General features: G+C 46.7%; 5 protein-coding genes across 17 annotated transcripts; 2 read left to right on the plus strand and 3 right to left on the minus strand.

The window, feature by feature from the left end:
- Window positions 1–16,993: 16,993 nt before the first annotated feature.
- ARHGEF26 (Rho guanine nucleotide exchange factor 26) lies at window positions 16,994–57,565 on the plus strand. The gene is made up of 14 exons (XM_065073375.1): window positions 16,994–21,172; window positions 22,609–22,648; window positions 24,639–24,784; window positions 30,059–30,115; window positions 33,639–33,799; window positions 40,562–40,714; window positions 41,133–41,262; window positions 41,820–41,894; window positions 43,197–43,286; window positions 45,043–45,197; window positions 51,118–51,384; window positions 54,564–54,649; window positions 54,994–55,098; window positions 55,975–57,565. Exons 1-14 carry the CDS (start codon window positions 20,096–20,098, stop codon window positions 56,115–56,117), a joined length of 2,685 nt encoding a protein of 894 aa, XP_064929447.1. The 5' UTR covers window positions 16,994–20,095; the 3' UTR covers window positions 56,118–57,565.
- Window positions 57,566–60,780: 3,215 nt separating this feature from the next.
- On the minus strand, window positions 60,781–80,882 carry DHX36 (DEAH-box helicase 36). Of its 2 annotated transcripts, none has more exons than XM_065073373.1 (25): window positions 80,863–80,882; window positions 79,566–79,687; window positions 78,562–78,763; window positions 77,799–77,837; window positions 76,514–76,684; window positions 75,482–75,561; window positions 74,452–74,526; window positions 74,161–74,327; window positions 73,526–73,607; window positions 72,917–73,057; window positions 71,780–71,882; window positions 70,133–70,220; window positions 69,265–69,320; window positions 69,087–69,151; window positions 68,480–68,623; window positions 67,762–67,879; window positions 67,031–67,129; window positions 65,865–66,038; window positions 65,483–65,569; window positions 64,756–64,839; window positions 64,561–64,660; window positions 64,384–64,474; window positions 63,404–63,524; window positions 62,698–62,850; window positions 60,781–61,698 (listed from the first exon to the last, which is right to left on the minus strand). In XM_065073373.1, exons 2-25 carry the CDS (start codon window positions 79,670–79,672, stop codon window positions 61,513–61,515), a joined length of 2,733 nt encoding a protein of 910 aa, XP_064929445.1. In that variant the 5' UTR covers window positions 79,673–79,687; window positions 80,863–80,882; the 3' UTR covers window positions 60,781–61,512. The 2 variants fall into 2 exon arrangements, with proteins under 2 accessions (XP_064929445.1, XP_021149830.2); XM_021294155.2 differs by lacking the exon at window positions 80,863–80,882 and adding an exon at window positions 80,454–80,701.
- GPR149 (G protein-coupled receptor 149) lies at window positions 80,863–166,202 on the minus strand. Of its 10 annotated transcripts, none has more exons than XR_010474563.1 (11): window positions 166,051–166,202; window positions 141,559–141,671; window positions 139,397–139,483; window positions 105,114–105,400; window positions 104,027–104,229; window positions 96,739–101,043; window positions 95,556–95,748; window positions 92,717–93,036; window positions 85,042–85,140; window positions 82,138–82,327; window positions 80,863–80,948 (listed from the first exon to the last, which is right to left on the minus strand). XR_010474563.1 is itself a non-coding variant. In XM_065073379.1 (10 exons), exons 6-10 carry the CDS (start codon window positions 97,705–97,707, stop codon window positions 82,313–82,315), a joined length of 1,596 nt encoding a protein of 531 aa, XP_064929451.1. In that variant the 5' UTR covers window positions 97,708–101,043; window positions 104,027–104,229; window positions 105,114–105,400; window positions 139,397–139,483; window positions 141,559–141,671; window positions 166,051–166,202; the 3' UTR covers window positions 81,030–82,312. The 10 variants fall into 10 exon arrangements, 2 of the variants coding, with proteins under 2 accessions (XP_064929451.1, XP_064929450.1); XR_010474562.1 differs by lacking the exon at window positions 80,863–80,948 and adding an exon at window positions 83,039–84,905 and having other exon boundaries at window positions 81,030–82,327; XR_010474559.1 differs by lacking the exon at window positions 80,863–80,948 and adding an exon at window positions 121,649–121,813 and having other exon boundaries at window positions 81,030–82,327; window positions 83,039–85,140.
- An 89-nt stretch (window positions 166,203–166,291) lies between these two features.
- On the plus strand, window positions 166,292–203,798 carry MME (membrane metalloendopeptidase). 3 transcript variants are annotated; one of them, XM_065073376.1, is made up of 23 exons: window positions 166,292–166,421; window positions 173,467–173,636; window positions 174,997–175,032; window positions 177,532–177,693; window positions 178,537–178,617; window positions 179,368–179,463; window positions 179,567–179,685; window positions 180,629–180,694; window positions 183,090–183,224; window positions 185,286–185,387; window positions 187,096–187,232; window positions 187,332–187,425; window positions 188,991–189,119; window positions 190,002–190,100; window positions 191,297–191,377; window positions 192,208–192,311; window positions 194,673–194,731; window positions 195,151–195,270; window positions 195,902–196,035; window positions 196,277–196,342; window positions 199,124–199,219; window positions 199,626–199,702; window positions 202,377–203,798. In XM_065073376.1, exons 1-23 carry the CDS (start codon window positions 166,405–166,407, stop codon window positions 202,474–202,476), a joined length of 2,280 nt encoding a protein of 759 aa, XP_064929448.1. In that variant the 5' UTR covers window positions 166,292–166,404; the 3' UTR covers window positions 202,477–203,798. The 3 variants fall into 3 exon arrangements, with proteins under 3 accessions (XP_064929448.1, XP_064929449.1, XP_005507229.1); XM_065073377.1 differs by lacking the exon at window positions 166,292–166,421 and adding an exon at window positions 169,886–170,649; XM_005507172.3 differs by lacking the exon at window positions 166,292–166,421 and adding an exon at window positions 173,134–173,281.
- Window positions 203,799–213,236: 9,438 nt separating this feature from the next.
- Window positions 213,237–217,635, minus strand: STRIT1 (small transmembrane regulator of ion transport 1). The gene is made up of 3 exons (XM_065073381.1): window positions 217,474–217,635; window positions 213,844–213,941; window positions 213,237–213,754 (listed from the first exon to the last, which is right to left on the minus strand). The coding sequence occupies exons 1-2, from the start codon at window positions 217,484–217,486 to the stop codon at window positions 213,847–213,849; spliced, it is 108 nt and encodes a 35-aa protein (XP_064929453.1). The 5' UTR covers window positions 217,487–217,635; the 3' UTR covers window positions 213,237–213,754; window positions 213,844–213,846.
- Between the last annotated feature and the right edge of the window lie 3,178 nt (window positions 217,636–220,813).

The raw sequence follows: 220,813 nt of genomic DNA on the forward strand, positions 1-220,813 counted from the left end.
CTTTTAATCACTATCGGTTGGTGGATGACTGGAGAATTTATGAGACACAGCTGCAGCCCTCGGCTCCAGCGACGAGATTATATATAGTGCGGTGCAAAACCGACAGCCCGGCTGCGAACGCCGTGCAGTTGTTGCAGACATGTGCGTTTTTCTGAGGAGCCTATAACACAAACCCCTCTTGGATTTCTGGCACATCACTGGGCCTGTAAGTATTTCTGAGGTTAAAAATAAGATGAACAGCTCTGTCTAGTGGCAATTTCAATAACTGCATCAGAAGGTCCTTATTTCTAACAGAATTCAGCCCATGTGTGTTGAATCAAGTGAGTTTAAAAATAGCCGCTTGGTTTGCTCTTCACCACGGCAAACGTGCCGGTGCTGCTGGCGAGGCCCTGGGGAGACGTGGGGCCACATTCTGCCACCGGCTTTCTGCTCCTTCTTTTAGATGTGCTGCCTTTGTTTCATTTTGACCAAAGCAGTGAGCCCTGAGCCACGTCCGTCTGTCCGTCCTGCCAGCTGGTTGTGAGGCCTGGGTGTTCAAACCCGTCTCACGCTCACACGCTCCCCGTGTGGCCCAGATGGCGGCTTGGTTTGGGTTTTGTGCAAGTCCCGTGATACCTCTGCGTATTTCTCAACAAAACCGCTCAGATGGGTGAGTTGTTGTGGACCCTGCCAGAAACCGGGGGCGGAGGATCCCCCGCCCCACCCGTTAAGCTTTGGAGGGTCCCGTTTCAGCCCAGTGCTGGAGCAAAATACCCAGTTCCAAACTGGACGTGAATATTACCCACTCTGCAGAGAGATATGAGCTGAGACATGTGCAGAGGTTGCAGCCAACAGGTACATTCTCTCTGTGCTGTTTGTTTTATACAGTGAGTAATGCCCATATCTAATGATACTGTGTGTTGTTCATGATAGCCCTTTGAATAGCTTGCTAGCTTTCATTTAACCGCATGATTTTGGTACCATAAAATGCATTAGATGAGATACAAAATGGGAACAAACCCAGACAAATGAGCTGGTGGCTCTTCAGGTGACAGTTTTGATTTCTTTGCCTCCAAGGATGTGTCTGTGAGTTCATCCCAGGCTAATGAGACGCATCCGTAGATGTGCTGCGTGCCGTCTGTGCTAACCCCCGTTCTGTGTAAGAACATGGGAGTGCGCGCTGCTCCAGCCCAACCTTTGCAGAGACGTTGAGCTGCCAGAGAACTGAGATGTTGCCTGTGGCAACTTCAGATGGCGAGAAGAGCAGCAGTTCTTTATTCTGCAGCGTGCTCACAGGGCGTTCTCAGGCTTTCTGTGGCGTGCAGACACCTTTCCTACAGCGCTGGCTGAGATTGTGCCTGTGAACCAATTTTCACGGATTTAGACTGTGTCTCATTTTCCACATTGGTGTGTTGTAATAAAAGACTTGGAGAGCCTGCAAGCTTTAGGTAAAGATATTTTCATTAATAGATTCTTACACACGAGTTAGGAAAACAGTGATCTTGTATAATAAGATGAGTCTTTGAACAAACTGTCTCTGTTCCAGCGTAACTAGTTCAGTGTGATAGGTGATATTTTTTTCCTCTGGTGATCCATTCCTCCACATGGATGATACTGTACTGGTATAAATGGCCATAGGCAAACAGAATTTACTCCTCAGTTGAAAGTGATTCTACTGATACAAGCACTTTCACACCGCTAGGTTGCAGAAATTTTCCCTGAGCTTTATAGTACATGAAATATTCCAACACAGTCGAAGCAGAGAAACCTTTGGTGTGCGCAGAGCCGAGAACTGCACCTGAGAGGCAGCTGTGTGCGGGCTTTGCGGAGGTGTTACGGTGTCTGGCGTTCTGCTGGTCACTGGACTAATTCCAGATAATTTAATCCGTGAGTGCCGGGGCCAGCCCGCTCCTTCATCAGCGTGCAGCTCGGGTTTGTGCGGGCTGGCACAAAGGCAGGTGGCTGCTGTTCCACCTGCTGGAAGATGAAAGGGGACAGTAGACACCTGGTTTGCTGATCACCTGGATAGCCCAAGTTGTTGGATGCAAACAGTGTTGGCTCCGTGCCCTGAGGTTCAGTTACGGGTGTGCGCTGGGCCCGGCCGTCAGTTCAACCCGTCTGTGCTGCAGCAGAGGTGACGGGGCTGCGGGTTCCGCGGTGCAGGAGCCACCTCTGAGCATTGCACAGATACTGTTTGTACTGGGATCGGGTTCTGTGGTGCAGGAGCCACCTCTGAGCATCGTGCAGATACTGTTTGTACTGGGATCGGGTTCTGTGGTGCAGGAGCCACCTCTGAGCATTGCACAGATACTGTTTGTGCTGGGATCGGGTTCTGTGGTGCAGGAACCACCTCTGAGCATCGTGCAGATACTGTTTGGACTGGGATCGGGTTCTACAGTGCAGGAGCCACCTCTGAGCATTGCACAGATACTGTTTGTACTGGGATTGGATTCTACAGTGCAGGAACCACCTCTGAGGATTGCACAGATACTGTTTGTACTGGGATCGGGTTCTGTGGTGCAGGAGCCACCTCTGAGCATTGTGCAGATGCTCTTTTCACGTGGGCCGTGGCACTTCCCAGGTGCTCAGGTGTTATCTCTGCTCTGTGAAGCTGGGGCAGCCTGACACCCAGCTCCTCCATCCTGCTTTTCCTGCTCCGTCCTATGGAGTTGTGTGCTCATCAAAGGAGAGCTTCTGAAAGCCAGAACCAGTCCCCCCGCCCTCCCCCACACCCACCCCTCCTGTCTGCTTTAATTGCTTCCTAGAGACCGATCCAAAGCAGACCTGTGTGAAGCTGCTGATGGTACAGAGGTACCTTCTTATCAAAGGGGAAAACGGGTGGGGAAGGGGCGGTTAGTGAAGCTGTTGGAATTATAATGGAGCTGTAGATTCCTGATACGTGCATATGTGCATATGCATCTGTGTGTAGTGCTGCCTACATCTGAGACTGCAGCTGCCTGTGCTAATTGTGGTGAATCAAAATAAGTAAGCACAAATAATAAAGCGATTTCATACAGCATCGCAGGGTGAAGGTTGAGCATGCTATTATATCCTTGTCTAATGACTTCAGTTTACAGGAGGACCAAAGGTCAGAGCCCAAAAGGTGGCGGATGAGCTCACAAGTTGCTCAGGGTTTGCGCTGAGCTCTGCCCGGGAGCGGCCAGACACGCTGTGCTGCAGGAGCCTGCACTAAAGACCAGAGGCGCTGCAGAGACTGCGAGACAAGTGCCACAATCCTTCTGTCTTTAAAACTCTCTTGAAACAAGGACTCTGCTTTCCCAGGCAGGCAAGGCTTTAGTTCTTAACCATGGGGAGCAGGTAAGACAGAAATAAAGCCCTGACTGGCTGAAAGAGTCATATGCAGCAGAACTTTAATGCGAAGTCTAAACTTGCATGTTTGTCTGAAACCTCCAGGAAAACGAACAGAATTGTATAAAAAGGAATGCATTCTTGTTAAGTGCGTCTGCTCCCTTGCAACGCCTCCACTCAGCCACACCGCCTGCCGCCCTGCCTGCCTCTCTGCACCAGCTGAGCCCAGAGATAAGGCGAGATCATAGAAACCTGCAGTTGCAAATTGCCCTGCCCAGAAGGAACCCGGACTTTGATTCAGTGGCGTTCTCTGGACCACGACTTGATCCCAGGTCTCTGCAAGTCCTGGGTCGTGTCTCCTTGTTCTCATTCTCCCCACGTGCCGGGTTTTCTTTCTCGTATCTCCTTTCCAAAGTCCCGACTCACTTCTCCGTGTGTGCTGGTCGGCAGCTCCGGCGCCGCCTGCCCGCCCGGGCGCTGCGCTCCCGCTCGGCTGCTGCTCGCGCTGCGTCTCTTGACCGCCTGCCAGCTCTCCGGCTCCCGGCGCCGGCATTTCCAGGATCTGCTCTCCTGAGGCTTCTTGCCTGTTCCATTTCTTCTCCTTTTTTAATATTTCTGAGCACTTCTCTTTGGTCCTGTGTTGAGCTCTCTCTAGGCACAAGGAAAATCAGAATTGTTTTTGCAGTCTGACTTGGAGCACATTGGGTTCAGAAGAGTAGCACAGAGGTTTGTTCAAATAGGCTCCTGGAGGCCTTATTCAAATTGCAAGGGTCTCTCAGCTGCCCCTTCAAAGAGCAAGGTCTGCAAATAACCCAAAATGCAAAGTTTCAGTATGCTCCAATGATATACACATGCTAAACACTTGTGTTTGTTGTTGAGTTTCAGGAAGGGAAGAGACGTTATTGTGGCATTTGCTCTTGCTGTTCGCTCTGCGGGCGCTCCCGGAGGCGCTGCTGTCCCGCCCGGAGCTCTCGCTTGCGGGGGAGGAGGTCTGGGAGCTTTTTCCATGCCAACACTTTGATAAGTGTTGCAAATTTGAAACAAGTATTTCAATTAAAATGTTCACTGCTAATGGCTCTTTTATTCTTTTTACAAAGACATTTCTAAGCCTTCCTTTAAGTTTACTGCTGTTCTGAAATTGTATTGCTGTTCTTGTGGTTCCAGTTTGTGTCAAATGGCTGTTTCACCTGCTTTTGTTATAGATAACAAAGAAATGATACGTCGATAACATAGAAAACAAACTTGCAGGTGTCCCAGCTCATGGAGGGGGTTGGACCAGGTGACCTTCAGACGTCCCTTCCAACCCAAATCGTTCTGTGATCTGTATTTTCACAGCAAATGGTCACAGTTGCTCTCTCGTGCTCTTCCTTTGTCGCTGTTTTCTCTGGGAAACGGGCACACAAAGCCATTAAGACTGGATCTAGAAACCCGTCTGTGCTCGCAGAAGAACTTGCAGGTCTGTCCGTGAACTGCTCCAGTCTGCATGAGGAGTCGGGATCAGGCTTAGGAGCCAGACTAACCTTTGTTGCAGGCTTGGGCTTTAACCTGTAAGATTAAGGCAGTAACTTCTCATGTCATATTTGCCAGTTATAACTTAATCACACACTGACATGTACAAATAGAGGGAAAGGCTCATCTCATTCTTAGGCTGGAATATTGTGTTATTCATTAATCTATTTATACATTTGTGTAAATAGGCCATATGGACATGCGTTAATGAATGTTCTTTGCCGATTTAACCCCTTGTTTCTCCATGTACTAAGTCAGTCTTGACTTCTGCAAAGTATTTGCACTATTAGAAGAAACTTATGTGCTGGACTAAAAAATTAAGCCAAGGAGAAGCCATTAGTCCTTCCACTGAGCGGAGCTGGGTTGTATTCATATACAGCATAGATATATTTATAATCAAGTCTTTCTGTCTGTGGACTTTCTGCATAATTTTTATCATATTGGTCACTAACGATAAATGACTGATCATGTAAGTTAGACATTTTTATTTTTTACTTGATTAGGTATTGATAACTCTTGTTATAGTAACGTTACCCTCATCAAACTGCCTGGGTAAGGATGTGTGTGTGTATATATATGTTTGTGTGTGTATAGTTTTGAAAACACAGATTCCATTCTACGTACGCAGTTTCTGTGTAGGCAGAAGAATACTGTTCACAGATCATTGATCTTTGGCTCAGCGCTCACATAAACTAGAAGTCCAGTGATGAACTGCACATTTCTGTGCTGCAGACTCTTGAGCACCCTCCCCGATTCAGTGTTTTTATAAATAACTGTTTTCTGTTACTTCCCCGAGTTCCAGCTGACAGCAGCGGGACTCGGTACAGCCTGTAATGTTTCTTATTAAAACCAGATGTTCATCACAGTGAAAACACTGCAGTGAATACCAAAGGAGTTCTGCCTTGAGTCTGACACGTGAATCTCAGCGCGCTCTTCTCCAGTGCTTCACGTAAACTGGCTCTCATTTGTTTGCTCCCTAAATTCTTGTATTAAAGACACCCCAGTCTGTGGGTAGAGGTGTTGCTGAGCAAGGCTGACATTGAGAGCGCTCTGTAAGGATCGCCGCTCGTTGCAGCCGTGGTGCCAAGCGCTGGGTTTTGCTGAAGGGGGAGTCCGAAGGCGCCGTAGATGTTGTCGGAGGGTTTGCAGGCAGAGGCAGTAGCGGCAGCAGAGCCGCAGCGAGCGGGTGCTCACCCTGCGCTGTGCACGGCGACGGGCGGAGGAGTCGCGGCTCCCCCGTGTCTGCAGCGCGGGTGGGCAGCGCCGGAGCGGCCCGGCTGGTACGGGCAGGGCGGGCTCAGGACTCCGAGGCAAGGAGAGGAAAACCAGCCTCTGGCGCGCAGGGTCAGCTGGTGTGTTTCAAATAATACGTGTCGCTTGTTGGATCTGTTTGAAGTGGTTTATCTCTTACAGGCCAGTTTTTTGCACGTGATTTAATTGCTGGTTGGATGAATGCTTGTAACGGCACATCAGTCACTGTTTAAAGAGTTGTTGGCATTTTGCTCCCTCATTAATTCTGGACCAGTATGATTGGCAAGCTCACATGTATATTATTCTGATCTGTAAATGAAAATAGCTATTCATTAATGTCCAATAGTGATTATCACAGCTCTGTTTTATGTGGGCAGAACTTAAATGGGATTGGATCAGCAGTGATTTAGTCTGATGAAGAACGTGGGGTCTGGACTGTTTGACGGAGCCTCGTTGCTGACCTGTGTGCAGATTTGAACAGGACGCAGGGACGCTGCCCCGGCCCGTCCTGCCCTGCAGAGCGTCCGGAGGGCACAGGAGCCCTGCAGACCCAAACAGAGGCCTCATTTATTGAAATGATTAAGTCATGTATTCATGTTCACTGACGGGGTCGCTGGCCTGTGAATACAGAATTTGGAACTGCCTGTTCTTCACTTATTTTTCCATGTCTCGGGCATTCTCACCCCGTCGTGTTTGTTCCATCTACGTCCTTTTCCCCATCAGAACAGTGTCTGTGAGCAGCGCCTTTAGGAGAGAAATGAACCTCTAAGGCGGGACACTTGTGCTTTCTGTCTTACCTTCAGTAGGTGTGGAAATGTACGAAAGAATTCCTAGTTTTTTAAGAATCATAGCATCTATCCCTACTTTCCATGTTATTACTTTTTAAAAGGACTCTTTTACTAATTTTACTCTTTATTAAGAGAACACTCTGTAATAGTCTTTATCACAAATGCACATTTAAATCTATTCCGTTCCATTCTGGGGCTTCAGAACAGTATTTTCATTTCTCCAAAGAAAACGAGAGTGGAGAAAACGTGAAGCATGTGTAAGTGCAATGATGGTGTATGGCCTGGGGAGAAAAAACCCCAAGTCTTGAACTCTGTCTCTTGATGGATTCTGAGCTGCCTGCTTCCTTGCTTGTTAATGCGGCTCTATTGTGGCTGCTGGCTCAGCCGCCTCTCCTCTCTTTAGCTCTGAGAAGAGCTTTTCATACTGTACTTTTTAAACACAGAGCTCAAGCCACGCTGAGCTTTTCTGCTGCCCCGACAAGAGCGTTTCTGTGCGCCCTGCCCGCCTTCCGCTCGCCGCCCTGTCCTTCAGCCCCGGGCAGAGCTCCGCGTGGGTCAGTCGCAGCGCGGCCGTGCCGCCAGCACCTCCTGCAGCACACAGTTTGGGGTCCCTACGGGCCTGGCCTACCTGCGCAGAAATAAGAGCAATAAGAGCGATAGCTGTTCCTTCGGGAGGGACCGGGACAGTGGAAGCTGGTCCCGTCTGAGGAGACCTCGGGGTCTGTGTCAGGGAGGAGTCAGCCGGGAATATTGGGAACTGCCCGTGGCGGCTGAGAAACAACCTGTGACAGGGGGGCTGCTAAGCCGACTGTTCTGCTGAGAAAAGAACACGTGAATATGGGAGTACATACAGGGGCAAGACTAAGGAAAGTGAACACGCTAAAGGAGGAAGAGAACTTGCCGTAACCTCTACTTGCTCAGCAGTGTGGTTGGCAGCGTTTTGTTATCACACGAGTGAGATTCCCAGAAAAAGATGGAGCCAAAGGCTCACAATTTACTAATAAAAACCATTTAAAAAAAAGAACTAAAATAACGAAACTCTGATTTAATGTTTTTAATGGATTAAGGCCACACTTTTATTGTGCTTTCTGCCAAGGGCAAACAGAGCTGGAATTGCTCTGTGTGAAGCTGAGTGAATGATGAGACTGGAGGCAGCTCGGGGTGCTGTTCCTAAGGGGCTGCGGTCCGGGGCGCCGCTCTTCTGAACACCGGGCTATTAACCGAAACATGGCGGGAAAACGTTCTTCGTATGGGCTTTGGAAAAGCACGGTCTCGAGACTCATGAAACCAGAAAGAGGCTTTTCCTCATCGCTACCTTCTCCCTTTCCATATCCATTCCCTAGTTGTGTAGAACTTCACATAAGCAATGCAGATTCTTGAACTGAAGGTTTGATTTCCCTGCTATGTTTGAACTGTGTGTATAGTGACATAAAATAGAAGAAAACTGAGAAACCTTGGGGTTTAATTGTTTGTTTTCCCCACAAACTGTTTGGTTCCAAACACAAATAGTGTATATAGTGCCAGATATGTGTATACTTAAAATGCCTCCAGGTGCAATAAAGTGAGGAATTAATTAAAACAGGTATGGACCGTAGTTAAAATACAGTTTTCTTTCTGAAATCCTAACCACGACTTAAATCAGTTGGGTAACGAAGGATCAGAATTTGACTGTGCAAAGGGCAAGGAAAGGTTTCCAGTTCTATTGTAATTTCAGTGCATCCTTCACTCGCAGCAGGACTCTGTGAGAAAGGCTATTTTTAGACGTCTTTTGTTGTAATATAACGCGCTACTAATAAAACTCCTGCGTTTCCCAGATGAGCTTTCAGAACCTTTACGTCGCAGCAACTTGCTCTGTATGTGTTTTCCCCTGTTGGAAGTGTCTCGTGTTGTAGCTTCAGCTGTGGCTGGCCGGTTACAGCGAGGTGCTTCAGTCCAAGAGTACCACTGTGGTTTCTGTCATTGTGACTGGGCTGTTCTGCTAATGGTTTGCTTAAAACAAAACACGTATTTGCCGTGCAGTTTGCTGGCCAGCCGTAACTATCTGGAGTATTTCAAATATTTCTAGGTTTCCCTGTCAGGGATAAGAGCATCTGCGGCTGGCGACCCCTCCTTGTGCCTCTTACTTCTGGCTTCAGTATTTCTCTTGCAGTTCCCGGGGGATTTGGGAATGGCTGTTTGAACTCGGCATCAGGGATTAGCTGTGGCTCGGCCCTCGCGGGCTGCTTGGCTCAGATCGTGCAGAACGACCGCGCCGCAAAGCCCGATAACGCGAGGGAAGAGGCTTGGGGCGCCTGCACCGAGCTCATGCACGCGGCCGCCAGCTCCCAGGTGGCAGAAAATCATTCATTTCCAGCTCCTCGCAGAAGGTTTTGCTGATCGTTACCAACGTGCCACGTTAGCAAGGGCCCTCTGGACTTTTTCCCCGTGCGTTGTCATGGATTACCGTGCAGGGATCGTGAACACAGCTGCCATTTGCAAAGGGCTCTTGGGAACGCAGCCGGATCCTGCCCTCGGGTTTATGATTTGGGGCATTTACAGTTTGGGGCATTTTCGATTTGGAGCATTTATAGTCTGGGGCATTTATGACTTGGGGCAGCGCTTGACAACCCACGGGGCAGGGAGCGGCGTGCTGTGTCTGGGTGTTTCCAGCCCCGGTGCCCTGGTGGTGCCGCAGACGGCTGTTCAGAATGCGGTTCCACGTGCTCTGCGGTACCACCGTGGACGTTATCATTGACAGAAACAGAGTTAAACATCGACAGCGAAGACAAGGGAGTCAGGGAGCAAGGGCAGGATCGTGTGTCTGGGTCGTTAAGGCACATGCGTGTCTTCGTGTTCTGTGGAAAACTTTCGTACATTTATGTAGCGGTTTAACTTTTCTTCAGATTGTTAGATCCTCTGGGAAGGTATTTATTATTATCCCACTGAAAGTGAAAGTTTTTTAAAAAGCTGTTCATGGTGGCTGATAGTTGATTTGCACTTTGCTGTTTCTCTCATGGGTTCAGTTCAGTGCTGACACTGCTGCAGGACTCCCCCCCACATCCCAGTTGTACATGGTGAACTGTAATTGTTATTGTATCCCCATTGGATGCACTTAAATCTCTATAAACCTGGCATGTATAAGTTGAGCTTAAAAATTAATTCTAAATCAGTAAACTCGTTTGGAGTGTTTACAGAGGAGTTTGGACAGCTCAGCTGGGCGCAGCGTAGCGAATTGTGGGTTACACATCCGCAGAGGTGCGGATCGTGCCGCGGCTCAGCCAGACGTCGGAGCCGGTTCTTTGCCAAGTCCCAGGGGTCCCTGAGGGCGCAGTCCCTGGCAGGCACTGCACCGAGAAACGTCTTGCGTGACAAAAACGGACATTTTGTGCCATTCAGCACGCGAGGGTTCACCACTTGCGAGCCTTTGTATCTGAGTGTAACATCCCTGAGCTGGGTCTTAAAAACAATTGCTCTTACCAAAGAGCCTGCATAACTCAAAGTGAGATGAATAAGACAGTGTATTTTGGTTATTTTACTACCTGAAGATTTGATTAATTATGATACAGAACAAGTAGGAATCAGGGCAGGTAAACGGGCTTGTAACATGTTCTTCTCTTTTCTCTTAGCGAGAAAAACATGTTCTCCATTTCCTTCTGGCTTCTGCCTTTTATCATGGAAAGAAGCCAGAACATCAAGTGCGTTGTAACCGTGCCTGGGAGCGTTCCCAGCGCTGCAGTGACCTCCCGCGAGGAGCAAACACGGATACTGGTGCAGACACTGACACACTGACATGGACACTGACACACGGACATGGACGCTGACACGGACACCGACACAGACGTGGACACTGACACTGACACATTGACATGGACATGGACACTGGCATGCACACACTGGCATGGACACGCGGACACAGACATGGACACGGACACTGACACACTGACACGGACACTGACACACTGATAAGGACACGGACACTGACATGGACATGGACACTGACACACTGACAGGGACACGGACACACTGACACGGACATGGACACTGACACACTGATAAGGACACGGACACTGACACACTGACATGGACATGGACACTGACACACTGATAAGGACACGGACACTGACACACTGACATGGACATGGACACTGACACACTGATAAGGACACGGACACTGACGCAACGGTGGGTTGGTCAGAATGTCGGCCTGAGCAGTGCCAGCTCAACCCAGCACTGTAGGACAGAGGACACCAGTACCTCTTGTCTTATTTGTTCAGTTTTTAAGGGAGAAAGGACATGCAGAAACAAGAACAGGAAGCACTTTACAGTATCACAGACAAACTGCTGCTTGCAGTTCTCCTTTTAGGTTTTCCAAGTAATGTCACAAAGGCTAAAATTCTTTTATCTTGCTTTCAGGCTGCTCTTTGAAATATTTTCAGCCACTTTATTTGTCTTTCACCTCCTTAGAAACTTTGAATAAACCTGTAAAGACTTTGGCATCACACATGGATCCAGACACGTGGATTTAACAGCACAAAGCTCGCCAGGCAAAACTTTGTGAGAGTTCTGCAGTGACACCCTTGCTCTGCTCGGGTACCTTAGGCCACTCTTACCTTTTTCTTCTGCTATACCCCAGAGGAGCGTAATTCAACATTAAAAAAACCCGTACAAAATACATAATATCAGCCTGTGAAACTAAAATCCCAAAGCACATTAGGCAAGACCATGCACAAATACCAGCAGCGTTGGAACAGGAACCACAACCCGCAGGGCTCCTTCAGTTCGCTCAGAAGCCCACAGAGCGTTGTCTCCTCTGCTGGAAAACCATCACTAAGTCTCAAATGACATTTTCCAGCTCCCTCCATCCGTTTGAAAACCGGCACTGCTAGAGCTGCCGCTCGGCTTAATGGTCACGAACACGTCCCAGTGCATTTGGGGCAGCTCGTGTTTTGTCTCCACAGCCAGCGAGTGCAACGTTCCTCTCCAGCTTCAGATGCTGTAAGGCCTTCACAAACTCCATAGAACTCAGCTGAGTAAGTCCTTGTCCTTTGAGAAGGGCTCTCACTTACTAAAGCTCTTCCCAACTAGGTAAAGTATGTGGACTTGGAGCTGCCTGGGCAGTCTGCTCTTTGTTAGGCCAGGCTTAAGCATGCTGGCCAGCTGACCTGCTGCAGTAAGTAAGTTTGTGTGACTTCAATGCTACATTTTTTCAGAGTAACTTGAAAAGTATTTAAACTCTTTATTAACGTTAGTACAACAGCTTATTCTCCAGGGCAGCTGTGCTGGGAAGGTTTCTGCTGACGTTGGGTGCAGCCCTGCCTGTCTGGAAGAATGCCTTTTTCAGGGTCTCCATCACCTTCAGCTTGATTTACGGGATAAAATTAGTCTGTGACTAATTTTGAAACCAGCTGAAAAGCAATAAAAATGTTTTGTCTGTGGGGGCTTGTGTCACAGATAAAATTACTAATCTCAGCCAGATTCCCGGTTGGGCAGAGCGCGCCGTTCCCCGGCAGAGCCCGGCCCTTGGCACGCGGCTCCGTGTCTGGCCGCTGCTTTTCGTCCTTCCCTTTGAATCCCGAGTTCTCTTTGGGATTCTGCTCTGTTCTTGGCTCGGTCAGTGAGCCAAAACCCCCATCTTCTCTCTCTCTGTAGTCTTGTTCAAGTGTTGTACAAGTTCTCAGACTTCTCACGCTGCTGCTGACTGGCTGTTGTTTCAGCTGATGGTCTGGCTTTTCTTTCCTGCAATACTGAGTGTCACATATCCCCTGTCCTTCTTGTCTTCCTCGTGACTGCACCTACCAGGTCTAGAATTTCAGTTGCCAGAACCACCATCTACAAAACGTGCAATAAATGTGCTTTGTAAATTATTCTTCTGTAGTTCTTCATGGTGCTGAGACCCGTGCAAGCACGTTACCGTCTGCGCTTTGCTGCTGCGGGACTGAGACTCGTGCAAGCACGTTACCGTCTGCGCTTTGCTGCTGCAGGACTGAGACCCGTGCAAGCACGTTACCGTCTGCGCTTTGCTGCTGCAGGACTGAGACCCGTGCAAGCACGTTACCGTCTGCGCTTTGCTGCTGCGGGACGTGCCCGTTACAGCGGGAGCCGCAGCGCTGGTGGGGTGGTGTTTGAAAACCACCCTGGATTCTCTGCTGTCGCGTTTGCTGATCACAGGCCATGGGCGGGCAGGTGTGCGGGGACCCGGAGGTGTGTGAACAGGAGACACCGAGCTCTGGGAAGCTCCGGTGTGGCCAGCGGTGTCTGTGAGCGCAGCGGGGACGTGGCTGAACCGGGGCTGACGTGCACGATCCTGAGCAGCCCCGCTCCACACCGGGACTGCTGGTGATCAGGGGAGCGTCGCTTCTGTGTCCTGAGCTGACGGGAACGCTCTGGTGACAGCCCCAAGCTGACCAGCCACTACCACAGGTAGTTTTAAGAGATACTCGAGTTGCTTAGTTGATGCTTGTGCTGTCAATGTAGAAATGCTGCCTCTGAGTGCTGAGATGTGCTTTAGGGTTTTGTGTACTTGTTCTGTGTACACACATGGACAGATATATATACACACATAAACCATGTAGAATTTAAGAAGAATTCTTTTGGTAGATCTATGCAGGTTCTTGTGCATCACCTATCTGTGTTCACTATTATTAGTCTACTATCTTAATTAACATAAAGTTGAGGGAAATGAATTATGCAAATTGTTTCAGAAGGGCTGAAGAAGAAAGATCATCAGCTCTGAAAGTGATGGTGTAGGGGACGAGCACATGGAAGGTTCGCTCTGGGATGTGCCTTTTCATTATGCTGAGAAGCAGGGATATAAATCAACTTTGAAGTTCTCTATGGTAGGTTAGGAAATGAGTCACGGTCGAGGTGAAGGGTGAAAAAAGGACCGAGATAATACAATAGGAGTGTTTCCAAATGAAAACACTTAAGTGACTGCTGGAAAATACAAGCATGAATCTGCCTGGAAAGGAGACAACTGCAGAAAACGCGAGCTTAGAGAAACCACATAGCTGAATTTCGGCACACACACCAGATTAAATCCCACTAATTAAAATGTATGTAATTAGTGGATTCAGCTTTGGATTAGGAACGCTCTAATAGCTTGAAAAGGAAAGATAATAAAAAAAGTGCCAATTTTTCAAAGTGTTTAGGAAAGGAGCAATCTTAGTATACTGCTGTTGACCAAAAAACCTTATTACAGAAGGACTCCTTGCACATCGTTGCACACTGTTGTGCACAGGACACATGGGACACCTAGAAGGGCTGGGGTAATGCGAGAGCGGCCTCTCACTAAGCAGATCGGGGGATTCTGTCAGACTCACGGGTGTTCAGATCCAATTAGTTCTACTGCAGCCAAAATCACGGTCTTGTTGAAGTCAGCAGTAGAACGGGCGCGGCGTTTGGCAGAGCCGCGGTCTCGCCCGTCCCGCGCGCCGAGGCAGAGTTTCCAGTGCAGGAACCGCAGCCAGGAGGCCGAGCGGAGCGAGGAATCCCAGCGTGGAGGGGACAGAGCTTGGCTTTAAGGAGGAACGGGGCACTGTGGAGCTTCCGCTGCTCAGACACAGACAGACGGACAGACACACCAGTGCCTGTGCCTCACGCTCCGGATTTCCTCATCTGCCAATGCTGTCGCTGTGGCATTTGTAAAACTCCAGCATTTTAATGCAGCAACAGAGAAATCTGGCACATAACTGTGGGTTAATCAGTTGCCAGGTTGTTTGAAACTAAACCAGGTTTCACAAAATGAGCCCAGCTTAGGTGAGCCATTAGGAACAGGTGACTGTCCTGCTCCGGCTGCCCCGCGTGACAGCCCTGAGCCGAAGCTGTCCGTTAGCTGCTGTCATTAAGGCAGCGGATCAAAACCAGAGCGGTTCTCCAGGTTTCTGTTCAATTTCTGCATGAGCAGAATGTTCATTCCTTAAAAAAAATCCCCAGACTTGCAGAATAAGCAGCAGCTCCTGGGAGACGTGCCCACAGAGTCACCTGTTGAGGCATTTTCTGTGCAGATGCAGACAAAGAATAAGGAGCGGGCGGACCTGGAGAACAGCATCCTTCAGCCGCCGAGACGCGCTGTGCAGGCGCCCGAGCTGCTTTGGTTTCCAGTAGCAACCACAAAGTGTCTTCAGCTATGGCAGGCAATGCTGCAGTCCTTTGTCAGGGAACGTTTGAAGTGCCCGATCTTCCTGCTAAACTGTTGAACAGCAGCATTTTATGAACTATAGTAATGAATTGAAAGAGTTCATACCTACATTTTTCAGAGACTTTTCCTTAACTGTTCTCCTACAGAAAGGATGTTCTCACAATTACCGAGATGGAATTCACTGTCAGAATTTTGAATGTGTAAGTGGAATCCTGAAACTGGACGAACAATGGACATAAATGAACTGGAGATGAATGGACTCCGGTTTCCGTTTCACAGGTCTCCTGTAAAATTCAGATGCATTACACATTTGCAGAACAAAAATTAGAAATAGGTGTTACTTTTGGAAAGTTTGATAAGCTTTTACAGAAATTGCCTTCTTTAACAATAGGCCTAATCCTACTGGGCCTAATTATCTACATTGAAGCCCATGGGAGTTTTATTAGTGAAAGTATTGCAGGTATAAACTTTTTTGTGAAATAAAAAGTAACAGCAAAGGAGGACATATGATTCAAGCAAGACAGGAAATGATTTTCACATCCAAATTTAAAATCCGCCACATGCCCACGGTTTGGTTGCTGCAGGTGATCTGGAGCCGCTCCTGATGCGGTTGGTGCGTGAGGAGCCGTTCCAGGAGAGGGTCCCGGGTGGGCAGGAACAGCGGCCGCGGTGCCAGTGAACCAGGGTTCCCGCTGTGGTCTGCAGACACCACACCCCCAGCTCCCCGCGCGGGTCGGGAGGCAGCACTGCCCGCGCCTGTTTCTCAGGCACGTACAGTCCATTTCTTTGCAGATTAAACAGCAGTGAGACACTTCCCTGAGAGCCTTCAGCCCTTCTCCGCTCATGGGGACCGATGGGGACAGATGTTACAGCCAGTTGCAGGGTTCCTGAACATCTCTAGGTGTTCAGCTGTAGCCCAGCACACAGCAGAGAGACAGCCCAGAGCTCCATGATCGATTCTAAACAGGTTTGACATTGAACGTACAGTGTCCAGGTACTTCTGTTCCTCTTGTGTTGTTGGTCGGAAAGCACAGCTTCAACTCGAGAGTTTTTAGACATCTCCCGTAAATTACTGCATGAATGTTTCCATTTGATTTTTACACTGAGATCTTACGAAAAGGTACCTGTTAAAACCTGTCACGTTTCTAAAGCCGTGTTTAGCCTCGCTGACTGATACTTGTTGGCTTGTTACCTTGAGACAATCTCTCATTTGTATCCAAGTGAGAAATGCAATTCTGCTGTACTGAGTTGGAGAGCAGAAAATGGTGTATTTAATATATCTAAAATACATAGAGTATGATAGTGATTAGACTGCCATGTATTCAGAATTCTCCTGCAGGACACATACAGTGAGCACGGCATTTGTGGGGCTGTGAAGAACAGACATTTAGTTCACAAATAAAGCCACAATCTCACTAATGCGTTTTCTCTTTGATTTCACAAAGAGGAAATGTATGCTTTAGGTTTGGATGTGTGGAAAAGGTGAATAATCCGCCATTTTCTCTGTTAGATTTTCAAGGAATAACCGGGTTGACCGCTGGAGATACCTGCGTGTCTCTTAGTCTTCGCCTGTCCCGTGCTGGCTGTGCTAAGCGTGGTGCGGATGCGAAGGAGGGTCGGGGCCGGCAGGGACAGAGATGCTTTCTGCTGGGGTGCAAATTCATAGCACTGGCTTTTCGATCTTCTGTACTAGGTAGGAAATGGTGGATCGACTTAAACCTTTCACTAGGAGATGCTCAAGGTCACTAACTGGATTGACCTGAGTGCAGCGGAGACCCGGCTGAGAGCTTTACACGTCTGGAAATACCTCGGGGACTTTATACCGAGACCGTGCTTTGTGTGAGGTGTTAGTAGCTGCATTTCATTTCTTCTCCTAAAGTATGTAGTTGATTTTGCTTCTCTTATGATGGCAGTTTTATTGTAGTTATTTTTTAGTGTATATGAAATCGAACCACCAAGGTGGCTGTTCAGAAACAAACATTGTTCTTGTAATTGCATCATGCTTAATAAGTATGTGGAAGGGAATAATCTTGTAAAAGCTGATTAGCTCAGTTATTAATAATTAGGATTTACGAGTTAAGTAATATGCTGCAACTATATCCAATTCCTTGGCAATTTCATGTGGAAAGCCGAGAGATTATTTGAGAAATAATGCTGTGTGTGACGTCTCTTTACGACGGACGCACAGGCTGTGGAACCTGCGTCCTGGGTGACGCCTGTGGCCTCTCCTCGTGTGCTCGGCCGCTCGGGGCTGCTGCGCCGATCTGGAGTGTCGTCTCACTTGTGAGACATACAGATTTGTCACTTTTAATTCCATTGTACTTTGCTTAATTTTATTCTTAGTAAGACCTGTTTTGCCTGCATTCTTCCGGCAGAAGAGTTAATGCACCTGAAGTTTATGTGTGCATACCTATGGTTGACTGCTCCTTACATTATTTTCTCTATTTTTTCTGAGTGCTTACTACCTACTAAACAGGCTTAGCAGAAATAATATTTTTAGTATCTTTAAAAAGATAATAGAGCACTTTTAACCTACTGTGTTTTCTCTGATTCAGTGATATATGAACTCTTGCAAGTCTGGAGGGAGCAGTTACAAATCTCACTGTTTTCTCTGCCCCTTGTCCCTTTGGGTTTAGCCAGGAGCTTGAGTGGGTGCCCAGCTCCAAATGAGCGGGTTACTGTGTTGAACGTGCATTGGACAGTTTACACTGTAGAAGTGGGCTTGTGTTGATGCAGCAGAGTGAATTCTTGCCTGTGAGGCTTCCCCTGGTCCTTCCTGCTCCCAGTCCGTGCTCACGTGTCAGTTGGGACATCGCTTGGACAGGCCTTGCCATAGTTGTCATCAGGTCTGATGACAGCCCTTTTTTTGGTTATAGTTCTCTCCTCTTTTCTGATTAAATTCCTTTCTTGCAACAAATGCAATCATCACCTCAGCTTTCAGACTTCCTAGTTATCGCTTCAGTATTTGGCATCTGCCAAGGAGAAACCCAGTGGGGATTTTGGTTGAACAATGAACTGTCCCCCTCGCTCCTGCCAGCCGTGGGGACTCGAGCAGCGTTACAGACCTCTGTGCTTTCCTGTCCAGAGGAACCGCCCGTGTCACAGCTGCTCGGTGCAGGGCTGCTCTGCACCCCGGAATCCCCCGCAGCCCCCCGGCCGGGCTCCAGCGCTGGGGAGAGGCCTGGGGGGCTGCCAGGGGGCACCTGCCTTGTGCTGTGCTGCTGGTGGCGTCCCAGGCCCATTCTGCACATCAAAGCTTTGTGTGTTCCTTTCTTCCAGTTAAAATCTGTGGCAAAATCAAGCTGGCATCTTGCAGGTAATGAAAGCAAAGTGCCCTCTCAGCCAGGGGGAGGAAGCAGTTCAGCCTAACAAAGCCGGCGCTGGCCCCAGCCGCTTCACGGCTTCCTGAAGCTCAGTTAGATGTAAATGAGCTCAGTGTTTCAGCACTGGTTTGGGCGGCACAAAACCGCAGAGCAAAGGCCAAGATTACCAGGAATAGGGATGTCCTTTGGTGCTTCGCTGTGCCGTCTCCAAGCCTCTGGATTGCAGAGCGGAGCATCCTCAAGTACTGGAGGTATTTCTGTTCTGCTGATCTGATCAGATGCATCACACAGGAACAGCAATCGCACCTAGAGTTGATCTTCTGTGCATTTGAGGGAAGCCTGACAAATAATTCAGTTTTGTGGTTCAATACTAGGAAAGCATTCTAAATGATTTTTGATGTATCCAATGTGACAGTTAATAGCAGAGCTAAATAATTACTCATGCTAAATTGTCCACATATTGCGACAAGTTGGCTTTGAAAATATAGGGATAATTATGTTTTTCCAACAGAAGGGGAGACAAATTTAACTGCAGAGAAGCAGATAGTGAAGTGAGCGCATGTTGTAATCATTACTAAATGTAACAGAACATGAAAAGCGTCTGTATGGCTGAGTTCAGGGACGCGGCGGGCGCAGGACGCGCGGCGCGGGCAGCGGTGGCCTTGGCAGAAACGCCAAGCACGGCTTCTGTTTTACTTTTTAGAACCTACTCCGTTCTCCTTTTATCTGTTTATGTAATGTACCCAAGTCACAGTTAAGTTTCAACGTTTTTACGGGCGCAGGTTTTTCAGGGTGATGTCATTTGTCAGAACTGACAGCAGATTCATGGTTTATGTCCTATTTTCTTACCAAAAAGCTGCTCCTTTTCCCAGCTGTGCTTCATTAGCCAACAATACACCAGCCCTAGCTGGCCAAGTCCAGCACCTCGTTAGACTAACAAGCAGGTGTGTGGGCACGGCTGAGGTGGCACATGGGATGGCATTTCCAGACACAACTCCTGTTGATGGGCACATGGCAAGTGTACAATCAAACATTGCCCTTGTGTGGAGGGTGCTGGTGCGTTCCTGCAGCAAAAAGCCTGGAGGGGTCATTATTCGGGACTGCAGGGGCTGGAAAAGGCCTGGAGGCCGCTCTGCTTCCCTGTGCACCACCACGGCTCCAGAGGTGGGGCCTGCCCACGGCAGCCCACGCTGCACACGAGCGGACGCTAACGCGGAGGTAAACGCTCCTCCTTTTGCCGCTTTGCCCGGGCTGCGTTTCGCTGCGGCCGCGCGGGCCCAGCGCCGCCCCTGCCCGCCGGCTGCGGCTCCGGCTCCGGCTCCTCCCGCCGCCCGCTACCTGCGCGCCCGGGCTGCCCGCGCTGTGCGGGCGGCGGGGGCGGAGGGCAGGGGAGGGGCCGGCGGCGGGGCCGGGCCGGGCCGGGGCAGCACGGCGGTGGCCGCGGCCGCAGGGGCCGGTGGGGGCTGCGAGCGGGCTCGGCGCCGCAGGGGACGCGGGGAGGCGGCCGTGCCCCCCTCCCCGGGGACGCTGCCATGAGGTGAGGCCCTGGGCGCTGCGGGTGGGACCGAGACCCGGAACGGGCCCTCCCCTCCCCGCCGCCGGGCGGCCCAGCGCGGGCTCCCGGCAGGTGGGAGCGGCGCCCGGCGGCAGCGGGAAGCGCGGGCCGGGCTGCTCTGCCTCTGCCCGGCCCGCCGCGGCCCTGCCGAGCGCTGCCGTTCGCTCCCCCCTCGCCGAACCGCAGGGAGCGGGCGGCGGAGAGCGGCGCCGGGCGGGAGGTGCTGCCGCCGCCCCGAGGTCGCGGCGGCCCCGAGCAGCGGGCGATGGATGGGGGCGGCGAGGCGGATCTCTCCCGGCACAGCGCGGCGCCGCGGTGGCAGCGGAGATCGACCCCCCGGCCGCAGCCCCGCGCCCGGAGCAAACCGCGGCCCCAGTCCTACCAGAGCCCCAGCGGACTGCTCGTCACCGACTTCCCCGTGGAGGACAGGTGCAGCTTCCCCGGGACTCAGCCCGCCGGCACCGCCAGCACCTGCCCGGGCAGCGGAGCGCTCCGGCGGCGCCCCGCGTTTTTTGGTTCCAGCATGGGATCGGTGTCCAACGGGAAGGTGCGACCACCAGCCTGCAAAGCCGTGACCCCCGAGCTGTCTCCCGAGCGGCCCTCCCAGGTGCTGGCTCTGGTTTCCAACAGTTCCGTCGGTTTTACTGCCAACGGCACCGTTCCTTCAGCGGGCGGCCAGCCGGGCCATCCCCTGCGGGTCTGCAGTCAGTCGGCGCTCGCGCCGCAGCGGGAGCGGGTTGTTTGTACGGCCGGCCCGCAGCCCTCGCCCGCTGCCAACGCGCCTTCCCCCAGGAACAGCACCGCACCAGCGCTGCCCTTGCAGTGCAGCCGGCTTTCTAAAATACCAGAAAAAGTGTCGCTGGGACCCTCCACGGTTTCCCCGGCGATGTCGCCAGAACAAGGGCTGGCTCCCCAGCGGCCGGTGTCCCCTCCGGAGCAGCCCGCCGAGCAGCCCGTGGTCCTGAGCACCCACAGCCCTGCCGCGCTCAAGGTGGGCACGCAGCAGATCATCCCCAAGAGTTTGGCTTCGGAAACAAAGGTGACGAGCAAAACCAACGGGCAGAGTGCGGCGACGAGCAAGAGGGTGCTGAAGGTCCGCAGCATGGTGGAGAGCCTGAGCCTGCCCTTGGTGGGCGACGGCGAGGACGAGGCCGAGGGCGACCTGGACAGCCCGGGGACCCTGCGGCGAGGCCTGCGGTCCACGTCCTACCGCAGGGCTGTGGTGAGCGGCGTGGACTTCGACAGCTCTTCGGATCTTAAGAAGAAAAACAGAATGTCCCAGCCCGTACTCAAAGCGGTTGTTGAAGATAAAGAGAAATTTTCGAGCCTGGGGAGGATAAAGGTAGGTTGTGCTGGTTGGTGATGTGCTGATTTGAATGGTGTAGGCTACACAGGAGCGGGATTTTTTTCATTTTTTTGTGATGTTTTCAGTTTGCTTTTTGCTGCCACTAAACTTTCTGTAGCTATTGATGGGTCTCGCAGGTCACGTACAAGTGTGGGTTGTGAAGTGAAGTGGCGGAGGCTTCAGGGGTGGGATTCTGTGGAAATCAAGGCTGTGTTGATGGCAGCCCCGCGTTTGCATTTCCTGCTGGATTTCCAGCACATCGAGGTTTTGCTTTCACAATCAAATTGACATTTTAAAACTTGCTTCCCAGAAAGTAGTAAACAGGAAAAAAAGAGGCGTTGGCCTGATGAAGTCTGCCTGGTAGAGTAAACAGACTGGCTGAACGATGAGCTGCCTCTATCTGGGCCTTGACTCTGAAAGCGTTTTTCAGAATCCGGGAGTGATTTTTAAACTTGTAGAGGCCACTGCAGGTATCTTTTTGTAGCTTCATTTTAATGCCTGCAAGTGGAGGCAGAACGCCTGTTGTTATTCTTGATTGCAGTCCCTTAGGACTAGGAGATTTATACTGAATGTTAAGTTATTAAAATTATATTATGAAGACTTACTGAAAATATTATTTTACCTGAAAATATTGTAATCTTGTATTTCCTTTTTTTTAAATATAATTTGTTACTTTTAAAAAAGTGTTTTAGTAGGTACTGCAGAGCGTTTGGAGTTGTGTGATGAAGTACTCCGGGCTGAGGGCTAATGCCAGAGCTGCTAAAATAATTATCAGCTTTGTGACAATTTTCTGCCGAGCTAGAAATGATGGTTATGGGAGCTTTTGTGGAAATGCTCCAAGTGGTGACGCAGCAGTAGCTCCGGCGGGGAGCTGGGTTGTGTGGGTTTGTGGAGGGCTTTAACAGTAAGTTATGTTTAAAACAGGAGGACGTGACATTGTCCTGCCTTTACACACACAGCTCTTTTTGCTACTAGCCTTTTTTTTAACAGACTTCTTAGCTACTTGTTACACCAAACCAGCTGGTCTGTTTCAGAGGTTTGGTTTGGCCTGGAAAGGCTGGTTTGCAGAGTCGAGGGGGCTGGTCGGGTGCAGGCGCGGCCGCTCGGTCCTGTGTGTCCCCGGAGAGCGGCCCAGCCAGCGGGTGACGCGTCCCCGGGCGCCCGGGAAGCTGTGCCGTGCTCTCGGGACACGGGAGCAGTGAAGCGCTCAGACAAATGCAGATAAACAGTGCACGAGAGAGGGAAACTAGAGGAACTTTTCACTGTCTGTGATGGAGCGGTTGCTTTCATGAATACTTGTCCAACATCAGAAGTTCATAGATTAGGGCCTGTTATTTGCTGCATAAATATCAAGTAAATAGAAGTTCTTGTTACTGTTGGTTATTTTGTGTTCTTCTAATGTGCATATGTCTCTTTTCTGTTAAAATTGTCAGAAGAAAGTGCTGAAAGGACAAGGGACATTTGATGGGGAAGGTAAGTCCTGTTCTGTGCAAACTTTTATGCTCAGTCACAAGAGAACTTAACTTGAGGATCATTTTACATACACCTTTCATATGTAGTCCAAGACTAAGTACCTTGATCTCAGCCAACTGACTGAAATAGGGAGCCATAACTTTGGCCCTAGACATACTTTAGGGAATGTTTTAAAGATTACAGAATGTCAGGCTAAAAATGGGGTTTTGCTTGAAGGGCTTCTTTTCAACTTAAACCCCCTGTCTCTCCTAAAAGATGAACTGGTGGATGTCTCCATGTCAGGTCTGTGCAGTGCCACAGCTGAGGCTGTTCCTGCCCAGTCCCTGCACTGTCCCCCTATACCTCCTAAAAGACGAACTGGTGGATGTCTCCGTGTCAGGTCCATGCAGTGCCACAGCTGAGGCTGTTCTGCCTTCTGCCCGTCCCCGCACTGTCCCCAGGTGCAGCTTGTGGCTTCTGTGGGCCGGCTTAGGGGTTTGGGCTCCTCACCTGCAGCAAACACCTGAATCGTTATTCTCCAAGTTCATGGTTCGTGCAGCTATTTTTTCATTGCACATAAGTCGAGGGTGCTGGGATGAATTCCATGGCTTTGTAATCCTTTTCTGGGCTTCAAGTTTAAGTGCCAGAAAAACATTGTCCATGTGTCTGCTTTTTTATGTTGCTCGTTAATTCGGGGCTTTGCCAACTTTGCTTCTTTTCCCACTATTTCAACAACAACAAAAAAATCTTTCCTGGCTACAAGTCCATGGAAGTTTTATTATAATAACTGCTACTCTCTTGGCTTTTTTCTGCTTAATGCCTCCTTAAGGTCATCTCAGCTGCTCTATTACCTTCCTTTTCCTCTTGTTTCCATTTTTGAAACTTTCCACTTTGTTCTGTTTGCATCACCCCATCTTACTCTTATTTTCATCTTTTCTCGCAGTCTCCTGATGACATTTTCTAGGTTCTCTTCCAATGGCTCCCCTTCGTCTGGGACTCTTCCCAACTAAAAACCTTGCGTAATGCCTCTCAGAACTGAGTTACTGTACACAATTTTCTGTCTTAAAAGTGTATAAAGACACGTTCCGGAGAACAAACACAGAAGGCCAGACCTTGTGTAATAGTCAGCCAGGGCTGTGGGTCCGAGCGGGTGGAACAGGCCCCCCAGCCCGGCCAGAGCTCCGGAGCCGCAGCCGGACCTCCGCTGCCTTCACCGTGCTTTGCCGGGAGAGCTGGGGGTTCCCGGAGCCTGGCCCGTCTGAAGTACCTTCTGAGCTTGCTTTTGTAGCAGCTCCATCCAGCTGTGGGTTATTCTGGCCTCGAGTTTCTCTGTCCTTTCCTGTCTGCTTTTGAGGAGGGTGTGTGGCTGGGGACGGTGGGAAATGGGAAGGCGTGCTCCACACCTGCCCTTCTTTGCCATTGGTATTGTTGAATTAATAGTGGCAGTACTGAAATATCTAATGAGTGTATTTTGGTTTAAGGTTCATAGGCCTCATGCTTATTCTATTTGGAATAGTTCCAACCTCAAATTTCCGAAATTTGGATCATTTCCTTGTTGAGTGAAGTGTGAAGACAGTATTTAGAGCTGGCAGAATAGAAGTTGGCATGGACAGTGGACTTAAAATGGTCTTGTAGATTGAAATAGCTAGACCTCCCGATTAGTGACTCTGCGCTGCTGACACGCGTGTTCCATTTCTAAATTGCTGGCTGATTATGAAACATTGCACAGCAAACCAAGGAAGAAAATTTGTTGTCTGTTTTTTCTTGACAAAGGACACATCTGTTCTTCAGTTCAGGCAGTGAGGATCGTTTTGGTAGCGGTACAGTGATCTATTGTTCTGCACCGCGCCATTGTCCGTCCTAAACACGATACTATCTTTGTCTCTTGGAGTTTGTGAACGGCACAGTGACATTTTCCTTTCGTTCATTGTTTAAATGTTGCTTATGATTTCTGTGAAAGCAGCTAAGCTAACTTCCTAGCAATTAACGACATACCATTGTTGTTTTATAGAGAACGCTGTATTATATCAGAACTATAAAGAGAAAGCTCTGGACATAGATTCTGATGAAGAGACTGAGCCCCGAGAGCAGAAGTCGGATGACAAGGTTGTTTTCCACTATAAGCCCCTGAGATCCACGTGGAGTCAACTGTCTGTTGTGAGTATTCGATAGCTCAGTAGCCACACAAAGAGTGTCTGTGAATGTACTGAGACAGGTCTCTTTACTGCTGCTGGAGCTGTTGGCTGCAGTTTGTCATCTTCTTTGCCCTTACAAACTGTGAGTTATCTCCAAATATTTTTTTTATTGACAAGTTTGCAACTATTCAGACATTACTGATCCAAACGCAGATGGCTCAATTTAGCTTTTTTTTTTAGGTTTTATGTGAAGTAACTTCAACAGCTTAAAGAAAGCGTAAATCATGGGATTTTGGTCAGTTTTAGTAGGTATGGGCTGGTGCTCCTGCCAGAATCAGTTCCCCTGCTTACCTGACACCCCCCTTTTTCTAACACAAGTGTTTGGGGGCTCCTGTGGCCCCATAACAGACTGGTGAGAGTAGCTGACTTGAAATCACCAAGAAAAAGAATTGGGTGTAGTTTAAGATGAAATGAAATACAACTTTGAAGTATGAAGGAATTACTGTTTCATAATTTTACACAGTAAGGTGCATTCCAGGCGCGGGTCCCTGGAGGAGCTGCGGTCTGTGCCTGCTGTACGTTACTGTGTCTGTCTGCTCGGAACGGGGCGCTATCAGAAAGCCCGAAAAGACAGATTTAATTCCCAGCACCTCTTAAACTCAAGAGTGAAATCTATACTTAAATAGGATTTAGTGCTGTTTGTTTTTTCGCGAAGCTTTGTTTTTCATTTGACAAGAGCAACATGGAAGTCCTGATCAGTTGCTGGACTTTGTTTTGCATAAATACAGTGCAGTTGTGAAAGTTCATTTTAGGGTCCTGCTTAATTATATGAAAGAAAAGCTTCAGTGAGTTACAAACAAATTTCTGCTGAATTGTTTTAAATCGCTGCGAGCCAACTCCAAGTCGATTTGACTGCATATATCTAATCAAACCATTTTAAAAGGTTTCAGACGGTGGTATTCTGTTACCCTGAGCACGGGCTGGGAAGCACCCGCAGGGGCTTTTTCTTAGTAGCTTTGTTAAAGAAAGTAGAACTGAGCCGTTGTAATCAGTACTGGCACCCTGCTGGCAGCCCTGCTAGTAAGCCGACAAATTGATGATAGCAGTTGGTGTTTCTGCAGGCTCGCCTGGTGCGTGTGCTTTTGGGACCAGAGGAGCTGTGAACGTTCTGTGTCTCTGGGGTGGGTTTTGTCCTTGGATGGTTTCTGTGGCCTCTGGAGGGATGTCCCTGCAATGAAAGGGTTGGGATGTTTTTGGTTTTTGCTAATGTGACTTGTACAGTGTTGTGGAACCTCATCTCTGTATGTGGTGTAGGAGAGCATTATTGTTACGTGACGTGATCACCTGGAGTATCTGGCTCTTGGCTGCGTGTCCCTGTCAGTCGTTCGGCCCCAGCAAGGTCTGGTGAGGCTGTTGGGGTTGTGGGGCTACGAGAGCTGTCTCACAGCTGTTCGTGACCTTTTGCGCCTCAAAGCGTTGAAATACGAATCCCTCTGATTCAATAAGTATAAAGAAGGTGAGACCACGTGGTTTTGAAAATATTTGCTTTAGATTTTCTTTCATCAAGTCAAATACTTTAAATGTAATTAATTTGCTTCATGTTGCAGGAGAGTTTGTTTCTAATGAAGTCAAATTGTTTTTTTTCTGCTTTCTAGGCAAACTAGCAGTTAAATGTTCAGCCGCTGAGGTATTTTGGAAGGAATGCTGTTCAGTAATAATAACAATAATTTCAATAACACTAATTTGTCAGGAGACTAAAACAGTATAAAGAACATCCCAGCAAGAGAACCATTCCTATGCCATACTTAGAGATACATAAACTAGCTCGGTTTTTATGATTTCTAGCACGGCAAACTTGTTCAGTGTCTTTACTTGATTTACAAGGTTGGAAGTGAGGAGTGTATGGGAAAAGGTAGTGAACTGTGGAAACAAAACATGAATCTCTTTGTGTCCGTGTTTGTAAGGCTGGAAAAGTTACGTGCTGTCAATGTGTATTACAAAGTGAGTATGGAATTGTAACAGGAGCTCAGCTGGAAAATGTCAAAACAGTGGGTGTCAACATAGGTTAGGAAAGGAGAATAATGTTAATGGCATTGATCAGCGGGGGCTGTGGTAGGAAGCGGGGGCAAGGCAGCAGACGAACCTGCTCTTTCTGCAGGACGGTCCTTGGGCCGTACGGGCCTGGCAGCTGCTGCAGGTCCCCTCGCCTTGCTGTGTGAGGGAGGCGGTGACACCTGCCTGTGGGGAACTGTCGGATCCTGCACAAGAAGGGTAATTTGAAAAGGGTGCTTCTGTCTTCTGCAGCGTCTGCATGCGTGAAATAAAGACTGAGCTCTTCAGGGAATGTTTAAAGACTCTGGAATAGGGTGCAGTTGAAATCCAGTTCCTTTCAATCTCCTCTGCTCCTCCTTAGATTGCTCTTGCAGGTGAGGCAGCAGTAGCTGAGCTGTGACCGGGTAAAGAGCGAGCTAAGCTACTGCCTCTGTTCCTCCCAGCCTTCAGCTGCTACGTTAAACATTTGATTTCGGGAGGATAACAGATTTTTCCAGGATCAGAGTCCAAAAACATCTTCCGGTATTTGGCAGAATTTCCAGCAGATCACAGGCAGTGATCCTAACTTGTACACTGTACTAAATGAATTTACTGTCCAACAAATGCAGGCTCCAGCAGCGGTTAGCTTGGAAGGGCCCTCTGAGATGGTGTTGGTCAGAGCAGGCCCTCCAGGGTGCTGTCCGTCAGGCCCTGCCGCATCTCCCACCTCCTGGCAATCCGTTGCTGCCTTTGACCACAGCGTCCGGCGGGTGGACTTTGAGTGGAAAGGTCTGTTTCTCCTTAGAGTTCAGCCTGGAGTATATGGAGCGTGTTCACTTTTCGTTAGGACTGTCAGTGCTTGAGATCTCGTACTGGAAGCAGATGTCCCATAACATAAGTAATGCTCACGGTTGTTGAAGTATTTAATATTAAATGGGTGTTTTAGCATTAGATTCTCCATTTCATGTCCTATGGGTTCAGTGTATTTATGTAGTGGTGCTTTGAGATTGTCCATGTTCTCCAAACTGCCGTCTAGCCTGGAGCTCTTGCAAGCTTTAGCCATCTCGTGTTTCATTTTTCGATCGTGTCTTTCCCTGGTTTGGGACAAGCGTGGCTGTGATTTTTCCTGTTCATTTAAAAGCTGCCACAGGTTGACGTCTGAGCCCCTCACGCTGTCACCTTTCCCTGGCCGCCTCTCGTCTGTGCTGTCAAACACCACCCACCTGGTGTTACCGTCGAGGATCTCTGGCGCTGATCTCGGCATTGCCCCTCATTTCTCTCACAGTATCAAAGGGTTTCTGTTGGTTTGGTTTATGGTGCAGCCACTTACTGTATTTCTCAAAGAAATCTTTGTGCTCGGTTCCCCCTGCAGCACGTCCGTACTTGGAGGAACTTGTTGTAGGTAACCACAGAGCCAGCCTGCCGCTCTGTCATTGTTTCCTCCTCATGTCCGCGGGTGAATGGGTCAGAACTGAGTGGCTGGAGCAAAGCCGTCTGGTGGCACCATCGGACGTTAGTAGCTTATATTAAGTTTTTGGTTGCATGGTATCACGTGTGGTTTTTAGGCTATTTCAGCTATAATGTTTTGGATGCCTCACAAATAGGATGTATGCCGAAAATAGTCTCAATTTTTGGGCCTCTTTGTAAATGTTGCCATTAAGAATATAAGGTTGACCCATTTTCATATGTGAGGATTTTCTATGTGTATTTTATATGTACACACCCATATATGACAAAATAATAATCACACAACACATCTACGGGTTTTTGACCGTGAATACGGCAGTTGCCACATGGACCTCATGGGGAATTTGCCGTCGCCGTATTAACGGGAAGCACAGAAGTCTCTGGGATGTGTTCAGAGGCATTTCCCGCGTCAGTGTATTCTTAGCAAAGTCCTCCAGTGCGTCCAGAAGAAAGTGACATGTGCTTCCTAGTGCGTGCTCTAAAGTGTTCAGGTCGTTGATTGAAAGGTACTTTGATAGTTTAATCGAGAGGCATCTAATTGGTTCGTGTGTGGTATTTTGAAGCGTGTGCTTGCGGTGATGTAGGAATCTGTTCAAAAGAAGAGCTGCTCGAACACTGGATTATTTCATTTTTATAAATACGTGTATATAGTTGGATGTGCATGCAAACCAAAGTGCAGCGCTCCTTGGTGTTCTGCCGTCTTTACTCTTGAGCCTGCTCTCCAGCTTTGTGGTGCCTGCTATGCAGGAATAATATATCCTCTAAAATTCCAGGGAGCAAGTGGAGTGAGAAGAGAAAGCTGCTGACGACGGCGCGGTAGGAGCTTTCGGAGGAGACGGGCGAGGGACGGGGCTGCAGCGCGTGTGCTGGGTGTCGTGTCCCGCGCTGCTGCTGCGGCAGAGCAGGGGCTGTGCCCGGGGAGCCTCCTGATCCAGGCCCCGCGTTCAGCGCTCCTCCGGGAAGTGCAGAAACCCCTCCTCGGTGCTTCGCTTTCTGCTTTTTAGTGGTATTCCGTTAAATTACGCAATGCACGTGGTCTGCACCAGGAAGGAAGCAGCTTCAGGGGGCTCTGGTGTGGAAGGTGGGGGCTGAGCGTGTGCCTTCGGGCTGCGGAGAACGCGGCGTGGCTGGGGTTTGTGACGGCTGCGTGTGGAGAGCTGGGCGAGCCGCGCTGGGCTGAGCCGCCCGGAGGGTGCGGAGTGGGAACAGACGTCGTCGTAGGGCTGGGGATTGAAATGTAGGGATATTGCTCAGGACTCTGCTGTGTCCGGTAAGCGTGAAGCTGGAGCGCCTCTGGAATATTTTCTTGGCCAACAAACTGCCTGTCGAGGTTGTTTGTCTGCACCTTTAGGTGTGTTTGACAAATGGGGATACTACGGTTCTTCATGCTGACTCAGCAAACAACCCTTGTGATGTAATCGTGTCCATCGAGAAATGGAACTCAAGCAGAGAAAGCAGCTTTCGTGCTGCTGTGTGTTCTGGCACCCAGGGAGGTTGTGCAGGGTGACCGTGGGTCAGGTGTGCGTGTGTTTGCTGCAGTAGTTCTGCGTTTGTGTCTTGGGATAGTTTTTAATGAAACTACTTAGTTCTTTTCAATAAGTCACTGGTTATTATTGACTTTTTTATTGCTGCTTGTGCATTACTGTCTTTCTGAGCTGGACAGATTCTTTAGCTAAATTCCTGCCTGGTGCAATGATGTGATAGTCCTGTGGTGGTATTTTTTTAATCACTTCTTTTTTTTTTTTTTTTTTTTTTTTTTTTTTAATACAAAAGATGCTAAAAATCCTTCTTTTTTCAGGTAAAGAAGAACGGATTATCAGAAGCGATCAGCCAGGAAGAAAGAAAAAGACAGGAGGTACTCTTTAAAGTAACACACGATTTTTCGCTGTTTGTTTAGGGATGCACCGCATGCCTGGTTTAATGTGTGTTTGTTGATAAGGAGATAAGTCATCACAGCGCAGTGTCCGGAGCGAGGTGTCTCCCCCCAGGGAGGATCACCACACCAAACCTCTCCGTTGCTGGTGCGTGCCGTGCGGGTCCGGCTGGTTCCTGGCTGTCCCCCCAGCAGCTGCAGGCGGTCCGGCTGTGTGCTCTGCGCGCAAGGTGTCCCATTCACCTGGCAGTTGGCACCTACATTTCTAAAGGCAGCGAGGAGCAAAGAGCCGCTTTGTACAATGCCACTTATTAGTTGTAATTAATCCTGGGAACAGTCCTGAAGGTGCAGGCGCTGTGGATCTGGTGTAACCTTTTTCCTTTCACACTGAAATGGAGCAGGGGCATCCATGCTGTCAGCAGGACACACAACCGCAGCAATTACTGATGTAGTTCTCTTATCTCTCTGTCCCTTTCCCCTTTGCTCCTTTTGTCATCTTATCCGCTTTCCTCTTTCCTCCTTTTGTCCGCTTGATCTGCTTTACCCTCCTTCTTACTTACAGGGCCTATATCAAAATGAATGAGAGGTGTTGAAAAGAATAGCCTGACCTAGCCAACTATATACCTGCAGTTCTTGAGGTATGTCCCTCAAAAGGAAAAAATAAACCACAACCAGGTCTTCTTTTGAATAGAGACACTGCCGTGGTGATTTGTTCGGTACCATTTCACTGCAGGACGTACCGCGGTGCGTGTGCCCCGGTGAGCCCTGGCGGGTGTTCTGTGAAGTCCACAGGTGTGTGTAGCAAACCTCAAATGTTCATTTGGCTGCACGACCTACAGCTGTTGTGTTCACACATGACATACAGAAATATCTTGTATTGCATACGTGAGATTTGGACAACGGTTTGTTGGGTGTTTTTATAATGCTGTTTGACGTTCTTTTGCGTTTTGGGGAAGAGGCCGTGCAGCAGCTCTGGCCACTGTTGTGCTTTTCTGCCTCCTCCTGCTGGGAAGCTTCTGAGGCACAAGGCATTTATTTCAGATGGATCCTTTAGGAGCCTTTAGTCATGTTTCCCAGAGTCACATTTACATCCCTTCAAAGAGAACGAGTTCTTTAGATGCCTCCTAAATGTAAAGGCTTTAGTATTACCCAAAACGTTTTCAAGCCTGCGGGGCTTTTCATTTGAATATTAGCTGGCCCGTTCTTTCAGAGGGAGCCCAGATAAATATTCTTAAGATGTAGTTGTACTACCGAGTCGTGCTTTTGCTGTTTTTCTTTTAAATTGCCATTTATCGATTATCTTTAATCTATTATTTAAATTGCTTTGTAGAGCACATGAGATTATTTTTGCCATCATAATATATTGTCACTGCAGAAAAATGGATTTGTTTGCTTCCTGCCTTGATGAAATGTTAATGCCATGCATGCATACACATCCCATCTTCCAGAGCACATTAGTGAGATGGATCTGTGTGCATCTTTTGCCTAAAGAACATTTGTCATATAGACAGACTGATTGGAACTAAAGTAATTTTCAATAGGTCTTTCGTTGCAAGCTGGAAACTCTCCCTGCCTGTGTGTACAAACCGCAGCGTGCACAAGGGCTCGCGCAGGCGTTCCTGCCCGTGGGGATGCGGAGCTGCCCAGCTCGGTTCCTGCCTGTGGGGATGCGGAGCCGCTCGGCTCGGTTCCTGCCCGTGGGGATGTGGAGCCGCTCGGCTCGGTTCCTGCCTGTGGGGATGCGGAGCCGCTCGGCTCGGTTCCTGCCCGTGGGGATGTGGAGCCGCTCGGCTCGGTTCCTGCCCGTGGGGATGTGGAGCTGCTCGGCTCGGTTCCTGCCCGTGGGGATGTGGAGCCGCTCGGCTCGGTTCCTGCCCGTGGGGATGCGGAGCCGCTCGGCTCGGTTCCTGCCCGTGGGGATGTGGAGCTGCTCGGCTCGGTTCCTGCAGGCGTTACTGCCCGTGGGGATGCAGAGCTGCTCAGCCCGGTTCCTGCCCGTGGGGATGCGGAGCTGCTCAGCCCGGTTCCTGCAGGCACAGCTCAGTCTCTGGGCTCAGCTGTCGCACAGAAACTGTCACAGGCACTGGGAAATGCCTCCCAGCCCCTGAATGGGGGCAGTTACTGTAGGTCAAAGTCAAGGTTGTTTCTTAGTCCTTTTTTATTCTCCAAAATGTGTTTGGGTCATGGTAAAAAGATATTCTCTCCCTTCCTTATGCTTTAGAAGCACAGTATCTGCCTTTGCCCCATTTATTTCTGACTGTGCTAATAACTTTGTTACCAAACTAGAAGAAGTCCATGAGGGTCCTCAGTAAAAGCATAACAGAACCCCTCCAGAACAATAATAATAGTAATGTCTGGGTAGAAACTAGTGAGCCGTGGAACTCTGGAGCAGTCCCTGGGTAAGTGCTCCCTTTGCGAGCGCAGCTGGGAGCAGCGCGCAGGGCGAGCTGCGCTTTGCGGGCACCGTTGGGTCGCAGGTTGCGCTGCCGCTGGGTTCCTGCCGTGTGTAAATGGTCTCTGGGTTGTCGCGGCTGGTGGAGTTGGCAGGCGGGCGGTTGAACATGGTTGTAAGCATGGAGAGGCTGCTCGTATGTAGATCAGACTTCCTTTCCTTCTAAGTATAATGGCCCTGTAGGTTTTCTGTGGAGTTGATAAGTCTTTGCATGGTATAAACCTTTGAGGCTTCAGCTAAGTAGATGTTTTGTTTTGTTCTAAGAAATCCAAAACTTGTTATTTTGTTGTGAAAATCTCAGTTCTTTGAGGAAGCCTTTTTAGATGGGCAAGAATAATTTTGGGAGCACAGTTTGGGAGCACTGAGATTCAGGGTGCCCAAGAGAGACTGTATTTGATCAAATGCTGATTACCTTAGTAGCACCGGCACTGGACTTGAACTCTGGACTTGAACGCTGTCACTGCTCAGAGATCACTAAACCCGGCTTTGCCTCTGGGCCTGCTCGCAGGGCTTTCCAGAGCAGCCGCTGTCGCTGCTCAGAGATCGCTAGGCCCGGCTTTGCCCGGGGTTCAGCTGCTCCGCAGGTGCCTGGGAAGCAGAGTTCTGGTGCCCAAGGAGTCTTTCAAGTAAATAACTCAGCAGCTGCTGTTGGGAAAGAGCAGAAGCAAATACTGGCTGGTCAACAGTATGAGACTGATACGGGGCTTCCAGTCAGAACATAGGAACAGATGTGGTTTGGTTTTTTAGATTTAAAAAACCCCAAACAAACCAAAAGCCGCTTCTCAGGACTATGAATGGGGAGTGATCACAGCTGGTGGTAAATGTTGGCTTCAAGCTGCTTGCAGTTGCATTGAAAAGGCATTTGAAAGTGTCTTTTTTTCTACTATTAAACCACTTATTTCGAAGTAAATAAAGCAACTAGCATGGAAAAGAATATTTATGTTATACTTACATTATGTTAGCTTACATTACATCCAATAACTTTTCTCTTTACCCCCCTCCACTTTTTTTAAAGCCCTGTCAGTAGTCTGTTCTTTCCCTTCCACTTCTCAGGCAATATTCGAGGTGATATCTTCCGAACATTCTTATTTGCTGAGCTTGGAGATTCTGATCCGGATGTTTAAAAACTCCAGGGAGCTGAGCCTCACAATGACCAAAACGGAGAGCCACCACCTCTTCTCCAACATCGCAGATGTTTATGAAGCAAGTAAGAAGTAAGTGTAACAATGCATTTCGCATTATTTTAATGTACGTTGTTTTGAGGTTACAATTTTTAAATTGAGTAATTATAGCTTTAAATTATTTACAATACTTTTTTGAAATGATAAGTGAGGGTTGATTGCTAGTCGTCAAAATGTCTTTCAAACAGGTAACGAAATGCAGTGTACAAAACAGTGTCTTTGGTGTTGCCGCGGAGTGAAGGAGCAGCTGCAAGGTGGCAAAAATGTAGGGCTGACAGTTGAAGAACGAGAAGTCGGCTGTTGCGTGTGGTAGTGTGGGGAGTCTTAGTTTTTTTGTAAGCTGTGCATAAATTAGCGTGGAATTTGATGCTCTGTTCTGTGAGAGCACCAAAACATGTGTGCCCTGCGGTGCTAAAGAATCGTTTAATGTAGTGTAAACAGCGGAGGTTTTATTTTGCTAATCGTAAGTTCTGGTTTTGTAAGCTGAGAAGCCCCTCAGTGTTTGTTTGGATTCTGTTTTCCTTACGTCCCTCGCAGCCCGTCCTGGACTGCTTAGTGCCTGTGCTTAGTGCTGTGCTGTGCTTAGTGCTGTGCTTAGTGCCTGTGCTTAGTGCCTGTGCTTAGTGCCTGTGCTTAGTGCCTGTGCTTAGTGCCTGTGCTGTGCTGGTGGCCGCGGGCCCTGCCTGGCCTGCCCACCTCGGCTCTCAGGCCTCGTGCTCTTGTTTGCCAGAACACTCCCTATTTCTGAAGTTGAGCAGTTGCTGACTTTTCTGGCTGTACTGATTTAGTACTGCTGCGGGTAGGCTGAACTGGACATGGCTGGTTACTCCTTTAATACCTGTTTGAACATAAAGCAGGTTCTTTATTGGAATCTGAAGGAACCACGTGAGAGTGGGAACCATCTCTTCCAGAACCGTCACACCAGTTTAAGGTGGAAAACTCAGAGCAGTGGACATGCACATGAGTTTGGCTGACTCATCTTTCTGTTACGTTTGAGCTCATATTTAAGGGGATAGGCATGGGGTTAGTTCTATCTAAATCGGTAGGGAAAGAACATAGTGTATTTTAGTGGAATTAAGCATCCTTCAAATCCAAACAGTTGGGAAGCTAAGTGTTGGTACATTAAACATTCCTACCTAATGTTGACAGTCTGTCAGTTGGGCTTAGTGTGCCCTTAGTAAATGTTAAAACCGGAGCAGGAGTTTGATCCGTGCCCTGAGGAGCTCTGGGCAGGTTTCCTCGCTGGCTGTCCCCGAGGGCTCGGTGCGCGGGGCCGGGTGACGGGCGTCGTTGTGTACGCAGCGCCGGCATTCGCTCTGCACGCCGGGGCTCCTCGTGCCGGAGAAGATCCGCTGTGATTTAGAGGTCGGGTTTGCTTTTAAGTTTTTAATAAGTTTCTTCCATACAGATTCAATAAGAAAAAAAGACACAGTACAAATAGTGCCTAATGAAAAGGAAATGTTGGCAGAGTTTACATGACACAAATGCTGAAGAGGCTGTTTTGTGATTGCTGGTAACTATTTAACGTGGTACCTGTGTGTGTCTGTGCGCTCCCGGTGTTCTTCAGGGTTATGAACGCTTCACACTCGATTTCAAAAAGTTGTGTAATGAGGCTTTGCTTTGTTACAGTTTGTTCGTTATCCTAGCCTGGTTAATAGCAAGGTCAGCAGGCGAATTACTGTGATCTGCATAACTCAAAAATAGCGTCTGTGCTTCTTAGACCTCATTTCTAGTTTGAGATGAAGCACAATGGCTGAGGGATGTGCATGGCCTAGTTAAGATGCCAGTTGATCTTAACTGTAGTGCTGTACAACTTCAAACAGGCCTGTGTTTCCCTGGGGAGCAGAATGTTGGCCTCATTTCAGAAATGGGGCTAACGGCTGGATGAGGGGTCTGTCAGGCCAGGACCATTTCTGAACCAGTCCTTCCCACCCTTACCGCTTTGGGTTTGTTCCCTTTCCTTTTGTCCTCTGTTTCCTTCTCGTAGAAACGGTGATGTTCTGAATTCTTGAGGATTAAACCTGCATTTACCTGTGTGGAACTCATCAAGTTTCACGTTCCCAGTCGTGGTCGTGTCATTTCTCGGCTTCTTTCTTTGAAGCCTCGTGAAGCCCGTGGAGTTTTACACCTGTTGTGCAGCAGGTTGACTTTGTCTCCTGAAGTTTATGAAGGAATAAGGTTTTGTTTCACAGACCGTGCGTGCGAGAGTCGTGGTGCATTGTTGATGTCACAGACCCGTCATGTATTGCAGGTGGATTGCCATCTTTCCTAGAGAGCTGAATGGAAATGCAGGGTTTCATAGCTGTTTGAGGGGTGTGGGCTTGACCTTTCCCTCTTGAATAAACCTGCCAGCTTGTTGAATCCGCTTCTACATTTCTCACTTAAAATGTTTAAAGCAGAGATGGGGCTGGGGAGAGCAATGTTTAGGGGAATTCTTACAATCCTTCTGATAACAGGCCTCAAGGGAAGTGGGGGGAGTAAGGAAGAATGGGAAAATACCGTGCCAACCTAAAATTATAATGTTGTTTTCTCTCTGGAGAGTCTGACGGTTTAAGAACTTGTTTTTTTGTAACTTGGAGTAAAAAACAAAATTTGAAACTTTTTTTTAAACTTAAATGAAAACATATTTTGTTTCCTGGGTTATGCAATGCTGTTAAACTATAACAAACTCGGGGCTGGCTTTCTACACCCTCAGTTGTGTAAATAACGATTCCAGAACAGAAACCTCTGCCTCGCTCTCTTCCCATTGTCAAGGTAGCAATCCCCATCCCTTTGTTATAAAATTGTAACTAAATACAGCATCTGCCCCATTGTACTATATTTTAAGCAGCCTTCCCTTAAAAATACACAATCTGAGTAGAACTGTAGGAGTGTGGTTATCAGTGGGTTTGGTTGCTCAGGGAAAAGTTTGAGTTAAAGAATAAGAGCTGATAGAAATACCGTCTGTAGTCAGAATAGCCCAGAGCTTGTATGGTTGAGTTGGACCCTGTTGAGTGCCGCTCTCCAGAGCCCCCGGCTGCTTGTGCTGCCCCCAGGGCCATTGCTGGGGAACAAAGGCGCCTTTGTTGGCAGCAGAACGCAGACAGCAAGGGCCGTCTCTGCTCTCGAGCTCAGCGCAATGTCTCTGGCGAAGAGCAGCAGATTGGAATAATTCGCGCAGCGTACAATGTGCTTGCTTACGAAAACATCTTGTAAGGTGCCTTCAGAAAGCTTCAGTCTTTTATTTTGCGTTTGCCTGTGTGTGACGTGGGAGCTGGTAACGGAGTGAGCACGGGATGACACCGGTTGCCGCCGAGTGGATGAGCTGTTCTGTGGCGGAGGCTGGCGGGGCCGCCCCGGGCCGGCTGGTCCAGGAAGCAAGGCCGTGCAGCCCGGCACGCCGCGCAGCCAGCGGGCGAGTCGCAGCAGCCTCCGCAGCCCCCGAGCGCCGGCGCGCCCAGCGCCCAGCGCTGCCCGGGGACGGACGCCTGGCGGAGATGGTGACACCTCCTCAGCAGCTGGGGACAGGTCCAGCCACCCCTTTTGGAGCAGAAGGGAAAGCTTGAGCGTTGTTTCTCTGCCAGTGGGGCAGCAAAAGGCAGAAGGCTTGTGGAATATCAGGAGATAAGCGTTAGCTGAAAAAGACACAACCAGAAACATTTTGATGGGTTCTTGCTGGTTTAAAACTGTGTCTTGATTTCAGTAGAGAAGCCTGTGTGGGTTTGGGAGGGAGGTTAATGCCTTATCTGAGTATCTTAATTTAATTTTGTGTGCGTGAGTATATATTGGGAACGGGCTAAACTTTCTCATAGCATTTCTTTGTAAATTAGATTAATGTTTCGCCTCTTTCCAACATACTTTAAATGATTCAGCTTGATCTTCATCTTTTTTCCATAGGAAAATAGTGTCTTAGTGCTTGGTAGAGAAGTGTGTGTACTGAATCGGTTAACCAGGCGTTAAAAACAGTACTTGTAGAGAATGCAGTTCTGTCCTTCAGTTTCTTTGAAGGATCGAACACGCCAGCCCCACACCCTGCATGTAATACAAATGTCAATACTGTGAGTAGACCCTGAGTGATTGAGGTGAACTATAATGAAAGAGAATTATGCGTAACTTATAGATCACTGATTTGATTTCCAGGTGAGACAGTGATATAAGTCATTAACATCCTTTTTCCCTCTTTGGTCTAGACTGATAATCTCTGTGTTTTATCCGTTCTTACTGTTAGCAGTTCCTGATGAAAGCTGAGCAATGTCCCGAGGGTGGGTACCCCGCTGGTGACACCGAGGTGCGAGCTGGGGAGAACTGGTGTGTTCAGAGAACACTGTTCATCCTGGCCATTTCGAAGCAGATAAGCGGCTTCCTTGTCAGCGAGGCCGAGGGGTTGTGTTGGAAATGGTGACAGAGAGATGGGAACGAGAGGGAGAAGAGCCTCACAGGTGCTCCGGAGCAGGACGTGAGGACCGGTGGCTCTGTGACCTGCAGCAGGTGCTGGGAGTGCTCAGACCGTGCTGGGGTTGGCTTTCCAGGTGTTGCAGAGCTGCTGAATCCACCCTTTGTGGGGTTTGTCCTTCTTGCAGCCTTGCTGCATAATCTGCTTTTCTGACCATCAGGCGTGTTCTGATAGTCAGGAGATCCCAGGGATTCTGGAGGACACAGAGCAGTGACTCCAAAATATGTTGGTAAGGGACGAAGAAGCAACTTGTCTTAGCTGAGACCAGGCGCAAGTCTTGCAGCGGTCAGTCTGGCTTCAGAGAACTGCCATTGCCCTTCTTGCATAGGAAGATGTGTAGCTTTGAAAAGGCACCAAGTCGTTAGTAAGCCTAGAAATATCTGTGTTTAGCAAGGCTGTCACAGCGGGAGGATATATGTGTGTTCCCTTGGCTGCTCTCGTGAATCGCTAGGTCAGTGTGCTTTGTTTCAGTGTGGTTTGAAGCTCGGGCTCCGGAGCGGGAGGCGCTCGGTGCAGACGCGCTGCAGGGCTCTGCTCTGGAGAGACCCAGCTTGGGCTGGGCAGGTCTGCGCCTGGCGTCGTTCTGCCCGGCTGTGTTTTGTGTCCTGTGCATCGTGCTGTGACTCCGGCCCCAGATGTGGCTGGATCAGTGTGAGAACCATGTATACCGATGGGGCTGTTGAGCCTGGAGAAGATGAAAGGGATCTGATCAGTGTTTATGACTATTTTCAGGGTGGGTGTCAGGATGGACCAGACTGTTCAGTGGTGCCCAACGCCAGGGTGGGGGCAATGGGCACAGACTGAAACGCAGGAGGCTCCATCTGAATACGAGGAGAAACTTCTTTCCTTTGAGGTGCCAGAGCCTGGCCCAGGCTGTCCAGGGCAGGTGTGCAGTCTCCTGCTCTGAGACATTCAGATCTGTGTGTTCATGCAGCAGATCCCATGTGGTCTGCTCTGTGACCCCGCGTGAGCAGGTGGGGCTGGGGATCTGCAGAGGCCCTGCAGCCAGCCAGGCTGGGGTGCTGGGATTTCATAGGAAAAGCAGGTCTGTGTGCAGCATATAAAAACCCAGAGCTTTCTCCCCGCCATTGAGCGGGCGTGACGGTTTGCTGCCCCGGGTAACGTCACCTCGGTGCGCGGGGAAGGCCGAGGTGCCCGTGCCGACGCGCCGGGCAGCGCGGGATCTGCGCCGTGCCGCCCTGGGCCTTCGCTCTGCTCCGCTCGCAGCCGCCCGCGCGGGGCTGCGGCACAGCCTGCCGTGCCGGCAACGCCTTGCACTTTGGACTTGTTTTCCGTCCCTTCTGACGTTAGGCGGTTGCCAACTTGGCACCGGTGCCCGTGTGACAAAGATTAACCTGGGAGTGCCCGTGTTCTCCCTCCAGTGGCTGTACCTGCTGGGCTCCGAGAGGGAGGGGATGGAGCCCTGGGGGGGATTTTGTCATTTGAAATGAAATGACAAACTGCAGACTGCCTGTGGAGAATTTCCTGGGCACTCTCTAAATCACTGTGATTTCCGGGCTGTGGGGGACAGTTGTCTGGCACCTCCCTCAGGACTAAGCAATGCTTCAGTTATGGTTTTCTGTGGTTCATATTTTTATATTAAAAAAAATTTCTCCTCAGATATCAAGACTAGTTTGTTCTCTTGCATATAGTAACAAGATCAGCACTAACGCGTGGTAATGGCGAAGCTGGGGCTGGCAGGTGACAGCCCAGCTTTGCAGAGTGTGACACGAGTTTTGTGTGGTCGTTGTGCCTTCTCCAGGGTCTTTGTGTGCTGGCTGTGTTAGTGTGGCTGTTCCAGCAATCCTGTAACATGGCAATAGCCTCATCCCCATTGCTGGAAATGTTCACAGGATGGTTTATAAATGCATTGATTGTGACATGCAAGAGTTGGTTCTGTGCTGTGACAAGCGAACGTGCAGGTGAGGTTGCAGGCCCAGGGAGCCAGACAGGAGCACCCGCTTGTCCTCGGGGCATCACACGCTTTCCTCTCTTCAGCATTTGCAAGGGTTGCAAACGACGACTCCTGTTGAGATGTCTTCATAACTTATCAAAAAGATTTATGCTTCCAGTGCCGCAGAATGTTCTTTGTAGGTTCATTTGTCAGTGGGTATTAATTGGTGGAATCAAGATGGGTTTTTTCTGGCCCACTGAGCTGGGTGCAGTGAGCACTGACCCGCTGTCTCCAGAGCCTCCCCATAGCAGAAGATACGCAGGGTGTCCTGGGGCGCTGCCGGAGCTCTGGAAATGCTTGGAAAGGCAGGTGGTGCCCGGTAGGGGCGGCTCAGGTGAAGTGTAAAATGTTGTGAGAGAAAGTCTGCTGGTTTTGTTGTAAAAACAAGTAATTTCATTTTTTTCTGCAGGTTCTTTAAGGAACTCGAAGCGAGACATCAGAACAACATCTTTATTGATGACATCAGTGATATAGTTGAGAAGCACGCTTCTTCAACGTTCGATCCCTATGTGAAATACTGCACCAACGAGGTCTATCAGCAGCGAACGCTGCAGAAATTGCTGTAAGGATGGATTTAAAGCAGGGTTTGTGGCGCCGGGGCGAGCCCTGCGCTCCCCGGGAGCCGTGGTCACCGCTGGCTCCACGCGTGCGGCTCCCGTGGCGCGATGGACAGCGCACGCGGCGTCCGGCTCCTCCCCGATTATCCCAGTTGAATTAATGGCTGTCACACCTACTTTCCCCGCGTGTTACATACGGGTCTGCTTGCACTCACCTTCGTGTATCTGGGACAGGACTCTGGGTTTCTAAATGTCAATACTGGTCTTGCACATCTAAATAAATAAAGCTGAAGGTTTAGTTGAGGTGACTTATTCAAGTCACACTTTGCTATTAATAAAATCAAGATTTATTTAAAATATAGCAACTTTCACAATTCTTTAGTAAAACATGCCGTTTAATTCTCTCCCCCTTTTTCCCCGCAGAGCCACAAATCCAGCGTTTAAAGAGGCGTTATCACGGATCGAGTCCCACGAAGAGTGCCGGAATTTGCCGATGATCTCCTTCCTCATCCTGCCCATGCAGAGGGTTACTCGGCTGCCCTTACTGATGGATGTGAGAACAGAGCTATTTCTCTCTTTGATGCATATTATTTTCATGTTAACATTCTTTGATAGTTGATTCCTAGTTCATTCCAGTTGCTTCATGTCTTCTTGTACCAGGTACCGGGCTGTAGGTCCTGGTCTGTTGATTACGAAGTACTGTACAATTTGATTGCTGTGATTGGTACCTCCCGATCCGCTATTCAGAAGTTAAATATTTAGACATTCTAATAGAAAAATTGGACAGTAGATGGTCAAAATGATTCTGAAACCAAGGAGGAACCTAGCACCGAAATTCTCTCTAGTGTTAGGATTAGAACTGAACCCGAGAGGCTCACGTAGCCGAGGTGATGAGGGTCCCGCTGCAGTCGGTGTTTCAGGCCCCCGGGTCTGCAGGTGCCGGTGTGACCCCCAGGGCCCGCTGTGCTGATACACTCGTGCTCCCACCGACGCGGGGTGCTCCGAGGCGTGACCTCACCCCTCTGATTTTGATGAACATGCCTGTAAAACTCGGTATTTGCTTTAATCTGTGCTGCTCAGTCCTCTGAAGTAACTGACCTTCTATTTCAGACTATTTGTCAGAAAACGCCGAAGGATTCATCCAAATATGAGAACTGTAAGCAAGCTCTGAAAGAAGTGAGCAAGGTATGTTCCTAAAAGCTTCATCTGGATACAGAGTTTTTTCTGCTTTGACCGATTTCCTTCCCAAGTCGCACCGCCTGCTTCCGTCGTTGCAGAAATCCATGGGGAGAAGTGGCTGCTCCTGGGCTTTGTTACTCATTGAGAATTAGTTTTCATGCTTATTGCTCATTTTGTTCACGTGTTTGATTGTGTAGTTGGGCAAACTTGCTGTTTGCTGCCAGTCATTCCAACAGAAAAGCCTACGGTGAACCACACGTACAAAAAAGCCAGGACACTGTCCTGACAGTACAAAGTCTGAGCATTCCAAGCAAACGTAAGCGTTGTTTCTGCGTTTGGTGTAAGTTAACCACATCACCTGCTGTCAGTTGTTTTCTGTTCCCATAGTCGTGCTTTTTTGCCAAAAATCAGTGGAGGAAGAAGAGCACAAATCCATTTCCATGCAGAGGTTATGAATTTGAACAGCACTTCCTTGGGTAGCAAATTTTGGTTCCTTCTATTTGAACCTGAGTTATCAGATCACCATTTTCTTTAATGGATAGGAAATTCCAATCTGTTTAATATTCTGGAAACAGAAAACTCTTTAAACAGAACATGGTGGTGTGAAAGGAAAACCTAAGGATCTAAGGGTGTATATGTTTTGCCTCCAAGATCTCAGGCTGTCAGGAACGCTGGTGCATCGCAGCCCCTTGGGCAGCGCGCAGCACTGGGCACGCTGTATGGAAACCAAAGGTTTCTCTGCGCGTTGGGACTGGGTGTCACCTTGGGCCTTGAACGTTCTTGTCAGCATTAAGGGAGAAATGGATGTTCTCCATGCGTAAATAATGCAAACGGGAAGAGCACTGAGGCATAAAAACTCTCAACTGTTTTATTTAGGAAAGGTCGCTAGGGATGGTTTTTGTGCCTAAATGACTGTTTATTCCTTGGGAAATCTCCAGCTGGCAGCGCGGCGGCTCTGGAGGGCCGGGGGTTGTGCGGTGTTTGGTTGTGGAAGGGGCCCGGGGGTGGTCGGTGATCGGGACACGGTGGCACCGGGTCAGGGCAAATGCATTTCAAGCCTTTCTGTCTGTGCCCCCGTTGTATCTGCACAGGTTCAGTAAAACGTAACGTGCTTGAAAATGGCATTTGAAAGGGGCGCTCGGGTCACGTTCAGTCCGGGCTTGAGAACATCGTGTGTGACCCAGCCTGAAAGCATCAGTTCCTTTCTAAGTGTTATGTTTCCCCAGAAGTGCCTTTTAGAAACAAACACAAGTTTGTATTCCAAGTCTCGAGTACATTAAATGTGTTAAATCAATGTTTGGTTTCCAGCTGGTGCGTTTGTGCAACGAAGGTGCTCGGAAGATGGAGAGGACAGAAATGATGTACACAATTAACTCCCAGCTGGAGTTTAAAATCAAGGTATGACGATGATATTTGACTGTGGATCATGTAGCGTTTCAGTGGCTTTGACTGCATGTGAAGTTTTGGTGGGTTTGTTGCCAGCACAAAGTAAATGATCATGGGCTGTAGGGCTGATGGGACTTTCCCGTCCGGGAGGACGAGTCGATGCTCTGGGGCAGCTGAGGCCCCGGGAACTCAGAGAGTAACCGAGGACCGGCACATCTCACCAACGGATCCAGTGTCAGCGTGAGGCCTTTTGGGGACAGAGACTGTTGGGATGGATACATTTTAAAGAGAATAAATCAATATTAATTACTGAAAAATGAGGTATGTCCAGACTCTGGGTTTGTCTTTGTGGAGTTGCCCCTGTCCCTCTTGGAGGGACAGCACCCAGGATGTCGCACACAACAGTTTTATGCTGTTTACGTAACTGACAATGATGCGCATGCTGGTGCTGTCACCACTCGCGCAGAATCGCACAGCGTGCGGGTGGTTAAATGGTTTGTAGGTGTTTCCTTCCCTGTGGCCCAGGATGGATGTGCTGCCCCCCGCCCCCCCCCGGCCCTGCCCCCCGGCGCTGCCCCCCCCGGCCCTGCCCCACGCTGCCCCCCCCCCCCCCGGCCCTGCCCCACGCTGCCCCCCCCCCCGGCGCTGCCCCACGCTGCCCCCCCCCCGGCGCTGCCCCACGCTGCCGCCCCCCCGGCCCTGCCCCACGCTGCCGCCCCCCCCCGGCCCTGCCCCACGCTGCCGCCCCCCCCCGGCCCTGCCCCACGCTGCCCCCCCCCCCCCCGGCCCTGCCCCACGCTGCCGCCCCCCCCCGGCCCTGCCCCACGCTGCCTTTGCTGTGTTTTTATGCGTTTTTTCCTTTGTGCATCTTGACAGAAACCACGTAGAGGTTTAAACCTTGTCTGTGGTGGGAGGGCTGGCCAGCTGGCGTGGAAAGGGCTGCTTTGGCCACGCTTCAATACATTTTTAAGTTCTGACAGCTTGTTTTCTATAGAAAGGAGATGGTATTACACACGATGTACTCTTGGCAATTAAGGACAAATTAATATTGAAATAAACCCAAGCTGCCTCTGGAGTACAGGCAATTAGGTAAATGTGGTGAACTCGCAGGACAGATTAGAGCAGTTTTAGTTCATAGTAGAATAGACGTTTTTAAAGTACTTTTAGTCTGTAAAACCATCACCATGGTGCTATAATTGTGTTTTCTATCCATTATAAATTAGGTAAACTATTTTTGTTCTTGCTCAACCTCACAGTGTTTTGGGGCTTTTGTTTTACTTTGTTCTTTTGTTCGATGTAACTGTGGAGTGTTTCCTGGGAATACAAGAGACGCTGCTCACATATCGTGTCACTTTTCTACATGGCCAATCTGTAGGATTTGATTTTTAATTAAGATTCGGAAGTTTTGGCACCAGGAAAGTTGTGGTGGTGTTTTGGGGGGTTAATGTCTGTCCGGGTATTTTGTTGGTTTGTTCTGGCTGTGTTGGTGAACGCAGCCGCTGTGTGGCTGGGGGGTTCAGGACCGTCCCGCCCGGTGTCCCCGGGCTGTGGAGCCACAGGCAGCCGGACGGTGTCACCGCGGGGGACTGGGAGTGACAAACACACCTCACCCCTCCCTGACCGCGGTCCTGTGCTTGTGCTCTTCATGGCTGAGCTTCCAGTGTCCAGTCAGCCATTCTTCCCCACATGTAGAGAACTCTCTTATCTGATTTTTTTAAAAAAAATTTCTACTTTTGAAGGATTAAAATGTTATTTTCTTGCTTTGCAGCCATTTCCCCTGGTTTCGTCTTCACGGTGGCTGGTGAAAAGAGGTGAATTAACAGCCTATGTAGAAGACACTGGACTTTTTTCTAAAAGGATGTCAAAGCAGCAGGTGTACTTCTTCCTCTTCAACGACGTCCTCATTATCACCAAGAAGAAGAGGTAAGAGCGTCCCTGATACCAGCGGCCGGCTCCCTGAGGCGCAGCGGGACCGTCGGAGGGTCCGTGTCGTGTCCGTTGTGTTCCTCACCCCGGGAAAGGAAACCCGACTTCTGGCTCTGGAGTGACGAAGTTGGTCACGTCCACAGCATTTTTATGTATTTTCTAGATATTTGTGTGTTTGAAAGATTGAAGGAGGTTCCGAGAGAAGTAAGTGGACCTGGTACCTTTGCAGCATAAACCAAGAGGAAACGTGGACTAAACGTGTTTTCAGTCCAGTAAACATTAGCGAAGCCATTTCTGTGTTGTAACGTGCTGTGTCTGAGAGAGAGCAGCTCAGTTCTGGAGTTATTCGAGTTTCTCCTGTTGCTCTATCAGACTGCATTTAGAAATGAGAAATGACTCCTTGTCAAACAGGTTTTATTTTTGGCAAATGCAATGGAAATTTAAAGTTCATCCTTAGTACCTTACAAAGGGAGAAGTTTTGGAAGGATCGAGGAGGAGCAGTTTTCCTTCTCCACGCTTTCCACAGGGGTTGGTGTTATAGTGAGGTAATGGACACAACTTCTAGCAGCGTCCATTTAGTTTTATCACTACATTGTAGGGTAAGTTTAGAATAATCAAATTCAATCGCATTTACATCCTCTGCTTTTAGATGATACTTGATAGATAAAACCTTATTCCTGTGGTTAAAAACTGTTTTGAAGAACAATTATTTTGCATGTGGGTTGGCCACTTTAAAAGATGCCCATCTGTGAAACTTCAAATCCATAGCTTAAATAAATTTGGAGGAACAAGGGAATCTGGGAAGAAAAGGCTGATGTATAAGCAAAGAGAAACCGAAATGAAAGTGGAGGGGGAAAATGCTGAAGTGAAAGGGTTTTTGTAACGAAGATGGGAAGAGAAGTGAACAGGTTTCTCCCCAGCACGTTCCTGCTGTGTTTCCGAGGTTCAGAGTTGGCGAAAGCTGGTGCTGAACCGGTGCTGTCCTGGTCCCAAGAAGTCACTGCAGGACGTCCCGGTGGCGTCGCCCTTTTTGAGTCAGTGTTTGAGTTGGGAAAACAGTGGGAAATCTGTTATCTGTGTTGTTACATTGTTTATTGGTTTCCTATGTGATGGCTTGTCCAGATCATAAAACAGATTTTTATAACAACGTATCTTATCCAAACTTCGGGGTTTGATGTATAACAGCTTCCAGCTGTTGGAAGCGAATGTGGTCAGGGGGTCCAGAAGCCCCTCGGTGACGGTCGCGCTGGGTGTCGCGCTCCCAGGACCCCAGACGAGCGGATGGGCGACTCCAGGAGCTCACAGAGAACACTGGAGCCTTTGGTATCTGTGCCCCCACCCGCCGTGTTCCCATGGACACCACAGCCCTGCACGGAAATATTTGTTGCTAGTTGAGTTTAAATGTTTGTATTTTTACTTGAGCAGTTGCGTTTCAGAAGATTCTTAACATTGCACAAAATAGCTCCTCGCTACTGTGCTAAAAATACTAATTACTTAGTGCTCCAGTCATGCTGTTTAATCTTCACCCGAAAGCGAATCTCCAGCTCTCCCGTCTGAGCAGTTTGCCATATATGCAGAACCTCAGGCACACAGCTGGGAGCGGCTCAGTCCTGACCTAGTAAAGCCAGGCTTGGTGCCCGCCAGAGGAGCCGCCGGTACCCGGTAACTCCCGCCAGCGCGGCCGGGCCCGGCGTGCGGTGCCGCCCGCGTCCCCGGCGCTGGGGCCTTTCCAACGCCACAGTCGTCACTGAACAACCGCCTTGTAAATACGGAGTGAGCGCGTGTTCCAGGAGCCTTTTCCTAATAAGAACTGATACGTTCTAGCTGTAAAGAGATAAAAGGAGCTCTTGTGTTGCTGTATACCCAGGCATGCTCTGCACTTCTTACGGTGTAATTGTAACGAGGCTGCTTTAATCCTCATAATCTTCTTCAGCTACAAGTTCACCTCCTGATAGGAAGTTGCAAGGTTTAACTGCTTTCTCTTGCTCATTAAGTAGGTTAAATGGAATTTAGATTTTTTCAATATGTCATTTAAAAACCAGACTCTTTTAATAGCTGTAAAATGTTAATGCGTTCCCTTGAAGAGAACAGCCGGTGCAGGTGTGTGTCAGGGTGTCGGACCCTGGTGGCAGGGCCGGTTTTGCAGCGCGGTGCCCAGCTGTCGGTTCTGCCCCACACGGGTGTCCGTGGGCGCCTGGAGCCAAGCGCCGGGTGACATCCGGGCTGCTCCACGACCCCCAGCGTCACCCGGGCCGGCCCGTGGGGCGCAGCGCCAGGGCCTCATCCAGCTCCACAAGAGCACCTGTGTGGTTGGTACGTGTGACTCGTCTGCAAAGAGCCAAGTGTGGCCTGACTCTAAGGAACCTGAACATCCCTGAAGTATTCTTTCAGCTCTGTGGTAGTGTTTTACCCTTCCGTTTCATTCTCTTTGCTCCTTTTCTGGCCTCTTCTCTTTTGTCACCATTCTGGCCGTGCCATCCAGCACAGGAGCCTGTGCTGCCGCTGCCATTTGAAGGCAGCATTCTCACATGAGGAGTAACACGCAATGTAAGTTCCACAAAGTATGATGAAATTAGTGCTTAATTAGAACACAGAATACTTAGTACGCATACTACTTGTATGTTCACGTGTGTGTCCTCCTGGTGAGTCTGCCGGTGTCTCTGTGGCAGCCGCGGCTCTGGCCGTGTCACCGCGGGGCCTGGGCGCAGCAGGACACGCTGCCCGGCCGCCCCAGGCCAGGGCCAGAGGAGCTGGTGCCTCTGGCGCACTGTGGCGGCGTTCTGCTAAAAACAGGGCACGGCTGGCTCTGGACGCTGCCAAAGGCAAACGCTTCCGTCTGTTCCACAGGCCCTCCTGGCACCACAGAGATCTGGTTACACGTTTCGGTTGTTAATGCTCGGAGCTGCTGTGGGCGAGCGCTGTGTTCTGCAGAGAGCTCCAGAGTTAATAAAGGTCTGTTATATACAGCTAAGAAGCTGCTTTATCCCGGTGTTCAGAAAATCCCCCAGGTTACATCCTGAGTGCTTTTAGAGGATCGCGGGTGAACTCCAGAGAGGCTTTTATTTTTGAATGGGTGTACATGTATGGAATATTCTGTTCTCCATAATCCCCTAAGGATACGGCTGGAACCCTGTCTCTTAGTGGCTCTGAGCCCCGTCAGACAGCGGAATGCAGCTGGAGTTCATACCACAAAGCGCCCCGAGGGTCAGTGCTGCCCGGAATGCTCCCTGTTCCCCCGGTGCTGGGGGCTGTAACTGAAGGCACCCACACGCACGGGAGCTGCTGTGCAGCACCCAGGATTTGGGAGCAGCGCAGCTGGGAGGAGGAAAGCAAACAGGGAGACCGACCGCGTGCTCTCTGTTCAAGTGCAGGTGGCCTGGAACAGCTGATTCGGCACCCATAGATACCTGGTCTTCATCAAAGTGTCTTTGAAATCTGCAGGCGTTCCCTGCAAAGTGTTCTAAAACAGTCCTGTTGTTTCATGTTCCAAACCTGAAATAAAACTTCAGCAAAGGAGATCAATTCTGAATTGAAAATGAAGTTGCCCTGCTGGATTAGCTGAGCACAGCAGTTTTAAAGAAGGTGTTAATTGTCCTTCCCGTTAGCCGCCGTACCCGTGCTCAGCGCCAGCGTGTCTGGGGAGGGCAGAGCCGTGGGCATCACCGCAGAGCGGGCGCCACACCAGAACTGTGCGGCAGCTTCACGCCACACTGTGCTGTTGAATGGAAGAAGAAACAGGAAGGATTCGTAGAGGTTTTTCTCCGTTGATTAGTGAGTAAGGGCTTTGTTATTAGTTATGCAAGTGTATGGACTGATTGCTTGGTAAGGAATGCAGCATGTATAGATGACTCCTCCTTTGCCCACAGAGCTCCAGCAGCCTCCCCCGCCGCTGGGCCAGCTCTGCCCGCGGCCAAGCGCAGGGACCGCTCACACTACACCGCCGAACTGACCGGAACCGAGCAACGACCCCCAGACCACAGCAGAGCAAAACCCACCACCTACCCCACACCCAACCAACCCTTTCTGTTCCATATTATGTATGTTAAGAGGGAGAGTCAGATAACTATTAGACACAAAAGTATTTTCTTCTCCTGCAGCTGGCACTCGAAACCGCTGTTCTCAATGACCAGTAGCACCTCTTTGTACAGAAGTGAATTCATTTGAATCTGGAGCTGGATTTAGGGGACTCTGCTCCCGCCCCTCTTCAGACACCTCCACTTTTCTTTGAGAATGTACAAACCTGTACTGCAAAACACCCCATTTCAGGTATTTAATTCACAGACCGAAGGTAAAATCATCCCCTGCTGTTGAAACGAGAACTTTGTTTTTACACTAGATGCACAGCCAGAAACTATTAATGCCCAAAAATCCACAACTAAATATGATCTGTAAACCTGTCGCCACTTGACTAGAGAAGTTCTTTCAGTGCTGTGTGAGTCACGGGAACCAGCAACAGCTCCTGGTTTCAGTCATAATGTCACTCAGTTGTGTTTCAGCAATTCTTTTCTGAAGGATTAAACCCAAGAATTAGAGAGACTGTTACCTGAGCTCCTGAGGTGTCTGCGGGCGTTTCGCTGACAGTTCCCGAAGCGGGTACCATGTATCCCAACAGAGCGGAGTCCTCAGCTCCATTTCTTACGCCATGCCTGACCCACGCTTGCAGCTGCCGGAAAGGGGAACGTCCCGTCGGGGCTTCGGGGGCTTCCGCTCCAGGTGGTTGGGATTTGGTTTCTCGGCTCAGTGCTCAGCTTTCTGTGCATCTCTGGCACCAAAATTAAGCTCCTCAAGTATTTTTTTCAATGTAAAGTATTTTCATGGACCGTAGCGATGTGAAGCTTTCGCATAGTTCTTCATTGCTTGAGACTGGGGTGTAAATAGATATTAGTTTCAGGTGGAGTATGTGTAGTTGGATGTATTTATGTACTGCAAAATGTGACAAATGAGCAGGATTTGGGCAGGGAGCGAGAACTGCCTTTGTGCCCACGTAAGCACGTTTCTTCTGTCTTCTTGTACCCGTGTAGGACACTAAACCTGAACAACTCTACAAGCGTGCATGAAATCACGGGGTGGTTAGTTTATCGGTGTTCTAGGCGGCTGCTGTAACCTGGTAAACTTGCAAGTGCATGTAAGACAATTGTGGGAAATACCCTCATGAGCTTCAGTGCACCCAAAAGGCCTTTCCAGCTGGCTGCTGGGTCCTTGTCATCAGCTCTTGATTGGCGTAAATGATGTTTCATGGCTTCAAGAGTTTGGAAATGCACGATCTTTATTAATATGACTCAGAGCGGTGTATTTATTTACAGAGCGCTGTCTGAAAGGTGAGGTGTGCGGTGCGTTCACCAGACCCGTCGCATGTGAGGCCTTCGCCCGCCTTTGAAATTCACAGTTAACTCGGGTTATGTTTCAGAATGTTGTAAAATAGTCGTTGGACTAGACCGTGTGCCCGCAGATGGACAATGATTGTCCTGCATTTAAAACAAGAATCAAGGAGGCAGTGTACATACCCATAGTTTACAGGCACGGGGAAAGCAAACTACTGCTTTTTCCCTATAAAATTCTAAAGTTAAGGTCAGTTGTTCATTTGAAGCTACAGAAGAAAAAAACCAGCACAATTCTATACAACCAGTGTGCCTGCTTTCAGATTTAATGGAGTTAAGTTGAACTGACACCCTGTCAGGGACACCAGAGTAATTTACCTGGGTCACTAAATGAAATTCTGCGGGCTTTAAAAACTGACGTCATTTATATTTTGGAAAATGGGTAGTTTTGAAAACAAATGGAAAAGATGAAGATCTGAGGTGTCAGAAGAGTTGTGCCATGCTGCATAGTAAAGTGGATTCTGTGACTCGAGTTTGCTTCCAGACGTACTTAGTGGAACATTAAACATTGACCTTTTTTCCTCCTGTCTTTGTTGCAGCGAGGAGAGTTACAACGTCACGGACTACGCTCTGCGGGAGCAGCTGGCGGTGCAGCCGTGCGCCGAGGACGCGGCGCTGGCTCCGGCGCGGAACGCCCCGGCGCTGTCTCCGGCGCGGAACGCCGCGGCGCTGGCCCCGGCGCTGGCCCCGGCGGCGCTGTCCTCGGCCACGCGGCAGGGCCAGAACACGGCCCAGCTCTTCCGGCTGCTGGTGCGCAGCAACCACGCCGGGGACAGCGTGGAGCTGCTCCTGGGCACCGACACGCAGTGAGTGCACCCGACTGCTTCTCTGGCCTCGAGCTCGTGGCGCGGGAATGATGGAAAATTGATCTTGTGTGCTGGAATTCTAGAAACTTGGGTATCTATTATGGTGTGCTACTATTTTGGCTATTGAGGCCAAGAATTGCAATGCCATAGAGATCGCCAGCGCCCCAGTCAGGGGTTGCTGGATCCTCTCTAGTCGTTACTGGTGAGGCAAACAAGGGCTTCAGGACAGGTACTCAAGCATTTGGATTTCTGGGGCTTGAGGGGTTCTGGAAGGAACTCCATAGCAGACCTGGGGCTGGACTGCAGTTCTCAGGTGTCTTAGACAGGTATTTAAAAGACATTGTATTCCTGCTACAACAAACCCCAGGGATGACTCAGATACTCAGGTCACTTTTGTAGTTCAAATTAACAGTGAGAACTGTCCATCTGGCAATACATCATCATTAGATTATGTTTATTTACCACTTGCATTATGTGGCACAACTTCCATTTCCTTTGTTTTTTTTAAACCATAATATCACTTAGGTTGTAAATGACTGAAATGCGATGGGGGTTCTGTGGTTCTGTGCTGGTTTGTTCCTTGTTGGTTTGAAATATCTTGTTCTAATGGTCATTTCTTTCAGCAGTTTGGGTTCACACCATGTTGTTGGTAGGGCACGGGCTCAGGAGGAAACAGGCAGAACGGTGGTAGCAAGCAAACGTTGTTGGGGTCTGAATGCAGAATGCTTTTGTCCCGGAGCAGCCATTAGTGAGTTATTAATTAGAACAGGACGGTTGGATGGTGCGGGGTGGGAGCAGCCCTGACGAGCTGGGAGGTGCCGCGCGGGACGGACGTGCCCCTGGTCCCGGGACGGACGTGCCCCTGGTCCCGGGACGGACGTGCCCCTGGTCCCAGCGCCGCTTGGAGCGTTCTGCGCTAGGAACAGCAACAACAGGCGTCCTGTTGTGGTGGTGCCCGTGCCTGAACTATAAGGTTCTGTCTGTTGGGGTGCAGGACGCGGAACAGAGTCCTCCAGACGGCCCAGCCTGGAAAAACTTAATGGTTTTAGGTTTGCTTTCAAAGTTTAGAATAACCCTGAAAGAAACTACAGATCATGAATGATTTCTATTAAAGATCTCGTTATAAAGCAAGATGATTCAGACTTGTTTGGAAATGCATTTTTATTGGGAAAAAATGCAGTGCATTTTTAGTTGTCTGGGCTTCTTATCAAAAGACAGTTTGTTCTGCAGATTTATTATTGATTTGCTCTATACTGTTTGTAATACAAATAGCAGTCTGGCAGATTGTCGCTCAGAGGAACAGAACCGGAAAATAATGACTTTATTTGAAACTTACCTATTTTTATAGAGTATTATTATTTATTATTATTTATAGAGTATTATTGTAGCACAGTTTGCTGGTGTTTGTCACTTCATGTGCTGTGTGGTTCCCAAGGACAGAAGTCTCTGTGTTAGGTCAGGAGCCTTGTATTGCCCTGTGAATAAGGCACAAAATGCATGGTATAAACAGATTATGGAGATGTGGAGATGGTCTGGCGTTAGCCCATTTTTCTTAGAGTTGTCTGAGAGAAATGTAGTTTTCCTGTTAAGAATGGTTGCAAGGAAAGGAAAAGAGGAGTCTAAATAACCCCAGTTTCTAACAAAAGGTCAGAAAGTTAAGCTCATGCAAAACTGTACATAGACTTTCTTGTTTTGGTTGAAGCACAAGTTTAGTACCACCCGCTTTTAATGACCGAAATGGCTGAAGTAGCTCGTGTTGTAGTTCTGGCCAGTGGTAGGAGACCAACAGGTATTGGATGTCAGGAGGATGGGCGGGTGTTTCATCTTTGAGAAAGAATATATGTTGGGGATTATTTTTCATCCCATTTTCTTATTAAATGCCAATAGACTGTACATGTGTTTCTACTCACAATAGTGAGCGGGACGTTTCCCGCCCGATGCCCAGCGCCCTGGTGCCGGGCGGGAGATGGCGCGTGGGAGCAGGACGAGCGGGACCCCGGGCTGGCCCTCCAGACACGGGCAACGTGCCTTTTCCGAGGCGGCTGCAGACGCCGCGGGCTGTTCCCAAACCGAAGCCGCTGCTGCTTTCAGATGCTTCTGATTTTTGACAAAATGGGGGCTCGGCACAATGCAGATGTTTCTCGTTATTTTAGCTAAAACCTGAAGTTATCCAAAGATAGCAACAAACCTTTATCTTAGGGGAAGGGGAATAAGAGAGTTCTACCCTGCAGCTCCCTCGGTGTGGTTCTAAGGGTTCTGATAGCAAAGCCCTTCAGCAAACGTGAGAAAATCTGTTTTTTTCTGAAATGTTTGGTTTGGGAATCAAGTTCAAATTTTATTTGCAGAAATTCAAAGTTTCAATCATTAACTTGTTACAGCTCAGCCATTCATAGGTGGTTGAGGATTAGTTTTCTTTTTCCTTTAGCTTGTTCCACTCCCTCCCAAAATCAGTTGTCAGTGATTTGCACTCTGTGATTTATCGTGTAGCACTCAGAACCTCAGTAATTCGTTGCTCAGCTCAGAAATACCGACACGTGTAATCTGAGGTCGGTTCAGTGTTTCCTGCTCTGTTCAAGGGGAGATGCAGTGACTCGGTGGGGCCTCCGTGGGGTCCCAGGGCGGCTGTGCTGCTCTCGGGCCTGGGAACACCGGTGTGTGACTGTGCGGTGGCCGGTGGTTTGGTTTGCCTGGTTCATTTTGGTCTGGTGGTTTTTTTCATGCTAAGTAAGTGCATGTTACAGGTAGTTCTTACAGGCAGCCAGTGGTACTGTATAGTACAATTGTATTACATTTATCAGATGCTTTGTACATTAGATGATAGGTTTTGGTTTTAATAAGGTTAGTAAGAAGTATGAGTTACAGACACTAGAAGTTTATCTGCGTTACTTAAACATAATTAAAATTAAAGGTATATGAGATGTGAAGCTGGTAGATCCAATGCATATAGGCTTTGTTTTTTCCTAATTGACCATGTTTAAAATAGTTTAATATGGTTGAATAATCTATTACTAGAAGTAGTATCAAACTTCAGGGCATATTTTGAGAGAGGAGAAAGGAAGTTTTGGGTTGTTGTCTGTATCCAAACCAGGAAAAACGTCAGTAATCTCAGAAGGGGGAGCAGCCTTGAGCACGGTCGAGAGCACGAGCTGGGACGCTGAGCTGTGCGTTTGGCTTTGCAGGAGCGACAGAGCGCGGTGGGTGACGGCGCTGGGGCAGGACCGGGCCGGGCCGGACGCGGACAGGGACAGGGACAGGGACCGCACCAGTAAGTGCCGGGGGGCTGAGCGGGGCGGGCAGCGCGCGGGGTCCTTTAACACCTTTAACAACTGTTGTCGGTTGTTTCAGTCTGTTAAGCAGAACTGCAAAGCCCCTTCCCGTGTATGTTTATCCCATGTATGTTTATCCCATGTATGTTTATCCCGTGTATGTTTATCCCATGTTTTCATGTGATTATTCAGGTATGGAGCCATTTGCATGATTTCCTGCTTCCTTTGGGTTTTTTTGAGGGGTGTATATTCTAGAATGGAACTTTTTAGAATAAATGACATATATATTTAAATAAAAGATAATATGAGTTGTTTAATTCAGCCCGGCTCGTTTCTCCCACAGCTTTGACTCAGGTGGAGATCATCAGAACTTACACAGCGAAGCAGTCCGATGAACTCTCTCTTCAAGTTGCAGACGTCGTTTTGGTTTATCAAAAAGTCAGTGACGGTGAGTGAAAATTTTGCTGTGAATAACCCTCTGTGAGCACTGCGGGTGAGTCCAGCTAGAAACACGCGCTTCCAAATGGCGCTGGCCATGCAATGAACAAAGGTTGAGCTGCCAAGAAAATCCCGAGCGTCGGTGTTGGGGTTTCTGAGGGGCGGCCTCTGCCCCGGCAGCACACGGGCGGTCTCTCGTCGCCTCTCAGATGATACAATCGATACAGGTAAAGAGCTGCAGCAGGTGTGTGCTGGCTGCTTTTGACACGTGCATGTCCACAAATATAAAACTGAATTCTGCCTAAAAAACGTAGAGCTCAGAGGTTTTACTAAGTTTGTCTGCGTAGGAGAAATGGACATAATTACCCACGTCCCGTACTGTGTCACTGCCTGCTGAGTCCGGGGCTGGCACGGGGTGTGCTCCAGTTTTCTACAGCAGCAGGTTCCCTCAGATTAAAATCATTTTCTGCCTGACACACACGTGATTTGACCAATATCTCCAGCCTCAGGGATGCCTGACGCACTAAGTCCTCTTTTACGATGTCAATTCTACATTGCAAATTGCAAATGAAATCAAAGATCCTGTCACCTGTGCTGCATGGCTTCCTTCAGATTGCAATTCCATTTTATTATTTCAAACAATATATTTGAATTACAATATAAAAATATATCACACTTGTTTCATAGAATATTTATTTTTTGCACACTGTTTTGTTCTGGCCATACGAAAAACCAATCTGCTGGACCTTTCTTAATCTGGTACTTTGTTCACTACACAGGTGAAAGTGGCATGTACGTGAGGACTAAGTGCGCCACACAGAGTTCTGACAAAGTACCTTTAACATGACTTGAAAAGGTTTGTTACTCCGGTCTGTTCCCTCCGCAGGCTGGTACGAAGGGGAACGGCTGCGGGATGGCGAAAGAGGCTGGTTTCCCATGGAGTGCGCTAAAGAAATCACGTGTCGTGCCACGCTCGACAAGAACATGGAACGGATGGGACGCTTACTGGGACTTGAAACCAACGTGTAGCCGCGTCTTGCTCCTCCATCCTGCACGCCAGGATTTGCACCGACGGCTGGCAGCGGGCATGGCCGCACACACACAGCGCTCGCAGGGAGATGTGGGGCACCAGCGCAAAGAACCCAGTGACAGAGCACTGATATTCACATACTCGTCCTATCATTTTGCATTTTGAGAGCTCTGAACTGAGACCTGGCTCAACCAGCAGCAGATTTTAACCAGTTTCTTAGGCACTGTGTCAAAACCTGTGTGTAACCTGAGTGAGAATAGCCAAGCCTGTAATTGAGAAAGGCCTGCTTGTCCAGCACAGACCCAGGGCCAGGCTTCGCAAGAAGTAATCGGCTCTCTGACCCGTGCCAGCCAAGCCGGCAGCAGCTGCAGAGCAGGACGCGGGGCGCGGAGCGGGGCCTCCCGTGGCGCTCCAGGACTGCGCCATTCTCATTCAGGCAGCTCCGACTTGTTCTCCTCCTCGTGCTGCAGTGTGAAAGGGTTTCTGAAAGCAAGAAAGAGGTACCCAACTCCGCAAAACAGGCAATGTTGATTAGCCCATTTTAAGATCCATTTCAGCAGAGGTATTTTAAAGTATAACTGCTGGAAATGGGTCTATTTTGTTCCTGTTTTCCTTGTGTTTAACTAGGTCTTCATGTTAAGTTATTGCTTCAGAGCAAGAGTTTTGATGGGACTGCAGCCTACATGAAATACATTGTTCTGGGTTTTGTTCTTAGTGTCTCTGCTCTCCTGTACTAGAGGAAATTGATCACGTCCTTCTGCGGAGCCAGAAAGTTCAACTGAACTGCAGTTTACAGGCTGTGACAGGCTCTAGTCTAAAAACCTTCACCTTGCTAAGGACCAGCCGACACCTCGGCGGGTAGAACACGTGTTCAGTAGAAGTGAGGGAAACACTTATACAAGACTCTGCTTTGTTCCATTCGCTGTCTTTTTTAAAGGGGCTGTATGTTTTATATACTGTAATATGTTGATTTGTGAATGAATTGGATGTTTATAAAGATATATCTCTGTAACAATTTAAAATATATTAGGATAGCAATAATTTTGTACAAAAGTACTTACCTTGGTGGTCTTGACAGTGGTTATACAGCCTTATAAATTAATTTATAAGTGGACTGATAAAATAGTAATGAGAGAAACTGTAAATTGAACAAAAAACTTATTTAACATAGTGAAAATACTGCTAATAAATTTTTAACAAATTTTATTGTACACAGGCAGATGTTTAACACATAACGGAATGTATAAATCCAGAGATTAATGTTATTCAGATTTTTTTAATGCATTGTATATATTTTTCATACCTAGTTTTTCCAAAAATGCTGTAATTTTTTTAAAGGCATTTTCCAGTTTTCCTGTTGTCAGACACGGTTCTTCAGGGATGAAAGACTTCTATGATTTTATAGGACAACAATCAATAAAATACTTTTAAATCTTTACTAAAAAAAGCTTCAGTTTTTCTTTAACAAATACTGTTAAACTGCAAGTAGTTTGGGTCATTCTTGTCAGAGGAATCACACCTGTTCTGTAAAGACAAACAGCCCCGTCCCGTGTCCACCTCGTCTGTCACAGACAGAGGTTACAGCGAAGCCCAGGAAGCTGGAGCAATGGCACTGAATCCAGGCCGAGGAGAGCAGCTCGTGTCTCACTCCCAACCAGCCAAGAACAAAAGGTTCTTCAAGGATCTGCGCTTTGGAGTGGAGCTGCATGAACAGCTTCCCAAACCCGAGGGGTTTGCACAGTGTGGTTCGGGTTTGGTTTGGTTTTGTAGCAACTCCACCATCTTTTCATTACCAAAAATGTTTCAACTGAGTTGCTCCAAGACAAACAATTCTGCAGCGGGAATCATCTGCAAAACCCCTTCCTTGCTTTCACGGACCAGCACACCCCCGCTGTCTCTGCCACCCGAGGACAACGAGGTGACACTAGTACCTCCTTTCCAATCAAACAGCCCAGCAGTGACAGAACAGAGCTGGGAGTTCGTCACTGGTAAATTAACTCTCATTTTTGCAGGGCTTGGAATGTGTACCCCTTCCTTACATAACTTCCCTCATCAGGTTTTGACAAGCTGACCAAAACTAAAAGGCCCTCAGTTCCCTGAACCAGAATTTCATTTTACATGCTGCAATTAAATATAGATTATTTAAGGTGTGCAGAAGCCGTGCAAAGTCCAACATGTATGTCTGGCAGCTAAACTGTGCAGATGAGAACCAGGAGCCCACCAAGAACCCTCCAGGAACCTGGTGCCCCCGGCCCGACCTGTCTCAGCATCGCCAAATGCTCACCCGACACCACTAAAGAACAGTTGTTAACACCGTACTTCTTTCTATCATCCCTGCAACATAACATACAGTACGTTTGTCTGCTGCACTCCTTTAAAAGTAATGCGCTAATGCAGTGTTGTTCTTGACTTTCACATCAAAGAATACATTTGTTCTCCATTATGCAAAGCTAATCGGCTGCAAACAAACTAGCAGAAGTAGGATCACTTTAAACAACCTACACGCCATGAGCCGCAGTCTTTGTGCAGCACCCTACTTACATGCACATACCTTAGCCGTATCTATAGAATATATTCACATGACCTTTCTCTTCTTGCGTATCCTGTTTCTACAGTAACACACTTAGTCAAAACAAGCAGAGGGAACACAAGTGCTAGAAACAAGCCCAGAGTGAACTCTGATGCCAAGATTGAGGAAGTCTTGTTTCCTCAAACGACAGAGACAGTTCTCAGTGGTGCTCTGAGCTCTGCAAAAGATCTTCAACAGCTCTATCATAACAACCACATCACTTGGGCAAACTGGAAATAACACGATGGTCAGGAAGAATTAATTACCACCAATGATTTCTGTTCTATTCCATAACCTGGAGCTCCAGAAGATGCTAGAAAATAACACATGGGCAGAAACAGCCTTTGTTAAGTGCACTATGAACTGTGGAGAGAAACATGCGTGATCTCTGGCCACCGCATCCAACGGGAAGTTTAAAGAGCTCACAGCAGCATTACCACATAGACTGTGTGATAACCCGCTGCTGTGGTTTAAGCTGCTCACGCCGCAGGAAGGGGAAGAGAATTGGAAGGGTAGAAGTGAGAAAACTTGGGGTTCAGATAAAGACAGTTTAACAGGTAAAGAAAAAGCCATGCGCACAAGCAAAGCAAAATGGGGGATTTACGTTGAGCCGTCTCCAGGAAAACGGGCTCCATCACACACATGGATGACCTGGGAAGACACCCGCAACTCCAAATGTCCCCCCTTGTCCTGCAGCTCTGGCTGCCGAGCAGCACGGCCCACAGCTGCTGGGGACAACCCCTTTGGGCAGCCGGGGTCACCCTCACAACGCCCCAAACGGCCCCGTTATCAACTCTTCACACCACAACGCGGCACAGGACTGCGCAGTAACTCCCCAGCCAAACCAGGACACCGAAAGTGGGAATCGGCTCATTTTCCAACTCAGGAACATGGAGGTTTTTGATACATTTATGCTTAAAAGGATTTGTTGAGCACAGCTGGGGAAAGTGTAACTAGTACCATTTTTTTTCACAACAGTCACATTATAATTAAGGCTGAGACCATACCAGCCCGTGACCTTTTGTTCTGGTGGAGGCCTCAATACCACAGCCCGATCCTCCACAATTTGGAGGGATGGCTATTTGAAAGAACTGCCATCCATATTTAATTTGTTCAACCTCTGCTGCTACTGTTACCATTTCTTTCCACCCTCAATGCTCTGAAGTAGAAATCTAGCCATAACTTAAGTACTGCAAGAAACCAAGAACAAAGACTACGACTAGTATCGCTTGCTAGTTTCTACGTTCTTCGTGACTTTAATCCAACCCTGTAGTCTCCCTGGCTTCTAATCCAACCATCCTGCCCCGAGAACCCGGGGTTTTGTGGCGCGGAGCAGCCGCCCCGCCATGTCCGCCCGTCCCCACAACCGCGGCTGCGGGCGCCATCTTGTGTCCTCCCGCCCCGCTGCACCTGCCCCAGCGCGCCGCCCTTTGTTCCCAACAGCGCCACAACAAGCGACATCATCGCCATTTCCTCGCAAACCGCCGCTAATTCAGTTTATTTCCCCCCGCGCTTTGATTCCGGGCTCACCTGCAGCTCCCGCCGGTCGCTCACCGCCGGTCGTGCGGCCCTGAGGTGGATGGAACGGCCGCCTCCGCGCGTACCCGATCCCGGGGGCCCGGGGGGACCGGCGGCCCCCGGGGGTCCCGCAGCCCCGGTGGGGTCTCACAGCCCCGGTGGGGTCTCACAGCCCCGCTCCTTCCCGCACAACCGGGCCGGGTCGGGGCGGGGGGGCCGGGCCGGGGCTCCGGCCGAGAGCGGTGGCGCCCAAGCCCGCTCCCGCGGCCGCGCACGAGGCTTCTGTTGCCTCCCCTCCTCAACGCAGCGCACCTGGGGCACAGCAGGTACTGACCCGAGGGGAGGCAGGCTGAGCTACATGAACCTTTCGCAGCTGTGCTGTGCAAATAATGAGCTTGGCGTCCTTGTTAACCCATGGAAAGCACAGAGTAGTCACTAACACTTATTTCTGCACAAAATAACTCCAACTGAGCAGTTCACAGTATTTCTCAAGCTAGTCACCTTACCTGAAATCCTAAACAATGTTCTCAGAGAGCTGGAAGCATTCAAAGCGTTAACAATTAGAACAGATGAAATAACACTGTAAATAAAAGACCTTTAATGTAATCCTATAACCCATACACGGACTGCTCTAAAAAGCCTCAGAAAGCAATGCAAGCTGGCAGTGCGCTCCACGACGACTGCTGACTGACCGCGGCTCCTGTAGCCTCAGATTTTTGTCAGTGGTGATGATGGATGGGCGCAGAAAATGAACAAAAACTAACTGAAGGGGATGAAAGGCAGAAGAGGAGGATATTTCTGAAGATTGTTTCCTCCCACAGTACAAATTGGAAAAGTGTTTTCAAGTTTAGTTTAATTAAGCTGTAATTGCTTTCTGTGGCACAGCTGGAATAACACACAGTATAACTATTCACCACCCCCTATTAAAAAAACTTCTTTTGAGATGTTTCTACCAATAGCAAGAGCAGTTCAGGTGTTATTAAGCAGTATTTTAGCAGGTTTCTTTGATATCTGTTACCTGGTGGGTAAAAAACCAAACAAACTACAGCAGACAAGAACCGTACATCAACTGACATTGCTAGCATTGCATCTTCCCTCGGAAAGCTACACTGAACACAGAATACCATGCATATACAGATATTACCGACTGTTTCAAAATAACTGGTCTTCAGTCTGAGGGCATTAGCAGCTTACCCTAGAAAAGTTTTTCCTTTAGCTAAATAAATGTTATAGAAAAAAAAAAACAAAACAAGAAACAAAACAAAAGAGGTGAAGGGGTTGGTTTTATGGATCCAGAAGGAACTGTGTCAACTATAGCGTTCGCTCTGGAACCGCGGAGCATAGTTCCTGGCACTTTCGTTCTCCTGTGTTGTGATTAAGTCTATAATAGCTGTCAGCACCGCCGTATCCCTGGATTTAACGTCATTCCAGTCCACGGGATGTGGGTTTTCTATTTTTTCCTGTAGAAGATCATCAAGCTCTTTTCTTAAATTCTGTAAAGAGTTTGTTGGAATGAAGAAAAAAGAAGATAAAAAAAAACAGAAAAGAGAAACGAGAAAAGAAAAAAGAGGCCATTAGAGCAACACACAGCATTACCACAGCACGTTCAAACCCCTTTACACCTGCTCTTCTGTCGACTCATTGCAGCGTTGCTGTCTTTGGGATCAAAAGCTGCTTCTCAAAAATGATCAGTTTTACCTGTTATGGCAGACGACAATCTCTTTAACAGGCTACGTGTCCCTTAGCTGGCTATTTCAGGATTAAGAATGTTTGACTTAAAGGAAGAAGCAGGTACGATTTCTAGGATGCAGTATCACACAAAGCTCCGGTCAGCTCCTCTCCCCTGGGACTCATCACCGCTGGCTGACAAGCCCCAGCCTCACGTTTCCACACCCCCGTGGACATCCCGTGGGCCGATCACAGAATCACAGATCAAGTAAACCTACAGCTTTTGCTATGGATGACTAGAGATTAAGCTCTTCAAATCTCTCACTGTAAAACACGTTTATAAATCCTTTAAATCCACCGTGCGACTCTTCCCTGAAGCTTCTAGAGTTTTTCAATATTCCCATGAATTTTTCAGCAGAGGCTGCGCCGACTGAAGAACATCACAGCCGCACTTCTGATGCCTCAACAGGGACACGCCCTCATTAAATCAATTACATCAGATAAATACATAAACCTGACTGCTCCTATGGGCAAACTATGGGAGTACACTGCTGTCTGCTCCTGCCCAGTTCACCACGGGATACAGACTGTTCAGAATGTTATTTTTACTACTGTGTGTTAACTTGTGTTCATCTCCACACCTTAAGCAGGTCTCTCGTTTACTTTGTGTACTTAAACTGCTTATTGGGAATACATTTAAAACATTATTATCTCCCTACAGTGAAAACTCTGTAGGTAGACAGTAATTTCAATATGCAGATACCTCTAAGAAGAATCAGTGTTACGCTAAGCCTTTCATACACTTGATTACCACACACAGTCACCTTAACTAAGTTGGCTATTCTTGCTGGAGACTGGAAAACAATCCACTCATCCACAGCGATGGTGTCCTGATCTTTGTCCTTCTGAATGGATATATCTCCTCCAAAGAACAAGAGACAGTATGGAGACACCTCCGTACAGTCATACAAGTAGATCTGCAAGACAACAAAATTGCCCAGTCACCCTTCAAAACATCTGAAATGGCTTCAGTAACCCTTAATGAAACTGCTAAGTTTCAGAATGTCATTATTCAGAGTCATTCACAAATTTGCAAGACATATCTGAAGCAACTCCTAAGTTACATGAAATCAGATTAAACAGGAGCAAAAACGGCTCCGGGTTCCATCACACAAGTGGTGAAATGAAACCAACTATTCTGTAACAGAGGGAAAAAAAGTTTCAGCATATTCAAAAGTACAACACTGGATTCAAAAACATAATAATAATGAAAAAATGACACCTGTCATTGCCAGAACCTTTCAAACAAACATAAAACCCCACCCAACCAAAAAACCCGTAAGTTAGTATAAATTATTTATGGAACAATACCACCAGTATGACAAAGAACAAAATCTGATGGCATGTAAAAGAAAGGACCCGAGACAGGAAGGCTGCAGACAAAGGCACTGCTCACGTCCCCTTCGAGCCCGGACCCAACCTGCTCCAAGAGCTACGGCAATGAATTACACAAACACAACGTCCACGTACGCTGCTGGTTCTCATCTTCAAGTGGTACACAAGCCAGTTATAATGGAACTCTGTTTCTTCCACATTAACGGATTTAGGATGAATATTAACTGTTCCATCTGTCTTGGTGCAAACTTTCACCCTTAAGAGAAAAAAAAGTTTTTATTTTAGGATTAAGATCTTGGAAGTTTAGCACAATCATGCTCCAAATTCAAAACCACTCCAATTACCCACTCGTGTTCTAAACTCTGAAGGCACACGGATATTCAAAGAGACTTTAACTCCTTTCCCAAAAGACTGAATCTACAGGATGAATTTTTAGACATCTCTCTCTGCATTGAAGAAGTTTGAATTCTTTGCCAAATTTCCCTCTTAATAAACCCTGTCGTTCTCTCAAGTAGAACAAATGAGTGGCGTTCTTCTTCCAAATGAGTGACTCTGAGTTAATGAATCTGGTGCCACACACCAAGTTTCAAGCAATTTCTTGCAAACACCACATAAGGAACCTGCACATCTGAATTCTTTGCTGAGCCTGGAGCAGTGTCAGTGTGGAACAAGGGAGCAGTTCCACCTGTCACCAGTCTGGGCGGGGGTCTCTCTGTTGTACCATGGGACAACAATCAACCGCTTTGGTTATATTAATACTTCCTACCCGAAATCACATTTCCCTTCTAACATTATAGTGTTGTCAGACAAGAAAAAGCAGAAACCACGTACAAATGCATGAAGCACAACTGTCCTCCTTCCCACATTTCAGAGACGCGACCCTTTGGGTGCAGATCACTGAGTCTCTGCTCCCTGTGCGCACAAGTGTTCTGCCAACGTGGAGTCCAGCGTTCTGAGAGACACAGGGTGGGGAGAGCCCCTCCACCAAAGTGCTCAGTGCAACAAACCTCTCGTGCAGTGGATCACAAAACGGAGCCTTCCCGGGCAGCTTCACCTCAAACTACCCAATGTGAAACACACCTCAAACACAAACCAACGTTATACCAAATCCTTACATTTTTCTCTTTTTGCTAAAGCTTGGACGGATCTTTGCAACTTTTGGATATAAACCAGCGCAGATGACCGCTTTGAGCAACTTCTCGTTATCTGTAGAAGACAGCGAAGTAAATAACACAGTTCTTTAAACTCAGATTTCAGCTATCAGAGATTTTCCATTTCCTCCCACCGCTTGCCTGAGTTGGTATTAGATTTGGGATCCTTGGGGTCTCTGCTGTTCACAAATCCAGCCGCAAGGAGATGCTCAGCAAACTGCCCTTTCATGTTATGCAGCATCTAGGAAACAACAGAAGTTGTCCCAGAATGATGCTGTGCCAAAAGCTTCCCCCTCCTCCCCACAGACACGATCCTCTTAACCTGTCAGATCTTACCTGGAGGGTATTTGAAGACAGGAAATACTCCCAGCAATAGTCTTTCTCAGTTCGGAAACCACGACGCCGAGTCTCTTCCCAGCCCTAAAAATAAAAACCGTAAAGACATTTTTAAATGAACACCTACTAAAAAATTAAGGACAACAAAAACTGGAGGCCAACAAACAATATAGTTCATTTTTTTTCTATAAGTGAGAAAGCAAATCCTTCGACCTCTTTGTATTATGCATACATAGTACAGAGCAGCAAAACGCAACTTTACATTTTGAATCAAAACCTTCTTTTTCTATGGTGAGGAATAAAATCCAGCTGAATTTTCCAGAACTCCATTTGTTGCTATTAACAGACCTGGGCAGAAACTGCATTCCAGGCCATTTATTTCCTCCTCTTCTCGCCCCACCACTATCCAGCATCTGCAGTACTTCTGAAGTCAGCTTCAGCCTCTTGGAGAGGCCAAGACAACAATTAATGGCTTCAGCAAAGGAACTATAACATTGTTTTCTTGGTCTGCTCTTACAGGCCTGTCCTCAAGAAATTAGGTTCATGAGCCTGAAGACAAGACACCTCAACACTAGTAGAGTGAAAATTAATTTCGTTTTATGTTTCTGTAGAAGCCAAGATAAAAATATTTCCGAACATAAACTCATCAGTTTTTCCTTAGAATAAACCGTATTACTCAAAATTCTAGAAGAAAAAAACCCAAAAACCCAACTTAAGCCATGCCTACCGTGAAAGCATTCACCACAGTCAGATGATCACTTTTAGTATTCTTCGACAGCTCCTTTCTTCTTGCATCTGCTACTTTCTCTTTGCCCTAAGAATAATTAGAACCTATAAAATAGTCACGACTGACACGTCAGTTCTCTTTCCCTAATTCAGGTACATATACAGAGCGATACTTTGTATGCCACATACATGGAAATTAAAGCTGCATGCACTATTCTGTAGGCAAAGACAATACCTTCATAGTATGCGAAGGCAATATTTTACTAATAAAAATGTAATTCACGTGAAAGTAAGACTAAATGCTTTTGAACATCTCAGTAAGTCCAACTATCCTTCTGGGATTCTTAAAATCTTATGTGCAATTCTCCTGTCAGGAGCTGTACCAGCGGAATGACGAAGGGGTCCTTGAAGCTGAGGCTGGCCGCAATGGTCAGCACGGGGTCCAAGCAGCAGAACAAGGCTCCAAAGAGGATCATTTTTCCAATGTGCGGTTCGACCGGTAATCGCGCTAAGTGGACACCCAGTGGAGTCAGCTCTTCTTGTCTGTCCAAAGCATTCTGTCAGGAGAGGAAAGTTAAAAAAGGAAACAAATAAAAGCAGTATTTGGAATTCCTGGAAACAGGCACTATGGCTGAGAGCAAGGGCAGCCCGGAGCGGAGAGCACAGCCAGCTGCAATGAGCTGCGGCAGGAAAACGACCAAGCAAGTTACGGAGAAAAAGAAGCATCTAATTAGAGCCAAGAAAATGGCAATAATCTTCAACTGTGGTTCAAGTGGTTTACTAGGGCTCAGTGTCTTTCTGGGCGACAGAAATACTTGAGTGTTTAACACTTAATTCTCCCGATCAAGACTATTTTTAGATTCACGTCTTACCCACAATGTCACTTCTGTTTTTATTTACTCTACCCTTTGCCACTATACAGCACTGTCACAGAACACCACGTGTATGGCTGAACTTTCCTTTTATCTAAACTTGTATAGAATCAGGCCAGTCTAAATACTACTCTTCACCTCAATCAGATGTTTCAATTTATTGCTACAATTGATTTGTACAAATAGTACCAGGGCAAGAAGTCAGCAGTACAAAGTGTCACCAGTGTCTTCCCCGGCATGCAAAGGGGCGATGACATCCAAGATCCTTCTCCTTTACACTGATCTTTCCACGGAAAATGCATCTCAACTCTCCACTGATCTGACTGTGATAAGAAGGCTCGGTGGATGCAGCTACGAGCAGCAGAGTACAGAAGCAGTGAGGTAAATATCTGTAGGGGGAACTTAAATGCAAGCTGCAGGAACTACTCTATGCAGCTCATAAACATCATCTGTTATGTGAAATTATTTTCTCTGGTCAGTGAAGATATGTATTTACATCTATATATAGATATCTATATTTATATCTATATATCTATATCTATATCTATACACACAAAGGGTCTGCCACAATAAGGGGTTGTCAGACCTGGACAGTCAGAACTGTCCGACACCAGAAAAGGGCAGTAACATGGTTCTAAACAGATTCTTCTTCTCATGTACATCAAGCAATACTTTACCAGCTCCATTAGATGATTGATGGCCAACATTACAGCATCACGAGATGGGGGATCCATTAGTTTGCTCAGAAAATAAGCAATTCCACCAAGCTTTAGAATCTGAAAGAAAGAACAAAATCCTAGAGCAAGTGGAGAAAGTGGCCAACTAAAATCCATGGGCAGTGACCACACTCATTTTAAAAAGTGTGAGTAATTCACAGCTTGAGTTAGATTTTCATTAATTAAGAACTAAGGGCAAAAATTTAAAAATGTATTAAAAATGAAATTTGAAACTAAGCACCTACTCTTCATTCAGCAGGCATACCCATGTATTCCCTATGCGTATGCAAGCAATTCAATACAAACTGCCAAAAAGGAAACTCACGTCAGTTCTAAACCTACTTTTTAGTGAAATCATTTTAAGACATCCTGTCCTGGCACTGGCATCACCCACGCTCCTCCGACTGAACGATATTTGGGGGCAGAGGGGAGGAAGCATGGTCTGAATTGTTGTTGATAGACTTGAACTTTTATTTCTACCAGACAATCTTATTTTTCCTGGGTTTGTTGCATCTAGATACAAGTATGCATCTTGCAAAAGCTGCTGCAATGAGCTAAATATATTGTACTTCTGGTGTAACAGTTTGGACTCAAGACAGCCCTGGGCTCACAGCTGTATTAACCTCATCTCTCAGTCTCTTATTGCAATGGAAAAGCAGATAACAGATCTGTTGGAAGCTTCCCATGTTTACCTTGATTTGTAAACAGAGCTCTTCCAGAGGCGTCCTCAGGATCTCCGGTAACTGATAATCGTCCAGAAGGCTTGCGCGCAGCCCATTGTAGAGATGGTAACAGTGGCCTGGTTGAACTCTGGAATTATTTAAAGAAACAATTGCATTCTTTTTTGCCCTGTGAATTTATGATTGTGTTTGTTTATGAAGAGCTTTCCAAAACACCTCAAGGAATCAGAAATGAAGTGTATTCAATTGTTAAAGCCGTTTCAGCTTTCTGAAACACAGGCCCGTCCACAGGAGCAAACGCATGCGGAGCAGACACCTCATCAACCGCTCAAATGAGTCACGAAGAGACCAGAGAAGAACTGAAAGTCTCAACAGGAGAAAACAATTCCACAAGGTATTTTGAGAAGAGGGAGAGAAATTGTTAAAAAAATTGGTATATAGCTTATGGATAATAACTTGCAGGCAGCTTTCACGGTCATGTACCATAGCCTCACAAATCAGGTGTGAAGGCAAGCACCACCAACAGAAATTTTTAAAAATATGGGACAACTTCTCCTATAAAAAAGCAGGAAACTCATGAGTTAAACCCTGTACAGGTTGGTTTCCTAGAAAGACAAAGTAACCATTCTTTCCCTAAGGCAAGAGGGGGCTGTGTCAGCATCTGCTTCTGGACATAAGAATAACAAAGCAGTATCTTTAGTATCTTTTCTAACTATGCCATTATTCTTACCTTCCTGCTCGGCCCTTCCTCTGCTTGGCATTAGCTTTACTAACCCACTCTGCTGCCATTGTGCTAATGTTGTTCTGGGTGTCAAAGTGAGTTTCCTTTATTTTGCCACCGTCTATAACGAACACGACATCATCTATTGTGATGCTGTTTAAAAAAAGAGAGAAGAAACATTGCAACTCTTCATCTTTGCAAGCTTGACCTAGGATTTCAAAGCCTCTCTCCACCCCCACCCAAATTGGAACCACAATTAAAAAAAAATTGTAATTTCATGAAGAATTACGTTACTATGCAGTTCAAAAAAGAGCCTGATTTATCCTGCTAGGCCTGGCAAAAGTCAGCCCATGGGGTCCAAAGCCTGCAGGAGACAGGCAGCTCGCATTCCGCATGGACAACAAAGGCCAGTCTTTGTAGCAACATCATCATGTTTTAATTGTTTAAAACAATGAAAGGAAAACTCCTGTTTAATCTACAAAGATTTCTAAAGATAAAGTGTTATAAACACATGGCACAAATAGAAAAGCAGATATTTTGGGTTTACAGTTTAGATGACCACTTCTGTTCACTTGGGTAACCACCCCTTTTCCAGTCCGCACAGCTAGCCATTTACCTCGTCTCTGCAATGTTGGTAGCAATCACGATTTTCCGTACTCCTGGCGGGGTCTTCTTAAACACCTGTAATTATCCACGGCCCGTTTATATGTTTGCCAAAACCAAACACATGCTTAATTCATTTTTTGTAGTTGCAAAATGTTACTTTATTGCGTAACAACAAAAGAGAAGCATACCTGAGTCTGGTTAACAGTTGGCATCAATGAGTGTAAAGGTATGATAATAAATCTATCTGAAAATTAAAAATCAGTAAAAGATATGGTGTAAGCACAGAAAATTTAATTTTACAGGAAAATCAAGTATGCAACTAAGTCTACTGTCTGACTCTGAATTCACATGTATATTTATTGTAATGGCAAATTCTAAAGTAATAAGCTATAAAGGGTTTTTTTTTAATTACACTATGATGACTTGACAAGAAGTTATGGATTTATGTACAATAATTTTTATTTCATTTTAAAACTCTCAAATTATTTAATTGCTGAGGTTCAACAAATAAACTGACACTCTCCATTTTTCAATAAATTGCAATTCTTTCTGGAATTTTCACATCAAGTACAAGATGACTGACTATTGAACAGCCAAGAGCACAGTCAGACACGTCAGACGAAACTATCAGTGATGCAACCAGGACAGAATAAAGCGTATTGTATAGGCATAGAGTGTTTAGTGTCCAATTCAAAAAGCTAGGAGAAATGAACAGGCTTTAAAAGCAGCAGACAGGGAAAGAGGAAATGAACACAGAATGAAGAAAGAGATTAATTTGGGGTGGAAGTCCCAGCTACGTGAAAGGACACAGGAAAAAGATGCAGGTCAGACTCTCAGTTGTTCACTCCTACACTGAGGAAAATGAGTGATTATCATTAGCAGATGAAATGCAGAAAATACAGAATACAGCAAGTGCTGAACACACAACAATCACCTCGAGAAACAAGAAAAACCCCACAGTGTAACACCAGCAGTCACATGCAAAAATTAAGAGTGTGCCACTAACGCCATTTCCATGAAAATTACATGAATTTCCATGTAAAATTCTGTTTTTACCTGACTTAAACATGACTTGCGACATCAAGAGATCATGCAGAGTGCTGATATTGTCCCAGCCTGGAAGAAACACCAGAATTGCTCCCTCCTGTACACAGAAGAGGCAGCGAAAGGAAAAAGGGTTAGAATAAGTTATACGCTATGAAAAGAACCAGCTACTTGCACACTAGTACAGGTGATATTTGAAACCACATTGACTCAAATTTGGAACAAAGTCTGTAAGATTGCTTTTTACAACAGTTAGCTACTTATATTTATCTGAACATAACAGATAAAAATTCGACTTATAACATTTTCCCCCTGCCGTGTTTTAAACGACGCAATGCCAACACTAGAGGAATTTGAGCTGCAAGTAAAACAAAGAGAAACTAATGTATAATTTTCAACACAGGAAGGACAAAATATGAAAACAGCAACTCATGCTTGTTATCCACAGCTTAAATGATCTATCAACTTAAATATTATTTAGTATTTTCAATAGTAAAAATTCTCTTTAAGGAATCAGCCAATGTGTCAGCTTTTCCACAGATGTTTTTGAGCTCAGAAACAAATATATAGCTTCAGGTTATGACAAGCTACGTATGTTATGCCCATGGTAACAGACTGTTCCTCCTTCATCTTTGTCACTGCTTCGGGCGCAGGACCCTTCTGATATTAGTAATAACTGACAAGGTAAGGCACATTTGGGGAGAACTGTTACTGCAGCTGTCATTAACTACTCATCTTGACAAGCTGAAAGCAGGAAGCGTCTCCAAGCTGCGTGCTTGGTAAATGGGGCCGGATTTTGCTGGGCTGGATACAAACCCAGGCCCCACAGCATCCCAGTCGTGTCTGGATCACCCAGGCACAAAACCCGTCAAAGCCAAGTGCACAGTGCAGGTATGAGGCAGTGAACATCAACTCCAACAACTGCTCTTCCCCTTCCCTCACCGCTGAGGAATGAAGAACAGACGCCCAGTTGTACACTGAAGAGCTTTTCAGACAGCTTCTGCTGCAGTTTCACAAAACGCTGACTTTCACTGCACGCTACAAAGAACATCACCTTTGACAAATGTGCCATCACAGAAAGAACTACGAGTTAAAATGTAATTTGTAATTATATTACTTTCCACCAAATAACTAAGGTGTATAATTAACTTGAAAGTTTCTTTAAAAGCTTATTCAAAAGAAAAAGAAAATAGAGCAATCTGAATCCGAACGGCAGCCAAACCTTCAGATATCTGTCCTGTTCTATTTAGAAGACAGTCCCTACTGCCAGTGAAAGAATTCAGGCTCTTTCTTCCCCTTGCTCAGAAGGAAGCACAAGTGAGCGTATGGATCACATTTGTAAGTCTTCCAGGTTTCTCCTGCACACAGCTCCCCGCAACGCCCACACCCCTCTTCCAGAAACGCTGAGATGCGTGCTCCCCTTTAAACGCGGATTCTATCCCACCACTTCAACAAACACAGTAGCTAACTGCATTCTAAATTCAGGGCTTAAAGAGTAATTAAATATTTAAAGCTGTTAATGACTTCTCAAAAGAGCAACAGAAAAAACTCTTCTTTGTATCATAAGCCGAAATAACTATCAGCTCCGATGTTCCCAACAGTCACAGACCACAATTCAGTCAAATCATTAGAATATGGTGATAGGAGAGAGAAACCCACCTCTTCTTCCAAAACAATGTGCCTGATAAGTGCTGCTATAAGATCAAGGTCAACCTTGTCATCATCCATCATTTCCAAGGCACCTATGGTACCTGCTGAATACCTACAGCATTGAAAGCAAACACGTCGGTAAGTATTAACACAAAGTCCTGCAGCCCTGTTTCTGTTACGAGGCTCTGCAATCATGCATCTACATAACCCACTGCTGTTCAACTTATTCTTTGTTCAGTTACACCTCCGATGTACTCCTGAGATTTAGTTTAGAATGATTATCCTCAGTTTAGAACACTAAGTTTAAGAAACGCCATGTTATGACTGAACTGCATTTGAAGCATTTACACCATCTCTCTCCCCGTCATGAGTTATCTGGGACCTGAGCAATCTCGGTTTACCCTTCAATTTATCCCTCACAGCAAGTACAGGAGGCACCTCATCTGTCCAGCCTTTTGCTTTCACAGAAGCCAACACTATGGAAAGAATTGCCAGTGGATTCAAAGGACGCGGTGGGAGAGGGCAGGAGTACAAAGCAGGGAGCAGAGCACAGGCCAGACAGACACGGCATCGAGGACTTCGCCCTTGGAAAAGGGAGATACAACCAAGCCACCTACGTTCACTATTGTTGCCATATTATAGACAGTCCCAAAATGCAGAGGACAAATAAGACAAGAGGAAGAACAGGAAAATGCTGTTCCTGAAATGAATCAGCCAGGCTATCTAATTAATCATCTTGTCCAGATTACCAAACTAGTCAAATGCTGGCAATCAAAAGAACGTTTCAAGTGGAAAATCTCTACTGCGTACTGAAGGGGCAAAATTATTTAGCTTGGTTTTATATCACCACAGAGGAATACGAAAGCATTCTGAGGAAAAGGTCGTGGTGGGGTTTTTTGTTTTGTTGTTTTTTGTTTGGTTTTGGTTTGGGTTTGTTGTTTTATTGGGGTTTTGTTTGTTCTTTTAAAAACCAGCACATTTAAAAACCAGCATATTTAAAAACCAGCAATTCCAGCACTATCGCCTTCCACAGCAGCAACTATCACATTGTTAATAAAAACACGGTAGTATAATACAGCATTAACTTATGTTTCTCAGCTAAGACGCGTCTAAAAACTTAACACAAAGGAGTAAGTGGAGAACAACCTGCCCCGCAGCTGCCGTAAGTACTCTGGCCACCGCTCCCGGTACAGTGCCTCTTTTTCTTCTTTTTCTGGCCTGCTTACGTGTCCTTGCATGAAGCCTTTCTTCCACCGCGGGCGCCGATCGCTGTTCTCCGGGGTATACCTTTACATTTAAACAACAAACATGACCACATTCGGAAACCCAAGTCATTTAAAGCCAGCTGCATGGCAGTTTTCAGAACTTGGGAAAATATGCAGCGCTTTAGCTATATGATGTAAGGTAGATACTTGAATTTCTTTTCTGTAAGAAATCCTACTTATAAAAATAGGTACCATTTCTAGCAAGCATGAGAATGCGTAGGAAGAAGTGACTAGCTTGATTTAGTAGCCTGAAAATTCACCACGCCAAAAGCAAAAAGAGACAAGTTTTCTTCCTCCTCAAGCCAACATTTCCAGTTCGCTATGTGCCATCTTTAATTACTGTTAAACCTACTAAACATCCCTTGAAGGTTTTCCCTTGACAATTTTCCCACAGGTTATTCATACCAAGATAATATTTGAGAAGGCATTCTGTGCAAAACAAACAAACAAAAACCAACCATCTCTAAGGGTGTTCAGAACATACACTTACCTCAACTTCTCAATGACATCTTCAAGAAGGTATTCTGCCACAGGGAACGTGAAGCCAGGTATGTGAATCATGGGACAGTTGTCTGTCAAGGAAGGCATAACTCACTTTTTAAATAGCAAATAAAATACTGAACTGAAATAACAGAGGCAATAAGCATTCTTCACTATTTTTGCAATATAGTTGCCAAGTCCATAGGGTTTTTCTGTTTATTTTGAAATTACCGAGGAAGACGCCAAATCCAATTCCAAATAAAGTTGCTGAATAAAAAAATACAAAGGTAGGAAGCAGCATATTGTTCTCCAGCACGTTCACCTTGTTTCAGCTACAGGATAAAGCTGGAAGACTGAACAACTAAAGGCTTCAATCTTGTGCACTCACACCAAGACTTCTAAACCAGGGTAAATACTAGTAAATATTTAATATGAAAATACTGTCTGAAAAGCAGATACAGAAGCAACGTATGCTCACGATCAGATAAAACTAAGAGAACAGGCATCTCAGGCAGCTGGCAACTATTTGTAAAATTGAAGTCATCGCCTCTTTTGATAAAAAACAATCCTAAAATTTGACTATGCATTATAGTGTAGAAGCCTAAATTACTGAAGAGGAATATTCATAGGAAGCTTTTCACCTACCAAAATACTCCGAAAACTTCTCTGCATTTAAAGTAGCACTCATTAGTATGACTTTCAGATCCAAACGAATATTCAAAAGATCTTTAATAATGCTCATTAAAACATCTGACTGAAGATTCCTCTCGTGGATTTCATCAAGGACTACGTGACTAATGCTGGACAAGTGCCTAAAATGGAAGAGCAGGAAGTTAAATATTGGGTATTAGCAAAATTAAAAAAACAGAGCCAAGACTGTTAGAAAGTAGTCATTTCATGATTGTATTCAGTCTCTTAGTAAATAGGAAAACTTACTTATCTGACTGGAGCCACTGCAGGACAATTCCTGTGGTACAGTATAAAATGGAACCTTGTTTCCTCGGTAACCGGCTGAAAGAGATGCATTAAGAATGCCTCAGTTGTCTCCTGCATTTTCCAAGTACTCTAAAAACCTGAAGTGCAGTCATTACAGACGCTGTGAAGTGCCCCGTGCTCCAGCCTGCCCGCCGCTCAACGGGAGAACAAGAGACCAGGCACAGCTGCAGATGGGGAACGAACCACTGGTACTGACAGGAGCCCTGACTTCCCAGACACCATTTGTACGTTGATCTGCTGACCCCAAATTCTCGCAGCTACCTAAGCTCAGCACCGATGACACCTAAATATACACCAGTATGACATTATTGATTAAATAGTACAGAAAAATAGAGCTGAGACTCTATAAACTCAAATTAAAATGCTGAAATTACTAAACTGTCATCTCTCACCAGCATTTTTACTTCAACGATAACTGAGATTCCATTATTTGCTGGTAACATCTCAGTTATTTTTTTTTAATTACAGATGACTCCAAACTTAACAGCTTTTGCTCTGCAGCACTAGGGCTACAGACTCTTGTCAGTGCCCCTAACTGTATTACCCGATCCCAGCAGGATTACTCAATACCTAAGTAGTAACAAATACATAGTGTTCCACAGAAACACAACTTACAGCATCCTCTCCTTTAACATTTCAACTTTTCCTTCAAATTCATCATCAGGGACACCAGCTTTATCTCTATCTATAGTAGAACCTTTTAGAAGAGCTGGAAAAAAGGACTTACTAGACAAAGGACATTTTGGTGCCAGCCACTGTCACACACTGCATAAAACACAATAATTGCACACAAACTTTTTGGTAAATTTCAAAATCCTTCTTCCCTACTCCAGTTACTCACAGGAATTCCTTCTGGAGAAATTATCAGAATGAAAGCAGTCTCCTATGTAAAGAAGTACTTTTTGAGTTTCCTTGCTTGAGCAGCAATAGATACCACTCTACGTGAACACACGACACCTGCCTCTCTTACCTCTGCAGCCGAATCTGGTATCCTGTGCTCTTGCCATTACCACAAGCTTCTGCCCTTTCTGCAGCAACTCTCTCAGCCACCTTAGAAAAATAATTAAAAATCAAACCAGTGCAATAAAGACATTTTTTTCAAAATCCCACAAGGCTGATCTATGATTTGGACATCAGCATGGAATACCTAGAGCCAGGATGTTATGTCAACAACAAGGAACACCCTGAAAGTCACTTTCTCCTCCACTAAGAACAGCGTTTCCTGTCAGCGACCCAAGCACAGGCTTGTGACCCAGGACATGTTTTAAAGGAACACAACCACCCAGGCATTAGCAACACGCTTCCCTTTGAGCAGGTGAGCTTTTCCTCATGGGAAGGAAGGCTCTATAATCATTTGATACGTAACTCGCAAGAAGAGTAATTACAGTGCACTTAAAAGCCAACTTCTTTCTTGCTCATTAATGTACCTCTAAAGGGCCTGACCCAACATTAATTCACATTTGCACTGCCCAAATCCATTAAAATCACAACATTAGCGTTTACCTTAATTCACATTTGCAGTGCTCAAACCCATTAAAGTCACAGATAAAAGCCATGATTAAATTGGGGGAAGAATAAGACTTGCAGTGCTGGTATTAACGACCAGAACTTACGAAATATCGCATTAGTGTATATTGACACTATTGTTACTTGCAATAGAATCCAAGGGGACTGAAAACAAACACACAAAAAACCATCTTCACTGTCCACCACAGGCTGAACACTCATCTTGATCTCCCCATTTTGTGTGGCTACACGTGAGGGCAGAGCAGTTGAGAGATGTACAGCACCCACCTGCTCATTTGGTGTTTTTCCAGATCTTAATTCCATATAATCTAGCAGACTGTCTACTCAGTTCATAAGCTCCCCTGTGGATCCTAGGCCCAGTAAATGTACATTTTCATTCCAGTATTTTAAGTAAGGCAGTAATTTTTCCTCAGGCTTACTGGGAATAAAGATAATCCCAAGAACTAAGTTACCGTGTTTGTCAAACGGCACTTACGGAGATAGCGCTGATCCTCCTGGGCTGCGTACACACGATCCTGCACGTCGAGCCCTTCCCTCGCTCGATGTAATCGTCCAAGATGAACTGTGTGACTTGGGTTGTCTTTCCACAACCCGTCTCACCACTTATCACAGTTACTCTGTTGTTGTTTATAAGGTTTACAAGTTCCTGTTTCCAAACAAAGAGAAAACATTTATGGTATTATTATTCAACACAGATTTTAGAAAGATTTTGACAATTCTCTGCTGCAAACTTAGAAGATAATGTCATAGCAACTAAAGAGACAGATACTTATCTGTTTCTCATAATACTAAAAGTTTAGCTTAAACCACACAGAAGTAATTTCTACACGTTTACATCTACAACCTGTAAGGTTTAAAGCACATAAAACCTGAATACTAGTTTTAATTATTTAAGATCCTATATGAAAACACAAAATAACTGAAACGAAAGCCTGAAATATGTTTTTTAACCTTCCTCCCTCTCACTTGCCTGCTGTGTATCTTTGGTGGCTGCAAGCAAGCATTTTCTGTTGGGCTGCAAGACTGTAATAACTGAAGATTTTCAGTGCAACACTGTTATGTTTCTTATACCAATAGTAACAATTTTTTTACACTTTAGAAAGGAAGCTCACTAATCATTCATTGGACCTACGAAAAACGCCGTAACAGAATACTCATATCATGTCTTTCATACTGGTGGCATCAAATGAAGAATTAACATCCATTTATAATAACCTACACTGTCACTGATTTGATATTTGACTGAGAAATTAATGGCAGTACCAGCCAGCAGTACAGCCATAAGGTCTGTGATTAAAGAGATTTAACCTGCGTTATATCCCATCCTAAATTGGGCAAACATTCAACAAACGGCCACCATTTTATATATATAAGAAAAAGAAAGCATGACAATTACTCTATATAAAGTCCAATAACTAGGAATATTCTGTAAGTTTAATGGACAGAGAAAGAAGAAAGGACCTACACTTAAAAAAAGAAGAAGAAAGTACTTAAGCACGCAGAGCATTCAGCACCACTTCCACCACTAACGCTGCCCCTACCGCCAGAGCCGCACGCAGCCCCGCAGGAACTCGGGCACAGCACGAAGCAGCGAACCTGAGCTACTTTGTGCAGAGAACTCAAAGCCAGTGTCAGAACCTGGGATGCTTCAGCACCTTCATAAAAGGCAACAAGGGTTTCCTGTCTGTCCCAGCTGTTTTATCCTGGTTTACAACAGGGCAACAGTAACATGTGTTCTTTCCAATTAAATACATATTTACCTGTCTCATCCCGTATGAAGGAAGCTTCTCTCGGAATCTCTGGGGGAAAAGAAAGTAACAGTACATAACTTTAAACACCTTTACAGCAATGAAGTAATATACCTGGTTTAATCTACGACCTAAACTAAACCAAGAAATAACATGACAAACTATTAGGTTAACACACAAACACGGGCCCACTAGAAATAAGTTCATGTTTTCAGTTTCATTTGATTTAGCAGAATTATTTCGAACCAACAGCTCCGTACGTGAAGAGGTACGTATGTGCAGCTGCAAGACCAGGGCCTGGGATCAACGGGAGAACAGTAAGACTGTTTTATGTGACAACTTTACATATAGCTATTAAACACCATATCTACATAACAACATAACTACACTAAACAACATAAACTACATTTTATAGAGGCAATTCCTTCAGAGCCCATTTTGGGGCTGTTTTAGACATAAATGCAGGCAGACAATATGTTTAAAACAAAAAAAACCACAAACAACCAAAAACCCCCACAGAAACTAAACAATGTGTAAGCTTAAAATGTTAGATTTTATGGAATCAGAAGCTGTCACCGAAAGCCTGTTTTCTAATCACTGCCCTACTGACAGATATGTATTTTATAAATTATGAACATAATTTTTAGCCAAAATAGCATCATGACAACTTCCCAATATAGACCTCAAGAAGTTATGTTTTCTGGTTAGCTTAATTAAAACAAACCTAAACAAAACTGACAATCAAAAGCTTTCTACATAGCACACGGAAAAGTACCTGCATTTCAATGTATCTTGGATCAGATTTCTTCTTTCTTAAGTCTTCTTTAAGTTGCTCATCTAAATCAGTATCTTGCTCATTTTTTTCGAAGAGATACTCCACATCCCGATCGAGGAATGTTTTCTCTAAGACGGGTCTCTGTCTCACAGGAGCTTTTTCAGCCTCTGGTTTCACTTTCGCAGGCTCTTCCGGAGCAGGTCTGGAATAAGCACAGAGAACAGAAACTTCAAAGCTTATCCAAGAAGGGCTTGGCCACGCTGACCCATTCACGGCAAACCTGAAATCTGGTTTTGAGACACGACACCCACAAGCTGCTTGGCCATCAGCCGATGGGAATACAGAGTATGTCACTAAAACAATTCAAGTCTGGAAACTACCAGCCACCGTAAGTTTTTCATCCGTATATAGAAATGTACCATGTTTTGTTAGCTTTGTGTAATACAAAAGGACATCTCAAGACAACGATCACTTACGCGCCGGCAGAACTGCTGCCCTGTAACGGGATCACTCAGCAGAACGGAGATCCAGACACCTCATTTTAGTGGCCTCTGAGTAACAACCTGACTGCCCATTTCACTGCTATTTAAAATCTGTTACGTGCTCAGAATGGACCATAATTCACAGAGGCCGAGAAAACATTCCAAGACTGCACAACACCTGAAAAATGGAGTCGAATGCCACCTCTGGAAGAGTAATTCCACTTGCCAGGGGAGCTTAAACATTCTGTATATCTACTTTAACAGGCCTGGAGATCACTTACAGGATTGTACGATTTTAAGTAAAAATGTAACAGCCCAAACTCAATGATAATCTGGAACGGGGTTTTACAGCAACAGTTATAACCATTTCAGTGTGACAATATATGGGGGGAAAACTGACTATATTTCTTAACTTAGATCACTTACTAAATGTAAATATTTCCTGATGTATCTTTCTGCCAGTTTGTGGGAAGTTTCTTCAACCCAAAGTAAATAAAAGCATTAGTAACTCTTTCTCCTTACCCCTCTTCATCCCCAGACCACCAGGACATGGCTTCTTGCTCTTTTTCATTTTTGGTTTGGACAGTATTCAACAGCTGCACAATCTGCTCTTCCCTGCGTTCATCCATACGCACAACAGCTCTCTAGTTAAAATAAAACACAGTTTGCATCAACACGTACTCAACATACCTACAGATATGTTATTAACACTTAAACATCAAACTAGTGAGACTCTTTGGTATGATGAGGAACTTTTAAAGTTTCGCCTTACAAGGAATTTCGACATTCAGAAACAAACATGCAAATTCTGCTGGGTCTCTTTAGCTTGGAAGAGACTGAGGGGGGACTCATTCCTGGGGATCAATATGGAAAGGGGGAGTGTCAGGAGGATGGAGCCAGGCTCTTCTGGTGACAACCAGGGACAGGACAAGGGGCAATGGGTTCAAACTGGAACACAGGAGGTTCCATTTAAATTTGAGAAGAAACTTGTTGGGGTGAGGGTGGCAGAGCCTGGCCCAGGCTGCCCAGGGGGTTGTGGAGTCTCCTTCTGTGCAGACATTCCAACCCGCCTGGACACCTTCCTGTGTAACCTCATCTGGGTGTTCCTGCTCCATGGGGGATTGCACGGGATGAGCTTTCCAGGGCCCTCCAACCCCTGACATTCTGGGATCCTGTGAAATTTTTCACCACGCTTAACAAAAGTGCCCGTTTCTCAGACCAAGGCAGTCCCGGGGAGCCCGCTAGAGGCGGCTCTGCCCCACAACCGCTGCCCAGTTAACGGGATCAATTAGGCCGCAGACGTTCCCCGCCGGCCCCGGGCATCTCCCGCTCCCCTCCCCGCTGTCCCGGACGGATCGTGCCCGTGGGGAGCGGCCCGGGGTGCGCTCAAAGGCCGGCCCGGCCCCTCACCTGCTGCCGGTCCGTCTCCTTGCTCTTCTGGCCCTGCTTCCGCGCGTACCACAGCCCGATCTCGCGGCCCTTGAGGTGGCTGGGGTGACGCCCCCGGCCGCCGCCGCGGCCCCCGTGTCCCCCCGCGGACGAGGAGGAGGCGGAGGAGCCGCCATCGCCGCCGCGGCCGCGGCCCCGGTCCCGGCGGTGCTCGTAGCTCATGGCCGCCCGGCAGCCGGCTCGCAGCGCCGCCGCCACCCGCCTCATCCGCCGCCTCACTTCCGCCCGCCGGCCCGCCCTCCCCTCTGCTCCGCGGGTTCGAGTCCCGCCCCGACCGGCCCGACACCGCCCAGCACGGGGACACCGGCACGATCGCGACACACACCCGCGAGTGCAGCGCAACAGACATTAAATAAGGAAATATATTCACCGCAATATGTCACTGAAGTTCATCCTGCTCGCATCCCTCTCCTTGTTTCAATGTACAGATCTAGGTTTTGACGTCCCTTCCTGAGGCTGTGGATAAGATTTTGAGAAAACATTAAAACCCGTCTCCAGCACTACGTACAGCGTTATTACCCATATTTCTGTGAACCAGATGGCTATTCCTATTGTTTCTTTTTAAAACAGAACATACATCTTCAAATACCTACCAGTCTGGGTCTGCTGGCTGCTGTATGTGGTGTTTACTTTGTCCAACTTGTCTTGATTGTTACATGAAACCTTTATAATTAGATAAAATTATTCACAGAATTCTTTTTCAACAGTTAATTAACGTTCTTTTTGTTTCTTTACCATTGTGCACCTAAAAATGCTTCTTCAATCTCATTTCTTTACATATTCTTTTGCCTCTTCTTATTCCCTGGTAAGATCTACACAAGTTTTGAAATTATTAGTGTTGAGATCTCTGAAATACGTTACACAGTGGTTTCCAAACTTCTCCCAGGCACAGGACTGCTTCTTTCAAAGGAAACCATCTTCTCTTTTCTCCTCTGCCGACAGTTTACCCACTTAGCCCAACGCCTCCCGGCGATGGGCTATGTAAAGAGATAAGAACTAGGTATTCGAGTCAAAGATCTGTGTATTTTCTTTCCTTTCCCCTCACAAAACACTTCATGCACCTGAGTAGCCGCTTGTTTTGCTGCCAGGCTTATCCTTTCCCAGGGTATCTCCAAGGAGCTCGGATTTTAATTTGCATAAAAACGAATAGAGAGCAAGATCTGAGACATCCACAGGGCGAGCTGACCGGAGAAAAGAGGGAAACGGGGGACCAAGAGCAGAGCGAGCAGGGACCGGAGGATACGGGGAATCACTGAAAGGCAGATGACGGGAAGGAGCATGGCAGAGAACTGAGAAATCCAGCAGGCAACGTCCTTCTGCCTTACGTGTCCACATCCTGCACCTGCAATTCGCGCAGCCTCGGGAAGGACGCTCCAGGGCTGCTGCGAGATACGTTCGCTAGCAAGATCAGTACAGAAAACTTACATTTCAGCATCTGGCCGTATGTTTTATTTCAAGAAGCACAATCCTTGAAGGCATTTGGGATTCCTGGGCCTGGCCCTGTGCATTACAGATTTATTTTCTTATAGCTCTGCTAATGTAATGTTATTCTGTAATGTAATGTAATGTTATTGTAGTGTACGCAAGTGCCGCTGGAAGGAAGCTCTGACCCGCTGGATATACCGCTTACCAAACGTGATCTCACCAATTATTTCCTAGCTCCTTGCTTTCTGTCCTCAGCTTTATCCAGCCCATGTCCCGAGAGCAGGGAAGCCCCAGCGCTGACTCACGTCACCTCTTCCAAGGGATTCTTCCAGCCAGCCGCTGTGGTGCCTGAGCACAGATGAGTCTCTTTCAAGTCGCCTCCAAACACGTTGCTCTCAAATGTCAAGCTGCTGCTGAAACACGTTAAAGGTCACACAGGAAAAAACAACAGAAGCGGAAGAATTTTTTTTTCCCTTAAAAACCGCTATAAAGGAATTGTTTCAAAAATCACGTCCAAATACATTTCATCAAATGACAAACGCAGACAGCTTAATGCATGAATAAACAAGCCAGGAGCAAATTTCCTCAAACAGCGAGTTTTCCTGTACTTTGTGCAAGGAGCTGAAATCTAGTCAGTAATTACAACCTGGGTTTTCAGACACTTGAAATTGTTTAATGATGTGAGTCATTTAGAGCAAAAAATAAAATCGTCAGACATTTGTACGTTATTGAATTTACAGATCCAATAAAGAAAACGTATGTTTTACTACAGCAGCAGGACAACGCTCTACAATCAGGCCAAGCTCTGGGTCACAGCTACGCAGAATTTTAATGCCTCCAAACGTTAACTCTTTGTAAATATATTCATCAGAGACTAAACACATCAGCACATAATCCTGTTAACACCGTCCAAATCATTTCCAGGAAAACAGAACAGTGACCACACTGCAGTTGTGACGGACAACATCCTCCACCACAGCCTTGCCACCCTGATCTGGACTGTGTCCCTTGCTATAAGGACACTTCCTGCGTTCCTTCTATACAACACGAAAAAAAGCAAGATATTCAGAGCAAAACGCCTCTCTGCTGTGTATGGTTATAGCTTTATTCCATCAACTTACCACTGACAGTTCCTTCCACTGTAGGTTCCTGTTAAATCCGAAATGTAACTAAGAAGTGGAACTAAGAGCCCTGAGGTGATCTGAGAGCCCGTTTCCACCTTGGCAAGGCAGCCCGCGACAGCACAGCTTGCAGAGCATCCGCTCCGCCTCAGCACCTCCAGCCTTCGGCGCGATGTCGCCAGCGCCACGCCGCTGTCCCGCGGCACGGCCGCGCCGCTCGCCGTGCCGGGCTCGTTTCCGCCGATCAAGTCGGCAGGCGGCGCGCCCGCTTGTTTTCGTGACTCCATCTCGAACGCTGCATTCAAATGGACACGAGATTTGGCCCTTTTGCACTGTCGGTTCATAACCCACAATGGAACCCTGAACATGGTTGTGCTTATTTTCCCCTGCACGTTCCCACCAAGGGGAAAACTGCGGACACCTAAATGATGATGTTGTCACGCACACCTCTGGAAAGTAAATCTATTCGGTAAAGCAGCAGAATCATTTTAATTCAACTGCTACAAGTCCTGGGAGTATATTTGCCTCTGTTTGACTGAATGACAAACCCTCAGAAAAAAAAAGCTCTCAGTCAAAATGCACAATCATTTCAAGCATATGCAGCATATTTAATGTAAGGCTTGAGGACTCCATTGCTTCCACCTTGGCTTGTGTGAATTTGTCACAAAATAAGAGTATTCACTGGTTTAAGGTTGGTTTTAGACTTAGTTCTCGGTTCCTTTAAGTCAGTAGGGAGCTTTATTCAAATCACTTTTGACATCCCACCTCTTCAAACGTTTCAAATGCTGCTTCACCTGGACCGGGTGCAGGTATTCTGTACGGCTGGGAAACCTCTTAACTTGGTGAGAGATTGTGGAGGCAACGAAGGGAACTCTCCCGAGTAACGGGCAGAAAATTCATCAACATCTGTCACATTCGATCAAAGAAATGTCAGACCACGAGCACATTTCAGTTTCACAATGTCACATGTACACAATGTGCACACTTGTATTTCAGCCACCCATGTTCCAATGTCTATACAATGGTATTACATATGAATCATGTACATAGGAGAAAATTAAACCATTTACATATCTTTTAACCCTCTAGTCAACTAAATGAGCTACTCTTGGGTTTGGCCACAGCGTTTCAGACGGATGTTCCAAGTGCGGCACGTCAGTAACAGCAGAACTCGTCAGCCCAAACCGCCCCGACCTCCCTCGTCATCCGCAGGTTCCCGTTCTCAGACCCCCCGGGGCCAACAACCGACCAAAGCTGCTTCTTAACACTCTGGTCCGGATTCCTTTTAGACACAAATGTTCCTCAAATAAATAGATCTATAAATAACTTGAAATAAACAACGGAAAGCTGTAAAGCGTTCAAGTATTTGTTATCCCATCCATATATCATTAAAAGTTTTGATCTTTTTAACAGCGTACCGAAATAAAATTAATTTATGTTAGCAAAAACAATTGGCATTGTATTTGCCAGAGTACCTTGAGTCAAGAGAAGCAACGGCTATCAGTTTAAATACCTAAATTAAACGCCGTTTAATTGCTGTTGCCATCTTCTTCCCGTTTTCTGTATGCTTTATTCAACATCTGAATTTCTTCCTGATACCCATCTCTTTCCTTCTGCTGTTTTTTACTGTTCTGTCGATGAGCTTCGACAGTGTCTGGGATGGAGATGTTGATATCGCTGCCGGGATTGTTTGACGGGATGAAGAGGGAGTAGGAGGCGGTTTCCCCTAAATCGCACGAGACAAACCTGTTTTCTTTCCGTGAGTAGCGCAGGGACGGGGACCTGACCTGCGCCGAGGACTGGCTGATGTTGCTGATGATCGACACAGTGTCCAGGGCCTCTTCGTTGTCACAAATCTCAAGAACCTCTAAATGAATTTTAACACTCGTGTCAGCGAATCTATTAGGAGACTCCTCTGGGTCTGGCTCATGACCAACACTTTTAGATCGATACACTTCGATTTTCTTTGCCGTGGGTGTTATTTTTTGCCCTTCCGTGCTTACCTCGTATGTCGACAAGGAGAGCGTTTTTCCCGTGGGTGCCTGAAGAGATACAGTTCCTTGGAATGCACACAGAGGGATGGCTAAGGCCCCGCCTGACCGCTGCAAAAAGAAAGAATGACCATTATTTAATGCTAATTTTTGAAGTTAGAATCATTTTAAAAAAGCCAATTATGCTTAGTTTATCAACTTATTTTACCCTTGTAGATTTTCCCTTGCACTATTTTAGAAACCTGGAATTCATGTCTTTAAAGAGTAAAAAGAAGTGGTTTTAATTCTACACTTCAGTATAAAAAGCGAAGTCCCGAGGACCGCGACTCAGCCACAGCTCATGGACAGACACGGTGCGTCAGAACAGTCTACGCGGGCCGTCCCGCTGCAGCTCAGGGGCGCCTCGGCAGTGCTCTCCCTCTGCCTACCCCAGACCAACACAACGATCCCCAAAGCTCCTCATCCAGTGACCAAGAGAAACGAGGACTGGACTGCTTTCTGCAGGTTTGCACCGCAGAAACAGCAAGTTGGTCATTTTCAAAGCACACATCCACGTTTCAGCAGCCGAGCCCGCTGCAGCACCACCGACGCTGCCACGTTTGCCCCAGTCCCTGCCCGCGGGCGCCGGCCCTTCCCTCGCCCTGTTTCACTGTCTGTGGCCGGTGTCGCTCCATCCGTCCCACCGAGGGCTGCCCGTGGCACAGCTGCTCCCGCGGTGCCGCGGGCTGCTCTGCCCGCTAGGATCTGGGACAGGCATTCCGCTGGAGAACGGCACGTACCGGCACAGGCGTTTTTAACAAGCACAGACAAATATCACAATGAAATACACCACAAATGTACTTGTTCCTTAAGGAGCGCTGATGCATTATGAACAGAGAAGTCTGTGCATAATTGATCAAGCAAATTCTTTCTTTATTGAACTAAATTATCCACCTTCCAGATTTCAGAGAAGAGAGAGAGCAGCTGTTGTTGCTGTGAGGCAAACCCTGCCCTGTCCCCTCCTCACTTCCAGTGTTCAAATGCTCCTACTAAGGCTGTTTATGGAACCCAGTAACCTCAGGGCCTTCCCTGAATAGGAAATCAGTCCGATCCCTACGGCTTTTCTGGGAGCGAAGGGGAACGTAACTTCACAGAATCTGTTATTGCAAACTGGCAGAAACCAAACCGAAACACCCTTTTTATCTGGTTTGCCATGAAATAGTTATACTTACGTGAAATATTAATAAATGCATACTAAGCTGCAAGTACACTTGGAGAAAAGAGCCCTGCAGTGCGGGCCGCAGGGCGCCGGGGCAGGCGCGTCCCTCTGCCGCCCTCACGTCCGCAGGAGCCGAGCAGCCGTCTGCCGAGCTGGGCGCTTGGAGGAAAGTCAGGAACCAGCTCTCAGTGCTGCTTCTCATGTATTTACACGTCAGGTTCAAAATAACTTCAAACTCTGGTTCACAAGCGATCAAGAATTTATTCTGCTAGAGGAAGCCTAGAAAATTCCGTAAGGCTAACGTATGAATAATTCAAGTACCGAACATTTCTACATACTTTTTGCATTTTATATTGAGCATAACTGGATTAATCCTGTTACAAGGATCTTTAAACTCAGTGGTCCCAGTTCTCCAGCGCTCAGAACCTGCAGAGACCACCGTCCAGCCCGGATAAGCCCAGCCTTCCCAGCACTGCCTGGCAATGTGTTGTTTTGGGGAGCAGATGACTGCACAGTGGGGCAAGGAAAGCAGGAGCAGCTCCGTTCGCCAAACGAGTGATCAATGAATACATCATCTCCCGAGAACAAAGCTGAGAGCCTTAGCTGGGTAACACTTGTTAGCAGTGGAAATCAAAGAGAAACTGTTCAGAGCCACAGGACCCGAATGGTGGCTCACGTAGCTCACGCCTCGCTTCAAGGACAATAAATCGCCGTTGCAATATGGTAAAGGCCAGTGGAGAAAAAAAAGGTTGAACAGAGGAAGAAAGGCAACACCTAAGAGCCTGGAATTCCCACATGATCAAGGGGAAGAAGGAAATTTATTTGGAGGATAGTCCAGAGCTGCCCTCCCTGAACTGTGCATGACGGCTGAGGACTCAGACGCCCCAAGTCTGACCCGCTGCCCAGACGCGGCTGCCGAGCGCCATCCGAGATGCCAGAGGATCCCAGAGAGCCTCAAAAACCCTTCAAATATAGCAGAGGACTACTGGGAGACCTCCAGAGGCGGCAGCTGGTGGCCAGGCGGGACAGACACCCTCTCTGCTGGTTCCGCGTGCCCGCGTCAGGGCAGACGGACTCCAGCGCAAGGCAGTTTGTAGACTCCCTCACGATTCCTAACTTTCAGTGTCGGGAGTCCCAGGCTCTGCAGTAAGAAGACAGGTGTAACATTAGTGTTGCGGCGAAGCAGAGACCACACCAGAGTGTGCATGGTGTCCCTGGGAAAGGCAGGAGGGCCCAGAACGGAGAGCGGCTCCCGCCCGGCGCGGGGACACAGCCGCACCGCCGCGGGTTTGCTGCATCCCGCCGGGCCACACCGCCCTGCCAAACACAAATATCAGCCGTCTAAATAAAGCCCTAATGAGTTTGCATTCCTAATTACTTCGGTGGAATACAGCTCTAGCTGAAAAGTTCTATTTTTAGAATGTTTCCAGGAAGGATCCCGACGTTTCTTTCCAAAGACAATGTGTTTTCTGTTTGCTTTAAAATAGATGCTAAGTCTTCCACTTCCCTAAAAATCAAGATTAGCTGCAGTAAAATTAATAACTGCAATGATTTGCCCTTTGAGAATCTGACTGCAGTAAATTTAGAGCTAATAGGGTATGTCAAGAATTGCCAAGCTCACCTCAGGCGACCCTAAAAACCAGTATTTGTCTTTGGCCTGACGCGGCCAGACCTTTATTCGGAGCAAACTAGTAACAGAACGTGCCACAGAGGCATCCGCGTGAGAACACGCGCACCTGCACGCCAGAACTTGTGCACTCAGCCGTCGGGGCTGACGTGAATGACCCCAACAGAAATCCCTTGAATATTCCCCAAATAAAGCGTGCGGCAGCTCCAGTGACCGCCCGCCGCGTGGGTGACAATCTACTGCGGTTCCACCATCTGCCCCACAGATGGAATAGCTGGTTTTAGGAGAAACAACCCTCTTTAACACGGATTTGCTGAAATGTCGCCTTCCACCCAACCTCTTGCCTTGCGGACACCTGTCGCACATCCTGCACTGACCTTTCAAAAGCAGCTGTGAAAACAGGAGTGCCTGTTTTGATGAAAACGTTTGTTATTTTTCGTAAGATTTTTAGAACAAGTACAGGCTTGGTCCTTACGTAATTTTGTGCATTTGTCCTCCAGCACAGTGTGAGATATTTATGACCATTTCTAATAATTTATTTGCACTTCCAGGTAAAAAAAGAGTGCTCAGAATTAAAACTTCAGTGTTGGTTTTCATTATTGCATGAAGATAAATATTTGGGGTGTGTGCAAGAAACACAGATATTAGCCAAAATCTATACTAGAGTAACATTTAAATTGTGAAGTCACGCACCTGCAAGTGTAACAAGGCCAGCGCCATGGCTACCTGATGAGTGAACCGTGGCTACCTCATAAATGAACCGCGGCTCGTCTTGTGCGGTTCCTCCTGTGGCACGGGGAAGATGGGATGGGTGGGCAAGCACCCACGACACGATCGAAGGCCAAGCTGATGGCCCATGTGTCCACCTCTGGAGAAGCTGCCTGAGGTCTAGAAGCAGAAGGCGGGGGCGAGCAGCTCCCTCCAAGCCACAGAGATGGCTCCAGCTCTGCGGCTCCACTGCACAGCACCACGGACACCGAGTGGCGAGGGGTCTGTCCGCTGGACCACAATTGAAGCAGTGTTGGCATCCACAGAACTGACGTTTCCTCCTTTACAACTCCGCACTCTACACATCCCAGTCTAAAGAACATTGCTTTTCCATAGTTCTATACATCTGCCAAAGCCTTCCAGCCACCAGTGTTTGAAAATGAGTTCCAGGGTGCTGAGTGACAGGGCTAATTGCACCATTAACTGGCCGCAGGTCAGCTCTGCAGGGAAGAGGTGAACTGGGCAGCACGTGGTGGGCACAGAAATCAGAGCCTGGGATGTCTGGTCCAGCTCCTTCATCGTGCTGCTACCAAGAAGGTCACACTTGGCACAGATGATCTGCTGACGTCCATTCTCTTATTTGTAGTAACTGCAGAACTGGCCTCACCCTTTCACCAGACTCAATGAAGTTTATTTGACATGTACTGCCAGTCCCGGGAAAAAGTATCTGAGTTCATTTGCAAGCATCATACTAACAGGCTTTCTGCTGAGCTGCAGCTATTGTAAACTGAAACTGAAATGGTGCTTTTGCTGGCTAGGAAAACATAATGAAGAAAAATATGTTGAAGAACAGCACAAGCCTTTAAAAAATGGAGAACATATCAGGCTGGAGTGTAATGGCTTTATTGGAAGGTGTCTAAATTGCACTGCTTTTGTAACTCATATTCCATTAAGTGGCATTAGGGCCGATGTACAAAGATCCCTTGGTCAGTGTGATATTGATTGTTTGCAGCATTGTCTGTTCTCTCAGAAAAGGAACATTGATATCAATCAGTGGCGGCTGTTTGCGGGATTGATTCCTGCAAGAGTCTGCGACACAGTGTCACGGTCAGCTCCACAAGGCTTCTTAATCCTCATTATGTCTCCTCAGCCCAGTTTTTATTCCGTTTCTCTAGTTCCATATGTGCATGTAAACTTGTATCCAGCATTCATAAAGACCTGCTGAGCACCAGGTCTGGAAGCTGTTGCTTATTCAGGTGCAGCAGCCAGAACACGCAGCAGGCACAGGAAGGCACGCGCTCCCGTCGGAGCCGGGCCCTGTCCAGCCCCGACCTGCCGGGCAAGTGCTTCTGCTCCCAGTGTTTCTCCCGTCCCTGCAAATCAACAGAGCGCCGGCTGAAGCTCAAGCGCAAGCAGAGAGTCAGCACACATCGCAAGGACCGCGCCGCTCTGTCCGCTTGGAGCAAAGCCAGAAGACGGTGCGAAATGCTACACTGATTGTTAACCAAGGGAAAACCACCCACAGGCAGAGACCCACCGAGACCATCACAGCAGATACGTGTGGGACGGTTGTAGAGGCCACTGGAAAGCAAATATCTTCAAGTCCAGTTGCAACCCAGCCTCAGTGCCATGCCTGGCGCTTACTGGAACCTTTAGAGCTTTCCTGGAGTGAGAAAGACCCTGTGTATTTACCACTGCTGGAAAAACTTCACAGGAACTGCAGACACACAGAGATCCAGCGCTGACTCCGAAGTGAAATCATCACACCACCTCCCCCTCCTTCTCTTCGCAGGGCACACAAACAGGTTCTACGGAGAGAGTCTGTTCAAAGAGTTTGCTGGAGGCAACCCACAGATACCAAGTCAGAGAAGAAAAATAATCAGAAAGCCCACAACATATTGCAAGCCTGGGAGATTTCTGTTGCCTAAAGGCGCTTAACGACGGGCAAAAAGTACATGACATATTCACACCCAGTCTCTTCTGGAAAGGCAGACACACTGGTATCTTATGAGATGTAAACGTATCTTTCAAAAATGCAGCTGAGCAAGAGTTAGAAATGACAAGTACCATTTTTTGTCCCCCTCTCTATTACAGGAAGCCAATGTAGGTACTAAATAAAACCCGCTGCCTCGTTCTCCTTTCATGCCACTTTTATTGCAGAGAAATCCCTCTGATGGAGCAACTGCTCACAGAGCAGACGATGAGGAGACAGCCAGCTCCGGCACCGCCCCCCCACGCCGAGGCAGTGCCGCCTCCCCCTGCTCGCCAGAGATTTGGCTCTGGGTGACCAAGCAGGCTGCTGCTCATCGGAAAGAAAGCTGCAAGTACTCTAATGAGAACAGCTGTATCTATTTCTGTGATCAAGCACTTATAGTCTGAAAGTGTTGAGGATGAAGAACTTTTATCCTATTAGGATGATAATCCTTTTCTTTATAAGGCTTGGTATTTTCTCCCCATTGGATAGCTTCATTGACAGATTAATCAGAAGTACATGGCCAATTAATACTAGGGAAAGACTCCCGTTTTAACAAAGGTGAGAAATGGACAGTGATGGGGAGAAAGTGACTTTTCTTAGCTACTTAGGGACTTCCAGACAGGATAAGTGAAAGGAGCGGTTTTCAGCTTATTTACTTTTTGGCCCAAATTGATCCTTCATCCACCATACATCTGAGAAATGCATTCAAGTTATTTTTACAATGCTTGCTGGAGTTTCATATTCTGCCCTTTCTCAGCAGCAAAGCAAATGTCAGCGCTGCGGAGCCCGCGAAGCTCGTGCTGAATGTCAGAAACACCGAGAGCTGCCACTGAGACGCCTTGAACTTTCAGATCACAGGAGCCTTAATGCCTGGCAACTGCACCGGGGTTACCGCTTGGAAAATGTCACAGACGGAAGAACTGGGATTCCTTGTAATGCAAGTAGTGAAGAACTATGTCCAAAAGTGACATATAAAGGCCCAAGGCAAATAAAGCCGCTGACACGAAGTCATTGCCAGCTGCTGCCCAGGGAGACGCTCGTACCTGCTGGACCCAAGGCACAGGTCTCGCCGTTTCAAACCGCAGACACGGGAGAGGGGAAAAGGGATTTTTCATTGCTTTTTTTAAACACCATCTGGAAACTCCCGCAAGGAGAGCCACGGTTAATGACGAACCTGGTGATGCACCGACGTTATTAACCAAACCGCACATGGCACACGAGGGGCTGGCAAGAAACAGTAGATTAAAACCAGGCTGAGCCATCATTTACTTTTGCCCACTAACACAGTAATTCACCACTGCATCAGAGCCAACATCTGCTTTTTCATGAAAGCGATGATCAATCAGATCTGAAAATCAAACAAATTCCTACTTTGACTCAATTTACCAAATTGTCTTGTTCAGAGGGAGAAGGGATTCCCTTATTTAGATATAAAATCCATCTTGCACATCTCACCTACGTACGTGCCAAAGGTGGCTGTAGCTCTGCGGTCAGCCCTGCCCGGGGCAGGAGCTTGGCCACCGTGACTTTAAAGTTAACTCCTTTAATGCAAGTTTCCCCTTCCCAACACTGGCAGGACAGCCTGGGAAAAGCTAAGGCTTCCAGGAAAATTACTGACCATCTTCCCTTGTCCGTAAATAGGGCATAAACATGCAGCTACACCACCTGGAAATGTGGTTCTCAGACTGAGAGACTTCTACTTATTTCAATGGAGACATTTAAACCCCTTTGACGCGCAACTGACACTTCAGCGTGGGCACGCAATGTTTTGCAGTTCTCTTTCTCCCCCTACCCATAAGGTAAGCATGACAAAAACGTCACCAGATGCCTGGAAATACTCTTGAAAACATCATCTTTGGGGAGGTTTTAGAGAGAAAATTCATATTCATTAAGATGATTTAATGTAATCCATAGTGCAATGTTACCATACACAGATCACGCAGGTGCACACAAAATATCAATAATTAAAACCCTAGGATTAAGACGACACATGAGAAATCACTGCAGGAACAGAATCTGCAAATGTGTGTGGTTACTAAAACATAGAATGCTAAGTATGAGTTTTACTAAAAGTAACTACTCTACCAATAGCAATTTCAATATAAGTAGAAACTATCCTTGTTTTTTTTGTAAGGTAATTCTTGCGACTAGAGAAAAAAAAGGCAAACTGGTGTTTTACCTGGCGAGGGGTCCTCTCCGACTTGCTCCTGCACCACTCCCAGTCGCTGAGCTCGGCTTTGCGGCTCTCCTCCTGAGACAACCTCCGCTCGGCTCCCTCGGCCGCCGCGGGGCCGTGTCCCCCCGCGGCCCCCCGCGCGCCGTCCGACGGGGCTGCGGTGCCACGTGCCACCGCCCCGGCCCCGCCAGCGCAGTCCTGGCTGCCCAGGGTGTCGCAGGACGTGGATTTGCCGTCCCCGTCGCGGTGGTTCCCACGGGAGATCCGGTAGATGCCGTAACCCTGCTGGAAGGACAGGCTGAATCCGAACCCCCGACGTTTGGCTGAGCAGAAGGGAAAGAAACGTCATATGGAGGAGCCGAAACCAGGAAGAAAAATGAGATCACACACACAACAAAAACGGCACGGGATAAATAATTAACTGCCGCTAGAAACAGGCAATTTTCTACCCACAGAAAGAATGAACTGCTGAGAAGACAGACTTCTCAGGTAGTCTGTTATTATACCGCCTTCTGCACGGGTTCTAAATGACACATTCCTAAGTTACTGTATTCCCGGAAACCGGGAGATTATCTGCCATTTTCAGAAACACATGACAGATGCTGGTTTATGGGATACACACCAGAACAAAGTGCCCACATTTGCAATGCTCTCGTTTTCTGAGCCTGTTTCAGCTGTATCCCTACAAGTGAAAAACTGTACAAAAGGATAGAACATTTCTGAGAATACATATAACTAACCCTCAATATCGATAGTCAGGCAAGAAAAACAGAATTCTACCATTAAAAAACATTTGAAATATTTACACAACAAAATTTTTGTATCTTGTCCATTCTAAATTCAGTGCTCCAACTGATCTTACACAGTAATTGAACTGAATACAAATTCTCAATCATTATTTATACCCTTTCACTCTTCCTCTTTTCTAACACAAATCACCTGCCGTTCTTTATCTTCCTCCTTCTCATCTCACATTTGTAGTAACTAAAGAAGTGTCTTCTATTTAACTAATGAAATCATCTTCCCACCAGGCCTTTCATGCTAAATTATGAACTAAAAAGGTACGGGGATATATTTATACAACCTCTCTTTCTACTCAACAACTTGTATGCTTATAGATCGAATACAACGGTGGATGAAATTCTGGCCTTAGCAGCCACGGCGTCAGTACCCGAGAACAGTCTTTAGTACAAATATCTAAAAGTCACATTTTTAACAATAGTTTTCTAATTGCCACTTTTCTATCTGTTGTACATTTATCTCCCTATTTATCTATCGTATTCCATTCCATTCCATTCCATTCCATTCCATTCCATTCCATCCCATTCCAAACTTCCTAAATAGAACTTGCCAGCACTGCTGGTTCCCGTTGGGCCAGGCCTCAAGGGACACCTGCATTACACATTAGCACTGCAACTCTCACTTCTGAATGATTAATGCAGAAATCTATCATTTTTATATACGAACATAACTGCATCCTTATAAACAGGAAATTTGAATTGTTTTTCTGTTAAGTTATTCTTGATAATAATTATGAACGTAAATTTAAAAGATAAACTATCGCTCCATCTTCCCTCCTTCCAGGTTTCTTTACTGGTATTTTTACCAGAACACATTTATTGTATGTTGACAGAGACCTAAAGGATAGAGATGTATGGAATATGCTGTGGCAGATTTCTATCCTTCAAACTTTGCACAATTACCTATTGTTGAGTTTTTTAAATTAATATATTTTCGCTTGTCCCAGATAGCAAACGTACAAACACATACGCATGCACTTGTGTGTAATTAATGTAAATTAATCACTAATAAAGATACTGAAGTTACATTACTAGGTACAATAAGCTTCAATAAAACATTTAATACCAAACAGGTCTCAGAACAATACTGGAAATGTATTTTCATTTGTAATCCAAAGCGCAATCCCTCTGTGCAGACACGTCAACACTGGAGATGGAGGTATTTTGTAAGTAACCGTGGCCACGACGATGCCAACGTTATTCACGTTCACAGACGCCTAACTGTGTGTTTCACGAGGGACAAGCTGATGGAGTGAGAGCTGTATTTCTTGCCTCCTGTTGCTCTGAGCGTCACCCCACGGTCACGCTCTTACGGCAGAACACGGGGGTGCCAGTGCGGAGCCAGGCTGGCAGGCGGCGTGCGCACCGCACAGCTTCCAGCCGGCTGTACACGGAGCCCAGGGGAAACGGGCCTTCCCCACAGCCCGGGAAGGGTGCCAGCCGAGCTCTGGCATCCTCTGCTACACCAGGGTAAACTCCATAAACATGCACGGAAATCCCTTTAGGCAGAAGCTGTGCAGGAGCTGCTCAGCTTCCACGGAGCTGCACCACTGCGCTGAGACACCGGCCCTCCCACAAACCACAGCCTCCGCTTGGCTTGCTGGTGTCACTGGGATCTCTGGTTAGTGGCTACAGCGCAGGGGTACAAACAACAGCTTCTCTCCTTAGAATTTGCTCTCCATTAGCATGTTTTGTTTCCCCCATGACATTAAACATGTTTAGTATGGTCCATGTATTTGATTAGTAAAAGGCAGATTTTGGGAGATCCATTTTTCCCAGGGTAGGAAAGTGAAACCAGGACTCAGACTCCATCGGACTCTGCTGAAAGATCTGACAGTGACCTGTGAAAATCAGCCAAGCTTCCGTGCCTCGGCATCCACTATTTCCACCCAGCTGTCTCACACGAATGCTGCGAGTCTCATATATTGTTCTGAACAACGTCTATATAATTCAAGCAAAGGATTTCAAGTACAAAGTACTGTAACTAACTTCCTATTCTGTTCAAGATACATTCCAGCTTTGCATCACCCTTCCATACTTACTTTTGAGCTCTTCTGAAGACACCGCATACGAATTCCTCCTGCAATTAATGACGCAGCCGCAGGGCAGGTGGATCCAGTGTTCCGACAGGACAAACACGGGGGTGACGGTGGCAGCCAGCAAAGTCAGCAGGAAGCTCAGCGTCCCGAGCGAAAGGCTTTGAAAGCCAGTGATGTGCTGGACAACCATCTGTATCTGAAAGGCAGAGCATTTTGAAATTTAAATTGCTTCGGGCACACGAGATGCTTCCAGGAATAAACAAAACATCTCGCTATGAACAAAGACACAGGTTGTTATTACTGCTTGCTGAGCCTAACGATTCTGTGCCTAACGGAGAGCGGAGAAAACACACTGACACAGGCTCTCCTCATCCTGCATTTCTCAGAAAAACCCTTGTTTAAGGTCAATATAGATGCCTGAACACTAATAAAAGAAGGAACTGTCAGTCCAAGCAACTCAGCAGAGACTGCCAGCTGTGTCTGTCTGTCTGTCCTGCACAGACTGAGGAACCCCGACTCCTGCAGGGACACAGAGAGAACGCGGCCGCAGCCAGGGCTGCCCGCAGACGCTCTGCAATGCCCCCTCCACCCAGAGCAGCTCAGGTGCTGAGTCTACACACCCAGGGACACAGATGACACTGCCCTACGTTCCACGTTCTCTACAGAATCCTTTCTGATTATAACAATATGTTCCCAACATGCCAGTGCGCGCACAAGGACAGCCCTCCCTCCACCCCCTGCTGCTACCGAGATTACAAAGATGCAAGCAAACCTCAGTTTTCTAACAAACTCCTGGTTTTTTAACCAGCCTGGCAAAGGACGGGACTCCCAGCCGTGAGGAGGGGCAGAGGAGCTTGCTCAGTACAATTCACACGCCCCATCATGATGAAAAAATGCTTATCGGACAGCTGGCAGCACAAAAGGGAGGACCTTATTCATCCCTGTATTCAGGTGATACAAACGCTGTGATGACAGAGTAACACACTGAGGAATCAGGCTCTGCTCACAGCCCGCTACATAAATGTAGTGACACAGACCTGCTTAAAGGGACTTTTGCCAGCACAAACTACAGTATAAGGAACAATTGCAATGGCTACTGTTCATCTGCTTCAATTCACGGCACACCAACTCACACGCCATTTAAATGTCAGAAAACATGAGAAAGTAAAGCAGCCTGACAACTTACCATCATCGGAAGCCAGAGAACGACTTTTGTCAATGCAAGAATCAGCGAGAAGCGCTTCTGGGCGAAGGCCACCGTGAAGTTCCTGCTCTGGATGCTGCTCACGCCGTGGGGCTCGGCTGCACCGCTCTCAGCCACACCTGGCCTAAGAACTGCCTCCGAGCTCGGGCACACGGCTGGGACACGCTGCAGGGTTCTGTCCACGGGGTCTGGCGCTGACAGCGGGCGGGTGGCAGTGCTGCAGCCCACAGGTGTCCCAGGGGTGACGCAGCCTCCAGAGATCTCCTGGTAATCAATGTGCAATAGCTGCTGCTCGTCTGAGCACAGCAGCTGGTAAGTTAGAGGAACAGACAGCACTGTGAGAAGGCAGAAGCACAGCGAGTAGACAATGAATAAAAACAGGACGTAGGAGCTGGCGCAGTCAGTGAAGCAGCCCCAGGAGGTGGGGATGTACTTGCCCCAGCCACAAAGAGGCAAAATGCAGATCAGCAAACAGACAATCCAAATGGTAAGAACAGCCCATACCACGTTCACTCGTCCCTTGGAAGTGCTGCAGCTCACTGCCTCAGTTTTGTTGATGATATAGAAGTTGTAAGAAACTATAAGAGATCCTTTCAGGTTGCTAGAAATGCCCTGGAATAAATACATAAGCGCTGAGGTGGTGCACAGAGGCTGGGGGAGGACGTCACTTGACCACTGGGCAAGCATGAAGATAATCACTGGCACGATGCTGATCAAATCATCTATTGACAAACAGGTCACAATCATTGAAACCGTGGTTTTGGTTTGCATTTTCAGCAGGGAAACTAGTGAATAAATGCTGCCCAGAAGTGCTGCGAATGCAATGATACAAGTCAAGCAGAACAGAAAGACATTCCAAGTTCTCTGCTCACTAGGCTTACCCGTGATGCCATGATTTTCAGCAAAGAAGCTTGTCCCATTGAGTGACAAATTATTAGGCACTACCGACATGGTCCTTGGCAATTTGTTTTTCTAAGCCTTCTCACTGACTCCGCAGGTTTTCACCAGCTGAAACCACAACTGTTAGCTCCACATCACAAGTTTCTTTTCCCAGAGTCTCTCTTTTGTGACATCTGATGAAGAAATATCCAGGTGAAAGCACCCTTGATAACCAGAACAACTCAGGCTCTCGAAAAATCAGGCAACAATGAAGTATCAAAGGTGCTGAAAAAAATGCAGTTCTTCATAATCCTTTCAGTACTGGCAGCTGGTTCATTCAAGCTCTTCAGGCAATAACATGCCGTTCACTTTTGACAGATCTCAGGCAACGTGCCTTACTCACGAGTTCAGCTGGAATGAAGGCAGAGTATCACGGATGTTCAAGCTCTAGTAGCTCAGGGAGAAATGTAGTAGGAAAGAGAGGCTGTGGATTCACCCTGCGCTGTTCGGAGCTGCAGGAGGGAGGAGTCGGATGCAAGCAGGATAGCGGAGCCAGGGCAGCGAGTGTCTTCTCAGAGGGAGCTGCCTCTTGGCTGGATGAGGAGCCTGGAACCGCGTCCCCGCGAAGCCACACCTCCGATGCTGACACCCAAATCCAATGCAAATACTCACATCTGATGTCAGCCGTAAATGTCATTCCCGTAAAGCCCACGGCTGCTCCCGGGCTGTGCATCGCGAGCCAGAGCACTGCTTTTATTCCTCAGCACTTCTGCACGCCCAGCTTAGCGAGGGGAAAAGCCGCAGAAGCCTGTTGTGAAGATGGAACAGAGGGGAGTGTCTGCTCTGCCTCTGCATTCCTGCTCCCGCTGCGAGCGCCCGCGGACGCGCACACGCCGATGCCAGCCCTGCGCGACTTGGTGACAACCTGCCCTTCCTGACGGTAACTGCCGTGCACGTTAACCGGGTGTCGTCTGCCTGCGGGATCTCAACTCAGTTTGGGGTTTATGAAACTTCCATTCCCTGCAGGATTCAAATCTGAGCCGCATCAGATGTCGTCTGCACCAGCGGAACACACGGATGGAATCACAGCCAAACCCATTTTGGCACGTTATGAGTGTTTTCTCCAGAGAAAGTGAAACTTAGAAGCTGACAGAATTTCCAACTCTCAGATGTTAAGCGGACAGGCAGGTTCAATGCAGCCTTCTCGGAGCACTCTGCCTCTCTTCTCTTTTTGGCACCACTTGCAGTTCAAATACACGACGGGGATGCAAGACAAGTATCTTCTGATTAAATATTGTAAGGCTGCTGCAATTACTCGCTAGTCTGGGTAACATTACAAATGCACTTGGTTAGAAATCTGTGCTGTTAAGCACCCGGCCCTCGCTCAGCCCTCGGAACAGCAGCAGCTGTGTGAAGCGCCGGCCCGGTGCTGTCCCTCCAACGGCGATTCGGGTGCTGGAGCCCAAATGGGTAGGGAGCAGAACAGAAGGCACGGCTGCAGCTGTGTCATGGGGCAAGGACAAGGACCAGAGCTCAGGGCAATGGCAACTTGTCTGAATAAGCCGTCATGCAGCATTTCCACGCTGGCCCGCTGTGGCTCTGGGAAGGGTTACACCCCAAAACAGGCTCTGTCTTCCCCTCGGCCCCGCGTGCCCGGTGCAGCCGCAGAACCGGCCCTGTGGCAGGACCTGCCGTAAAGCCACGCTCCTCCCGCAGCCTGAGCAGAGCCCTTCGCTCTCTGTCCTCCCCTTCACACCGTAGCTGCCTCTGCTTCAAGGATTCTGCATTATTGATCAGTACCATCAACCCCCATGTCCGAAATGTGACAAGGAGAGGAGCATCCATCCTGCCTGCACACGAGGCACAGCCCTGGAGCTGGACCATCCATCTGGCCTTTAACCGTACAGGATTTGATGTGGCTTTTGTGATTTATCTGTCCTGCTGGACTATTGATTGTTAATCTGTGCTGTGCCGGCTAAAGGCCAGGGCTCATTTCCTCCTATTTACAAATCACAGTCACCTCTGCCCCCACGAGTCAACTTTAAATTAAGGACAGTGCTCTAAATCTTAACAGTGTGAGCTGGTCAGAAGTACAGCCAAGAGGTGAGAACAGAAAGATGCACCATTCATCCTTGTTTGGCCCATTATTTTTGGCTTCCTCAGGAAACACGACCGCGCTGCCTGAGTGTGGAGACGTGCCTACACACGCCTCTCTCTTCCATATTGCTGCTGGCTGTCTAGAAACAATCTCAGTGATGCTCGGGAAATTTATCTTCCCTGCTTTGGGAAGTTTCTTCTCGCGTATCCTCAGTCACTGTACCCACACGGGGTGTCCAACAGCCCCGGCTGCAGACACCAACCACAAACCTCCTCAAAGCTCCCTCCATACAACCCTCTTCCCATCTGCGACCCGGATTGCTGGCTGTGCTGCACAGCCGCTGTGCCTCTCGGTAGGTGTTTGGACACTTTGGTCAGAGCAGTTCATCCTGTGCCTTCCCGTTGCATTCAAAATGAAATGCTCATCGGTGTTATAAAAGGAAAGTCACTTCTATTTACCATCATGCCCATTCAAGGCAGATGATGTATTACTCACTTCAGTTTCCCTTCCCTCAGAATGTATTTTATTGCAGGAACTGCGCCTTGCCATGCCCTGTGTCAGCTTTACCATCACTCACAATACGGTGAAATGCTCTTTCCTCTGGTCATTTGACAGTTATAAGCCAAAGGTTTATGTTCCTTTAACATGACTGAAAAATTCTGATAAAACATGTACAGAAAGATCAGCTTCATCTTAAAACTAAAGAGATAAAGCAACCACAGTAAGGAACAAGCAAAGAGCAGCAGGATTTTCCAGAGCTGTGCCGCCGGGTATTTGACTCGCACACCCAGCAAGGTCTAAGCTCTGAAACGCCTTTTGTGACTGGGGCAAATGAACCCCAGCTGGATTCTCTGGGCTCTTCTAAAGGATGAGTTTATATTGCAGTCTTTCAAAATGTACAGGAACATTATCTTTGCAGTTGTAACTTCACCCTGAAATTCATGAACAGACTCAACTAGAGCAGGGGGTGGCAAGGCCAAGCAGGCAAGCAGAGAGAGAGAGTCAGCACAACCCCCTTCTCTAAATTCTCCAAAGGAGCCATGCTAGAATGGAGTAACACAGCACTGCCGCAAAGCCATGGGCAACGACCTTGCAGAAACCAAGAGAAAGAAGAAGATGACGACACCTTTACCTGCGGCTGTGTCCCGGGGCGGGACTGTGCCAGGGCAGGGAGCTGGGGATGGACATCCTCCCCGCCCAGTCCCCTTCTCCTCCGCTCCGCGCCTCCTGAACCACGGCAGCTCCCTAACACCAACACTGTGCCTTCCAACGCAGGAACAGATCCTTTATCCTGGTGTGACTTCTCCCTGCTAAGGAATGATCACAAACACAAAACACATTACGCATGGAAATCTCTCTGGCCTCTTTTCCAGCACACAGCACAACCATTTCTCGCCAGAGGAAGAGTCAGCCCTACTCAACAGACTGTGAAAGCATTTCTAAGAGACACGCTGCATGTAACAATTCAGAAATCCTTGTAAAGAGAATGAAATATTCAGCATTCATGAAATACAGTCAACAAATAGGGTATTGAAAATGGATCCTATTTAGTGTGTGAGTCACATTTTCTTTTCATACCTTGCGCTAAGCTCAGCTTTGACTTACGGTTTTGCTTCCTTTTGTCACTCAAGAGAGACAAGGTTATTACAGCAGCTGTACAAATACTTCATCTCAGAAGGTGATATAACCTCTGTGCTGGGCATAAATGTAGATCTATAAAATCCCATAAATGTCTTTGTAATTTATTCCTCAAGAGGATGCGAGAGAAAAGCTTTTCCTTTTTTTTATTTTTCCCAGTTTTTTAATAGACTTCTAAAAAGATGTCAAAATACATGATAATTTTTGGTCTATGAGATTCAGACATCGCTCTCAGATACAAGATGGTTAAACTGTAGCTAATTATTTCATCTAGTTATTTGCCTCAGATGAATTAAATCTACGGTGGCTTCTAATAAAAGGCAGATACTCTTATACTTAATCCGTGCCCGCTGCAGCTGTATTGCTGCGCTGTAGGAAAGGTTGCTTACTGATTAGGAGCAATTAGAGCAATGTAAATCAGGGGTAATTCCATTAAACCTAAAAATATGATTGAACGTATGCGCTCGTTACGGGCAGGACTGCGCCAGCTCCAACTCCAGCCAAACAGCCCCTGCTGTGCAGATGCTCCCCCGGGAAGCACCGGCTGCCGTCACCCGCACAGCGCCACAGCCTGCGCCCCGCCACGTCCCCGTCCTCTCTGAGCAGATGGGCCAGCACCGCATTCCTGGGGACCAATATGGAAAGGGGGAGTGTCAGGAGGATGGAGCCAGGCTCTTCTGGTGACAACCAGTGACAGGACAAGAGGCAATGGGTGCAAACTGGAACACAGGAGGTTCCATTTAAATATGAGAAGAAACTTGTTCCTGGTGAGGGTGGCAGAGCCTGGAACAGGCTGCCCTGGGGGGTTGTGGAGTCTCCTTCTGTGCAGACATTCCAACCCGCCTGGACACCTTCCTGTGTAACCTCATCTGGGTGTTCCTGCTCCATGGGGGGATTGCACTGGATGAGCTTTCCAGGGCCCTCCAGCCCCTGGCACCCTGGGATTCTGTGACTGAGCAGCGCCCACTGCAGAGCTCCCAACTTCAGGGTCTGCTTCTGTTCTGTGAATACAAACCATAGACTGAGACCGCAATGAACTGAACATTTCTGGAGAACTACAGGATTAGTAAAAGACAACTGCAGCTAAAGGCGAGCAAGCCCCAAGCGTGCACTGGGTCAGGTGTAATCACGGTGTGTGTTGTTCCCCAAGACTGTCAGAAGTCTATAAACTGTGTGCAAATGAAAAACCAAAACAGCGCCTGCACCTGAGTGAGTTTGGCAATAAACAAGATGGCTGAGAGATGAGAATGGATCCGTCTGGGTTGTGCTGTACACACACTGCCAGCGATGGTTATGTGCTGTTCCTCAGGAATGTCCAAAGTGGGACCACATACAAGAAAAACAAACAACTATAAAATAATAATTCCAAAATGGCAAAGCTGAAAGGCAAGAGGTTTTAAGTACGCAGTGTACACCAGGAGAGAAAGGGACAGTCCATCAGGAAGGCGCTGTTTCAATGTACACCAGGAGAGAAAGGGACAGTCCATCAGGAAGGCGCTGTTTCAGTGCACACAAGGAGAAAGGGACAGTCCATCAGGAAGGCGCTGTTTCTCTGGTGGATGGCAAGACAGAGACGGCAGCAAGATCTGCAGGCACCGAAGTGGAGAGCAGCTCCGCTCCAGCAAGCACGGAGAGGACGATGTTCTCTTGGGACAACACACTTCAAAATGTCCCTTCCATCGAGCAGGCGCTGGCTCAGGGCATTGCTCGGAGCAGCCGGACAGCCGGTGGGGAAGCAGTTCCAGTCCACCTCCCGTCACTGTTTGCTTTCCAACAGACAGCACGGCAGGCTACGAACACAATTCATGGAACAGCATGATAGGAACACTTTTAATTTTGCTGCACAGCTCTGCTAGCAGTAGAACACCTGTAATGCAGCTGTACTAGCACATACCCAGTCTCAGAACAAATCCAGTAAACGTAACATTGTGCTCGATAGTCACTGTTATTTTAGACACTGCAAAATGTATGTAGCATATAGGAGAAAAAGCAAAGGTTGAGCAATGTAGCGGGAGCTGGGCAGCAGGAACACCATGCTGGGGAAAACGGCACTGAGAGAGTTAACTGGAGAATCCAAACAGCTGGGAAGAAATAATGATCCCTTTCTGAAGGCAGGGAGGGAAGAAAGGAAGAAGGCATATGCCTCTGAGTGACCCGGCTATGACCCCGTCTGGAAGCAGCAGGAAAATCAGCTGTACATGTAGAACTTTCGCCAATAGTAATTAAATTAATGACCACAAGAGTAATTTGTAATGCCAGGTGCACGTTTCAGTGCCTGCTGCACCGTCTCGAGCTCTACCGCCGGCTGTCTTAGCCCTTCGGTTCTCCTTCCATCGGTACTTCCTCAGCACCTTCTCTCGCACTGACCTCCAAGCAAAGCTGACGAGCAGAGCAGGAATCTCAGCCCCAGGAGCCACGACGAAACCGAGTTTTAATGAGTGAAGACTGAAAGCTCTGGAACCACGCTCTGCCTCCAGAGCACAAAGAACTTGCATTTGCTGGTTAACTAAGGTGTTAACTAACACCTTTCTGGCACTGATCTGTTTCCTGAAAAGATACTACTATTCAAGAAAACCTATATTTCAAGTGTTGCTTTACCCTGAAACCACCAATATAAATGCTATCATAAATGACAGCCGAAGAATATGGACAAACCTGGGACACAGGTGCCAGCAGAGCAGCAGCAACGTGCAGCGGGGCAGCAGGAGAGCCCAGCTGCAGGAACAGCTGGAGATCCCAGCTGCAGGAACAGCTGGAGCTCACCCGCTCCAGGAGGCGGCTCAGGGTACCGAGGTGTTCCCGGGGCTTCCTTAGGAGACTTCGGGTGTGACTCGAAGCTTTGGAAAGGTCTGGAAAAACTGGGGGAAAAAAAAAAGAGTCTGAAGTAAAACTGAAAAAACCTACAACTGACACTGTAAAAGAAACAGAGGATATAAGGCAAATCTGGTGGATTCTATAGGACTGCTGGAAAAAACACCACCACCACAAACACAAACAACCCAACAAACCACTCAACCAACCAACCAACAACCCCACCCAAACCTCCATTTTCTTTCCCACAGCGTTAATAAATTTAAAAGGATGTCATATGGGCTGCGAATTCACGTGCCAGGTCCAGCCGCTGCTTTCTGCCATAGCTGGGTGCTGGTGTCCCTGATAATCACACTTTATATCACAACCACATCCTCTAACTTCTTCCCCAAAGAGTAACCAGATGTGTATGTGTTTGTGAAGTGTTTTCAGAGCACGAAACAAAGAAAGGGCTCCTAATTAATTCTGAGTGACAGTAAGAAGGTCTGCTGGCCTTGCCGATGTACAGCATGACTGAGTTTGCATTGGAAAGAGTGAAACAGGTAGTAAAAGATGATACTGGAATACAAAATGAAATATTTCCTCTTATGGAAGAATTTAAGTTGTTTTAATGGAAAGGTTTAATTGAAGTATGTGCTCATCAAAAGGACGGTGTTTTCAGCAAATCTGAAGCGTGCAAGGCAGGAATGCTGCAGACTACGCAGGAATCACCTGGACTTCCCGACTGACTCCCACCCGGTGGTACGTGCGTGAGAGAGAAAATATTCACTGCAGATGATAATATTTGCTATTTTCAGATCCTTCTAAATGAATGCCACCTTCCACTAATTGGATTTTGGCTGTAAATGCTGATAAGACAGCAGGTGTGTGGAGCCACGGTGCCCAATGGCGCTGCGCTGGTTTGTGCTCTGCCCGGACTGGTGCTACTCACCTCCAGCTGCTGCTCCCAGCTCCAGCTGTTCCAGCTCCAGCTGTTCCAGCTCCAGCTTCTCCTGGCTCCTGCTGTTCCCCCAGCTCCAGCTGTTCCAGCTCCAGCTGTTCCCAGATTCAGCTGTTCCCCGGCTCCAGCTCTTCCCGGCTCCAGCTGTTCACCAGCTCCTGCTGTTCCCAGCTCCAGTTGTCCCCAGCTCCAGCTGTTCCCAGCTCCAGCATCTCCGCACAGCGTTAACATTCCAGGCCGTGGACACCAGCATTCCTCCCCTGTACGGTCCACAAAACCTTTGCCAACAGACAAACGGTTAAATCCCAAAGCAATCCTGGGTTCTTTTCACTCCTCAGGAATACTCCCCTAAGCCTATCAAAGCTCCCGCCAATTTCAATATTCCCCCGGTGGGCTGATGCGGCCCCAGAGCAGCAGCAAAACCAGTTTGGTGTGGAGACGCTGGGAATTGCCTGAGTGCCTCTACCTGTAACTATCAGCTCAAAATTCAGGTCACACAGTAGACCTTCCCTTTAAAAGCACGCAGTATAATCTGATGTTTGCCATCACCTCAGATATTCACACAAACAAAGCAAACTAAGATGGGCGCTGACAACAAATGTTTACTAGCTGAGCTTAAGATAATGCATTATTTAAGAAAAAACATACATTCCTTCCAAAACCCGCTTCCCCCTCCAGTCAGTTCAGTGCCATTTGTGAGCGTTTACGCAACAGGGACCTAGTGGTTCTCACTAAGGACATTTTTCACATCATTAAGGGCTGATCTGGTAGCTCAACAGCCTGTGTTACACCGACAAGAAGCAAAACAAACACACTGGTTCCTCTAATACATTCCTCATTACTCAGTTTTCAGAACAAACTCTTATTTTTTGCCAAGTGCTCGCCAGTTGTGAGGCTGTTCTAGCTACAGGATGAGCTCCAGAGAAAAATAACAGCTAGAAAAGGACAAGACAACCAATTCGGAGATATTGAGGCACTTCAGGACTGCCCTCTGCGAACAGACCGAATGAAAATGGAATGTCATTCAGAACTCTTTCCCCTATACGCGATGGTTACTGAACCTCCAAGTTTTCTAAGAGTCTGGATTCAGCCAGAAACTCCACTAGTTATTTAAGTCAGACAAAGTTAAGCGTAAATATGGGAGCTGAAAAATAACACCAGAGTTACCGCAAACATCCATCTCTCTTGGGAGATGGCTGATATTCTCTGTGTCAGTCTTGGAACAGACTTTTTTATTGCATTTCACAAGAGGGGAAAAAATCAAATCTTCAAGAACCTCGAAAAAATTTCAAAGAAGATTACAGCAAATTAATACAACACTGGCCAAGGATGGATCTGGGCTCGTGCCCTTTATTCAGCCAGCTTTCTGCAAGCCTAAAGGCAGAACCCAGGAATGACAAGGGACTTTAAAGGCTCTGACGGGTAACAAAAAGACGAGTCAATGCTGCAAAGGCAGGACACTGTGGAGCCTGCTGGCCTGCGGGCTGGCCGGGTGTCACCAGGCGTCAGCAAGTGTCACCAGGCATCACCAGGTGTCCGCAGGTGTCAGTAGGCATTACTAGGCATCACCAGGTGTCCACAGGTGTCACCAGGCATCACCAGGTGTCCGCAGGTGTCAGCAGGCATCACCAGGTGTCACCAGGCATCTCCAGCAGACACAGCGTGAATCCCACCAAACAAGCAGGTCAGTGCTTGGAGCAGGAGCGGCTGCAGCAGCGCTCCTGTCACTGTCCTTAGGGAGGGAAGGCAGCTGGAAGACAAGCAAAGGGAGGCAGCCCAGGAGATGCAGAACAGGTGCCAGAAGCCTTGCACAGGCAGTGTGGCTCCTCAGATTGTGCATTATGGGGTGGACATTCGGAATGTTCTCACAAACTGAGCAAACCCGGGAGCTGAGCCTCCTCCGGGCCAGGAGCTGCTCGCCCACCGCCTGCCCTGCCCCTGGAAGCACATGCACACTCATCTAACAGGGTGACATTTTCACTTGCATTAACAAAACCTAAAGGACTTGGATTGTATTTCAACAACAACCCCCATAGGAACTACTCTATTCTCTTTAATCAACCTGTCATGCTGCGTCCTCCATCCTCCCAACGGGACGAGCTGCTTGGTGAAAACTCTTCTGACACGTGGCGAGAGAAAAGTGCACTTATGAAAACCAATGACCTGAGACGGCACAAAACGAACAGTTAAAACAATCTGAATTGATTGTTTTTTCCAATTCTGGATGCAAACTAACAGAGTTAGTCAATAGGTCTCCGTGTTCCCATTCTTTCTTCAAGAAGAAAAGGGTGTTTTACTCTGAGGGCAGTCAGTCTGTCCACCAGCACCCCTGCTTGGCCATACCCAGCACCGGCAGACAACAGTGTGACCACCTGTATTATCAGTGCTATCAGCATCACTTCCAACCTAAAAGACCCTTGAACCATCTCGACTCACAAGACCGATTTTCACTCAATCATGCCATAACACTTACATTACCTGATCTTACTGAAACAGGATTTGTTACACATTCAGCGACCTAAGCTGTTATAGTCTCTCATTTGATCCCTTGTTTAAACGATCATCAAGAGTTTTCAGATGTCAAATCTCATCTCTGGAGAACTGTCCATTTCTTTTTAAAGTGTTTTTCATGCCTTGTTTACTCATTCTCTGATTCACATCATGAACTCCCAGACCAACATCCCTATTTATGGCAGATGTCTGGAGTTCAGGTTGTTTCTGGAATGTATATATTACGTACATACCTAAAATTCTGCTGCTCCCTTTCATACCTGACACAAAACGCGCAGGTTCCTGCACGTGATCTCCAGATGGGAGAGGAGAACATCTGCTCCGCCACGGGAGCTCAGTACCCAGTGCGGCCCCGTGTTGACTGGAAGATGGACCCAAGTGCTTGGGCTCTGCAAATACCAGAAAAGCATCGACCACCACTCACGCCAGGAAGGGAATGACGCTTTGCTCCTCACCACTGGGTGTTTGCTGTCCTTACTGATTGAACACCGACCTGTAAATCTACCATTTTTAACTATTTGACTACTACGTTTTGCTTAGAAAGAAGGGTAATGTTGATCACAGATGTTTCCAGTCTGTAGGCAGAAAGACTATTATTCTGCTCCAAGAGGCGCTTATTTGGCACCACCGAAGGTCCAGCAGAGGGGAATAAGCTCCCAGCAGTCACGTTCCCAGGGCTGTGTAGCCGCTGGCTCTGGAGCACTTCGCCTACTTTGTGCGGTAACTCACGGTCTTGAGATGAAAGAAATCAGTGCGTCTTTTCTCCTTGTCCACAAACACACAGCAGAGCCCACTCCACCAGAGATTCAGCACAGCACTATCCTCACACTCCAATGCTAAATGCAGGCTAAGATTTTTTTAAAGTTATTTTACATAAACTATTATTTGGTGAAATCATTTACCAAAAGCCTGTGAATTAGATCAGAACAAATATTTAGAAACAGTAATGACAGGGGAAAAATAATAATAATTCAAGATAAAGGCATAATACTGACTGTAAGGCAACCTGGGAAAATGCTCCTTCAAATACATGGAATTTAATACACAGATATATCAATCTAAAAAGTCCCTTGGGCCACACAGTATCCCACAGACTGATTTCCAGTCAATTAAGATTTAAATGTTGAGGTTTGGTTGATGTATTATAAATATCCCAATCTGAGGGTCAGCGGTATGCAAGAAATTGCTTAAAGCCTGCTCTTATATATTGACAGCAGTTTGATCTTCTCGTACACATTTTGTTACTTCTGGTTTGCTAAAATGATTCTGAAGGAATATTAAAAACCCCTCCAATTCAGTTGTCTGTGTCCCAACACGTCCAGGTCTAATGAGGAGCACAAATGACTCTCACTGCCATCACGTGAGCCTTCGGCAAGCACACAACGGGGATTTTTGGACTGTAACAGGAAGAAACCCACTGTAATGAAGATAAGGACTGACTCGAGGTCAGGCTCGTCATCCGTTTCCTAATGAAGTTATAATGTGAATGGTGTTTCACGGAGGCGCAGCAGAGGCCACGCTGGCCCCAGGACCCCGCGGGCTCTGTCTGCTGCCCCCCCCAGGCACCAGCAATGCCCCTTATAGGCATCTCCAGTTAAAACCTTTTCTGTTCACAGTGAAAGTTTGCAACATAAGGAGTAAAATATGCATTAATACTTTTGCCAGTGAAAAGGATTCAGTTCCTTCAGGATTTGCCCGGCAGACAGCGCCAGCTCCTTCTGTTCGTTATGAATATAAACTGTGTTTGAACTGCAATAAAGAGGTTTAAGAATCAGCTGTTTCCCAGCTCAGCGTGCAGTGAAAAAGCCGCTGCCAACCGCTGTCTTGGTCAAACACGGCCCTGGGTGCTCGCAGAAAACACTGTACAAGGACAGAGAAAAAGAAACGGAAGACGTAACATAGTAAGAGGAACCTTTAGAAGATCGGGAAGATAAGAGGAAACGGGAAGAAGAAGAAAACTCCTATTCTCAGTGTTGCACACTAGCAGACTTCTGTCCCCCCACGTCCTTACCTTGATCTTTTTACAGTGGTTTCTCAGAGATTTTCCATTCCTCACTCCTGAACGACTCTTGGTCTCACTCCTCCGTTTCATCTTCCCACATATCTAGTTATTTTCCTTTGTTTTTTGCTGTTTCCTGTTACTTTTTACCCTTCCACCTTTTCTGTTCTTTCTCTGCCTCTCTGTATTCTGTTCATCTTCTCTTCCGCATTTTCCACACTCCGATTCACAGGGTTTATTTCATGGCACTGAGCAACCTGACGATAATTCAAACACGCTACAATTCAACATCGTGCACCGCATGCAATTCTAGAAAGAAAAATTGGATAACATGATTTGTAGCCTTATTGTGCAGCGCCAGATCCAGGGCCCACGCTGCCGTCCCTACTGCATTCTTCTTTTTCAATAACCAAGGCTACTAATTTCCGTACAGATCGCAAGGTTGAGACTCACACGTGTATTGGGGAGGAGGAACAGAGTTCTCTCCTGCTGATGAAATGGAGCTCTATGACAACATACCAAAAATGAACCATTCCACACAAAGGAAACAGTTGTTTCCTGATCTTCACACCTGCTTAAAGAAACTGCAAGAAAAGGTATAAGAACTGTATTAGTAAAGATGATTTTCTAATGTTGATAAACAAGAAGAATATTCCAGATAGTCAGGTTTCATAAAAGCATTATTAAGAGCATAAAACCAGAAAAATGCAAGCTTATTGCAGAGCATGATGACTTCAGATCTGAAGCTTACTCAGACATTTCTCTGATTTAGAGAGTTCTTACGATGCCAAATTGGCAAAAGGACGTGAACGCATCATTCGTCTAACTCAAGACAATTCTTGTAGCCTTATTTAATGACAATGCTGTAATGCAGAACTTGAAAGAAAATCACAGGAGTTGTTCTTAAAAGCCCAGAACAAGTGGAGAGCCCAGCTGTGTCGTGGGGGGAACCCCAAGGGCTGGGAAACCGAGTGCACGAGCCCCAAGAGCTGTGAACCCCGAGAGCCATGAACCCCAAGAGCCGTGAACCCCAAGAGCCGTGAACCCCACGTGCAGTGAACCCCACGTGCAGTGAACCCCAAGAGCCGTGAACCCCAAGAGCCGTGAACCCCACGTGCAGTGAACCCCAAGAGCCATGAACCCCACGTGCAGTGAACCCCAAGAGCCGTGAACCCCGAGAGCTGTTCTTGCTTCACGTTCCTTTGATTTTGTGGTGAATTCCTGTTGACCGTGATTAAAGAGCATTTGCCCCTCATGAATTTACCTTTCTCACAAAAAAGAACTCACCAAACAATCAAAGGCACGTGAAGCAACAACATCAGCTGCAATTTAGAGCCTCCCACTTCTGATCAAACTAAAAATACTTTTTCATCCACAAAGTGTCTAAAGAGGAAAAAACCTGCCAGAGTGTGGGTGACAACTGGGAATCCTTTGGAGGAAAACCACTGCGGGCAGCGGAGAGGAACGGCACCACCATCCCCAGTCGCCGCCGGAGCAGGAGCCGGGTGAGGCGTCCAGCAGACGCACAAAGAAGCCGCAGTGACCACGGACCTTCCAGGATGAGCGCGGCGGATCTCGGGTTCCCGACGTTGTTCTGCAGCTTCTGAACCTTCTTCCTTCACGCAGCAGCGGGTGACGTCTCAGTTTTAAGAATGAAGCAGCACGTTACCTCCAGGGAAAGAACGCTGGTAAAGCCGAAGTTCGTAAAGGAAGTTTTGGACAAATCCATTCACATAACAAAGAGAACAAGAACCTTGGCCAGAGAGCAACACGAGACAAGAGCAAAGGAATGCACAACTGCATTACCACAAGGAAAACAAGTTCATTGCTATAGCTTCTGGGTCCACTTGGGTGTACCGGTCAGAATCTTTTTGCTTTTGGCATTTATTGTAATACAGCCTAGTGAGACTTAGGACATTGAGAAAGCTCTAGATCATCTTCCAAATGGGAGCAAAGCTGCCTGGATTTCCCACACTCCGCCCCACACCAGCCCCGGGTAACTCACGGCTTCCCAGCTCAACAACTTGCTCCATGGATGTCTTCTTTTCTTTTCTTGTTTCTTTTCTTTTTCAGAGAAAGTGGCAGAATCGTATTAAGGCAATTAATTTGTTGGAGTCAAAATGCAAAGTCAGGTATTCTGCAATAAAAGCAGCAGACAAAGCTCCTTCTGGTAGCTTGGTAGGAAACCAAGGTCTTCTCTAGTCCGATACAGGCTGGGATTTGGCCTTGTGTCAATCCAATTACAGAAGGTATTTGATTTGCCCCATTTCAAGCGGAATTAATGCGTCACATACTATTTCAAACTCCATAGTATACAGAACGTTGATCAATTTATCAGCCTCTTATTAGAAACCACTAAACTAATATAGGAAAGAGTCAATAAATGCACGATTCCTACTGTTTTCACTGTTTTGTGGTCCACTCAGCAAGTTCTACTGAGTGGCTGGGAAAGAGGAATCTTCTTGTCTCCGGTAGCTAATTTAGAGTGAAATGTTGTTCCAAGGTAATTGAACCTGTAACTGCAAGTTTCAGGACACCAAGACCAGTGTACAGTGCTTCCCTCTGAACACAAAGAAACATTGTCAAACATGCCGGGGAAAAGAAATGGAATTGAAAAAATAACTTACTCTGGAAAATGACAACTGGATCAGAACGAACTCAACAGAGCCAACTGCACCGGGAACCGAGCCGGCTGCAGTAACCTGAGAGGGCCCAGCTTCATGGCTAGGAAGTGGTTGTTCTCTCAAAAATCCAGCTGGCCGTTAAGTCATGAGCATCAGACCTCAAACACAAACAAACACACACTGTCTCTCCTCAGGATCTCATCTCTATTTTCCACTTAAATTTAAAAATATGGATCACATCACAATGTGATTATAATATCTGCAGTGACGGTCTGGTTTGGGGTGAAGAAGCGAAGCAGATCAGATCCGGTGTGCCAGCGATCCCTTCGACGGTATTTGCTTTGCAGAAAATGCACTTATGAAATATACATGTGCCGAGATGTGATCAGGATGCAGTTCTGCATTCTGATTAAAATGCGGCTTCCTCTGTGTTTACTGAGCTTCAAAACCAGCCTGATTTGTAGGCTTATGTGGTATTTTCTATCTTTTTTTTAAAGCGGGACTAAATTTAACTTCATTGTTATGTATAGGAAAATGAATGCAAATCTGGAACTTTCTTTAGCTCACGATTATTAACCCGAGAGATGAAGGAGGCGGCCACCAGCTCCAAGCCCCAGCTGGCGAGTCCAAGTGAGTGTGCCAAGTGAGTGCAGCTCCACCAGTCCATGATGCCCTGATTCTCTTCTGTGGAGACAGGACTTGATATTTTTAGGGGGTGATGTTATTACTTTTAATCACTTGGAACTTTTTTGCCCAGAACGACATGCACAGGTACTGCCAGAGTGTTGGTCCTGGAAAATGAGGCTACTGTCAGACCTGCTGGCTGGATGTACAGACTTTATTTTAGGTTCTTCTCACCACGTTCTTACAGCCCCTGATGGCTTTCAGGTGAGCTCAGAGTTCAAATAAGGAGACTGGAAAGGAAACGTCGGAGCCCAAGTAATCTATTTAAGACTCTTCTCTCACTTCCATCTCTTAGCCCTGGCTCTGGGGTGCCAGACAGCTCCCCTTCCCCAGCAATGCAGCGTGTCCCTTCCTCCTGGCCAGAGCTCCCAGCGCACGGCGCTGAAGTGGTTTAACATGATTCATCAGTCATTAACTTTCAAGTATGAACAGATGATTTACATAATGAAAAAGATAACTAATGGCAACTTTTAAGGTTAGCAGGAAAAAAAAAGACCTAGAAATGTATCTGAAGAGGCAGCAGAGGAGTGAACGTGGCGATGCACACTTAGCCCATGCTGCCATCCCCCAGCCCTGATGGCTGTTAGGGCAATGCACACTCATCCGTGCTGAGAGCTCTACAAAGGGTACTGCACCTTGTAGCTTCTGCAAATAGAAAACAAAAGCCCCCTTACACAATCTGCGAGAGATGTTCAAGGTAAATATTTAAACCGGTCAAGGCAGATGTAAGTTCACGGGCTCGTTTGTGCAGCACTTGTCACACCGGCGCGTGCTCAGCCCGGCTTCGCTCCAAGGGTACGAATGGCGCATGGCAGGGGCGCCCCAAAACTGCACTGGTTTCACACATTCACCATCCTGCTAAAGAAAAAGTCTCTTCTCATGTGAAACTACTGCATCAAGACCAAAGAAATGTAAAAACCACCTCAGAATGTACCCGAAATACACTCAGGTGAACTAGCAAAATACTGCTCCCTTTCCACAAAAACCTCACTCCACCCCAACAGCTTAGCTTTGATTAGAGATAATAAAGAGCATTTCAAAGGCTCATATGTGCTCGGTAAGAACTAATGAGCTGAATGATATAGCACACTCCAAAATAATGAACTAGTCAATAAGTCAGTTTAACCATAACTAGTAAAGAGCTGCTTTAGGATTTAGTCATAACTGCATCATGAGCTTGATGCAATGTTTTCAGGGAGCTCAAGTCATGACTTAAGCCAACGAGCTCTGCTGCGTTCAGCTGGGTAAGTAAATCCATATTACATTATGTCCTGGAGATGAACAAATCCTGGTTAAAGTTTTCAACCTTTTAACATAAAGACAATCGCTTGCTTTATATTCACCGCCCTTGTGAAGTGCCAATGATCACAGAACAGTAATTAACATAAACCTCCTTTGGGCCATATGCATGTATCTGTCAACACGGAAGTCTTGTGGTGTCAAGAAGCAGCCGAAATGCTGAACAATTACAGCTCTACCTCTGAATTTTGGCAGGGATAGCTCAGAGGACAGCGAGTTCTCAGCATAACGAGCTCTGCAGGGTCCCAGCGGCGTTAGTCACGGCCAGGGATGCGGACGCGGGCCAACGCCAGGCTCAGCACACAGACCCGGCTCTGGCAAACTCACTCTCAAGCCCTGTGTTCGCTCCTAAACTCGCAGCACTCCCCACTCCCCACAGGGCCCTTCCCCCCAGCAGCAGAGCACAGGGAGCACAGATGCGCATTTCCAGTTCCACGCAGTGTTTACAAACGCGGCTCTCGTGCCCATAACCGTCACCGAGCAGCACAAGCGCGCTGGCAGGCGACAGAGGGGCGAGGGCCGGGGAGAACGTCGCTGACGCTCGGGAGATGTGTCTGCTCCACGATGCCGTCCCGCAGCCCTCCCCAGGTACACGGCGCAGAGCCATGGAGAACGTTATGTATGAAGATCACTGTTGTACATCAACTAAATTCCTGTTGGCAATTTATATTCCAGTACAATGCACTCCACCAGCAGGGAATCTGCCCATTAGGAATTTATAGAATAGACTGCTTTATCAAAGTAATTCAGACATTTGCTTAGGAAACTATTTATCATATTCATGCTCCTCATCAACTACTATTTCTACAGAAACAGTGGGAGCAGAAGGCATCATTTGTGATTCATATGCAGATCTTCACAATGAAACAAAAATGGTAATTCATTGCCATTAGCACCATCCTGCATTCTTGTACCAGGAAAGTCAAACTGAAATAAATATTCTGACATAAAATCACACAGTAATCACACATTTAATCCCCCTTAAATATGCAGACTAATAAAACAGTAGTAAGAACATGCTACCAAATAGTGTTTTTAAAACTGATTCGTAATGCTTATTTCTGTAACTTCTGAGTTACACAGGAATGTGGCATTAAAGAAAAAAAAACATTAGAAGTTAGAGCTGATTGTACTGGAGCAGCTGTGACACATCACTGCTGTGCACTACAAGCAATAGTACAGTTAATATTCAGTAGCAGGCAATGTAATTTGACATTCTAATAGCTGCTATGCTGGGTTTAGCAAAGATTCAATCCATGTGGAAGTTAACTGCATATCAGAGAGATTTTATCTTGTAAAGCTGAGGTTAAAGCGAGATGGGCCTCAGCAAGAGCCCGGAGAGCCTGGGAAGGAAAGCGATGGGATCGGTGCTCCGGCACTAGCAGACGTGCTGACGGCACAGGATGGACTGAGCAGGAGTCCCAGTGTCCCTTGTACCAGGCTGCAGAGGCACCCTCCACCCTCACGCTCCAAAGCACCGCCGTTTGCACTGGAGCTGCTGAACTCCCTCCTCTACCCGGGCTGGTACTGGTAGCAACTGGGCAAACCACCCCTGCCTTGGGATGCTGCGTTATTCCTCACATGGATGGCACGAGTTCTGGCCAGGTCCCCTACAATTAACTGACAGCAGGCAGGGCAGACAGTGCTCTCCAGCACCGTCCCCACACGCCCCTCCTGCCCAGCACCGCTCCATCCCCACACGCCACTCCTGTCCAGCACCGCTCCGTCCCCACACGCCACTCCTGCCCAGCACCGCTCTGTCCCCACATGCCACTCCTGCCCAGCACCGCTCCATCCCCACACACCACTCCTGCCCAGCACCGCTCCGTCCCCACACGCCACTCCTGCCCAGCACCGCTCCGTCCCCACACGCCACTCCTGCCCAGCACCGCTCCGTCCCCACACGCCACTCCTGCCCAGCACCGCTCCGTCCCCACACGCCACTCCTGCCCAGCACCGCTCCATCCCCACACGCCATTCCTGCCCAGCACCGCTCCGTCCCCACACGCCACTCCTGCCCAGCACCGCTCCGTCCCCACACGCCACTCCTGACCAGCACTGCTCCGTCCCCACACGCCACTCCTGACCAGCACCGCTCCGTCCCCACACACCACTCCTGCCCACGGCAACGGCACTGACAGCGCTCAGCGAGCTCTGCTCAGAGCTGAGCGGGGTCACAGCCTCGCCTCTGCCACCACGCTCCTCTCACCCACTGACTATGGACTCTCACAGCACTTCTTCTCTTTTCCTTTGCTAGATCCAACGCGATTTGGCCTTTGCAATTATCTTTTACCCCTAAACTTCCTGAACTCCAAGATCTAGTACTTGGAATTAACGCCTTTTTCCATTCCTCGTAAACTCCTTGTTTACTCCTAACAAGTTTCATCCTGAACTTGCTTTGCCTCAGGAAGGTCACTGTCCTGTCCCGCATTTAAGACCACGAGGTGAAGCAAACAAAAAGAACATCAGACTCGTCCTTATGCTGGAACTATCAGCGTTCAGAGGGGAAAAGCACTTAGAAAAATGCTCCTTTAAGCGCAAAAAGATAATGGATGAAAACGGCCTTGGACCAAGCACTGTACTGTCCAGAGTTTCTGCCAGAAAGTAAAGGCATTTACTCTGTACTTTTTACATACTCACATTTTTAAGGATCCAATTATTTTTCTTGGGAGTATGTTGCCTACACCTGAATATAAAATATGCAGTGAGTCCAAACCATAGCGGCGAGAGCTGCTGCATCACACACAGAATTACTCTGTGTCTCATTTTCTTATATTAAAAAGAAGACAAACTATACCGCAGGCAGGATGAGACCTGGATTCCAAAGGAAAAGTCCCATTTATTAATCTATAAGAACCTCTTCAGAGATCTCAGGCATTTTGCTCCTCCCTCCATGTCTAGTATGATTTGCCACTATCTTATCCCAAATATAATAATAATTTTAAAATAATAACAATTTAAAAAATCACGAGTTAATTAGTTGCCTTTAAAAGCACACCAGGCCAATTTCAGTGGTTATTAAGGAGTAGTGGGGACAGCCTGGCTAAACCAGGTCTTTAATGGAATCATTAATTTGGCATGCACTGAATGATACGGGCTGAGCGAGAAAGCAGCATCCGGGATTCCTTTTACACTTCTCTTGAAAAAGCAAACGAAACGACCCGGATGAGAGGGGAGGTGTCAGAAGTCCCGTTCCCAGACACCTTTTAATGAAAGAGAACAGTGGACAGTTCCTGGGACCCTCGCACGGCTGAGGTTTAACAACCTGCTCTTTAAAAAATGTTCCCAAATAAATTTTTGGCAAGATGGATGGATTTCTAAACTTCTTTCTGCAAAGAAATCTCTGTAAGAAAATAGTTCTGAATTAATACAATAAAAATAGAAAATGAGGCAAATTAAGACAAGATTTGCAGTCATCTAAGCCAGCTTCGAGAGATCAGCTGGTTGTCTGGATATCAGCTCACTACCTAGTTCTAACAGTAGTTGCATGCACTGAATTTCTGCACATCTGTCACAGTTTCCAAAACACCCAGGATTTTGGGACCAGCATCCTGCAGCGTCATTACTTGGGGCACAAAGGCGAATGCGAGCCCTGATTGCTGTTGTTCCCGTCACACTGGAGATTAGTCTCAGCCTACTGATCTGAATGAGATGTTGCTTCTGTAAGTAACTAATAAAACTCAATCACATCATCCAAGACGCATTAGGATCCCAGGGAGTGCAGGCAGCTGTGTTAGCAACGCGGCCTTCCCCGAGCTCCGCTACTCCGAGCAATATCTCACACCACGTTTGCACTTGGTTTGGTTCCACTTCATGAATTTTTAATCTCTCCAAACCACTTGAAAATGCAGAAAGAAAACGTTAAAATTCAACGTTTAGCAATTAGCCTTCCTTGCAAACTGCTGCTTTTAAATATTTTAGATCATTCCCATCTAATACAACACAGAACCACCACTCTGAAATCTACAAACGGGAAATGTATCTATCAGGAATTTTTGTTGCTGTGCAGCAAACAACATTGTCCTTATCCTGCAAGAAGTCCAGTGCTTCACCTCGGTCCTTCGGCAGGTGACAAGGACAAGAAGGTGACCCGGAGCAGCACACGGGCTTGCCGAGGGAAGGTGAATTCCCCTCTGCTCCAGCACTGCTGACAACGTCTTAAACCATGAAAACCCTCCAATAAAGGGCTAAAATTAATCCTACATGACTTCAGAGGTTGGAAAGCATTTATCCTAATACCTTGTCTTCTATTCTGTCCCTTTCTTGCTTTCCACTCAACATAAAAAAGATCCCAAGTTTAAATTTAGGCGCTTAACTAGGTACGTAGAGCGAAGCGGGCTGAATCCAGACCTATGGATAACAACTACACACGGGTTCTAGGGAAAAGAAGGCTGGGGGTGAAATCCAACCAATCCTCACTATACAGCTGTGCAGCTCAGCACAGACACCACGGATCCTGAAACCCACTGTGGACATAATTCCCCAAAGCGTTCCCAGCACCAGACAAATAAACCTATATCCATCAGCGTTTACAAACCAGAAGCAGGAAGAACAGAAGTATCATCACCACCTACCACGGAGGTGACTTAGCAGTACCAGGACTTCAGTGCTCTGCACACACATGGAATCACCGGCTGAGGACAAGAGAGCCGAGAACAAGCTCTCCTTTGTACATGGGAGTGGGGAAAGCCTACGTTTACAGCCTTTATGAGAAGCGATTCAATTCTATTTGCTTTAGTTTTCTGCTGTTGTTTTTCAGCAGAGGCATTATCATAATGCTACTAGTTCTGAAAAAGTGATGCTACTTTAACTGTGATTTATATGGGCTTTTCTGTAACTTGCAAGGGCATGCTGGGATCTTGAAAATGACTTGAAATGTTCAGGAAAATACCACCCTTTTAATATGTTGGGAATTATGGAGAAACCATTTTAAAAACGTTTTCAACTTTACTCAAATTTATTATCCATTTCATATCAAAAATAATGCAACAATTTCGACAGTTTACCATCCAAATGAACAGCAAGGTATTCTTTTCATCAGGCTGAGAGATGCATGCGAATGGGGTTATTACTGACAAAAATGCACGGATACTAATTCCGTAATTCTTGCACTGTGACACCCAATATTCCCATTAATATGCCCTATTTGTCGGCATATTTGAATTGCATTAGAAAGAGAACCTAATTAACGCTTCATAAATAAAACATGTTCAGTGAGATGAGCAGGGATCATCTGGAGACAAAAAGTGCCAGGAGAAAAGGGTCTGTCCCGGCTGTCGCTGACTGAGCTTCCAAACCAAAACACAGTCGGGCTCCAACCTTTCAAAAACTTGTCCGTGCTGAACTTCATGGGCAACGGTTTTTCACCTTTTTATTCATGTTTCGCTACTAAATGTAATTATTTCTTTTATAAAAACGTGGATTTTATTACAACAAAAACCAAATCACACGAAATCTTATTAACTCTCCTGCCTATGGACCATAACACCTTGGAGGGAATGCTCATCTTCCTGAAAGCGCAGTGGGCAGCGTGTAAAGGAATACGCTTGTGCGAATAGCAGGTCCAGTACAGTAATATCAGATATAATTTTATAAGAGTATTAAAATATAATCCTATTTATTGGGCAATTTTGGTTAATTACATTTATTCATTAATAAAATAACATTAAATGTGTTCTGGAGTCGCAGGTGTTTGCAGGCATAGCACTGAGCCTTGCAAAGCAACGAGTAATGGAACACGGGAAGAATTAACATTTACATTCTCATATACAAGGGGCAGAAAATTCTCCATTGGGCTGGTTTATGCTCATTTTCCAAGCAAACTGTAAAAATGACCCGTTTGCACAGACAGGCCTGGCGCTCTTCCCCACAGAAAGCTTTTTCAGAGGCTGATTGTTTAGTGGGAAATACGCAATTTGGAAGTTCTTTTGAGTCAAATGGAGTATTCTCTGAAAAGCACTGACCCAGATTCAGTGCCAGCATGAAAGGAAGCCTTATGAATACATTTCCGAGCAGATGGCATTTTTAAAGCTATTTACCTGCCTCCTAAAACAAGCCTGTTTCTGACCTTCCTCATCCCGCCTGCCCGGGATGGAACCCGACTGACAACTGGTGCCACCAGCTTCTCATTTAAAGATTAAAACAGCTGAAGCAAAAAGCAGAATAGCTTCATTATTATAGGACATAAATCATGATTAAATATAAGACGAGAAAGTACATCCAATCCTGAAACTTTCCTGGCTTAGTTGAGCGTTTCTGTTTCTCCAGCTATCACTTACAGGCAAAAGGAATGGGCAGTACCTGGGAATCACAGCGGCTGGAAAGGCCTCGCGGGCCCTCCTGGGGAGAGGCGGCTGGGAAAGGAGTCACGCAGCAACGATGGTGCTGCGGTGAGAAAAAACAACGTCGAGTTAATCCCCAAACCTCCTCACAGTGTAGAGTAAACCAAGGGGAGACAGAGCAGTGCTCTGGGTTGATCTGTGGACGGACAACAGCAATGGGACTAAGTGTGCCCAGCAGGAAAATGCCTGTCAATTATTATGACATTTTCAGTGAAAATATCACAGCTGAGAAGGACGGTGACAGAAGCGCCCCGACCGCGCTCAGAGCAGGCCCGGATCCCTGACCTGTGCCAGGCCGCAGCTACAGGCGCCACCACCACCGCACCCCAGCACTAACACTGGCCTCAACTTCTTCCCAGATGGCCAATATTGGGAATTTCTACAGGCAAAGCCAAATATTTTGCCCAAAGCCGCCACAGTTCCTGCGGTGACTCCGCTGCAGATCATGCTCCTGTGGCGGTGACTTCACCCTGACTCTCCCCTTCTCTCAGACGCAAACTGCCCCCACTGTGGGTTCCTCTCAGCCACGGAGGAGCAGCAGATGTACAGCGGGACACGTCAGCAACGGCAAGTCTAATATAAAGCAAGACTTCTCTTTTCATAATGGCTTTTCCTTAAACGCACCCTGCTCCTATGCATGAAATTAGAACCAATTTCCCCTTCCAAGACAAGCCAGTCGAAACCTTGTAACGTCAATCTTCCTAAAGCTGACAGCGATCTCTGACGGTTACAGAGCACTTTACAAACGGCCTTTCCCAACTATTATTGTCAGTTCTTTCTGAGCATCTTCCATATAATTTTTTCAGCCGACTGTAAAACTGCTGAGGGGCCTCTGAACAGAACTTCAGGAGGAGCTCTGACACAGGAACACACACGTTCTCCATCGAAAGGAACAACTTTTTCATTTAGCATTAAAAAATCTAAGGGAATTTACAGGCTACAGAAGTGCTGAACTCAGAACAGACACTAGAACAATTCCACCAGCCTAGGAAAGGCACACCGAGCAACAGATTTTACTTAAAGCGTGCTAGGTTTACTTAAACTAAAGCAAGAAAGTGCGTGACCGACCTGCAGCTATGGCGGGAGTCAGCAGCACCGCAGCGGCCGCAACGGGCCAAGGACCCGTCCCGTGTGTGTGGCTGGTGACGGCGTTTGGATGTTCCCTTACCCGCCTGCCAAAAACATGTCGTGCTCTTCAGTGCACTCCACCCTGTGCTTTAGCAAGGAACCCGCCTGCGTGAAAGAGATGGAAACACTCAATGGTGGCTAAATTGCTTTTTGGGTGCACCAGTATTATTGTCAAATATACGAGCTAAGAAAGCTGCAGGCCACGAGAGGAACAGAACATTGCACAATACACACTGGGCTTTGTTTCATCTCCTACGTCTTTCCCCTCACAAACCCAAGTCTTTAATGAAAGAACACCGAAGGAGCACAGGTCACGCACAGGGCTGCAGCGCCAGCCGGGACTCATTCTGGCTCTTCAATCCGACTGAAGACCCCAAAACAACTCAGGATTCAATTAAATTTCCAGCAATCTCTCAATAGCTTCTACAGCCTTCTGAGAAGCACCTCAGAGAAGGCTTCTAAGAATGAAGCAGAAACACAAGGTTAGATTCGACCGTAAGCACATACCCGGAGTAACGACAGAGAACCTGTTGGAGCTATTTCAGAATTACAGCACGGCAAAATCCAAGAGCCTTCTGGCCTGTCTGCAGGGCAACGGAGCACCAGTTCAGCACTCGGCCATCTCCCGGAGACGCCTGCTTCCTTTCTTGGCACAACAGCCTAATGAAGCCCAAATTAATGGATGACAGTAGCTCAAGTCCTGCCGCTGGAGCTTATGCTGCCCACAGGTTACTCAACATAATTACAGCTCTAAGAATCACAGTTTACTTTCTGATGTAAAAATTCATGGTAAATGTATTCATTAAAGAGTGAAGCAGTCCTGAAGGAGCAGCTGATGGCGTGATAAAGGGCCCTTCCCAACCAAAATTCACTGGTGTTCTTTTATCTGTTACCTCCTTCTGATCGTAGTACTTAGAACCTGTGCACTACCCAAGCCTGAGCAAGGCCCAGCTTAGTGCCCATCCACACATCATTTTCTCACTGAAATTTCACAGAAATTACTCTGAGTCATCAAACACGTTCCTGGTACCAAAATCAGACATTGTGTTTTAACAAGAACTCCATGTTTATTAGTTAATACTTGTATTCGGGTGGCAATCCAAGGTCTAACAGGTCAAAGGCAAGTTGTGCTGTGCTGGGCTGCAGTTTGGGCTTCAGCATTCATGGACAGAGCATTATTCACCACTAGCTATTAGAAGCCGTAGGATTAGCCCCTGGAATTAGCTATTTGCACACCATCCCTACAAAACAGCGTATCGGAGTGTATGCGAAGTGCGACTTGGCAGCAACAGGAAGGGATGAGCAAGTCCCTGGAGAGCTCCCCAGCGCTGGGCCGGCACTGCGCAAACAGCGGGTCCAACGCTAACCCCACGGGCTCTCGGCAACGAGAAGACCCAACAGCTTCAGACGCTTGAGAGCTGCTGAAGGATTTTCATATTCCTTGCGGTGAAGTTGGTGAAGAAACAATGAAGATGGGCTGTGGCGCTGTGTGAGAGGCGAGGGATTTAAACACTGCAATAACGCCGTCAAAAATACCCATCATTCACATGTAAGAGCGGTACAGGGGATGTGATCCCTAATTACATAGGAAAAGTGTACAAGCAGATCAGAGATATTAGGGTAAGATGGTGTTTCTCACTACAGGAGCAGCTCATTCCGTGCGAGGACTGCACTGTGCTGCAAAGGATCCCCTGGGAAAAACACATCGCAGGAGCTGTTCCAGTTCATTTGTTGCTTTCATATACACAAAATAAATCCTACAAAATCATTTGAAACTCTTTGTGTGTCATTTCCAGACTCGTTCTCTTCTTGTTTTGATCAACAGCTTTGGGTACCCTGCCCGCCCGAAGCTCACCCTAGCGAGTGTTCGTCTGCACACACTGTCCCTCCCGGCAAGACCCGCTGCGAAGCTCCTGGCCCGGGCTCCGCTCCCCGCGAGGTCCAGGAGACGCGCTCGCAAGCCCACCGTAACTGTGTATTTACATCATCATTAAAGAGCTCACATCGTTTGAACGGAACTCCTATACCGTTCTAAGCAGGTCAAAGTGGCTTCTCTTGTAACACCATTCTTGAAAAGACTGAGTCAGTAACTACCCTTCTAGAAGAGAATAACAGTAATAGCAGGGAGGGTTGTTATTTCCATTTGTACAGACAGACAGACTGGACAGCGGGCAGGATGAAGGGGCTGCCAGGAACGACGAGGCAGCTGCAGATACACGTTCTCTTACAACCCACAGGTACAGAGATTCTGTCCAAACACACAGGGAGATTCTCCCGCTTTCCATGCAATGAAATGTGTCACCAAGGAAGCGTGTAAAAGACTTGAACTTTTGGCTCCATGCAGATGTATCGAATTGATTCAATTGAATTTTCATTATTTCAACGACAGCAAATTAACTCCAAAACCAGAAACTCTCCCTGAGAGTAATTACTGGTCACTGTTTTGCCAAGAGAACAGGAAAGAATAGGAAGATCAGAAAAAGTGTGTTGGAATTTGATCCTTTATACTGCCCAATTTCTGCCAGGCGTTTCGGGGCAGGACTATCCCATGTCCTCCTCCACTCCCTGCTCACAATGGGAAGAAATAGCATTTTCGGAGTAGCCAAACCAGATTTACCTATTGTCATTTCAGAAGCCTTACGGACTGAAAAACAAGAGAAGTGTTTATTTTATCATTAATGAGCTGTACTGCTCTAAAACTAGTCTGTCAATAAGAAACAAGGGCAAGTTTTACTGCAACAGTGGTGGAACATTCAGCTGAACTGTATGTTCACCGCAGCAAGCGACTGTGGTGCACCTCAGCTATTTAATAGGAGTGCAGTAATGCAGCCACAAGCACACAATAAATCTTGGTCTAGATACATATTGTGAAGATATTTAAGAGAAACAAGACATTCAAGTAGCAAAAAAAGGAACAATATAACTAAGAGAAAATGGCAGATGTCCCAGAGCAACTGGAAGCTGCAAAACCCCTGGTACTGCAAAGCGGAGTGAACACCGACAGTGAGAATGAACAACCACTGTCTCCAAGCCCTGGGCTGAACGAAGGCGCTTTGCCTGCTCCACCAGCAACGATCCGTCTTGTCTGTTTAATGGAAGGCACGTGCGTCAGCAGGATGCACATGTGGAAGGGACTGACATCAATGAGAAATGCACCGTTCCCTTGGCAGTCGCTGTCGTAAGACGTGCACGTCGTGAGGAAACTGCAGCGCCGGGGAAAACCAACATCGGGAAAATGACCTTTTCCCCAACGTACTAAGAACAACTGAAAGAAAGATCCTTCACTTATTTACTGTCTTCCTAGAAAACAAAACCAAAGCCAAACCACACCACCAAACCCCAAACTGCACTCTCCAAACCAAGTATAAACTTCTTATGCTTATATCACAGATGATAAACGCTGAAGTAATTACCATTACTATTCTTTCCTTCCCTCTTCTGTTCACAAGCTGTATGGGAATCCCCCTCGATCACCACACACACACTAGGCAGGGCTTATGTGAGCGCAGACCTAACAGTGGGGGGGCATTTTTGCTTCTGCTTACCTTTATCCCCCCTGATTTTCCCACACCATCTCATTTTTTCTTACCTGTTTTGTACTTAATAGGCCACTAAGATATCCCTGAATTCCAGAGCTTCCACCCACTCGCACTACAAATACTTGCAAAGTCAGATTATCATAATGTTTAGTAAAGCACGTCTGCGAAAAGGAGCTCAACACACATACGCTTTATCTAAGAGAACAGCAGGTGCAAGTCCTGCCAACCTCCTTTCTCCTGAGCACACATAATCCCATTTATTGACTCAGTGATTCCATTCAGAAAAGCACAACTACAAACATGTCTCCAGGGTTTTGCAGTACCTGGCTTTGCACAGAGCTGCTTGCTGGCTGACACTAACAGTTATTTACACGCACAAACACTATTTTCATTAAATCCCTTAATCTGCAGTTCATAGTAAGTTATCTTTGGGAAAAAAAAAGGTGGCACCTTACACTGTCAGTGTCCTGGCACAGGAGCCTGGCCTGGAGAAGCCTGGCCTGGAGGAGCCTGGCCTGGGGGAGCCTGGCCTGGAGAAGCCTGGCCTGGGGAAGCCTGGCCTGGGGGAGCCTGGCCTGGGGGAGCCTGGTCTGGAGGAGCCTGGCCTGGAGAAGCCTGGCCTGGGGGAGCCTGGCCTGGAGGAGCCTGGCCTGGGGAAGCCTAGCCTGGAGGAACCTGGCCTGGAGGAACCTGGCCTGGAGAAGCCTGGCCTGGAGGAACCTGGCCTGGGGGAGCCTGGCCTGGAGGAACCTGGCCTGGAAGAGCCTGGCCTGGAGATCTGCTGCAAACACCCTGAGGGTGAGCGGAGCGGGAACTGCAGAGCAGCCCAGCCCAGCCCCAGGTGCTTTTTGAGAAGCACGCTCCTCAGAGCTTCTGCCACCAAAACCGAAGCTCAGCAGCCTCTATCTATTAATACCCACTTAGTTTTCAACCAGCAGGGTCTAATAAAATTGTGTCAAGCTCAGTTTGTTCTGAATGCAACCTTTGAAAGCATTAAAGAAAAGTTCAGATGTTCATTCCCTTTTGAAAGCAGACAATTCTTACCCTCATTTGGGAAAAGAGAGCTGCAAAGACTGACCCTGGCTTTACGCTCAGGGCTGCAGGAGCGAGTCCTCCTACTAAAAACACCGTGTGAGCCTCACAGGGCCCTTCTTCTGCTGGGTGGGCAAAACACAGTTGCAGGGTTGGTGTTAATTTTGTGACAAGGAGACAAAAGGTACGACTTCCTGCGTCAGCTGAGCGTTAACAGCTGCTCCTCTACACAATTCTTGCCAAGTCAGTCTGACATCTCAGTTTCTTCATTCTGGAACGAAACATCACCATTTGAGAAGCTTCCAAACAAGGGGTTATAGAACCCACAGAGCTCCTGTTTGCTCTGCTGAGGGGTGGGGATGGCCATGCAAACTGCAAGAAGGGCAGCGAACGAGAAGAAAACGACATCTGATGTTTTCTGCTGAATAATCAGTAGCATCCCCCACGCTTCCTGTTTATGCCTGTGTCCCATATGAGCTTTTATCCACCATGGTGTTTGAACAATAGAAATCAATGTGGACCTATAAATACCACAGAGATAAAAGTTTCCACGTATTAAGTTGCACATTTCTCCCACAATCCACCATTTACTCCAGAGAAGAAATCTAAGAAATACAATTTACACTATGTGCCGTTTGCTGACCAAATGAGAAATCGCTCCACGTTTAGTCCCCAGTAGAACCTGCACCAGTAAAAGCATCGCTGTCACCCGCTGCCGTGCTCCCCTCCAATGCCACGGGCAACGACTCGCTGCTGATCTAAAAATAACTTTTATCTTGAATAAAACATACGAGTCCAGCTGCTTATTTACATGCAACTTCTGTTTGAACAGAAATGATTTGCTGGCAGCAAATAAATAAAACACGTGTTGGACCTGAACCAAAGGAACCTTCCCAAGCCCTCAATGCTGGACCATCAGCAGCCACACGGACACAGGTCTATAGCCTTGGTGACACAGAATCACACAACACCTGACGGCACCAGCTGCACTCCAAGGTGTATTTCTCAATTTACCTCAAAGTTTCGCGAGGATCTTTTGTTTTCTCGGTAGGTCTGACATGGGACAGGCTGGATATTCACCACCCACCGTGTGCAGGCTGAGCTCCCCGTTGTTCCTGACAGTATCACAGTGTGTTTGGGATTGGAAGGGACCTCAAAAGATCATCTAGTCCAATCCCCCTGCTGGAGCAGGAACGCCCAGGTGAGGTTGCAACAGTCACACATTGCTTTGTGCAGACTACATAATGGTGAGTGCAAGTGTCCTTTTTTATAAAATCAAGCCATAATCTGCTGCAAATTGGATAGATTCATCAGCCAGTGAGACTTACACTATTTTATATACACATCTGTAATGCCCTTCTTTGCAACCTTGGTTTTGGCTATTTGTGTACTGCTGATACACAATTCAACTACAGCGGAATTCATTAGTGGCATGATTGGTTAAAGGGAGCTGAAGGCAAAAGAAGAGCCAAACCTACACGTAAAAGACCTGAGGTTTTGGACACAAATGGTTCCAACACATCTGGTTAGCAATTCCAAACCTATTAACATACCAAACATATTCAAGACTATCACAAGACCTTCTCTCTTGCTCTCCTTTGCGTTTCACAGCTGCTCTCCACTTCAAGGTAGAACCTTGATGTCCTTGAGAAGAAACAGAACCGCTATCGCCAGCTGCGTGCTCTGCTTTGAAAACAACTGAAAGTATAAGGTCTCCTGCTTTGTTATGCAGAAAAGTCCTGTGTCTTAAGCACTGGATACAGGTTGTATGGTACAGCTGGTTAACTGTATATATAGGTGACAAATACAGCTTACTGTCCCATCCCTGTGTCTGCTCTAGGCATATGGCTGCTAAATTCAGTTATTCCAATAGCGTTTCCTACAGGAAACTAAGTGCTAGCTTCTCATCAGCATCCCCGCAACATTATTTAATCCCATCTTTGACCCGCCAACTTTATTAACAAGAATAAACTAATACCATACTGTGCAGAACTCTGTCTCTTTTGGATCCGGTTTTAGAAGCTGTGGACCATGTGGAGGAATAAAACAGGAATTCATGTCCTTGAGTTTAAGAGAAACAACATGCCTTGTGTGTTCAATAGCACAGCTAAAGAGGCAAGCGAGCAGTGTCCCCCAGCGTCCGGGAGCGCAATCACAGGGTGCGGAGCAGTGGCACAGCCAGGGAGCAGCACTGGCACTGCCGACTGACCTGCGGCACTGGGACTGCCTGCTGACCTGCGGCACTGGGACCGCCTGCTGACCCGCGGCACTGGGACTGCCTGCTGACCCGTGGCACTGGGACTGCTGACCCACGGCACTGGCACTGCCGACTGACCTGCGGCACTGGGACTGCCTGCTGACCCGCGGCACTGGGACTGCCTGCTGACCCGCGGCACTGGCACTGAGGACCCGCAGCACTGACACTGCTGACCCGCGGCACTGGGACTGCCTGCTGACCCGCGGCACTGGGACTGCCTGCTGACCCGCGGCACTGGGACTGCTGACCTGCGGCACTGGGACTGCCTGCTGACCCGTGGCACTGGGACTGCCTGCTGACCCGCGGCACTGGCACTGAGGACCCGCAGCACTGACACTGCTGACCCGTGGCACTGGGACTGCCTGCTGACCCGTGGCACTGGGACTGCTGACCCACGGCACTGGGACTGCCTGCTGACCCGTGGCACTGGGACTGCCTGCTGACCCGTGGCACTGGGACTGCCTGCTGACCCGCGGCACTGACACTGCTGACCCGCGGCACTGGGACTGCCTGCTGATCCGTGGCACTGGGACTGCCTGCTGACCCGCAGCACTGACACTGCTGACCCGCGGCACTGGGACTGCCTGCTGACCCGCAGCACTGACACTGCTGACCCGCGGCACTGGGACTGCCTGCTGACCCGCGGCTCTGACACTGCTGACCCACGGTGCTGCCACTGCCTGCTGACCCAAAGCACTGGGACTGCTGACCTGCGACACTGGGACTGCTGACCCGCGGTGCTGGCACTGCCTGCTGACCCTGACTGAATCCAGCTCCAATTGGCTGCAGAGTCCAGTCCAGGACTTCAGGTGCGGTTCTGAAGTTCCTGGGACTTTCCAGATTGGTTTTGTATATTTTGTATTATTTTGTCTGTTATATTAGTAGCATTAGTAAAACATTTTTCATTTTTCCAACTCTTTTCTGTCTGTCCTTCTTTCCCTCCCGATCGCCCGTCCTGAGTGGGAAGGGGGGACAGGGAGAACTGAAGGGTAAGGGGGGGAGAGGGGGTTAACAATACATCTGCCAGGGTTTTATTGTCACCCCGCAATCAAAATCCTTGACAATGACTCACAAAACAAAACAGATCTTGTTCACATGCCCTGTGCCAAAATAAAAGCCAAGTTCTGCTCTTAGTTGCCCCTTCACAGGGTGACAGACACCCCAACCTTACAAAGGCTTATATCCCCATTGGAGACAATGGAGTCCACATTCATTTTCATGCTTGAACGCTGAAATGGGTCTGAACAGATCTGGCTGAGTAAGGACGGGCAGAGTGAGAGCTGGGTGCATTTCTTTGCCAGAGACAGCTTTTTCTTAATGAAATCCTCCGGTCACGAGTGAGGTCTGAACCTGGTAACCACCCTGGAAAACAAGCCCTGCAAACAGTCAGCCAACCAAACGCTCCTAATTGAGACATGTCCATTTTCCAAGCGCACGTGTAGTTGCCCACGGTCATCTGACATCCTGATCCAGTTAACAAATCCTTTCACGTGATCCAGCACAGACAAACGGAACGGCTGTCTGAGCAGTCACGGGGACCACCAGGATGGGTGCTCCCGACAGCAGCTTCACTGCACGGGGCTGGGGGGCAGGAAGCACTCAAAAGCGACCGGCAGCGATCGAGCTAGAAAAGCCGCTCGGATCCACTGGCTGGCCTAAACACATTGCTGTTTCCACACAAACAAACAAACAGACACTTCCACATTGCGCTGCGTGAATTGTGGATGGGCAAGCACAGAACCCGCCTCGGCACACGTGTGAAAGCAGCACACGTGTGAAAGCGGCGCATGCGTGAAAGCGGCGCACGCGTGAAAGTGGCAGCCGTGTGAAAGCGGCACACGTGTGAAAGCGGCAGCCGTGTGAAAGCGGCACATGTGTGAAAGCAGCGCACGTGTGAAAGCAGCGCACGTGTGAAAGCAGCGCATGTGTGAAAGCGGCGCACGCGTGAAAGCGGCAGCCGTGTGAAAGCAGCGTGCGTATGAAAGCAGCACATGTGTGAAAGCGGCAGCCGTGTGAAAGCGGCACACGCGTGAAAGTGGCACACGCGTGAAAGTGGCACACGCGTGAAAGCAGCACACACCTGAAAGCGGCACACGTGTGAAAGCGGCGCACGTGTGAAAGCAGCACACGCAGTGGACGAGCAGAAGGTGGCCTCCAAGAAGACGAAGCGCGGCCGCAGAGCCACACACGGGCGCTCCCTCCGGCTCCCGGCACAGCTCAGTAACTGAGTCATACGTCCATTAGATTAACAAAGCAACTAGATCTTTCCTCTTATCGCTTAGCAAATCGTATTACTGTAATGAATCAGGTATACTCTTCAGACTAAACTACAGTCACCGGTAATCTTCATCCTATTAAAATCCATGGAATTCCTTAAGTGCTTCCTCTGGAATCAGTACTAGTTATCAGTACAGCTAATGGCGAGTGGTTTGAGTGATATAACCACATACTTCTTGTCTTATGTTTGGCTTTATATAACGAAATGAAAACGACACTTTGACACAGTATGAGTTAAAACGCCTTCTCTCTCAGTGTCTACCCCATTTAAGTATCTCCTCTGTGTATTTCCCAGAGCGGGTGTTTGATCACGTTTTTCCATGTTTAGCAGTGAATGATCAGCTGGCACAGCACAGAAGTAGAGCAGCAATCACGGCAAAGACTAAGGATGCTTCAAAGGACTGCTAATAAATATACACAGGAGGAAAAACTGCTCTGAATGGGCAGAAACCAGGCTAAGCACCCACGGCTCCGCGGGTTTCAGCCACGTCTCAGATGTAACGCCACCCGTATTCACGAGGGGACGCACAGAAAGGGCGAGAATGTGTTCCCATGTACCGCCAGGAGCCACAATTCTTGTTAGTGATAAAAACAAGATAAAAGGTATCACCTTCACCACAGAGAAACAGTATACATGTATTTCTTACCAAAGCGTACCATTATTTACATTTATGCATCTGAAAGAAATTTAAAATTTAATAGTGAATATAACTTAGGTAACAAATAATTTTGTACTATGACAGAGCAGAAAAACACAAGCAAACAGGAAAAAAAAGCTACAGTAAAAATAAAAAGTTTCATGCATAAACTTACATATTCCTTACAAGTGGTATTGATGTGAGCTTAAAACGTTCAAGGGTCAAACTTCAGTGTGCAAGTCACTTTTGAAGCCTCGGGAAGGTGCTCTGGGGAAAAGGAGCCACGGCAATTACAGGCAGTTTCAACCCCAGGAACACACTGAGCGAGCAAACCAGCAAACTTCACTGGTACTTCTGCAGTGAGGGGGCAAAGCTACAGAAGCCAGTTCAGGAAAACATGAGAAAAGAGAGAGTACAAAAAGCACTGAAGATTCTTGTCCTAACATTAGTACAATTAACATTCCGTTTTAAATTATTTTTTTTAAATTCCATATGCACTATAGTACTGCACTAATTAACAATGAAGAGTGTGAACTCTTGGGTTCCAGCAAGTCACGTCAGCAAGCTCATGAATGGAAGTCACCGTGTCTTTGAATGAGCCATATGTACATCTGTGGAACCAATGTCACCGCTGCCAAACCTTTTGTTACTCAGCTGGATGTGCGCTGGGCAGCTGGACTGTGACCGTTCCTGACCACCAGAGGGAGCTGCAGTCCCGCGTCCACACACAGACCCGCCACCGCTGCCCAGAACAACGGGCTGAGCTCGGCGCTGAACCCAAGTGCTGCCCGGTGCCAGGCTCGGCCGAGCTGGGCCCAAGGATAACGTTCACGCTCTCTGACTCTGAAAAGGGCTTTAGCAAGGTAAAAGCTGTGGATGTTTTTTTATAGCTCTCATGTCTTTCCTGCTTGTTTTCGTTTAGCAGTAAGCAATGCGCCATGGCTGGCTGTCCCTACACGTTACAGATCATTCTCAGTGTGCTGCACCCAGACACCACAAGGGACAACTTATGATGACCAAACATAGAGAAACTGGACAGTTATTGATTGCTAAACATGCAAAACTACATCTTCCTCATTCTTCTCATTTTCTGTAGCGCACACTTTCCCCCTTCCCAATCGTACACGAAACTTAACTCACGCCCCTCTCCACTGCGGCGAGAAGCCCAAGCAGCTGAGGGTCAACCACTGTTTTTTCTACAGGCAATAATGAAATTACTATAATAATGAACGTTTTTCTACAGGCAATAACAACATGCATTGGTGGTTTCCACCACAGCACACAGAACAAGCAGCAAACAAATACACAAGTTAAATTCAACACGACTGTCAGCTGCTCCTTTAAGCTTGAGCAGGACTTATTTTCTTTGCCCCATAAGACACTTCTGTGACTTCTAAACACATAATTAAGATGAGTGGCACAAGAAAGAACTTCTAAACTTACTTCTCAGGCTGTATGTAGCCTGAGGCCTGGCTCTAGCTGGTCGGATGTGGGTTTCCCTGAGGTCGGTTTGTCACCACCACATGACACAGGGATGACATTCCATCACTGAACTTTACCCCCAACTCTCACTCCCGAGCTTGAATTTTCCAAGCAACACAAATCAAACTTATACAAGGTTGGTACAGGGTGAACAACTGATCTAATTCCTCTGAGCCTCATTATACAAAGTTAGGCAGCAGGGAAATCACTCAACATGGCACAGGAGGATCAGGGACCACACACTACGCTGGGTTTGGATGCTGAGGAGTCTAACCCGGCCACCTTCTCATCTCGTCGTGACAGGGATGAGGAGCTGCAGGATGCCATGCCTACACCCTCTCCTTCAGCTTCTCCTTCCTTTATCAGGAAAAATGTGACACCCAACATGTTCTCCACACCCAGAGAGCAGATCATTTAAGCAGGCTCCAGCTCACCCAAGGAAAGCGAGAGGAAAGGCTGAGTTACTTCCTATTCCGTGCATCTTAGAGATGATATTACAATGCACTTACTGGGACATATTGACGTAGATTGCAGGTTATCTTGAGTAATGGATCTCACGAGGTCCAGCAGACGAGCTCTGCGGTGGTTGCGTGCCGTGCTGAAACACTGCGGAACCGACTAACTCGGGGTTTGTTCGCATTGCAACACAGAACTTCTCCAAGCGCAGCAAGACTCAGTCTGGCGCTTGGCCCCTCTGTGCTTACATCAGCGAAGCACTTTCTGTCTCCCTGGCCCTGCCAACAGCACAGAGATACACTTCAGGATCCATGGAGTTAAAAGGCTTTTTCTCAGTGCGGCTGCGGGTGCTGAGCTGGCCTGGGTGGGTTTGCAGGGCTGGAGAGGAGGACTCGCCTGCAGGCTCCTTCTCTTTTGTCTCCTTGTGGCATTCAGGCTGCTCACCCCACAGCAAGAGCAAAACAAAACCAGTTTGTGAAGTCAATTCTTAAAAACTCATCTCTGTCAAAGCAGAGATGCCTGTGTTGTGCAAGTCCTGAAGGCACGTGGGGGAGTTCAGCAATACAAACAAGTATTTGTTCTAAATGCACTCCCTTTGTTTCAAGAGAACAGTGTCAACAAGGATCTCAGAGGCTCTGGCAAGGCGGGTCTGGTCCCTCTGCGGCTCAGCGGGGATCAGGGATGCCCAGGGGACGTGCGTCTCAAACCAACATGCCCAGGGATGTCCGTGAGACCCCTGGTGTCTCTCAGTTCCTAAAGCAAAGCCCAACTGCCATCACTTCAGGTGGACTGACTCCCCCTGGAACGCAGACAGAGGTTGTGCTGTGGCAAAATCAAGTATGAACAACAACTGAAATAAGCCTGGAGAGGACAAGAAATTTGCTTAAAATCAACATTTTCTGTGTATTTTGTCTTCCCCTTGGTGTGTGTTCATTCTTCTGGATAAGCAGATGGGAAAGGTCATTTCTGGGCCTTTTTTCAGGAGCACACTGATCTTTGTCTGGTGGAGTTTTCTACCCTTTGGCACGGTATCTGCTACACACTGCTGTGGTTTCTTCTCACCTTCTTAAGAGAAGCTTCACATGCCACAGGTATAAACCTGAAGCCTGAGCTGAACCTCTTGTGAGAATGGGAAAAAGTCTGGGGACGGAAAGCTTTTAAACCTGGATTCACACACATCCTCTGGATTCACACACATCCTGGCCTAAAGGCTCCCGGGTCTCTCCCAGAGACTCCTCTTGGTGCCCTCGTGCATCCCCGCTCCCTCCTCCCCCAGCGGTACCGTACAGGAGCTCCCTTCCTAATTAACACATCCCTTGCAAATCACACAAGTTAAAAGACACAACGGCAACATGAAAGTGAAGGCAGATCAAACACCTTCCCTCTCATCACCACCTCGAACAGAGCAGGTTTTCCTGCCTCTTCTGGGCTTACACAGGTAATTACTGCATGTCTTTAATTCCATTACTGAACATCAGCTAATGCTACACATCATATACAAATCTGCTGAACAAGCTGGTGTGTTCACACCTCAGGAGAATTTCCAGGTGACCAACACTGTGTTTTTCTTACACAGGTAACTATGAATTCAATACTTTTTCATACGGGAAGAAATCTGGATATTCTTACGTCCACGAGGCCTTATACTCCCTAACATGTGGTGGTTTCTCATTGCTGTCAGAAAGGACTCAGCACACGCAGCCACACAGAGACAAAGGTGTTGACCAGGGTGAGGAAACAGCCCTGAGCTGTGCCCTGGTCTGGAGAGCCGAAGGACGCGCCGCTGTGACCCGCTCAGCGCTCGGCCCGTCCAGCCTCAACTTCCTGACCTTACAGTGGCTGCCTTAGTGATTCAGTGTATTTATTGTTTTTAAGAAGGAATCCTGCAGTCTCTCATCTACTTTTAGGCCACCGTGTTGCTTTATTTACACTTCATTGTGGAAACAAGTAATTGTTTCTAACAAAACCTTGGAAATTTCTGCATGTGCTTTAAGCTAGCCCTAAAAGAATGCTGAAGCACTCACAAGGACTTGAGGAGATTGAAAGCAATGATAAAAGACTCAATGACTCTGTACCTTTGATCCCAAATGATACTCTAAGCCATGTTATTAAATTAAGTCTAATTTAAATCCCAAACATACGCAGTATTTTAATGGGATCAAGGTTAATATACATGAAAAAAACATCTCCTGCAACGCTTTTATGAACTGTGTATTCTATCAGAAATAAATCAGCTTCACCCAGACTCCAACTCAATAACCCCTCCTGGTGCGCAGCGGTCCCTGGACCTCAGCGAAGCTACGTGAGCTCTCCGCAGGCCAGCGGTGCGCCGGGGGCACCCCGGGTGCAGGTGTCTGCCACCCTGCCCTCAGTGGCTGCTGCAAAAAGCCATTTCTAGGAGCCTTCGGGAGGTTTTTACACACTGAAGATCTCCCCGCTTGTCCGCTCCAGCGCCGCCTGCCTTGTGTGGGTTTGACTGGGGAATTCAACGACAAGTAAATGTGCTGTTGCGGGAGAAGTTCCATAGCACAGAACAGCATCACCGTGTACAGATGGGAGCAGCTGGAGCTCCAAACAGCAACAGGAGGACTCAGTGCTAATAAGCACAAATCCTGAGAGAAGAAATAAATAGCACAGGCAGAATGTGTGGGAGAGAATGCTGCATGCCTGTAATTTCAGGCAGGAGCCAGCTTACTTTACTCCTCCTCTTTAAGGTCATGAGCCATTGAGACTCAATGCCATTTTGCCACCAAAACAAGAGGAAAAGATAAAAAGCAGGAAAATGCCATGCGGAAATTGCTGCAGACGTAACATGGACAATTTTCAAAACTGCCAAACGGAATTACGGTGTTGTGAAATTCAAACAACGCAAGTCTGGTAAGAATTACTTTTACTGCTAAGTCCACTTCAAACAGGGACACACCTCATGTATTTTCCTCCACACGAAGATCCACACGAAGATCCACACTGCTGCCAAGTGCCTCGAAAGAGAAGAAAAAACAGCCCTAGGCCATCAGAGGGGTGAGGACAAACCTCTCATCGTTCTCTCCAACAGTGCCGGTTACTCCTGGACTGCGCAAACACATCCTTCCAACTGTCCACAGCCTTCTGAAGGCGAAGAGAGAGAAAACCAGCAGAGACAAAGCACAAACAGGGCTGCATGGTGTTGAAAGTGTATCTACTGCTACTGTATCTCTGCTTACAGGGATCTATAATGGCAAAACGGAAAGGAGAATGGAGGAAGAAGGACCAGCATGTGGGAGTCAGGAGAAGGGAGAAAGATGAGCACAGAATGACACTGCTGGAGAGATCATCACGGGAAACGGGAGAAGAAAAACAGTTCATGGATGGCACGAGAGGGGGCAAGAGGTGGCTGCAACACGTAACTAGTAAAGGGACAAGCAGAATGCCCCATACACCTGATGTCATGATCCGCATCCTCGTGTTCTCACAGGGCCTCAGCCAGACGTCGCAGGGTCCTCCAGGAGGAAATGCCGCCACCGCTGAGCGACGGGGCGGGAAGCAGAGGCGGCTGCTGGGCTGTGCAGCCCTGCCGGGGGGCGGCAGCACGTCCTCCATCGCTGCGGGCCCTTTGATGCTCTAGCTGGACCGTCTCATCCACCTCCTTGCATTACGCCCAAAGCCCTTATGGGTACTTGCAGAAGGTCCTAATGACTGGCTGGCATAATCAGAACCCCTCCCTTCCACAGACATTTGCTGTACCAGCCAGAAAGTAAGATTTAATTACCTTCTTGAACTCTCCAAAGACAGATTCCTGTCTTCCACCTGAGTTTCAAGCTCTAGTGTGTGTAACATAAGCCGAGTGATCAGTATCCCCTCAAATACCTTCACACTGTCTCACAGTGTCTCAAGAGTTACATGGACTCGCGCAGTTTGGTTCCAACAGAGCACGTCTGAACTGCGGTGCATGCACACGCACCCTGACTCATTCTTATGACAGATTATCACTCGTTTTTTCTCACCAAATTCTGTGGGAATCTGACTGAATCAGACATGAATAAGGACTGAATCAAAACCTCAGGACCTGGTTCACTGGAGACCCAAAATGCAGAAGTAGCACCCCTGAGTTCACTTCCGGAGTTCAAAACAATCTAAAATTAAACAGGAATGTTTTCAGTGGAAGTTCACGCGACCAACTCACTCCGGTAGGTCTGATCTTCCAGTATTGAAACCAGAAGAACTGTGGTGACTGCAGCCTCCACAGAGACCGCTCCCCGGCCTTTGAAACAGCACTATCAGCCCACCAGGTACCGCACCGTCCAACAGTGTGACCTGCGGAATCACCCCAGGCTGCCCGGTTCACTGCTATTATCTCTGCTACCCACGCCAAGGTCTACACTGTATGCACGTGTGTTTAATTTAGCTGGAACCACAGCAATATCCTCAATTACATGACTTTTAATCTCATATTCAGTAGCTGTGGAAAATCTCTTTGAACACAACAGCCCTGGTAGCATGCTACGAGGAATGTGGATTTCTAGAATTCTGCCTTCAGAGACTGCGTGTAATACCTGCTCACCTGAGGAACGTCCCCACGTTCTAGTCAGCTTCCACAGAACAGAATTTACTCTGATTGCCACCTCCCAGGAACTCTACAGCCATACCAATTAGTATGTTATGAGTTCAAGAATGCACCTTCCATTGGCAGCAACATTAATGAGGATCTATGTTTCTGCATCTTCCCCACCACTGGATATCAGAACTTCAAGGAGTTAATTCATTCCCGTCCATAAGGAGACAAAGCTCTATAACCCCAACAACAGACCAAGGCAACTGCTCTCAGAAAGGCGCTGAGGCCGGCGCAGAGAGCGCCAACAGAAGCGGGCGGTGTGTGGGCAGGGGCCGCGGCTGCTCCGCAGGAGGGTCCCGCTCCACTGCCGAGCAGTTCCTGAACGGAGCAGTCCCGCTCGGACAGCTGACGGGCAGTTCTGTGCAGGCGAGACGGAAGAGCAGGAAGAATTGTTAGAAACCTCTTTCACCTTCACCCACCCGTGAACACACTGGCAGCAAAAGGTATTTTTCAACAGGAAATAAGAGCAGTGCCAGTCAACACTGCTGCATTTTCAGTCAACAATTTACCAAGCGAGGAAAAATACTGATGACCATTGTGTGTTATTTTCTGTTCCCTCATATTCTGATCAGCTTCAGATGAGGACAGACATGAGTCTAGATGACCTTAGCTGCACCCCGACGACGCTGCACACAGATCATGTCTCACAGCTCTTTTCTGGTGGGATTCCAGTTACGTACACCAAGGTCTACCCCATCTACAAATACATGCAAACTTACACTCTAAGCTGCCCTTTCGATTCCCTTTCTGTGCAGACAGTGGCTGAAAAGGAAAGGCCGTGGCGCAGCCACAGCGTGTCCTCCTTCCCGCAGCCGGGGAGCGGGAGCCCAGGCGCCGGGCACACAGCTCCCGCAGCGCTGGCAGCTCGGGAGAAGCCACCTCAAGCTGCAGTCCAGCCCATTTATGCGTGGCCTAAGCGAGTACTGTCTTTGATTAAATATCCCATGCTGCTGCAAACTATTTCTGCTTCAAGCAGAGATTTCCTCAAGAATGTGTACGTATGTGGGAGCCGGGGTGTAGGAGAATGTACGCGGATTTGAAAACAGATGACTTGAGTTTGCTTTTCATTCCAGCTCATCACAACTTGCCAGAAATCACTGCCCCTTAACAGCTGTTTCAGAGCCCAGATGAAAAAGAGCTGGCAATTTCAAGGCGGGCAATGCTGACAACGCTAAGCGCCAATGTTACGGGCATGACCCTCGCTGGCAGCTGCACCGGGTGCTCAAAAATCCTGTGTGTGGAAGTAGAGGCTAATGAATTTTTCACTCAAATATTAAACCAAAGAACTTCAGCTGATTCTGATCTCAGCCTGTTTGAAGAAGTTGTGAGTAAAAGGACTTACGGGCTGTCAACAGAGATTCCGCACAGACTCGCAGCTCAAACAGAGGCATGTTGACTGAACTGTGAAATACTCACCCAAGCTGCTCGCTGTGCAAACAGAATTCGAGTCTCCAGTGCTGTGAAATCAGCCCTTCAGTAGCATCACATTCTCTCCACTGTTTTCTAGAAGGGGGGAAAAAAAAGGCAAAGTTTGGAAATCATAAATGTGCAGTGAGCTCTGCTGGTGCAAGTGCTTCTCCATCAGCCCTTCTTTTAAATGTTTCTAATAATGGGATGCATGTACTCACATCTGTTCAGTTACAGAGGTAATTTGCACCCACTCAGAGCTCCATTTGGAGAGGTATAAAAATAGCCTGGTAAGAGGAATCTGGCCCATTCCTTACAATGATTACTAGAAATATAACTAGAATAATTATCTTAGTCTCACTAATAACATGAGCATCAGACAGAAACGTGTCTCCGAACACTCTGTGGCAATCTCCTCAGCCATCAGAGATCTGACCGTGGCTCCTGCAGAGGTTCTGTTCGCCCTCTCACGCTACTCCTGCGCTCTTGAGCCGACTCTTCACAACAACAGAATGACTTGGGAAGAAAGGAAGATCTCCCAAGATTGTTCCAAGCCACCTCGAGACGGGGGTTCACCGAGCCGCCCGTTCCAATGACACGCTTGGTGACAGAACCTGCAGCTCTGCTCTCCTGATTTCACAAGGGTGTCAGTACACCTTCTGTGCTTCTTCTTCCATAGCTAATCTTGCTGTATACTGCCCACAAACGTGGAATATTATGGGTACAGTAACCCAGCATTCAAAAGAAAGGGAACTGCATAATTAATAGTCTTCAGCACAAACAGCTCATTTGCGTCTGTCACGCCTAACTGGGTTACTGGATCAGAGAAGCAGCACTGATGCCTTTCCCTGCTGTATTGCTTCCCAACATGGTTCAGAACTTTGAGTTCTGGAATAATCCAGTTTCCATTTAGGGAAAATGTACTTTGCCTATACTGTAGTTATTCTATCCAGTTTCTGCTAGCTATTTTTATTTTCCTTGTAAACTGCTGGATACTTTGCCTATAATTGTACACATATGAAATTTGGTGATATGTGTTTTACTCTAAATAAGAGCTACAGCCTGTTCTTTGACTTGCAGCATTTTCTGCAGGAAATGGTGACAAATGACTTCCAGCATCTCAGCTCTTCGCAAACTTTCAGTTAAGCTGATATTTCACACAACGTTTCAGCCCCGGTGCAGCATCCCAGCACATCACATTTTCCATACTGAATAGTACGATTTCTTCCCTGTTTAATACTTTTGGTGAGAACACGTGCAAGGAGCATCTTCTAAATATTAAACACTTGATCACAGAATTGGAGGGAGCTATACGTCTTTGTTGTGCTATATTGTAGCTTTTCAATATTTGCATCTATTTGCTTAAAGACTTTTTTGGTGAAAAAGGAATAATTTGTATAATGTTAAAACCCAAATCATGCATTAATTTGTCAGTTTTATGTTTTTCTCAAAGATTTTGCAGAATACGGTGCAGACATATCTGCAAAACTGAAGCAGCAATGTATGTGTAATGCGTACGGCTACCAATGGGAGCATCATGGCATTTGCGTATTATGACAACATGCTGCAAGTAGGTACATCTTCATTAATATCTTATAAATAAACAAGCTGAAAATGTTCACACAGAAATGCCTAGGGGACGACAGATCTCTTCTCCAAGGATTCCTCACATCCCTTCTGCAATGCTCTGGAACCACACAGAATATTCTGGCAGTGGGAGTGTTGCTCCCGCTGTGAAATTGGCTCTGAAATGTCCGTGAGAGCGCACTGCAGAGGGCAAGCACAGAAGGTGACCCGCGACTGTCTGAACAGATTCAGGAGAGCAGGAAAATGAAAGGGCTGGAAGCCAAACCATCCGGATCGTCCCTCTCTGCAGCCAGAGCTGCCACAGTCCACATGGCACGTACAACTTCCATTTCTTGCAGCTCGATTTGATCCTCGTGTGACAATCTATCAATTTCAACAGTCAATACCATGATTGTGTCATGACTTTAACACTAATGGAAATCACATTGTGCACAGTCCTTTTAAAAGCAATGGCATGGAATTAAAACTTTCCGCAATATTTGATTATTATTTCCAGCAAGAACGCAACACCTCCCAAAGCAAGTGTGTGTACTGGGAGAACGACGTTCACACGGGCGGAGTTACCGCACTGTAGCTCTACTCACATCTTTTACATGCTCTGCCATTTTCTTTCCTGTTCTCCTCATTAACCACTTCTTTGAGATACTTGTGTGGTTTTTGACATCTCTCTGAAAGAAATCCTCTCTTCAGGGCACATCTGGAAAACAGTTAACAAAGAATTGTGACAATGGTGATCACCGTACTCCAGGTGATAGATCGCGTGCTCCTCTCTGCCAAGCTGTCTGTACTTCAAGAGTGCCGTCAAGGTATCCTACAAGAACAGGGCGTCAGCAAAAACACCCATCAGGAGAAGGGAAGGTCAGAATTACTGCTTGCACGTGGGCTGCTGCTTGTCTGGGAAGCAGAGCTGCAGTGTCCTCTGCAGAGAGCACTGCCCACAGACACCAGAATGCAAGCGCAAGGCCCCCAGGAATCCAGCCCTGAATAAGTTAACGCATGAAATTAAAGATTTAAGCAACATCTGTGCTGTGGAAGAATGTGGATGGTGATCGACACCAACCCTGGGCTCCCTGGCACAGCAGCTGTGTCAGCGGCAAAGCCCCGAGCCCCCCGTGCTGCCTGGGAAGGAGACAGCACTGCTGTCACTTCCCACCACAACACTATTGCTGGTGGGCACCCGCGACACACACAGTTCACTTCACAGTTTTGAGAATATATCTCTGATTTTAAAAGGTGCTGTGATCCGCAGGACTGGGTTAGTGCTGCTGTCACCATCCCACCTAAACAAAGTGGGTCCACATTCACGGAGAGGCCACAAAACCTCCGGTCCAGCCTTGCGCTCACCAGTACACAAACCATTACCAGCTCAGTTACAGCCACATCTCCCGAGGTCACGTACGGGTGCTCCTGATCCTCCGCAGATGTATGAACAAGGGAAAACAAGAAACCTCCTCGCTCAGCTCTCCTTGCAGAGAGCCCCTGCCCCAGGGATCCGCCGATCCAGCCTGGGCAGCTCCCGCAGAACACTGGGCTCGGCCGTGGGGGCAGCTGGGCCGGGTCCCTGGGAGCAGCCGAACCCCCCGGGCTGGGGGCACCGCTGTGCACCAGGGGGGCCGCCCTGGCAGAGCCCGGGCCCCAGCGTGCCGGGCCAAGGTCGGAGCATCCCCAGGGAGCAGCACGTCACCCAGGGCAGAGTCACGGGGAAGGCGCAGGTTTCTCCTTAATGCTATGCATGTTTTTGTGAATAAATCACTGCCGTGCGCTCTCCTCGGGTTCAGGCTGTCAGTCACGGCACAATAGCAGTGCCACAAGTTAATCACCACCCTTCGCATCAGCTGCTGCGCTGGGGGCTCCCACAGCCACCAGCCCTTCCTGTTCTCTACTCTCCTAAGATCTCTGCCCTCACTTCGTTACATCTGACATTACATTCCACAGTTTCACTGAGGTAACCAAGAATCAGGCCTTCGGGGAGGAGAAATTTAATAAAAATAAAACCTTTGCTTCAACTCCAGACCTCCTCAATACACAGGTATGTGCCTCCCTCTCTCCTTGGCCTGAAACAAGAAGCAAATCCATCCATGTCAGTGCACACCACTAAGTATAAGATAACAGGAGTAAGGGAATCAAACTTAATTTCGGCCCAGTGAAAACAAATCTAAATTATGAATTTAAATTACTGCAAATTATATGGAACAGTGTTGCACTACATGATCACTGGTACACTGCTTGAATTATAAACATGGAAAATCATTTTGTCAAAATCCATTCTTCACAATAATAAATACAGGAGATAACTAAGGCACATCAAACCAACGTGTTCTCTTAAAATACCCCAGTGCAGTGATATAAACCAGTGGATGGTATTGTAAGATACAAAAACATTCTTCCATTATTTTTCTCTGTTCTTTGTTCAGGAGTACATCAAATGCATCAGCTCCATCAGTCACAATTCAATAGAATGGAAGTTGGATACGTTATGCAAATCGAGATTCATTTCCTTGGCAATGGCAGAGGAGCAAATATCCTGTCTGGACTTCTCCAAGTATGTGATAAGAATTTGTTTACCATCTATTGTCATCTGATTACCACGAGCTCATAGTGCAGAATGGTTCTGTGCTGCCTCTGTGCATCGTTCTAACGCACAAACCCAGCCGGTTTGGCGAGTGCCCTCCTGTGCCTTCGGGAGCAAGGGCACCCCGCTGGTGAGGAGGTGAACCCCCAAACCAGAGGGCCAGGGAGCCACTTCATCTGAAAGAATTCCATCATGCATCTGGCAAACAATCCAGAAAGCAAACCTGCCCAGATTTAACTGTACTTTCTGCTTATGTGGGTACAGATACAAAAGCCAGAGATGGCAACTGAGGAAAAGCTAAACTGCTATCAAAGTGAAAAATCCCACTTCTAATTGTCATGCAACATTTATTAGGTTTTGATAGAGGTTTAACGCTTTTTAACACGGATGATTCTCATTCAGTAAATCTAAAATGCCCATTATTTCCAAACCAAATGTTTCTACCTGGGTGGTTGTATTACAGCAGCAGGAAGAGTTTCCTGTCATTAGACCGTAATGCACTCCAGAGGCTTCTCTTGGTGGAGGAATGCGAAGATGCATCTCAGTCCATTCGCTCTGAGCTTCGGATCCAAAGCCAGCTGAAAGCTCCAGCCACATCCACGCAGCGCTGCGCGCACACTGCGCCCAAACGCCCACCGGAGTCCAGCAGGCTGAGCTCAGCAACAGGAAACATTCAGGAGGCTTCTCCAAACTTGTACCAAGTGTGAGCTGAACACCGAGTCCTTGATAAAGCCTGAAAATAAGCCAGTGGCGAGTCGTACTGCGTGCGCTCTGAGCAGTCTGAGCTGTTATTCCACAGGATTCAGAAAGTCAGAGGCTCCTCAGATCGCCAGGATTTAAATGCATTAACAGCATTTTCTGAGCAAGCTTTTGCAGAGCTCTCTGTATTGCAACTAGCTGTTTCCATTAGTCCTGCCCTTCTATAGGAGCCAAGCACATCCAGTTAAAAGAAAAACAATAAAGAGTGAAAGTAAGAACCGTTATCAAATTATTCCCATTTTTAGTAACACTGTAATAAGAGTCCTTTGATATGAGCCGGCCGCGAACCGACCGGCCAGGCCGTGCAGAGCCCCGGGGCAGCCCCGGCGCCTGCTGCCGGCCGCTCCGCAAGGGCACATCTCCCCTCCACACTCGTCACTCATCTCGGTGCTTTACACAGGGAATTCACGCACCTGCTCCTTTTTGAGGCCTAAACGGTAAACATTAGAAAAATAACCCCCATGCAAAATCTGCTTGGGTACTAACTATGAGACTCGAAAATGTTTTGCAGGACAACAGAGGTGGGATGCTCCTAAATTCTGACGTCTATGGCAAGTTTTTAAGTGCAGCGGGATGCGGCCACTTCCGCCCTTGAAGATGGCCAAAGAGCTATAAGCTGCAAAAACTGCCTGACAAATGTTTTCTTTGCCTTTCTAAGTGTAACTTTTTTAAGTAAAACTATCCTTAGAGCTCACAGTGAAACACTGTTTGCCAAAGTCCAAACATGTATGAAGAAAATCCTTAAATGTCTAGTTCACACAAGATTCCCTCTAAATCCTTGGGTATAAAAGTAATTTTGCTCTGCCAGTACATGACACATTGATTTAAGCATTTTAAAAGGGACTCTGGCGGTAACACAACGCCGGTCGTTGTTTTTGGGAGCTCACCAGAGCTTCCCCTCTGCAACACAGGGAGCCGCAGGCAGCTCCTCCTCAAGCTGACAAATCTGTGAGACGTGGATTAGGGACAAAATGTGACACTTGTCCACACCACCCGTACCAAAATTCTGTTTCTAGTCTTGGAGTTCAGATGCCAAAAAAACCCAAAAACCTCCCCAAAAAACCAACGAGCCACAGCAGCGTGAGACCTGCCCAGATGCCATCAGCATCTCCTGCGCTGGGCAGCCCCTGCACAGGCAGCAGCGCCTGCAGGACTCTGCCCAGACCCGGATGGCACGATGACACGGGGACACAGACCAGTGTCCGTTCAGCTGCCGCCTGTCCCCCGTGTGCTCAGACAACACGTGTGTCACGCAGCGCATTATGCAACAGAGAAATGAAACACTGAAAGGCTCCTTCCCGGACTGCCTGTGTCTCCTAATTCATCCAGCAGCAATAATCTCCCAGGATTCTCTAGAAAAGTAAATGGGTTAAACTGATGAAGTATTTTTAATGTGTGTTGACAAAGGTTCAGAATGAATGTACAGTTACATTAGTTAAATTGGGGACTACTCTGCTCATCCCCAGTAAAAATGTCTTTCTCTTTTATTATTTAAAGCTTCTACTTTTTAAACATTTTATTATGTGGAAGGAAGTGGTACATCACATGCTAATTCACTGGGAAAACACTGCTGCATCTTCTGCAAAATCACACTAGAGAAGCCACAGAAAATGTATTTGTTTCATTTTCACACTTCCTTTAAAATTAATTGATACACAATTTTTTCCTTTTCTTTCCCTACTTCCTTTGTAGGGCCCCGACTAAAGATCCAGGCTCAGACATTCCTGTTTATGCCTCCTACCAGCTCTAAACCTGACCTAACAGACACGGCAGGGGCGACAGGCGCCGCACCGACGAGCACCACAGGGCCCTGGCACAGTTCCGCTGTGGCCTGACGCCCTGACCACACCTGCCCTGGTAGACACAACACTCCTGAAGTTGTGCTGCTCTGTGTCCCTCCAAGACGCACTGATCCCACCCAGATCCACCAGAGCCAAGAAGAGCTTCCAACGATTCACAGCAGCGACTGAAAACTGCTTTTCTCCTTGTGTTTCTCTGAGCTACAGACTGAAAGCAACATCGCTTTTGCCTCTCATTGCTAATAAAACGACAACGCTCTTCCATCGCTCATTTGTGTTCGCCCTGTGTCGGGGTGACGATCTGTTGCCATTTCTCGCCAGGCCGTGCGCTCCTGGTCCCTCGCAGACGGACAGACGGCGGCACAGCCCCGCAAGCTGCTCCCGGCCACGGCCCACTCGACTTCTTAGCGCACGCTGAACGCTCCGCTTTATGCTAAACTGAATTCAACTCACCTAGCTATGTTGCAGCAACCTTTTGTTTAAATCTTAGCCAGTCCTGGGCTGATTTTTAACTATGCATCACTGAGACAGTCAACTGTGAACCCCATCCAGAGTGTCAGAAATCTGTAAGCCTACGCACAAGGCCTTTCATTTCAATATGTATTTGCCTGTATTTGCAAGCAGATATTGTTTAGAGGTGGCTTTGCTCTTGAAACACCACTTCCTAATGACTGAAGCCATGGAAGTGCACGGCTTCATGGCATGGAACAGCCTCTCCAGTAAAGCAGCAAGGTTCTGTTAAAAGAGATCAATGCTGTCTTGAAAAGGAGCTCGGACAGTTTCCATTTATGTCAATGATCAAAATCAGGGGCACAGTTTTCAGTCCCTATGTGTTCAGTCCCACAATGACAAGCAGAGAAGTACAACCTAGAAGAACAACTCCAGTTGTGCTCCTCCGCAGAGATCAACCGCCTGTGCCCCCAGCGCACAGACAGGATCACACCGCCCCCTCCCTGGGGGTCAACACCGACCTGCTGCAAATCCCGCAGCGATGCTAAAAGAGGTCAAAAACATGCAACAAACATCTGTTTTTATTATGCAAAACATCCTGCACGCTTGCAATGACTGATGGCAAACACAAGAGTTGGATGGCTGCTGAAACTGCTAAAAGACACAAGGAGATGCATTAGCTTTACTTATTATCTATCATCAATCCTATTTAGAATGTGTTGTTTCTGTTCACTGCAAGCTGACATTATATTCTCTGATTCCCTAATACATTCTTTTCTTGTTTCCATGCAGACCTACAATGTTTGTGAAGCCAGAAGTGCTTCCTTTTCAGAGCACCTATTTCCATTTCCCATATCGTTGAATTGAAGTGCAGGTTAGTCTGTATTTTTATGTTAAAAAAAGGCATTTGTAGAGATGAAGCCAGGCCATGACTGCTGCACACACCTGGAAGAGCTGCGTTCCCATAAAAAGAAGAGATTGGGAATTAATTCTCCATGACTTTTCCCTCTGTCCGTCACCCCAGCTGACAGCCGGCAGAGAGGGAAGAAGTGGTGTCGCTCTGCTAAGCTTGTTTTACTGCAGAACATGGACCATCTACATGTATTAAAACCCAAAGCTACAGATTCAATCCTATCAGAGTGTCAGTTCTTGTAGGTAGAAAATTCCCGGTGAAAAAACAAATCAGTCTTGTATTACACATGGCCTGAACACAAACAGGTTTTACTCTTACTGCTTCAGATAAAAATCTTTCTCCCCTTCCAAGGGTTTCTATCATTTCACACTTATAGGAAAAAATCCCCAAAGTATTTCAAATGGGATTCGGCCACAGCTGCTCTATCATAAATCTAGAAAATTAAAATGTACAGTGAGACAGCTTGGCTAAACAACATCTTAATTTCCTTCACGTGAACCAGCTTTATAAACATTAACGACAGCAGGCTTGGGGAACCTTCTCAGAATATGTGAGGGCAGAGAAAGAGCCAGCAGAGGCAAGAGGCAAGAGGCCATCCAGCCACAGGGGAGAACGAAGGAGGCCGCGGGGCTGCAGGGGAGCCAGCCATGAGGATTAACAGACAAGCTCTCTGGAGGGAGGGAGAACATTCCCCGCAGCCACACCGAGTCACATCACCGGCTGACAATGATGAGAAAAGCCACCGCAGCCGCTGCGGGTACCAGAGGCCGTGGGAGGAGAGGAGCACAACCTGCAGCCGCTCCGCAACCCACACAGGAACGCAACCACCCGATCCAAGAGAAGAGCTCTCTCTGGTGATCACCTTGCAGCCGTCCCAAACTATTCCTACGCTAGTTAAACACCGTTCTCTCTTGCACAGGGTGAAATTCTTCCATTTCTGAGTGTAAACCGCTGCTGTAAGACACACGTAGGCAGCACGCCAGCCAGCAGTGGACACCAGGTGTACGTGACTTCTCAATGTACTGCAGATTTCAGCAGGAATATCAATGAACTTCTGTGAACAGCAGAGTCAGAATTAATACTACAACCAAATGTAACATAAACACACAAGGCATGCAAACTATTTCTTGCTCTTGTGTAACTAGCTAAACTGGCAACTGGCCATTCCTAATAAAAATATCTAATCCAACACTACAAAATAAAACAAAATAAAAGGAGCCAAGAATCCTGCAGGTCTCACCTCCCATTGGACCAACCAGAGGCACATGATGAAGACACTGTGGTTTGTTAAAGGAAAAAAAATTGTCATTGCTGATGGAAAACATGTTTTGCCCTGACGTCTGCAACCAGATGGCAACTAAAGACAACCCGTCAAAAAGGAAACTGGCAGGAGTTTTCCTTCCTCCAGCTGATGTGGATATTAGGTTTGTGTTGGCAATAATATTCACGAATCGAGGTCACCAGATTCATAAAAATGAAGTAATCACAAGGCTTAGGAAACGAACGTGATGAACTTCCCACCCATCGGTGACACAGTCGCGGGGCAGCAGGCGGCGGGTCCTGTTGTAAGTACCACCGTGGGGCAGGTACCACTGGCTGTGTGACAGTCCAGGATGGAAATGAAATCCTTCAGCTATACACCCAGGGACCAAGCCCAACTTCCAGTGGTGTCAAGCACACACAGCTACCCTAACTGAGGAGTACACCTTGAAAATCAGATCCAAATGCCGTATTAATAATCAGCACAAACGGAATTTTTCCTCTCTGCAGTTTTGTCGCGCAGAAATGTTGTTTCCTACACAACAGCGTTATCCTGACACACAGCCAACACGTCTCTTCATGCATCAGATGTCGCAGCGTAACCGCAGGTATGTCCCTCTTGCAGGTTGCTTAGTTGTAACATCACACCACAAAGCACAGCCCTACCGAGGACTGTTCTCTGCAGAACCTTACTGGTGTAACAGCAACCGTTCCCTTTGTAACCTCCTGACCAACCAGCACGACTGAGACTGTTGCAGGGCTACCCAAGCTGGGAGGCTCTGGCACTCAGAGCTTTCCAGCTGTGGAGACACTTGGGAAGAACAGTTTCTCTGAGTTTTATTTTAGCAATCTGCATTAAATTGTTCCCTGTCAGATCAAATACACTGATTAGATCAGCTTGTGCAGGTATAATTTCAGGATTGTTCCTGCTCTTGATTTTAAATCTGGCATTTATACTCAAGCTCTGCTGTAACTGGTCCATGTAGCTGGAAGCTCAGAAGCCAGGCGTGAGTTCTCCTCCTCCACCACGTGGGGGACACGCCTGTGACGCAGCACTCGGGCCGCACTCACCCACGGGCACGGCACTGGAGGCTGCACTAAATGATGGATTCCATGGCCCGCACGTGACCCACCTGCGGCTGCCACCACTGAAAAGAACTGCTCCGCTGAGAACAACGGTGATTAAATACTAACATACCCCACGGTCAGTTTGGCCATGTCATTATTTCTCAGGGGCATATGCTATCAGGAAAAACAGAATAGGTAGCTTTACACTAACCGCTTCCTTCTCCAAACTCCTGCTATTCAGCAGCCAAGTCCCACCAGAGTCATTTCCAGACTGGTCAGGAACAGCAGGAAAAGTCCAAAGTGCAGATATCTTGAGTACGAGCTACGATTCACCTGACGGGTGAGCAGAAAGAAGCCTAAACACACTGAATTCTACTGCCAAGAAGCTGCAGTTCGGCTTGGTAAAAGGCACTGGATGATGGTAACTGCAATAACAACAAGAAAGGAAGTGGAGAGCAGAGAGGAATGGCGCAGTTCCGATCGCCCTGTCCCAGCGCAGGGCTCTGCAGCGCCAGCGTGGCCCCAGCAGATCCGCGTCGCTCTGGCTTTCCTTCCATCCCAGCTGCATCTCGCTGAGATGGGGCTGCAGTTCGTGGCCTTCTTTCCTCACATAGCTCCTTCAGATTCCTTATATGCCTGATATACGACCATTCAATTTGCAACACCAACTAAAAAATACCAGGATCTGTCCTTCCATTCATGGCTATATTCTATGCTGAACTCAGTCCAAACGAGCTTATCAATTCCTAATGCTCCCACTTCTACATTTGCGTAATTAGCTACCTCAACCTTGAACACTTCATCTATTGTATTAGCCTTTCTAGCCATACTCTGAGATACCAGACAGGACAGACTGTGCCTGTATTTTAAGAAAAGCCCAGAAACCACACACCTCTCTGCTAGTGCGGAGACTGACTGACCAAACCTTCGCTCCTCCTATGACGATCTTCACTGAGACCAAAGCACAAGGAACGGACGAAGCCAAATATCATCAGAATTAGTTCCTGACCAACAATAAAGTCAATGAGATTCAAGTCAAACACTAATGGTACAGACACAGAGCAGAGCTGCCCCTTCATGGCTCCGTATGTTGTGAAGCACCTAGAAAAGGGCAAAGCATCCGCTTCCCTGTCCTGAGCGACCACCCTGGGCAGCGACACCTCAGCACCAGCTGCAGCTGCTCCAGCGCCTGCAAACGGGAGAAGAAGATGTCTCTGATTGCTCAACAAAGGCTGTTTTGTTGTGACTGTATGTCTGGGGCCTGTGACACTCCTGCTGCCAAACACCTGCATTTGTTGGGCCACATGTGCAAAAGAATAACATTTAGTGACTCCTGCTTGTTTGTCAGCTACCAAGCACAAGGAGGTAAGCAGCGACATTGCCCGGGAACTCTGCTTCGACACGGTACTTCAGCATTCTTCACGCACTGCACAGCCAGTGGGAGTAACCGAGTAACCAAACCCCATCCGTTCAGCTCAACATTAGGGCAATTCTGCCTTAGCAAATAAATTGCAGAATGTATTGTGGGGGCATCCAGACACTTTATTCAGTTGTGCTTTTTCTGTCACATTTTTCTTGTCAGTACTGACTTGCTTCTTTTTATATAACTAGTGAGATTTGCCCCTTGGTTCTACTGGAAGCTACGTATTTTATTTACGTTCTTAGATAACATAATCTATATACATATTTTAAGAAGCGGGACTTCACCTGACTTGTCCTGTTTAGCCTGAAGCTGTCTCATCAGCTGGAAAACTAGCAGCCGAACTTCCAAAGAGCAGTGTGTCCTGTACGCAGGAGAATATCATTGACTTCTGATGCCAGAAGAGCTGAAGAAAACAATTCAGCACCGCCTTCTCAAGGTGTTACGTACGGAAACGTTTCCTTCAGTTCTGACCATAACGCAGAGAAGCGAACGTGCACCCGAGAGCTCCTCAACCCATCACTCTCCTCTTAGCATGTGAGTTTAGAGAATAACGCGGACAGTTCACCTGGCTGAAAACAGAAACGTTCGAAGACCCTTGGCAATTTCTGCACTAGCTTCACACTTCATTGAGCTCTGCTGATGTTCAGTGAAGAGCTGTTGCATCATTTCTGACATTTAGACATTTCCTCTTGTTTTGTTCCTTGTGTGTAATAAATTACTTCCATATGTATTTTGAATCTGATGACTGCATGAGAGGCTCTTCACTATCCATCGTAATTACTCAGCTCCTGCCGTGTTTGCTCACTTGCTTTATTCAAGAGGTTTTCTGAGACACGAAGAACATGGGAATTAGTGCTCTGGCTCTCATCTGTGGCAGAACCACGTCCTGTGCTTTCTTCAGCAATGCCCACTGTGCTGGGCAAACTCCGGAGAAAAACACTAACAACTGAACACGGACCAAGTCTATAAGGCAGAATTGGTTTGACTCCTCACAATCATGGTCAGTTTACAACAAAAGTACTGAAAACTCACACCTTTCACGTTGGTCTTTCTAAAGCGCTTATGAAGTTTTGCATTACTTTTAATAAACAGCAACCTTTATTTAAAGTCTTTATGATTATGTTTTTAAAAGTTCTCTTGTCAACGAATACAACGGATGCACTATATTGAAAAAAAAAACACCAAATACATAATCATCTGAAAGCTTTTGAATTTTTCTTAATATTTGCCTTCATTATTTTGTAATGTATTGCCTTTAGAGCCAGGTTCAAGTACCGGAAATTTACACCAGCCCACATGTACAGGAAAAGGAATGCAAAAACTCAGAGGTGGTCTCTGCAGCCAGAATAATGCAAGAGATGAAGACAGAAAACAGGCACGAAGACGCAGAGGAGGGAAACTGCAAATTCCATTGCCAGAGCATCGTTAGAAACCAAAACCAGTTTTCATCCAGTTCTGCTCTTCCAACATTTACTTCACTGTTGGGGATAACACTGCCAGATAAAAGTGCTTTCCAAATATCTTATTAAGAGCCCAGTACTTTAGTTACCAAGTAATCTTTCATAGCAGTTGAAGGACCAGATATTTCCTTCCCATCCTGTATTTCCTAGGAACAGGGCCACGAGCACTTACATTTCAGAGCAGAGGTTACCTTTTAAACAGCTGCTGAGGTTCTGAAGGCCAAGAGCTCTGCTTCGCACAGGCGCCGTCGTGCAGCCGTGTGCTCTTGATGCTCGGCTACCTCACACACCTTACACACCTCCAGTGCTGAGTGGGCACACCAGCACAGCTGCCACCGACGCACTCAGTTCCCTCTGAGGGTCACAAAGCTGCCACTGCTCCGACAAAACAGTCCAGCAACAACTCCCAGCCAGAGAAACCCCAGAGCTCCTGCAGTATTTCAGAGCATGCTCTTTGAAACAGAACCTGGTGTTGCCCACATGAAGCACTGTAGAGTGCATACACTGTCTGATAGGGTGTGCTCAATTATTAATCACACCTGTCATTTTATATCTATATTTAACCAGGCAGCTTAAAAGAAATACAAGCAATATGTTATTTTGGCAAAAGACTGTGTTCTATCAGTATTTATGATGTCTTTCCATTCTGAAACACACTGATTTGTATTAAGACAGACGTTTGAGTTCAGCTGTGCCGTTTGCACAGATTTCCAGAGCCCAGCTGAAGCTCAGCGGCACTTTCCAGCTCTGGTGTGGGAACAGCTGGCAGAACCCTTTCTCGGGCAGCACATCCTCCCGGGGCCAGGCTCCGTTCCTCCTACAGATCGCAGGGAGATAACACTGGAGACACATAACACACACAGTGTTTAATACCCGTGGCACATGCATTGGTTCCCTGTTGTGCTTACCCCTTCCAAATACCCACAGAGCAGCCACAAGGACTAGACCATAACTACCAAATCCAAGCATCCTCAACTGGGTCAGGTAAGAAAAGATGCAAGAAGAATTCTTTAGATTTCCCCATTAAATATAAATAACTTTTATGTAGGATTTTAGCATCCAAGGGATACACAGCTACACATGGATGTCTCATGTGTAAAGTACAAATATTCAACCCAGGAGAAACGGCTCCTTAACATAAGAAAACTACCCGGAATGTTGTGCTTCCTCAGCCTTTCCTGCCTGCGCTGGGCATGGGTTACCTTTTGACACAGTAATAACCAACCGCAAGGCACGCAGCTAGCTTAGGTTAGCCCTAAAAGAATTCCCTTACAAAGGCACTGTCGGAGCCTTTTCATCACTGCCGTAAACTGAATTCGTATGAGCAACTCAACGGCTCTTCATCTAGATTTATTACTTTCTATTACCAATTCCGTAAAACATCTACAGTTATTTAAGTGGCTGGATTAAAGTTAATTGTGTGGGAATGAATGCAAGTCTGTCAACTTCAATAAATGCATGTCCACCTTGCACTAATCTTGAATTTGACTCAAGAGAAACAGTTAGAACTTGAGTCAGGATACAGAGAATACGGTACCATTTCAGCTGGATTTTGGGAAACTGAATGACTCAGTTATATTCTCTCCTGATTTCTTTCAGCTCTTGGAAGTGCTCTCGCCCCTCCTCACTCGCAGAAGCTGAGTTCACGCATCCCTTCCACAGGCCACAGAGGCCGATGGCCACCTTGGCTTCACACCGGCATTTCATTCCAAACTCACAGTCCAGCACCCAGCACCTCCCAACAACCTGCCCTGAGCAACCCAGACACGTGGCATCTGCTGCCCAGGCGGCACCACCGAGCTCTTCATCTCTGCCCATCCAGCTCTATCGTGCTGCAACAGCTCTTCATGCTGAGATTTGTCTTCTCAAAACAGTTTTATTCTCTACAACGATCTAAATCCCTGGACCAACTAGGAAATGAAAGTGGCATGCAAGAAAAGATGCTGGTTTGTTTGTTGGTGTTTTTTAAGTTGAGGACACACAAACCAGAACATTCCTCGTGAAGAGCAGCGACTGACAGGATGCAACTTCAGACAGTAACTTTGACGTTCAGAGCTGCGGGAACCTTCATCTGAAACAGCATCGCCATGTGCACGGTCAGAGGCCACTAGTGGGGAAGGTTCTCAGGTGAAAACGTGTTCTCAGTGTCCCCTCTGCTGCTCATCAGCCGCACGGTTCTCGGTGTTCCAGCGAGGCCAGTTTAACACTGCCAGCAAAACGAGCAGCCCAGGCACCCACAGCGGGGGCAGAAAGAAGATTAAAGGACTGATCTCAATCCACTTTTCACTAACTGGCTGCTGAAGATTGAAGGTTGTTCTGTTCTAAAGCTGATTATACTGATGGTGACAACTATGTGACAGCTATGATTGTATCTTGGAGAGAGAAGCTCCATGAACAATTACAACCATGTTATATCTGAATTTTTAGAGCTCTAAGTATCACTGAGAAATAGAAAAAGGAATTAAAGACCTTAAAACAACATCATTAGAAGTACCATGTTTCCTGACTTGAAGAGCAGATGATATGTATCATAGTCATAGTGGTAATACCAAGTCTGACCATCAGATATTGAGAAAAGGAGGTTTACCATTTACTCGAACTGAGTACAATACGCAGGATAATTAAAACCAAGCTGCTGTGGTGCCCTCAGTATAAATGTCAAACAAAGGAAACAATAAACACCACAAAGCTGGCAGCTGGGAGTGGAAGAGTTATTCTGCAACGGCCAAAAGAACACGAGCCATGGGAGGGACAATGAGGTCAAATTCCTCATGCCAGAATGTGCACTGGGGGTGGAAAGTTGAAAAAGCAGCCCGATAAAATCTCAGAAAACCTGAACTAATTAGAAACGCTCTTGTGCGGCTGAAGGAACGCTGAGACGAAAGCCGTCCCAGTGGAGATGCTCCACAGAGAATCCGCGCTGGCTCCTCTCTCAGCCCGTGACGCTGAATTACACAGCCATAGGAACCACTGGAGAACGGCAGGGCTGCCTCAGCACTCTCCTCTGGGTTTTTCAGAATTACTCCTTGCACTGAGAATAGTCCCAATTGCCTGGCACCTCCCCTGGTTCCACAGAATTCAAGTGTCTGCAAAACAACTTTCTGCAAGCTTAGACCCAATGTCATCAGCTTCACATCGTGTAATTTGTCAGATGGAAATAGAATACTGCAGAAAAGCAGAATGCAGTTATGTATCAAAATAAATAAAGCTCCTGACGGAGATCTCGGAAGGAGAAGAATTCTATATTTGGCCTTTCTGGAGCCAGAATGCCGTGTACTGACCATCTCAAGGGTAAATCTCTGCCATGCTCCACTGAGGGGTAATCTGGAAAATCACGGAAGGATATCAGCAGAAATCATGATGTTCTGTAACAGTATCAACCATAGCTCAGCTGGTTTAAGACTTCAAATACCTTCTGGAGCCTGACATGGATTTTCCTGAAATATCTGCATTCCATACCAGTAGCAAACAGCATCTGCACAACTATGGTTTTCAGTCAGTGACTTCCTCGGGTTTCTGAACTGATCTTTCATTACGATTGACATGAAGAAGTTTCAATTCCACTTTGAGGGGCTGGTAAAATCAGTTCAGGTTAATAATGGCCAGAAGATCCCATCATTTAGGCCTTACTTGTTATTATTGACTCTCCTGTCAACATGGATTACATGTAATCCTTGGAGACAAACTGGAACGTTTTTAAACGTCTTTCCCCACTATGTCCTAAAATAACTTTTTTTATTCCAAATCCCTGTCATTCTGGACAAAAATGGGTATGGAAAATTATGCTGGGAAGATGCATTTAAACAGCTGCCCAAAGCGCACAATTTTACAACAGTAGTGCTGCGGCTTTTGGCCAGAAGAAATTTTCACTCCAAAAATCTTATTTCATATATGCAATTGTTTCCCCAAAGAAATAAAGCTGTTCTTGTTCATGGGACGGGACGGATCTCCTCTGAACTGACACAATGAACTGGCATAATTTAGCTTGAGTTCTCTTGATTAGGCATCCATTGGCAGCTTCTCCCGAACTATGGGGATAACAATTAACTTCAGATGGAAATATGAAATCTAAATTACAGTTGCTAAACCTAAGAACAGTGAAGAGAAGATTCTATTATAATAGGAAATATTCAAATTACATACACAGCACCTTTAATTTAGGAGAGTGGGCTCATTTGGAATGGCAGAGATGTGAATAGATCATGAAGTTTAGCATTTCTTTCTATTCCTCAAACCTGAGCATGAACGACACAAGACTGTACCTTGTTTTCTCTCAAAGTTTATAAACACAACATCTTAAAACAGCTTTTCAACTCCATATGCATCTCTCCTATAGATACAACATACCTCACGTTCCACTGCACTGATTTTACACCCTGAATCTTCCACATATGACTCGCTCAGCTCTTGGAGAGGAGACCGGGAGCTGTGCTTTCAACTTCAACAGAGCGAGGTCTGGCAGCACAAGCAGCTTGGCGAGCGGGCGCGGGGCTCTGAGGAGCGACACCTCGCTGCCAGGGTGCCATCGGTCACACAGGTGCCGGTACATCGATACACTCGTCTGGAACACTCCAGACAAAGCAGTCCGCCAAGTCAAACTTCTTCCAAAACATCTCTTCATCAGGAAACTCTTAGTCATTCTTATCCTGAGTGCAAGTGCTACCTGACCTATTGTTTCCCTAAAGCTCAGTTTACTTTCCCGCCCACCTGCTCTAACGTGGTCCAGCTAAAACTGAAAGTGCTAAAAAAACACATGGAAACAAAACCTTGCTAGATTTTCCTGTTTCCAAGGTCCTGCTCAGTCGCCAGAACCTACACAGAAACTTTCCTTGACATATTCCCCCATGCAGGCTCTGTAAACTCCCCCAACCCCCAGCTCAAAGCAAGCCCCGTTTAAGCAGACAGATGTTATCTTCCAGCACACCCCATGTAGCTCATCAAGCCACCCAGCTCTCCCCCTCCAGCACACACCATCTTTCTCTCTTTCACAAGCCTGAAGCTCCAGCACACGGGGCTGTACCCGTGTGGTGTCCGGAGGCAGCGCTGACACGCTGAGCTGCTTCGGGGAGACATCAGGCACGGAATCACCTTGGAAAGTCAGTAGTGTAGCTACACCAGGGCCTCATCACTCCACATGGGCTGTCGGCTTTGCTGAGTACAGCAGAAGTTAAGTGGGTACTGCAGAGAATGAGGTTTGAAGTTATTTTATCTATTAAATATCTCAGTTTATTGATACTGTTAAAGCGGTCTGTGTTACGGACATAGCAAAAAGTGAAGGAGAAGTGTTACTTATCACTGATGCGAGATAGCACTGCAACTCTGGATGGAATTCAGACAAGTGCCAGTATAACCTTAGAAGGAGAAAGAATGGAAACAAGTGAGATTTCCAAAGCAGCCATTGTTTTGCTTTTCTTTCCTAATGTTCCAGCTCCATGATGAGCAACTTCACTCTATTTAGTAACAACAATAAAGGGGTTTGAAAAGTATTTGCTTCATCTGGTGGCAGCTACAATACAGTAATGACAGTTTACAGGTTTATTTTAAAACAGGTGAGGCAGCAGAGCGGTTCCCAGGCCGCAGTCTCGGCCCTGCTTTCTCACCCTGCTCTGTGTAAACCTCGGGGGAATTTCCCACGCAAGGATGTCCTTTAACAGTTACATTAGCGTGGCAGCGCTCCGTGGGTCAGAGCATCCACTTAATCACAGCCAGGGCTTCTAACATCTTCCATTCACATTCAGACCATGACTTTCCACTGTTCCCTCAAAGATGGTCAACTCACATTCACCTGCAACATTTCAGCAGGTCACGGAAAACAGAGTAAACTAAATAAAGATCCCTAGTAAGAATGGCAACTGATAAAGAACCAGTCTGTTCACAGGCCCCTAATTAAACCCATCTTCTAGTGCATTAAGAGGGAGAAAATAATTCACAAAATAGACTAGATTTTTTCCAAAAGCATATAAATAATTTGTGAATCCAACTTGTAATGGAATGCAGGTGGGACTTGTACTATAAATGGCTTCAGCTCTAGAAAGCATGAACGTTCACTCAACATACCCTGTCCAGTAACCACAGAAAATTCCTCTTTAGGAAATACAAAATCCAGAAATGCTGCATTTTTTTGGCAGAGGATAATCCTAGCATGTTGAACTGCCTCGTCTTAAACACCACCCAGAAACACATGGTAAAAGTTTATGCTGTGCTAGCAACTTCTGTAAGATTTCCAACATTCTTGAAGTGCTCCTCTGTACTGCAGGAAAGCGAACAGCCCAGGTGAGGATGACCTGGGAAACGCAGCGGCACTGCACAAACGCTCACGAGAGAGTCAAAGGCAAGTTTTCAGATGTGTCATGCTCAACACGAAGGAAATATATTGAAACCTAGTGGGAACAATATTTTCCAACTAACTTCCAGAATGGCTTTTCAGCACTCGTGGGCACGCAGGTCCCGCGGCTCCGGGAGGCCCCTGCCCACCCAGCGCCCCCGGCTCGGGCGCGCTGCCCTGGCGCAGAATTCACAAAAGCTACAATGGAGAAAAGGTTCTTCTGGCAAGAGTAAAATATAAGCATTTCAAAACAAAAGATAACAACGACTGTATTTCCAAAAATGTCCAAGCTTCCATTTGCTTCCATCCTATATCTTGCTTTGGCTATCACTCAGGAAGGCTATTAGTATTTTAAAAAAGGGACATGTGCCAGGAGCTCCTTTTAACACAGTATTTTAAAGTTATTCCTGAGAGCTCATCCGATTAGCCCCAGCGAAGTCAGGATTTCACAGCAGGGTGTTAACACAGTTTTCCATTAAAGCAGATACGTACAAACAGAGGCGACCATTTAGCAGATGAATGATACAACTCAACTACAGCTGTAATTAAAGCTTATATTATGACTGACATTTTCCATCTGATTTTTTTTCAGCTGCAATAAATGCTGTAACATATTCATTAAGTTTCTTTTAGCAAAACCTATCCATAAAGCACCAGTGGTGTCACCTCCCCAGGCGCATCTTTATTTAATCACGCTGCTCTTCTCACTCCAGCAACTGAATTCCTTGAATTTAGCAAACAGGCCAGCCAGGTAAACTATTAAAGCTTCAGAACTTGTGGAATTTCGGAGCGCCTGCAGCTGTGATAACACATGGACGGAGCCCAAAGCAGAGAACAGCACACCGAGCTGCGCCTGCTCCTGAGCTCACCAGCACCAGAGGCGCATTACATGGTCCACTATCCGTCTTCCCCTCCTCATTGTTTTCTAAGCCTTCTGTGTGTCCCAGCTCAAACAAATGAGCTTCAGGTGCACTTATTTTATTAGAGCCTGATGCAGAAGACTAATTATTATTACACTGGAAAATCGGACTGTGCTTCTCCTCCACAAGGTGAGAAGGAAATGGAAAACAAAGTATCTCTTGTCAGTATCTTTAAAATAACCAAAGCTGGAAACTTCATCTTTCAAAAGCTATGAAAATCTTAACCAGACAGCAGCTGATTCCGATTTCCAATCTCTTCAAACGCTGCAACAGAAATGGTTAATTTTTAAATCCCAAACAAATTTGGATTATTCCCTCTAATCCCCATTAAATCACATGAAAGATAACGAAAAGCTATTTTGTTTTAATCATTATTAGCAAAACCAGCTGAGACATCTTATCCTTTAATCTCCACTTACTGAAATATTAAGATGACCATACTGGCACTGATTTCGCTACACCTGCCAAAAATGATGAATCTCCCCAGTTTTAAGTATGTTGGCAATAGGGAAGCTGTGGCCAATGTGACCATTATTACAGAAGGTTCCATGTCCATCTGAACACTAGCAGCAAGGTTTTGCCAGTGAGCACAAAGCCATCAGAAAACAACGACCAAACCCAACCCCAAGGCAGATCCCACCAGCACACATTCACATCTTGTCTCACACACACTTCAGATGGTCATCCCGTTCTCCTAGCTGATCTTATAGAAGATACAGGGTGTTAGCACTGGCAGAATCTCCAGCTCTAACAGTCAGCTTAACAAACCGATATCCATGTCACACGAAGTCCCACCTGTAACAGGAAAGGCACAATAACTTTTCTTTATCGCTACCATCCCATATCAAGTAAGATGATTAACCAAGGTGATTAACCAACGTTAAGCTACCCAAGATCCAGAAGGGTGTTCCAGTAGTGTTTCAGACCATATGGCCCATAGAACCTGGGAAAAGGTAGGAATAACTCTTTATATTCCTGTGAATTTTATTTTTGCTCAGCCATCTTTATCAGGGCAGAATATTCATTACACAGTAAAAGAAGATTCTTATCTGCAATCAAAAACTGATCATCAGGGCAACCATGTATGCTGAGAACAAAGACATTTTTGTCTCAGGTCTAAGAAGTGCAAGCGATGAATATTAGAGCAGTGAAGAACACGGCTAATGTCACACGGCGTATCGCACAGCCGGAACTGATCCTCCCAAACATGAAGTACCAGCTGTAAATGATGCATAAGCAAACAGAATATTTACCTAAAACTGTCAAGAAAACCTTGAATAAAATATAAGCTAGAAGAAAACGCTCTCTGAAGAAGTTATAAACTGTAAACAGAAACAGCTGAAATCTCACAACGTAAAAATAAATTTGTTGATGCTACATTTGAAATTTGAAAACGCACAGGGCAAGGTAAACTTGTGAAAACAGGCCAGGCAAACACACTGCACCGGGGTCCGGAGATGGTCAAGAGCACACGAACAGAGCTGCTCTAGATTAAGCCAAGCACACGGCACCGCCACACGAGGCACAGACGGGAGAGGCACAGCCCAGCGGTGCCGCTCTGCACAGCCAGGCGGAACGGTGTCCCATGTGCAGGATGCATCTTACATAGGAATTTACACAAAATAAATACTATGATTTCCAGTCCTCAGAAATGAAGAAAGGATGTCACAATTTCCACACAAAGAAATACATCTAAACAAGTAGATTTTTTAGATTTTCACACCCGGTGAGAAGGAAGCAAGAGCTGCCATGCACCCAAAGTAGGTTTTATCCCCTATAAAAGAACTGTCAGAATTCGCTCTTATTAATGTTTAGTTTTCTCTGTCCGCAAGACCTGCTTGGCAAGCGCAGACACATCATCACCAGCACCCGTGAAGAACAGAGACCTAAAGCAGTTAAGCTGTTTCTCCATGTCTGCACCGACAGCCTGTGGCAGCCCCAAAACAACACAACAGCATCTGCACAACTTTCTTGGGCAGGCGACTCCAGCTGCCAAGCTGGCGCTGCCAAGCGGGGCTGTGGCAGAGCCGGGCTCAGCACCTCCCCTCAGCGCCTACCACACGCTTACCCATCCCGCTGGAGTTACTCGGGCTTTGCTACACCAAGCACCCTTCATCATCACACGCAGCACTTCATGTTTGCTGTTAGCCGTTTCTTTCTGCATAGGAAAGGAACACATCTAACTGCTCAACAGACCAGAAGCCTTGTTTATTTTTAACATGGCATTCCCCGGGGTTATCTCAGTGAGGGAGAGAGAACAACACACTTGTGGACGGGGCTTGGTGCTGCAGCCAACTCTGCGTCCTCTCTTCCGCCTGAGTCACCCCCCGCCCCCCCAGGCTTCTCCACAGCTGGGCGCCCGATTGCTTTGGCTGGGAGTTGTACTTGCACAGTTGGTACCACCTGCTGTAAATTTTCCTATCCTTGTTATCTCTGCAGCAGCTCTTGGCCTTTCGAAAGCTTATTCAGTGAAGAAAGAAGGGACACTTTGTGCTTGATGTTTAAACTGCAAATTTGTTTTCCAGAAACTCTTCAGACTGGTAGTTTTGATTACATTTTAAGAACTCAGAGTGTGACACAATGAACTATCAACTCCTGCTGCTGTTATCATTTAAAGAAAGCCAAACTCTATGCCATTAAATGGGATGATCAGTGGTATAAATACACTGTAATGCCAAAGGCGGCAACGGAATGACTCTGCCTGCTGCTGACAGAGCTACTCTGAAGCTGTGTAAATAGGAGAATCTCCTTATACAGACAAAATCAAGCTGTAAGGCACACGGAACACTTGAGTATTTTTCTGTTCACCCCACTACTAACAAGAGTCAGCACTTTTAGGAACACGTGTTTGGGTACTGAGGATGCCATCAGTCGAGTAATGGGGAAGGTAACAGAGACAGTAGTTGCAGTGGTTACAGAAACCGCTGAATAGATACTCTGGTATTTAAATGAGATTTACTTAAACTCATGGTAGCGTCAAAACTTGACCATTCCACAGAACCAATGGATTTAACATCAAGTGCATTCGGATTTCTGTGGTCAGGAAATACGGGTATGGATCCAAACTAGTCTGGGAGGTGCTGATACACGTTATGGCTAAAAGAAAACCTGAATTTGAGCCCAGAGCCAAATTTTGCTACCCAAACTCACTGGTCAAATTTAAATGAGGTTCTACACTCACTGTGCTGTACAGGTAAACAGACTCTTTTACTGTTCTGTGGTCTCTTCTCAGGGTAGTCGTTGAACAACGAGAAGAAAGCTAATTATGTTTTGGGTACCTTCAACCCGGCAGAAAACCAGCAGGTTTGTGCTACCATGAGGAAGCTGACCACTTGTCTTCTGCCCCTTCCCCCTCCGCCCTGCCCAACACAGGAGCTGCATCCAAAGCACTGAGACGTGGAATGGGGGAGGAAAGTATTTTGAGGTTCCATGTCTTCTGCCTCCTCTCTGGGGAGTAACCAACATCAGGAGGTCGGACGTGTTCTCAGTTACGCATAAATATAAACCAGGACTTCATAATAAAATAACCTGGCATTTAACAGACAATACCTGATCTCCCCAAAAGATACAGAAAAATGTAGTGCTGCAGAACTGCATAAATGGCAAACAGGTAGGATGGGAAAAGCAAATCCATCAGGATCTTTTAAAACACAATTATGTGTTCAAAGATCAGCAAGCAGCAGTAGTCACGTATCCCTACAGCACAGTGCACACACAGTGCCTGCGTAACGTCTGCTTTCATGTCTTAGCAAAAATGGAAATACACACTTCAGAGAAAACACACATCATATGGTTTAATCCAGCCACGTGGCACCGAGATAAGTTTGAAAATCTATTTCTGCACTTTAAATTATAAAATCTTTGAAACTTTTTCTTGTTCTCTGCAAGAAAAGCATTTTTCTACCTCTCTCAGTTTTATGTGTATTTAGAGACGCCCCAGTTCAAAACATTTCCCTGCCTAAATCAGCGGCGTCTTTGAAACTTCTTAAGGAATTTAATAGGTCTGGAAACTCTTAGTAGGATACTAAATCCCCCTATAAATCCTTGGCAAATTCCCAGGCCGCCCATTCTCACAGGGATACATGGCCTAATTACAAATCCATTAAACACGGTGAGTTCAAGGGTCTGCTTAAGCCCTGAAATTATTTGATCCGCCTTACACTAATAGCTTCAGTGAAATAGAGAAGAGTAAAAAAGGACAAAGCCAACAGGAAAATAAAGTGAGAACAGGGTCAGCGAGTAGGCAAACCAAAAACATGAGACAAGCAAATGGGAGCTGAAAAAGATCCGCTTTGCCCTTTCACATTTGAAGGTAGAAAAACTCATGTAAACCCTGAGGAAAAACTGGTCATTTTCTCTCCCAGACGTGACCTGAGAAAGATGGTTTGGAACAGGACAACTCCCCCTGTTCACAGAGTCATTGGATGTTCTCCCTGTTTTCTGTAGGGGTTTTCCCCGTTTTCTATATATACAGTACTCGTGTTAGGCAAGCTTTGCGCTTTGTCGCTGGGGATTAAGAAAAGACCAAAAAGAGACATTCAAGTCATGGACTTTGTTCAAATTATCTCATTGTCCAGAGACACGGAGCCAGCTAATCTGTGACATTGAAACAGAACTTATTTTCCTTGCAGATTATTTGCTTATGTCATTTGGATGGCAAAAAGAAACTCCGATCTAGGGCGCAAGCGGCAAGAAAGAACAGCAAATGTGACTATTGATTTGCCCCGATGCCAGGAAAGGCATCGCTTACTGTTTGCTTAAGTTGTGGCTGATTGCTTTCCAGCGACCTAGACATTACTTATGAATACTTTAATCTGACATCCTACATTTAGACATTTCTTTCCTCTCATTTTTAATACCTTCCAGCCTTAATAATTTTCTTGATTGTAAGTGTACTCAACACTCAGAGCACACATGGCCTTCAGTGTTCAGCATGTCTGTTAGGCTTGCAGTATGTCAATGGCTCATTGTTTTAACAGAAAACGGCAATGAAAAGAATCATACCCTTCAGCAGGGCGCAACCTGATCAGCGGCTGTACCAGTCTTGACATTTTCCGACCCACCGAGAAAACACTCACTTTGGGATCTGTTCTTCAGGGAGCTTGTCCTCCTCATCTACCAACAACGTCCTGCGGCCAGCGCACAACACAGGCGTGCAGCATTTCGGCAGAACGCTATCTTGTACATAACTCCCACACAGCACTGCAGTGCCCTACTGTTTGTATCCAGTTAATTATTTGTTTGCTGTTGTGGACAATAATTCAAAGCGGTGTTGGACAGGATCCTTAGATTTGAGCATGTGAGGTAAAGACACAGAAGACAGAAATATAAATACAAAAAAAACCTCACTTCAACCCACTGAAATAATAAATATTTTTTCTCTTGGTTCTTTGCTTTACTTTTAATTTGCACACTATGGGAGGAGATAGTGTATCACTGACTAATTATTGATGGCATTCTTCACAAGCCTCTAGAGAAAGCAACAAGGGTCGTGTTATCTCAAAGGTTCTGTGGCTCTATGGACGCACCAACAGCCGCTCTCCTAACACGTGCAGGTAACCAGCACACTGGAAGCAAAGCGGACCTTGAAGAGGCAACTCACATGAGAGCTCTGAGCGCGGGCTGGCACCCTCGGTTCTCAAGGGGCGGCCACACCGCGCGGCACAGGCGCCACCAGCGTGCCAGGCACGCTCTGCTCAGGCACCACGGTACAGGAGCTCACCTAAGATTTTACACAGCATTGCTTCAATTTCTAACAAGTGTAGGACTAGTTATTGCCCGGTCACTTCTGGCCACTCTCAGAATCTGTCCTGTGACTCTGAAGATTCAGATCCAGGGCTCGGTGGCACTTAACACGTCAGGGGACAGTTGAGAGCTGCTCGACTTCTGTCAGCTCTTTGTACATTCCGCTCCTAGGCCTCTGGGTGCTCTTTAATGGAATGGACCACCGCAGAGACCCTCTTTTTTCCACAGAAGGTGGGCAAAACATGACATTTTGGTTAATGTCATGACCTCCAGAAAACATCTCACTTCTATCTTAAATTTCTGAACTATTAATACTAAGAATTGACATGTACAATGCCTGGTTATTGCGTTACCATACGATACCTATTGAGCTCTTACTCACCTGACAGAGAAGTCAGCTCAGGGAACGAGGGATGAGCCGCACGGGGGTGACAGGAGCAGGGACCGTCCTCGGGCGGGGCCCAAGTCACCACACCGACAACAATTACAACAATTAATTACAACAATGGCCGCGTTCCTGAGGGCGCGGGGCTCCCGGTCCCCGCCCCGGCCGCGTGAAGCCGCCTCAGCGCCCGACGAGCGCCCCCTGACGGCCGCGCCGCGTCCGCCGCCTCTTCCAGAAGGTTCCAGGCGGGCTGAGGCGGCGGCGGCTCCTCGTTCTCGCCGAACACGCAGCCGGGCAGCACAGCGACCCGGCTCCTCTCCCCCGGGGCGGGCCGCGGTGCGGGACCGGGCCATGTGGCACCACGGCGGGTGAGTGCGGGCACCGGCCGCCGGAGGCGCGGCAGCAGCTCCCGGGGGCACGGCGCCCAGGGGCCAACAGCTGCTCGGCACACGCTGCGCGGGTGGCTCCTCGATGTGCGCGTCTGCAGTAGTTTCTGCTCCAGTTGTTGCTGGAGTGAAGGCCTCTCTGTGCTTGTGCTCGTTTTTGGTTTTGCAGCGCTGTGGTTTTAAAGGTGACCAGAAAAGCGTGACTAAGCCTTGCACAGTCGTACGCACTGTGCAGGAAACCTTGTCGTTAATTCATCTGAGTTCTGTCTCTTACCTTTTGCTTCTGTGTTTATATTGTTACCAACCTCTATGCTCTCTGCGTGTTTCATATGCAGTTCTACCTCACTTCAGTTTTTGCATATTTCTTCCACAAAACCCACCCGCTGTTTTCCCAGTAATGCTCACAAATGCGATTGCCAGGATGGCTGCAGAGAAATTCAGGGCTCCCCAAAGTCTGTTAGGCTGTGCTAACGGAAGCTTGGTGTGTGGCTTTTAGGCGAGCTCAAAAACAGACCAAAAAAAACCCGTAGCTTTTCAGCCAAGCATTTTATCACGCTTGCAAACACCTGCGAATCAGTCACACTGCAAAGCCTGTCGACTCACAAAGACAAAGCTCTGCAACACAATACAATTAGACCTGAATAATTTAGGCACTGAAGCAAATATGTTGAGAGCAAGTCTGTTTACTTTCCTGAATGAGAAATTACCCAGCCCTGGATCCATTACAAACCTACCAAGAAAGAAACCACAAGTGAGTAAACAGCGTGTTAGACTTTAGCATCTGAACTCCTCAGTGCAACTGCGCTGAGCACGCAGGGGCCGCGCGGGGAAGGCGCATCGCCCGTGTTCGCTGTGACACAGGGCTCCAGGGGACAGGAGACCAGCTGCGGTAGGATGGGCAGAGCCACACAGGCAGCATCAATGGTGACTGCTGTTTCTTGAACGCTGACTTTGTTACTTGGGAAAACTGAGCTTTCCCAAAAGGAAATACAACAAGTATCATCAGCATTGTTTCACAGTAATATAAGTGAGTCTTAATTTCCTAAATGCCATCCAGAGGTCATGTTGAGAATAAGGTCTTACTGTTGTCAGTTTGGACCAACTGGAGAAAACAATATTGAATGGGTTATTGGCTTTTCTTCACTTGATAAAGAATTCAAGCGGAGCTGCTGTGACGCAGTTTGTTTTCCTGAAGGCTGGACAGTGCATCCATTTTTGTATGTTGCTCTCAACTACCTGTGGCCACAGTTTTTGGGAAGCGCGCTTCCCTAGCCACTGCTTCTTAAGAGAGAGTACTACCGTCTCCTCTCAACTTAGTACTGAGCAGAAACCTCTGTTTTCAAGGACACTGATGACACTGTGCTTTCCTTAACTCCTCCTTTCATGATCTAACTCCCAGATCATATGCTGAGTTTCCCTTGGTTCTGCACATTTGCCCTGTGTTTGCTGTATCTGGTGTCTAGCAGCAGTCCAGAGCGGTGTCACAGCAGTGCCTCATCCCATTCAACTTACCCCTCAAGGACCAACCTGTGCACTCTTCATCATCTCTTTCTCACTGAAGGCAATAGGATTACTTGAGTGTAAGACAACTCAGGAAGGTTATGAGGACAAACTATTCTCATCTCTAAATGTGAAGGTTTCATTATTTTTTCAGTTCTGGGGTGAACTTTCTGTTACCAGCTTGCTTTTTGTTTCTTTGGCTTTGTGAAATTACAGTACTAGGAAGATGAAACTGAGTAAGAGGAAAGCAAATACTGAACATTTGACAGGAACCAGTACAAGCTGTAATCTGCTTTTTGGTTCATCTTGGCACTGGCTGTACACCTTAGCAATGTGTAAGGAATTTCAACTAATAGAATGACGCTATACATGTCTTATTATCCCTTAAATTACAGGGGATAAAAATGACCAAATAGACTATTGATCTCAGCTAGGAATTTGTAGAAGTTGTTCATATGTGGAGCTTGAAGGTCAGTTAAAGATGGAGCTTCACGTGTGTCACTCACTGCAAGTCTCTGTTCAGCGGTGGCAGGGTGGGTGGCAGGGGGACAGGGGACGTTTGGGCTACAGCACAGGCCTAATACAGCGCCTAGTCTCCTGCTGCAAACCTTGCTGCTCCGGTCGCCCACGGGAGCATCAGCAATAGGTCTTTGCCTGTTCTCGGGCACGGCCTCACACTGGTGAGTGGATGGGAGATTCTCCAAGTAGGGTCCAAACAGGAATCTCGGCGCTTGACTCACGGATCACACCTCTTGTAGCCTGCGGATATACAAATGTCTAATCCCTCTTTCCAAGCACAAGGTTCTCCAAGGGTGGAAATTCTCACGCTGCCTGTCAGACATGTTAGTCATCTTTGGACTATTTACAGTTTTCCAGATGAGTTTCTCCCTTTTCTCTCTCTGTGTGGCAAATTAGGCAGTTACGCCTTTTTTGATTCACCTAGAATTTTTGAAACAAGTCCTTTTTTGCCACTTCAGTTCAGCTTTTCAAGCTCTGTTGTGGTCAAAGCTTTACAATAGGCATCTAGTTACAAAATCACACATTTTTAACAGTTCCTCTGTTCTCATGCTGCTTGATGGGCTGGTTTGCATTAGGTGTCTTTAAGGCAGCAGTAACATCAGGCCTGACCTGCCAGAGCGGTTGGCTTGTTCTAGTAACCAGAGTGGAACTCTGCAAGAACTAATGCAGGAGAGATTGACAGTGAGATACTTACATTAATTTGAACACTGATTCTGGAAAAGATACAATCAGCATTTTCCCCACTCTTGCCTGTAAGAAAATACAGTATTTTTGTTCTCTAGACTTCTTGAAATATTTTTCCTGCATAGTTTTGGCACTTGTGTTGCCTTTTCTGTGAACAAAACCTTATTTGTTCTTGTTTCTTCTTTAGATGTTCATTTTGCAAAAATGCTTCGTTTTTGCAGCTAATGCTCAGTTAGTACCTTTTCGGCCTCCTCTCTCTGTTGTGTCTGCCCTGCGGACCATTTGCTGTGCGGTTCCATAGAGAAGGCAGTACTCAGTTTGCACCCTCCTTGGAGAGGAGGAAGGTTGCCCCTCTGGGGCAGCAGAGATTTGAGCGGCTGTAGCTGGTAATAAAAGATTTCAGAAATTTCAGCTGCCATTTCTGTCTCAGAGGTAATAAAGGTGCTCTCAGGAAGGCAGCATAACTGAGCGTTATATCTGGTTTGAGGAAAGGAATGACAGTAACTCCTTGATGCTTCTGATGTCTGCCGATTTATTAGTAAAAACGAAACTTAATAAAAATGAAATTTAGGAAGAATGAAACAAATATCTTTTGATACTTGGCTGGGGGCAGGTTCTATGAGAGAGCTCGGAGCTGCCTCGCCATGCAAGAAACTGTCTCCCTCCTGAGAAGAAATCACTCAGTCAATGAGGATATAAGATCTTGCAGAGGGTGTGTGACTGCATTAATTTGACAAAGGCAATGAGTCTGCATGGAAACGGGCAGCAAGCATTGCAGACATGCAGCCGCTAACCTTCCCCGTGCATCATCCCTTTCCTTCTCTTGAACGGACTGGAAAGAAATGAGAAGCCGGCGGGGAAGGAAGGAGCAGGCTGCTCTGCGCTCCCGCTCGGCTCTCGCCTCTCCTTCCCCCGGCAGCGCGGCGGGCACAGGCGGCCGGGGAGCGCCGGTCCCGGCTCGGGGATGGGGCAGCTCCATCGGACATAGCGCTCGTCGCCCCGCCTGACTGCGGGCGGCAGCTCCTGCCCTCCCCGCTACCTAAGCGCTCGGGGAAGCTCTGCGAGGTGAAGAGCGTGGTTTGTCGGGGCGGGGGGGCTTGTTTGTTTGTTTCCTGCCCCATCACATTTTTATGATCGCGAAGAGGAAGAAGCCTTCAGGTCACCCGGAGAACTGCTCGGCCGGCAGCCCGCAGACAAGGGCCCCTTTGATTGCCAGCAGCTTCGCTGTGCGGCGGCGAGCAGCGGGGAGCGCCCCGGGCTTTGATGTCCCGGCGATGCCGGCGCCCCGTGTCCCCGCCGCTGGCCGCGGGCGGGCCGGGCGCTGAGCCCCGCCGGCCGCCCGGCGCCCCGCCAGCCTAGCCAGCCCAGCCAGCCCGGCCTGCGCCGCCTTCCCCCGGGACCCGCGGGCGCTGCCCCCCGCCTCGGGGCGCCCCGCGCCGCCTCCGCCCGGCGCTGCTCGGGGATGTGTGTGGCGGCCCCGGGACCGGACCTCTCCGAGCGCCGGCCGGTGAGTACGGGGACAGGGGCCGGCAGGAGCGGGGCGGGACGGACGGGTCTCACGCGGCTTCCCTGCCCCGGTATTCCCGAGGGCATTTCTGACCGTCCCTAAGTTCGGAGCCTCCCCAGCGTGCGCGCTGCGGGCACCGGGAGTTGTGCCGTCGGGGCGGGCAGGGCTGCGGATCCAGCCTCCTGGAGCAGCGCCCCGGGCAGCCCGGCCGGCACGGCGGGACCGAGCCGCCCGGCGGGGCCGCACAGCCCGCACAGCCCCGCGGCGGCAGCGGCCCCTCCCTCCCGCCCGCCCGCCGCGCCACCCAGCGGCGCCACCGCCCGCGCCCGGGGGGGCCAGGGCAGCGGGGCTGGGAACCCCTCGCAGGCGGGCGGCGGGGAAGCTGCCGGGGCGGCCGTGCTGGCTGCGGGATACCCCGTGGCCTCCTCACCCGTTGCGTCTTTTACCCTGCCCGGAGTAGCCCGTCTGCGCGGGGCGCGCTACGCAAGTGATTAAAAATACACCACAACATACTCTTGAGATGCGCTACGTTTTCTGTAGAGACTACGCCGAGAACCAAGTAAGCCACAACGCGATTTTTACCATACACATCCCGAACAGAAAAGCTAATGCATTAACTCCCTGTGCCACCTAGAGCAGGATCAAAATAATTTCAGCTGTCTGTTGTACCTACGCTTCAGTAGGCAGAGGGGATCACAGAAGCACTAAGAGAAATGTAAGGAAACCGTAATACCTAGGCTTATATCTGTTTAAATTCTTCTCATACTTTTGCTGTGCTTGCAATTAGCACATAAAGAAGCTTTTACCTGGTGTTTGTTAATGCAGACGGGATAAGTTCTCTAAATAACTAGAAGTAAAAATGAGTCAGTGCGATGCCTTTAAACACGAGGAGCACTCCTGCGGAACAGAAAGATCTTGGAGGAACTTAGCTGACTGTAAGAACATATTTGCACATGAAAGGTGCGGTGTTTCTTGCTGATCTAATCAACTGTTTTCAGTGCTCTGAAGACACCATCAGTCAGAACATGAGCATCATTTCTTACATTAGGCTCCAAGTATTCAGAGGATTCTGGGGCCTGGTCAGCAGTCAATATAAATAACATGTTTTGCTGTTTAATATGACCAAAAGTGAGAAGGATAAAATGGTTAATCCACTTTTCTACCATTTGTTAGTGCAGGGCAGTTTCTACATAGTTCACTCTTTTACATGGTTCTGTGGGATTTCATTCCTGTGGCTCAGAAACCACTTGCTGATTTGACCGAAAACCTACTCTTCAGAGAAAAAGAGCAGCTCATGAGACAAAAGAAAGCGGTTGTGACGGCTCCTGTGGGCTTGGAAAGCCAGAGGCTGGGCAGACCTCTCAGGACCCAGCACCGCCAGTCACTTTGTGCATCCTGATGTCCAGGGAGGAGCGACAAAAGGAGAGGCAAGACACTGAAACACATGTTCTGTCATTCCTTTAGAGAGACAGTGTTAGTGTGAGTGTCCAAGGATCCACTGAGACACATGGAAGGCAGGATCTGTTGACTCAGGTCCATAATACCCAGTTATTTGACACCTTTATTCTACGAATAACCGTCCACACTTAGTGACACGTTTTTGCAGCACTCGGGGTGAGGTGGGCACCCCAGAGAGGAAGAGATGCTGGAAACTGAGGAACACACATCAGCAGGAACAGAACGTCCAGAGGAGAAGCAAAGACTGGCTGTCTGAAAGACTACAGCAGCCTAGGAGACAAAGATTAATACAAGCCTACAGAACGGTTAAACCAGCTTGAAATACCCGAGTTCAAGTCTTAGACTTGAATGGATGCAGAAGCAGAAGGGTTCCCCTGTTGCTGTTACACGGACATAGAGAGCAGGGAGAAGGGTGTGATGAATACAAGGAGCTGGATGCCCTGACCTGCAACCCGGGCTGACCTTGTGAGGGGCCTGGAGAGTGGAGGTGTTGAGTTTTCATTGTGAAATGCTGAGAAATACATTGCTCTATGTATAGGAATTTTAATCTGTCAGCAGATCAAAGTCTGGCCCTCAGTAAGTGGGAGGAGATGGAGGAAGAGCAAAGAGCTGCAGAACAGCAGTACTGCAAAAGGTGGCCGAGTTACCTCTAAAGAGCGACAGAAATAGTCTCCAATGTGTACACATCCCGTGAGTGATGGGAGCTCATCCGCGCTCGCACCGTTGGGCATGTGTGTGGTAGTCAGTGCTGGTTTAGTGTTCTCACCTCCAAAGAGAGGGCGGCTGCGCTTGGTTCGGATCGCCGGGAGGTTCAGTCTCCGGTGTGAATGTGCTGGGCTCCCAGCAGAGCCTCACTGGGATTTTGTATTTTTAGAGACAGCTGTAAAGCTCTACTCAAGAACTGCTTACATAATATTATAAGAAATGACAGCAAAGCACAATGGCACATTTTGACCTTTGGCATTAGATAAGCAATTGGCAGATTAAGTTAATTTTTATTCAAGCAGAGAGACTTGCTTTTTGCGGGCTTGCAAACTCCTGTACCATCATACAAGGTTAAACCACAAGGGTACGTTTGAAACATAGGTCTGGATTTGTTTGCCTGCCTTTTCTATTTGGTGGCCTGTTCACGGAAGGAAGACCACTCTTCTCCGTAGATGACAAGTAGTGCATGGTATGTACTTGTGTGTGAGTGAGAAGGACAGAATATTTAATGCAATGACTGACGTTCCAGTAATGTTACAAATAATGCGAAAACTCACCCAGAAAACATCTTTGCTATTGTGCAGCTGAGGAGCCAGTTCCAAGACCTGTGGCTCAGCGTCAGTCCTCCAGTGACTTTTCCCTTTTCCTTTTCAGACGCTGGGTTATGGGCAAGTCAGAAAGCCAGATGGATATAACTGAAATGAATACTCCAAAACCAAAGAAAAAGCTGCGGTGGAGTGGCCTGGAAATCGGGCTGGCCGTGGTAGTGATCCTGCTGGCGATTGTAGCCATCACCATGATAGTCCTGTACGCAACCTACGACGGTGAGTACACGGAAACTGTCTTTGAACGTCCACATGCATAGGAGTATAAAAGTTTTCTAAGAAATGATGAAAAAATGCTTAAATAAATAGAGTGTTGTTATGTAGTAACAAAAAAAATGTAAGTCGCACTGTATTAAAATGTTGTATTAGAAAAGACTGTGCTGCATGCTGTGTATAGCTGCACTACATCAAACATCAGGAAAATGACATCAGCTCAGAATTATTTGCCCAATAACACAAAATTATACCTGACCCACTGTATAAAATATGATTAATAGCTACATCATAGCCATATTTCACATGTATGTCACTGGACAGTATGACACGATGATCTGAAAGGTAAAGCTGCATCTACACCTACTGCTGCTGACACTGACACAAAAGGGCTTTTTTCCAGCAAGGACTCCATACGGTCGCTGTGGTGAACACAAGCCATCTGCGTGTTCTGACCGAGCAGTACTTGTGTTTGTAATTACCGCCTCGGGAAGCAAAAACCTACAAAACCAACCCTGCTGCAGAAACCCCAACTACGGGGCTCCTTCTATTCCCTGGATATGGAGCAAATCCCTGGTTTTTCTTTTTACCGGCTGCTGCAGCAAAACCTCATAGTGAGTGAGTGTAGTTACACTGGGAGGTCTGTGATTCAGCAGCCATATTCACAGACTGGAAAGTAATTCAGTTGAGGGGTAAATACCCTGATAATTTCTGGAAAAGATAACACAGGCTAAAATTTCCATTTGGGGTCAAAATAGAATGTTTCCTTACATTGGAAATTAAATGCTTTGTTTCATTTTTAAGTACTTAATTATTCTGATTAAACTTTTTATTATAGTCCAGTTCAATTAGGGAATGGAAAATGCTATTCTGAAGTGAATAATAAAAATGTTTTATTTCTGAAGTCTCAAAAGGAAGCATTTCCACATTCCTGAACCTTGTATTTGGTTGAGGAGACTTCAGAGTGAGTGTCCCAGAGTTCTCAGTTCTCCAAGACTTTTTTGTCATTGGAGGGTACTGTGAAATTCCAACTGACTCTGCAAATGTCTTCAGTCCACGTGCTATTTTTCTCTTACATTTCTTCTTTGTTATACAATAATATTTTGCTCAGCTCTAATTGATGGAATGTTTTACTCTACAAAAATTCCACACGAGTCATTAGCACTGAATGACCCTACAGGGATGAAGAAAACCAAATTTCAATTTAGAGCCTGATCCTATAAATATTCACTGAGTGTAAAGTGTCCATGTTATCTACTGCCATTAAATGCAGTTCTAAAGTGACTTCAAATGAAAATATTTACAGTAGGTTTTGTTATACTGACATTCATTAAGGAATTAAGAATATGATTGTATCCTCTTTCAGACGGGGTTTGCAAGACATCAGACTGCATAAAATCAGGTAAGAATGAAAATACCTAGCTTTCAAATTAACTTGTATATTTTTACGCAGTTACCCCATGTAATGCTCCCATCTAACTGCGCACAAGTACAGCACATTGAGGCACAGGATCTGCAAACCAAAATAATGTTCTTAGCATATTTCTTCTATAAATGTAAAATCTGTGCTGTAGTGTTGTCAGATGTCACAAAGTCATCAGGGTCTGGCTACTCTAAGGCTCAGACTGTCCTGTCAGAGAACGCCTCCAGCTTCAGAAGCGCTTCAAGTCAGTCACAGGTGGCTCTTCCCACACCCACCTCCTCGTCACAACTGGAGCAGAAACGGTGTCTCTGAAGAGGGTGCATTAAATGAAGTCTTGATCGTTGGTAGCCATTCAAGATGCGCTGCTACTGACTGAGGAGATGCAACGTTAACCTGCATGTCCACAACAAATCCCAGATTCTGTAGTCTGACAGGTTAACTTCATCCCTCGGTAACAACTGCATGGAGAACTCTTAGTTTATGTCCTGGTCTGAACTCTACTACAAAGCTACTACAATGCATGGGAGCAAGGCTGAGTTGCACACCACTTACTCCGGTGTAGGTAGCGGGTGGTTTCCCCTGCTCTCCTTACTCTCATCTATAGCTCCCTGTGCTGTTTTCTCCTTCAGATCAGTTAATGCTGCTTTCCCTCTTTGACTGCTCTGCTCCCCAGTGTCCCCAATGTCCCCATTCTCTAACTCCCTGCAGCGCACCCCCCTGCTTACACACAGGGCAGACACCAGTAACCGCTTAGCAAGGTTTGTGAAATCCATTCCAGTGCAGCACACGAAGATACCATGTATTAATAATTTGTGCATTTAAGCAGTTTTTTAACAAATTGACATACTCCGCTAATTTTCCTGAGCTTGGGCAGCACAGACTGATGGAAATAGGGAATTCCAACCTCATACCAGTTTCACTTCTATCCTCCCCGAGTCACTGGTTACTATTTCAGCAGATATTACTTTATTTGTAAGCTATTAAAGGAACAACTGGCGATCAGGAGTACTACAGTAACAATAATTAAAAGCAACTGAGATAAGGTTTTATATTCTTCAGTGACAATTAGAAAATGGAATAAACAAGAAAGAATAGGAACAAGCCCAAACACTGGCTCTTCAAAGCAATCCTGAGGACTAATGAAAAGGATAAAAACCCATATAACACATGGTATATGTATGAATGAACCTGTATTAGAATTAAAATAACAAAATATCCATCAGTGTCACACTTATTATTTCCAGAGCGAAAAGGTCTCAGCGTGTACAGCCATAAAGCTGCTTTGGGCACAAGTTTCAGCTTATAAATAACTTAAAGCGTGTTTAGGATTCTGTCCAGCCTAATTGGTCCCACTGACTTTGCAGGGGCGGTTCGTGTGTCACTGTGCTAATGGGGCTGCTTGGTACCAAAGTCGCATTTCAATGATTTTAATATATCTGTGGTGTCAGCCAAATAACGAAGGGTTATCTTGGGGTTCAGATGTGCGAATTACGCTCTTGAGGAGAATACTCAATACATGGATTTTGCATGAAGCCCCAAGTGGAAGACAAGTGTTCTCGTCTATTGCATTGACAGTATTTAAATTCAAGTTTTGGTAAAAGCTGGTTAGTTGATATTGGCTAACCTGCACTCTCCAGCAGAAATGCTCGGGTAGATGAGAACTTTTTCTGTGACAACAGTAGGCAAGGAAGATTAAACATGTGCTGGCTACAAACAGAGCAGCCCGGTTCCACTGTTACAGCACGGTTTGCTATTACACAGGCTGTTAATAATTTCTCAGATTTATGCAAGATGTAGGTTTCTTGGTTTTTTTTGCAAACGTGACAGGACAGTGCATAAGCAGCGTGTTCTCTCGGTGTCAGAGGATCTCTCTGTCCTACCGTGACTGTCCTTCTTGCTGGACTAACACAGGCCACATCAGCCCCGGGACAGGGCTGCCCTGCAGACGCTGCTCCAGCCCAGCACAGCGGTTCATGAGCATGCCCTCAAAACAGAAATTGTCAGTAATAACGAGCAAACAGGTGGAGCTAGGACAGCAATAAAGTGCAACCATTGAAAGCAGAGCCCTTCCCCTCAGTGCAACAGGGCAAACTGGACAGAAACAAGCGCCAGAGGCTACACAGCCACAGGACAGTGGGGCTGGAGACCATACAGCCCAGCTGCTCAGGATCTCGTCTGGTCAGGTTTTGGTTATTTCCCAGATGGAGATTTTGCAGTTTCCCTGGCAGCCCATTCCCGTGCTTGATCACCCTTACAGACACCCCTCAGGAAACGTATAAGTCTAGGAGTTATGGGCAGTTAAGGAACAGTAAATAGTAATTCACTGTTCACTGACTGGTACTTTGGTCTAGAACATTCAAGCAGGCTTGAGCCTAGTCTGAACTAAATATATTTATTACCTCCCTCTTCAGAGCAAACAAATATATTAATTTCTTGTCTGTAAAGATTCTTTATGCCTTGATTTGCCTCATGTTACAGCCGCCCGAATCCTTGAGAACATGGACACCAGTGCAGAGCCCTGCAACGATTTTTACCAATATGCCTGTGGAGGATGGCTTAAGAGGAACGTCATTCCAGAAACCAGCTCCCGTTATAGTAACTTTGACATTTTAAGAGACGAACTAGAAGTTGTTTTAAAAGGTCAGTGGGATTTATGTTTGTGGACTATATAAAGTTTCTTCTTTGGCTTACATGTTACCCTAATAAGATGTGGTTGTCTAGCGAGGCTTAAAATACAACCAAATATTTCAGGTTTTTATGTTCAGTTCAGGACAAACCTACCACAGACTTTGCTTGGAGAATGCTGTGGAGTTCCGCTGTTGTGCCTGAGCAGTGGAGCTGACCAGAGCTGGCCTCTGTGGCTCCCGGACCGCGCACTCCGACATCTGAACTCCATGCGCTGCCCCAGGCAGCCCAGCCAGGTGAAGGAGAGGTGCCCGCGTCCAGCTCAGCTGCAGGGCTGGGAGCTGCTCTCCGGCACGTCTGGAATCCGCCAGCGCAGTCCCGAAGAACAGGCAGCCAGCTTTCTCACTAGTCACATCATCAACTTACAAGCATTCCTTTTTCCACAAAATGCAACAGAATCAAATTGTTCATATTCCCATCTTTCAGATGAAAATAACAGACAAGGAAGCCAGTTTATACCCGTGCAACATTCTCCAAGCCACTCTCTCCAGACTGAACATCATAATTGTAAAGTGATTGTAAAGTAGTAATTGCAATAGCTCCGAGAGGGTGGGCAAGGGGCTGAGCTGGACGGCTGCTCCTGAGCCAAGAGGCATCAGCTGCACCAGTGGAGGCGCCAGATGAGGCTTCTTAAGGCTCTTTCTTACAGTTTAGCTGTTTTCCAGCACTCTGAAGCACAGCCCAAGCAGAGCCTGGGCACTACAGCCTCACCCCGGCTGCAGCACGGAGATGGGCTCCTTCAGGATCTTCCCAATAAAGAGCAGATATTCAGAGCTCTTTGCCGTTTGTGTGTTTCAGATGTCCTTGCCACACCAAGCAGCAATGATATATCAGCAGTGCAGAAGGCAAAAACTCTCTACAGATCCTGCATAAATGAAAGTAAGTGCCTCCTGACTTTACTGCATGTAGGATATATACATATCATCCAAACACTCCCATCTTCACAGTCAGCTATACCTACATCCTCCTACCTTCTCTGCACAAGTTTTCAGAAATTCTTTGTGAAAATTCAAATGCATCCATTCTATAGACTCAAATATGAATGTCAATAATAAAATCAGTATTTTATCTCCTGTTTTACTAGCTTTGATATTTTAGGTGAGATTACATTACTCTTCAGTTACCAGTTTGCTATAGATATTTAAATTCAAATCCTTTCAGTTAAGTGTGAGTTAACTTCTTCGGTAGAAATTATCAGGGATGAGGTGAGAAATAACTGGCCAACCAGGCTCTGGAAACACAGGGAGATCATTTATTTCAGGCATTTGAGCTGGATGTTGCCGCTAGAAGGTGAAGAAGCAAAACAATTAGCAGTGCTTCCTGAATCATGCTTTCATAGTGTCTGTAATGTTAGTAATACTTCTCAAAACTATTATTTCAAGCTATCTGCAGAATGAAAATAAAATAGTTCTTTGGTGTCATGGTCCCAAGGATTTGCACGTGCTGTTTGCAGGCAAGACTGAAATGGTTTTTAAATGACACGTCAGAGCATAGTTGTTCGTCAGAACATATTCCTATTGTGGTGATGGTAAAGACATATTTCTCAGCTTCATTATTCTGAGTTCATAACAGTATATAAGATTTGTGTGTTTTCCAACGTCATGGTAACTCATTTCATTCTTTCCAAAGCCACCATTGATAGCAGAGGGGGGAAGCCTTTGATCAGTTTATTGCCAGATGTATCTGACTGGCCTGTAGCGACAACAAACTGGGAATCTTCCTATGGTAAGATCATCTCTGTTTATTTCCTTTTCTACATTATTTCTAAGTTACTCTACTTTTCATTGCCTACCAGAGCAGAGGCTGAGTGTACCTTTCCTTTGCTCAGGTGCTGCTTGGACAGCCGAGACAGCTATTGCACAGCTCAACTCCAGATACGGAAAAAAGGTCCTTATTAATTTTTTTGTTGGCACGGATGACAAGAATTCCACAGCACATATCATCCATGTAAGTCTCCTGGGTGGCGTTACCTTGTCTATCATAAAAGTGCAGCAAAATAACTAGAAGCATAAAGGTTAACCAGGAGAAGCATTAGTGATTAGAATTTTACTGGAGTGAGCCGCTGATGAATGTGTCAATCTATGTAGTTGTCAAACTATCAGTGTCACAGTGCCCTGCCTGTCCTCGGAGTGAACATCTTTATTCTGTGCACTCATGCGCTTATTCTCAGTGAGGTGAGAATAACACAGATATATATAGACATACAGACGCACGTTATGTGTACACTGAAGACAGACATGATCTGCTTAGACGTGCATGCAAGCAAATAAGGAAACATGATTTCCTTACTGTGCCGTTCACGCATAAATCCCTGTCCCTGAGAAGCAGGGCTGCCAGGCTGCGTTGTGCAAGGCGCTAACGGGGCTGCCGTCAGCTGGCACTGACATCAAAGGGGCTGAGCGGTCTGTTGGGTACCCTGTCTGTAACGTAAGGCGATCCCTGCAGATGGAAAATCCCGAGGAAGGCAGTATTACGTATGGGGAATCTTCACCGGGTACTCCTGACACAACAGTTACAAGAGCAAAGGTCTAACCTTTCTTGTCAGTGGGTAAATAGATCCTTGACCTTTGCATGTATGAATTTCAAAGATGCAGTAACTGCCTCGTCTTCAGAGTGGTTTGTCTTCTGCACATCCACAGTTTTCACACTGGTTATGTGTAACACGCATTGTTCAGCAACAGAAAAAAAAAAAGACTGAAAAGATGGACAAAAAGTATAAGGAAAGTGAAAAGAATTAAAGGAAGGCAACAGGATGAGAGAGAAACTCCCCTTTGGCCAGAATATGATTTAGCAAGAGCGAAGCATCAGCAACCTGTAACAGACTGAAGAACAGTACAGTGCTATGGCATTTTGTCCCTAAACACGTCTTAATTTTTATTTGCATGTATAGATTGACCAGCCTGGGCTTGGCCTGCCTTCTCGTGACTACTATGAATGCACGGGTGCATACAAAGAGGTAAGGTGAGGCTAACGGATCTCTGACTGCACTTTCCAAGTTCCAGCCTATATTTTTAAGGCTGGCATATCCCCAAGAGCGGGGAGAGGCAAAAAGCACGATCAGTCCTTCCCCAAAGAGATTCTGGTACTGTCCCTGGGAAACACCATCAGGAGAATGGGCAAACAATGACGAGCATTTAAACGAGGTTGATCTGAAGGTGAGAACAGCAGGGCAGAAGAGGAACAGCTACTTCACTTCTTAGGGCCTCTGGGAAGGAAATAAACATGAAAATTCAGCTTTGTCCCACAGCTTGTGCCAAGCATCACAGCTGAATGCAGAGGTACCTTGTCACTGCCCAGGTGTCCTGCGACAGACTGCGAGTGCTCACCTGTGATCGCCCCTCTGTCCCTACACAAAGGACGGCACTTCCAACTGTGAGCGACTGGCAGGTGCCAGGGAGCCCAGGTGGACTCGTGATACCACTAACAGGCTTGGAAAGAAAACCAAGAGCCGTTCAGAACCAGAGCAGGAAAGATCTGGAAAGATCACAGTCCCCTAAGTCAACTGCTTAATAAAAATGCAGCAGCTAAAGTGTGTGATAGCATAGAAATTGCTTCAGATACCTTAACTCTCATATGGTCTTCTTTAATTCATGTTATTCACACTCATTTTCATTAACCTGTTAGCACTAACACTGCTAAGTCCTTGATGCTGACGTATATACATATTTGGTGAAGTCACGTAGCTGAAACTGCTACCACAGTAACCTTTAATTAGCCAGTTTTCTTCTGTGTCATTAAATGCAGAAGCAATGAGAAAGTATTCAAAACACTTTGGGTTTGTAGGTATTTTGCTGACATGCTAGCAGTTAATACCCTAATCCTGATTACACTGAATTACAGATCATATACCAGGAAAGACAATTATTAACATATTAACTGCTCAGTTACATTATTATCATGTGCTATGACCATTGCCGTTTTAATCTCTGACCTACCTGAAGTATCGCACTATGTTCTACTGCTAGAAAGTAGAGGACGAAGTATTTAAAAAACCCAGAGATTATCACTGAAAGGCAGATTCATGAGACTCTGAGAGCAGGAGCAGAGCAGCCGTTCTGCTCCGTCTGCTGCCAGCAGCTCCCTGGCTCGGGTTCCTGCTGCGTCGCCACAGCCGGGGAGCAACCAAGGAGCTGCCCCCGCACTCCAGCCCCTGCCTGTGGGCGCTTCCCACCGCACACCTACAACTGCAGCCTGGAACAAGAGATTCTGAAAGTCTTCTTCTCTTGGAAGATATGTGACTTCTCTGCTCATACAGGAGCTGTTCCCACTAAAATATCTGAGAGTATTTATACAGTTCATCTGAAATTAGCTGACTTAGTTCTTTGCTACCTGACTGTACCATGATCTGCACTTTAGGCTAAAACTCAAGTCCATTAATTGGTACCTGAACACCTCTGTTGACTTACTGGTTTGGGGTAATGTCTACATTCCATTTTTATAAATCCTGTTTGGATATTTTAAAGTGGTATGTACAGGTTTGGTATGCACTCTGTTTTGTGACGTGTAGCTGTCAGTGGTTTCATGGGATTGTTCTGGTAAAACAATCTCTCTCGGTCGAAAACAACACTGGAGCCCTTCGAGGGGCTGGGAGCGCCCCGGTTTCCTCAGGCTGCTGTCAGTGCTCTCCTGAGCTGCTCCGGGTGTTGTCAGAGCCCGGCCTGTTATTTGCTTTTTAAAAGCATTTTGAAAACAGCATCTTTGTTGATAGAAAAATGAGTGTGGCTTATCAAAGAGGAACAAGAATAATATTAAGTTCCATGAAATATGAGATCTGTAGACATTTGACAGTGTAACATTTAACAGAATACACTTCCATATTTACATTCTTACCCTTGGTGAATTCTTTCGTGTTCAATGTATACGATATTGTCTGTAGTGTATCTAGCTGTAGCACACGCTGCACGCAGCAGCCGAGGAGCTGTGCTGTGCGGAGTCGCTTCCCCACAGTGCTAATGCAAACCAGCCCAGCAGCATCTCGCTGGGTTTTCTGTTGCTGGGAACGCTGCTCTTTGGAAGCGGTATTTTTGGAAGCTGTAATTAAAGTAAGCTAGAAAAAACACAGGTGATGGTTTAAATATGGGCATACAAATGTCTCATTTTAAATAATGCCAACACAGTGCGGTAGTTGAGAGTGTTTAGCTGTGAACAGTGCTAAAAATTCTACAACAATCTTCCAGGAGGGAATTTTCAGTTAATTACTGTTTGTGATCTAATAGTATTTCAGAATAAATTACTGTTTAAGAAAGGAATGAAGAACTGTAGTTCAAAAACTGTAGATGCAATCTTAGATATAATCAAGGTATGCTATACTTTGAAGAGTTTTGTCTTTACAATGTGTTTTTTTCCGGCAGGCATGTTCTGCTTATGTTGATTTCATGATTTCGGTTGCTAAACTCATCCTACAAGAAAGAAATATTTCTTTCACTGAGAACGATATTTCTGAACAAATGAACAGAGTTATGGACCTGGAGAAAGAGATCGCCAATGTAAGAAAAGCTTTTAAAATTATCCTTTAAATACCTGACATTTTCTTAATACCTACGAGAGCTAACTGTAAACTGAGTTGCTAAGTTACTTGCTCATGTTATTTTGTGGGACCAAAAGCTGATGAAAAATGGATGGGGCCTGGAACACCAAGAGGACACACAGTAAGAACAACATGCCTTCTCACGAGCAGGGGAGAACATTTGAGTTCCAAACAGCAAAGGGAGAGACAGACCCGGGTTCTGCTCAGTCTGGCTTACAAAGTGAGTTTTGGGAGGTGTCTGGGGGCTCGTTCCCCCCAGGGCTCTTGCTGATCAGAGCCGCAGGTTCCCAGCCCTGCGCTGCCGGGCAGCACAACATCGTGTTTGTCCTGCACAGGCTGTCCCACAATGCTGATTGTTCCAAGCGCATTTTCCATCAAACACAGTTCTCCACTGAAGTGTGGCTTGGAGAAATAGCTAGGACTTGAGCTTGCCTGGAGAAAAACAAACTGAAAATCAAGTATTTGTGAGCAAAAGCATGGCCTGTAACTATTAAAGATTTCAGAAGGGCCTGAAGCTGAGGACGACTGTAGAACAGGCTAAATACTCATTTTCTAGCTTCAGCAATTTTTCAAGTCGCACTGATAGTAAAGGCATGTGTTTGGCACAGGAAGACCTTTCCCCCAATTTGTATAAACTCAAACCATCTGATTTCGATTGTCTTCACATTTTCCTGCAAAACACACCTCTAGGCTTAGATGAGAGATGGAAAATTACTAGAAGGAATTCACTAGAGAAGGATTTAGAGGGGACTGTGAAAGGAGACCAGGAGCGCGGTGCCCGTAGGGCGGGTGCTGCCGGCAGGCGCGGTTGGCGCTGGCCGAGCTGCTGCTGCCTCGGTCTAAACCTCCCATCAAAAACTCAGCACCAGCCTGAGCGTCACCAGAAGAGAGCTGGCATTGTGCTCTTGGGCATTTGTTACAGGAAACACACAAAAAATACTGAATGCACAATAGACTGGGAAAGAGGGCGCAGAAGAGAAACCTTGTTTAAAAAAGGATAGAGAGAAAATCAGGCTTGGCATGACAGACTTTTCAGAACAGCTTAAAGGGGCAAAATCTACTATTCTTGCTCCTGACCAAGTCATTTAAGAGCACTGGAGGCAGTAGTGGGGTAGGTTCTCCCATGAATTACTCTCACGGATCAGGAGGTCACTCTTCTCCTGTAGTCATTTGTGTACCTGCATTCTCTTTGCCATCAAAAGAGTGGAAGAGGGTGGAGTCTGAGGTGAGCAAGTGCCGATGCTGTCCCAAGGTACTTCTGCAGGAGAACAAGGGGTGAAGGAGGATACAGAATGTGCGTCAAGCCTGCAGAGGCGTCCTAGCAAGGAACACACTGGTGTCAGAGCAAAAGAACAGAAAGAGATCCAAGGAGTGTTCTGAGACTGGGGGGTAGTTACTATGAGGTGCTGGTTTTGTCTCTTCAGTCCATGTTGTCCACACTAATTCCAGAGACTTTTTTTCACACTCTGGTGCAAAACCCCATTGCCCAGACTAACACAAAGCCTATTCTGAGTTACGGCTCCCTTTCCACAGGGGTTCCAGAAAGATCGTATCAGCCTACACACGCATCCTGACCAAACGCTCACTGCATTCCCACCACAGCACACTGCTCAACCTCTACTCAATACATACATCTCCCTTACTCCCAAGATCTTGCACCTTGCATCATGGCCTGAGCATCATGAGCCCATTCTTGTGCTGTATCTGTTGGTAACAGCACCAGTGGGTTCTGTGGGTCTGTGTCCCAGGGCTCCTGCGCAGCCTCAGCTGTTGATGCTCCAACACTAAACATCTAGAAAGTAAAGCTCCATTTTACTGTCACAAATTTAATCTGTCCTTTTATATGCTTCTTATATACATAAGACACTGACCATATTTACATGTTAGGTACTTTACAGTTAATGTAAACTTACGTTTTAAGCCAGAAACACTTATTTTCTTTCTTTTCACTTCTACGTACCAAACTTCCTGTGAACCGACTCAATGTACTTAGTAATTTTCTCCTGATTAACTTTGATAGGCAACGACAAAAGCTGAGGACAGAAATGATCCACTTTTGCTGTACAATAAAATGACCTTGGCACAGCTCCAAAGCAACTTCTCATTGGAAATCAATAATAAGGTGAGTCATCAATAAGCTGCTATTTTAACCTCTAATTTATGACTGATGAGACTGAACAATGAAGCCTGACATTTTTTTCTTTTAAAGATGGTTCTTTCTTGAGCTTAGACATATTAGAAATGGAACAGGATACCTGACGTGCACACTATCTTACCTAAACATCTGAAGACATTAAACTGTATGTAATAAAGACTGTGCTTCTGTACCCACTGTATCTCCTGCCTTGAAGGCAGATCTCACCCTCTGCTTCAACATCAAGAGTAAAGGGAAAACATATCATGAGCTTGGCTCACGCTCATGGATTCAGGATGGTAAATCCTGCAAACCTTGCACATACATAACCCCGGGTGGAAATCTGGAGAGTATCCCTTGCAGAGGAGAAATAAATTCCCCTCCTGTAATGACCAGGGCAAGACAAAAGACTGCAGTGACCACCTGATTCAGATAGGCTGTAGTGTGACCGTTCAGACCCCCTCTCTTTGTCCGGAGCTGCGGACTGAGAACAGCAGCTCCTGGTCCTCCACCATTCCCTCAGCAAGCTGGGCCCTGCAGCAAGCAGAGCGGAGCCCCGCGGTCCACGGCTGTGGATCAGGAATATCCTTCCCCTTCCTCCCAGTGCAGCTCCCCAGGACGTATCAGCTCTGCCTTTGCTCCTGCCCTGAGCCACGGCCCATTCGTGCACTGTAACCTTTAATTCATGGCACCACAAAGTCCAGCTAGAGAGGCAGAGGTTTGATAACACAGGTGTGCCTCTGTAACACCGTGTCTTACCAGAAATGGGTATTTTTTATCAGAAAGGCTCCAGTGTCTCGCACAACGGGCAGGCGGGTTAACTACTGTGTCCCATGGAAAGCACGTGACTGAGTCCTGAGAGGCCAGGAAGGCACTATGAAGTACTATAATTCCTACCAGTTTCATAATCCCTGCGGTTCTTATGGACTTTAAATTCTTCAACTCTAAATGATATGACAGCTCAGTTCTGCTGAGCCTCATTCGTTCCCTCGTTCACCTCTCCCAGAGGTCTCAGCTGAACAGTTCCCATTACAGTCATCATGTCAGAAGCCAGCAGCTCTTGTCACACACGGGTACTACCCTGGGTATTCTTAGTTCCCAGGGACTGCTGCAGATCAGCAATTATCATCTGCTCTAAATTTATCCAAAGATGCTCAGAAGACACATAATGGGAGCTGGTGGCGTTGTTGTAATGGTCTAAGGATAGAACAGCAATTATTCCTAAGATTAGCTTGAAGTTTGTTCCTTCTCTTTGGAACCTGAAGTGCTGCTGTTCCTGAAAGCTCATTACTTCCTCGCTAAAGATACAGACTGGGGAAAATCACCAATACTTTTCAAAGCAACAGGCGTAACAAAGTTTCAAAAACTAACAAAAGAAACTGAAAAAGAAGTACAAAGATGATCTGCTTTTCTTCAATGTAACACCTTCCTTTTCCTTAGTACCCAAAGTGGAACAAGCACCGAGTAGCTCGAGAGCTTCTCAGCCAAACACAGCAAAAAGGCAACTGACAATTTTACTTAAAATACCATTTGTGCTTTTCCGGGCTGCAAGGAAAGGGTCAGAACACTTCAGCTGTGTGAGTCTGACATCAAAACAATGTCTCAAACCTTCCTGGTAAACAGCACCCTTTTAAAATAGGATTTAGAGCTGGTTCTTTTTGATTTAACCATATAATAATGCAGATTGATTTTCCAGGTATTCAACTGGTCGAAATTCATAAATGATATAATGTCTACAGTACAAATTAACATTGAGAACACCGAACACGTCGTTGTTTATGACCCAGAATACCTTATCAAGCTGAAGCCTATTGTTAATAAATACACTCCCAGGTAGGTATGTTAGGGATTTTTGCTATCTGCATTTTATTTCCAGTAAACATAAAAAGCCTAAAAACATTACCAGCTTATTACTGTTGTTTTGTTAAACAGAGACCTTCAAAATTACATGATCTGGCGATTCGTAATGGATCTTGTCAACAGCCTGAGCCGCAGCTACAAGGACACAAGGAACGCTTTCCGTCAGGTGCAGAACTTCATCTCTCTTTAAGCTGTAAAGATGACATTTTTGAACCATAAAAGACAATATTTAATGTAGTTGTAGCATATAAAAATTTAATATATTTTGAGTTTTGCAGAGAAAATCCAGATGTGTTTGCTGAAGCTTCTGCTGGAGTGTGCACATAATGTATATGATATGTGCCCGCTAGCTGGAGCGGAGTTGAAAAGCACTGTTCTGCTGCCTGGTCTCTGTTCTTCTGAATCCAAATTAATCCCCACTTCGATAACAGAACAGTCCCATTTATCTGCAAATGATTACAGTTCTGATTGACTTGTGACTAACTGCAGCAGTCAAAGTCAACCATTATGGGCCCAGTCTTGGTTTTCAATCATCTGATCCTGCAGATATTTTAGTGCTTTTAAGGCAACGCTGAGCAGTTTCACACACAGACTGGAGATGGAAATCCTTTGCATTTCCATGGTAGAACTTCCCACTCTAAGTTTGCTGAGCTCCATTAGAAAAGCTTAAGGCCATTCTGTTCTATCTGTTGGTGACACAAGAAATACTTTAACACACATATAGAGCTTAGTCAGTTGGGTCAGGTTTATCTATCTGAACCTATGTATTGCATAGTCATTCTGAATGAGTTACCATTTTAATTAAGCTCAGTACTGCTGATGTTTATTACTGAATTTGCTTTAAGTTCTGGGGAAGAGGGGTTGTATTTACTTTTGCTATATAAACTTTTGCAATATAAGCAAATGACAAGTGGCGCCGCCTGTCGTGTGCAGGGAGTGTCTAAGACAGAACGAGGTTAAGGACAGGCAGATTTTCTAGTCTATTTGTCAGTAATGAGTTACAAGGAGCTCCAAGCTGCCAGGGCTAGTGACTCGTTCAAGGTGTAGCAGTTACAGAGCTTTTAACACCAGAAGTGATTGACCTGTAGCTCTGAAGAGATGAGTAGCTGCTTCATTATGGAATATAAACTTCATTCCAGAACATGACTTCAGAGGGTTGCCGCCGAGTGACCCTGCCTGCCACATTCTTTGCATTATATTATCCGCTCAGCTTTATCACATAGTTATACATCATCATGACAAAATCCTTGCATACCTTGCAGCAACATCCCATTGAGTAAAGCAGCTTCTACTCTGCGAGCTGCCCAAGGTGGGAGGCTCTGACAGCAGCAGCTGCTGGGGCAGCAGACACAGCCCTACCCCTGCAGAAATGCATGGGCTGCATAACTACAGTGGCCCTGCTGGAGCTGGAGCTGCAATACGGATCCTGCAACAGCGGCAGCTTTGTGTCAGGGCGCTCCTCTTTAACATCGCCCCTTCTTGGCTTCTAGAGTCGTTTTCTTCTATCTTTCATGTTTTGAAAGGATAAAGAATATTGGTAATGATTCTCATATTTCCTCCGCCTGTGACACACTCCTATTACAGAGTGAGCCCACCTAACTGTCATAAACACAAATGTGAATTAAATGCATGGATTTAGGGTTGTCTGGGCTCCTCAGAAACCGTCACCGTTCTCCTTCACCTTGTGTGGGCCCAGATGTCACCATTTTACCTACTGTTTATGTTTCACAGGCGCTTTACGGCACAACATCAGAAACGGCTGTTTGGCGTCGCTGCGCTAACTATGTCAATGGCAACATGGAGAACGCAGTGGGACGACTATATGTGGCGGAAGCATTTGCTGGAGACAGCAAACACGTGGTAAAGCTCTTAGCAAACAGCCTGTGTGCCACCTGAGTGTCACTTAATTGCCACTTACCCTGCAGTTAGCTTGGATTACACTTTTTATTACCCTTTTCTATAGAGCAGGTCACTTTCTAAAACCCCTAACCTTCAGATCTGCTTCCCCATCAGCGTACCACTGCGGAGTAACCCCAGCGGCTGTGCCCGGGGAATCGTTCCTTAACTCCTGCGCACTTGTGCATTACTTGTGCTGGGCTGGCCTGTTTCCAAGCGAGTGACCGCAGGGTGATGCAATGTGTGCAATGTGAAGGTGGCGTGTGCCATCTTGGGGGAACCGGGGCAGCTGGTCCTGGGAGGCAGGACCCAGAGCACCACGGGCATGTCAGCAATGGGCCCCGCAGCCAAAACGCACATCTGGGAACAGCCCTCCCTGCAACAAACAGTCACCGCTTGTTCTGTGAGACTGACGCCGTTCACATCTGCCAGCACAGGTGCACGGACAAACGGTTGTTTCTGTTTGGCTTCAGTCACACAGAAAATTGCTCAAAATTAACCTGAAGTTAAGCCGTAGTTGATTCCTATCACTCCTACTTTAATCCAGGCTTAAGATAGACCATTTTTTGTGGCTGACATGTGCACAATGATTTGATCAGAGGCCCAGCATCCAGCAGATGGATATCTGACAGATTTCTGTAACCTGCACAACAAAAGTGCATTATCTCACGAGCTCATGGCCATTCCCTTTGGTGCCACAGGAGCTCCAGGCTCTGGGGGTGCCCACAAACAGCACCCACTCAACACCTGGTGCAGGGAAACCAAGTCTGTCCTACGCGAACTGTGAGTGCAAACACAGCTACATCACTTGAGGTGGATTTGTAACATCCGGATGTTTTTTCCAAGGTGGAGGAAATGATTGCAGATATACGCGATGTTTTTATAAAAACCTTAGATGAACTTACCTGGATGGATGCAGAAACCAAAAAGAAAGCAGAACAAAAAGTAAGTTAAATCTTGAATATTGCTAATGTTGTATATTATTTCAATTGTTTTCCCTGAAAAAAACCACGCAGCAGGATCTATCAGTATTTTATATATACAAACCCACATATATTTGTGTTTATATAGGTGCAGCAGCTCACAGAGTTCCTATATCACAGCCACATTACATGGGAAGGGGCCTCTGTGGAGATAAGCACACAAAATAGCAGGAATCTATATACAAGATTAAGCCCTTCCAGGCAAATCAGTGATTAAGGGGCTAAATAATGAACATCTACAGAAAGTAATACTGCAGATGAGAATAAATGATTTATGGTGATTTGACCAGCTATCAGGAGCAATAGGACCAAACACCCCAGGTGAAACCACAGGCCGGGCACCACCAGTGAGTTCTCTTTTAAGGGGAGGTGTAGTTCATCTAAGTCTGGAGTAACTAACAGACTATTAGTTGAAGAGCAACCCACATGCACCCCATGGGCTGCTGAGAATCACTTGTTTGTATAAATAATGTGCTTTTACTGCTGAATTTATTGAGACATATTCATATGGAAATAGAAGAATGAATTGATAAAGAGTACTTTTTAAATTACTCCTGACATCACCATCGAATACAAATCAATATTTGGCTGTCAAGAGAAACTGAGAACAGTTTGGGTTAAAAAGCTTTGTTCAAGTCCTCACACTCTGGGGACACTTAAATGAAGTTCTTCACTCGCATGTGGATGTGGAGCTCATTAAGAAATAGGGATACAGACCCAAATTGAGTCAAAGTGTACACATTTCTGGAAATTCATACATGTGTTTTCCTATAATGTACTGACATTAAAAAGCATCCAGTTATTATTTCTATTTTAGATGCTGTAAAATATGTCAAATAGTTCAGGATTTCTACTATTTGCTTAAATGAGCCTTTCGACTCAAAAGCGTAGCTGAAGTACGTTTGGCTTTCCCGCGCACGTTTCTGTGAGTTTACTTACAAAGGAAGGGACAGAACATACTTTCTACAATTTTCCATGGTTACCATCAGCCATAAAGCTCACAGTGCTTTCAAGGAATAAAAAACGTAACCAAAACCAGTATATCATTCACATCTGGCTTTTCTGCCACTGCTGCCATATTGCACTTATTCTGTAATTTATGATTGATTTACAAACATGGCTGGATTTGCTGTGGATATCAAATGATCTCGTGCGTAGGCAACGGCAATCAGAGAGCGGATCGGTTACCCAGACGAGATCGTGAGCGACGACACGAAGCTGAACAACGAGTACCAGGAGGTGAGCGCCCACACCAGAGTAACTCTGTTCAGTGCTTGGATGCACAGCTCTGAACACAGATGTATTAAGGACACCTGAGCCAGTACAGACAGTGATAAGAATCTGATGGTATTTCACGGGAATGTATAAATTCTAGAGGAATTATGCTAGAACAGAACAGTTCAGTATTTCTAAGTGTGCCACCGACTGTCAAAACACTGGTTGCACTGGCTGCAGGTTTGCATAACGCAGTAATGGCATCTATTTACGGACTGAAATTAGCCCCTGAAGTGTGACACTGAGCTACACATGGAATTTAAACTGCATCTGAGCTTTTCACTGCAAAACGTGACCTCAGTATTCTACCTTGTAGCATCATTTGTAAAAGGAACTCTATTCACGTATTTAGTATACACGCACGTTCAGGGAGAACATGTCTTAAAGGTCAAAATGCAGACAAATAACCCAAGTATGCTTTTCAAAAGGCCCTTTGAGCCTTTCTCGTGTGTTCTGTCTAAGGTGGAACTGCAGCTTCCCAGCCTGGTAGCTACTGGTTCCAAACGGGAACTCCTACAGGTTGGGTCAAAACCATGCTAAACTCCACTCAATATGTATAGAGAGGGGGAATAAAGAGCACTGGAACAAATTATACAGCCAGTAGTAACATATATATACAGCTACAAAACCAAGTCTGTGATGTAGCAGAGCACTGCAAACCAAGTTCCAATCACAGATCAAAAAATACTCTTAAAAATGCATTGCTAAGCTTATCATGCTTAAGACTAGATTTTCCAGATCCATCTCTTTTTATCGCAAATTAATAACACTGCCACTTTTCCCCTTTTTTTTAGTTGAACTACAAAGAACAAGAATATTTTGAAAACATTATTCAAAATTTAGTATTTACCCAGAAGAAAAGGTTGAAGAAGCTTAGAGAAAAGGTGGACAAAGAGGAGTAAGTATTTAAAAATACTGTAGATAGTCTTTCATTCACTTGCACAGGAGGATGTACGTGGTTGGAGGGTAATCGGTGATTTGAATGCTTGAACGACCTTCTTTCTGTGCTGTTTCCTCCGTGAAAGGGGCAGCTATGAGAGCATTGCTCATTTCTCCACGGCTGGACCTACATTAGCAAGTAGGACACAGGAACTGAGGGACGGTGTAGAAGGTGAAGGGTTCTGGAGCAGGTCTAGTGTGGCTCCTGGAGGGGATTAAGTGGACTCCTGGAGAACAGCTTTTTAATTAAGTTCATTTGAAAGATGAATTTCATCCCTGAGAATTTTGCTGAGCCAAGGAAAGCTTGATTAAATGAGGATGAGCAGGCATTTACTGCAGAAATGTCCTCCTGCTCTGAAGTTACGAATGTGGAACGCGGAGGTAGCAGAGACTGAGCCGGCACGTTCCCCAGCTGTGCCTCAACTCCGGCCCACCGGGAACTGGAGCCCAAGCAGAACCCTGACTGTGGTCACTATCAGCCAGGCTCGCTTGACAAGACACCTCATTGGAATAAGGGCTGCAGAGCTGGCTTTATGTCGAGGAGATTTGTACAGCTAAAAAGACAAGGCTAAGGGGAGGTCTTATTGCTGCCTTTAACTGCCTGGCGGGAGGCGATGCAGAGGAGCCGGACTCCTCCTGGAGACACACAGCAATAGGACAAGCAGGACACAAGTCGGAACACGCACAATTCCGACTCCATGTCAGGAAACGCTTTTGAGTGTGCGGGAGGTAACACAAGAGCTAGAAAGGCTGTGAGATCTCCAGAGCCCACCCTCAGAGATACTCAACTCTTGAGTGACAAGCCTCCAAGCAACCTGATCTATTCAGCTTCACGTGGGGCCGTATCACTTCCAAAGGTCCTTTTAACCCAAGTCATTCTATGATACTGTCTTTCTATTTTTAATTACTTTATCATTTTCATAGGGCTGTTCCAGACTTCTTTTTTAAGAAAAAAAATCAAAACCTGCAGCCATTCAGACTCTTCCTAGTCAGTCATCATCAGATGAAGTTTGTACCTCACACCTCTGCAATCACCACTGCGAATTTTCCAAATACCATGTCAGAGATTTTCACAACTATAGTTATTATTGTGGATAAAGAGTTCTGACTGTTGCTTTTGCTGTTGTTTATTTACGTATCATTAAGTGAAAGTTTATATTCCACCTCATAGCCACCTCAGTTCTGTTCTACCTTCAAGCTGTGTTTGGCTTGTTCAATCACTTCAGCCTAACTGAACACAACTCTGAGTTTGTTCTCACAAGCCTGAGCGTTAGAAGTAACTGCCAGAAGTTTCGCTGCATTCCAAGTGAGCCTGGAAGTATCAACCACAACTGGTTATGCTCTGATTGTTATAATTAATTCTGCAAATTACTTTTCACTTAAGCAATAGAAACTGCTGGAATACTTTGCATTGCTTACAATTGGCATGTACAATACAGTTATCAAATACATAATTTATCCTAGAAATTAGTTTCATTCAGAGAGCGTGGAAATACAACCTCAGCTGTAAGGCCCTGCTATTTTTTTTGCAGAACTATTGTCTCATTTTCTCTGCCGTATTTTCTGAACTGTTATCAAGTGTACAGTAATGAACGGTACCGAAACACGCGCCCTGCTTGCAGGTCTAAGAACTGCATTAGGTGATCACTGCTGAGAGCCAGTACAACTGTCAACTACAAAAAAAGAGTCAAAACTCATTATCAAAACTCATTATTTCCCATGTGTCAAGGTGGACACAAAGGTAACGCTGAGAGCCTTCATCAAGGACAGCAGCGATTACTGAAATGGAAGCACAGCCCTGTGAATCAAGCCATGGCTGCCACAGAGCACATCATGATCTCTGCATGTACCTTCATTCCTCAAGAACTGTGTTACAGAAAAAATAAGAGTTTCTAACTTGATATCCATAATGTACTAGTATTTGAGATGACAGCTGGACAGACGGCAAGTGACACAGAAATCCTTTTTAGTAAACAGTCTTTTCAAAGTTCCATTATCCCCAAATGTTTAGATACCATTATAACCTCAGCTTCTGTGTTCCAGTTTCTTTATATGGGAAGACTTGCCAGTACAATTTTGCAGTATGAGCAAAAACAGAAACAAAACCAAAGTATCGCTGTTCATCCATTTGGATAATGAAGGGAAAGGGCTACTAAAATGACTAAATGACCGGAGGCTCTGCCTCGGAGGCTGAGTGCGGAATGGCTCTCGGCAATGCGTTACCTCCCGCCGCAGTGACTCTGTGCTGCTGTTTCAGCGTGATCAGCACCTCTGCCATTAACAACTGAAATTCTAACATCTATTCTTCTGTTGTTACTAGGTGGATAAGTGGAGCTGCTGTTGTCAATGCCTTTTATTCAGCAAGTAGAAATCAGATCGGTAAGGTTTGCTAACTGCCCAAATTATTTATATATGTGTATGTATTTTTAAAATCAAGAAATGGAATTATTTGAATGTTATGGGGTTGCAGAAGGGCCTCAGTGCTGCAAAATCAGGTTTCATTCATGTTTTTGAATTGCCTCTGTGCAGAATAAGGACAGAGGCTTGTGACCAAATACATTTGGTGGCTCCAGCCTTTCTTTTCTAAGGGACAAGCAGGGATCACAGTACCAGGGGAACGGTCCTGCTGATCTGTCCCTGCTATCCCTCAGCCAGTACCACGTGTCACGTCACTTGTTGCCGGTAAAGCCAAGGAACCAGCCTGGCTTTGGCTGAGGCCCATAAAGCACAGTCTGTTTGCACTGCATACACAGGCTAATGAGGCACTATCTTAATTGCGTTGTGGGGTTTTTTTGCAGTCTTCCCTGCTGGCATTTTGCAGCCCCCTTTCTTCAGTGCATCCCAGCCCAAATCTCTGAATTACGGTGGCATTGGCATGGTCATCGGTCATGAAATCACACACGGATTTGATGACAATGGTAAGGCGCCGAGTCTCTAGTTTCAAAACATACAATGCAGAGAATGTTTTACATGCTTTGGTGCTTAATCATTCCAGAGAGTAGATTAAATTATGATGAAGCTTCCATATATAAGACCAAATCTGGGTTTCTGAGGCTGTGCAGTATTGTTCCTCATGATGACCTTCAAAAGCAAGATCCAAAGAGTCCCACAGACCCTCCTGTAGCTGCTGAGCTGCAGCAACAGCCCGCGGCACACGAGTGCTTTAACAGAGCTGCTGGTCAGTTGTGTTTCCCAAAGGTTACATCAAAACCCATCAGAAACCACACCAAACCATGCCCAGGGTGTATCACTAGGCTGGTGCGGGTCTCGCTCTCATACCTGCCCACCTGCGCAATGAGCATCCCAGCCCTGAGTCACCATGCTTCCTCAGAGAGCCTTAAGCCCATCTCCCCATGCAGCCTGACTTGGTTTGTTTTCCTTCTCTGCTGAAATATAGCCCTCCTAGAAAGAAAAAAAAAGCGAGTATCATCTGTCTGACTGCCTCATTACTGACATTCTTCTTCATGAGTGATTATACGTACTCGCTACCCCACTTACTGCATCAGAAACCTCTTCTGTATACTGAATTCTGTTAACGTATTATTACAGGCAGAAATTTTAATGAGAACGGAGACCTTGTAGACTGGTGGACTGAAGAATCAGCACGCAATTTTAAGGAGCTATCCCAGTGCATGGTGTACCAGTATGGAAACTTCTCGTGGGACCTAGCAGGGGGCCAGAACGTATGTCCTATGCCTTTGGAACTACCAATGTAGGGATTGGGGCAAACAATGGGACCTGCGTGGGTTTTGAGACAAGGGAAGCAAAGACTGTTCAGAGATGTTAACATCATCTTCTGATAAAGCTTCACATTTTAAGGGAATTCTTGTCTTTAAAAAGTGAAAAACACACACAAAAACCACACCAAGGTCCTGATTAGGCTCTTCTATTCCAAAACGTATACTTTTCCTTTCTTTTTTACAGCTGAGTGGAATCAACACGCTAGGAGAAAACATTGCTGATAATGGGGGTGTTAGACAAGCATATAAGGTAAGAAGTATCCCTTCTTATATTTTAGCTGAAACCATCGTAGATTAAGAAAATTCCTTTCAGAACCTTTGAAGAAGAAAAAACACTTTTGTGTTAAGGACAGGATCACACCTCCTGCGCCACCAAGGCATGATACAAAACCACTGACCAGCTGCTGTATTTCTTTCGTCTTCTTATTTCAGAGTACAAACTATCTGTACCTAGAGCACTCTTTTTCAGCTGAATTCTATTTTTTTAAATTTTTTTCCCTTTCGTGACTAGAGGATCTGTAGAATGAAACACGTCCTGAAGCACGCTTGGAGCTGCACCTCCCCAGAGCACGATGCCGCCAGCTGCCTGTCTGCTGGCTGCACCGGCTTCTTCGTGCCAGGAAGGAGGGAGAGAATTAACTTCTTCTGAGCTCTACCCATAAACAGTCTCTCCCTACATGGAACACTGTTCACTGCTCAAAATATCATCTTGTACAAGTGACTTGGGTCCTCTGTACAGGTATCCAAAGATGTCCATGACATCTGGGCTCCTTGTGCCAAGCCTTCCATGGGACCTTGCATGCTTTTTGCCTTTCCTTCCGTTCTCTTCTGGAAATAGTTACTTTTTCCTTAGATTGGCCAACTTTGAGACTGCAAGTAAAAGAATGTGGGTCGGGATGTGAGAAGCAAGTCGGCTTCTCTGTGACCTCCTCTTGTTACTTCCAAACCTGTTGGTTGCAGGCCATAATAACGCAATCCTCCCTCTCCTTCCCTCAACACCTTGGGCCACAGCAAAACATTCAAGCCCTGGCAACTGGAGCGCTGTCCGTCCTCAACACCCTGACGGGCCATATCTGTCCGTCATCTGTCCGTCCTCAACACCCTGACGGGCCATCTCACACTTCTCAACATCATCATCGCGGCTCCTGCAAACAAACCACCACCAGCGCTCCACTACAAACACATGACTTGAGGGCAAATTCAATTCTTGGAAGCCTAAAACAGGTGTTAGCATGGCACACTAGTCTAATGTTCAATTACTGGAACATTTGTGCATTTAAAAAAAACCACAGTACAAACCCGTGAAAGGGGGTTCTCTTTCTGAAAGGAACTACAGTAACCAGAGAAAAGTTAGAAGGTCAGAAGTATTACCAAAAAGAATTAGATGCTCAGTTATTAATATTATAACATTATAGAAATAGTATGAAAAGGATCAAAAGGCATCTTGAGAGGTCGCCTAGTCCTGCCCCCTCCTCCTGGCAGGTAGGATCGACCGTTTCTGCGTGGTTCAAACACACGGAAGGAGAAGTTCTGCCGCCTCCTTGCTGCAGCTCCAGTGCCACCACGTCTGCTCTCACCAGTGCAAACTGAGCAAGCTGTTCCTCTCTCTTCTGAGACCTTTGCTGTATTTGAGGACTGTTACATACTTGAAGGCTCAGACTTCTCTTCTTTAGACTAAACAAACCCAATTCTTTCAATCTTTCCTCATAGGTCATGTTTGCTAGACCTCTGTTCGTTCTTGCTGCTTTCTCCTGGACTCTCTCCAGTTGGTCCACATCTTTTTGGAGTGCAGTGCCCAAAACTGGACAGCGTGCCCCCGCTGAGACCTGCCCAGTGCCGAGCAGAAGGATTACTGATGTATCCTACACAAGGCACTCCTATTTATACGTGCCAGTATGACACTGGCCCTTTTTGCAGTGCTGGGCACTGCTGGCTCTCGTTCAGCTTCTTACCCACTGAAACCTGCGGAGCCTTTCAGCAGACCTGGTATCCGCTCCTCCCAAACCTGCCCCCGTGCAGCTCGTGGCTCCACCCCTGCAGCAGCTGCCACCGGCCGCAGTCAGAGCGTTTCTCCAATTTGCCAGCATCTCTTTAGCAGTAACGATGTATTAACAAAACACTCTTTGCCATACAGTCTTCATAAGACACATGAAAGCAGCTGTTCTTACTATGGAAAGGTTTTAAAGTCTTCTGCTATTTGTTTTTTAAAAAAAGAAATAAAAAAGAACAACAAATTAAAAACACCTCATTTTCATAATGCAACATTAGATAATTGATAGAATTGATTTCTTCGCCTTGCAGAATCAGTTTTGTGCTAGTAAAACTGGGTCCTGGAACTCTGCATTGTATACAGGAAAGCATTTCTTACCAGAAGTGTGTTATTTTAGACTCTAACCCAATAGCTGGCAAAAAACCCCACTAAGTATATTTATGTGACAAACACTGGAGAGAAAAACAAACTGTAAACAGGCCAAAAAGTATAAGTGTTCTGTAGAAGCAGAGAAAAGTGATGGTTTTGCCACAGCTGAAGCTTTTTGCCCCACACCTCTCAAGTCTAATGGAAAGAGGAAGGAAAAGAGGGAGATGAATAATGGGGGCAATGAATCCTTCGATCACCCCTATTGTCTCGGAGCTCATTTGTGGCTGACAACACCAGTCACTTCAACTATAGGACATACTCTGTTTTTTAGCACAGACCGAGCTCGCTTTATGCAGTCATTAATTAACCCTGAGAAAGGATTTGCTAGGTAAATATGTAACAGACCAATGGAATTTAACACATTAATTATTACAAAGCTTGCTGAAGAACATTACTAACTCTTTGTAGCTACTGTATTTAGAACACAACTGTCCTCCTTTACATTCTTAATGTCCTCCTCTGTAAGCACAGTTATGCAAAAATGTTATCTGGGTATACCCATCTTACTGAAATTATTCCATTAACCTTGACTTCTTTTTGCTACAATAAATTGCCTTCTTTAAGCCTATTTCTCTTACCATTCACTCCAATATATTCCAATATTCCCTACAGGCCTACGAAAACTTTGTGAAGAAGCATGGAAAAGAAAAACTTCTTCCTGGTCTTGAAATGAACCATAAGCAGCTGTTTTTCTTGAACTTTGCACAGGTATTCTGTACTTCTTGACCAAAGGCTTTGAAAATCACTTGAAGTTCCAGGTTAGCAGCAGGTCAGAAAGCGCTGGCTGACTCGCAGTCTTACTGCGGGCCGGCAGAGCTGCTCCACCAAGCAGCACTCGCTAGAGTGCCGAAAGGAAAGTCTTGTTAGGTATTTTTTATCTCCTCTAAACAAATTAATTCAGCCACAAGTAAGTCTGGCAGACAATTTCTTGTGCCCAAGTGCCTTTGTCTGAGGACAACAGTATACTTTTAAAAAAATAAAATATACATTTTTTCTGTATGTTCTCATGTGAAATGTATTCTTACAACATTCAGTATTTCACAGTGAAATGACAGCAGGTCTCCTCCTGGACAATCTCGGTGCTAACAAATGCTTTTCTTTGCTCTGTGTGCAGATATGGTGTGGAACATACAGACCGGAGTATGCCGTGAACTCCATCAAAACCGACGTGCACAGCCCAGGCAAATTCAGGTCAGCGCGTACAGTCATCGTCGGTGCAAATCTGGGTGCAACGCGGCTCTTAGCGCCAGAACTTCAACAACGCTACACAAAAGACCAGGCTGCACTTACAGGGTTGATTCAGGCACATACACAGATATCGGCAGAGCACACAAGGTGGCTGAGAGACAGACAGACAGACAGTCCCTCCAGCCCTCTGTGCTCACACAATAGCTTCAGACCTCCCAGGAAGTTCCTCAGACAGAACAGGACAGGGGTAGTTGTCCTTGCTCCTGAGCCATACAGCTGAATTGTGTCCACAGCACTGAGCACCTCTGAACAGTCGTGTTCTCAGGACACAAACGCCATCACCTGGCTGTCACCAAACGTGCGGGGCTGTTGCAGCGGAGTCCCAGCAACTGTGTCTGGAATCCAGTGCTCTCCAGAAGTCCCCTGGTTCCTGCAACAGCTCCTGCCAGGGTTCTCCTGATGACCAAAGGCTGTGCATGGAGTTTGTCCTCCACTAAAGTCACTGGTAAAATCTCCAGTTAATCTGTGGTGGAGAAGAATTCAGCTCCTTTTAAACAGTAATACTGACATGACAGAGAAATTTCTATCATTAGAGTGAGGAACTCTTTGCCATTTAGAGCTAGAAAGACATTGTAGCTGTTAAACAATTTGGTATTTTCTGCTTTGCGTACTCAGCCTTCCCAAGAACAGGTGGGCTTCATTTCAGCAGAGTCCTGCAGCGCCTTGGCTGCTCGGGGTCAGAGCCTTTGGGCCAGACTAGGATCTGTCCTTTCTATCATCAGTCAGAGCAACCTATTCATCCGTAGTTTAACAACAGTTTTGCTCTAATAAATCTGTTTGGTCAAATGCCATGAGATCAAGTAGTAACGCAGATATCACAGCATCTCTGTTAGCTTTGAAAGGTTGTGTCATCTCCGGGATTTACGTACACAATAGCTGGATACAATGCAGTACATTAATTCCAGTATCCTTCCTTCAGCAGCTTTTCCCCAAAGACTTATTTTGTTTATCCCACATGCTCAAATATTTAGTGAAAGCAGTGACTGTTCCTTCAACTGCCGCTTGACTGGCATTTCACTGTGGGTGGTTTCTGTACTATCTGCAGATCTCTCCCGCAGGCAGTTTATGCATCAGGTCCTACAATCAGCCCAGTTTGGTCCCCATGCTAACGAGCTCTGTGCCCGCTCCTCGCATACCTAATGGGCATGACTCACCAGTCCTTTAAGTTCACTAGTTCAGCATCTTTGTATAATTGTATTTGTGTATATCTTGGATATATTACATCGTGTATTGTGCTGGTTTTACATCAGTATGAAAGGCTGTAAACTTCATATGAAATGACACAAGTATTAATGAGAAGCCACACCAACATTTTGAGAATGTGAAGGAATTTTCAGGGTGAGGCCCCCCTAAAAGCTCTACAATAGAAAGCATTTCAGTACACGAGACACGCACAGATGACTGCCTAATGACATACCCTTTCAATACCACCATGGCTCCTACCGTGCTCTTTATTTGGGGAGGTGGGGTTTTTTTGGTTGGTTGTTTCAACACTGACTGCAGGCTGTTTCCCCGTACAGGTAGGACAGGCAGCTCAGCATAAAAATTGTCAATTGCATAGTACAATTTCAGCTTACGGGCTGACAACTCTGAGTACTGGACAGGTAGAATCTGTCATCTACTAGAAAAATAAAAAGCTAACAGAAAGATGCCTAAGATCAGGTAATTGTCAAAAGCAGGTGAAAGAGAATCTGTACCCCAGTGTTACAGTAAGTACAATAACAGCTACAGGTCAAGCCCTGCTTACGTACCACAACCCCGTAGTTCTGGGCACATTAGTAAATGCAGCAGGATTCTTATCCCACTGCTGTTTTATCTGTTTGTAGTAACAAGTGTCAGGAGAGCACTGCCTGGTGCTGTTGAATCTAATTATTAAGATTACTCACAGAATAATCACGAATTACTCAAAGAAGCAGTTCTTCAAATACTTCCTGGTCCATGATCAATGTGCACCAGTACATATTGATATTTGAAGCTGCTGCTGTTCTCCTGCGTAGGTCCATGCAAGCTGTATTTCCACTCCTGAAGGAAGGAGCAACTCTGAGCAGATATATCCACATATGTTCCCAATCCCACATATAGAAACTGCTTTAGCTGGCATGTCCTCACACTCACTTGAAAGCTGTTCTTTGTACGAGTCGTTTTTCCAGGAGACTCCTTCACTGGAACATTGGTGGAGAATGCCCAGAGCAGCAGTATGAGCTTAGTTAAAACCCGATTGGCATAAACACGTACACGAACATTCGCTGGGAAGTTACACCACAGTCCTCTACCTCAGGGGCTTGTTTCCCTTTACCAAGAAACACGTCAGCAAAACATAGCTGAAAAAAATCTGTGAAAACTAATGACAAGCAAGAAGCGTGTTCCTAGTGCAATAAATGGAAGTTTTGTGAGAGCCAGTAAGGAAGAAGGGACAGGTCCTGCCTTTTGGGGCCCCAAAAAGAGAAAACACAGCCACTGCTTGAGGTGAAAGGGAATAGTCCGAGCTCAGAAATTAACGGCGTTTCCCACAGAATTTGGAGGTGACGCAAAAAAAGAACGTTAGAGAATGTGTGTTTTCTGGTTTGTTTTACACAAAGGCAGGCAGCAGTGACAATGTTGTGGTTTTGTTTTAAAGGGTCATCGGATCATTGCAAAACTCTCCGGAGTTTTCAGAAGCCTTTTCCTGCACCAAGACGAACTACATGGATCCTGCTAAGAAGTGCCGAGTTTGGTGACGAACTGCAAACCCTGCGTCTCGAGAAGCTTTCCGGAAAGAGAGAAATTTTTAACTAATTCCAAGGGGAGAAAGGAAGAAAACTGAGGGAACTATGCTAGAATAGTCACTGTAATTCTTAGTAAACAGGCAAAAATAAAAGAATCAAACATGGAATGGAGGACTAATGCCGATGCAGCAATTAGCTGCTCTTGCTCATCGGCTGCTTTTCCTGTCGCTCAACCCTGTAGAATCTGAATCACTTGAGGGTGTGCAGTAACATCTCACTGGTACTTAATCCTGTTCCGCACTAGCCAGTGGCTTTCTGGATTTATTTTAAAATGTCAAAGTATAACACATTATCTCCCACTAGTTGGTGACTGCGTATTTCTGATTGAGCGGAGGAAGGAAATATTAACTAACACACGGTTTTAGACATCATGACGTGATAATGAGACAACAGTTTATATCCAAAGTGTCAGACTTTGTACCCGTTGCTGTTATGATAAATCTGTTCTACCAAATGTCTTCATTTTTACTTGAAACCGTTTATACAAGAGGAGTCCAAAGACCTGCTGTGCTTAAGTAACCGCTCACTAATTATTCCAGTGTGTATTATCTGAAGCCACTATTTACAACAGTTTATTTACCGCTTTCCAGCCAAACTGAAATTGTAGGTAAATTATTAATTTTTGAAGATATGTTCTATAAGATTGTGATCCAAGACCCTTTCACAGTTTTCTAAGCTTTTCCTTGCTTTCTCTAAACTTGGTCTTTTTTAAAGTTTCTAGTAATGTAAAAATCATAGTTTTGATATTTAAATCTAAGCTACACTTTTGACTTGAAGTGTTGTAATATATTTTATCAGAGGCAGCGCAGAGCTGGGCAGTTTGAGTGTAGCACGGCATCGGGCACCGAGCCCACGGCATCGGGCACCGAGCCCACGGCTCCAGTCGCCGCTCTCCGGTGCAGTCGCCAGTAGCCAAGGTTTCAGGCCGACTTTCTCGGTGTTTAGGGTCTGATCCTGCACACAATTTGTGCATGTTCTGATTGATGTCAGTCCTCACATCAGGAAAGCTGCACAGCTGATTGCAAGAATGAAGCTTTAAGTAAGAAGGTAAAAGGCTTTAAATCTGCAATGACATGTATTAAACATCCTCATGCAGATTGCAAAGGAACTTACTGCTTTGTATATCAAAGCAAACAGATTTCCAAAACCAAGTACCACATACCTCAGATGACTGCTACGATAGGTATATTTAAAAAAACCTATGTTCCTTTTAGCTTTCTGAGTCTGTCATCTGATAAAACCATTTTGATAATAAACTGAAATTATGAGAAAAATGCCATGTGTATTCTTTATAGCAAATATGCAAGTACAAGACCCCCACCCAACCACAAACAGATTTCTATAGTTGCTGCTGAGCACCACACCTCAACATCTGTAACAGCTGACAAATGAGAATCCAAATAATTCTATTCTAGTTTAAAAGCAGGTGTCAGTAGGTTATTCAGCATCCAAGGAGATCACACCAAAATTGCCTGCAGAAACTTCCAAGGCTTCTCCCAACAGTACGATGAAGAGAGCAGAAAATCAATCCCTTGTCGTGCATTCCCAGCGGGAGCAGCAGTACAGCCCATGGCTGCTGGGCCGGGGGCTGCTCCCCCAGCTCCACAGGAGCAATGGAAGATCTTTGTTTGTGCTGTACCCAAAGGCAGCAGATCGAGTTCTACTGACCCTCTGAGGGCACACACTGGAAACCACTCCTGGCCACATCAGGAAGCAAAGAGGGAAAAACAGAAGTTAGAGAAAAGCAGTAGAAAAAAAGAAAAACAAAGTTGCCTTAACAGGGTTTTCCGATCTCTGCTGGGCCCCTTCTCCACTCCTCTCCGCATATTTGTCATAGAACCTTCTGTACCCTTCATCATTAACCCTATACATCCAAATGAAACTCAATCCTTTACAGATTCGGGCCCATAAATCTATGAAACAGGAAGTACTGTTATCCCCATTTACAGCCAGACATGGCGAGACTCATCCAAGACAGAAGAGAAATTCCAAAGGTAACTAAATAAACCAGTGGATCACTAAATACAGAGTAAATAATATTAAATACAACAATCAAGAAATACAGAAGCACAAATAGTTAGTGAACAGCAAAAAAATCACATAGGTAGCTGTAATGTCTGTTCAGTGGTGTATCCACAAGCTTTTCTGCCACAACTCGTGTTGCATGTGCCTGCCAGACAGAAAACTGAAGAGCGTGTTTAGTTCTGGAGACAGGGATTATTCCCCTTAGTTCTCAACTGCACAGTGAAGACTTTTTCACTTCTGACTGACCTCTACACACATCAGAATAGTTGCACCTTGATTCACGTGAGCTCCTGCTGGAGCAGGGAAGGTGAATTCGTATGTACTATTGAGGATACGGTCATTTCTTTCACCACCACAGTAAGAAATACAGCTTCCCTATGGAAAGGATCCAGCAATGCTCCGGCCACAGCAGCAACAGCTACTCAAACAAAACATAGACACACTTGACAGCTGGATTTAGACCTGTCATCGCACCCAGCTTCTATATTCATGAATTATAAGACTTTTCCCAAAACCCCCATTTGATCACTGCCTCCCCCCATCTATTTTACTACAGACAGGCCATGTGTAACAATGAGCCAGAGCTTGGAAAGAGTGTGTGCAATCCAAACCAAACATAACACATATGACCAGAAATGGGGAAGCTTCCCTAGTGATTGCTGGCTACACAAAGGGCCAGAAACATCCCCCTTTCATTACATGAAAACACTGAATCAAGTGAATGGACATCTAGAAAACCTACAAACACTCCATGATTTTATATAAGCTAGTGAGAAAGGACAACGTCGGAACCAAGATATTCAAACTGGTAGTAGAAGTCATGTTTCCACGTGCCCCTGCAACTGCACCAGTCCCAAGCCCAGCCCCTGCGTGGCCGCTCTGCGCTGCACACAGCTGGACGGGCCCCAGCCAGGCTGCTCTGCTCCTCCTTCCCCTCTCCAGGAAAAGGCTGCGCTCCTGCCTACAGCAGCTGAATCACAACCGTGGCTGTTGATAGCGATACAAGCTCTAGTAGGAAATGACTGTACTCCAGAACCAAGAGAAAACAGAGAAATCATCCGCAGTACAGACCTGGCTCTCAGTGTCCCACACCAGCGCTGAGGTGGGCACATCATATACTACAGCTCATCAGTTTAGTCCGCTCCAAAAGTCACCTGGCACATCAGCAGGTGCAGGGCAGCCTTGCATTAGCATTTAACAGAGAATCAAAATGTAAAATACATGTCTTAGTAACCAAACTTTAACCAGAGGCAATTACCATTTCCTCACTCAAGAGTGAAATTAAGGTCTTCATAAAAGCAGCAAAGCACTAGCAGTTCAGAGGTCAGGTATCCGACATTAAACGAGCAGTGACAATCAGAACGTACCTTTCATCACAGCTTGCAAACTAAGTAGTGCCAGTGAGGATTTTCCTTCTCGGAGCGCTAAGATGCCACGGGAGTATTAACAGATAGGCCATGGGAAGCATTTGCACCAAAAGCCTCAAAAACAACACTCAAGACTGACGGACACGTCCCTCAGTGCAGTGTCCGTATTTCAGTGCTGCTTTGGTTCCCAGCTGAGGACCCGGACAGACCCCGCTCTGTGTGCAAATGCTCTGCAGCGTTCCCTGGGCCTGGGGTGAGCCCCTTCACCCGGTTACTGACCAACTGATCACAACAGCAATCGAGGCATCACTAACACTGGAGATAAGGAATTTGAGGAAGAGGATTCCATACCCAAGAGAGAAAAATGTACTAATACCTGATAAGAATTTAAATTAGATACCTCTAATTCTCTCACCCTTCATAGTTTTACTCTTGTTTTTTGTTTTCCAGCCACTTAAGTCACATACTGTGTTCTCTTAGAGAAATTACTTCCTTACAACCAACCACACAACCACATAGCCCATCTGTAATGTTTCTCTTCATCTCCTGCCCATTAAAGCTCCAACTTCTCCCCTGTATTTCCTTTAAATACATTCACACAAATTCCGGCACTCTCTTCTTTGGTACAAAAAGCAGTTTTAGAGCCTGTCGCTGTGCAGGTCTCCTCATAAGCATCTTCTGAGCTACAATACGTCAGGAACATCTGCTCCCATCTGGCTGTTCCTGGCAGAATGACCCGCAGTTACAAACACCTGAGCGAGCACCAGCCAAGCAAAAGGGAAGGTCCTGTGGTACAAACACTGTGCAAACAGTTAACTACCAAAATACCGATTACACCTTCATCTTCTAACCATCAGGAAAAAGGGATGAAAGATCTAAATTAATGACGTAAAATAACTGCTATTCGCTTGCACTGGCTTTGCAGAGCCCTTTCCAGGATTTGTGCATGAAGGCTGCTGCAAGGCCAGCAGGACTCAGAACCAGTTTCAGGACTAGCAGAAGTCACCTAAGGAGCACGACAGGGCCATCCCAAAGGCTGGGCCAGGCTGCCGTGCCAAATCGTGCCGACGCCATCAGGCCGTGGAGGGAACAGCTGGAGGAACATGCGCTCTTGCTCACAATACACTTCATGGTGTTGCATTCTGGACCAAACGTCAGCTCAGCTTTTGCGCAGTATCCTTGTTAACACCAACGAAACACAGAGGAAACAAATACATTTGCAGGTATGAAAAGCATACTGTTAGCTAGCAGCTTGCTCTGATCTACTTCAGCGCAAGAAAGAACAGTGTTAAACTCAGAGATTAGTTTAATAAACCGTGAGAGTGAGATACAGCAGGATCCAGCGGGCAAACAGCTGCATTTGCTCGTACTTCTGGGAAAAAAAAACACTCCACAATTTTAACTAAAAATATTATAAACAACTGTCAGCTTCCGTAAAATCTTTGAGTCAGTCACTACGGTTCTGCAGATGTCTTCGGATTGCTTGAGCTGACTGAAATTGACTTTCCATAGCAGCAGGCTGACAAAACTTTAGGGAACATATAAAATACACATCAGTACTGAGCTGGGTCAATTATTTGACAATGTATTAACAAAACAGCTCCCAAATACTCAGAATACAGACCCATCACTAACTAATTCAGCTCAGTACTGCTGAGATGCTTCCCAAGGGCCTCTGGGCTGCACCCAACATGTGGACTGCACCAAAAAGCTCCAGTGGCCAAAATGTTGCTGATAATGACCCTTTGGGACTCTTCTGCACAAGGCACCCCTTGACCACTATTTCTCCTTAACCAGGTGTTACTTATTTTCCTACACATGCTACATTTACTTTTTTTTTCCTTTTTGAACCTATCATTTTTAGATATCGAATCACAGGCCTTTAACTCAAAAATATAAAAGAAGCAAGTTTTATCAACCTTCTATAATGTCCAGTGGAAAATCACAATACAGCAAGAAAAAAATAATATATGGTACACACTGTGTCCTGAGGAACCATAACAGATTCACAGCATCCATCCACTTTCATTTAGTTATATACAAGCATTGCTACATATGCACGTTGGAGAACACGCAAGCAAAGATGCAAATATGGTGCACACAGAAAATTGTACGATACGGTTTCTGTTGGTCCGTAGAAGTCAGAACTAATTCCTCCTCCTGCACAGGTCACCTTCTGGTAGTTGCGCATTGCTTCACAAACAGCCTTGTCTAGATATTGTCTAGATATTCTGCTACTGCTTCAGTTAGAGCCTTGAACCTAAGGACTGACACCAGCAATTTGATTTAGTATTTATGAGAAGCTACTGTAGGATCTGTTGCCCTGCTGGTGTTGAGACCTCCTATGCTAGGCTGGACTTTCTTAGGGACTGGGCTTTGTGCCCACATGAATTACGTGCCTGTGGTCCAGCTACAAGGCGATGAAGTGAGGCAATGTCATTAATCACCACGATGAGGAACGGTAACCCAGACAAAACGGGTGGCAGCAGGAATAGCTCCCAGCTGCTGGTGTGGCAGGGCTGCTGTCAGCGGGGACGCCGGCAGAAACTCCCAGGCTCTCCCTGAACAAAACAGCTGGCTGGCGCATCTTCAACCAGATGCAACTACAGAAGGCTACAGACTCACCCAAATGATTTCACCTGTTTATTCCACAGGAGACACTTCCTGCCTGTGCTGAGCCCAGCTTTCAGGACTGCACGCAGTAAACCCAGCTGTCTTTGTCAGCTCTACATTCCTAATTCCAGTGAGCCGCCGTTCTCTAGATCTCATCCAAGTACTGAGCTTCTCTGCTGATCTTCTTCTTCCTTTGTTACTACCCAGAACGAGATACTTAAACAGAACACTAGTAGCCACCTTTTGATTATTAAACCCGCAAGCTATTGAATCAGTTTAAAATAGTTCAACTCATGTTGTTAAGACTATCTCCAATGACCACAGCTATCTGGATATGCAAGCAGTTACAATCGTTGATTAAATCATACCACTTTGTAAGTAACAACAGAAAAGGCTGTCAGAGGGGGGAACCCTGCCTGCCCCCAGCCTGTCAATACAACCCAACTCACAATCCACAGGCACTGAAACAGTTGCTGAGGACCGTTCCTTGCACAGACCAGGCTCGAGGGGCTCAAGAGCATCACAGCAACGCTGCGGCAAAAACGTCACACGCTGACGTATTTTAATCAATAAGCTGTGACTGCAAACAAGCTGAACTCTCTACAACTGCCTGAGGACCCACAAGCCTCCTTCTAGACGAAGGGAGCAAAATAAGCACTTTGGAGATGGTGTCAGCGCAGCAGGTCGCGGGTCATCGCACCAAGACCCACGTAAACGTTAAGAGCGAGAGGTGGCGGGTCCGTGTGACTGCCAGGGCCACGGGCAACACGGGCAACAGCCAGCGCTGCTCTGGGCCGCGCTGCACCCGGGTCGGGGCGAGGACGGACTCAGCTCCAGCTCCTACAGCTGCCGAAGCTCAACACACCCAGCAAACCAACCCACACAGAGCACCCGTTCCCCAGGATCAGTTTCTTAAACGTCAGTAAACAAAAAGTGCAACAAACAAACTACAATGTTGCTACACAACATGGAATATTTGCTTTGAACAGAAACAAGCCTCTCACAAAAAGAGAACAAATGAGAAATTCTCTGTTTTCACACAGGAACCAACGTTCCCTGCAGCTTTGTACAAGAAGAGCATTTTAAAAAGCAAATAATTAATTAAGTAATTAATCATGTGCTAGCAACCCTAAGGAAGTAAGGAAGCTGCAAACCCTGTGCTGCACCCTCGGGCAGGAGGCGGGAACAGGGACCCGCGCTAGGCCTGGACCTCTGCACGCAGCACAAACACCGTCTCTGGTGCCACAGGCCTGAGCGCCCACTCACCAGGCGGGTTCGGCCTCAGCACAGAACATTCTGCTCTTACCTGCGGTGGTCCCATCTCTGCCGCAGCTTCCAGGCGGGACGAGGCCTCGGGTGGGCTGAGCCAGGACAGCGGCCCAGGGCGGGATCCGGGCTGAGGGCCGGGCCGGCCTTGCCGAAACACAGCCCTGAAACGGCTCCAGGGCTGCGGAGGCACCTGGGGCTGCGGGGGAGGGCGGGAGGGCAGATCTTCACCTCAGTCCCGCTACACCACCCACCCGGCCAGGGAACCCGCCCCGCGCCTCACAGCCCCGCCCCTTCCAGAAGGTTCCCGGCCCCGCCGCACGCCCTCCCGGCCACGCCCCCATGCCTTCACGGCCCCGCCCCTTCCAGGCGGTTCTTGGCGCCCGCCATTAGCACTGTGTGGAACGTTTAACGGGAGCTGTTGTTTTACATCACTGGGGACTTGGGACTGTGCCCTGCAGGGGGAAGGACAGAGACATCGGGCTATGAATCCTCAGTGTAAAACGCAGTCTCTTCCTGGAATAGATACTGTTACCTGTATCCATACTGATACCTGTATTTACAAGTTAATTTAGGGGGAAGGGTAGTGTATGTAAACTGAGGTGTCGGGGGGGTCTGTAAACCCTGAAGCACCAACCAAGGGGGAACAGGGAGTGAAAGTGTTGCTGGGATTTTGGGGGAATAGAAGCAGGGGCTTTTTGCCCCATGTGTGTGCCGACCTTTAGGTAGAACACCCGCTGCTGCAATATCGTTATTAAAAAATGGCTTTGCTGACAGATCCTGCCTGAGCCTATTATATTTGCAAAATAATTGTTTCCTACAACTGCTGGGTAGAGAGGGCTGGCTTTAGCACTGGGCCTGGTTTCTGACATACTTAAACCCAGGCTCAGCAGGGTAGGAGCGGGCAGGGAGAGGTTAAACCGGCCTCTGTGCCGGTGCTGGGACGCGAGGCGTGCGAAGCGCCCGGGAGCCACCGTTTTGGGTTAGGGCTGGAGCGGGAAGGTCTCAACAGCAGCCCCGGTCTGCAGGCTGGGCTTCTCACAACAGCCCCTGTGCATGTAACAGCCTTAAACGGGATTACAGGCACTAAAAAATATAAACAAGAGACTAGAACAGTAACCAGCGAGCCACACGCAGCGTCCCGGGACAGACGGACAGAGACTCATCCCTCATCAACTTATTCAGCAGCTCATCAGGGGTAGCGGGGAGAACCGGAGGCCGTGGTGCAGACCGGGCAGCTGTTCTCTGGAGGAACAGGCACCCCAACGCTCCCACTCAGCTTTTGTAAATAAAAACATGAACAATAAATTAATCAATGAAAATCTCAGAGCATAGAAAACATCGTCCTATGTGGAAAGAAACCATAGAAATGGAAAGGGGGCTGGAAGAGGGTGCCCCCCAAAAGCGTGCAGGCCACCTTGGCTCATCGTGGTACCACAGAGCTCGTCAGACCTGGGCGGCATTACAGGGTAACGGAGCCAGAGTCCTCTCCAGCGTCATAACCCCCCCAGTGTTTTACCTATTGGCACAGCAACAGGAAAACTGAAGCTAACGCCACGCTTTAATAGCCATGCACCTGCATTTGGGTAGAAAGGTGAACGCGTATGTTTTCTTCTTCTAAATCACTAATATCACCCTTTGAAAGAAAAATCTTAGCACCCAAACACTCATTTTTCAAGAAGAAAAAGTCCACCTTTTGTTACCCAAAACACCCCTGCAAGTGTGGGAAGCTCCAGCAGAGCATTGCTTAGTTTCACTATGAAAAGACACCCGAGTGGGTTGTCCTGAAGGTGGTTGCAAAAGGCCACTTTGCAGAACGGTCAGTGGGCTTTAAACAGTGGGTGGGATGCATATTTTCTTGGAATAATCCTCTTTTTATTACTCTACAAAACCGGCAGGAGTTCTTAGTATCCAGCAAGTCTGCTCCACAATACTGAAGCCAACCTAGAAAGTCATTTCGTTTTGCTCTGCCAAATCAGATCTCCCTGCTCTCAAATATCAGGTTGAGCTAAAACACATTGTAATGTTTATATTTTAGCTCTGTAACATTTTAATTTGAAACATTTGATTTCAAATGCTGTGGAGACACCTGAAAAAGCCCCTTGGGTCAACTGGATTTTTCGGGATGCTTTTCATCGGTGCCTGGTAAACAACTGGATATGTAAACGCACATTTGTGGTCCTAAGGACGGCTCGGTGCCCCTCGCCTGGCCAGGCAGCGCTGGGCCGGTGCTGCGGGAGCTGCAAACCAGACACAGCGACAGGTCGTGCGGGGTGAGAAACGCCCCGTTTGCCTTGTGCGCTGGCAAAGGGAAGAGCAAGCTGATAAGAGGACTGCATGTAACGGCAATCACTGAACTTCAACAAGACCGGAGAATTAAACTACACGTGCACCTACCTCTGTGTTCCAGAGCCTCCCTGTGGCCTGGAGTCAGAGCTGGGATCAGTCTGGCTGGTCTCAGCCTTAGAAACGTCAAATATTATAGCTGCCTTCAGGCACCGAGGCAGGATCGCCCGTACTGCCGCGTGCCCGAGGGATGGTTGCCCATCCATTTTCAAAGGCCTCTAGAAATCAATAATAATAGTGATCATGCCTCAAAATTTCTTCCAGTACCTCAGTGCCCTTACCGTAGGGACAGCCTGGCTCTGGCTGGCTGGTTCTCCGTTCCTTCTTGCCCTGTCTATTGCCAGAATTATTCCTTTCCTTTCAAAAAGTCTGATATATTTAAGATGTATGTTTTACTCACTTCCCATCATGTCACAGGCGTTCCTGTGGGGCCCAGGCCAGCGCAGGGCTGGGGAGGCCTTGGCATGGCTGGGAGAGCTGGGATGATTTTGTGCACCTCTCGGGCCATTTTTCTGGTATTTTCCCAGGACAACGTTTCCCTTTTCACACCAACACTAGTACGTTGCCGACCTGGATTCAGGGCGTGTTACGTTTTAATTCCCAGGCACTTTTCTGGAAATTGCTATCCAGCCAGCAGGTTCCTGTCCTGTATTTGTGCTTTTCAACAGTTCCTGCAAGGTGTAGAAATTGGATTTTCACCTATTTCATTCATTTATTTTTTTTCTCAGAGTAGTTATTTTAATATTGAATTCCCGCCTTGTTCTGCGGCCTCCCTGGCTGCGCTTCTCCTGCTGGAGGAGCCGCAACTCGAGTGGTCTCGATGCAGCTCAGTGCCCGCTGAGTCCCGCAGCGTTTGACAGGAACTGAATCGGCTGCCAACGGAAAAATACAAAACCGGGCCCTGAGAACCATGTAAACAGAGGAGACCAGCAGTTAACTTGGTATTTATCTACATACTATTAAATAAAAACCAAATGTTTTAGGATTAAGAAGGCCCAAGTCGCACATTTTAGGATGCACTGCTTCCCTGCCTGCCTTTCATTTTCTAAAGCCCTTTTCAGATTTATGTATTAACTTGCATGACTGTTTGCTTGCTTGTTTCAAAAAGGAACTTCATGTATTTTCAGAAAATGTATTTGGGCACTGACAATTCAGATCTTGGGACAGGGACAGTGCACCACCACAACATTTTACATTTAATGGGTTTTTTTACTACGAAACTGTAAACACTCTCTTAACTCAGTTAAAACTTGCCCAGATGCATTGAGATACTTCTTGCCCAGCTTGGCACATCTCACAAATGAGCCAAACTCCTTGTTGGTCCACCGGAGCATCACCAGCTCCGGGAATACTGTTTCCAAACTGCTCCAATCCAAGGTGGCATCAGCAGAGGCTGCTGGAGAGCAGGCAGGACTCCAGAAACTACAAACCATCTGAAAACTGGTTTTGTGACATCCTAAATACATTTCAAACCTTTGTTGTGGAGAAGAAGCATACACCATGTTTACAGAGTTGATATTAAAAATAATTCATTTTCTACGTATTTTAGTCATTAGAAATGTCAATTCAACTTCCAGGTTCTTCTAATCAACATTATTGTAAATTCTTCTGTCCTGCAAGGCAAAGAAAAGGACATTTTACCAGGTGGCGGTGCAAACCAAAGCGAGCAGGGGTGGTGTGCGATACCGCGCGAGTCACTCACTTCTCACGAGAAGACGATGTAAACCATCAGCGCACAACCCACGATCCAGCCGAGGGCGAGGAGCATCGGCACGACGAGACGGGACAGCGGGACTTGGGCTGGAAGAGGAAAAACGGTCTTTTTCAGAAAGGCTAAAAAGCTGTACGGAGACACGGAGTCCAAGGCAGGCCGTGGCTCGTCGAGCAGCACGCAGGACGAGCGCTTTATAGACATATGTTGCTGTACAGCATCAAGATTTCAAAGACCCTTTCTATCAGTTTCCTACAAATATCAGAAGCTTGTCAGGAAGCAGCGTATCAGCCTTTGGGATTACATTACTTACCAATATATGACACCATTTTAAAGCACATCTTTCTGTAGGTTTTTGAAGGGGTTAATGAATAATGTAAAATCATACACACCACCTCGCGCAGTTTAGATCAAGCTGACAGTCTTGGGAAGGATGCTCAATAATTTAAGGTTTTCCTCACTGCCCTTTTAAAGCTGTGCACAACAGAAACACGTCTCACCATGATACTGCATGGTATATCTACCGAGAGGGAGAGAGAACATGTACATAGAAAACCTGCATATGCTGCCACAAAAATAGAAAACAGATAGGCAACTACACAGCAAAAAGATCAAACCCTGCCTTGGAACTGGGTGTCCTTTTGCCACAGGGAAGTCCCTTACCTGTCCCATTTAAAGCCTGCTATTCATTTGACACTTTGTAAGGTAAAGCTACTTCTGTTGGGAATCATTTCTCTATAATGACCATTTTTTCTAAAGGTCCTGTTACAAATGAAGTGCCGGACCCTGCTGAGGTACACGGCAGTTCGGGCAGCTCTGCAGAGCACTGTTGTGTCTACAGAATATGGCGTTTTGTCAGATGAGATCCGGGTTTAATGCAGCGGGATGAGAGCGCGGGCGAGTCCGCACGCACGGGCAGGGACGCTGTGCCCACGCACGGGCAGGGACGCTGTGCCCGGCGTCTGTCACGAGGCAGCGAGCAGCCGGCTGCGACGGGTAGAGTTTCATGGCTCCCACGGGCAGTGCTTGTGTTTCACAGCTCAAGAACAGAAATGACCGTGAGATCATTTGCTCTGATGTCTGTGCCACAGAACAGATCCCCAAGACCTGAGTGACAGTGAAGTAACTGCTTAAAGACAACGTTTTGTGCCACAAGCGGGAGAGGCTGACGTGTGAGATGTGCACAAGGCTCGGCCGGGTGTGACATCCAAGCAGGTGACCCCTTCATGAGGTCTCGGAAGAAGGTGACAGACTCCAAGGCTTCAGTATTTGGTCCATAGGAAACTATCCTGAGTCTAAACATGAGACTCAGCCTTACCCTCGCCACAGACCAGGGCTGTGCCACCAGCAGCCAGGGGGAGCAGCTGCATCGTCCGCGTTCCAGCCCCCGGGGAGGCGGCTGCGGAGGGACCAGCAGCAGGGGAACACAATCATCCTAAGCAACCCTGGTTTCCAAAGGAAAAACCAACATCTTTACTGACATCTGCAGGTAACCAGCTAAAACCCTGAAACATGAGGTTTCATTATAATCACCATGTAAATGAACGCACATGAAAGCAGAATACTGAGAGAAATGTGGTTTGTTGCAGTCACCAGTATCGCTGTCAGACAGATCAAGGAACCAAACCCTGGCTTTCAGGGGCTGAGCCAGAGCCTGTGGAAATCAAAAGGCCAGTTCTGGATGGCAGCAAGAACAAAGGCATCTTACTGTGACCTCTGCGTGTAAGCTGGTGTTCTAGCTACAAACTACTTTCCCCCCCCATTATAGTATTTTTTCCTGTACTTCAAACATCAGTTTTATCTCAAACCAAACAGAAAAGCCCTGGGCACTGCCTGCCATGGGTGCCCAAGTACCCAGAGAAGCCAAGGATCCCTCGACTACAGCAGACAGCAGCCCAGGTTTCCCACCTAATACAGCCTAAATATACTGATAAACTTCATCTGATAGCTATCTTGTTTGTTCATTGTTGTTTTTTTCCTGAGATTTACCTTTTATCAAGGACACTAAGTTGGCTTGGTTTTGCCATCTGTAGTTGGTCAAAACTCCTCCCAGCTACCATGAGAAAAACGCTGCCTGTGCTGTCACTGGGCCGCCCTCGCCCCTGGAGTGTCCAGTCCAACCGCACTGACAAGGGCACCCCAAGGGACCAGGCAAAGACCTCCCAGGACTGCCACCAGCAGAGCCTGGGCAGGTGAAGCCGGGAGCGTGTCCCTGCCCGAGCGTGTCAGGTGTCAGCTCCCAGTCCCGTGTTCCCTGCTCCAAAATGCCGCAGAACTTCACAAAGTGTTCTTTGTGCTGTATCTCACAGAGGCTCCCCCTGCACACGCACAACCAAACCGCTGACCCGTCGCTGGGGTGGCCGTGTGGCCACCACGCTGGTCAGCAGAGCGAGAGGGGACGTGGCCGTGCCCAGGGCACCGTGTCCCCTGCACGGCTCCCGCTGCCACCGCAGCAGCGTTTCCAGCTGTGCTGCGCAGACAGGCTGCGGCGCTCCCGAATCCCGCTGAACCCAGCACTGATGCGGACAGGCTCTGTGCTGGTGCCGCTCGCCAGCGTCACACCAAGAGCTCCCGCGAGCCGGCGGCTGCTCCGTGCAGCCACTCATTGCATCCACTCATTACAGCCGGGCCGCCCAAGGTGTGTAATGGGGTGCAGCTGGACCCCCACGCCGCCCCAGCTGCTGCTGGAACCCCCATCCTGGCTGACCGCTCGTGGACACGCTGCTCCTTTCTCCGTTGTTTAAAAACAGTTAAACACAAATAACAATACACATCCTACCAATGCAAGATATGGTTAAGTACTAATTCCTGCTGGAATACCCACATCCATAGCATTTCTGTCGATACCAATGAAAATTAAAATTAAGAAACAGCACTCGGTATCCTGTTATATCTGAGCTTAGTAGAATTCCACTTTCCTTCTCAGATACCAGTGCTAACAGCGCAAAAAAAAAAAAGGCGATTAAAGTCTTTAAAAACTTTTAATGTGACTATGAAGATGTATTGAAAAGTTACCTTTACAAGGAAAACTACCTGAATAGCTGTGTAGACAGCTAACACCATGTTTAAACTTATTGTCATTTCACCATCCAGACCCCTTACAGTGAAGTCAATAGAAAATGATAACGAATATAAAATGCATTTTTATAGAATGTCTCTTCTCTTTGGAGAAAGTGGAAATGTGCTTATAATGGAAAGGTCATTATTGGAATTTCACTTTGCTCTGCCACTTGGGGTTTGTGGGGTTAAAGTCTGAATTACTGTATGTTTACCTAGCATTGCGCTCACATTTCAGCCACACAGACAGCATATTTAAAATGCTGGCAAACGTAACTCATTTTACACAGTTCTGTTTAATTAAGTTAGTCAACTTAAAATTATAACTACAGAAAACTAAAGAAAACAGAACTGGTAGGATTCACAAACACGGGAGGAACCCCAGCTACTTTATACTTATTGCTGTTAATACAATTAGCTTTAAACTGAGTACACTTTCTTACTGAAAAGTCAAATATATAGTGTATCAGACATACAAATAGCTGAGTATTGTCATGTTAATTTGCTCGGATGTATGGACTTGAAGAATACCTGCTCCCATTCCCACTGAACCGAGCGCCTTACCTGGTTCTGCCATTCCCGCTCTGCTGGTTCCTGGCAGGTTTTCAGGTTTGCTCTGCAGTTGTTCCCCTGAGCCTCGGGATGCTTTAAATAGAGCGCGCTGTGGAATGTGCCGCAGCTGCCGCACGCCGCGCCAGCTTCGGGCTGGATGCGTCCCGGTGTCTAAAAAGGGCTCCAGCGCTCCCGCTCCCTGCAGCTGCACATCTGCTTCGGAGAAAACCGAATGAAAAGGGGTCAGTGGTGAAGAGGGAGGGAAATAATGGCAAAAACTACTTCATGGCCTCTTTACAGCCATAAACACCACATTACAAGTTCACATAATATTTATATGCATCCACATATTTAGAGCATGACAGGGGTCCAGTTCGCTCTGAGTCTCCCACATCTTCTCTCACCCCTCTTATCAAAAAGACACACCAAGTCCTACTCTGTAATAGTTGTATATGTATTTCTGTAGTTACTAGTTACTTGCTAAGCAGCACCAGGTATCTTGTACTCCACAAAGCACAAAGATATGTTTAGCATCCTCTCACCTTAGAGTTTTCAGTCATCATTACTCTTACGGGTAGTGAGTAACAAATTTTAAGGGAGAAACATTCCTAAAATAATCTAAGAATGATTTTGCCCTAAACAGCATAAATCATTGCAAACTGCCGTCTTCAACGCAGAAGAGAAAAACCACGGAGATGAGCGCCAGATCTGAGCCAAAAGGAAAACCCGCACGTTAGCTTGTATCCCGTAAAATGAGAGCTCCATGTAAAGATCCCTTGGAATGATCCCAGAGGTTTTGACCAGGAAGCCTATAAACCCACTCAGAGTTTATTCGGGAAATAAAGTCCTGTACGGAGCCCTCGGAGGGACACGCAGGCACATCACACATCTGCAACAAGCCCCTAAACAACTGTTTTCAGCAAACCTACACGTAACCCACGTCAGAGCTGTGCGAAACAGGGATTCTTCCCGCGTGTTTCTGAAATGGAAAAGGACACAAACGGCTGTTAGAAGCCCTTGCTGATAGCAGGTGCCTGGGATGCTTGGAAGGGATCGGATTGGGATGTTTGTCCAGTTCAGAGGAATTGTTGTGGTCTCCCAGGAGACAACACAGTGCTCAGAAACACACGAGGCAGATCTTCTCAAAGAGATTTTCTGTGCTTGTTGGTTAAAGTTTAAATACTTTACAGAACAAAATAAGTTTCCATTATCACCTTTCTTCAGAATTGCGTCCCCTCTTCAGTGGCTGTGGAGATCGCATCATCCTTGGAGCTCTGGGATGCAGAAAAAGAATTAAGCCAAAGTTAGATTCCAGAGCACCAGCTGGAAAAAAGTCTGGCTTTTCATACCAACGTGATCTAACGTGTTCTAAAGCAGGTTCATAACTCGAGTATTTCGTTTGGAAAGAATTAGAACTGGCTATAGCAGCACTGCAATCCCAGTCCCTGACCAGGGAGGGTGCAGGGACACGGCCAATGCTACACACACCAAAGAGCTGGGAGAGACGGCCTTCAGAGCTTCAGAGCACCCATACAGAATGCGATTAAATGGCTCCTTATTTTGAGAGAAATAATATTTTTTGCCCTAAAAGCAAGAGTGGAAACCATGGGCCCCAGGCTATGCGATTTGTGTCCAACCGCACAGTATTTTCATCTGGAATGAACAAAAAAAGTGAATGGCACTGGAATATTTTAAATACAATTGTTTGCATTGCTGTGATCAGTATCTTTTATATACATACATATATATATGTAAGTCTAACCATGCTAACATACACAATGTGATTGAGTAGCATTCAACTCTGGCAAAACTTGACTGAAGTCAGTAGTTTTACACCAGAGGTGAATTACTTAGCTTTGCATAGGTTAGTTTTATTGCATACTATAAGCATCCCCATTTCTTGGTCTTTTGAGCGTGGCGTGAAGTCTAAGATGACAATTACAGTAAAATAACTGAAGTCAATTCATGTTACCCAAGGAAGTTTCCATCAATTTTTGCAATGGATATCCTGACCAACCTGCGCCTCAGTCTGCGCTCACTGTCTCTTTGGTTCTTGTGCTTCTGTTTGCACAATGAGACACTTCAGAGTTATTTCCAGTTCTGAAGATAAAACAGAAACATGGAGCTTTATTGTCCACTGGTTTCTAGAGACCAATCTGATGCAATGGGTATTGTAACGTAACTGGAACCGCAGGTTCTGAGTGCTGAGGGTTCCTGGTGCTGGGTGTCCCTGTGTCTCCACCGTTGCCTTTGCTCGTCCTCGCGTTCCTGAGCAGGACTGCTTAACAAATTCTTGCCTTTCCCCAAGCATCACGTCAGGAAAGCGGTTTCATTGCTGCTTATCCAAAATGGGTATACTCTTAAAATAAAGCTCAGGGCTACATAATATTTCATTACGCCGTGCACGATCCAGTGTCACATCATCTCGAGACACAATAATAAAACGCGAGCTTTACATTCTTCGTCTCGCTTTGCTATGGAGCAGACTCTTTGGGATAAGATCCAATTTGTTGTAAAAAGAAATATGATCCTGTTATTTGTGTAACAGATTTACTGAAAAAAACAACCCAAACCAACCACAAGCTCTCTGATACAATAAGTTCATTGGCTGCATAGCTGTTCTCATAAGAATCCTATCTGATTTGGTTCTGCTAATTATACACACACATCTGATCTAATGGAAATAATTTCTCCCAGGAACCACGTATTCCTAACAAGACAATCTGACCTTCACAGACTGGGATCTTTCCAGCCCCATTGCCTTGAGCGAGGACAGAGAGTCATTGCTCTTCACCACGGTTTTGGAAGCACTGCCCTGATTTAGCTGCGAGCGCAGCGAGGAGGGCTCCGCAAGTCTCAAGCACGAGCTTAAGGGTATAAAAGCTGTAGCGGCACAAAGAAGAACGTAACAATATAGACATTATTTCAAACAACACATCTTGTGTTTAGAATGAGGAATGAACTGCAGACGTAAATTCTACACTAGATCTCAGTCCAACAGCCAAAAACAAAGCCAGGGGACATTTTCAAAATATAAAAAACAAGGAGAGAACAGAATGCTTAAGAAAAAACTCCAGAGAATGATTTGTGAAAATAAGCATCTACTTTTTTGCCTGCTGAAGAACAATACCCAAGAAAAACAATTGCCTCATTTTCATTTGCGTTTCAAATTACGTTATGATCTGTGCATGGTTTTTCCCCTGTGTTGGTGCTGGGATGCAGAGATGCTCGGTGTTCTCAGTGTTCAGAGTCAGACGGTTAATTGTGGTTCAGAAACGAGATCTTTTTCAGCCTTCGGTTCACAGAGGGACTGAGCCAGATCTGCCTCACGTTTGAGCAGCCCGGCTGCCTT

Source organism: Columba livia, chromosome 9 (genome assembly GCF_036013475.1).
Source record: "Columba livia isolate bColLiv1 breed racing homer chromosome 9, bColLiv1.pat.W.v2, whole genome shotgun sequence".
NCBI classification, from domain to species: Eukaryota; Metazoa; Chordata; class Aves; order Columbiformes; family Columbidae; genus Columba; species Columba livia.

Coding starts and splice junctions, on each gene's coding strand:
- MME (XM_065073376.1), top strand. Junction 177,694..178,536: donor ACTAGAAGTTGTTTTAAAAG/GTCAGTGGGATT, acceptor TGTGTGTTTCAG/ATGTCCTTGCCACACCAAGC. Junction 178,618..179,367: donor CAGATCCTGCATAAATGAAA/GTAAGTGCCTCC, acceptor TTCTTTCCAAAG/CCACCATTGATAGCAGAGGG.
- DHX36 (XM_021294155.2), bottom strand. CDS start 80,699: ATGAGGCGGGTGGCGGCGGCGCTGCGAGCCGGCTGCCGGGCGGCCATG. Junction 74,527..75,481: donor TACCAGATTCGGCTGCAGAG/GTAAGAGAGGCA, acceptor CATCTCTTTCAG/CCGGTTACCGAGGAAACAAG. Junction 62,851..63,403: donor TGAAGATGAGAACCAGCAGC/GTACGTGGACGT, acceptor GTTGTCTTGCAG/ATCTACTTGTATGACTGTAC.
- ARHGEF26 (XM_065073375.1), top strand. CDS start 20,096: ATGGATGGGGGCGGCGAGGCGGATCTCTCCCGGCACAGCGCGGCGCCG. Junction 24,785..30,058: donor CGTGGAGTCAACTGTCTGTT/GTGAGTATTCGA, acceptor TTCTTTTTTCAG/GTAAAGAAGAACGGATTATC. Junction 30,116..33,638: donor AAGAAAGAAAAAGACAGGAG/GTACTCTTTAAA, acceptor TCCACTTCTCAG/GCAATATTCGAGGTGATATC.
- GPR149 (XM_065073378.1), bottom strand. CDS start 97,707: ATGTCGGTAGTGCCTAATAATTTGTCACTCAATGGGACAAGCTTCTTT. Junction 95,749..96,738: donor TTCTCTGGCTTCCGATGATG/GTAAGTTGTCAG, acceptor TCTGCCTTTCAG/ATACAGATGGTTGTCCAGCA. Junction 85,141..92,716: donor CGGAGAGGACCCCTCGCCAG/GTAAAACACCAG, acceptor TTCTTTTTGCAG/CGGTCAGGCGGGGCCTTAGC.